Source organism: Taudactylus pleione, unplaced genomic scaffold (genome assembly GCF_031769625.1).
Source record: "Taudactylus pleione unplaced genomic scaffold, aTauple2 ptg000227l, whole genome shotgun sequence".
NCBI lineage: Eukaryota > Metazoa > Chordata > Amphibia > Anura > Myobatrachidae > Taudactylus > Taudactylus pleione.
Window position 1 is genome coordinate 1,236,310 of NW_028284629.1, and position 258,628 is coordinate 1,494,937.

Sequence of the window (258,628 nt, forward strand, 5' to 3'; positions counted from 1 at the left end):
TTCCACCTTTAAAATGTCTAAGTCTATCTCGCATGCTGAAAATGTATATGAAGTTGTCCTATCACATTTATTTGACTCCTGACAAACTACCCAAAATATAGCCCTCACAATCTAGATTTTACTGGCATACATGTGGTCAAGTAGGAGAGATTTTCCATGTTTTCTGGAAATGCCCTATCATACGCCCCCTCTGATTGGAGGTAGAAGAATTAATTTTGAAGGTTACTGGCCTACAGTTGTCTCTGTCCCCTGCCACTGCTCTCCTACACATTTTCCCTGATGAGGTTCCACTACACCATAGGTACATTCTAATTCATGTTCCCATAGCTACCAGAGCAGCTATTGCTCAGTTTTGAAAACAAGATAAATCTCCTCCTCTCACGTTAATTTAAGACTAAAATTAATCATAGCTTCCTGATGGATTGCCCTTGATGGGCACGAGTTCTCCACGGAGGGTCCACGCCTCCCAGTGAACACATTGATACTCTCGATTTTATTTTACTTTTCCTATTTTGTCTGCTTTTTAAAAGATAGATGTCTTCTCCTACTATTTCTGTATGTTATACATGGATTTCGAATTTTGATTTATTGTGGGGTTTGTTTTTTTGAGCAGCATATACCTGTATCCTTCTATTGGTGCATACACACGGGATGACAGTCAGCGATAAATATATCGCTGAATGATCTCCCGGGTGTGCTGGATGATCAATATCAATCAGTCAGCACACCAGCAACCACGGCCAATGACCCACGATCCCTATAGTAACCTGGTCGATATCGACCAGGTTGGCCTGCATGCACGGGCGATGGACAATATCGTTATCGTCCACGCGTGCCCGCGCATCATAGGTCGTAGGTGGGTTGGAAGGGACCAAAAAATGCGCGATATGAATGATAACGATATGATAGATATCGTTATCATGCATATCAAGCATTTTAATCGTCCCCTGTGTATGCACCATATGTCTTTACCCTTTCTTTTTTCTGTATCCCCTTACTGTTTGAAAAAATTTTTAATAAAAACTACTGTTTAAAAAAAAAAAACACCTCACAATATTTCAAAATAATACAAAGTCTGTTCTAATTCCTGTTCATTTATCAAAGTGCAGCTCTTGGATTTGTACAGTTACATGAAAAACATTTATTACACGATTCTAGAGTGAGTTTGTTATGTATACTGTTTGTTTTACAGGCTGGAACACCAAGGTAAATACACCTTTCACACTGAGCACACATACTTTTGAAACAGATTCCTACCGTTACAAGTGTTTACATAGCTTCTAAAAAGCCATGTTCCTCTGAACTAAGGGCCTGATTCATTACCAATCGCAACTGCGATTGCGCACGATCGGCCGATTGTTTGCGTTTTGCGCATTGCATTGCAGTGGGCGAAGGTCTCATTGTGATCGCAGTCCAATCGCAGAGTAATTGACAGGAAGTGACCATTTTGGGGTAGTGACGGGGGTGGTGGTCTGCGAAACGCTGGCCTGTCAGTGTGTTTGAACGCTGTTACAGGGGCGTGCATATATTAGCAACTGCAATGCCATACGCAGCTTGGGCTTTCACCGCGTGCAATGAGGTTAGCAATTTCTGAGAATGGTCTGACCTTGTGCAAGTGTGCGCGCGGCTCCGATAGTACTCCAGTTACAGATTATTTTGCAGACTTGCTAAGTATTACGGATGTGAGTAAGGGGAAGTGGGCGTCCTTATGTTAGGCTGTGACTGCATTGTGTATGCAAACATTAGCATATTTTCGTAGTGGGACTGCGTGCATAATGGCAGCTGCGATTGCAATAATGAATCAGGCCCTAAATACTCACTTCTGCTTATCGTGACCTATGTGGTGCACCCCCCCCCCATCACTCCTCCAAATGCACAAGCAGTGTTGTTAGCATTATAGTAGTTCAATGAGAACAGGAAACTAACAATCATCCTCCTTTATTTATTTAGTGCAGGTATTTTACACAGTGCTGTATATTATGGGCACCTAAATATTTACACAGTGGCATGAAGCACAAAATATACAGTCTGCCCTGCCTACCCAAATACTTATAAAGTAAAGGAGGATGTATTTAAAAATTGTATTTGTAATCAAATTATTGAACTCTATTATGTGTGCGTCATTTATACTCAAAAGTGCTGGATACAACCAAACCAGCACATGTGCAACATTCAAACACTGTACAGTGCTGTAATGAGATGGCATTTACAATATATAGAAGTGTTCTATAAGTGAATTCACCAGCGCGACCAAAATAATAATAATAGTAGCACAATCTTATTCACATTACACCACATAGTAGTGTCCCTTATTCATGTTATGACACACAGCAGTGCCCCTTATACACAATGCCCACAGTAGTAGTGCCCCTAATACACATACTGCCCACAGTAGTAGTGCCCCTTACACAGAATGTCCACAACAGTGGTGCCCCTTATGCAGTGCACCCAGCAGTGGTGCCCCTTATGCAAAGCCCACAGTAGTAATGCCCCATTAGAAATGTCCCCTGCAGTAATGCCCCCTGCAGTAGTGCCCCGCACACACTCAAAAATAGCCTAAAAACATTACTTACCTTAAACCCTGCTTCTGTATCTGCTGCCGTATGTTCCGCCTGGTTGCTCCTTGGAACTATGGGAGAGACGTCATGATGCCTCTCCCATAATGCACATTGCGGGAGCCGGAGCTCAGGAGTGAGCTCCAGTCTCCGGCTGCCGCTGTGGGGAAGGAGTCGTGCGCCGCTGGTAATAAAATCTCGGCGGGCGCCCGTCAAATGGAGCCTTCCTGCAGCGCTGCGGTGAGGTGGACAGGAGGAGGCGGAACTGGTTAGTCTCCAAATAGAAGTGACGGAACGCTGTCCGCCCCGTTCCGGCCCACTTTAACCCCTGGGTGTACCGATATGAAAGTTTCGGTGTGCAGGTGGGGGACTTGAGTAGCAGTGCTTGTGGCCACCCTGTCCCCAGTTCCTACCTTCACAGAGATGGGAGGTGTAATAAACAGAGGTCAAGACACAGGCAGAGCAGAGGACTGTTGGCAGGTCAGCAAGAGTGCTGGAATTATTAGCCAATATATTTAGATATGTATAATAATAAATAGAAGAGACTCTGGGCCTGATTCAGCAAGGAACACAAGTGTGCGCACGCACGCACGCACTCGGCCGCTGCGAATATATGCTAATCAATGCATACACACGGCAACCGCAGCCTAAGATGCAGATGCCCAGCACTACACAATGCCACCCACTTCGCTTTACTCAAGTCCGCGGTAACATCGAGAACCATACGCACAACAGAAGTTGACCTGATCTCGTGCAAGATTTTGGCCACTTCCTGCGTGCATCGAGTTGTCTGGCTGCGCATGCTGCAGCAATGCCTTAATTATACACACCCCTATAACAGCGTCCCAACGCACAGACACGCCTGCATTCGCCCGACCACCCCGTCACCAGCCACAAACGGCACTTCCTGTCAATCATTATCGGAAGGGTTTGCGTACTGTCGAAGCCGGATGATTGGCTGAGAAAAGATCTTAAAATTAATATCGAGCTACGCCATTTTAGGTTGCCTCTGACTACGCCATCTTGCGTCGTCAGCATGAAACCATGGTGTGTGATGCTAATATGCTGCATACTGTTTAAAAGGGAGGCAATCGGGAAGCCGACTGCCTAAATACCGGCAGCCGGCTTCCCGGCTGTCTTATCCCGGCAAAGGTGAAATGCCGGAGCTTCTAGATGTAGACGCCCGCGTTTCCCCGACGCCGGGAGACCGGCGCCCGGCATCACGATCGTAGTGATGCCGGGCACCGCGAGTGGACAGCCGCGGGGGGGTTAGGTTTAGGGCTCCCGAGGGGGACTTAGGGTTAGGCACCCCCCCGGGAAGGTTAGGGTTAGGCTAGGGGGAGGGAGGGTTAGGGTTAGGCACCCGCGGGGGTTTAAGTTTAGGCAGCGGGGAAGGGGGTGGTTAGGGTTAGGAACTTAGAGGGGGGATTAGGGTTAGGCACTTGGGAGGGAAGTTAGGATTAGGCACCCCTAAGGAGGGTTAGGGTTAGGGGGGATAGGTTAGGTTAGTGGATACTTACCTATCCACAATAGGGATTTCCAGCGCTGTCAGGCTTCCGCTGCATCGCACTCTGCTTCTGTCGGGCTGCCGCTGACGGGAATCGAACCGCCGGCCATGCGGCCGACGGTATTTCATACCAATTCCGTTTAAAATCCTATCATACCCCATACGCACGGATACACATAAATATATATATATTTAAAGACTTCATATATTCAGTGATGATAGACTTGTCTTGTAGACATGTCTGTGCCAAATAATCAAGAATACACAAAGACACTGTGAGTGTTTACTTCAAATATATACAGAGTATGTCTGTGACAATTGAAATGTAACCTAGACAGCAATTGCCAGACGTGTAGCTATTGTTAACAAATGTAGGCCTGATATCCAATGCTGATGTAGTTAAGTAGAACTAACAGTTGTATTAGGAGAGCCTTTTGTTAAAATTATCAGATTGTTTGCCAAAGGTTGCTCCATCTATGAACAGGACAATACCCATTTGTCTGTCATTCTTTTAGTTCAGACAGAAGTAAAATAAATAATAACCAGTTTGAGGATATATGTGTATAGATATGTGAGTAATATATATATATATATATATATATATATATATATATACACACAAACAAACGATCACATGGGTATCCATAATGCGTGCACACATATATATATACAGTTGCAATTATAAATAGAAACACACAACGCATACTTACATATAACCATAAATATACACGCACTCATAGAAGGTTCCTGCACATTATGGTTTATATTAAAGTTATTAATTATGATGTAAAATGCATGTATTTAATATTTATGGTATACAACATGATAGACATGGCATGTTTGTTACTAAACTGACACACTGTTTATTTTTCAGATATCTGAACCTATCAGCGAGGGAGCCGCATCTTGCGTTCGATGGTTATGGAATATAGGAAATTATTGGTTAGAATGTATACACTGTAATGTAGTGTCTCTATCTAATTTAAATCAATTAAAGAACAACAATGTAATCTGGAGAATTGGGACATACCCCTAGTGAACTGTCCTATGAAAAACAGCATACTACAGAGACCAAGAACCAATGGAATTATGTTTGTCTGTCTACATTGTTGTTATCATGATCTGTTAGGGTATAAAGCCTGTGTCCCGGTCCCAGTTAGTAGCCATTCTCTTGGATGACCACAGACCTCTGGATTGATGACTGTAACTGGGACCGGTGCGCTTGCGTAAAGTATCGACTATACGTTGTTTATGTATAACCTTTTGTGCTAATTGTGTTTAGATAACAGCGTGTAACTAAATGCTTTTTATGTGAATAATATCTTTTTGTGCTTTGGAACCACACAAAGTCTGGAAAGCAATTAATTTCTTGGGCGACTTAAAACGCTAAATAGCAACATTTAGGTATTTAGATCATTAGGAATTCAGAAATGGGGTTTCATCAAGTGAAATCAAGCTACCAATTTACATGGTAACACCCGGTTATCGGTCTCTCACCAAAAGGGTGGACGGCGCCATGAGCAGGAAAGAACGCTTTGCCTTCGAATACCTGCTACCACTTTGTTGCTGAGAGACCGCTATCCGTTATTGTGTGAGTTCAAGAAGCGCTGATTAGAATCCAGGACCAAGGAAGGAAGAAGTTTGTTTTCCTTCGTTGATAAAGTTTTATGTTAAAAGGGGAAGTCGCACAATAGTGTATACATACAGTCAGGTGAATAAATATTAGGACATTGACAGAATTTTCATATTTTGGCCTCTATTCACCACCACAATGGCTTTGAAATTAAACAAACAAGATGTGCTTTAACTGCAGACTTTCAGATTTAATTTGAGGGTAATTACATCCAAATCAGGTGAACAGTGTAGGAATTACAACGGTTTCTATATGTGCCTCCCACTTTTTAAGGGGCCAAAAGTAATGGGACTATCAACTCAAAAGCTATTTCATGGACGGGTGTGGGCTATTCCCTCGTTATTTCATTATCAATTAAGCAGGTAAAAAGTTTGGAGTTGATTCTAGGTATGACATTTGCATTTGGAATCAGTTGCTGTCGACTCTCAATATGAGATCCAAAGAGCTGTCACCATCAGTGAAACAAGCCATCATTAGGCTGAAAAATCAAAACAAACCCATCAGAGAGATAGCAAAAACATTAGGTGTGGCCAAATCAACTGTTTGGAACATTCTTAAAAAGAAAGAACACACCGGAGAGCTCAACAACACCAAAAGACCCGGAAGACCACGGAAAACAACTGTGGTGGATGACAGAAGAATTATTTCCCTGGTGAAGAAAAACCACTTCACAACAGTTGGCCAAATCAAGAACACTCTCCAGGAGGTAGGTGTATATGTGTCAAAGTCAACAATCAAGAAAAGAATTCACAAGAGTGAATATAGAGGGTTCACCACAAGATGTAAACCATTGGTGAGCCACAAAAACAGGAAGACCAGATTAGAGTTTGCCAAACAACATCTAAAAAAGCCATTACAGTTCTGGAACAACATCCTATGGACAGATGAGACAAAGATCAACTTGTACCAGAGTGATGGGAAGAGAAGAGTATGGAGAAGGAAAGGAACTGCTCATGATCCAAAACATACCACCTCATCAGTGAAGCATGGTGGTGGTAGTGTCATGGCATGGGCATGTATGGCATGTATTTATTAATGATGTGACTGCTGACAAAAGCAGCAGAATGAATTCTGAAGTGTTTCAGGCAATATTATATGCTCATATTCAGTCAAATGCTTCAGAACTCATTGGACAGCGCTTCACAGTGCAGATGGACAATGACCCGAAGCATACTGCAAAAGCAACCAAAGAGTTTTTTAAGGCTAAAAAGTGGAATGTTATGCAATGGCCAAGTCAATCCCCTGACCTGAATCCGATTGAGCATGCATTTCACTTGATGTAGACAAAACGCCCCAAGAACAAGCAGGAACTAAAGACATTTTCAGTAGAGGCCTGGCAGAGCATCACCAGGGATGAAACACAGCGTCTGGTGATCTCTATGCGTTCCAGACTTCAGGCTGTAATTGCCTGCAAAGGATTTGCAACAAAGTATTAAAAAGTGAAAGTTAGATTTATGATTGTTTAGTTTGTCCCATTACTTTTGGCCCCTTAAAAAGTGGGAGGCACATATAGAAACCGTTGTAATTCCTACACCGTTCACCTGATTTGGATGTAATTACCCTCAAATTAAATCTGACAGTCTGTAGTTAAAGCACATGTTTGTTTCATTTCAAAGCCATTGTGGTGGTGAATAGAGCCCAAAATATGAAAATTCTGTCAATGTCCCAATATTTATGCACCTGACTGTATTTCCTGTATTGCTGCCACGTGTTCAAACGGTCACTGTATGCATAGCGTGATTGCTTGTTAAACCTCTGTATTGTACTGCTATATTAAGGGAAAGGTTCTATTTTCTGCGCAGAAAAGGTGTATGTAAATTGAAATGTGTGATTGTAAAGGCTACTGTCTGTTAAGCCTAAATAGTGGAGGTTACTGTCTGTTAAACCTCAGTATAAACTCGGTAGGTGCCTGACGGGGCAGTACAAACCACTGGGCCAGTGTACAAAGCAGGTACATTGTGGTTAGGTTATCGAGAAACTAAGGGGTTTCTTGGTCCGGCACCCATTGATCTCAAAGTCCATTGATCAGTAAGGTTCCTTGGGCAATGCGATCGAACCGCATGGTTATATAAACCATGATTGTGAAGTGGGTTGTCGTGGGAGTGAAACTGCTGGCAAGGTTAGGAATTATTGGAACTTCTAGATGCTACCAGTGGGAGTAAACTCAAAAGTAGGAAGCGAGCGACGGAAGCTTGAGTTAATATCGTTGCAAGTAGAATACTTTTCAATAGGTGGTTATTCTGCTCCTCGTTATACAAGCCGACTAATGCCAGTCTGCTGTGTATAACGGGAGGGAGTGCGTGAACGTAGCTCACTGAAAATCGTTCACCAATCGAAATTCTATAGAAATTGCTAAGCGTTTACTCAGATGGGTGCAAGGAAGCCTCTAGTAATGGTCGAAGATGTGCTGCTGGTGGAAGGGCAGCGTGGATCGGCCAGGTATGTTATGTTGAAAAAGTACTGCGTACTGCGACATATGGGTCAAAATAACCAAGAAATGTAGAACACCTTTTCCTAAGATTGGTAGCTTTCATTCGGAGGTTCTGAACAATCTGAGAGACAGTATATCTTTAGTGAAGTCTCTGAAGAAAAGTGTAAAATGTAATGATTGCTTGAAGTTATAGCAGCACGAGGGGAACATGTGGCTTAGCGGTGTGCACGTGATGCTAACTAGCGTCACGCCCACGACGCAAAAGAGCGCGCATGCACATCAAGGTAGCATTGCGGAAGGTATTGTTAGTCACGCATGCACACCACCTCCGCCCTATGCGGATGGGGGTCAAGGTATAGTCGATCTCAAAAATCATAAAAATGTAACAAGTAACTTGTACCCTCTTCTAAGTAACTATAAGGAACATGTTTATGATGCAGATGATGAACCTGTTGTGATGTCCGCTCTTTCCCATGTTGCACAAATGTTAAATGTACCACCACAGCAAGCACAGGTAGCTGCCCCGCTAGTACCAGAAATGGAGGTAGCCCCACCAGTGCAGGAAGTATTAACACCCACTGTAACAGTAGCGGAGATTACTAATACCATATGTAGTAGTAGTAGGCTGAACCCTCAACCAGGTAATCAGGCCAAAGGTAGCAGTGTGGCAGGCATCCATCCCATCCGGACAATAACTGTTCCCAATGGGAATCCGGATGCACACGTTGTAGTGGCCACAAGGAATGTAGCGATACATTGTCCATGGACAAGAGCAGAACTACGTTCCATAATGACAGATTTCCCTGACCCTAGGAAAGAACTAGCAAAGTGGCAGAGATTTGTAAAGGATTTAGGTAATGCTCATGAGCCAACCAATAAAGATTTGTGAGTGGTATTACGGGCATGTCTTCCACACAATACCGACGTGAAAAAGTTTATCAAGGCCTGTGTATTGGATGGAGATAGTCCCATAACTGATGCAGGTAATCAAGACAATATAACCCATATTGTCACCGAATTGGCTGAATTTTTCCCATTAATTGTAAACTGGAGTAAAATCTTCACGATGAAGCAGAAAGAGAGTGAGTCTGCAGCAGATTATTTTACCAGGGCCCTGCAGACTATTACCCAATACATAGGCATAGATGATATAAAAGACAACACCCATCACAGGGAAATGACAATCACAGTGCTTATGGATGGTCTTAAGGACACTCTAAAGGTCAGGGTTTAGACCTCACTTCCTGGGTGGAGGGGAGTTACGGTAGATACACTCTGGGAATCTGCAATTGAACATGACAAAAACATCTTTAGGAAGAGAGAAATGCAGAGCGAGAAACTAATGTCTGTTAGTATTCAAGCTCTGGAAGGAATGCAAATAACACCACAGCACTCTTATCACACTCAGCCACAATACACTCATCCCACACAACCTGCAAACCCTTATCCCTATACACAACAACAATCTTTCCTCATTCCCCAACCCACACAACAACCTTTCACAACACGTCAACTACGAAGGTGTTATAGATGTAACAAGAAGGGCCACATAAGTAAGTTCTGTAAAGCCAAAGAGTGGGAAACGCCAAACCAGGGAACACCTAGATACCCACAGAAGGGGCATCCACAGCAGTCAGGTCAATTCCAGCCATCACCTGCTCACGTTGCAGAAGTGAATGCTTTGCTGGAAGAAGATAGTCAGCTCTAGGAGTCAGGTCACACCTGTAGTCTACAGCCAGTCAGGTTAACTGGGGATATTAGAGAAGAACCTGTAATGATAGTTGATGTAGCTGGTACTAAACATTCTTTTCTTGTAGACACAGGGGTGACCAGATCAGTGATAAAATCTCCATCTAATTTACAGGTGACCAGCAGAGCAGTACCAGCAATGGGTATAACGGGTAAAGTGCAACATTATCCTTAACCAAATCTGCAGAGGTTACTATCGGTCCATTGCACACCAGGCATTCCTTTCTCCTGGCAGCAGCGGCCCCTACTACCCTACTGGGAGGGGATTTGTTATGTAAAATGGGATGCGTCATTTATGGTACCCCTGATGGTATATTTTTAGATATCCCAGAAAGAGTTGCGCACGAGGTGAGGGATATATTGGACACTCCCTAAAGGTTAATGTTTCACTGTACTGTTACAGATAAGAATCCATCCCAGATAGAGTAGATGTTATCTCAAATACCAGGTTCACTTTGGACCAAAGATGGATAGGACACTGGATTGATGGCAAATGTAGCACCCGTAATGGTAAACCTAAAAAGTGGTAGGCAAGCTCCAAAAATTCCCCAGTACCAATAAAACAGGAGGTAGAGATAGGGGTTTATCCCATAATTGAGCGATTATTACAACAGGGAATTTTAGTCCATACAGTGAGTGTAGCCAACAGTCCCATCTTTCCTGTAAAGAAGAGTGGTGGGAGGGGTTATAGGCTGGTACAGGACCTTAGAGGGGTTAAAAAGGTAGTAGAGAGCCAAATCCCCGTAGTGCCGAATCCAGCTGTCATTCTAATGGAGATCCCACCAAAAGCGACCTATTTTACTGTCATTGACCTCTATTCTGCCTTCTTCTCTGTCCCTCTTCATCCTGACTGTCAGTACCTATTTGCATTTACATACAGGGGTGTACAATACACATGGACACGACTGCCCAAGGGCTTCATAGACAGCCCCAGTATCTTCTCCCAGGCCTTACACGACTGTTTACAATCTTTTCAACCTGCCAATGGATCTGTTCTAATACAATATGTGGATGATTTATTGTTGTGTTCGGATTCGTTTATGTCATGTTTAAATTATACAAAACTTTTATTGCTTCATCTATCGCAAACAGGACACAGGGTTGCTAAGGACAAACTACAGCCATGCCAGTCCAGGGTTAAATACTTGGGACACTGTCTAACGCAGGGGTTACGACATCTGACTACTGATCGAATCCAGGCCATACAGACCATGACACTGCCACGTAACCAACAGCAAATCTGTACATTCTTGAGAATGTGTGGATACTGCAGAATGTGGATCCCAGGTTTTTCTATTTTGGCCTTGCCATTACAGGGCTTAGGACCTCATTCAGAGTCGGTCGTTGCGGCCGCTCGGTTGTACGCCACCGATGTTCACTAAACTGCGCATGTGTAAAATTCGAAATGCGCGTGCGCAAACTAGCTATTACGATCAGAAATTGCTCTCTCCTTGAACACAGCCAGGTCGTTAGTTTGAGTGACAGGATGAGGCGTTTGTGGGTGGTAACAGGGGAATGTGCTTGTGAACGGGGGAGTGGAGATCCGAACGCAGGCGTGCCTGACTATGCAAACGGCGTTTTATGGGAGTGCATAATTAACTAAGTAGTGTCATGGCACATGTGACATGGGAAGTTTTTACACTGACTTGATCGTAGTGCTTAAGAGAGGGTATGGTCAACCTTAAGCTCTACGGACAGCTCCGATGGTTTCCGATGGTCTCGATTAATCCTTATATGCCCGGAGATGACGTGTAATGCGAACGAGAAGGGGGTGTATTTTTAGTCTTATGGCCGCATCCTCTCCTCGCTCGTCCAGCTAACAATCCCATCTTAACGATGCAACTTGCGAGCGATTCATTTGCATATCCGGCCCCTTTTACCTTACGACCGAGCGGCCGCAACGACCGACTCTGAATGAGGTCCTTAGTCTCTTCCTCAAAGCCCGATCGTGTCATACACACAGAGGAAACAGAGCAGGCTTTCCTTAATCTTAAGGATAGTCTGACAAGAGCACCTGCATTGGGAATACCTGATTAATACAAATCAAAAGGTTTTTTGTATACGGAAGCTGACTATTGCACAGCAGGTGTCCTCACACAAAAACATGGTGATGCCAGTAGGCCCGTAGCATACTACAGTGCACAATTGGACACTGTGGCATGATCACTCCCAACGTGTTTAAGAAGTGTAGCAGCAACTGCTCTATTGGTCAGTAAGAGTGAGGATGTAGTATTAGGCCATGCTATGATTGTTTATACACCCCATGCTGTATCAGCTTTGCTGAATTCTGCCCAAACCAGACACGTTTCCACAGCTAGGTTCACAAAATGGGAACTAGCTCTAATAACACCTGCAAACATCACCATTAAACTGTGCAGTACGTTAAACCCAGCAACGTATTTACCATATGTGCCTCATGATGCACAAAGGGTGGAGAGAGGTGAGTCGCTGGCAGAAGGTGAGTTTTGCAGGTATACTGATGCACATGAATGTATGGAATATTTAAATCAGACCTTTACTGCAAGACCTGACATACGTGATACACCTTTAGAAAATGTAGATGTGACATTTTACATGGATGGGAGTTGTCATAGACAAACTGACACTGGAGAGTTATGTACAGGTTATACTGTTGAAAAGGATGAAGACATCATAGAAGCCGAACCCCTTGGACCACCTCACTCGGCCCAAGTGGCGGAGCTGGTGGCACTAAGGAGAGCATGCGAATTAGCAAAATGCAAATCTGCTAATATCTACACTGACTCTAGGTACAATGAATTGGGTGTTTATGAGCGCTCTACATAAATAAAATAAAATTAATTAAAATAAATAATTATATTAGTGGCACCTGTAGAAAAATATTTGTTAAAACGTAGTGTTTATAGCTCCTTTATGAGGATATTGTTTTAAGGTGAGGTCCGGTTTGACACGTAAGTTGGATAACACTGTATTAGTCCAAAATCTATCCCTACCTTGCCCTCATAGAGATGGTGCAGCAGGACAGGTCCGGATTATGATGTTACCTTGGTGGAGAGCGGCCTGGCCTCGGCTCTCTCTCCACGTGCTGCCGGCGTCTGGCCGTGTGCGGCTGCTATAGATGACGTCAGCGGGACAGTGCGGGTAGTGTAATCGGCTTCCACGAAGGTCAGCTTGCTGCCGGATACCAATCACCTGAATGCCTCCTACGCGTTTCGTACCATTCGGTACTTTGTCAAGGATAGCATTGGGCTGATCTTAGTTAATAAAGTTATAGGTATATAAAGGACCTAAGTGTTTAAAACACAGGAAGTTGTCACCGGAATCACTTTAATAAAAGGCGGTAACCACATGTTTGTCCTCCATTTTTATGGATTCTCCTATAATTTAATAAATAAATACGGTGCCACTGAAATTGTTAAAAAGATTAAAAATAAGAGAAAAAAAAAAAAAAGGGGGTGAACGTTATATAGTTATAAAAATGCATTTAATTCAATATCGATATTGAGACCAGATGGTTGTAATGGTCTAAGATCATAAATCCACCTGGTTTCATTCCTTTTAAGGCTATCTACAATGTCGCCACCTCTCCAATTTTTGTGGATTTTTTGAATGGCTGTAAACTTCAGACCCATAGGGTTTCTTTGGTGTACAAGGGCAAAATTATTAGACACACTATGGGTCTGTAAGCCTCTCTTTATGTTGTAAATATGTTCAGCTAGCCTTATTTTTATCTTTCGTTTAGTCTGGCCTACATATTGGAGCCCGCAAGGGCATTCCAATAAATAGATCACCTCTTCACTCTCACAAGAAATTAATTCTTTTATTTTATACGTTTTTCCCATTATATTAGATTTGAATTCATGTTTAGGTTTAGTAGATATTGTTTTTTGATTTTTACACGCTACACAGCTTAAACAGTAGTGATATCCTTTGTTCTTCAATGATTTCTCATGGTCCAAAGGGATGAAGCTTTTTACTAGTTCCTGTTGCATGTTTTTCGCTTTACGGTAAATGATGTGTGGATTTTCAGAAATGTATGGGTTTAAATCAGTACTAAGAACATGCCAATGTTTCTTCAGTAAATCTTCTATTGTTGCGATATTGCGGTTGTACTGTGTAATAAATGAAATTCTGTTCTCTGTAGGCTTATTTTTATTTTGATAAGTAATTAAATTCTTTCCTTTCTAATTTTTCGGTTTTAAGTATTTGAGTGTCTAATTCTTTCGGTTTGTATCCTTTACTGATGAAATTTGTTTTCAATGTTTGGCTTTGTTTAACATATTCCTGATTTTCTGTGCAATTTCGTTTTATTCATCTAAATTGCCCTTCAGGTATGTTCTTAATCCACTGTCTATGGTGATTGCTTGATACAGGTAGGGCATTGTTGCCACTAACTTCCTTTATATGAGTTCTCGATTGTAACTGGTTTTCTTTGATATAAATTTCCAAATCGAGGAAAATGACACTTTCTTTACTTGTAACCGTGGTGAATTCTAAATTCAAATCGTTTCTGTTAATGTATTCAATTAATTCTTTTAATTTTTCGTTCGGGCCGTCCCATATAAAGAAAACATCGTCGATGTACCTTTTCCAACAGATCAAGTATGACTTGTATTCGTTGTTTTCCCATGTAAAATTCCTCCTCCCATTTTGAAACAAAGAGATTCGCATAACTGGGTGCGAAGGAGGTTCCCATAGCGGTTCCTCGTTTTTGCAGATAGAACCGCCCCTCGTACCAGAAATAATTACGTGTTAAAATGAATTCAATGATTGTCATGATAAAATTTATCTGTTCATTTTTAATTTCTGTTTTAGTGGAGAGGAAGTATCTCGTACTGTCACATCCATTTTCATGTGATATGCATGTGTACAGGGATTTAACATCGCTTGTACCTAAAATGTATTGTTCCTTCCAGGATATTGTTTCTAAAATTTGTAACATACTAATGGTATCTTTGAGATGGCTTCTTTGTTGGGACACCAGTTCTTGCAGAAAGAAATCTATATATTTGGATAAGTTGCTCGTGATTGAGTTAATGCCTGATATAATCGGCCGGCCGGGAGGGTTCTGTAGGTCTTTATGTAACTTGGGGAGAAAATAAAAAGTTGGAATTTTTGGATTTCTTTCCCAAATGAAACGGAGTTCTTTTTTATTTAGGATTCCCATTTCTAACCCTTCGTTCTAGATTTCTTCTAGTTCTTTTGTGAATTTTCCAGTAGGGTCATTAGATAATAATTGATATGTTTCTGTGTCGCTCAGTAGTCGTTCTGCTTCTTGTTTGTACTTTGATTTGTCCATAAGTACAATTCCTCCACCCTTGTCTGCAGGTTTTATAATTATTGAATTGTCCTTTTTTAAAGTTTCTAAACTTCTCTTCTCTTCCGTCGATAGATTCCTTTTTGTTTTTTGTTTCTCTGATAGGGTAGAGATGTCCTTTTCTATTAATTTCTGAAAGGTTTCAATGTGTGGTCCTTTACAATATATGGGATTGAAAGTTGATAGTGTTTTCAAGTTAGTATGTTTGAAGTATTCCTCGGTTTTTGAATTCGTTAATGATTTTGTTTCTTTTGCATAAAACTTTTTTAAACAGAGTTTTCGAACAAATTTCTGGGTGTCAATGTATAAATTAAATTTATTTATAGATGATTGTGGAGCAAATTTGGGTCCTTTTTCCAATACTGAAAATTCAGATTGTGTTAAGATTTTTGAGCTCAGATTATAAATTATCATTTTGGAGTCTATATATTTCTCCTTTTGTTTCTTGCCTCCTCTTGTACCTCTTCTTCGTCCATGGATATTTTTCTTACTTTTTTGTTCTGTGAGGTTTGTATGAAATCCGGTGGTTTCTTTACACCATGGGTTATTTCTAAAAAATTAATCTCATCATCTTCAGATTCATCCTCCTCTGAGTCCTCATATAGATTCCTTTTTTGAGAGTATTTCCTTGGTATAGTTTAAATTTTGTCTCTATGGTTTTTCTCCAATATATTTTGTATTAACGAGTTGAATTCGACCCGTTCTTCTTTTAGGGCCATTTCTCTACCATTTCTATATGATTCTTTTATGATTTTATAAGGGTTCTCTCCAAATGTAAAATTTTGTTTGTTATATGGTTTATAATCTTGTCTTCCATTTCTAAACTGTGGTGTGGCTTTGATAAGAGGTTCTTTCTTTTTTTGTTGTTGTTGATATTGTGTTTGTTGTGATATTTTCTTCGACCTATATTCTTTATGGGGGTTCTGATTGAAGATCCCTCTAGGTCCACTTTGTTTAAAGTTGTGCGATGGGTATGATATATGTTTTATATTCATCCTCTTTTCATTATTATTTTGTTTGTATAATTCCAACTCCTCAATATCTCTCTTGAATTTTCGTTGTTTTTGCATGATTATTGTTTCCTCTAATTTTTCTATTTTTTCATTTGTCATTCTAATCAGATTCCTAAAATCTTCCATACCTGATAAAGCTTCAAATCTTTTTTCGTATAATTCTATATTCTCATTACTTTTTTCTAATATTAATTTTTTATCTGCAATGATTAGTTTTATAAGTTCTATTGAACAATTATCTAATATATTGTTCCATTTTTTATAGAAGTCTGTTTGTATAGGTTGAAATGTCGCTACTTTATTGATTCTAAGACCTTTTGGAATCATGTTATTTTCAAGATATTTATTTAAGGTGGTGATTTCCCACCATTGTTTAGCCTCCTGAATGTAATGTTTCTCTAATTTCAGTAATTGGCTACAAAATCTCTCATCATTAGTTCTCTCATCTAGAATTTCATGTTTTGGGTTATTGTTAAAGACATTATCAATGTTATTTCTTAGATGTTGGTGGGTAACATGTTTTGAGGTATATTTAGACATATTTGGTTCAGCAGCAGCGTGTTAAAGTAACAAGTTAAAAATAAAAAGTACACAGTGCTGCGCTTGTAAAGTGTCAGCTGCTCATTTATCAGGTATGGAAGAAACAAAATCATTAACAAATTCAAAAACCGAGGAATACTTCAAACATACTAACTTTAAAACACGATCAACTTTCAATCCCACATATTGTAAAGGACCACACATTGAAACCTTTCAGAAATTAATAGAAAAGGACATCTCTACCCTATCAGAGAAACAAAAAACAAAAAGGAATCTATCGACGGAAGAGAAGAGAAGTTTAGAAACTTTAAAAAAGGACAATTCAATAATTATAAAACCTGCAGACAAGGGTGGAGGAATTGTACTTATGGACAAATCAAAGTACAAACAAGAAGCAGAACGACTACTGAGCGACACAGAAACATATCAATTATTATCTAATGACCCTACTGGAAAATTCACAAAAGAACTAGAAGAAATCTAGAACGAAGGGTTAGAAATGGGAATCCTAAATAAAAAAGAACTCCATTTCATTTGGGAAAGAAATCCAAAAATTCCAACTTTTTATTTTCTCCCCAAGTTACATAAAGACCTACAGAACCCTCCCGGCCGGCCGATTATATCAGGCATTAACTCAATCACGAGCAACTTATCCAAATATATAGATTTCTTTCTGCAAGAACTGGTGTCCCAACAAAGAAGCCATCTCAAAGATACCATTAGTATATTACAAATTTTAGAAACAATATCCTGGAAGGAACAATACATTTTAGGTACAAGCGATGTTAAATCCCTGTACACATGCATATCACATGAAAATGGATGTGACAGTACGAGATACTTCCTCTCCACTAAAACAGAAATTAAAAATGAACAGATCAATTTTATCATGACAATCATTGAATTCATTTTAACACGTAATTATTTCTAGTACGAGGGGCGGTTCTATCTGCAAAAATGAGGAACCGCTATGGGAACCTCCTTCGCACCCAGTTATGCGAATCTCTTTGTTTCAAAATGGGAGGAGGAATTTTATATGGGAAAACAACGAATACAAGTCATACTTTATCTGTTGGAAAAGGTACATCGACGATGTTTTCTTTATATGGGACGGCCCGAACGAAAAATTAAAAGAATTCACTGAATACATTAACAGAAACGATTTGAATTTAGAATTCACCACGGTTACAAGTAAAGAAAGTGTCATTTTCCTCGATTTGGAAATTTATATCAAAGAAAACCAGTTACAATCGAGAACTCATATAAAGGAAGTTAGTGGCAACAATGCCCTACCTGTATCAAGCAATCACCATAGACAGTGGATTAAGAACATACCTGAAGGGCAATTTAGACGAATAAAACGAAATTGCACAGAAAATCAGGAATATGTTAAACAAAGCCAAACATTGAAAACAAATTTCATCAGTAAAGGATACAAACCGAAAGAATTAGACACTCAAATACTTAAAACCGAAAAATTAGAAAGGAAAGAATTAATTACTTATCAAAATAAAAATAAGCCTACAGAGAACAGAATTTCATTTATTACACAGTACAACAGCAATATCACAACAATAGAAGATTTACTGAAGAAACATTGGCATGTTCTTAGTACTGATTTAAACCCATACATTTCTGAAAATCCACACATCATTTACCGTAAAGCGAAAAACATGCAACAGGAACTAGTAAAAAGCTTCATCCCTTTGGACCATGAGAAATCATTGAAGAACAAAGGATATCACTACTGTTTAAGCTGTGTAGCGTGTAAAAATCAAAAAACAATATCTACTAAACCTAAACATGAATTCAAATCTAATATAACGGGAAAACGTATAAAATAAAAGAATTCATTTCTTGTGAGAGTGAAGAGGTGATCTATTTTTTGGAATGCCCTTGCGGGCTCCAATATGTAGGCCAGACTAAATGAAAGAAAAATAAGGCTAGCTGAACATATTTACAACATAAAGAGAGGCTTACAGACCCATAGTGTGTCTAATCATTTTGCCCTTGTACACCAAAGAAACCCTATGGGTCTGAAGTTTACAGCCATTCAAAAAATCCACAAAAATTGGAGAGGTGGCGACATTGTAGATAGCCTTAAAAGGAGTGAAACCAGGTGGATTTATGATCTTAGAACATTACAACCATCTGGTCTCAATATCGATATTGAATTAAATGCATTTTTATAACTATATAACGTTCACCCCCTTTTTTTTTTTTTCTCTTATTTTTAATCTTTTTAACAATTTCAGTGGCACCGTATTTATTTATTAAATTATAGGAGAATCCATAAAAATGGAGGACAAACATGTGGTTACCGCCTTTTATTAAAGTGATTCCGGTGACAACTTCCTGTGTTTTAAACAATTACTTAATAAAGTTATAGGTATATAAAAGGACCTAAGATCAGCCCAATGCTATCCTTGACAAAGTACCGAATGGTACGAAACGCGTTGGAGGCATTCAGGTGATTGGTATCTGGCAGCAAGCTGACCTTCGTGGAAGCCGATTACACTACCCGCACTGTCCCGCTGACGTCATCTATAGCAGCCGCACACGGCCAGACGCCGGCAGCACGTGGAGAGAGAGCCGAGGCCAGGCCGCTCTCCACCAACGTAACATCATAATCCGGACCTGTCCCGCTGCACCATCTCTATGAGGGCAAGGTAGGGACAGATTTTGGACTAATACAGTGCGATCCAACTTACGTGTCAAACCGGACCTCACCTTAAAACAATATCCTCATAAAGGAGCTATAAACACTACGTTTTAACAAATATTTTTCTACAGGTGCCACTAATATAATTATTTATTTTAACTAATTTTATTTTATTTATGTAGAGCGCTCATAAACACCCAATTCATTGTATTTAACCTAATGAGCAGCTGACACTTTACAAGCGCAGCACTGTGTACTTTTTATTTATAACTGACTCTAGGTACGCCTTCAGGGTAGTACATGATTTTGGTACTTTATGGCATCTAAGACATTTTAGGACAGCAGCAGGCACAACAGGCGCACACTCAAAACATATAAAAGGACTATTGACAGCTATCCAAATGTCTAAGGCAGTAGCTGTCATTAAGTGTAAAGCCCATACATGTGAAGATGATCTGGTGTCACTGGACAATAACAGGGCAGACGAAGCTGCCAAATGGGCAGCAGGTTTAAGAGTAAACATGCCAACTAATCAAATGATGATGGTTTTCCAAACGATTGAAATGCAGAAATTAATTGAGATGCAAAATTTGTGTTCCATTCAGGAAAAGGCAGTCTGGAGATCTAAGGGATGTGGGCGAGTCCTCTGGACTCTGGATAGATGGACAAGGTAAGCCGGTGGCACCCAAGGCATACTACCCGAGCTTGGCTGAGGCAGCGCATGGTCTGACTCACCTGGGAAAGCAGGGTATGTGTAAGTTGGTCAGGGCGTATTGGTGTGCACCAGGTTTCTCTTCCCAAGCTGAAAAGAGGGCAATGTCCTGTTTTACTTGTTTGAGTAAAAATGTTGGGAAGACAATACCCACTGAGCCATCCCATATCCCTCCTCCATAGCATCAGAACCACTCCTAGACCCCCTCTTAGTCTGTCCCCCTTTGAAATACTGTTTGGTAGACAACCTCATTTGATTATAAGCCCACAGGAAGATTTGAAAAGTAACAACGAGGTTACTGTAAGGTATCTTATAACAAAGAGTAAACAGTTGAAGCAGCAACAGCAGAAACTGAAATTGTTGTCACATGATATGTAGTGTTCCCTCTAGCTCCGGCGGGAGGCAGGGCACCAGAGCTAGAGAGGGAATGCCCGCGTGCGCGCGCGCGGCCGAGAAGGGGGCGTGGTCATCAGAAAAGGGGGCGTGTCTATAAGACGCGTCCCCTTTTCGTCACTCTTGGGGGCGTGCCCGGCACTTACGGACACGCCGGGCAGCCCCCAGGCCCTGCAGACAGGGAGAATAGATGCCGGGCGCATGCACCCGGCGTCTATTCTCCGGCGGTGACCTTGTCACCGCATGTTTCTCCACCCGCGGGATGCTGCGTCCCGCGGGTGAGAACGTCTCCGCAGGCTGTGAGGGCAGGGAGCTTTTTGCCCTCCAGAAGGAGGGCAGGGTGCCGCGCCCCGCTAAAACAGCCTAGCGGGAACGCTAATATGCCAGAAACAAACTGTCATGATGTTGAACCTGGAGAATTTGTTATGATCAGAAATTTCTTGCGCTCAGGTCGTTTGACAGATCGGTGGGAAGGTCCATATCAAGTGTTGCTGAATAGCACAACTTCCTTGAAAGTGGCAGAGAGATATACCTGGGTCCATTCCACTCACTGTAAGAAGGTCAACCAACCGGTGGAGAGACAAGGCAGAATCAAGGCAGATAACATAGACCTGTCAATTGCGAGTCTGTTCAGGGAGGGTTAAAGGTTACAGTGAGATAACCGAGCTAAAGAATTTGTAGATCGTTGTTTTCAGCAATGGAGTGGCCTGCTGTGGTTATCTTTGTGTTTTCTCCCAGTGTTTTCATCATCCTGGGTTGTTTCGGAATTTCTGGTTTCTGTGACGGAGGACAGATAACGGAGAGGAGAGCTGATGGTGATATTGATGGGAGTGGAGTTGGGAGAAGGAGTGCTAAACCAATCGGGGGAGTATCTGACCAAACCCAGTACAGTAATTGTTAAGAGCGCTGTTATTTTGGAAACTCGGAGACAGTGTGAAGTTCTATCGTCTGAAGATTATTGTATGTGTGAGTTTTTTGTGTCCCTAGTCGATGAGAGATGCATCCAACGGTGCCAGCCTAAGTATAACCCGTATTGGGGTGGGTATCCTTTAGAAGATTATCATACCATGGTGGGCAAAGTTTTAAACCAGACTGACTGTTGGGTGTGCTCTCACGTGCCTCAAGGATAATATAATGTAGGGTTAGTGCCATTCCTATTGAATGTCTCTGAGGTTTTAGAATTGCAAAAAGGCGATGCACTGGATGGAAAATTTCTTATGTAAAAACCACATCATTTTAAACTCTACCAGTACCAAGTGGATAGATCACTTTTATGTTTGAACATCGCCAACTTCAATAAACCAGGAAGTTGGGAGGTGACTGGGAATAACCAGACGATGACCTTCTCACTAAGAGGTGATAATGAGCCTATAAATTTTGAACTGTTACGCACAATTAGGTTAAATGGGAGACACTCCCGGTATCGGTATACACGAAGTGATACCAAAGAAATGGTTGGTAGGGTACCAGGATATTGTGCCAAGGTATTAGACCCAGAAATAGGATCACTTGCTAGGGAAGTGTGTTTAATGATTATGATGTTTTCTATCCTTTATGTTCTCCCCGATGATGTATATTTTATATGTGGAAGGAACGCGTATAAATAGCTCTCTCCGAGGTCCGAAGGTTTATGTTATTTGGGAAGGGTATGTCACGACCCTGTCTAGTTGTCACCTTTTTGCCTTGGGACTTACCCCTGTCAGCTTCCCCATGGAGCTGTGTGTGTAATTTGCCTGGAGGATTTGCTCTGATTATTGCACCTGGCCTCTCCTCTGTCTGTGAGCACTGCTAGCCCTGATTGGAATCACAGGTGTGGTTCTGAGTCTCAGAGCTGCAGAGATGAATACTCCCTCTGCATGTTGTGCCTTCCACCACTCAGAATGCTACTACCAGACCACCTGTCCGTATCCACCAATTGCTGTCAGACCCAGGGTATATATATCCTCTCCTGATAGCATTCTGGGCCTGAACATCTCGTCTTCCCGTGGTGAATGGTTCATGCTGTTTCTGCATTCAAGTATTTCCCTGAAACCTGCTACAGCAATCCCTGGCGCTATCCAGAAAACCTGTTTCAGCTGTACCTGGCAATCCAGTAAATCTGCTGGCAGCAATCCCCGATGCTTCCAGAAAACTTGTTACAGCCAAACCTGGCAATCCTGTAAGCCAGCTGACAGCAAACCCTGGTGGATCCCGAAAACCTGCTACAGTAATACCTGGCATCCAGACGTCCTGTTACAGCAATACCTGGCCTGTGCTCTGCTGCTAGTCCTACTCCTGGTTGGTCCCTGGCACTCTGTAAACCTGCATCGTGTTACCTTGCCTTGCTTCCTGCTGTGGATCAACTCCTGTCCCTTTTACCTACCTACTCCCCTCCCTGAACCTAAAATTCCCAAACCTACCCATTCCTTCCTGAAACCAGTTATTTCCAATTATCCTGTCCAGCCTGCAAATTCCCAAACCTACCCATTCCTTCCTGAAACCTGTTATTTCCAATTATCCTGTCCAGCCTGCAAATCCCCAAACCTACCCATTCCTTCCTGAAACCTGTTATTCCCTATTATCCAATCCAGCCTGCACCTGAGTTCTAGCCTTTGTCATAGTAATTCCAGATTACCCTGTTTAGCCCTCGTCTCAGCATTACCTGACTTCCCTTCAGCCATTGTCACATTCCAGTCCAGAGTCAAGTTCCAAGCTCATCAGTTCAGTCCACGTTGTTCCAGTCCAGAGTCAAGTTCTCAGTTCATCAGTTCAATTCAACAAGTCTTCCTGCCGGTCCCAGTCCGGTCCCTCCAGTTCCTGTCATTTATCATCAAAGGCAGTTTTCACTGCTACCCAAGTCTTGTAAATAGAGCTATTTACATTATCTGTGATTCCAGTCATGCCGGCCTCCGTTGAAACCCGATCACCACCTGAGACAGGTAACTCGCAGACACCAATCATGACAGGGTACTTCCAGCGGTTATGACCCTTATACATGATGAAATGCTTGGTATCCATAAAAACACACCATCTCCATATCTTCAGACGCATTATGAACACTAGTGACCCCAGGGAGGTGAAAGACCAGAAGATGGATGAAATTCTGCAGCTGAAATGGGAATTTTAGGAAGAATCATAATGCTTCACTGGTTGAAGTAGAGGAAAAGGTAGAAGAGTGGTTCACTTGGTTGAACCTTGTGAAATGGTTCTCCGGTCTAGGAGAGTGGGTCCAGGAACTGGTTGCTACTGTGGGCAAACTCCTGACCCTTATGTTTGTCTGTCTACATTGTTGTTAGCATAATCTGTTAGGGTATATAGCCTGTGTCCCGGTCCCAGTTAGTAACCATTCTCTTGGATGACCACAGACCTCTGGATTGATGACTGTAACTGGGACCGGTGCGCTTGCGTAATGTATTAACTATACCTTGTATATGTATAACTTTTTGCGCTAATTGTATTTAGATCACAGCGTGTAACTAAATGCTTTTTATGTGAATAATATCTTTTTGTGCTTTGGAACCACACTCAAAGTCTGGAAAGCAATTTATTTCTTGGGCGACTTGAAATGCTAAATAGCAACATTTAAGTATATAGATCATTAGGAATGCATAGTACAAACTGCGTGTAGCCTGCGTACCCTTACCCGCTTGCACTGGCTAGTTCGCGCACTGCGATGCATATGCATGCACAGTGCGAAAACATCGGCCGGTGCATGCAAATTCTCATCTGCGTTCCTTGCTGAATCAACCCCTATATGCACCCTCCCAGAATGTGTGATAAATTGCATGCTGTTTAATTTGATATCTTAAAAAGGGAAAATACCATTCTTTGATGGTAGATGTAAACTGGTATTCAAAGGACTAGTGGGGTAGATAACTGTGGTGGGGTGGATAAGCTCTGATAAATAACAGTGGGGTCTATTCATTAAGCAGTGAAACTCCCTTTATTGCTCATCACCTGTGATATCAGGGATTTTCACAGAGAAGGGGATACTGTGGAAAGATCTCATACTTCTCCAGCGGTGCCCTAATAAGCACAGTCCGCTTTCCCATACATAGGGAAAGTCATTCAGAGAAGAACGGAAAGCTCAGTTTTCCGTTTCACTTCTCAAAAAAAAACAAAAAAAACTTTGCCATCTGTGGTGAGAAGATAGGGAAGATTAATATCTTCCTGCTTTCTCCCCCATCCTCAGTCCCATGTTCGATGTCCAGGTGTAGCTTATAATGATAGCCGCAGCTGTCCTCTTTAGATGTTACTCACAAAATGTCAGGACAGAGGGGCTGATCCAGCAAGGAACGCAGATGAGAATTCGCACACACCCGGCCGATGTGTTCACACTGCGCATGCGCACACTAGCCAGTGCGAGCAAATAAGGGTATGCAGGCTACATGCAGTGTGTACGCATTCCCTTCCGATATTGACTGACAGGAAGTGCCGTTTGTGGTGGGTGGTCGGGAGAACGCAGGTATGCATTTGCGTTGGGACGCCGTTACAGGGGCATGCATAATTAAGGCAGTGCGGCGGCATACACAGCCAGATGACTCCATGCACTCAGGAAGTGGCCAAAATCCTGCACGAGATCAGGTCAACCTCTAATGTGCGTATGGTTCTCGATGTTACCGCTGTCTTGCAGACTACTCAGGCTTTGAGTAAGGGAAGTGGGTGGCATTGTGTAGTGCTGGGCGTCTGCATCTTATGCTGCGGTTGCCGTGCGTATGCATTGATTAGCATATACCCGCAGCAGCCGCGTGCATGCGCACACTTGTGTTCCTTGCTGAATCAGGCCCAGAGTGAAGAAGTGTAAACCTTATCGACAAGTAATTCTACAACCTGGTTCACTGTAAAATCCAGGATCAAACACCCATTGGAACTAATTAAAAGGGGTGTTATTGACTAGGGAAAATACCAATAATGAAGGCGTGTGCTATGTATTGCACGTGGTGGATAACTTCATAGGTATATCGCACTCTCGACCCCTATATTTCCTGTGCGATCAATGCGTATGCCCAAAGTTCACCAGCTCCTGCGGATTTATTATTACTCTCTGAAGCCAATTGTGTTGGCTTTTCTCAGCAGGGATTGGGGCTGTACAACATGTCATCTCACTGTGAGAGGTGTAGTAACTATATATTTTTAACACATTGGGCAGGATTCAATTCAACGCAAGGAAGCTCCCTTAGCTATTCAATTCATGCCTTAAACATGGTGTTTAGTCATGAGAACCGGAACTCTCAGACTTAACTACCTGGTGCGATGCTGTTTCCGCCGCGCTAAGGGCAGAAAACAGCATTGTGACAGTAGTTTTGTCGGATTTCTGTTCGCACCCCAGGAATAGCTCCGGGAGCTCCTTCCCAGCGCTATTCAAGTTGCGTTGAATTGAATCAAGCCCATTGATAACATCCAAATACAGCCCTATATGTTTGGGATGCTGTAAACACCTGTGATTCCCAGACACTACATTTGTAGCAAAATAATAAGTAAGATTAAAAAATCTGATATATATTAAGCAGCTTTGTATTAAAACAATTAAAACTCGTACAAGTCACAACATGAACTTACAAAAAAGAAGAAAAAAAAAACACAACATTTCCTAAGTATTAGTACGTCAGAAGGAAGGATAAATATAATACATACACACATCCTGAATATGTTGGACTATCATTTAATAAAAGAATGATCAATTAATAATGTTCTGTTAGTAACTTCCTACTATGATGTGTAGATAATTGGTCAGTATACATATCTATCTGCAGGCTTCTACCAATCTCATCATGGCTTCTTCATAAAAACAACAAAGTATGTTCCATAACAGCTGGATAAAAGTACATTAATCATTACAACAAATGCTATGGAAAATAAGTGTATAAAAGAGTCAGTTGCTTACTCATTTATTTTCTGTAATATGTCCCCATTTTGTAATTAAAACAAGGCGAGTTTACTGTGTTCTAATCAAATGTTCTGCTCTCAGGGCCTGATTCAGACCCACTCGCGAGAGCTGGCAAGCGGGTCGATGGTGGCCCAGTGCACATGCGCGAGACCCGGATAGCGACGGGCAAACTGTCACTCCAGGTCTCGTACCAAAGGGTGCTGTCGATGTTGATTGACAGCACGCCCCCTTTGGTGGGCGTGCCGGGGGTGTGCCTGCCCAGACAGAGGCGCTCCCATGGGAACGCCTACCGTCTAGGGCCGGCCCCATTGACATCACAAGTGATGTCAGTGGGAGTGCTCTCGGCTCTGTTTGAGCCAAAAGCACTCCAGGGCCTGCGGCAACGAGACCCTACCACAAGGGTCTCGTCGCAAGCCCGATGGTCTTGACCATCGCGACCATCTTCCTGGCCGCTCTAACAAGCAAGAAGGACGGCCCTGATTCAGAGCGAGCGCTTTGTCAGAGTGTCCAGCTCTGAATCAGGGCCTCAGTACCAAGCACCTGATTGTATAACAGAGTCTGATTAAAGTATATCTAAATATATCTAAGCTCACACCCAAGTACATGTACATATGTATTTCCACAATAAACCTGCAAAAATTTAAAAAGTGAATATATGTACAAACACATGTTTATATGAGAATACATTATATATATATATATATATACATACATACACATACACACACATATATACACACATGCACACACTGATAAAAATGTTCTCCTAACTATGGGCCGAACTCAATTCAGTGCGATGATGAATAGCCGCAGGAGGGGCTCCCGCAGCTATTCAATTCAACGCGCTGTAATCGTTGTCAGGAGAATGGGTTAAGTCTGAGAATGCCGGTTCTCGCGACTTAACCTTGGTGTTAACGCACGGTAACTGGCATTCTCTGACTAAAGTGCTGGGAGTGCGGCTGTTAGCATCGCGCTAAGCTGGCAAACAGCTGCACGCCCGGAACTTTTGTCGGAGTTCTCCTCGCATCCCCAGGGGGGTGTGAGAAGAAATCCTTTAGCCGCCCAAACAGTGCGGTGTATTGAATAGCTGCAGGAGCTCCCTCCCGCGGCTATTCATCATTGCACTGAATTGAATTCGGCCCATTGAAACATTGGTCAAGTTATTTAGGGGGTCTACATACCAATAGTCGCAGCACTGCCATGATTATTTTGTATCCATCTCGCCGGTAATATTTTTGTTTTTAATGAAAATATCCCCGCTATGTACATAGGGAAATTTGCATGGACAGCGGTTGCGGTAACCGCTGTCCCTGTGAGTTGTATCCCCGGCATTTAGGAGAAGTCTTTTACAGAAGTGAGAGACTTCCCTGGGGGAAGCTAGCACTGCGCATGCGCACACTGTCAGCTTCCTGAGCTGGCCGGGGGTTGCGGTGGAGAGATTGAAAGATCTCTCTCCTGCATCTGGATCCTCCATAGGCAAACAGTAGTAGTTTAACGGGGCAAAACTCTGAAAAGCTTTTTGGAATTTAGTACATAGGGGTCAGATTGTAGTCCCTTTCGACAATAATGGGGACTGTGATCTGCAGCGCTAATTAGCACTTTGCCGGAGATTTCTGTGAAATCTCCACCATTGCGCTATTAGTACATAGCAACAATACATAAAATTAGCTCAATACATAGGCCTCTTAGTCTGATATTTCATTTGTTTTATCACAAGTACTGCTGTTTTTGGATTCATACATACAAAAGGCAATTCATTAGAATATTTTTTTTTTTAGCTGTACCCAATATACAACTTCTATTTCTTGTACTATCACAATTATGTTTGCCACCTTCATCTGTATAAACAAAGCTTTTCCGAGTGACGGCACCCAACAAAGCATCCTGCAAAATGTCTTCACTTACATTGATGTGCCTCAAGCGGCTGGCAGCGATACACTGCAATATAACATACTGTAAGCACAGAAAACAGATAGGCATGGCAATAAAAGTGCAACGTCACTACAGTCATTTATGAACTCAGACTCAGTAAAATGCAGTATAATTTATAAGACATCCAGAGATATGCAGGACTAAAACAATTGATTAAAGTAGAATACTGTAGCATACTGGGTGGTACATATATATATATATATATATATATATATATATATATATATATATCCCTGAAAATTATTTTGATATTCTCAAAACCTATGTGACAATACAATATCCCACGTATGCATCACAGGAAAATGATGTAGACAAAGGCAGTAGGATGCAAGTTATCCATGATAGCGAAATGGCATAATATACGGTAAAACCAGCATTGTCAAGTAACTACAGACCAATCAAATATCGCTAACACTATGGATTAAATGTTAAACACTATTTTGTGGATGTAACACAAGACAGCATGACCTTCCTTGAGTTTCACATCAATACAACTTAACTAACCCATCCCCTGCCAATCGGGGCAAATGCTTTCTCGCCATTTGGATCAGTCAGGAGCATTTACATTGTTATTAACAGTTACTTATATAGCTCCAGCACATCTCATTGGACTTTACAATTGGGAACAAAAAAATGTAATATAACAAGACTGAGGAATAACAGACAGAGATGTAAGCAGACCCTTCTCACACACTTACAGTCTATAGGGAAATAGGGATTTGAGATTGTAACCTTACCTATAGATTGTAAGCTTGCGAGCAGGGCCCTCTTACCTCTCTGCCTGTCATTACTCAGTCTTGTTTTACTAGTGTTTTGTTCGCAACTGCAAAGCGGAACATAATATGCTGGCACTATGGAAGTAAATGTTAATAATTTGATACATCCGGACAAATGTTTGATACGTGAGTAGAGCAGATTGATATAATATTGATACAATAGTGACACCCTCGGGGGAACTCAGTCAACATAATGTGCCATTATGGGACAGCACATCGCACCTACCGGCGTCATAAGGTTTCCCTCGCACCCCATAGAGGTGAAAGAGAATTTGCAATGTTGGCACTATCTTTATTGACCGATATGTGCCCAGCGTGTATCGTTTAAATTTGATTCCCCCCACAGAATGGATGCTGAGAACTGTGAAGTGATAAACAATATTACAGTGTATAGCCAGTGTGTTTCTCCAAATGCAGATCTATGTACTAAGCCAGTGGTTCACAAACTTTTGGAATCACGGCGCCCTAGAGTATCAGAATTGTTTTCACAGCATCCCTAAGCCAAAAGTTTGTTATTGAGAAATTCAGAAATAATATGTAGTAAAGTGAAGTAAATTGCTCTTACCTGTCATCCTTAGGGTCAGTTATGTGGTGGTGGACAGGTTTGCACTTCTATGTGTCCAAATATTTACATTACATTGACCATACATTATTTGATTTGGTGCTGGACCACCATCCTGAGGCACCCCTGCATGTGTCCCGAGGCACCCCAGGGTGCTACAGCGCAGTTTGGGAACCACTGTACTAATGGGGGGTATCCACTTGTAGATATATACGAACGAGAACACGATTACGACATTGCAATCGTGCTCTTGTTTGTATAGCTAGTGATGTGCCTACACTGAACGTTCACTCCCGGCACATCCCTCATCCCCGCACATGCTGAACCTGACGAGATCGTCAGGTTGACCAGCATGTATGGGCGACGTCGGATGTCAGCAGCGACCAGTGGGCATGCGCATCGCTGGTCGCTTCCAACCAAAACATGCCCGATGCATGCGCGATTTGCATGTGATTGCACGATGATGTCGTTATCGTGCAATCGCTTGGCTAAATCGCTAAGTGATACCCCCCATAATCCTTGGAGAGAGATAAGGTGGATAGAGATAAAAGTACCAACCAATCAGCTCCTCTCATTTTTCAAACACAGCCTGTAAAGTGACAGTTTGGAGCTGATTGGTTGGTAATTTATATCCATCCACTTTATCTCTCTCCAAGGCTTAGTACATAGACCAACAAAGCTTTAAAGAGTCAGAGTGACAGAAAAATAAAACCAAACAATGGGGCAGATGTATGAAGCTCTGGAAAGTGATAAAGTGGAGTGATAAACGACCAGCCACTCAGCTCCTATCATGTTACACGCTGTGTTTTAAAATTTACAGTTGGGACCTGAATGGTTGGTACTTTATCTCTCTCCACTTTATCACTTCCCAGAGCTTTATATATCTGCCCATGACAGAGGCACGACCCAAGTTACAGCAACTGCACCATTACCTGGGAATACAGCTGGGGCTGGAGCCGTCTATCTCCCAGGTGGCGAACAAGTTCATGGGCACTGGCCTGTTCAGTGCCCCAGGGAAGCTCAGCCTGCCCTTATCTGCCATGGCCGCCGCCTCCTCCTGTGCAGCAGAGGGATGTCGCCTGGGCGGAGGACACAAGCCGGGTCCCCCCGGTCACATCTCTCCCCGGTGCCCTCACCCCCTTCACTCGCCGCCCGGGTGCTACTACTGCTGCTCACTGCGCTGCAGGCTCTGAATCGCTGCTGCAAGAAGATCCAATTTTTTTCCCCTATTGAATAAGAAATTCTTTATTGACAACCCCCCAGATCCGTACACACAGAGCGGTACACACAGTGACCAGGCGCTAGACCCCCTCCATCACATCACGAGAGCGCGCTCCCGTGTCCACTCTGTCAGCTGAATGGCTAGCCGGACGGCCAGTCAGCGCTCTCCCATTTGTCTCACTGTTGTTATTATTAACTAGGGGAGCACGGCTGGCAGGGAGGAGGCGCTCCCGGGCGGAAGTGACGTCAGAGGGAGAGTACTGGCAGCCCTGGCAGCAGCAGGGATTGTGTATGTGTGATGCGCATAGTACCACATGAATTATTCATGTAACGCTGCTGCTGGGCTGAGTGTTACCTAGGTAATTGGTATTACGTTATGCTGGTCATTCGTGCTGCTGGTAGCTCAGTCAATTTACAGGAACAGCCCCTAGCTTGCCTCATCCCAACACTAACATGAGAAGATGACATTAGACATGTTCTCCATCAAGCCTGTCTTTATTACTGGTGATAGGAGTCAAGGAATAGGTAGCTCAGTATTTACAGAAAATACAATATATAATACAGTGGATGTATTTACAAATCAATGACATGCTTTACGTTCAATGTATTTTTAATGTGCATACAGATATGTTCAGCAGATAGGTAGACAGGTTATAGGTAGACATAGTTTCCATGCTTTGGTTTTTGGTAGAAATATATCAATATATTTTTATTTTTTTCTCATGAATAAATATGCCACTAGAAAGGCGTATCGGTTCAGGTATGGATCTATTATTATTAACATTTGTATGGTATGAACATATTGCACAGTACTTTACATAGACCAGTGATTTGCAACTGAAGTATTCAAGTACAGGTTATGCTTTTTGTATTTCTTTAATCGTGCACAGTAATTATCCCACCTACTTCCACAGATAGAAATCTTTAAAACATGACCTGTTGCAGGTACTTAAGGACTGGAGAAGTTGAGACCCACTGACATAAACTGTTTATTTATCATTCACATCCTTGTTCTTGGCAGGATAATCCCAAATAGTGAATTTCGAAATGGCAGGGTTCACACATAAATCAGTGGGATTTAACCAAAATTGGGTGTTTTGTGAATGATGGCTGAAGTCACTTTCTACAGATTCTACAGGGTACATTTACTAAAGGGAAAAAATGGGGATTTACCGTGCTTGCCCTTGGTGAATGGTGTGTGTCTGATGTGTAAGGTAACACTATATGGGATAGATCACTATTACACATATAGAGAAGGGTCTAGGTATACACCAGAGAAAAGAGAATAGAGGTATCAATTCTTTACTATGCCGTCATAAATAACCAATACAAAATTGTATGTTATGTAAAATAGGAGATCTATATTGTCATAAGATATCGCCTGTAATCACAAAACAGTATGAACAATGTACATGAAAAAGAACAATATACACAATGTGCTAATGCAGTAAAATTTCCAGCAATGGCTACAGTTGGTGGCCACTTTCCCTGGGTTGGTCCTTAAGTGGTTGGACCGTGAATCAGGTAACTTTGAATATCTATGCATCCTTCCATGGTTTTTGAGTATCTGTTATGACAGATAGTGATGATGGTAGTGAAAATGACATAAGTCAAAAAGTCTAATGAACTTGTTGCAGCGCTGTCCCGCTGTGACTGATAGATGATTAGGCCATGTGACGATCAGTGTGGTGCAGGACAGATGTATTACTGGTGGGTTAGGGTGAACTGGCACAGTGCTTTTGCGGGGTCTCCGGACTGCGTTGCCTTGCCAGACCGCCAGGCACTCGAGTCAGTCTGATAGAGGGACGTCCCCGGAGCCCGGTGGTTGCGGGGGTGCTGCAGTCTGGGGAGGGGGAGTCACTGGTTCAGGCTTTGAGAGAGCCTTTCACCTGGTGCCCCTGCCACTACGGAGGCTTACCTGATAGTCCCTGCACTGTCTGTCTTTCCGTACCAGGGTCCTGTCACACTACTGGCCGCGGCGTCGCCTTCCTCCGTCTGCTTCCTGGTTGTTCCAGTCACGTGACTGTTGTAGAGTTGTCGCTCGTCTCTGCCTTAGTTTCTTTTGTTAGTGGGATAAAGGTGAAATATTGGTAGTGAGTCCCAACACATTTCAGCTTATTTAGCCTTCCTCTGGGGTTGTGGAACAACATAATATTATCCAATACATTTACTAAAGTGCGGATTCATAGAAGTGATGTTCCCCATAGCAACCCATCAGATTCTACTTATCATTTATCTAGCACCTTCTAGATTCTAGAAGGTGCTAGATAAATAAGTACAATCTGATTGGTTACTATGGACAACATCTCCACTTCTACAAACCCATACTTTAGTAAATAAATAGGGGGTCTATGTAGTAAGCCTTTAAGAGAGATAAAATGGACAGAGATAAGGTACCAACCAATCAGCTGCATGTCTAAATGTTGAGAGGTATGACTTACAGTCTAATGGGGAAATGTATTAAGCCTTTTAAAGAATGGAGAAGTTAACCATAACAAGCAATCAGCTAGCTAGCATTTATCAACTACATTCTATAAAATGATAGGTAGAAGCTGTTCTGGTTTATTTCTCCACTTGTCCAGTTCTCCACTCTTCAGAAGGTTTCATACATCTTCCCCTAAATTCACTAAAGGCACAATCATTACCTTACCAGATCTGATCCTGAGCACTATCCTAGATCAGTCTGGCAGGAGCCGTAAGTCATAGTCATCCTGACCAAAGTACATTTTTTAACACAGTCTAGATGGCCAGATTCCCATCTGTAAGCTAGGTCAGTTGCCCATGTTAGTGTGGGACTGGTCCTAAATAGCAATATAGCAAGTTCCTGCTGGTTTTGGTACTTGGATAACGGAGCCTGCCCAATGTCTTGGCGTTGCTGCAGGCCCTCTGTGGGGATCAGCTCCAGGTAGACTTACTGAGCTGCATAAAGAACAAAAGGAAAACATTGTTCATGCTATAAATGATAATAGACTTAATTACGTCACATACCGGAATTAACCATAACAGCTTTTTAGGCATCTGATCGACACTTACAGCACAGCATTTCCAATAAAGACTTATGGTCAATGCTAATATAAAAATAATGATAATAAATAAAAGTGGCCATACACTATCAGATAAAACTCATGTTCAGATAGACATCTGACATGCAATATCCTTTCTATACACTAATTTTTCTGGAATGGTTAGGTAATACCGGCTGTCAGGATGCCTCCTGTCAGAATACCGACAGCGGCATCCCGATGGTTGGTATCCTGACAGGGGTCGGGGAAGTATAACTACCCTCCCCCTTCCCAACTAACCCTCCCTTCTTGTAGCCTAACCCACCCAACCCTACATCATAACCCTTCCCGTTAGCGCCTAATCCTAACCCCCCCTTCATGCCTAAACCTAACCCTCCCCCCTAAGTGCCTAACCCCCCCCAGTGGTGCTTAACCCTAACCCTCCCCCCTAGGAGTGCCTATCCCTAACCTCCCCCCCCCCAAAACTTAACCCCGATACGCTCCCTAAACCTAACCCTCTCCCCCCCCCCCCGGCATGCTAGCGCTAAGGGTATCAGAGACTTACCTCATTCGGGCTGGTGCTCTTCGGTGTTCCGGTGTCAGGATTCAAATGTACTGTGAGACTATCGGCCCGATCAGACAATAATGGCTGATCTAAACAATCATTGCACGGCGTATGACCACTTTAATTGATCACCTTGACTCTATGTTACAGTTTTTCTTCCTAATGGAATGGGTATCTCTCAGGATGATATTGTCCTCATCCATTAAGCACGTATGGCCGTCCCACGGTTAAATGAGAATGACACTGATTGTATCCATATGGCATGGCTTTTTAAGTGAGTGTGGTATGTTAGATCAACAAGGCCCATGTCTACATGGATGACATGTCAACATGATAGAAGGTTGACCTAACGTCCCTTGTGACCCAGCATCTTCTTCCAGGTCCCGGCGGTCACGTGTGCAGAAGTCCCGGCACAGACATCTGACAAGCGTTCTGTACCACAGAGGCACTAATGTGAATTGCATATATTGATTCTCAAATGTGAATAGATCTAAAGCCAAGTCAGACAACTTCCTACACTTTCGAATCAAAAAGGTTATCTTCTGTTCTCTGGTGTGTGCTCAATACTGAATGGACTCCTTATTTACCAAGGAGTTTCACAGACAGAATATTTCATAACCATGACAAATTATATATTGTACTTCAAAGCAAACAGAAACAGTCGCCACAATAGTGTAATCTCCTGGATAAATTGTAACAATTTATTTATACTTTGCACTCATATTAAATAAGATAAAAACAAGCATATCACCACATATTAGTGGTTTTCCTCCCAGGGGTAACTTGCTACCTTCACCTGGCCCAGATGGTAATGGGTAGCGTGAATCAGGTGCCAGCAGCCAAATCCCACACAGGTAAGTGTAGATCAGTCCTTATGGCAGCTTTTCCCGTGGTACAGTGTCACCAGCCTAATTCATTTCGGTCTATCATAAACTTCCTCAGTGGCAGAGTGACCCAGGAACTATTACTCCTAAATATACCCCTTCTAATGATGTCCAAACTGAGGGCAGCTGCGGATGCAGCCTCCTGTGGTGACGTGTTATCCACGAGCCTCTAATGACGAGCACACTGGAGAGGGTAGAGATAGATCCCCTTCTGTAGATGTACGATGACATCATCTGCCAGTGTCCGTCATTCCCTACCATCCATGTGGGCAATGAAGAGGAAAATATTCATGTGGCGAGCCACCGAGCCCGCAGGGGGCCAACTTTCTTATTTTTGTGGAAAGTGTGGTCAGAAATCTCCACTTCCGCCCTCACGTCACTTCCAGGTACAGCTAGTGAAGGGGATTTATGCTCTTCCACAGTGGAGACACCTGCACATACAGCTTTCTGCGGTGACGCGCTATGTGCACGGAACTAACATTCTCAGATTCCTCAGATGCAAGATAGCTTGTTACAATTATTATTTGTGTTTCTTCGCATATGGTAACCGGCTTTCCATGTTCATCGAGGTATATAGAAGTCCATAAATAATCAACATAGATAAAAAATAGAAATGTAATCATAGATTAAAATACATAATAAAGCAGCAAAAAAAATGTAAAAATATAAAAAAAGCTGCGAGGGCCACATACAGTGCATCCGGAAAGTATTCACAGCGCTTCACTTTTTCCACATTTTGTTCTGTTACAGCCTTATTCCAAAATGGAATAAATTCATTTTTGTCCTCAAAATTTTACACACAATACCCCATAATGACAACGAGCAAAATGTTTTTAGATTTTTGCAAATTTAATAAAAAAAAAAACAACCATGAAATCAAATGTACATAAGTATTCACAACCTTTGCTCAATACTTTGTTGATGCACCATTGGCAGGAATTACAGCCTCAAGTCTTTTTGAATATACAACTTAAAAATGAATAGAGGCGCCTGTGACCAGCTGCTGATTTAAAATGTTTACTCAATTCAAAAAAATCACAATAATACACAATCATAAATACACATAAAAATTGCCAATTCTGCTAAATTATATTAATGACAATAACAATAGCATATGCTTATTGTAAAATAATAATTTAAAGTTCCTGGTCTTCAACTGGAAATAATCAGACCCATTTAGATTAATGGAACCTGATAAAATTGAAATTTATAGCAGCATTACAGTAAGCCGAGGGATTGCAGAAACCAGCAACTGGTTATGGAGAAAGTTCATGCATTTGTTAGTTTGAATCCTCTACCTTTATTAAAGGGAGGGTATCTCCGGACAATCCATGAAAGAGCCAAAGTGGATAATAAATGAGATAACCTATAATTAATTGGAGACCTCATATGAGGTATTTAAGGAGGCCACGATTGCTGTAAGACCATCCCTCTGAAGAAACCGCCGGTCTCGTGGGCGGAGAAATGCGTCAGGTGATTGGCTGTCGTTGACACGCAGGTGGAACGCAGATACAGGAAGTTTGTACAGCAGCATCTGGAACTTAGTAGCACGAGGAAGCGGTGGATTATATCCGCATCACTCCCGTTCCAGGCCTGCGGAGGGGCCGCGTCACAGGAGAAGAGGTCCCTTTGCATTGGGACTCGGCGCCACCAGAGATAGGGTGAGCAGCCGCCAGACATATACCAGCGGGACATATCAGGTATCTAACATACCACTCACAACCACGTGGGCTTTTGAATGCCAGGATTATTACTTTGGCACATTTCTTACGATACACTAAGTACGGATTGTCCGGAGATACCCTCCCTTTAATAAAGGTAGAGGATTCAAACTAACAAATGCATGAACTTTCTCCATAAACAGTTGCTGGTTTCTGCAATCCCTCGGCTTACTAACTATCTGCTGCAATATACTTCCTGACACTAACCTGCTTATATTAACAAACTTTAATGCTGCTATAAATTTAAATTTTATCAGGTTCCATTAATCTAAATGGGTCATGTTATTGGGATTATTTCCAGTTGAAGACCAGGAACTTTAAATTATTATTTTAGAATAAGCATATGCTATTGTTATTGTCATTAATATAATTTAGAAGAATTGGCAATTTTTATGTGTATTTATGATTGTGTATTATTGTGATTTTTTTGAATTGAGTAAACATTTTAAATCAGCAGCTGGTTACAGGCGCCTCTATTCATTTTTAAGTTGTATATCTTATTTTTGTGGAGTATCCAGACCCACATTGTAGGGGCAGCCTAGACTAGCCCATACTGTATACACATCCCATTGTACTAATTGATAGCGCTCACTGTATATCACTTTCTTCTTTTTGAATATGTTGCCACAAGTTTGGCACACCTATCTTTGGGCAGTTTCGCCCATTCCTCTCTGCAGCACCTCTCAAGCTCCATCAGGTTGGATGGGAAGCATCGGTGCATAGCCATTTTCAGATCTCTCCAGACATGTTCAATCGGATTCAAATCTGGGCCCTGGCTGGGCCACTCAAGGACATTCACAGAGTTGTCCTGAAGCCACTCCTTTGATATCTTGGCTGTGTGCTTAGGGTCGTTATCCTGCTGAAAGATGAACCGTCACCCCAGTCTGAGGTCAAGAGCGCTCTGGAGCAGGTTTTCATCCAGGATGTATCTGTACATTGCTGCATTCATCTTTCCCTCTATCCGGACAAGTCTCCAAGTTCCTGACACTGAAAAACATCCCCACAGCATGATGCTGCCACCACCATGCTTCACTGTAGGGATTGTATTAGCCTGGTGATGAGCGGTGCCTGGTGTCCTCCAAACATAACGTCTGGCATTGATGCCAAAGAGTCCAATCTTTGTGTCATCAGACCAGATAATTTTGTTTCTCATGGTCTGAGAGTCCTTCAGGTGCATTTTCGCAAACTCCAGGCAGGGGTGCCATGTGCTTTTTACTAAGGAGTGGCTTCCCTCTGTTCACTCTACCATACAGGCCTGATTGGTGGATTGCTACAGAGATGGTTGTCCTTCTGGAAGGTTCTTCTCTCTCCACAGAGGATTGCTGTAGCTCTGACAGAGTGACGATCAGGTTCTTGGTCACCACCCTGACTAGTGCCCTTCTCCCACGATCGCTCAGTTTAGACTGCCGGCCAACTTCTTCCATTTACGGATGATGAAGGTATGAATACCTTTAAATTGCTAGAGAGAAATAATCGCTGTCCCGCAATGATTGTGGTTCCAACACACAAAAAGTTCTTATTGCAATAAAAGAAAGTTACACGGTTTCATCTAGCACAATTAGCACAAAGACAATTAAATACAGAATATACGATACAGCCCCATATATATACGCGTGTGCATACAATCATCAGTCCAGAAGCCTGTGGTCATCCAAAAAGAATGGCTGTATGATCCAGTATGCAAGCTATATACCCTCCCAGAACAAAGAAACTAGTTAATGAGTTTCCATTTGATCTTGCTCATGTACATTCTGGTACGATGCAGGTTATTGGACAGTTCATATAGCATCACTAGGGTTATGTCCCAGTTCCTCAGATGTTGCTTTGTGTGGTTTTCCCGCCGAAGGACTGGTTTTAACTACTAAAAAACACTTCATACAGTTTCACATTCTGACCACTATTTTCATATTGTTCATATCTTACGAACGCATGATGCGATTTTCTTGCGTGTCGAACCGAAAATCTGCAAATAAACAGTGCTTTAGGATGGTACCAAACATGATATGTCTATTAGCTTATGTACCCTAAATATTGTATACCTTACATTTCATAACATAAGTATTTGCTAATAAAACCTCTAATATTTAGCTTTTAATGTGGAGGAACCTTTTATAAGTTTTGGTATGTGTAAGTGAGAGAATATTGCGTATAGTCGCTAATATGCGTGGTGCGTTTATGTGTAGAGTGCTTTGATAAACAGCGCAACTGCGCTGTGCGTCTTGTATATTTTATGTTTTAATTAATGTGCATATGGGGTATGGTAGGACTTTTAACAATATGCGGTAGCAATGCAGATGCACAATGCTAATAATCACATATTAGCATCGCACACAATGGTTTCATGCTGACGATGCAAGATGGCGTCGGCAGTGGCAACACAAGATGGTGTCACCCGATATTGATTTAAGATCTGGTCTCTACCAATCATCCGGCTTCGACAGTCCACCCTTTGATAGCAAACAATACACTATCACACTCTGGTCTTAAATTTATTCAGTGATACACTATGAAATATTATTTAAAGTTATATTAAGGGGATGGCACAATTTGGTCTTTAAACCATCAATAATGTGTCCCTGGGAGGGACAGGAAACTACCCTTATACGCACACCGCGGATCTTGGAAGATCATAGGAAAGATGTGGGGATGCACCTAACCTATAAAGGAAGTCTTGAAGGGGATAGGGACTTAGATTATTTAGGATGTTTAAAATAACATTTAATAATACATTTCATGCTTGGCCAAATCTATGCATCATCTGATGGTACATTATAGTTCAGGATTGTAATGCAGTTCTTCATTTACCTTAGTATGCATACTATTACTACTAACCACCATCATAATTTCATTCTCTCAGTTTACCTTTAGCATTACATTTTCCACACTTCAAAACAGCAGGAACACATCTGACACATAAGCCAATTACTAAGATGACAACCAATATGAGGATCAGGAGTTTACCTACACTAGCAACCATTTCCTGGACCCACTCTCCTAGACCGGAGAACCATTTTACAGGGTTCAACCAAGAGAACCACTCTTCTACCTTTTCCTCTACCTCAGTCAATGAGGCATCATGGTTCTTTTGAAATTCCCATTTCAGCTGCCGAATGTCATCCATCTTCTGGTCTATCACCTCCTTGGGATCGCCAGTAATATTTGTGATATAAGTGCAACACTTGACACCAATTTGGGTGGCCAGAGTCACACAGTATCCACCAGTAACAGCTGTTAAATAATTTAATACTAGTCTATGTTGCACAAGTTCTTTCTTATAGGCCTGTAGCTCCTTACCAGTGTTCCTGAACGTGTCATTATACATCTCAGTGATATCTATTAATTTAGCAAGGTCTTGGATGTATCTAAAATTTAAAGTACCCTGAGCGATCCTGGTGGGATCTAATGCTACCAAAATTTGGAAGCCAGTTTCGCTAATCAACTGTGTGGCTGTATGTTCATCACCAGGTATCTTTTGTCTCTGTGTTCATACTGTGTATGAAGATATAGTGATGGTGTGTTTTTATGAATACCAAGCATTTCACAATGTGTAACGGTCATAACCTCTGGGAGTACCCTTCCCAGGTAACATAAACCTTCAGAACTCGGAGTGAGCCACTTGTACGCTTTCTTTCCACATATATAATACACCGTCTGGGAGTATGTAGGGAATAGAATGCATCATTACCATTAAACACATTTCTCTGACAAAGGATCCTATCCCAGGTTCTCCCATTTGGCTAATACATGTCTCTGGTTGTATAATATCTGCACAGTACCCTACTGGTACCCTGCCAACCATCTCCTTGATGGGACTACGAGTATACCTATACCGGAAGTATCTCCCACTGTAAGTAATGTTATGTACAAGTTTATCATCTAGTGGTCCATTATCAGCTCTGAGTGAGAAGGTCATTGTCTGATTGTTCCTGGCCACCTCCCAGTTTCCTGGTGTATTGGAATTGGTGAAATTAAAACATAAGAGAGTTCTATTTAAGGGTATGGGTGAAGCTTAAAATTTGGAGGTTTGGACTTAAGGAACTTCCTATCCAGCGTTTTCCCCTTATTTAATCCAAGAACCTCAGAGACATTTAAAGGGAATGGAACTAAACCGACATTAAGTTGTCCCTGAGGCACATGAGTGCAAACCCAACACTCGGTCTGGTTTAAGACCTTACCCACTAAGGAATGGTAATCCTCTAAAGGACCATTACAGAAACAATACATCCTGAACCAAACAAGGATGATGAGAACTCTGGATGAAAATGCAAACCCAGCCCGCCATTCCATTGCTGGAATAGTGGACTGTAAATTTCCCTAGCTCAGGTATCTCACTGCAGTATTTAACTCCTGAAACAAGCTCGCAATTGACAGGTCTACGTTATCTGCCTCGACCCTGCCTTGTATCTCCACAAGATAGTTGACCTTTCTGCATTGAGTGGAATGGACCCATGTATCTCTCTCTGACACTTTCAAGGATGTCGTACTTGTCAGCAACACTTGATACGGACCTTCCCACCGATCTGTCAGACAACCTGAACGTAAGAAATTTCTGATCATACCAAATTCTCCAGGTTCAACATCATGACAGTTTGTTTCTGGCATATCAGGTGACAACAATTTCAATTTATGCTGCTGCTGTTTCAACTGTTTACTCATTGTTATAAGATACTTTACAGTAACTTCGTTGTTACTCTTCAAGTCTTCCTGTGGACTTACAATCAGATGAGGTTGTCTCCCAAACAGTATCTCAAAAGGGGACAAATTAAGAGGGGGTCTAGGAGTTGTCCTGATGCTATTAAGGACTAGCGTTAAAGCTTCTGGCCAACCTAATCCAGTTTCTGCCATGATCTTACTCAATTTGTTTTTAATAGTACCGTTCATTCTCTCCACCTTGGCGCTGGCTTGCGGTCGATAGGGGGTGTGAAGTCTACTATTAATACCCATTAACTTACACATGTTCTGGAAGTAAAATGAGTACCCCTATCACTTTCTATGATTCTAGGGATACTGTACCTGCATACAAATTCCTGAACTATCTTTTTAGCAGTATTAGTGGCAGCTGGATATGCCTCTACCCAATTAGAAAACACATCGGTACAAACTAATATGTACTTGAGATTCCTGCAGGGTGGTAATTGGATGAAATCAATCTGCATTACCTGAAAAGATCCGTCTGTTGGAGGGATGTGAGATGGCTCAGTCGGTATTGTTTTTCCAACATTTTTCCTCAAGCAGGTCAGACAGGACATTGCACTCTTTTCCGCTTGAGAAGAAAAACCCGGTGCACACCAATATGCCCTCACCAACTTGCACATACCTTGTTTACCTAGGTGAGTCAGACCATACGCTACCTCAGCCAAGTTTGAGTAGTATGCCTTGGGAGCCACCGGCTTACCTTGTCCATCTCTCCAGGGTCCAGAGGACTCTTGCCCACATCCCTTGGATCTCCAGACTGCCTTTTCCTGAATGGAACACACATTTTGCATCTCAATTAACTTCTGCATATCAATAGTTTGAAATATCATCATTTGATCAATTTGTGTATTCATTCTTAACACTGCTGCCCATTTGGCAGCTTCGTCTGCTCTATTATTGCCCAGTGTCACCGGATCGTCCTCACATGTATGGGCTTTACACTAAATGATGGCAACTGCCTTTAGCATCTGGACTGCTGTCAATAGTCCTTTTTATATGTTTTGAGTGTGCTACTGGTGTGCCTGCTGCTGTCATAAAATTTCTAAGACACCATAGAGCTCCGAAATCATGTACGACTCCAAAGGCGTACCTAGAGTCAGTGTAGATTTGCCTTCTGCCAACTCACACGCTCTTCTTAGTGCCACTAGCTCCGCCACTCGGGCCGAGTGAGGTGGACCAAGGGGTTCTGCTTCTATAACGTCCTCCTCATTTACAACAGCATAACCAGTACATAACTCTCCAGTGTCAGTTTGTCTATGACAACTCCCATCCATGTAAAATGTCACATCTACATTTTCTAAAGGTGTATCACGTATGTCAGGTCTTGCAGTAAAGGTCTGATTCAAATATTCCTTATAATCATGTGCATCAATATACCTGCAAAACTCACCTTTCACCAGCGACTCACCTCTCTCCACCCTTTGTGCATCATGAGGCACATATGGTAAATAAGTTACTGGGTTTAACATACTGCACCGTTTAATGGTGATATTTGCAGGTGCTATTAGAGCTAGTTCCCATTTCGTGAACCTAGCTGAGGAAACATGTTTGGTTTGGGCAGAATTCAGAAAAGCAGATACAGCATGGGGTGTATAAACAATCATATCATGGCCTAATACTACATCCTTACTCTTACTGACCAAAAGAGCAGTTGCTGCTATACTTCTTAAACACGTTGGGAGTGATCTTGCCACAGTGTCCAATTGTGCACTGTAGTATGCTACGGGTCTACTAGCATCACCATGTTTTTGTGTGAGGACACCTGCTGCGCAACCATTAGCCTCTGTACAATACAAATCAAAAGGTTTTTCGGAATCAGGTATTCCCAATGCAGGTGCTCTTGTCAGACTATCCTTAAAATTAAGGAAAGCCTGCTCTGTTTCCTCAGTGTGTGTGACACGGTCGTGTTTGAGGAAGAAACTAAGGGCCTGATTCAGACCCGCTCGCGAGCGCTGAGTGCTCACAAGCGGGTCGATGTTGCCCAAGTGCGCATGCGCACGACGGAGGCGGCTCCGTCGTGCGCATGCGCGAGACCCGAATAACGACGGCCAAGCCGTCGTTATGGGTCTCGCACCAAAGGGGGCGTGCTGTCGATGGTGATTGACAGCACGCCCCCTTTAGTGGGCGTACGGGGGCATGGCTGCCCAGACGGAGGCGTTCCCATGGGGCCGGCCCCACTGACATCGCTAGTGATGTCAGTGGGAGTGCTTTTTGCTCTTATAGAGCCAAAATCACTCCAGGGCTTGCGGCAGCGAGACCCTACCGCAAGGGTCTCATCGCAAGCCCAATGGTCACGATGGTCTTGACCATCGCGACCATCATTTTGGCCGCTCGCTATAGTTGTGGGGGCCGCTCCAAAAAGGAGGGGCGGCCCTGATTCAGAACGTCCGGCTCTGAATCAGGGCCTAAGTCCTGCAATGGTAAAGTGAAAATAGAAAAACCTGGGATCCAGGATCTGCAGTATCCACACATGCCCAAGAAGGTACGGATTTGCTGTTGGTTTTGCAGCAGTGTCATGGTCTGTATGGCCTGAATTCTGTCAGTAGTCAGATGTTGTAGCCCCTGGGTTAGGCAGTGTCCCAAGTATTTAACCCTGGTCTGGCATGGCTGTAATTTGTCCTTAGCAACCTTTTGTCCTGTGTGTGATAGATGAAGCAACAGTAGTTTAGTATCATTTAAACATGACATAAACGAAACAGAACACAACAATAAATCATCTACATATTGGGTTAGAACAGATCCATTGGCGGGTTGAAAAGATTGTAAACAGTCGTGTAAGGCCTGGGAGAAGATACTGGGGCTGTCTATGAAGCCCTGGGGAAACCGTGTACATGTGTATTTTACCCCCTTGTATGTGAAGGCAAATAAATACTGACAGTCAGGATGAAGAGGGACAGAGAAGAAGGCAGAACAGAGGTCAATAACAGTAAAATGGGTTGCATTTGGTGGGATCTGCATGAGAATGACAGCTGGGTTTGGTACTTCAGGGAATTAGCTCTCAACTACCTTTTTAACCCCTTTAAGGTACTGTACTAGCCTATAACCCCTCCCACCACTCTTCACAGGAAAGATGGGACTGTTGGCTACACTAGCTGTACGGACTAAAATCCCCTGCTGGAGCAATCTCAATTATGGAATACACCCCTAACTCCACCTCTGGTTTTAAAGGGTACTGAGGGATTTTTGGAGCCTGTCTTCCCACCTTTAAGTTGATCATTACAGGAGCTACATTTGACATTAAACCAGTGTCCTGTCCATCTTTGGTCCAAAGGGATGGACTTTGCTCTAGAATGGTAGAGTGAAGCATTAACCTTTGTGGAGTGTCCAATATATCCCTTACCTCATGCGCAACTCTCCCTGGAGAAAGGAATGCCTGGTATGCAATGGCCCGATAGTAACCTCTGCAGATTCGATTAAAGGATAATGTTGCACTTTACCCATTACACCCATTGCTGGTACTGTCTTGCAAGTCACCTCTAAAGTGGATGGAGATTTTAACACTGATCTGGTCGCCCCTGTGTCTACAAGACACTGATCTGGTCGCCCCTGTGTCTGTGTTTAGTACCAGCTACATCAACCGTCATTACAGGTTCTTCCCTAGTACTCCCAGTTGACCTGACTGTCTGTAGATTAGGTGTGACCTGACCCCTACAGTTGACTGTCCTGCTCCAATAAAGCATCTACTGCCACTATGTGAGCAGGCGATTGCTGAAAGTTTCCTGCATTCTGGGGGTGTTTTGGAGTTCCCTGGTTAGGTGGTCCCTGTTTCCTTGCTTTACAATCCCTAATTAGGTGTCCCTTCTGGTTGCAGTTATAACATCTTCGTGGTGAGTATGGTTTGAAAGGTTGTTGTTGTGTGGGTTAGGGAGTGTGGAAAGATAATGGCTGAGGAGGATGTGAATATGGGGGTTGTGGCTGTGTGTGGAATGTGTTCTGAGCCAAGGTATGTTGATATGTGTTTTGTTGCCAAGTGTGATATGTGTGGTATGGCTGTGTGCTTTGTGACTGCGCAGGATGATATGTATTGAGAACTTGTAGCTGCGCAGGTGAGTAGATGGCTGGTGGCTGTGGGTGCATTGTTTCAAGAGCTTGAATGCTAACAGCCATTAGCTTCTCATTCTGTGTTTCACACTTCCTGAGGATGTTTTTGTCATGTTCAATAGCAGTTTCCCTGAGGGTGTCTACCGTAATTCCCCTCCACCCAGGATGTGATGTCTGAACCCTGGTCTTTAGATTGTCTTTAAGACCATCCATAAGTACCGTGATGACCATTTCCCTTTGGTGTGTGCTATCTTTTATGTCCTTTATCCCAGTGTACTGGGTAATAGTCTGCAGCGCTCTGGTGAAATAATCTTCTGCAGACTCACTCTCTTTCTGTTTAATTGTAAAAATTTTACTCCAGTTAACTACCACTGGAAAATATACGGCCAATTGGGTGATTATGCAGGTTATGTTGTCCTGATTACTTTCGTCAGTTAAGGGACTATCTCCATCCAATACACAGGCCGTGACAAACTTTTTCCCGTCAGTATTGTGTGGAAGACGTGCCCATAATACCACTTGCCAATCTTTGTTGGTTGGCTCATGAGCATTACCTAAATCTTTTATAAATCTCTGACACTTTGCTAACTCTTTTCTAGGGTCAGAGAGATCTGTCATTATGGAATGTAGCTCCGCTCTCGTCCATGGACAATGCATCGCTACCTCCCTTGTAGGTACTACACCACGTGCATCCGGATTCCTATTGGGAACTGTTATTGTCCGGACTGGAATGCATGCCTACCACACTGTTACCTTTGGCCTTGGTACTTGGGGGGTTCAGTCTATTACTGCAACGTATAATTAATATTATTTACACCAGCTTCTGAGGGTGGTAGCACTTCTGCTACTACCATTGGTGAGGGCGCTTCCTGTACTTGCTGTGGAGGAGAATTTAACATTTGAACTGCATGAGAAATGGCTGACATTGTAACAGGTTTATCATCTGCTTCATGAACATTTTCCTTATAATTACTCAGGAGAGGGTACAAGTTACTTGTTACATTTGTATTATTTTTGGTATGGGCTGTATCTTCACCTCCCACCGCGTAGGGCGGTGGAGGTGTGCCTGCGCTACTAACTACTTTCAGCAATGCTACCATGCCGTACGTACGCATTCCCTTGTGGCGCGCACACAACACTATTGTGCGTTGGGTGCGCACTCCCTTGCGTTGTGCGCTCAACGCTATTTTTTGCTGTGTGCACAGCGCTAAGCCACATGTTTCCCTCATGCTGCCACAGTTTCAAGCAATTGTTATATTCTACTCTTTTCTTCAGAGATTTCTCCACACAGATGCTATCTCTAACATTGTTCAATATTTCCTCATCAACTGCCAATCTCCGGAAAAGGTTTCACACACTTCCTCGTCATTCTAACCCATACATTACAGTGCATAGTTGCATACGCTCCATACTTCGTATGCATTATATGCCGTGCCGACCCTGTCGGCCCTTTCAAAAGCAGCACATTGTCCACCATACCTAGTGTTAGCCTGGCACCCATCTGGGAAAACGCTAAGCACTTTTCGCTAGTATGTGGACCGGTGGACGAATTCACAAGCTGCATCCACTCACCCGCTGTGTACAACCAACTCGCTAATCGTTACAGTCAACCTACACAACAAGCTGCAGAATGCCGCCTATACAATATCCTGCTTTCTGGATAGGGAACACACAGTACCCCTAACCAATGGGAACACACAGTACCCCAAACCAACGGGAACACACGGTACCCCGAATTAAAAAAAAAAAAAAATCCCTTTTCCAGTACTTTTCACTGCTAGCAGTGGTTTCCTCCACCACAACTCAGGTCACAATCACGGTCTGCCCCAACCGTGTGGTTCAATCGCAATGCCCAAAGAACTTAACTGATCAATGGATGTTGCGATCACACTGAGAGCCGATTTCACCTCTAGGGAACACACAGTACCCCTATCAGTAGGGAACACACAGTACCCCTTTCTGCAATACACCTGCTATGTGTACCCTAGGAAACACATAGTACTCCTAGGTCTAGGGAACACACAGTACCCTTAGTAATAGGGAACACACAGTACACCTATTCTCACAACAAATATACATCTATCATGCACCTTTTCTGCGCAGAAAAGAAATTAAACTTTTTCCCAGATATGGCAGCATGATTAAGAGACTTAGGCCCTCATTCAGAGCCGTACGCTCTGAGCAGAGCGCACACTCTGAATGAGGGCCGGGCTCCATGAAAATGGAGCGTCCTCCTGGACGCTCGTATAGCTGTGGGTCACCACCCACAGGCTATACGAGCGTGCATTTTGATGGCCGCGATGGTCGTGACCATCGCGACCATCGAAATTGCGAGCCGGAGCCTGCGGTTGAGGTTTTCAACCGCAAGCTCCGGAGTGATTTTGGCTCTATCAGAGCCAAAATCACTCCCACTGACATCACTAGTGATGTCAGTGGGCCGGCTTCTGACGGGAGGCGTTCCCGTGGGAACGCCCCCGTCAGGGAGGCACGCCCACCAAAGGGGGCGTGCTGTCAATCAACATCGACAGCACGCCCCCTTTGATCAGACACAACGAGCGAAGGACTTTCCTTCGCTCGTCGCGTCTGGCGCATGCGCACGACGGAGCTCCCTCCGTCGTGCGCATGCTCAGTCCAGAACATCGACCCACTTGCGAGCGGACAGCCGCTCGCGAGTGGGTCTGAATCAGGCCCTTAAAACAATGTAATCATGCTATCAATGCAACAATGCAATCTTAAACAATTTGTTTGAATACGTGGCAGCAATACCGGAAACACGTATATGCTATTGTGCGCCTAGTCGCATACACAATAATGCGACTGATACACAAAAGTGTGGAAATAAAAATTACGCTATTTTGTGACTAGTTGCATACACAGTAATGCGACTAACACACAAAACACGGACAGACAATAAAAGAAACAAACCTTTCTCTCTTCTCCCCAAGTCCCTAATCAGCGCCCCATAAGATCACACAATAAAATACATAGATTCCACAAGGGTTTCGAACACAGTGCATTCTTGCCTGCTTATGGCGCCTTCCACCCTTTGTTGCGGAATCGAGGTCTGTTCGCTATCGTGTGAATCACGGTGGCATGATATCAACTGCGAGCCCCCATCTATAAATACCCTTAAATTGCTAGAGAGAAATAATCGCTGTCCAGACAATAATTGTGGTTCCAACGCACAAAAAGTTCTTATTGCAATAAAAGAAAGTTACACGCTTTCATCTAGCACAATTAGCGCAAAGACAATAAAATACAGAATATACGATACAGCCCAATACATATGCATGCGCACTGGTCCCAGCATACAGTCATCAGTCCAGAAGCCTGTGGTCATCCAAAAAGAATGGCTGTATACTAGAACCAGTATGCAAGCTATATACCCTCCCAGAACAAAGAAACTAGTTAATGGGCTTCCATTGGATCTTGCTCGTGGACTTTCTGGTACGATGCAGGTCATTGGAAAGTTCATATAGCATCACTAGGGTTATGTCCCAGTTCCTCAGATGTTGCTTTGAGTGGTTTTCCTGCCGAAGGACTGGTTTTAATAAAAAACACTTCATACAGTTTCACATTCTAACCACTATTTTCTTATTGTTCATATCTTGCGAACGCATGATGCGATTTCCTTGCGGGTCGAACTGAAAATCTGCAAATAAACAGTGCTTTAGAATGGTACCAAACATGATAGGTCTACTAGCTTATGTACCTTAAATATTGTATACCTTACATTTCATAACATAAGTATTTGCTAATAAAACCTCTAATATTTATGTGGAGGAACCTTTTTATAAGTTTTGGTATGTGTAAGTGTGAGAATATTGTGTATAGTCGCTAATATGCGTGGTGCGTTTATGTGTAGAATGCTTTGATAAACAGCGCAACTGTGCGCTGTGCGTCTCAATATTTTATGTTTTAAATAATGTGCGTATGGGGTATGGTAGGACTTTTAACAATATGCGGTAGCAATGCACATGCACGATGCTAATAATCGAATATTAGCATCGCACACAATGGTTTCATGCTGACGACGCAAGATGGCGTCGTCAGGGGCAACACAAGATGGCGTTGCCAGATATTAATTTAAGATCTGGTCTCTGCCAATCATCTGGCTTCGACAGAGGCCACTGTGCTCATTGGGACCTTCAAAGCAGCAGATATTTTTCTGTACCCTTCCCCAATCCTGTCTCAGAGGTTTACAGACAAGTCCTTGGACTTCATGCTTGGTTTGTGCTCTGACATGCACTGTCAAGTGTGGGACCTTAGATAGGCAGGTGTATGCCTTTCAGAATCATGTCCAAACAACTGAATTTACCACAGGTAGACTCCAACTAAGCTGTATAAAAATCTCAAGGATGATCAGTGGAAACAGGTTGCACCTGAGCTCAATTTTGAGCTTCATGGCAAAGGCTGTGAATACTTATGTACATGTGATTTCTTAGTTTGTTTTTTTAATGAAATTAGCAAAAATCGCAAAAAAAACGTTTTACACGTCATTATGTGGTATTGTGTGTAGAATTTTGAGGACAGACACAAATTTATTCCATTTTGGAATAAGGCTGTACCATAACAAAATGTGGCAAAAGTGAAGCTCTGTGAATACTCTCCAGATGCACTGTATCCAGGGGGACCGAGAGGGGGGGTGGAGCAGGTACTGATTACCCGGGCACCATGTCAGGGGGCCTGGTTGGCAGCACAGCAGTCAGTAACTGTTTTGAAATTTTTTATCTTTTTATAAAAAAAAACCCTTTTATTAACCCTCCGCCGCTGAGGGTGGCAGTTCGTTCAGGTGGGGGTGTTGGGAAGCGCGGGGGGGGGACTTTGACGCCAGACTCATGGACCGTGTATCACTCCCTCCTAGTACTAATGTAACTCCTAGCTGCCGTGTGTGAGGTTCTGGTTTTGTTGTGGCCCCAGGGTGGTAATAGGAGCAGACACTGAAGCAGATTTAAAAATAAATGTGGAGTTTTTAATGAGTGGCTTAACAGACATGAGTGTGGCAAAACAAAAAGTCCAGGTATAGCACTAAAGTGCACTTGGGAACTGTAGTGAGGCAATGGGAAAAAGTCCAGGTAGTGATAACAGAAGGCAGTCCAGTATTCCAGGTCTTGTGAGGCTGAAATTAATTGTGGCTGAAGAAATAATATCCAGAGGAAGGTGCAAGTGGAGGCAAGGTGCAGGGTAACAGCTGACACAGGTACTCAGGCAATAGGGGAGGCAGTGGGAGAAGGCAGTGGAAGTCCAGCAGGGTAAGGAGCAGGTTTGGTGAAGCAGGCTTAGGCAGAGATCCAACAGGCAGGCGGACAAGCTCAGGAACTCTCAGCTTGCGCTGAGAAACACGTTGCACTGGCAATGCAAGGGAGCTCTGAACTCCCTTTTATACCCAGCGCCCAGCCGTGAGTGGTCAGAGAGTGAGCATGTAACACCAGGATTGGGGAACTAGGTCACATGGCCGAAAGTAAGATGGCGGCGCCCATGCCGGAGCGGAACGGAAACACCGCCAGGCCTACCCAGCACAGAGTGACAATATGCCCACACAGGACCGCGCACAGCCAATGCTCCCCACCAGCACCACCACCAGACGCCCCCCGCCATATCATCCACACAGGTAACACCCGCCGACCACCATGCCGAGAAACCCTGGTCGTGACACCGCACCGCTGCGGAGCTAGAGTTCTCGCGAGATGATGATGACATCATCTCGCGGGGCTCTCTCACTTTACACCAGACTCCAGAAGGCGGGCGGGGACTAGGAGGGACTATAGGAAAGAGGGCTGGATGATCATGGATGATGACAGAAAAAAGGGATTTTCCCTCCAGCACACTGTAGCAAAATCAAAAATACTTAAATCCTACATGATAATAGAGATTCAGAGGTATTAGTTACATACATTTGCAAATATATGAATAAGCGCCAGGCCAATCATCAAGGCTCCTCTATACTGGCGTCCCTAACATTATGGGGTTCACGTCTGAGAAGCAAGGCACCCCAAAAAATTCCAGCCAAGGACCATACCCGAGGATCACCTGAAAAGGGGAAAAAAGGTGATAGTGAAGTATAAAGGATAGATGTGTAAGGATAAATCAATAAGTGTTAATGAAATGTGAAAGAATTAAAATGCCATAAATAATATACAAACAATTAGAGAAGTGATAAAAATATTCTATGTGACTTAAGTGGTGATGCCATGAGAAAGGTCCAGCCAGAACAACCCTGGGGCCCCACTCCCAAACGGTCACCCCAAAATAATTATTGCTACATAATGGTAGCACCCACTCTGGGTCATATAATTACAAATTGGTGTACTGCATGATAACAGCACATATATAAGCTGAGAGCTAACTTACCTTGGAGGTACCCCAAAAAACCTCCACATGGCACTATAAGGATCAGCACATCCTCCTAATGCTGACTCCCTTCATGCCTCTCCAAACTGCAAACAAAAAGCATGGTAGTTGCTCAAATCAGCTTAATGACATACCACAGGTGCTTGTAAAGGGTGGGGTTTACACTGAGCACAGAAAAAAGGGATTTTCCCTCCAGCACACTGTAGCAAAATCAAAAATACTTAAATCCTACATGATAATAGAAATTCAGAGGTATTAGTTACATACATTTTCAAATATATGAATAAGCGCCAGGCCAATCGTCAAGGCTCCTCTATACTGGCGTCTCTAACATTAAGGGGTTCATGTCCGAGAAGGAAGGCACCCCAAAAAATTCCAGCCAAGGACCATTCCCAGGGCATCACACGAAAAGGGGAAAAAAGGTGATAGTGAAGTGCAAAGGATAGATGTGTAAGTATAAATCAATAAGTGTTAATGAAATGTGAAAGAATTAAAATGCCATAAATAATATACAAACAATTAGAGAAGTGATAAAGTATCAAGTGTGTAAAAGTAATTAATGAGTGTTAGTGTCAGTTTATTTGGGGTGAGCGTTTGGACGTGGGGCCCCCTGAGCTGTTCTGGCTGGACCTCTTCAGGGAATCACCTTTTAATACATATAGTCACTTTGTATATCACCTTCATGTTTGTTTATTATTTATGTATTTTTTCACAAATATTCTACTTTTATTATTTTCTTAACACTCAGTTACTTTTACACACTTGATACTTTAACACTTCACTGTCACCTTTCTTTTCGTGTGATGCCCTAGGGAGGTCTTTGGCTGGACTGTCTTTTGGGGTGCCTTGCATTCCAGATGTGAACCCCAGAGTGTTAGGGACCTGCTCAATAAGGTGACCTTGACGCTGGTGGGCAGGCCCGTATCATTGGCCATTGATATACAAACTACCTCTGAAATTCTATTTAATAAATTTAAATGTAAACAGTAATGATCGCATAGTGCATCTGCAACTCTTTTTTTGTGTAAGCAAGAGCAAACATTTCTTTGTCACTGTTAGATTGATTTGCTGGTACCCTTTGGAAACATCGCCTTCTACTATATAAACATTCCTTACGGTATTGTGCTTCAATGGCAACTAATACCGCTTTTATACCTAAATTCCGGGTCTGACCCGGAAGTTGCAACTGGGGACCTGATTCAGACCCGCTCACTAAGAAGCGTTCACTCGCAGCCAGCCGATGTTTGCATCCTGCGCATGCGTACGCATCGCAGTGCACATGGGCGAACCAGTGCGAGTGATCGGGAAGCATTCGCCTGCTGCGCAGGGACAGCCCAGCAGAATGAGTGACAGGAGAAGCCGTTTGTGGGTGATGACAGGTGACAGAGGCTGGCCGCTAGAAACGGGGGAGTGGAGGCAGCGAACACTGGCGTGCGTGAGCGTCTTAATGCCGTTTCAGAGGTGTGCATAATTAAGAGACAGCATCATAGTACATGTCACTTGGCTTAATTTTACACTGAAACATTCGTAGTGCTTGCGGTAGAGTATGGTTAGCCACAAGCGCTGCTTATGCGTCCAAAGGTACTCGATGTTACCGATGGTTGCATACACTTCCTGGCGATGACGTGCGCAAGTGGACATCTTAAGACAGGCTGGTGGGCATCTGCATACACAGAGCGATCGCACGCCAAGACATAGTGGGCGTGCTAATACATTGCCGTGCAATCGCCTGCCTTGCCGAATTTGCAATCACATCTAGCGAGTGAACACATCTAGCAAGCAGCTCTGAATCGAGCCCAGGGTTCCAAACCAGATCAGACCCGGAATTTAGCCGGAATCAACCCAGAATATTCCCGAGTCGGCGCCGTTCACACCGGAACCGGGTCTGCAGTGACCAGGTTCTTCCAGACGTCATCTCAAAGCGCCACTGAAGCCGGTATGCGGCGCACTCCAGGTCATTGTGACCCAGATTGCCCCGTTTACACTGCATGGTTTCACTGGTCATTCCCGTGTTAAACCCTGCTAATTACCTGGGATGGGTTGCCGGGTCACTCGACCCGGGGATCCAACCCTGTTCCCATTTACACCAAGGAGCTACCCGGGTTAAACCCTCAATAACCCGGGTTTTAGCTCTGGTGTAAAAGGGGTATAAGTCACCTTCACTCATTTTGGCCATAATTTGCTGATCTTGAAGAGCATTTGCAAATGATGCAATCTCTTCACTTAAAGACTTGGTAGCACCTGCATGAAGTATACCTTTTTCACCTTCACGAAAGCAGTATTGTTTTTTTATAGTTCGAAGTCTCACCTTTAGACCTAGTAATGTGGTCAGCTGCACATGCTTGTTCATTACTCGTCTGCCAGCTTTTAGCCTCAGGAAATCTACTCAGTTTAGTATACATTTTGCAGGGCAGTTCTTATGAAACTTTGCAAAGTATTTTTTTGTAAGATTGTCTAGTAATGAGCCTTCACTGAGAACATGGAAAACTATTTCACCACGCAAAAGTTAGTCATACTTAAACTTCTGTAACTCCAATGCCAAGGTTGTACAGCCTTCTCCAGTTCTTGTTTTATACTTAGAGTTTCCTTTGCCTTTCCTGACAGAATATACACAGTTCCCAGCTAAGGGGGGAATCCAATTGGTCACGGCGTTTACCCCGCGGCTAATTACTCACGGACGGCAATTCAATTAGTGACTCAAGAGAGTGCTATTCCTGATACCAGCTGAATACTGGAGAATCATCACACACAGCACTGCCACTGCTACCTAGCTCTGGGGAGGACGCGGTGACCTGTGCTGTTTTAACTGAGCCTTTGGTGCAGCATGAAGTGTGCTGTCCAGCTGGGTGAGAATGTAAACTGTTGTTACAGCGTAAGGCTGGAGACTGAGGGCCTTATTCAGCAGTGCACGCTCTCAGTGATTGACAGTCTGTTGCCATTTGTGGGCGGGGAGGGGGCGGCGATACCCTCCATTTCCAGAAATGGAGATGTGTTGCTGCCGTTGGGGAGGAGGAGAAGCCAGGATCTCCATCGGCTGACAGAGATTTCCTGGCTTCTTCCTCTCACCTGCGGCGGCTGGCTGTGTGGCCCCATGGTATCCGATGCTGCGTTGGACTATGCAGCTCGAATACGTAATGCAGCAGGGGGCGTGATGCCTCCTGCCGCATTACCATATTGTCACAATCGTGGGATTTAGAAGCTGTGTTCCCGGACTGGGCCTTGGACCTATACTACTTGGCGCAGACGCTCGCTGGAGGAGACTTGGCTTAATAAAGTTTCTCCGCATGAGAGGGTACAGCGAACTGATAAGGAGTTTGAGTAATGCAGAAGTAGCGTGGTAGCATGGAAGCCACTTGGAATGGCTGGATAGCCGTGGGTAGATGGTAGCTGGGCGGCTACGTGGAGCGGCTGGATAGCCGTGGGAAGACGTTGGTAGCTGGGTGGCTACGTGGAGCGGCTGGATAGCCGTGGGTAAACGTTGGTAGCTGGGTGGCTACGTGGAGTGGCTGGATAGCCGTGGGTAGACGTTGGTAGCTGGATGGCTACATGGAGTGGCTGGATAGCCGTGTGGAGACGTTGGTAGCTGGGAAGCTACGTGGAGTGGCTGAGTAGCCGTGGGAAGACGTTGGTAGCTGGGAAGCTACGTGGAGTGGCTGGGTTGCCATGTGAAGAGGTTAGTAGCTGGGAAGCTACGTGGAGTGGCTGGGTAGCCGTGTGGAGACGTTGGTAGCTGGGAAGCTACGTGGAGTGGCTGGGTAGCCGTGGGTAGACGTTGGTAGCTGGATGGCTACGTGGAGTGGCTGGATAGCCGTGGGTAAACGTAGGTAGCTGGGAAGCTACGTGGAGCGGCTGAGTAGCCATGGGAAGATGTTGGTAGCTGGGAAGCTACGTGGAGCAGCTGGGTTGCTGTGTGAAAAGGTTGGTAGCTGGGAAGCTACGTGGAGTGGCTGGGTAGCCATGTGGAGACGTTGGTAGCTGGGAAGCTACGTGGAGTGGTTGGGTAGCCATGTGGAGACGTTGGTAGCTGGGAAGCTACTTGGAGCAGCTGGCTTGCCGTGTAAAGAGGTTGGTAGCTGGGAAGCTACATGGAGCGGCTGGGTAGCCGTGTGGAGACGTTGGTAGCTGGGAAGCTACGTGGGGCGGCTGGGAAGCCGGAAGGTGAATACTAATATAGATAGCAGAAAACACCTTTGGAGCACAGTGGGAAGGCTCACTTAGTAAACTAAGAAACTAGTTGCACTGGCAACTTGTGTCAGCATTGGGGATCCTTTTATAGTGGATGCTGGGAGCTGACAGGCTGAGAGAGAAGGAGAAGACTCCTCATTGGTGGTAGTAGAGTCACATGGGCAATCCAAGATGGCCGCGCCCATGGACCGGAGGACAGTGCTTCTTGGAAGTAGTCAGCGGGGACCAGCGATCAGCAGGAGCCGGCGTGGAAGCAGCACAGCAGCGGGACCCTCCAGAGGACAACAGCGGAGGCTGCCCTGAGAGAGGAGGAGGCAGCGTACAGCGCGGGAGCCGGAAGACAGCTCGGGTCAGCTCCCGCAAAGGTAAGTGACGGGGTCTGATTCTGGGGTCTCCAGAGCGGCGTGTGACAGTACTCCCTTCTTCATGAGTGGCCACCGGACACTTTCGTGGTTTATGAGGAAATTTCATATGGAACGCTTTGACCAGACGGGGCGCATGGACATCGGAGGCATTTATCCAGATTCGTTCTTCTGGACCATAATTTTTCCAGTCGATGAGGTATTGAAGACGGTTGTAACGGGAATCTAAGATTCTGTCAACTTCGAACTCCTCTCCTTGCTGTGTTTGAACACTAGAAGCTTTAGGAAGGACCTTCTGAAATCGGTTTAAGACCAGTGGTTTTAGAAGAGAAATATGGAATGAACTTGGAATGCGCAGAAATGGAGGAAGCTTTAGCTTGTAAGCCACAGGATTCAAGACTTTGATGATTGGGAATGGACCAATGTATCGCGGGGCAAATTTCATTGAGGGTACTCGGAGTCTTAGGTTTCGGGTAGAGAGCCAGACCATATCCCCAGGTTGGAAATTTGGAACCGCTCGACTTTGGCGGTCAGCAAATCTCTTGTACCGGGCTGAGGTTTTAGTCAGAGAGGAACAAACCTTATACCAGATGTTGGAGAACTGTTGAAGAGAGATTTTGGCTGCATGCACATCTAATGTTGGAAGAAGAGGGAAATCTGGCACTCGAGGATGATGACCAAAAACTGTAATAAAAGGAGTTGAGTTGGTGGACGTGTGATAATGATTATTGTGAGCAAATTCGGCCCAAGGAAGAAGTTCAATCCAGTCATCTTGGGAGGAGGATACAACAGTGTGCAGGAACTGTTCCAGGTCTTGATTGACCCTTTCGGTCTGACCATTGGTCTGGGGATGATAAGCGGTAGAAAATTTGAGTTTTACTTGAAGGGCTGAGCAGAGTGACCTCCAGAACTTCGCTACGAACTGTACTCCCCTGTCGGAGATGATCTCTTGAGGAAGGCAGTGGAGCTTGAAGATCTCTTTGATAAAACTCTGGGCGAGTAGAGGTGCAGACGGAAGGCAAGTAAGAGGTACAAAATGAGCCATCTTAGAAAAGCGATCCACGATAACCCAAATTGTGTTGTGGCCCCGAGATGGAGGGAGGTCAGAGATGAAATCCATCGATAGGTGAGTCCATGGCTTAAATGGAATTGCAAGAAGCTGGAGTTGACCGTGTGGAACCCGCCGAGGTATTTTGTGTTGGGCACATTTGATGCATGACGACACATAAGACCTGATGTCCTTTTTCAACAAAGGCCACCAATAGGACCGCTGGATGAATTCTAGGGTTTTATCCATACCAAAGTGACCAGAGAACCGGGAAGCATGGGCCCAAAGCAGTAACCTCTTGTGGAGTTCTGGAGCGACGAAAGTCTTCCCAACCGGGGGTACAGAAGATAATTTGGTAGAGGCGAAGAAAGCTGGATTCAGGATTGGTTGGGGCTATTCCATGGGTAGATCAGGGTCACTCGTCATGGAACGGGAGAGTGCGTCGGCTTTGAGGTTTTGTGAGCCTTGACGATAGGAGAGTTTGAAGTTAAATCTGGAGAAAAACATTGCCCACCGGGCTTGACGAGGGTTCAAGCAATTTGCAGATTTAAGATAAAGCAGGTTCTTGTGGTCTGTAAAAATGGTAATGGGGTAATGCGCTCCTTCTAGAAGATATCGCCATTCTTCGAGGGCTAGCTTCATGGCGAGTAACTCCTGATCTCCGATGGTGTAGTTCTTTTCTGCAGGCAAAAACTTCCGGGAAAAGAAACCACAGGGATGAAGTTTTTCATCTTCAAATCGCTGGGAGAGCACTGCACCGACACCTTCGAAGGATGCGTCCACCTCCAGGATAAATGGCCGGGTGGAATCCGGTTGCTTTAAGATGGGAGCGGAGATGAAGGCTTGTTTAAGAAGTTGGAATGCAGAGGTAGCTTCAACGGGCCATTTAGTTTGATCTGCTCCCTTGCGGGTGAGGGCTGTAATAGGAGCTACCAGTGTCGAAAAACCTTTCACAAACTTGCGATAATAGTTGGCAAATCCTAGGAACCTTTGTATGAATTTTAAGGAAGAAGGAAGAGACCAATCAAGAATGGCTTGTAGTTTTGAAGAATCCATTTGAAGGCCTGTTCCGGAGATGATGTACCCCAGGAATGGTACACTTGAGACTTCAAACAGACACTTCTCTAATTTGCAAAAAAGTTGATTGGACCGTAACCTCAGAAAGACTTCTTTCACCTGGTCTCGATGAGTTTGGAGGTCTTGAGAAAAAATCAAAATGTCGTCCAAGTAAACGACCACACACTTGTACAATAGATCCCGGAAGATTTCGTTGATGAAAAACTGGAAGACGGCCAGAGCATTACAGAGGCCGAAGGGCATAACGAGATATTCATAGTGCCCATCCCTGGTGTTGAAGGCCATTTTCCATTCATCGCCTGGACGGATACGAATTAAATTATAGGCTCCTCTTAGGTCGAGTTTGGTAAAAACTGTGGCTCCCTTGACTCTATCGAATAACTCTGTTATGAGAGGAAGAGGGTAGCGATTCTTAATAGTTATTTCATTAAGACCCCGGTAGTCAATACACGGGTGGAGCCCACCATCTTTCTTTTTTACGAAGAAAAATCCAGCCCTGGCTGGAGACATGGAAGGTCGAATGAAGCCTTTACTTAAGTTTTCCTTAATGTACTCTGACATGGCTTGAGTCTCAGGGAGAGAAAGAGGGTAGGTTCGGCCTCTAGGAGGATTCTTCCTGGGAATCAGATCTATGGCACAGTCCCAATCACGATGGGGAGGTAATAGATCTGCGTTCTGTTTGCTAAAGACGTCCAGAAACCCATCGTAGGCCTTGGGTAGGTCTGTAGAATCCTATACGATGGAAGATCGGACAGGTACTACCCGCTGAAGGCAGCCTTTAAAACAATTGGAACCCCAGGAGGTTATTTGCATGGTGGTCCAACCAATTTGTGGTGAATGTCTTTGTAGCCAGGGTAATCCGAGGACTAAAGAATGAGAGGCTTTGGGAATCACTAGGAAGGACAGTTGTTCGGAATGGAGCACCCCAATGGTAAGTTTAAGTGGTGTGGTACGATGGGTGATGGTTCCACTTGTAATGCGACTACCATCAATGACGGTTAAAGTGATGACTCGAGGCAACGCTTCTATGGGGATTTGATGTTTCTGGGCAAAGTCCGTAGTGACAAAGTTCTCTGCCGCTCCAGAATCCAGAAGAGCTAATACAGCTTTGGAACCTCGAGGAAGCTTTAAATGAACCTGGATGGTGGAATCACACTTCCTATGTGATTCAATGGCAACTCCTAACTTAACCTCTCTGTCATAAGTTAGGAGGAGGCGTTCCCGGATGAATGGGACAGGATTTGACTAAATGTTGAGGAGATCCGCAGTACATACAGAGGTTCTGTCTCTGCCTTTTCTGTCGTTCCTCAGCCGATAGACGAGAGCGGTTGACCTGCATGGGTTCTTCGCCCATAGGAGGAGAGGGTAATCGGGAAGCTGGACGTCACCTTCCATGATCAAGTCTGCCTCTTTCCAAGGCATGCTCCCTGTAACGAAGATCCACCTTGTTGCAAAGAGAGATTAACTCATCCAAATTGGTTGGAAGGTCACGGGTAGCTAGGTCATCTTTGAGTCTTTCTGAAAGGCCACTCCAGAAGGCAGCGATGAGGGCATCCTCGTTCCAATTGAGTTCTGAAGCCAGAGTTTGGAACTGGACTACATATTGGCCGACGGTCCTGCTGCCCTGACGGAGGTGTAGAATATCAGCTGATGCGGAAGTGGTTCTTCCCGGTTCATCAAAGATCTTGCGAAATGTGGCAATGAATTCAGAGTAGCTGGAGAGCAGAGGATCCGACTTCTCCCAAAGGGGCGAGACCCAGTCGAGTGCTTGGCCAGAGAGTTGATATATGCCACCCTGGTTCTGGCTGTCGGAAAGTTGGCGGATTGTAGCTCGAACTGGATTTCGCATTGGTTTAGAAACCCCCTGCATAATTTGGGGTTGCCATCGAACTTGCTCAGAGGGGAAAGCTGAAGATGAGCGGGAGGTAGAACCGGGGGAGCAGGTGACACCACAGGAGGAGAGGTGGCTTGGGAGCCAGCGGGAGCGGGATGAGCCAGTAAGGACTGAATGTTGTCCAGGCATGATGACATATCTTGGATGAATTGGATCAACTGGGCCTGAGAGGTCTCCTATCTTTCCAGACGAGATAGTACATCCTGTGAGGGATCTACCCCAGATCCTTGACCACTTGCCGAGTCCATCGGGCCAGTGCAAGCTGTCACAATCGTGGGATTTAGAAGCTGTGTTCCCGGACTGGGCCTTGGACCTGTACTACTTGGCACAGACGCTCGCTGGAGGAGACTTGGCTTAATAAAGTTTCTCCGCATGAGAGGGTGCAGCAAACTGATAAGGAGTTTGAGTAATGCAGAAGTAGCGTGGTAGCTTGGAAGCCACTTGGAATGGCTGGATAGCCTTGAGTGGACGTTGGTAGCTGGGAAACTACGTGGAGCGGCTGGATAGCTGTGGGTAGATATTGGTAGCTGGGCAGCTACGTGGAGCGGCTGGATAGCTGTGGGTAGATGTTGGTAGCTGGGTGGCTACGTGGAGCGGCTGGATAGCCGTGGGTAAACATTGGTAGCTGGGTGGCTACGTGGAGTGGCTGGATAGCCGTGGGTAGACGTTGGTAGCTGGATGGCTACGTGGAGCGGCTGGATAGCCGTGTGGAGACGTTGGTAGCTGGGAAGCTACGTTGAGCGGCTGAGTAGCCGTGGGAAGATGTTGGTAGCTGGGAAGCTACGTGGAGCGGCTGGGTTGCCGTGTGAAGAGGTTGGTAGCTGGGAAGCTACGTGGAGTGGCTGGGTAGCCGTGTAGCGACATTGGTAGCTGGGAAGCTACGTGGAGCGGCTGGGTAGCCTTGTGTAGACGCTGGTAGCTGGGAAGCTACGTGGAGCGGCTGGGTTGCCGTGTAAAGAGGTTGGCAGCTGGGAAGCTACATGGAGCGGCTGGGTAGCCATGTGGAGACGTTGGTAGCTGGGAAGCTACGTGGAGGGGCTGAGTAGCCGTGGGAAGACGTTGGTAGCTGGGAAGCTACGTGGAGCGGCTGGGTAGCCGTGTGGAGACGTTGGTAGCTGGGAAGCTACGTGGGGCGGCTGGGAAGCCGGAAGGTGAATACTAATCTAGATAGCAGAAAACACCTTTGGAGCACAGTGGGAAGGCTCACTTAGTAAACTAAGAAACTAGTTGCACTGGCAACTTGTGTCAGCATTGTGGATCCTTTTATAGTGGACGCTGGGAGCTGACAGGCTGAGAGAGAAGGAGAAGACTCCTCATTGGTGGTAATGGAGTCACATGGGCCATCGAAGATGGCCGCACCCATGGACCGGAGGACAGCGCTTCTTGGAAGTAGTCAGCGGGGACCAGCGATCAGCAGGAGCCGGCGTGGAAGCAGCACAGCAGCGGGACCCTCCAGAGGACAACAGCGGAGGCCGCCCTGAGAGAGGAGGAGGCAGCGTACAGCGCGGGTCACGGAAGACAGCGCGGGTCAGCGCCCGCAAAGGTAAGCGACGGGGTCTGATTCTGGGGTCTCCAGAGTGGCGTGTGACACATATCTGCACAGATGGAATTGCAAAGCTGCTTGCGAACAGCTTTCCAATTCCATCTGAAGATTAATCAGGCCCTGAGATCGCTGGCTGCTAGTGCAGCATAAAGCTGGATCCGGAGACTGCAGATTGCTGGTGCAGTGTGAAGCCAAAAATAAAGGAGCGTCTGTGTAAAGTAAACACACCACCAGCATATTCATCGGCTATATCGCATACTACGATCCCCAGCAAAAATCCATATTTTATTTACTGGTTATTGACCGTTTAGAGCTGGCATTCTGGATACATTATTTACGTATTGTGCATGGGCCCTCATTCAGACCCACTCGCAAGCGGGCGCACGTACGTTAGGCGTACGTACAAAAATATTTAAATTCAATGGCTCGCTCGTATTTTCGTTCGCATCTAAAATTCCTCCCTAAACTCTGACGACCCCTCCTCTAACTAACGAGCGTACGAAATAGCGAGCGTACATCCCCGAAATGGCTTGAAAGGAACGCACGCACAAGTATAAACAGGAAGTGGCCTTGTCAGATGTCGATTACCTGCTCCTTTATTCTGCCTACCTCCATCAATCGTATCATGCCAATCAATGTATCAATTAGCTTAATTGTTTGTTTTTTTCAACACAATGCAAGAAACTTTACTCTTGTCCGTGTTTGTGTTTACCCGCAGAATACGTACGGATGAAACATTCGCTTTTATTGTTCAAAAAACATGTGAACCACAATTAAACAATTGTACTATTGCTGTGGATCCCCGCATATTTCCCTGGGTTCATTTCTTTATTTAAATTCTCCTTACGCATGTCACTGCATCAAGCCTATCATAACTCTCCAGAGATTTCTGGCCCTGTCGAACACATGACTCATACACTAACCAATAAAATTGCTCCTGTTAATTTCCAAAATACATTAGCCAATCAGAAAATTTTTACACACTTTATCAAAAATGATTTTTAAGAAAAACACCATTGCCATCATGAGAGCCTCCGCATTCACCAGGCGCGAGCTGCTGGTGCTTACGGAGGTCATGGATCGCCGGATCACCAGCCAACCTCAACCCATCACCAACCGGCAGAAGCGCTCCGCGTATGCGGAGGCACGGTCCCGCCTGCGGTCCTTCGGCTCACGCCGCAACATCGGGCAGCTGGAGCGCAGGTGGTCCGACCTGCAACGGCGAACGCCCCGCTTGCTGGCATGCTTTCGCATGCAGATCCTGGAAAGTAAGTGTTATGTATTGTGGTTTTAATGTTTGTGTTTGTGGGGCAAACTGCGTGTGCATGTTTTCCTGTCTGTCCTATTTATTATTTGTACTCATATCTGCGTGTGCATGTTTTCCTGTCTGTCCTATTTATTATTTGTACTCATATCTGCGTGTGCATGTTTTCCTGTCTGTCCTATTTATTATTTGTACTCATATCTGCGTGTGCAGGTTTTCCTGTCTGTCCTATTTATTATTTGTACTCATATCTGCGTGTGCATGTTTTCCTTACTGTCCTATTTATTATTTGTACTCATATCTGCGTGTGCAGGTTTTCCTGTCTGTCCTATTTATTATTTGTACTCATATCTGCGTGTGCATGTTTTCCTGTCTGTCCTATTTATTATTTGTACTCATATCTGCGTGTGCATGTTTTCCCTCTATTTCTGATTTATTCATTCTACTGCTATTTGGCTTATTTGTTGTTTTTTTTATTTTTTTTAGTTTTGTTGCCCGGATTTGTCCATAAACTAACCGCAATTTCTTTGTCATATTTTAGGGGGACAGCCAAGACTCCGCCGTCACCGTCCGTCCAGACGGCGTTCCCGGCCACTATCCCCAACCCCCAGCCAACACTCCACCCCAAATCTTTCCCCTATTCCCCACTCCTCCCCATCCTTCCCAGACCCTCTCCCGGAAATGTCGGGCCTCCTTCCCCTCCGTCCCACTTCCCCCTCTCCTCCACCCACCCCTCTTCCAATTACCCCCTCCCCGGAGTCCATCATAACTCCTCCCCATTCTTTGGGGAATGACGGATCCTCCGAGGAGGATCATGGAGGTATTTCCGGAGCTCCCGTTTTGGCTCCCGGTATGTTTTTTTTTTTTTTTTAAGCACAAACTGTTTGTATGTAATCATGTGTCGTGCCTTTCTTCGTGTTTTTGTGGCTTGACTTTTGGTGATTTTGAAGGTTTGCCTTTACCTCTTCCTGGTGATTTCAACATACACATATCATACCTGTGGGAATTTGTACCTAGGCCTTGTATTTTTGCCAGCCCCCCCTTTTTTTTTTTTTTTTCGGTTTAGGAGTGATTTGGTTGTGTTTTTTTTTTTTTAATGTGGATTCCCTATTGTTGTATTAACCCACACACTTTTCTCACCCACAGAGGAACAGAGGCGTCGGCAAGAGGTGGCGGATTGTGTGGGGCAGATGCGGCAACATGTAATCGGCATTCTGGTGGCCCTCGACCGGCTGTCTGGCCTCCTTCGGCAGTAGTTTTTTTATTTTTGTTATCTTTTCAAAATAAATTTATTCAGACAAATATACGTTGTGGCTCATTTTTTAAATCCAAAACCAAGATAGTTTAGCATGACATAAGTAGACTGTTCCTGCAAGGATTTCCCTTTTTTAAAAGTTAGATTGTGTTTTGTCTTTGTATGTCAAACAGACACAAGAAACACATAACAGTAACAATGTCATTTCCCTTTTTGGGTGTAGTGTCAATTACATATTTCTACATTTTACAGGTTCCTAGTTGGTGCGCAAGCTGCTTAGGCCAATCTTACAAATCCCAAGGTTGGGCCAGGCTTCCTTTTGGTGTGGGTTGGGAAGCTGAAAACATATTTCAGTTTAGCTCAACTGGCGTCAGTACTGGTTTACCCCTTAGTCAAATGTAACTTGTGTTAACCTGGTTACACTTGCTGTTAACGTCCCAAAAAAGGAAGACCATTTCACTCTCCAAACATTTATTCACAACATAACAGAGAAAACAAAGTGGTCACTCCCAAAAAAAGAACACAGTGATAAATTCAAATACAACACATACCAAGAAATAATTAAATAAAAACAAAAAATCAAGAACTGGTTGACGAAGGACCATGCCAACATGATTCCACAAACATGGCGTTGCGATATGGGTTCCAGAATATATGCCCAAAAGGACCAGATCCAGGTTTGGTAAGGGTAGCAGGAAGTAGTGAGCGTTGGAGTGCCAAAGATTATGTGAACAAACAGAAGATGGTGAGAAAAAAAAAACAAAATTAGATGTTCGCAAACAAACACAAACACATTAGGTATAAACACTGTAGTTTTGTTCAAACTTACCTAAAAAATCTGGCCACCACATCATCGCGTATGGCCCCCCCACATACTGACCTTCGACCAACCTCGGGGGGGCCATCCTCAGGTAAGTCATCCTCTGGCTGCATTGGGACACCACTCCTTATGGCAATGTTGTGAAATATCCCACACAGGACCACAATTTTAGACACCATATCCGGCACATACATGAGCTCGCCACCAGAGCGGTGGAGGCATCTGAATCGGCCTTTTAAAAGGCCGATACAGCGCTCCACCACTTGCCTGGTGGCTGTAAGTGCGGAATTATACGCACTTTGTGGCCCTGGTGTGGGAGCCAAATAAGGAGTGAGCAGCCAGGACATGCAAGGGTATCCACTGTCTCCTGTGGAAAAAAATAGACCACATCAGGAACACTGTGTATCAAGCTTAACATTGTTATGTACTAAAGGTCTCCACTTACCCAGAAGCCACGCATCACCAGCTTGTAGGTTGGTTAATTTCTGCCATATCCCTGATTGCCGGATGACGAAGGAGTCATGAGCACTTCCTGGTAATTTAGCATTCAGGGACAGGATCTGGAGGGAGGCATCACATACCACCATTACATTCAGGGAGTGATAGTGTTTACGGTTTCTAAATATTGCCTCCAGCCGTGCTGGAGGCTGAAGTGGTATGTGAGTACCATCCACAACCCCTATGATGTGTGGGAAGCCAGCTATTTGGTAAAAATTGGCCTTGGCCACACTAAGGGCACCCATATCCAAAGGCATTTTAATAAAATGATGGAGGTGCTTGAAAAGTGCCTCCATCACTGCCCTCAGGATCCGGGAAAAGGAGGATTGGGAGATGCCCGCCACTATTCCCACCGTTGTTTGAAACGATCCTGAGGCACAGAAATGTAACACCGCCATAAATTGCGTCAGTGGTGGTATTGCTGTTGGACTGTCAATTTGCCGCTCAAGATCACTTTCTATTAATGAGAGAGTGTCTATGATGATTTTGGGAGGTAGACGGTAGCGTCTTAAAACTTCATCATCGGGCATTCCAAAAAGGGTGACACGTGTTCGAAATATCTGGGGCCTTGCATGCCTACGATGCCTACGCCTGGGACGAGTTTGAGGTTGGTCGTCTTCCGGGAGCAGGGCCAGAACAATTCGCCCCAGATCTACCTGAAATTCAAAGTTTACAATGTAAGGCTTTGGAGCCACCCCAAAAGTAACATAAAACAACTTAGCTTTCTGATACCATCCATAGCTGCTTACATGCCGGGGTATTGTCATGATACGTATAAACTGTAAAAAAGCCAAAAATGAGACATCAAAAATTTAGAGGGTGATTTTTTGTTTGTCAAATTGTTGCAAGCCAACACATAAAATAGGCGAAACACACATTTGGCCATCGATGAAAACGACATTGCACACCGTACATCAAATAGGGTTCAAATGGACCCCAAAAATGGAAAAGGGAAAAGCAAAACTGGTTTACATGATGAATAAGCCTCGAAAAATGCGTTAATTAGTTCGCAAATGCAAGTCACTACACCAACAGTCAAAAATGCGTTAATTAGTTCGCAAATGCAAGTCACTACACCAACAGTCAAAAATGCGTTAATTAGTTCGCAAATGCAAGTCACTACACCAACAGTCAAAAATGCGTTAATTAGTTCGCAAATGCAAGTCACTACACCAACAGTCAAAAATGTGTTAATTAGTTCGCAAATGCAAGAAAAAAAATGGACTTACCCAACTCGAATATATAAGATTTCCAACAAAAAGGTCTTTGGGTCCGAAAGCCAAAACAAACTAAAAAAGATGAAATTAGTGTAAAAAAAAAAATAGCTAACCAAAAACCAGAAGTAGACACCAATTGGCCACAAATTAGACTGCACAAAACTTATCAAATCAGGAAAGGATGGGGAAAAAAAGCAAAAAAATGCGAACGGAAAACCAAAACAACTGTAGCAAAACCAAAAAAAACCCAACTCTGCCAAATCCTCCAACCGCAAACAACCAAATCCAACCAACTTAACCGCCAACAATCCAACAACCCAACCTCGACTCCACACACACCAAGCCATAAATAGTGTTTATTTTCCCGCACAAATTAAGGATGAATCATAGGGACGCACAATCAATGATGCGGCCGCAAACTAAGGACGCATGTATAAATACGTCACAAAATCACATTGAATTTCTGGTTGATTTCATTCTGGAAGCAGAGACATGGCTTCAGACCAGGGAAACAATGGCCAAAAATCCGGCGGTAAGGCCTTCATGCATTTTGTCTCAATGATTCTTTTTAAACATAATATTGTGCAAGTTGTGAAGTGGCTAAATCTGCATATTTACCCAAATAGGTGAGGAGGATGACATGGAAGAGACTGCTGGCCCCAGTCAACCCGCCAAAGCTGCCAAAAAAAAAAGGCAGCCACATTTCACAAGCAAGGAGATGGAGGTTTTGATCCAGAAGTGCGTTGACATCCTGCCCCAGGCAGCCAGGAATATGAGCCAAAGCCAGAAGTGGAGAATGTGGGAGGAGGTCGCCGTTGCTGTCAATAGGGTGGGTGATTATGTCCGTCTAGCCCGGGATGTCAAACGGCGGTAAGTAAACACTTTCCCATCCTATAAACAAACCCCATTGTAAAACAAAGGATAATGGTTCCAATTTCATTCCACAGATGGGCAGACTTCAAATATCGTCTCAAGCAAAAACTTGCCGACAGGGCTAGGCATGCAAGGGGGACAGGTGGGGGTCCCACCCCTGTGTCATTGGAGTTGACAGACTTAGAAGAGCTGGCACAGGGGTGTGTGCAGGCTGTGGAGGTGTTTGGCGTGTCCAACATGGATACGGACATGCCAGACTTTGCGGCTCCTCATGTTGGCCAAGGTAAGTCTTGTGATGTCACCAACTCTGAAATGCTATTGTGCCAATATGTAGATTCTAATGTGAGTCTTTTCGCATTTTTCCTAACAGAGACAGAGGCGGATGAGTCTGCTCCAGAGGGGAGCCTTGGCCGCAGAATTTCTGCTGGCTCTGCAGGGGAGGAACCAGTACATCCGGCTGAGGACCCTGCAGAAGCCAGTCCAGGGCGTGCCCCCTCGCAGGCAGTGGGCCTCCTCACAGAACTCAATTTTAAATCGGATTTCCATACGGAGATTCTGCAGAGGATGGACGCCAGTCTGATACGGGTGGCTGAGGCCCTGGAGCAAAATGCTGCGGCCAACGTGACCATTGCTCAGGCCCTGGCGGAAAATACCAGGGCCAACATCCGCATCGCCGATGCCCTGGAGCAGCTCGTTCGCCAGCACATGGTGGAGCCGACCTCCCTTCCTGCCGGAACATCCGGATCCTCCACCTCTGGCACAACATCAGCCAATCCTCCAAATGTGCCTAGCCCTGTGCCTAGTCCAGAGGCCACAACATCTGCCTCTGGACAGGCCAGCCCGATGGCATCCCGGACCCGGTCTGGCGCCCACCCTCACCCAGCCAAACGGGCGAGAAAACGGTGACAGCAATGGCGACTTTTCCCACACTCCTTCTGTGCTTGGCTCATATTCCTTTCTGGTCAAAACTTCCCTCTCCTTTCTTGTGAAATTTTTTTACATTTGGTATTTACGTTTATGTTACCAGTTATGGCTTTTTTTTTTTTTTTAACAAATATCTTTGCCACAAAAAAAAGGCAACAAAATATTAGGCCAATTTGTTTGTGTTTAAACAATAAATTTAAAACAAAAAACTGACATTGTATTGTGACATTATTGTACAAATGGGTTACATTTAATCCTGGCCCTAAAGGCAAAAACTGACCCTCTTAAAAAAAAAAAAGGCCTCTTTAAGGAACGTTTAAAAAATCACATAGCGATGCAAATTCCAAAGTAAACCAAAAAAAAGGGGAGCTAATTAAAACATGATGACATTATTGTTACAATAGGCCATAACCAACAAATTGTGGCCAAAATAAAACACCAAAAATGTACGCTAATTGATTGTGTAATCATGACATTAGCAGCTCTGATTTCCACCTGCGTACGCTTTTGTACTATCCCAATAAACTGCTTTCCAAACACATACCAAGCCGGTTTTCAATCCAACACTAATTACTTTACTGACCAGCCGCGATTAATCGCAGCACCATCCTTGAGTCCAGGGACGGAGGAGAAGGCCATCGCCAATGTGGTCGAGTAATCCTGACCCTAAGCTGTGCGAGCATTTTGAAGGGAAAGCGGATGTTCCAGTGACGTATGAGACGGTCCGAACACATTTGACGTTCGCATCTGCTAATGTATGTACGCCCCAAAAACGCCTCGCCACGCCTGCGTTTTTTCATCTCCACCCCCGTCAACACCCAAAAACGCCCTGTTCTGTCAATCACATTTGACATGTCACTTCCTGTACGCTATTTTAGGAACGAGAGAAAAAAAACTCGCAATCTGCCGTACGCACATGCGCAGTGTAACACTGACGCATGCGCGGTTAGTCAACATCGGAACGCAACGAGCGTACTGTTGTTAACGTGCGGCTCTGAATGAGGGCCATGGTCACAATAACTTGAATCAGGGCGTATATGTCTTTTTATTGATTGTGATTCAATTTGGGAAACTACATTCAAGTGTGATCCATTTTATCGTTGAAAAAAAGATACAATAACACTCTTATTGCTTAAGACTGTTTTCCCTGTATTAGAGCGTGATACATTGTATGAAACAATGTATATTGTGCAACAGTGTTGTGTATAATTTTGTTCATAGATATGTTTTTATGAATAGAAGGAATGTGTGTCCCCTTTCATATTGTGATTGTGATTGTTGATGGCGATGTTTGCTAATGTGCGCATGCGTATACTTCACAATGCGTGTGCGCAAACTAGTACGAGCGATCGGGATGCGCTCGCTCGCCCTGCAAAGACAGCCCAGTGGAATGAGTGACAGGAGAGGCCGTTTGTGGGTGGTAACAGGGGCAGGCCACTGGAAACGGGGAAGTGGAGTTGCGAACGCAGGCGTGCCTGAGCATCTTAACGCCGTTTCAGAGTCGTGCATAATTAACTGGCAACGTCATAGTGCACGTCATCTGGTTGAATTATACACTGATGTGCTCGCAGTGCTTGCGGTAGGGTACAGTCTACCGTAAGCTCTGCGGTCAGTTCCGATGGACCACGATGTATCGATGGTTGTATATACTTCCTGGAGATGATGTGCGCAACTGGGCGGCTAAGGACAGGCTGGCGGGCGTCTGTGAACACAAAGTGATCGCACGCCAAGACATAGTGGGCTTGCTTATGTCTTGCTGTGGAATCGCCTGCCTTGACGTCGCTTAGCTGAATTTGCATACGCTGGGAGCGAGCGGCGGCATCTAGCGAGTGGGTCTGAATCAGGTCCCTTGTCTGAAATTGAGAGTTGAATATATTATCTTTATTGGAGCTTTATTTTATATTAGAATTATCGGGGTGACCCTGCGTGTCATTTCCTTTAGGTTGACTTCAGGAGCTGCGAGGAAAAGTCAATGAGAAAAAGGCACCACCGGCGGTTTAATGAACGGGGAAGCACATTGAGTTTACGCAAAATCAGAGGGATTACGCTTGTTAACCACTGATTTATCACTCTGGGAAATACTATATCATTAAATAGCATTTCCGCGAGCGGTGCAGGTAATTATCTGCGGGATAACCCCGCAGGTAATTGGATCCCCCCCAAATGCTCTTTTTTTTCTTCGCAAGGGAAACACTGCTGTCAATAATACTAAATCTTTTCTTTATGCAATTAATTAATTGTTACCTGAAATAAAAGAACAGTATCATTGTTATTGTATTAATAATTAATAATTAATTAACTCCCGGACAATCATCAATTGCCTGGACATCACAAATAAAAGACAGTAAAATTAAGGTGACATAATGTTAGGTGCTTGTAAAAAAAAGAGAATTATTTTTTTCTATTGTAATATTCTCTGGACTGGGAAGGTTCTACCCACAAATACTGACTTTTTCATAAATGAGATCAATTACTGGTATTTTTTTACTGTGGTTTATATCTTCACTCACCTGACAAGGCCTAACCATAACATAATGTATGCTGTCTTATCATAACTTCCTTCAGATCAATGAGCTCAATCACCAAACTGTCAGAAGCTTATCTCCTTTCCATTGACGCTTATATATCAAGAAGATAAGAGACTTTTGTTCCTATATTTTAACTTGAAACAGTATAATTGTGCTCACATTTACTAGATTTCCTGGTTAAACTATTCGATAGAGTGGGAGATTTATCAAGCCTTGGAGAGAGATATGGTGGAGAGTGATAAAGTACCAACCAATCAGCTCCTAACTTTAATTTTTTAGATAGTGACATAATATATTGCACCTGAAAAAGGGCCATGGCCTCATGGGTAAGGGCCAGGGAAGAGATAAGGGAGGCCAGGAGATGCTGGGGATAACAGAAGAGGAAGCTGCAAGTGAGAATCATAATAAACAGGAAGATTGCAGGCCCAAACAGCGCCACCTGCCCTGCGGGGCCCTGTGCCATGGCACTGGTCGCACTACCCTAGTTACGGCCCTGCCTGTTTATGGCGTCTGTGTGCTTGCTGGGGTCTGTATGTCTGGCGCTTGTGTGCCTGGGCACATAACCTGTTGATATGTGTGTACTATTTGGATGGTGACAAGCAGAATAAAGAGTACACACTAGCGGAATCCCAGGTGCAACAGACAGCTCAGGACTTAACTAGTAGTATGGTTTATTGTGCAGCAATGTGTCTGTACAGCCATACTCACAGTTTATATATATGACAGGTCTCAATGGAGCAGAGCTGAGAGGAACATGAGAGTGTGTTGCATCTCTCATGAATCACCCACATTCCTGTGGGATCAGCTCCCTTCAACGGAGACTAAAGCAAAGCCTGTGCAGTCTGCAGTATCAGTGGAGGTTTGGAACTCCAGGTTTTCTGGGTTGCACAGGTCCAGCTGGAAGTAATCACTGGATGTCAGGAAGGGTTTAAAACCATCATCCACTGCCGACGTATAGCAGCCAGCGAGTAAGCCGGATTCTCATTAGTGCCAGGGACTTTTCTGAACTAGCTGTACTAAGAAGCATAACAGATTGTGGCTGCTTTCTACTGCAGCAGACTGAACACTAGCACTTTGGTGCTGGGTCATTTACGTAGACCTGCATGTCTAATTACTGTACCTGTTTGTCCAGGCTTCTGTCTGTGTATGTTAAAGTGCAGTGTCTGTTACAATTAAAAGGCACTGTTTCACTGTGAACATGCGTATTGTGTGTCCTATTTCCTAGGACCCTGTTACATTTGGTGGCCCGTACGGGCAGCTGTGCTGTTAGATAAGAGCACAGATGCCAGGCGCCTCCAGCGTAGCTAAGGGGCTAACGAGGCAAAACATTCCGGTATATGTAAGTACGTTTGGCGAGCCATAAAAGCCACAGTTGTATCAAGAATCCTGTGTGCTGTGGAAAGATCTGTTGTGTGTTCTTCCCTTTACCTTATTGCAGTGCCTAATTCATGTTTTACTGAATTATATTAACCATTGCATTGCTGAAGAAAGGGCAGTACTTTCCTTTTCCCTAATATGGTGCTTGAGATATGTTATGCTGAACCTTGTTAGCTATTGTGCTGCTGGAGGAGGGAACCGTGTTTGTTTGGGAAGTTATGAAAGTAATCTCACACATATATTTATTGTTGGATAAACTTGCTTCTCATTGCCCTTATTTGAAAGCACCTAAACTCCTGCATAAACCTCCAGAAGTTACAATGGAGGAGGTATTTCTCACAATGACAGATTTGTTGGCCTCTCATCAGAGGACAGAGGAAGAAATGTTATGGTTGGTGAGCCAGTCAGTGGAAGCGACAGCTGCAGGGCACTTAAAGAAAATGTCTGTTTCAAATGATCCAGAGGCATATTTATTGATATTTGAGCAGGTGGCACAACGTTTAAGGCGCCCAGCCACCTCTTGGGCTAATAAACTTACCCCGTATCTCACTGGCGAGGCACAAAAAGCATATGCTGATTTGTCCTCCACTGATGAAGAGAAGTATGACCTGGTCAAAAATACCATTTTGGCCCAGTCATAACTCACTCCAGCTGGGAAGATACAGTGCTTTCACGAGTGGGCCCTACTACCAGGGATCCCAAATCAGAAGCAAGTTGCAGAACTCGACAGACAAGGGCAAAGTTGGCTCCAGCCGGAGTTATGCACTGCCGCACAGATTGTGGAGTCTGCAGTTGTCGTCCAATACATAAGGACCCTAGGTCGAAGTATGCAATTCTGGCCTCGGGTGCTGGGTGATACACACCGATCCTCAGAACCTGGAGGAGGCTATAGTATTGCAGCGATATGAAACCGCAGGAAATATATCAAAAATGACGGAAAAGGGACCAGGGAATGTGCTCTCGTTAAGTTGGCACCCCACTGGCCTGTGACCTAGTCTACACCCACTATTCGCAGAGAAGGAGATACCAGGGGTACGCCATAGCCTATTTAGACAACATTGTCATATATACTGAAGATTGGGAAATACACTTGCTCAATGTCCATAAAGTGCTTGACAGCTTAAGACAGCACTGGTTTACGGCTAATTTAGCCAACTATACCGTCAGACTTTCAGAGGCCAATTACCAAGGGTATGTGATTGGCAAGGGACAAGTGAAACCCCAACATGGAAAGTGGAGGCAGTTAAATCCTGGCCAAGATCCTCCATGTCAGGATGCGGCCTGGGATTGGCCGCTACTCATGTCCGTTCTGGCGTCCTTGGGCTTAGGTGTTCAGTCACTGGGATTCAAGGTGAGTGGTGGCTGAGCATTCTCCCCGGGGTCTGCTAGGGCTTCCATGCATGCGTCCTGGTTCCCATGGTAGCGGGCATGGGCGTAGCCATGTTGGTCCATATCACCTGACTAGTCTCTCCCAATGGTAGCCGTGCGGTCACTCAGCTGATCCTCTGATCCAATGACCAGCTACCTAGGGGTATTTAGTCTCACTCCAGAGCAGGAAGTGGCTGTTCAACTTCGCTTCCCTAGTGACTGTGATACCTTGTTTGTTCTTGTTCAAGTTATATTTGCTATCAGAGACTACTCACTGTGTATTCTTATCAGTGCTAATTCGAGCAAGCCTGCGTCTGGTTTCCAGGGCCACTCCGGGTTCCTACCTATGTCCGGACGTCCAGCTTCATAATTCTGTGTTTGGCCACGTCTAGGCCTCCAGCGTCCTATGATCATACTTCTGCGGCAGGACTCTCAGCTACAGTATTATCTAGGCATCTCCTAGGGAGTTCCAAGTCTTTATACCCATGTGTACTATCTTTTTCTCGAGTTTGTTTAATTTTACTACCAGCTACCTCCGCTTGTGTTCTCCCGGTAACAGGATTTCCACACTCAGTACTTCATCCAGTATAAGTTTCCAGTGTCTTTGCCCATGCTCTCCACGCGTATGGATTCACAGTGCACTCAGTACATGTCTTTACTCACAGTGCACTTAGGGCCTGATTCAGACCTGGTCGCAAGGCTGCGTTCGCACGTAGCTGTCCGAGGCCAAAGTATGCAAATCCCATGATCGCTAGCAAGACATTAGCATGCCCACTATGTTTTGACATGTGATCGCGGTATGAAATTAGACGCCCACCAGCCTGACACAAGATGCCCTCTTTCCCTTAGTAACATACTTCATCTCCAAGAAGTGTATGAAACAATCGGTAACATCGGCTGACATCTGACCGATACGCACCACTTGTGGCTGACCATACAATACCGCAAGCACTGCGAGTGTAATTCATCCATCTGATGTGTATGCTGACGATGCAACTTAATTATGCACATCCCTGAAATGGTGTTCCGACGCACAGAAACGCCTGCGTTCGCACCACCACACCCCTGTTACCATTGACCACCCCCTGCCACCACCCACAAATGGCACGTCCTGTCACTCATGCTTGCGGAGCATCTGTGTACTGGGTGCGATCGCTTCCTGATCGTAGTGACTGGTTTGCGCACGCGCACTGCATCTTGTACTCATGCGCAAATTGCAAACATCCGCAAACTGCATGCTAACGTAGCCTTGCGATCGGGTCTGAATCAGGCCCTCAGTACACTAAATTGTGTCTGGATTCACAGTGCACTGATTCAGCAAGGAACGCACAGGAGAGAACGCATGCACTCAGCCGATGCTTTAGCCCTGCACATGCATCACAGTGCGCTTGCGCAAACTAGCTTTTGCGATGGGTACTGCATGTGCAGAGGCAACGCCGACCCAGAGAAAAGTGATTGACAGGAAGTGCCATTTTGTGGGGGTGGACGGGCAAACGCAGGCGTGTCTGTGCATTTGTACAGTGTTTTAGGGGTGTGCATAATCAAAGCAGTGCAGCAGCATACGCAGCCATACCATAAGCTGTACACAGGAAGCAGGCAAAATGCTGCGACAGATCAGGTCAACCACCATTATGCTAATGGTTCTTGATGTTACTGACGTTTGTGCTATCTTGCATGCTGATCAGGCTGTGAGTAAAGGGAGATGGGCAGCTTAATATAGGACTGGGCGTCTGCAATTTGTGCTGCGGTCTCTGTGCGTATGCATTAATTAGCATATTCTCGCAGTGGACGGGGGCGTGCGTCTGCATCCTGGTGTTCCTTGCGGAATCAGGCCCTCAGTACACTATTTGTGTTTGGATTCACAGTGCACTCAGTACTCATTCCTACGTCTGGATCCTCTGTGTACTTACTTATCTTCAGGAGACTGGAATCACAGTGTACCTATTTCATCACCTAGCGTCTGGATCCCCATTGCCCTTATTGCTCCAGTCTATGTCGGGATTCCCAGAGCATCATTCTAAGTTTGGCTACATTGCCCCTCTGTACACTATCCTGCATCTAGGTCTTCCTCTGTGTATTGATTACTGATATATACTCCTTGCGCATCTCTGGTGTCTTCCTGAGTTTGTGTTCTTCTGTTTTTTCCCACTAGTGCCGGATACTTGACCAAAGGGCCGTGACCTGTGTACCAGGTGCAGCTTAAACCCAAATCCCTTGAAACAAAAGGAATTTAGAAGTAGTTGTAACTGAGTGCCCCCTATTTACATAGTGGTATATAAGACGATTTACTTATCTTTCCTAGTCAAGTGCATAAGTAGTCTTCTTAAAAATCGTCCACAAATTGGTACCAACAGTGTGCTCCAAATACATGTAAAGCAAGACAAAAGGAACAATCTAGTGCAGACACTTCTACAAAGACAGCCTTAAAAAATAAAATATCTTCCAATCTTATAATATGTGCCATAGAGATAAATATTCTTATTATATAAGGAAAATACTTCAAATCATAGATTTCCAAAAATAAATTTTGTACAAAGTTTAATACATATGAACAACATACAGCCCTTGTATATAATTCGGGATTAAATAGTCATAAAAACATACATAAAAAACACCAACGTTAGTGAAGTTGGCTTCGTACCAGAATCAAGTCACAACAGAGCCTGTAGTAAGCTGAAGGATGATTGTAATACCCGGGATTCACCACAGTCACCTTCCAGGGACGTCTTCCACACTGATTCAGGTAGAATGCCAAACAGATTCCCCACTCTCCAGCCAACACGTTTCTACCTCTCCGGAGGTCTTTGTCAAAGCAATAAGGGTTCTACTCTGAGAGCCTCCTTATATCCCCTATCAATTACTACCTGATAACTGGGAGGACCATATCCATCACAATATACAATAAACAATACAAATCCAACAGTTAGCATGTATGATCACCTAACCTAACTATACATAAAATAGCCTCACTATCTAAAAAATATATATAAAAAAATGTAAATAATCTCAAAATCCGAAACTGGAAGTTACCGGACCCGTTACCTCCGGGCCATGTCTGTCCTAAAGTTCTATGTGAACTATAAATAAAGTTCGTAGAAAATTCATGGTTCTCTTCCTGTGCAGCTGAAAAAAACTCTTCCCACCTCTATGCATGAGAGGAGGAACCTCAGTATCCGTATGCTCAACCGGGAGTGACATATTGGACATGAAAACTGGAAGTTGTGCTATAAAGGTCGCAAAGTATTGTGGGAAATGTAGTTTGTACTCCCGCATCTCAATGGAGAGAATAAAAGTTTCTCATGTCCATTCTCCTTAGCTCAAAGGTGTCCCTTTATTCCTTTAGCATGTGACAATTTACATTCCATTGTGGGAGTCAGAGAAATGTAATCATCCTGAATTAGCCTTAATGGATGAAAAAGACTAAAATCGCCATTTTTACTAATGGTAAACAGAACTGGGTCACTTGTCAAATATAAATACAAGACACATAATAATGTATAAAAAAAACTCCAATGTAAAACACATGATATTCAGAATTATAAATACATAAAAACCTAAAAATAATTTAATATAAAAACCAGTTCACCTCAAAGTCTTTATTTAGCCCTCCTGGGTATAAGGTTTGAGGGTATAAATGGAGTGCATTTCTGCTTTTGCCAATTCTTTGGTGAGATTATTATTTCTCCAGCTCCCCTTAAATTGTTTTAAAATGCCAAATTCTCCTATTTCTTTAATATCACAATGATGGATTTCTTTAAAGTGGGCTGATTGTGCATGTGTTATCAGACCTTTCTTTTTGTTGCGGAGGTGTTCCGCCAGTCTCACTTTTAGGGGTCTCGAGGTTCTTCCAATGTAAAAAATACTGCATTTACAACTGATATAATAATTTTTTTTTTTATTTTTTTTTTTATTTTTTTTTTTAATTACAAGTTACAGAATCTGTAATTGTTTGATTTGTACCATTTATCTTCACCTCCACACATTTTCTTTCCCCTTTGGCAGATTTACACATCATGCACTGGCCACATCTATGGAATCCCTGTGTTAAGGTTCTTCCTTAACCTATAGGAGGTGAGAGGGCACTTTTAATGATTTTATCTTTAATATTTTTCACTCTATGGTATATAAATTTAGGTCTCTCGGGGACAAATGGTTTTAAAATTGGATCTCCCTTCAAGATGGACCAGTGTTTTATTATAATGGATTCTATTTGTCTATATTGTGTTAAATTTCGTAATAAAGGATAAATTGAAGCTATTGTCCGTCTTTTAGGTTTTTGTTCCAATAGATTCTGTTTTTTTAAATTGCTACATTTGACCATGGCCATCTCAATTTTAAATTTTTTATAAAGCAGTCCATCATATTAATATATTGTTCATTGAATACTTTCTCATCTGTCAGTCTCTGTAATTGGCTGTCCAGGATTGTATCTAGCCAGTTAGAATGATCGCAACTGGTTGCTTCGATATATGTACTTGAGTCTGTAGGTTTTGTAAAATTGCAGGTCAATAGTTTTCCATCTTGCACATAGATGGTTAGATCTAGAAAATTGACAATTATATCACTAATTTCAAAGGTCAATTTGATATTATAATCATTTTGATATAAAACTTTGAAGAAGGAATCCAACATCTGACGATTACCTTTCCATATATAGAATATCGTTGATGTATCTAGCCCAGGACACCAAATTTACTATTCCACACATGTCTAGTTTCCCACACGCCCGTAAAAATATTGCCATAACTAGGGGCGAATATGGTGCCCATAGCTGTGCCAACCCTCTGCAAACAAAAACAATCTTTAAAATGAAAATAATTATTTTCTAATATAAAATTAACACCTTTCTTTAAAAATTCCTGGAGTTCTAAATTAAGATCACTTTGTTCTAAAAATCATGTGACTGCTTCTAGGCCAAGCTCGTGTTTGATAATTGTATATAACGAGCCTACATCGGCCATGACTAAAAAATAGTCATCTTGCCAATCAACATTTCTTAATAAATATAATACATCCAATGTATTTTTAAGATGGGACCAATTCTTTAAAACCAGAGGCTGTAAAATATAATCTATAAACTCAGAGAGGTTTGCAGTTACTGAGTTGACCCCAGACACAATGGGTCTTCCTGGAGGATTTAAAATATCCTTATGGACCTTTGGTAAAATATATAAAATAGGTATCGATGGTTCCAGATTAATAATAAAATTTAATTCTGCTTCCGTCAATGCAGATTTATTCACATATTCATTTACCAAGGTAATTAAATTATTTAAAATTCGGTTTGTGGTATACATAGAATAACCATCATATTCTCTAAACCCAAATCCCAACTAGAGGGGGTCACTGGTGGACACCTCCCGGTAAGTTAGATTCCGCTCCTTTTGTCAGGTCTCATCAACATCTGGTACTGGTGGATAAGGAAGGCATATACACAGGTCCTTCACCTACCATACTCTGCAATCCCCTGGCCCGTGACCTACCTCACGCCTTCAGTCCTCCATCTGAGGAAACTCAGTATCTGATCCATGTTGGGAAATTACCGCCGAATTCCGAATTTTGCCTCCAGAGCTTTACAGTTGACTGAAACCATTAAGAAGGCTCAGCTGGAAGAATCCTCTGGTCCACAAAAGCTGAGGCAGCATGGGAAGATAATAGGAGGACCCTGTATTCCAATCTGATCCTACAGGGATCTGATTTCCAGAAATCCTTTCTCCTGCAAACCGATGCCTCCACGACAGACTTGGGAGCTATTTTGTTACAGTCCATAGCGGTTGTGGAGAAGCTGATTCTCTACTTGTGTAGGAAACAGCTGCCATGAGAAACAAAGTACACTATAGTCGAGCTAGAATGTTTGGCGATAAAATGGCAGTAGAAGCCCTAAAGTATTATCTCCTGGGAAGAGAGTTTGTCCTTGTCACGGATCACGCACCATTGAAGTGGATGCACCTCAACAAAGAGGTCAACCCCAGGGTTACGCATTGGTTCTTGACCATTTAACAATATAAATTTGTTGTACAACATCGGCTTGTAGCGCAACATGGAAATGCGGATGCATTGTCCCGGAAGTTTGAAAAAGCTGAATGGTGTCGTCCATCACAAAGAAAGATGTGCACTTCCCCAAGCTTGGAACAGTGAAAAGGGTGTGGGAGGGTGTGGTGTGTGGGGTTGCCTCTCACCTGAATTACCCACATTCCTGTGAGATCAGCTCCCTCCAAGGGAGACCAAAGCAAAGCCTGTACAGTCTGCAGCAGCAGTGGAGGTTTGGGTTTTCCGGGTTGCACAGGTCCAGCTGGAAGTCATCACTGGATAATAGGAAGGGTTTAAAACACTCATCCACCTGGTGTTATGGGAACTGATGCCAAATAGCGGGCAGCGAGTATGTCGGAGTCTCATTAATGCCAGGGACTTTTCTGAACTGGCTGTGCTAAGGAGCATAGCAGATTGTGGCTGCATTCTACCACAGCAGACTGAACACTAGAACTTTGGTGCTGGGTCATTTACAAACATCTGCATGTCTAATTACTGTGCCTGTTAGTCCAGCCTCCAGTGTATGTTAAAGTGCATTGTCTGCCACAATTAAAAGGCACTGTTTCACCGTGAACCTGCCTATCATGTGACCTATTTACTATGACCCTGTTACAATCTATATATGTATATATATATATATATATATATATACTGTGTGTGTATGTATGTATAGAGAGAGAGAGATAAAGCTGGATTTCCTAAATGGAAGGATGCACTCACTGTTTTTTAAAACAACTTTTAAAGTTTATTCATCTTTAGACATCTCGGTGAAGTGAATAAAATTCTGTGTTCATGGTCGACGTTTCAGTACAATCATGCACGTTTCTCAAGACATCAATTCAACAAAGTCATATATGATAGACACTGGAAACCGGATATAACAATATCTGTGAAACATGAAAAAAAACATACAATAACCTGTCTATCAGGCTCCTATACATCAAATGTGACTGAATTATTATCAATCACTAATGGCCTCAGCCATACCATTAACCACCAATGTGTGAGCAAAATATAAATAAGTGCACCCACAGCATACAACATGACACCACATGTTATAACATGTGAAAAGACTGCATACCTGTGCTCCACTGAAACCAAGGCATAGACAATCGGGGATAATCTAAATATTAAATACATATATATAATTTATAATTAAGGCTCACAACTAATAACGGAGATAAAACTCCTGCTATAGCATTACTATCCAAACTGCCGCTAATGGAGACCCAATCACAGCAGTGATAACAAAATGCACATATAAATACCTCCACATGAGCTCGCAGAGTGTGGCCAGACTAAAGAAATTCATAGGAGGACATCAAAACCTGTAAATGTAATCACCACGATTATATCAGTGGCACAGTAGAAAACAGGACCTATAGCCACGTTCATTATACATGCAAGCTTACCTGAAATAGTATGCCTGAAAGCAAACAAAACACCCGCGTGCCTCTGGCGTGACGAGGCTCCCATTAGCCCCTGCCATGCTGGTAAAGCAACGGTCAGTTGCGGCTAAAAGCTACCAGACCGGAAGCGCATGGTCTTAGTGAGATCCGCTTCCACATGTCACAGAGACACGCAAGCACAAGGGTGGTATCCAGGCAACGCGCCCTGGCTATTCACAGTAGTATGCAAACAAAGAGTATCCAGGCAACGCGCTCACGCTATATAACAGAGCACAAATCTGGAATGTGTGCCAGCAGTGTACCTAAGCCTACACAATGAGACAAAGATATGATGTGTTAATGACGTTATAGGAACCTGATACGACTAACACCAAGGTATCTAGTAATGCAAAAATGAAAAACAACATGATAATCAAGTTTAGTACATTAAGTATACAATACACCAATTTTAACATATAATGATAGATACAATCAATGCATTAAATAGTGAACCCCGTGTGGCTAAGTATATCAGAGAACTGCCTATTTATACATGTGATAAAATAAAATACCAACCAAAATCCTAAATCTTACTGTATAAATAATTAAAAATGTATTATGAGAAAACTGATACCGTAATATTGTAAAACAAAGTATGATTTTCATTCCTATAAAGACTCACAAGAACACACTCAAAGGATTGTGTTCGTTTAAACCTCTTGGTATGACTGTATCAAGTTTATGGATCCAAAAGCTCTCTCGTCTTTTTAAACTTAAGAGCCTATCACAGCCTGGCTTTGGAGGAATCTAATCAATTAATTTACATCTTAGGGCTGCCGCCTGATGAGTTTTTTCCAAAAATTGCCTGGCAACTGGTTTATCACTTTTGCCAGTGTACAGGGCTGCCCTAATAGAGGCTCGGTGGTTCGCCATCCTGTCTCTAAAGCGATGTGTCATGAGGCCTACATAATATAGGCCACAGGGGCAAATAACAATATAGATCAAATTATCTAATGCACTATGCAACCTATACTTAATGGCAATCTTACTACCTGAGTGTGGATGCGGAAAAGACGGACCCACTATCATGGAAGTGCAGGTTATGCAACTTCCACATGAGTAACTTCCTGGTCTTGATAAGAACAAATACAATAATTCACTCTTCTTATTTGGATACAGGGTGGGCCTCATTAACATCTGATTTAGATTGGGACCACCTCGGTATGCCATCATAGGGGATGCCATATGTTGAAAAGGTAACGTTTTATCACTTTGTGGAATCGGCCAATGTTTTTTTATCGATTTCTGAATGTACTTTGCTTTTCCATCATATGTAGTGGTATAAATCAGACGCTGGTCCTTGTTTCTAGTGTCTTTATCTAGAGGGGTCATAAAGATTTGTTTCACCTTCTGAAGGCATCTATATAAGGTGGATTGCTGATAGCCCCTTTCAAGGAATCTCGTTGTCATATCTTTCAACTGGATTTCCCTCATTTCAGTTGTAGTATTGATTCGCATGATCCTCAGGTATTGTGATACTGGCAAATTTTCTTTCAATGCCACTGGATGGTGGCTTGTTGGTGACAATGCCAAATTCCTATCTGTCGGCTTCCTAAATAGTGAGGTAGCTAGTTTACCTTCAGATAGACAAATAGAAACATCTAGAAAATTGATAGATCTACTATCAATCTCATACGTAAAACATATTGGACTATCAAGTGTATTCAAATTAATGACCATTTGTTTGAATCCTTCCTTCGTACACTGCCATATCAAAAAGATGTCATCTATGAATCGGCTGTAGAATTTGATGTTATCGCCATACTTAGAGGTAATATGTTCCTTCTCATATCCAGCCATGAACAGATTGGCATACATTTGTGCCAAGTTCGATCCCATTGCCGTACCTGATATTTGAAGATAAAACTTATCTTTGTATTGGAAATGATTCTTAGAAAGTACCAGTGTCGCCAGTTCGATCAAAAACTCTGTAGGGATACACTTAGACATCCTAGTCATTAAAGCCGCTCTCAAAGATTCATGGTGAGGGATAACAGTATAAAGTGACTTCACATCCAAAGTTGCTAAAAAGACATCATTAAGATCTCCAATGTCACTCAACAATTGTAACAAGCGCCCAGTATCCCTCAGGTAGGTATGATAATGTTGCACTAGTGGTTGTAATTCATTGTCAATGAAGATCGCTAGTGGTTGTAGAACCGATCCCTGCGCAGAGATATTTTGTCTGCCGGGTGGTTTTACTGTTGATTTATGAATTTTCGGCAATGTGTACAGAATAGGGCATTGTGGGTTGTCAGCTGTCAAAAATTTTAATTCATCTTCATCAATCCATCCCTGTATCCTGGCATTACTTAGTACAACATCAACCTGAGTTTTAATCTCATCCACTGCTCTCAGGGCCACATTAACATAAGTGTTATTGTCAGCCAACTGTGACATAATCTCTGTGCCAGAGTCAACCCAATCCTGCACAACCACTGCTCCTCCCTTGTTGGCAGATCTAATAACTAAATTGGGATTCTTGACCAAGGACTGTAATGCCTTATCTTCCAAGGCACTCAGATTGTTAAATATCCTAGGTGCAACAGTTGACCTGATGTCTTGATTGACAAGCCTATAAAACGTTTTGAGACTGGCATTGTTGGTGGGTGGATCAAAGGCAGATGGTCTTTTAAATTTTTTAGTGTTGACTATATTACTTTTGTTAGAGAAGAATTCCTTCAATCTAAGTGATCTACCAAATTTATATAAATCGATGGAACTCTTAAACTCACTATGTCTATAGGTAGGCACAAATGAAAGGCCCTTGGCTAGTACTTTTAGCTGTATTTCATCCAGGTTACTGCTTGAAAGATTGAAAACCACATTCAAATCCACCTTCCCTGATGTCGTCTCCTTGTACCCACCCCGCCTCGGGTGTGGTCTCCGACTCTTTCTTCGTTGAACTCGGGGGGAATCTGATCCTGGTTGGGTCCAACATCTAAAAAATGACTACTAGATTTCTGTGTCCCATAATTAGCCTCAGTATCGGAGGTTGAAAACGACGACCCTGATTCCAGCGGGATTTGCAGAGGTTGTCTGCACCTGGAAATATTCCTTGATTGTCTGGATCTGGATTGTGAATTATCACCTAATAGCCAGCGGTACACAGTATGTTTCTGGTAATCAGATGTCACTGCATCTAGTTTCGTCCGCTTAAATGATGTTAAATCCCTTTTATATGTCTCTACCTGTGTTTGTAGTCTCTCTAGCCAATTAGTACCCTTGTCGTCATGCAGTATGGGTATAGTCACAATTTTCGCTTGTTCTATTTCCACTTTGACTTTCTGTAATTCACAACCCACCTCTTCAATTACAAGTATCAACAAATCTAATGAGAATTTATTTAGTATCGCACACCATCTACTACAAAACACAGGGTTATTTCTCCCTAATGTGGGAACATTATGTATCCTGAACCCTTGGGGGATCTGTTTACGGCGATGATATTCCGAAAGAAACTGACCATGTAATTGAAGATCAACCTCTCTCCTCTGTAACCTCAATAATCTATAGAATAGGTCAGCAGATGTTTCTGCTGGCAATGTGCTAAAATCCAATTTATCAAATAGTTCTTTGCTGATTTCATCATCAGTAAATGATAAGGCCCCACTTTCTGCTTGGGAGAGAAGACCCTCATCCAGTAGGCCTGAACCTCCATAAGCCATGATATCAAAGTATACAAAAATAAATTATATAGAAATATCAACAAGGACTAGTCACCAATATTACAGTATAGTATTGAAAATGATAATTAAAAGAACTCTATGCACAATATCTGATTTTCAATGTGCAATCTCAACAGTAATCCAATAATACAAATTTATAACTGACCAATACATATAAACATAGAATGCAGTTAACTGAAAACCAACCAATAGTCAGCAGATATCATGTTAATCACTTTCACAAACATATACATAAATACATATAAATATGTTGTTGGGTGTCAGTAAATGTATATATTGATAATCAATAATACTCTGAATACCGCCAAATGTCCCGCACTCTCAACTTAGACATGACATCTTCAGGGTGCTTCCAAGGACAACTAGGTCCCAAAATAGAGCTGGATTTCCTAAACGGAAGGATGCACTCACTGTTTTTTAAAACAACTTTTAAAGTTTATTCCTCTTTAGACATCTCAGTGGAATGGGTAAGAGTCTGTGTTCATGGTCGACGTTTCGGTACAATTGGTGGTTAATGGTATGGCGGAGGCCATGAGTGATTGATAATAATTCAGTCACATTTGACATATAGGAGCCTGATAGACAGGTTATTGTATGTTTTTTTTCATGTTTCACAGATATTGTTATATCCGGTTTCCAGTGTTTATCATATATGACTTTGTTGAATTGAGGTCTTGAGAAAGGTACATGATTGTACCGAAACGTCGACCATGAACACAGAATTTTATTCACTTCACCGAGATGTCTAAAGATGAATAAACTTTAAAAGTTGTTTTAAAAAACAGTGAGTGCATCCTTCCGTTTAGGAAATCCAGCTCTATTTTGGGACCTAGTTGTCCTTGGAAGCACCCTGAAGATGTCATGTCTAAGTTGAGAGTGCGGGACATTTGGCGGTATATATATATATATATATATATATACACAGGGTGGTCCATAAGTGCGGAAACACCCTTGCAAAAAGGGAAATAAGTAAGGAAATATTAATCCAGTGTCTACACATATGATATGGGAGTGGGAGCAAACTTTTTAGAGTATATAACCAGTATCGCTAACGAGCCATTCCTGCATTGGGACAGCATACACACCTATCTAATCCAATGGCTGTTGTCTTGATATTGAAAGAACGCCCAGACGAATGTATAGGTGTGTACCCGGCTTAAGAGTCCTGCACACTGCAAAGCAGTATATGCGCCATTCCTCTTGAACTTTAGCCATGCATCCACGATGGCATCGTAAAGAGGATCTATGCATCCAAGACCTTAGTGCCAACACATTCAGACCTCTGACACCATGCAATGTGGTCTGTGTGCAAATTACCACAAGACTTTGGAGAGATGCAGAAGTGTGTATTTACTACTTGTAGCTGCACCTGAACAATCACTGCAAAAACATTTCCTGTAATAAACACTTTCTGCATAACAAAATGCTTCCGGTATGACATACAGAATGCATCCACAGAATCATTGGGCGATTCCAGTGGTAAGAGGAAGTGGAGGGGAAGTGAAGGTTTGTGCAGATACAGAGGAGGAGCTGTTAGGAAATTAGTAGATGAACCTGGAGAGAGCTGAGCCCACTGGAATGGAGGGTTTGGAGAAGGGTGTCAAATGCTGCTGTGAGGTCAAGGAATACAGAATAGGCCTTTGGATTTGGTCATGAGGAGGTCAATGGTGCCCCTGGTGAGGGCAGTTTCAGTGGGTCTGAAGGTAGATACCCGATAGGATAAGGCAGCTGAAGAGATGGGGTCAGTAGAAGATAGGTCAGGTTTTCGTTATAGCGAGTAGGTTGATAGAGTTAGAGCTGAAGAGGTCATTTGTGAGGGGCAGCTTGTTGCAAGCTATATTGGCATTTTGAGGCTGCACGAGAAGGGGACGGCTGGAAGAGGAGATATGTGGATGAGGTTACAGGAGCTTTAGGGATGCTTGAACTGGTGAAGGGGATGAGGATGGTAATAAGTTGGGATACAGTAAAAAAAGCAGTATTGACAGGTAGAACCATAAATCTAACAATAGAAAGTGCAGTGGATGTGAGAGAATTGGTAAGTATGGTGCTGTAGGCCAGGAACACTAAGGAAATATAATATATATTCTTTTAAAGGTACCTTGATGGATTCTTACTGGACAAGCAAGGGGACATGATGGCATCAGGGATATAATAAACTTTTACTGACATGGTGTGTGTGTTGTGTTTTTTTAAGTATTTCTTTGGCTGTGGAACTACAGGTACCAGCGGGCCCGAAATGCCCCAGATGCTGTGGTTCTCCAAGTACCAGCATGCGGGGGAGGCTTGCTGGGATGAGTAGTACCACAGCTAAAAAACTATACTTTAACTTATAATTTTCACACAACACATTTACACTATCAACCAGAGGTGCCGGGGATAGCCCCGGGCTATCACACTAGGCTTGGGGTGCCCTGGAGAGGAGGACCCCTTTATTGGAGGGGTCACCACCTTCCCAGGGATCCCCAGCCTGGACTGACTAGCGGTCAGGGGTAATGCTTTGGCCGGGGAAACCGGTGAAAGGTTTTACCTGGCTGTGGCATTAAACCCCCCCCCCCCCGCCGCTAGAAAGAGTCCGGTGCTGGTTCTGGAAATTACAGGGGACCCCTGCTTGTTTTGTCCCATTTTTCCACAACCAGGACTGGCTCAAAAAAGCCCTGTGCTGGTATTTTATACAGAGGTCCCCTACGCATTTTGGCCCCTGCATTTTTAGAACCAGGACAGGCTTTATATAGCCCAGTGTTGGTTATGCTTCAGGGAGGGGGCGCGCAACTTTTTTTTTTTTTTTAAATACACAGAAGCCTTCACAGATCTCATTGATCTGTGATGGCTTCTGTATAACTCGCACCTTTTAATGCTAGTCGCATTAAAAGGTGTTAGTTTACATAGGAAAAAAATTGTATAGATTCGCATAGTGTAGTAGCCTCGAGCTGAAAAGTTCACAGCCTATTACACAGAAAGTGCGAGTTGAAATTTTACTTTCATTCGTGACCTATTACATTTGGCCCTAAGTCTTTCTTTCTAGCACTCATCTCAATAGGATTGAAGGTTTTGAATTGAAATACCAAGGTAAACATGGAGATTAAACCATGAGATGTTTCTCTGTTTTTTGCCTGTTTTATGTGTTGGTGTTTACTCTTTAAGATTGAGAATGTAAGCTGTGCTTTTTTTCCTGCCCTATGGGATTGATGGGGAGAAGTCTTAAGGTGCCTATCCACTAGACGATTAAAATGAGCTATTGAACGACAACAATAACATTCGATCGTTTGATAATCGTTTGCAGTTTGTTTAAAAAAGTGTTCTTTTAAACATCTATCATTGTGCAAACATGCTGGTTAACCTGACGATAACGTCAGGTTCAGCATGTTTGCGGATGATTGATTGTGCCCACACTGAAGAACTGCTCGTTCGGTGTAGGCACATTACAGTCTGACAAACGATTGCACGAGTACAATGTCGTAATCGTGCAGTCTTTTGCCTGTCTGCTAGTGGATAGGCACCTTTCGCTTGATACAAGGCAGAATTAGTACGCCTTTTAACTGGTTCATCCTCCCTATATCTTTGTAGTGTGTGTGATTTACTGCATTGGTTCAGCTTACTCAGATAAAGACCACAAGCAACAAGAATGTGGAACAATACCGTTCACAGCATAATAATAATAAAAAAAAAAAAAAAAAAGTTTTTTTTTCTTTTTTCTTTTTTTTGTAAACCAAGGTTGTTTAAACCAGCCAACTCTGGTTTTGCCAGTTCGGTAACACAGACCTGGGCAGATATCATTAATGCTCTGAAAGTGTGATTTGTTAAACCATTTTTCACCACGTACTGTAGGTTAATGTTTGTATGCAGAGTACAGCAAACTGTGCCTTAATACATACAGGTAAATACTTATATTCCAAGTAGCAGCAGGTTACATAATTATTATTATCCTCTATTTATATGGCGCCACAAGTGTTCCGCAGCGCCTTACATAGTACATAAACAAATAATTTGACAAGTGACTTATAGCACAATACAATATAGGACAAGGACATGGATAATATACACTGATTGCTACATTAGTGACCATAACACCTAGATATGCAACAGAGTGTAAGCAGCCAAGTGTTAGGTGCCCTGGTGGGGGGTAATAAGTAGATGAAAGTAAAGTAAGGAGAATCACAAGAGGCCCTGCACGTAAGAGCTTACATTCTAAAGGCATAATGGCATATGATGACTGGGAACTGCTAACTAATAATAGTATATAGATAAGAGTCAAATATTTGAGAGCAGTATGAATTAGCCAGCATCTCTGTCATCCCAGCATTGTATTACCGCAGTTTATCAATATTTACTTGGTGCTGACCCTGCATGTTTGCTCAGTACTCTATGCTTACTCTGGCATCAGTCACATAGTAATGACTCTCTATTGCTGGTCTAGCTGCTCTTCAGCAAATAACACAATGGCATTAGCACAGACACTAAAGGGACAATTGATGAAAAAAGACAACAACCTTATAACAGTAAATTGTTCTTGATTATAGTTTTGCAGAAACACACATATTGGCCCGTCCTTTTTTTTTTTTTTTGGAAATGGATTATTTTCCTAAAGCATGTTACTATTATTCTTGTTATAGCATCAACCACTAGTCTTAGAGGTTTATTAGCTAACCGGTGGTTTCACAAACCACCGCATTTGAGTGGTTTTGCCAATTAAGTCTCTCTGTAAATATATATATTTTGGAATGATGACAAATTATTATTTTGTCTAATTATACAGTACATTATAAAGTCAAATATAAAATAAATGAGAAATGCCTAAGATACCTAGTGTTTGGATGGGTACACACTTGCACGATATCGGGCTGATATGGTGTCTTGAAACCAAATGCTGCAGTGCATTACCTCTACCTCCTCTTCATAAGCTCTTTTCCCTCACACTCCACAGTGCGACTGCATTGGGTTGACCATCAATGGTTGATGGTTTCTAACCGATGGTTTAAAAGCATTGATGATTGAGCCATCACTGGATTTACTTTGCACATGCACATAATGCATCTGGTATTAGCCGTTGGGACATCGCCAATGATATACACCATTGGTGGTCTCCAATCGACGGTAAAACTAGTTGGTTGATAGCCAACGCTTGGACCAGGGCGGTCATTTCTTTACATTCCATAGTTCCATGCTGTGTTGCAAATGCAGCAGCTGCCAGACAAACAAGAGTGTGCCCTCTGAAGTGAGAGTATGGGTTGAGTAGCTGAAATGAGGGGATCAGACTGTTGCAAGATGTCAGCTAAACAGGTGTGTTCCCGATGATCTTTAAATCCTACACACAAATTTAGTTGCCCATTTGTAGGAGCACTGCCCAATATTGTGTTAATTTGCCGCAATAATGTCCAGTCAAATCCACATTTGTTGGAGAAATGCCCAGTTAGTACTATATGTGTAGTAGTATTGCTCACGTTAAAGACAAAAAAATAATTGGTGATAAGAAAGCGCAGTGAACAAGCGGTATTCAGCTTACTTCCTCATAGAAATTGGGTTATACATCATGACCCCGGAATTGATTATATAGAAACAGTATTATCTATGAGACAGAGAGCGCTCCCAATTGACATATGTTAAATGTAATTCTTTATACACAATATATATCACCTTTAGACTTAATGAGGTATGATAAGCCTTCAAGATAAAAGAAAGGGGATTTTATTGTAAAACAAGATAATTAGATATGTATACAACCATATCTAATGGGTGAAACAGGTTATAAAATACCACAGATAAAATAATATACAAAAAATCATGTCACATGGTGAATGTGCAAATAACAGAATAAAGTGCACAGTGATGGATCCTCCTGGAGATTACCATTAGCAGTATGTGTTATTACTGAAAACATAATTAAAACAAAAATGAATTAATTAAATTATGTTTTCAGTAATAAACGAGCAGAGCAAAGTGGAACATCGCATGATCTGCTAGAGGTTTAAATATGGCCACCAGTGCACACCTCCTATACACCTTGACAAAGGACTTGGGTCCGAAACACTTAGGCGGAGGTGTGCGCCCCGTCTGTGACCATAGGAGATCCTGTGAAGGTTCACGTGCAAAGGAGGAGTGGTAAACCCGGGTGTCTTTTTGTCACAACTCATTTCACGTGTGCCTTTCTCGGAAGGCTCTATATGGTACGAAGCAATCTTACTGTTTGATTTTTTGTGTGTTATGTAATAAAATAGTTTGTTAAACTTTTAAAGCACTATGAGAGATTTCTTTCTCCATGTTTGTCTGCTTTGGAGACTGATGTCCATACACTAAGGACCAGCATTGGGTTTCTTCCCCATTTGTGAATATATGCTGATGGTATAAAGCAGGGGTTCTCAAACTTTTTTGCTCTGGGACCCCGTCTAACAATAAAAATTATTACAGGACCCCAGCATATTACTGCAGAATGACTGCCACACGTGTGGTCAGCAGACCGCTCATGCACAGTAACACTAGGGAGACACAAAACTGTAAGGTGTCCAATAATGCGATCATTTCATTTTTTACACATTGCAGGGATGAGCTCTTTTCGAAGCCCCTGTCTTTGCAAGACTGAGGAGATAGTGGGTTACTGGTGAGGCAAAGGGTGACGTAGGAAGAGAAGCTGTGGGTGACAGGGAGAAACCGGGTGACTGGTGAGGAAGATGGTGGCAGAGGGTGGCATGGAAAGGCAGAGGGTGACTGGGGAGGCAATAGGTGACGTAGGAGGCAGTGGGTAATAGGGAGAAGCTGTGGGTAATGGGGAGGCAGAGGGTGCCGGAAGGTGATGGAGAGGCAGGGAGTGGCAGTGGCTGGCAAGGTGCAGCATAGGGTGGCAGGGGAGACAGTGGGTGACTGGGGAGGCGGTGAGAGGCAAAGGGTGACATAGGAATCAGTGGGTAATGGAGAACCAGAGGGTGACGAGGGTGGCAGGTAGTGGCAGAGGGTGAAGCAGGGTGGCATGGAAAGGCAGAGGGTAACTGGGGAGGCAATAGGTGATGTAGGAGGCAGAGGGTAATAGGGAAGAACGGGGAGGCAGAGGGTGTCTGTGGGTGATGGAGAGGCAGTGGGTGGCAGGGAGAAGCAGTGGATGACAGGAAAAGGGAGTGGATTGCAGGAGGAGACAGTGGAAGGCAGCAAGAAGCAGTGGGTGACAGAGGAGGAAGTGGTGACAGAGAGAGGCAGTGGCTAGCAAGAAGCAGCAAAGGGTGGCAGAGAGAGCCAGAGGGTGGCAGGAAAGACAGTGGGTGACTGGGGAGGCAAAGAGTGACATAGGAGGCAGTGGGTAAGAGGGAGAACCAGTGGGTGACAGGGGGAGGCAGGGGGTGAAAGGGAGAGACGGAGGGTGGCAGTGGGTGACAGGGAGGCAGGGAGAGGCAGAGGGTGATAGGGGGAGGCAGTAAGTTAGAAAGACAGAGGGGGCAGTGCTGCTCAGGGGGGAGGCAGTGGATGACAGGGGGGAGGCAGTGGGTTTTTAATAAATTCATTTATTTTCTGTTTCCCCCCTCCAGTTCCCACACTATGTGCTCCCCTGTTCCCCCATGGGGTCTGTGCTCAGCACTCCCCTCATTCCTCATGCTCCCCTCCACAGCAATCATCACACATTCTGTGTCCCCCCACCCTGGCAGCAATGGTCCCCCAGGCTGCACTTACTTAACAACATCTGCACAGATTGCAGAGAGAGTCCGGCAGCTGGCTCCTCTGAGTCTGTCTGCTGCTGAGGTATTCTGCCTGTGTGTCAATTTCTGCTGCTGGGCAGGAAGACAAGAGAAGCTGAGCACTGGGGTGGGGGCGGGGCTGCCTGATGACTCCTTGGATCTCTCAGCCAGTGATCCGAGGAGTCTGAAATAACAGACAGTTCAACTGGTTTCACTCTCCTCAGATCTGGCTGAGAGATCAGAGGAGTCATCAACCTGACCCCATGTGAGTCGAGACCCCAAGCTGGGATGGCCGCGACCCACTTTGGGGTCACGACCCACAGTTTGAGAACTGCTGGCATAAAGGGAAGAAAAAGATACCTTTCAAGGAACTTATTTCACCTATTTAAGGTGAGAATCTGATTAGAGGTTTAAAGACTTTGGAATCTTTGTTGAAATACATGTTTACCGATAAATAATTCTTATCTCCTTGAGTACATGAATAGAATCCAGCACTTGGTGGCCCTACCTATTTTTGAACTGGATAACATATGGTTGTGTAAATCTGGTTTCGGACTCTTGCGACGGAAGGAGCACAGGTTACATGGTCTATTTGAAAAAGGTGCTTGTAAGTATTAGTATTGCCCAGTCAGGTGCTTGTAAGTATCAGGATTGCCTAGTCAGGTGCCCATAAGAATCAGTAATTCCCATGACTGAAATAACTCCAAGGGTTGAAAGGAGGAAGCAGATCTAAAAGACCCATTTCCAAAAACTCAAACACCTTTGGAAATCTGGAAGCAAGAAATTCAGTGACTTTCTCTGGAGATTTAGCACGGCTGATAAACACGCTGGGGCACCGCTACAACACCAATTTGTTACATAGACTTGTGACTGCCTGATTGTGTCCTGTTCTTTGTGACTAGGGAAGCCAATCCTGGGATTCAGGATTGAAAAAAATCTCAGTCCCAGGATTCCCGAGATTGAGTTGCCCAATGAAAATATTATTCATGGCCATGGGCCATGAATGTTATTTTGTTTCTGTGGTGTGTGTGGTCCCTATATGTGACTGCACAAGCACCATCTTAGTCTTCTTAGACTGTGCAATCTTGTCACTGCCCAGCTCAGCGACAGGAATTTAGAACTAGAAAATATCCAATATCTACTTTACAGACCCTGCCACTGCTTCCACATTTCTGTAGAACCCCGGTTGGTATACTGATGCCGGGATCCGACCTGTTGGGATTTTGGTGTCTGTATTTAGACCGTCGGCATCCTGCACGCCGGGATGCTGACTACATCCCCTCAAAATTGCACCAGTGTCTTAAGGTGGTGCCCGCATGTCTACATCACTTGGATGCCGTCAGTACGTACAGGCCGCATATGGCTCCGGTCAGTCCTAGAGTCAAGATTACACTGACAAAGATATTGCTCTCTGATAGTTTCAAATAACACCATCAGAGTTTATATCATTAAACCTTCAGTATTTAACCCTTATTAAGTTACAGCAATTTAACAATATGGTGGGATAAATCTTGCCAATGCGGACCTTTATAGCCAAGACGCTCAGTTGCGGTACCTTTGCAATAAGATCCAAAATACTGGTTTATATACTAACACTTCTTTGGAGCAGGACAATGTTATTGGCACTTTCCAAATGGCCTTTCTTCAAGATCAACATTATGCCCGTGATGTGGATTGTTTTTTTCATGGCATGACTTGCATAATACTGGGAATAATGAAAATGTATTGTTTATGAGTAAAGAATATGTGTACAATTTAGATATCAAATACTGTTTATGCCGTTACTTTTGTGAAATCACACTCAGTCATTGCTTTGTCATAGATTAGCTGCAACATATGGATAACAAACACCCAATCTTCACATACTAGGACAGAACACAGAGAAATAAATGACCTCCAGCGCAGTAATGATCATTGCATTACACACCAATGTCTTTCCGAAGTCTTATCTTTGGGGTGTTCAATGTAATAAAATTATTCAATCAGAGGAACAGATTTTACTCACTTCATTTCAGCGAATCATAAACAGAAAAATTTCGATTTTTTTTTTTTTAGGTTCAAAGGTAAATGAAATTTCTTAATCCAACGTACATTATCTTGACAACTTTGCTGCCTAAACACCCCACTTTGCCCGTCTCTGACCTCGCTTCGGTCTTGTACGCTGCCATGATTCTCGGAAGCTACTGCCCTATCTCTCTGCTTCCAACTACCTTGAGAGGATTGTCTACCTCTGCCTTACAACATTCCTATCCACCAACTCCCTTCTCGACACACTCTTCAATCCAGTTTCCTCCCCCTCCATACCACTGAAATAGTACTCACCATGGTCACCAATGACCTTCTCACCACCAAATCTTAGGGTCTCTTCTCCCTCCTTAAGTCTGTCTGCTGCCTTTGACACTCTCAACTACCCTCTACTCCTTCATATCCTCCATTAGCTTCTGTTACTCTTCCCCTAAGTCCACCTACCCCTCATTTTCTCTACCTGTAGGTATCCCCGAAGGGTCCATCCTTGGCCTTTTTTCTCTCCACTCCTTCTTGATTGAAAATGTCATCAGCTCCTATGGACTTCAATACCATCTTTATGTTGATAACATTGAAAGCTGCCTCTCTGCCATCTCTCACTGCCTTTTAACAATGGCTAAAACTGAACTCATTCCTATTATAAGCATAGAAACTCAAGATTTACTAAATGGTGGGTTTAGAATCCACCACAAACCAGACGACAAAAATGAGGTGGTTGTAAAAGGTGAAATAGCTCAAAAAGCAAGCTGTTTGTGCTATCTGGGTGACTGACAAAAAAAAAAAAAAGCGAAGTCTTCAACACACGTTGATGATGTGATAAATTCACTTCCTGAGACAGTAATGATTAATTTGATATGCAACACTTGTGTGCGACTGAGGCCTGTATTCAATTTGAGGCGAAAAGTCCCGGACTTTCCGCCTGCATCTCATGTTTTTGGAGAAAACACTTTCTGCGCCCGCTTTTCACCATATTCAATTTCAATGGATGCGAACACCACCCCCAACGAAACCAAAACAGGTGAAAAGTCCTGTCAGATTTGGGGAAATCAGCTTGACATACCCCAAAAGATGCACTGACATGGGGGATCACTATGATACCTCCGAATAGGCCTGCTAAAGGTATTTGGGGTACTTAAATGTTCTCAATAGATTCTAATTAGCGAATTTGCATAAGTGGTGAAGAATAGCATTTAGCATTTTTTTTTTTAGAGAAAATAATTAGTCCCAGCAAATTTGGGGTATCTGAAAATGGGGGGTAGCATATTTAAAAGTTACTAAAGTGAGGTTTAAAAAATCGTGAAAAATCGACCTTCCGCGAGCACCTGCAATAAAAAAAAAAACACCTGGGGCATACTTGGGGACCCCCCTGGAGTCTATTTCGCTAGTTTTTAACTTTGTTCCCCAACTTTGTTTTTTTTCACCCCCAAAACAAAAGTACTTTTTTGGGGTGTTTTTATAAAAAAAAAAAAAAATTACGCAGTTTACCTCTGGGGGACTGTTTTAAGGCTGCAAAGTTGCACCCCAAAACCTAAATTCTGCACTTTTTTCCGCCTGCTATTCATTGGTGAAACTTTTCTGCCGGGTACATTGCATTGACTCTCCGCCTAGGCGAAAAAGTCTTTGAAATTGAATACAGCGAAAAGTTTCCGCCTGGCGAAATGACGTCACCCACGATACTTTTTCACCAAAATGGACTTTTCGCCTCAAATTGAATACGGCCCTGAATCTGAACGGACCTTGACATGGAAAAAAAACCCCGCGGCTGCTGTATTGTAGCACTTTGTAGACAGATTCAGACTCAGTCGCACAGATATTCATGTGTCACATATAAAATTAGTTAATTAAAAATATCACAACCATTAAGACACATTTTAGAGCAAAAAAAAAAAAAAGACACGGCGCAAGCAGAGTCAGACGGGACCAGGCGCGCAGAGAAGGACTGTTTGGCACAACTGTAGCAATAGTGTATGAGGAAACATCTGTATAATAAGGGCAAACATTATGCATTGAATGAGGAGGCAGACAACATTGATAATTCTATTATAATTCTAAATATTATTTTACATCAATTCACAATATACCTTTAATATAAATAACTAGCTGGGATACCGGACGTTGCCAGATTTGAAAACTGGACCCTGAAGTGCACCTGCAGTTTACATTGTCCTCGTCTATAACCCCATTCCATGATCCTGGAAAGGACCCCACTGTTTGCTAACATGCATGCAAACAGTGGTGTAAATATTGTGGGGGCCAAGGGTGCAGCTGCTATGGTGCCCGAGCTGCCTCTGAGGCCCGCCGCTCCCCCTGCACGCTAGTCACGTACCAGTATTCACTATTACTTTTAGATTTGCCCTTTTACAACTGGATTACCACCTGATGCACTAGAAAACCAGACCACCTGATTTTAAGTACTCTTTGGGTACATTTTGTCAAAGCTGGATAATTGGCTGAGACAAGACCAGTTTAAAATGAGACCGCAAGACGCCATTTTGCGAATGGCCGCCTAAGCGCCATTTTAGATAAACTCACACTTTAGTACATGTGGCGATATTACTATTAGCATCATGCGACTGTATCTGTGACCATCGCCATAAGTTACGGCGATTCATCAAAAGCCCATTTCATGACTTTACATAGTTTGGGTGCTCTGGATAAAGTGTGTATATTATTATAATTCCCCTAAAGGATATATTTCAGAAATGGCTGTACAGTATGTCAAAATTGGATTGCATTAGCTAAACAGAGCAAATGGCCACGTGACAACTAGCCTGTGAAGACAAGCTTCATTGACATAACGTCTGCTCTCACTCCAGGTGGCCCTGCTCGAATACAGCAAGAGTGTCGTTTGTAGCACCTTACATTAGCAGGCTTCCTACAATAAAATACCTTCAAAGCCAAAAGTGTTATCTGAGGTTTGGGTCTTGTAGCTGTGCTAATTTGCATCCACACAGGCCCTGGGAGAACAAAGACCAGTATTTTGGAGCCTGAAAAGGGTGGGGGCTGCTGGGGCATGAGCAAGTCATGGAACTATAATACTCAGCATTCCACAATGCTAGGTGTTCTCATACACAGATTAATACGCACAATTGCGCTGTTAACTAGTCGCATATTAGCGAATGCATAAGATCCTGTATGAAAACGCTGAATATTAACTTCATGCACACGCATCTGCCCCAAGTTAACTGGCGTCTTTACATCAAACCCCACATACTCACACATTATATATTCACATAAAAGGTTCCATAAGCTTTAAGGTATAAGATTCAAGTATGCACATTTACTATAATTGCTATGAAATAAAGATTATTTCGTAACTAAGGTTTTATACGTGATAAGTAAGCCATGTTTGGTATTGTACTGATGTTGACTCATTTTACAGTATTCCGGTAATATCGATGGAGAGATCGCAACATGCATTCTCAACTTATGGACTGCAGAGACTTCAAGCAACAAAATGTACATTATATGAACAACTGTTAGGATTTGCATGGGGCGGGAAACCAGAGACCCCCAGTTGTTAGAGGCTGGATCGTGTCTATTTGAACCAACCTGTTAAATGCCTTGCAACATATGCCCTCTCATTTAGGACCAATGGTATAAGCAACAAACTTCTCTATTGTGTTGTTTATTTCTGGGGGGTATAAATATGTGTGCTCTGACCCTGGGTTTCTAGTCTTCGTGCTGAATGCTGATTGACGAGGGGTTTCTTGCTGATGCCTAACATCTGGACCAGAGAGCGCTGCGTATGTATAATTGTACTTGGGTCTGTATAATCTCTTTGCACTAAGATTATATGAGGATCATAGCGTGTAACTGCTGTACTTTTACTTGAATAATACTTTATGCTTTGGAACCACAGGTTCTAGGTCTGGAGTCTTTATTTACTGTATGACTGCATACGCAAATTAGCATCATCCTTAGAGGTTTATAGGAAGGATATTAGAAGGTATAGGCAGGGGTATTTATAAGGTTCAAAGGCAGAATCCTTAGTTGGGGGCTCATAGTGAAGTCACTTACCCACTCACACGGCACTTACGGTTATCGATTTCTCACCAAAGGGTGGTGTGGCCACATGCAGGGTTTACCTGCAACCGCTCGGTGCTGAGAGATCACTACCCGTTTTCATGTGAGCCAGGGACGCTGACTAGAATCCAGAGACAAGAGAGGAAAAAGTTTGTTTTCCTTTTTGATAGAACCTAACATTTAAAGGGGTGTCGCAGTATTGAACACGCGGCTGAGTCGCAGTTTTGTGCACAGTAAAGACGCACTTTTGTGTACGCAGCTAAAGGTTGTCATACAGTTGTGTGGTAGTCGCATTATTGTGTATGCGACTGGTCACACAATAGCATATACGTACTTCCGGTCGTGCTGCCACGTATTTAAACAAAGCCATTGAGGTTTACATTCTTTTCAATTGTTGTCAATATCTGGGTTAATGTGTACTTTTCTGCGCAGGAAAAGTGTGTAACAGTGAGTATTTGTTGGTAGGGGTAACTTGTTCCCTAAAGTTAGAGGTACCGTATGACCTTTAAGGGCTAAGTGCTAGCCGCTCGGTAAGCAGCTTACCGTTCTATACACAGTAGCAGGTGTACATATTGTCTTTGTTGTAGAGAGGTGCATGGAAGTAGCCGACTTAAAACTTCCATAGGTGTGGAAGTTGCCTTCTTAAATCTTATCCGGGTGGGTGGAGTAGCCTTCTTCAAATCTTCACAGGTGTGTGGGCGCTGCCGTTAAATCGTCCACAGGTAAGTGAAAGTATCTTGACTGTCTTTCAACAGTTTAAATCTTTATTGAAAAGCGTAGGAGTTGTCTGTCTCAGAATGGGAGCCATGCAAACAATAGAGATGTTAGACAATTATGTGCTGCTAATGGAAGCGCCGTTTGGATCTGCCCGTCGTATTATGCATACTAAGTACGGTACTTATGCAATAAGGTATTGTGATGTATGGTTTAAAATGACGATGAAGAGTGTTAGACCGTTTCCCAGAATTGGTAGTTTTGATAAAGATGTATTAGATAATGTCCGGGATCACATCAGTCTGATGCGCTCCCGAGAGAAAAATGTCAAATATTGTGAATGTTTAAAGTTGTGGCAGCATGAAGGGGATGCGTGGCTTAAAAATGCGCAAGCAACGCAAACTAGCATTGCGAGCGCATTGCCAGAGAATACATCCGCGACGCTGAATTGCAATGCGGGTGAGCCACAAAATGGCGCGCATGTGCAGCAAGGTAGCGTTGTGGAAGGTATTGCCAGCAGTTCACGCGCACCACCCCCACCTTATGTGGATGGAGGTGCAAGTACAGTTATCAAAAATACCCATAAAAATGTAACAAGCAATTTGTACCCTCTCTTAAGCAACTATAAAGAAAATGTTCCTGATGTGGATGATGAGCCTATTGTAATGTCTGCCATTTCCCATGCCGTACAGATGATAAATGCTGCATCACGAGTGGTGCCATCATCTCCATCAGTAACAGTAAGGGAAGTGCTAACACCCTCTGCACCCGTAGAGGAAGTTGTTAATACCATACGTAGCAGCAGCAGATTAAATCCCCAGCCAGGTAACAAGGTCAAAGGTAGCAGCGCTACCGGTCTGCATCCCATTTGGACAATAACTGTTCCGAATGGAAATGCAGATGCGAACGGTGTAGTGCCCACGAGGGAAGTGGTAATGATTTGGCCTTGGACAAGAGCAGAACTAAATTCCATCATAAATGATTTCCCCGATCCCAAAAAGGAACTAGCCAAATGTCAGAGATTTTTTAGGAATTTGGGTAGTTATCATGAGCCAATAAAGATTGGCGTGTGGTGTTAAGGGCCTGTCTACTACGTAATACCGATGTGACAAAATTTGTCACGGATTGTGTATTGGATGGTGACGTTCCCTTAACAGACCAAGTAAACCAAGATTCGGGTTACTCGGGTTCAGACCTCACAGCCTGGCTGGAGGGGAGTCACAATAGATACCCTCATAGAATCTGCCATAGAACATGATAAAAACATCTCAAAGAAGAGAGAGACCCAGAGCGAAAAACTAATGGCTGTCAGTATCCAAGCTCTGGAAGGAATGACTGTAACATCACAGCCAGTAGACACACCTGCACTATACACACACTTGCACCTGAACAGTTACACGTCCTCACCAATCCCACACCACAGCAAACACATCCTTACCCCACATATCATACACAACCACAGGTCCCATGCTATCCACAAATTTCATACCTCCCACCATACCCTTATCCTCCATACTCCTACCCATACCCACCATCTTTCCCTCTTGCTCAACTCCCACAACAATCCTTTCATCCACCCCATTCAAAAAGATGTTTTAACTGTCACCAAGTGGGACACATAAGTAAGTACTGCAAAGTGAAGAACACCACACATGAACACGGGTTTCCCATGGGTTCATAGGCAACCCCACTATCTTCTCCCAGGCCTTATATGACTGTTTACAATCTTTTCAACCTGACAATGGATCTGTTCTAATGTAAAATGTGGACGATTTATTGTTGTATTTAGGTCATGTTTAAATGATATTTAACTGTTGTGCTTTATCTCTCACAGGACACAGGACACAGGACACAAGGTTGCTAAGGATAAACGGCAGCCATGCCAGGCTAAGGTCAAATACTCAGAATACTATCCAACCCAGGGGCCCAGGCATTATTTAGAGCAGTATCTATTATTAACAAGATTTAATTGCAGGAACCTATGCAGATACTATATCCCTAGAATTATTCAAAGTGATAGGGGGACTAATTTTACAGGTGATGTTTCCCAGAACATGTGTAAGGTGATGGGTAATAAAACCAAGATTGTTCCAGACTGTCATTTCTTTTATCTGTCCCCCCCTTTGAGATACGAAGATGAATAATAATAACAGAAACTGAAAGTGTTATTAACTAACATGTCTAATGCAAACTGTCATGATGTCAAACCTGGGGAATTTGTTATGATCCAAATTTTTTTTAGCTCAGGTCGTTTGACTGATTGGTGGAAAGGTCCGTATCTGACGATCGTTGACAAAGTACCACATCCTCAAAGGGTGGCCGGGAAAGATACGTGGGTCCATTCCACTCACTATAGGGAAGTCAACCAACCGGTGGAGATACAAGGCGGAGACGAGGCCGATAACGTGCCTTGAAGACAGTTTGGGAACCACTGCTTTAGGCAAATCAACACAACACATACACTTGAAGCACTCACAAAAAAAGCATTAATAACCCTAGTAGATTAAAAATAGTTTTTTTATTGGCTTTTTTTTTTGAGAATAAATTACAAAAATAGTCAAAGTACATCAAAAAACATGAAATAAAGCCATACACATCATAGACTAGTCATAGAAATGGATACAAGAACAAGTATAAATATTCCGAAGCTTGATCCAGTGCAATACAATAAAAATATAGGTAACAGACAGAAATCCAGCAAAAAATTAAGACAAAACAAAAAAAAAGGGAGGAGTGGGACTTAAGAGGGGAGAGAGTTGGGAGCCCAAGAGTGCAAGTAGAAAAGGATACGGGGGGGGGGGGCAGTCTTCAACAAAAGCAGCTATAAGATCTTAGTCAGGGGAGTGTTAAACAGGCTAAGGCAGCAGACATTTGGTATAATCTCGAGGATTTGAATTCCAGCCATGGGTGCCAGGTCGAGGAGAATTCCGGAGAGCTCTACAGGCTCACATGGACGTTCTCCAGACTTTTACCTATCTCTTCGGGCAAGCCATTCCTTAAGTGTGCATGTAGTAGGAGGGGGTGAGGGGGAAGTAAGTTGCCAAAGGGCCAGTGTATAAGTTAAGAAGCCAGAAAGAGGGGTCAGATGGAGTCTCCTCCCCTATTGGCTCAAAATATTTTTTTTTGGACATTTATTTTTCCCCATGTGCTTGAGTGTGCAATAGAACTTACAAAAACGGTCAACACCCATGGCCTAGATTAATGCATCTGTTTGAAATCTGGCACAGATGATTTTCTGCACTTCGGACATATAGACTATACAAATTCTATAAAGGCTTTCAGATCTCTTTCAAAACCTTCTGCCTCAGGTCTTACAAACAACATCCAGAGGTTTTAGGCCCACTAAACTTAAAATGCACAACTAGTGACACAACTCACCCAGTGCATCCTACGGCACACAGCCTTACCAATGAACCTGTGGGTACCCATTGAAGTAGAGAACCCAATGCTTTGCTTTTCTGTTCCGTCTCCCATGCGTCATGCCATCAGTGCAATGCTCATTCGGCTGCTACCTTCTACTAGTTTGAGGCCAAGTTAGTACAGCATGCACATGCCCAATGATAGTCATTCCTGTTACTGACAATCCTGCCTTCACTCCAGGTTTTGATATATGTCCTGATTCCCCATGGTTGGCTGCTAGCATTAGGTGTCGCAGAGATTTAATTTGCAGACTTTTTATCAACATTAAATATTTGACAGTTTTACCAATTCTACAGATCAGAGATTTTCACATATTCCATGCACAGTCTCCAGTGATCAGACCACTTCTCACACTTGTATCCCTGTGTAAAAAGGTTTCCAATTGTGGACTTCTCTCCACAATGTAAGCAGCAGCTTTCCATCTCTGGTGCTTCAAATGGGGACCTCATGAATTAGTATGGGAATTGTACAGTGGTGAACCTATAGACAGGGAGCTGAAATCTGGGTGCATAGCTATTCAAGCACCGTATGCATGATCAAAGAAAACTCTTACCAGCTTTTGTATTGTTGATACTATGCTCCAGACAGGCTGTAAAGTATTTCCCAATACCTGTAATGTTTGCGGGAATGGGAGCTCAGTTCCTGGAACCTTCCCCCCTATATTTGATAGGCTTGTCCCAAACTAACAGACTATGGATTTAATTGGAGAAACTGAAAACACTCTACTCTTGTTGATAACTGCTATTACTTACTGCCGTTGGCTCCCCCCAGGCATGAAAAAATGTCAGCCTAAGCTCATCCTCCATAACATTGCAGGAGGCACTGACCCATTAACAGCTAGTTGGAATTCCTCCTTCATTTGCCATGGTTAGCACACAAATATGTATTGTATGGAATATAGGACAACTTCTTATAACTCAGCAAAATAGTTTTAGACCCTGGGAACCTTGGATATCCATATAACAATATCCCCATGCCCTTTAATGCCATTTATTGAATGTTCTTTCTACTTAACGTGTTTTCCACCTTATCCCCTTCCCAGATTTCTCCCCAAACGAAATAAGTAAAATATCAGGGTCAACAATTACTATTGGTATTTATTTTATTTGTATCAATGGTAAAACTGCTGTGGCCTTAATTTGTTTAACTTGCTGATCTGTCAGTGATCAATTTGTTGTGTTACTGTATTACCCTGGAGGAAGAAAAAAAAAAAAAAAGAAAGAACAGGAGATGCAGGAGATGCAGGAGAAGGAATTACAGACAATGGTTTGCTGTAGAAGTGGAGATGATCCTAGAACCATAGCATCTACCTCTAGCCAGATGCAGAAAAGTGCTCTCTGATGGTGTAGAGTTCTAAAAATACCTTCAATAAGAACTACTAAGGAGACGGAAGTATTACCACAGCAAGGAAAACAATTATGCCAAAGTATATTACAGAGTTTATATACAGGTGCAAATCCAAGCTGATTGAGGCACTGGATACTAGCATACCTTAAAATACTGGACTTTCATCAGGATGTTTATTTTAAAGGCCTTGCCCTTAGTGCATTGCAGGTATATTATTGTTGAACACAATGTTGAACAGAGATGTTTTAATCAAGAAATTATTTCAAGCAGCCAATAGAAATCACCCTGCATAAACTCTTGAGGCACCTCAAGATCTCAATATTGTTTTAGGAGTTCTAGAATTAGAATCCTTTGAACCATTACATAAAGTAGAACTCATTACTTGTGTGAGTCATGACTCACACAAGTAATATTCCTGGTAGCGATGACATTATGCTTGTACAAGGAACCATTTCTGAACTTGCACCTGGATAAAGTGGTGCTATGAGCAAGTACTGCATTCTTGTCTAAACCAGTCTGCAGGTTTCATAACAACCAAGAGGTTCTACTTCCAGCTCTGAAGCAGGCAATGAGAAGGAAGATTTCACATGCTGGAACAATTTATCAACTCCCTAGAACAATGGATGGCAGGAGACCCAATATTCTCTTTGCTCTTCCAGAAGGTCCACGTCTCGGTCAAGCTCCTTACTCAAGTCATTCTTCAAGTTTATTTTTGGAGGTCATCTGGGCTCCCAGGGTACAAGGCTTCAATAGATGATCCTCGTAAAGCAGCAGACTGGGCATCACTTTATACTTCTTCCAAACATTATCATGATTGCAGAAGACACTGCTTTTGGGAAGAGGATTCTCAAGATATTGATCAATAAAAACCTGTTTTATGTCCGTGCTGCCAAAATAAGCAAATTATGTTTATCTGAGTGATAATTTCATTTCTTTGAAGCACTCCAAGGAAACCCCAATATATCCCTCCCATGTCTGTTAGTACATTATTCATAAGCAGCTTGGAAAATAACGTGAATACGAAGAGTAGAAATAGGAGTCATTATGTACACTCCTTAAGAGGGGTGTCAACTTCTTTTTCTTCCTCTACTCAGATGACCACAGAATAACCAATACATAAGAGCTGCCATGGAGCGCTTCAAAGATCTTAAATCATGCAAGTATAATCCCCCACCCCCCTCATCCTTCCATCTAGCCAAAGAAAATGCTATTTACATTTAAGTATAATAGAGATTCAATTTACAGTCATATAAAAGTAAAGTACGCACATTAACAAAATTTTAAGTCAAAATATGGAGGCAGCTGGAAAGAAAGATTCATAATCCCAATAAAAAAATACAACCATCACTAAACCATCCATATTTCATAAGAAGAATTATTTAATGAGTTTCTTCCTTTACAGTATGATATTCAAACAGCCATAAACAGTGGAGGACTGCAGCTTAAAAACAAAAGTGGGGAAAAATAATGTAACCCCACCCACCAAAATAAAAAATATTCCAATTTTGCCCCCGTAACACAAATACATTGTCATGTTCCCGGGACTCCTTTGAAAATAAGAAAGTGCAGGTTGCCCGTTAAATATGGAACCGGGTGACCTTGTATAAAGATGATTTGGGAACCCATAGGGTGTTTATGCAGTTTCTGTTCTGTTCACTGCAGACCACTGAAACCATTTGTAATACTGAGCATGATGAGATCAGGCTTCTTAAAATACAAAAAAAATAAAAATAGACAACTCAAAAATCACAAATCCACATAGAAAGGGCAAATAAGAATGGACGTAAAGTTCTATACAGTCAGTAGGTTTAGGTTTCACTTTATTTATACTTCAAAGTCTACTTTTAGCTGTGTTGCCGCTCCAGGCCAATGAAGGCAAATACATGGAGGAAGGGAGGAATTTGGGACACAATGGAGCATGCAAGGTCAGAAGCAGCAGGCTGGTCCAGCTTAGATAAGTCCTCTCCTTTTCTTATAGTCCTCTAGATTCAAAGATCTTCTTGGTGCTCCATCCTTGGCAGGGGGGGCCTTTGAGGAGATGGAAAGTGACTTGGATTCTGGAAAATAGACGTAAAATGTGTTTCAGTATTGAGATCTTTTATTGACCAGATTCCTTAATATTTATGAACACCGAACATCCCGAATTGCACAACTGTAAAACTAAACTACAAGTCTTTAAATTGTACAAAGGAGAGGCAATGGCCAATTTCAGTATCATAGGTTCAAAATAAGAGCTGAATCTTCACATTAAATATAGGTTATTGTTGAAAGATGCCGATGACTTTGCGCCATCTTGGAGCTACCTTTACAGGAAAAGTTGAGGGAGGGGCCAATCGTGCATTACTAGATTGGCCGCGGTAGCTCACATGGAATTTCACAATTAGTGAGAAGTCACGCTCTCCAACTTCCTCCCACAATGATAGTCAAAATAGGCAGGATAAGTAGTAACATGAGTTATGGCGGTATTCCAAATAGATTATTACATACTGAAGAACATCCAGAAGCTTTGGGCACTGTACGATCATTATCCCAGAGAAAGGCCCCTAATCAATTTGCCATTCAGGTGGAGGGATGTACTAGTGTACAAGGATTGTTCTTTTTTTTTTGTCCGGGGGATGGGAAGTAGTGTAGGGTAAGTGGACACTCAACTGAACTCTGACATTGCTCTTAAGATGGGCATCCACTATACAATTATCTGTCAGATATCTGTCCAATCTGGCTGGTTGGAATGAAAACCTGGTAATGTATGGGAGCAAACGACAATCGTCCAATTGCTCACAAACACTGGAAATTAGCCAAAAATGGTCGTTCAGACAAATTGGTTAAAACACACAAATTTAACTAATATGAACAATTTTTTTTGACTTTTTCAGTGTTTAAAACCATATGATCGACTGTCATTTGCTCCCATACATTACCAGGTTTTCATTCCAACCAGCCAGAATGGACAGATATCTGACAGAAAATTGTATAGTGGATACCCAGCTTTACTCATAGTTTGGATTAAAGGGACAATATTTACAGATTTTAAGGCTATTACAGTCTGTTCATTTATCAACCTGACAACTGGACAGTGCTGTGCAATGTGCAAATACAGTTTCATCTAATGGGTAATATGTAATGTTCTATCTAGTTTTTAAAATTCAGAAATGTATGTTAATCTATATATAAGGCTACAACAATTCTTCCAATTGAAGATGGTGGAGGGGCTATCCCCACTGTCTTTATAAATGCATAACCAGATTCCTCGCTCTCTTTTTCATAGGTAATTCTGTAATTTAACATAGATTTCAGCTGTCTTTGCACGCCTGATCTCCCGTCTAAACTGACGGGCAATATCCAATTGTTTTAGTTTTCCAAACATGTCATGTCCAAATAGACCAGGTTTAGACATGTGGCTAAACTCGTCTAAAGTTCTACTTAGCCCACCCAAACGAGGGACTGTTCACATATTTCTACTCTCCCCCTCAGGAGGGTGCGATCAGAAACCATACATTCACACCCATTAGCAGAAACAATTGGGAAATTAGCAGAAACAAAATCAATTGAATTCCCCCCTATGAGAACATAGCATTAAATACACTAACAGCATGGTTGTAGTAATCAGGGAAACACCAGAGACAAGGAAGGATTATTAAGTGAATAGGAGTTTTAAGCATTTACCTGAACTGGGGACTTGCAGATCAATTTTAACATCAAAGTCATGCACTTTAAATAAGTCCTCTGAGAGATCACTGGTTGATTTGGGGTTGCCGTCCTTATCTTTGTTTTGACTCTGGTTAAAAAAAACAAAAAAACAAAAATTGATAAAAGGTGAGTAACCACTGAAATGTTTATGTGAAGAAAAATAAATAAATACCCATCTGAGTGCAGGCATCTAACAAAGAAAGCCATTATCGTGTAATCATTGTTAAGAGTTATGAAAAAATAAAATAAAAAAACAGACAAGGATTACTAATTAATGTTAAGGAGATCTAAAACCTTCAAGACCAATAAAGTGGAGAAGTTGTCCTATAGCAACCAATCAGCTTCTGTCATTTTACTAGCACAGCCTGTAAAATGACACTAATTGCCCGTACACATGGTAAGATAATAGGTCAGATTTCAACGATAACTATCCTATCGTTAAAATCTGACAGTTTATGGGCCCTGCTAACGACCATACGATGGACGATGCGCGTCCGAGTATGGTAGTTGACGACGAACTATAACAGGTTAGCCTGTTTACTATAGGGACCCGCGAACAACGTTATAGTAGTGGCGGTCTGCCGCATGTGCTGGATGCTCGATCCAGCACAAGCAGAACGATCGTCTGATCGTTATCTGATCGTTGCTGTCGTACCATGTGTACGCAGCATTAGAAGCTGATAGGTTGGTATGGGCAACTTTTCCACTTTAACTCTCTCTTCCCCGAAGTCCTTTTCTCTATTAATACATAAATGGGAACACATAACTATAGCTCATTCTGCCAGGTGTTGGACACAGAGTTAAAGAGTGACTATTCTTTTTTTGGCTAGACCCTCTCTGCAGCACATTGCACAACTTCCGTTTAGTACCAATAAAGTACATTAGTCTTAATTCAAAGAAAGACAATAAAAAAAAGCAGCAAATGAAAACTCACAACAATAACATATAAGGCTGGGAAGTCCTGTGACTCACCATGCGCTATGTCATTATAATTCCAAGTACCAAAATTGTATATTCACAGATGCAGAAGTGGGAGTAAGGAAGGCACAGAACCATGTGATGGCCAAAGCAATGTGACCAGCTGTCAGGCACATTGTGGGAGGGATCTATAAAATCACCAACAGAAATCTCAACTGAATATGAGGTACCACCTGTAACTGCTCCATATGAAGAATAATGTTGGCAATGGAATACGAGCTTGGTGAACATTAGACAACATGCATGTAAAAATAAGAGATCTGGTAAGAACTTACCCTTGTTATCTCTATTTCTACGAAGTCCATAGGGTTCCACAGGATACCTTGGGGTATACGTGATGACGTCAGTCACGGGCACCACAGAGTTAAGTTTCTCAGCCTCCCAGGATGCACTGGGGTCCCCCTCCTATACCCCGCTCCCGAGCCAAGGCAAATCGGTTACGTAACAAGCCCCAGGCCGGAGGAGGAGCGGAAAAAGAGAAGAAAGATCTGGAACAAACAAGAATCACATTCTCACCAGAAGGAGACGGAAAAACCGGTGACCAGATGAATGCCCATTTGCAGTACAGGTGCGACAGGGCGGGAGTCCTGTGGAACCCTATGGACTTCGTAGAAATAGAGATAACAATGGTAAGTTACCATCTCTCATTTTCTACTTCAGGGTCCATAGGGTATCCACAGGATACCTTGGGGATGTCCCAAAGCAGTATCCTTTAAGGGTGGGACGCTCCTGTGCTGTAAGGAGAATCCGCCGCCCGAAGGAAGCATCCTGAGAGTCGAAGATGTCAAAAGCATAATACCTTACAAAAGTATGGACAGAAGACCACGTGGCTGCCTTGCAAAGCTGAACCGTTGAGGCACCACGTCGAGCTGCCCACGAAGGATCCATAGACCTAGTGGAATGAGCTCTAACAGAAGATTGAACAGGAAGCCCTTCATGAATATAAACTTCTGAAATTTGATTTCCTCATTGATGTGGAAACTAGATACCACCTTCGGGAGGAAACTAGGGCGAGTGCGAAGCATCGCCCTGTCTCTATGACAAAATGAGAAAGGGAGGTCTACATGAAAGAGCCCCCAATTCTGAGACCCTTCTGGCTGAAGCCATGGCTGGAAGGAATACAGTCTTAGCAGTAAGCCATTTGAAATCCACTGAGCCCAGTGGTTCAAATGGCGGTCCTTGGAGAGCCCTCATGACCACAGCTAGATCCCAAGGAGCCACTGGTGGGACAAAGGGAGGCTGAATACGGAGTACACCTTGCATAAAGGTGCGGACATCAGGAAGAGTAGCAATCCTACGCTGAAACCATACTGACAGGGCAGAAGCCTGCACCTTCAGAGAAGCAAGGCGCAGACCGTGATCTAAGCCCGCCTGTAGGAAAGCCAAGATTCTGGATATCTGGAACACGAGAGGATCATAGCCTCTAGGGCGACACCACTCAAACTAAGTATGACATATACTCTATGGTAAATTCTTGCAGTCGTAGGCTTTCGAGCATGGGGTTAACCACAGAGATGGAAAAACCCCTGGACCTCAAGAGAGCCGTCTCAACAGCCATGCCGTCAAAGACAGACGATGCAGGTCCGGGTAATGACAAGGATCCTATGAAACAGATCCGGACATAGAGGCAACCGCATTGGAGTGTCTACAGAGAGACTTCGAAGGTCTGAGAACCAGTGACGTCTGGGGCACGCTGGAGCTATCAACAGGAGCGTACCGCCTTCTTGCTTGAATCTTCGGATTACCTGAAGAAGGGAGAATGGCGGGAAGAGATACGTAAACTGGAAGGTCCACCGGACCGACAGAGCGTCTACCAGAAGTGCCTCCGCGTCTCTTGTCCTTGACCCGTACACCAGCAGTTTGTTGTTGTGTCGGGAGGCAACAAGGTCTATTTCTAGAAGGCCCCACTTGTCCACCAGGAGTTGAAAACACCTCCTGGTGAAGAGACCATTCTCCCGGATGTAAGTCTTGACGGCTGAGAAAGTCCGCTTCCCAGTTGAGGACTCCCGGGATGAACACTGCCGAGATGGCAGGGAGATTGCCCTCTGCCCAAGTCAGGATGCGGGACACCTCCGCCAGCACTGCCCGATTTCAGGTTCCTCCTTGGCGGTTTATGTAAGCCACCATGGTGGCGTTGTCCGATTGGACCTGCATGGGTTCGCCGTGCAGAACCTGTTTTGCCTGCTGGAGAGCATTGAACACCGCGCAAAGTTCCAAGATGTTTATTGGAAGCGTCGTTTCTGACGGGGTCCACCTACCCTGGAACAAGTGTGTACCCGTGACTGCTCCCCCGCCTCGGAGACCGGCGTCCGTCGTCTAAAGGACCCAGTTCTCTACTAAAAGGGTCGTCCCCTGTTCAGTTGAGTCGTTTGCAACCACCAGGTCAGAGACAGATGAACCTCCGGAGAAAGCACCATGGTCTGTGTCTTTATCCGCTGAGTCAACCCATTCCATTTGGAGAGGATCAACTGCTACAGAAGTCTGGAGTGGAACTGGGCATATTCCACCATGTCGAAGTGTGACAACATGGAACCTAGTAACCTCATCGCTGAGTGAATAGACACTCAGCGGCTCTAAAGGCAACTGCGTACCTTTGACTGCAATGTAGAGATCTTTTCCTCCGTTACAAAGATCCTCTGTTGTTGAGAGTCCAACAAGGCCCCAAGATGGAGAATCCTCTGAGAGGGAACCAGGGTGGACTTCTTCCAGTTTATTAACCAGCCGTGATTCTGCAATACTGAGATGGCCATTTGCAGATGAAGCTGGAGGACCTCTGGAGACCCTGATAACAGAAGGTCGTCCAGATAAGGCACCAGGCGGACACCCTGCATCCGCAGGTGGGCTGCCATGACCGCCTAAAGACACGAGGCGCTGTTGCCAGACCAAAGGGCAGGGCTTGGTACTGGAAATGTTTGTCGAGCACTGCAAACCTGAGGAATTGCTGAGGCGTTAAGACAATGGGGACATGCAAGTAAGCGTCCTGGATGTCCAACGACACCATGAAATCCCCAGGCTCCATCGCCAGTACAATGGAACGCAGGGTCTCCATCCGGAACCGAGGCACCCTCAAGGGCTTGTTGAGGGATTTGAGGTTGAGGATTGGACGGTAGGACCCATTGGGTTTCTGCACCAGAAAGATTGGAATAGAAACCCATGCCCCTTTGGGAGAATGGAACAGGCACTGTAACTCCAGCCTGGAGCATAGAGAGCAACACTTTCTGTAGTTCCAGGGCCTTGGTCTGATGTGACGGAAAGGCCTATGGTAAAAACCTGCACCGGAAGGAGACGGCATACCCCCGACAGACCAGCTTGTGTACCCAAGTGTCCTTGGTGGTCAGACACCAACACTGGGCGAACCGAAGCATGCAGCCTCCCACTATGGGATCACCCAAAGGGAGGCCCGGTCAATCAGGCCGAAGGCTCATCGTCCAACTTGGGGGCGGGGCGTCTTGTACTCCAAGCTTGTTTCTTGGGCTTACTATACTTTTTTGGGGCCGGCCTGTCTTGGAAAAACCAGACCCTGACGGGACTGTAGCCAATGGGAGGCACGCAGACTCGGCTGCTGCCAGAGTGGCCACTATCTTGTCTAGATCAGGGCCAAACAGGACCTGTCCATTAAATGGTCTGCTTTCCAAGAGCGCAACCATAAGGTGTGATGAGCGGCAACGGAGATCCTGGTGGAGAGGAGACCGACATCCAAGGCTGCCTCATTAATATAAGTTGCTGAGTCTCTGAGATTGACTCTTCTGCGGAGCAGGCGGAGTTAGTTGGCAGAGTCCAGAGACACCTCCAAACTGTGAGCCCAGCGCTCCATGGCTCTGCCCACCCAACACACGGCCATAGCCGGTCTGGACGCCCCTCCAGCAAGGGAATAAATGGACTTAAGGCATATTTCAACCTTGCGATCCGTAGCATCCTTTAAGGAGGACATGGAGGGCATGGGCAATGTAGCACTCCTCACTAGGCATGTTACATGTGAATCCACTTGCGGAGGAGATTCCCACTTAGAGAAATAATTATCCGCAAAGGGGTACGCAAAAGCCAAACGTATTTGAAGCTGCTACCGTTTACCCGGATTTTTCCACGCCTCCTCTAAATGATCCACTAGTTGACCAGACAGAGGAAATACAGTGGCATCACCCTTAATATCTTTAAAGAAGGTGTATTTGGATTTGGCCACGGGGGGATCATCATCCTCAATAACCAAGGCCGTACGGACTGCACATATAATGCCAGGTGTATAGACCTTAGACTTAGACTCCGTCTCTTTAGTACGGAGGGGTTCCTGGTCAGAAAGGTCAAATATCTCCCCGTCGTCAGACGACAGCTTATCCTCATCATATTGAGCTGTCTGAGACGCTAAAGGTCGCTTATGCGGCCGCAATGATGACTCCCCCTGTAAAACGTCCGACAGGTGTTGCACCGCAGTGGACAAGGAATTAACCCACGCAGGCTCGTGAGACCTGGGGGGGCGACAGCGGGAGTCTCTGGGGTACCATCAACTGTCTGGGGAACCCCTGCATGGGTGACGACACCACTGACTGCTGCGATAACCCATCTGGGGAAACGCAAGGAGGCGTCGCTAGCTGGCCCACAAGGGTTGTAAGTGCCTTAGCAAAACAAGCCCAGGGAGGTTCCTGTACTGGCGCAGTGACAGAAATCGGGCGTGACATTAGAGAACACGCCCTACATAACCCGTCAGCGTTTCCATCACCCTACGCTAATGGTACATTACATGTGGTACACTTTAGCTGAAGAGGAAAATCAAATTCACTCTCAGACATGATAAGTGTAACGGAGTGTATGTGACACACCTCACAGACAAATACTTGTATAGTGAGGCAATGAACGCCCTGCAACACCGCACCGCAAGGGCTTTATGAAGAGGAAGACAGGGATAGTAAAAATGTCTGACAGTCAGAAAGTGAAAGTATAGGCAGCAGCGCTAGTAGTTAAGTTACATACAATGCAGAAGAAATCCCAGCACTATCAGCATTGAGCTCAACTACACAGAGTCTGGTAGGAAACAGTGCTGCGTACACTGACCTTACAGCAGAGGAGAGGTATGCGGGGGGACCCGGACCACCGATGATCAGCGTCCAGCAGCGCTTTCCAAGTCACTCAGAGGAAGATGGCCGCAGAGGAGCAGAGAGGAGGCGGGCCCGGGGGAGGTTCGCTGACACAGAGGGATCAGCCCGCTGTGGAGAGGCAGTGTGCAGCGGGGGAGGCACCGGCTGTAAACAGGGAATGGAGCGCTCCCCTGGCTTGCATTTAACCCCCAGGATGCCGGATGTTTGCCGCACAGCCGTGGCCCGCTGTCCCCGAGGGCATAGTGGAAGTGCAGGTTAGTAGCTGGCTCCACGCTGCAGCCAGTCCCCGGGGAGCCCCCTACCTGGGGACTTAGGACTGTGTTGCTCGGCGGGGTCCCTCCGCGGGACCCCGCCGCTTACCTGCCTCCCTTGGATCCGGCCACAGTCCAGGTATCTGGGGTCATCGCTAGCTGTGACCCCAGATACCAACCATCATCCCCGGATCAATACCGGCGTATTCCATGCAGCCACAGCTGCATGGAAGAAAAACTTCAGGGGCCATAACAGGCCCCCTCTGTTCAGGTGCTCCGACTCCAAGCCGGACACCAACGTAACTGATTTGCCTTGGCTCGCGGCGGGGTATAGGAGGGGGACCCTAGTGCATCCTGAGAGGCTGAGAAACTTAACTCTGTGGTGCCCGTGACTGACGTCATCACCTATACCCCAAGGTATCCTGTGGATACCCTATGGACCCTGAAGTAGAAAGGCCACAAAGAATCCGTTGTGGGAGGCATACCACAATGAACACCCCTACCCAAAATCATTTACTTACACAGAGACTGGTGTTTAGGATGCTCCATCCCAACGTTGTGCACCAGCCCTCTGCACACTCCTGGCTCCTGCTGGAATCATATTGTGGGTCTGAAAAGACCACCGGTTATATATACTAGTGGGGACTCTCCAAAGCTGCTGCGTACAAGTGGTTTTAACAGCGGGCTTTAAAAAGAACAAATTGTATTAAATGCTGCACACTCCTGGTTTTGTATTTAATATAATTACCCTTTAACATACGGTGGTCAGAAATGCCGACAACTGACAACTTTTCAAAACCATCCTTAAGTAAAATATACCCCCTGGTCAGCAGGCGCAATGATGGGGAAATTCAATTAGCATCGCAGAGATGTAGCTCCCAGGTTAAGTGCCCAGAGCTATTCAATTGCTCATGCTGTAAGCCCACGACTAGCAGATTTTTGCTCGCACCCTCCTGAGGGTGCGAGCAGAAATCCACACGAACTAGTGTATTGGGGCTGAACAAGGACTTACCACGTGCGGTAGCAGCATTGCGCCCGGCACTTAACCCGGGAGATGCAGTTTATCGCAACTTAGCACTGGGCATTAAGTCACAGTAACGTGCATCACCCGGGTTAAGTGCGGGTATGATGCAGTGAAATTAATAACTCCGGGCAATTGATCAAGGAGCTACATCCTTGCAATGCTAATTTAATTCCCCTGCTGAAAGTCAGGTACTACAAGAAAAAAGGGTTATAATATATTTTGCACTTTATTGGTTTCATCAGGGGGAAAATTGTTTCTTGACCAAATCTTTCCACATGTTAAACAGTTACTTCTTTTTTACTGGCAGTCAGTAAATTTACAGATGGTTGGCAAAAACCCCAAAAGAACAGAGCCCCATAGGGACCTTAGAATGGAAGTCTATTTGCCCATACGCTATTATTACACAAACGTAACAGAAATAATGTGATGTATGCACAGGATACATCAGAAAGATCATTAAAGTACAATGTACATCAAGGACCTAGCAGTGCAGGCAGAGCTACAAACACATTATGTACGTGTAAGTAGTATAGGATGAGCGCTCCAGTCTAGCTAAATAACCACATCTAGGGGAAGGTGCGTTCTAGACTCCACTAGCAACGTAACTGTTCTAAACATTGATGTAAAATAGGACTTTGAGCTGTATAAGGACTGAAGGTGATTAGTTTCTTATTGTCCAAACACTGAATGCAGGGAGGAGAAAGATCGATACTGCCTATTAACACACACAACGGGGAACAGTTCTCCTATATTTACCTTTGTTTACCCATTGATTTTATTTTCCAACATATAGAAGGTTTTTGAGGTTTGAGAAGTAAATATGTTAAAGCATTATACCAGCAAAAATAGCTACTTTGACTCAGAGCAAAATATAATCAGCAGTTATTGCCATTATAGAGATGTGCCATGTGTGATATTCATGTGGTTAGTCTGTTACAGGGCAACAGTTTTTGAAATAAAGTATTACATTTTAACCCATTCGCAGCAGAGGACAAGTGGGGCTCATCAGCCACATATACCTGAAAGCTGCGGATGACGAGTCCCACTTGTCATCTGCAGCAAAGTGCCTCTCCCCACCAGCACTGACCACCAGGGAATCAGTGGGGCTGTCCCAGAGCAGGGATATCGGCGTTGACGTCAGTTTAAAAAAATAAAGTATTGCCAAAAAGGGGAAGGGACCTTTAAGTCCCAATGGTCACCTCTTCAAACTATGTGCATGTCATGGCCTATCTCTCCCATACTGGCCGGCACACACATGGGGGCACAGTCTTTAAAAAGGGGAATCTCTTATTTCAAATGACATGCCCCTTACTAGTTATTTGGTGAATACCAGACAGTAATTACTGAAACAGTACACACAAAAAAAAAGCATTTTCCATAGATGTGGGGGATCTAAACCCCCGTATAGCCCCAATATTTGTCAAAAAAAAAAAAAAAGAAGGGGTCCCTCTACACATTAGGAAGCGTTTAAATCAAGACAGCAAAAAAAAACACAAAAAAAACAAACAAATACACCATCCCATTTCAAGTGCAGATTTTTTTTTTGTGTGAAAACCTACAAATAGATTCCTGCTTTTTATACCATTTTGGAAAGGTGGATTACTGTCGACACAAGAACCACAAAGCATTTATTTAAGGTATTTATAAGTCCGAATAAAATTACATTTGCTTTTGGGTCTTTGGCATGAAATTTCAATAGAAACACTTCTCTGGACATTTGGGTGACATTTTTTCTGATGTGTTAGAATGAGTAAAAAGACTGTATTTACTGAAAATACAAAGTTTTCCGAAAAAAAAATATAATTTGTGTGGGTACTGCATATAAATAAATCAGAACAGTTATTTCCTTTTGAAACCAAGTTATTCAAATTGCAAAAGATATTGTGGGAGAAGGGTTCCTGAAGGCCCAGAACTTTGGATTCTGAATATCATCTCATGGCCCATCTCTAGATACAAAAAGTTCCTCTTGCGACATATGAACAGCGCAGCTAAGACTTTTATACCAATTAAATGGAGATCAACGTCTCCCCTTACTATCAAAGAATGGTTCACCTGTCTAGACGTGTACATGACTACGGAAGAGATTGCAATGTCTGCTTGAATTTAAAGAATCTGATAAATATAAGGCCTTAATTGATTTAGTGTGTCAAAGTCAAATACTTGGATATGATCGCTTGCAATTATTATCAGACGATCTAATCGTCTATGGTCAGACAATGTGTTATCACGACGCTACTTTGTGTCGGCGCAATCCAATGCGCACAAATGCGATTCCACAACACATACTGACGCACACACACATTTATATATATATATATATATATATATACACATACATACACACACACACGCTCGTACGTGTATTCACATACAGACATACGCACAATTGCTATTTCAATATACAGACGCACATATGAGAACGCATACCTATAAAATGGTTCCCACACATTGTAGTTAATAACCAGAGTTATTAAAGGTTCTGTTTGTTAATAATTGTAATATGTACTTAAATGAGATCTAAGGTTTAGAATACAGTGGACATGTCATGTTTGGTATCATACTAAATCCCTGTTTATCTGCAGACATCCGTTTCTATCGGCAAGGAAATTGCATCATGCGTCCGCTAGTTATGGATGATAGGGAGTTATTGCTTAGAATGTTATGACTTATGTGCAGTGTTGTAGCCAGTTTTAACCAGTTGTTCGGCCGTTACACCACAAGATGTAAACCATTGGTGAGCCACAAAAACAGGAAGACCAGATTAGAGTTTGCCAGACAACATCTAAAAACGCCATTACAGTTCTGGAACAACATCCTATGGACAGATGAGACAAAAAGCTCAACTTGTACCAGAGTGATGGGAAGAGAAGAGTATGGAGAAGGAAAGGAACTGCTCATGATCCAAAACATAACCACCTCATCAGTAAAGCATGGTGGTAGTAGTGTCATGGCGTGGGCCAATGGAACTGGTTCCCTTGTATTTATTGATGATGTGACTGCTGACAAAAGCAGCAGAATGAATTCTGAAGTGTTTCGGGCAATATTATATGCTCATATTCAGTCAAATGCTTCAGAACTCATTGGACGGCGTTCCACAGTGCAGATGGACAATGACCCGAAGCATACTGCAAAAGCAACCAAAGAGTTTTTAAGGCTGAAAAGTGGAATGTTATGCAATGGCCAAGTCAATCCCCTGACCTGAATCCGATTGAGCATGCATTTCACTTGATGAAGACAAAACTGAAGGGAAAATGCCCCAACAACAAGCAGGAACTGAAGACATTTGAGGTAGAGGCCTGGCAGAGCATCACCAGGGATGAAACCCAGCGTCTGGTGATGTCTATGCATTCCAGACTTCAGGCTGTAATTGCCTGCAAAGGATTTGCAACAAAGTATTAAAAAGTGAAAGTTAGATTTAGGATTGTTTAGTTTGTCCCATTACTTTTGGCCCCTTAAAAAGTGGGAGGCACATATAGAAACCGTTGTAATTCCTACACCGTTCACCTGATTTGGATGTAATTACCCTCAAATTAAATCTGAAAGTCTGCAGTTAAAGCACATCTTGTTTCATCTCAAAGCCATTGTGGTGGTGAATAGAGGCCAAAATATGAAAATTCTGTCAATGTCCCAATATTTATGCACCTGACTGTATATAGGCTGTGTCCCGATCCCAGTGTTCAGACATCTTCTTGCGACCGCAGTCTTCTGGATTGATGACTGTATACTGGGACCAGTGCGCATGCGTATGTATCGGCTTTACTTATTGCTTTTTACTCTAATTGTTAAATCTTTCATCGTGTTACTTTATCTTTACAAAAATAACTTTTTGTGCTTTGGAACCACACGATTGGACTGGAAAGAAATTCTCTTTCTTAAGCGACTTGCGGCGCTAAATAGCGAGTAGGAAAAATCAATAGATGCGGGCTCGGCCTTGAAGTCACGCTACCGGAAATTACTCAAAGAGTCTGGATTTCGATTCCTCAACAAAGGGTGGACGCGTCACATATGGGTAAGAACGCAACCTGTTTAAACCCTGTTTTGTACTCTGTGTTGTGAAACCGAATATCCGTTTTTGGGTGATCTAAGGAGCGCTGATTAGAATCCAGGCACAAGAGAGAAAAGTCAGTTTCTTTTATTGTCACTTTTGTGCTGCAATAGGCAATTCGCAAATAGCGTATGTGTCTTCACTGTATTACTGCTACATGTTTAAACAATCGTTGTAATAGATAGTCTTGAAACACTTGTTAAAACCTCTTAAGAGGTATTGCCACAGGGAAAGCATTTTTCTGTGCAGAAAACAAAGATATATGAATGTGAACGCATGCTTGTGATGTGAAAAAAAGGAAAAAGAAAAACGGAGGTTTTTGCTTTTTGAACTGTTGGTATTAGGCAAGGCTGGCTAAGGTGTCCAAGAGGCGGATAGGGCAAGCTGAAGCAGTATACATAGCAGGTATAACTGGGCGAGAAACCGGAGGGTGTTTCTCAGTCGACTTCCAATCATAATCGCAAAGTCCAATGATAGGTTAGAGTCTCTGGGCAATGTGATCGGACCGCATGATTGTGTGAACCGTGATTGTGAATTGTTTGTGGTGGAGGAAATCACTGGCAAGGCTAAGTGTTATTGGAATACTTAGATCTTACCAGTGGAGAGTAACTCAAAGTAAGAAGCAGCAGGCGAAGCTTGTTATAATTCGTCTGGAGAGCAGAAGTATAGTATAGGCTAGATTCTGTTTCCTCATTGTGTAAAACTGACAAAACACGCTTAGCGGTCGTTTGTGCAAAGTGGGTGGAAGTGAGTTGACGCAGTTGTTTAATTCGTCCACCGGTCGAAATCTCTAGCGAAAGTAGCCAAAGCGTTGTCCCAGATGGGTGCTAAGCAGTCGCTAGGAATGGTCGATGAGGTGCTGCTTATGAATGGGCCGACCAGGTCGGCAAGGTATATAATGAATGAGAAGTATGGCGTGTACGCAACCATATACTGCGACATATGGGTCAAGATGATCAAAGGATGTATAAAACACTTTCCCAAAGTTGTCAGTTTCGATTCGGAGGTACTGAATACTGTTCGAGATAACATAGGTTTAGTCAAATCTTTGGAGAAAAGAGTAAAGTATAATGATTATTTAAAGTTATGGCAGCATGAGGGGAACACGTGGCACGGTGGTGTAAGTATGTTGCAAAGCAGCGTACTCACACTGCTAGGCAACGTGCACACGCCGCAAAGCAGCACACACACACGTGGCACAGTAGCACGCTGCAAAACGTACTCATGCTGCAAAGCAGCACGCCGCCAGGTAGCGTACCCACACTGCAAGGTAGCGTTATCGTGCACAAAAAAGATGGCGCATGGGCACCTCTGCCGCCATATGCGGCCACAGGTGGAAGTACAGCAGATACCAAAAATAAAAAAAATGTAACAAGTAACCTATACCCTGTTTTAAGTCACCTCAAGGAAAATTTTATTGTAGTAGATTATGAACCCACTGTAATTTCAGCCATTGCTCAAGTTGTTAATTTGCTAGATATTCCACAGAGACAAGGAAAGGCAGCGATCCAACCAGCAGGGCCAGCAGCTGAAATTGGTGAGACTAGTGGAGAGCGTAGTAGGAGAGGGAACATCCCTGGTATCGAAACAGTCCACAACTTAATCTTGAACATAGTGATGTGGTAGGTGCACATCCTGTCCGTACAATTGCAGTTCCCAATGGAAACCGGACAAAGATGGTATAGTTCCTATCAGGAATGTAGAAATGCATTGTCCATGGACGTGAGCAGAATTACATTCAATTATGTCAGACTTCCCAGACCCTAGGAAAGAGTTAGCCAAATGCCAGAAATTTGTTAAAAGATTTAGGTAATGCTCATGAGCCAACCAATAAGGATTGGCGAGTGGTGTTAAGGGCCTGTCTTCCTTCCAATACTGATGTGCAAAAGTTTATTAAGGATTGTGTATTGGAGGAGGATGAATCCTTAACGGATGAGGATGACCAGGTAAATATAAAGCAAATAATCACACAGTTGGCTATATATTTCCCAGTGGTAGTGAACTGGAGTAAAATTTTCACTATTAAGCAAAAGGATAGTGAATCTGCAGCAGATTATTTTGCCAGAGCGCTGCTAGCAATAACCCAGTACACAGGGATAGCAGATATAAAGGATGATGTACATCACAGGGAGGTAGCTGTTACGGTACTAATGGATGGTCTCAAAGATAATCTAAAAACCAGAGTGCAAACCTCGCTACCTAACTGGAGAGGAATCTCTGTAGATGCACTTACAGAGTCAGCCATAGAACATGACAAGAACATTGGCAGGAAGAAAGAGGCACAGAGCGAGAAGTTAATGGCAGTGAGCATTCAGGCTCTAGAAGAATCATACATACAGCTACAAAATTACAACACACACCAACAGCGGAGTTATACAGTAAGGTGTTATAATTGTAACAAAGAGGGACACAAAGAGGGATTGTAAACTGTGAAATCAGGGGCCACCTAGGAAGGGAACACCTAGATATACTCAGAGAGGGCACTCACAAGATTCAGAAAAGTTCCAACAGTTACCTGCTCACATAAGTACAGCAAACGCTCTGCTAGAAAGTGATAGAGCTAGGGGTCAGGTAATACATGTAGTCTACAGCCAGTCAGGTTAACAGAGTACTAGGAAAGAACCTACAATGACAGTTCATATATCTGGTACTAAACACACTTTTCTTGTAGATACAGGGGTGACCAGATCCGTGATAAATACTCTATTTAATTTACAGGTTACCAATAAAACCATAGCAGTAATTGGAGTAACGGGGAGGTTACAGCATTACCCTCTAACCAGATCTGCAGAAGTTACTATCGGGCCGCTGCAAACCAAGCATTCTTTTCTTCTGGCAGCAGCGGCTTCTACTAACCTGCTGGGAAGGGATTTGCTGTGTAAAATGGGATGAGTCATATACTGTACCCCTGATGGTATATTCCTAGATATACCGGAAAAGGTTGTGCATGAGGTACAGGATATATTGGACACCACAAAGGTTAATGTTGCACTCTGCCGTTCTAGAACAGAGTCCATCTCAAGTAAAAGAAATGTTATTACAAATACCAGGTTCCCTCTGGACCAAAGATGGACAGGACACTGGATTGATGGCAAATGTAACGCCTGTAATGGTTCATTTGATGAGTGGTAACAGGCTCCAAAAATCACTCAGTACCAATTAACGCCACAGGTGGAGTTAGGGGTGTATCCCATAATTGAGAGGTTACTGCAGCAGATGATTTTAATTCGTACAGCTAGTCCAGCGAATAGTCCCACTTTTCCAGTGAAGGCTGGTGGGAGGGGCTATAGATTAGTACAGGATCTTAGGGGGTTAATAAAGTTGTTGAAAGCCAATTCCCCTTAGTGCCCAATCCAGCTGTCATCGTCATGCAGATTCCACCATCTGCAACCCACTTCACTGTCATTGATCTATGTTCAGCTTTCTTCTCTGTTCTTCTTCACCCTGACTGTCAATATCTATTTGCATTCTCCTACAGAGGGGTACAATATACATGGACACGATTTCCCCAGGAATAGCCCCGGTATTTTCGCTCAGGCCTTACACGACTGTTTGCAATCTTATCAACCAAGCAATGGGTCTGTCATCATTCAATATGTAGATTTGTTGTTGTGCTCCGATTCGTTTATGTCATGTTTAAATGATACTAAACTATTGTTGCTCCATCTCTCACAAACAGGGCACAAGGTTGCAAAGGACAAATTACAGCCATGCCAGGCTATGGTCAAATACTTGGGACACTGTCTAACCCAGGGGCTAAGACACTTGACAATAGACAGAATTCAGGCCATACAGACCATGACACTGCCGCAAAACCAGCAGCAAATCCGTACCTTCTTGGGCATGTGTGGATACTGCAAGACGTGGATCCCAGGTTTTTATATTTTGGCATTTCATTGCAGGACTTCGTTTCATCCTCAAAACCCAACCGTGTCACACACACTGAGGAAACAGAGCAGGCTTTCCTTAACCTTAAGGATAGTCTGACAAGAGCACCTGCCTTGAGAATACCAGATTATGAAAACCCTTTGGAGTTATATTGTACGGAAGCTGATGGCTGCGCAGCAGGTGTCCTCACACAGAAACATGGTGATGCTAGTAGACCTGTAGCATACTACAGTGCACAATTGGACACTGCGGCAAGATCACTGCCAACGTGTTTACGAAGTGTAGCTGCAACTGCTCTTCTGGTAAATAAGAGCGAGGATGTAGAATTAAGGCATGATACAACTGTCTATACAACACATGCAGTATCTGCTTTGTTAAATTCTGCCCAAATCAGACATTTCTCGTCAGCAAGGTTCACGAAATGGGAACTAGCTCTAATGGCACCTGCAAATATTACCATTAAACGGTGCAATACGTTAAATCCGGCAAATTACCATATGTGCCTCGAGATGCACAAAGGGTGGAGGAAGGCGAGTCTCTGGTTGAAGGCGAGTTTTGCAGGTACACTGACACACATGATTGTATGGAATATTTGAATCAGACCTTTACTGCAAGACCAGACATACGTGACACACCATTAGAAAATGTAGACTTGACGTTTTACACGGATGGGAGTTGTCATAGGTAGACAGACAAAAGAGAATTATGCACAGGTTATGCTGTAGTAAATGACGAGGATGTTGTAGAAGCTGAACCACTTGGTCCACCTCACTCGGCCCAGGTGGCTGAACTGGTGGCATTAAGACGAGCGTGTGAGTTGGCAGAAGGTAAATCAGCTAATATATACACTGACTCTAGGTACGCCTTCGGGGTAGTACATGATTTTGGGGCTCTTTGGCGTCTTAGGAATTTTATGACAGCAGCAGGCACACCAGTCGCACATTCACATCACATAAAAGGACTTCTCACAGCAATCCAGCTACCAAAGGCAGTAGCTGTCATCAAATGCAAAGCCCACACATGCGAAGAAGACCCGGTGTTAATGTGCAATAACAGAGCAGATGAAGCTGCCAAATGGGCAGCAGGGTTACGCATATATATAACAACTAACAAAGTTAGTTCTTCCAGACAATAGACACGCAGAAATTAATTGAAATGCAAAATTTGTGTTCCCTACAGGAAAAGGCAGTCTGGAGATCGAAGGGATGTGTTCAGGAGTCCTCCGGACTCTGGAGAGATGGACAAGGTAGGCCTGTTGCTCCCAAGGCATACTACCCAAGCCTGGCTGAGGCAGCGCATGGTCTGACTCACCTGGGAAAAGAAGGTATGTGCAAGTTGGTCAGAGTATATTGGTGTGCACCAGGCTTTTCTTCTCAAGCTGGAAAGAGAGCAATGTCCTGTCTAACTTATTTGAAGATAAATGTCGGGAAGACAATACACACCGAGCCATCCCATATCCCTCCGACACTGTCCTTTTCAGGCAATACAAATTGACTTCATCCAATTACCACCTTGCAGGAATGTCAAGTATGTATTAGTTTTTACTGCTAAAAAGATTCAGGAATTTGTATGCAGATACGGTATACCTAGAATCATAGAAAGTGATAGGGGTACTCATTTCACTGGTGAGGTTTTCCAGAACATGTGTAAGTTTATGGGTGTCAATAGTAGACTTCACACCCCCTACCGACCGCAAGCCAGTGCCAAGGTGGAGAGGGTAAATGGTATCACTAAGAACAAACTGAGTAAGATCATGGCCGAAACTGGATTAGGATGGCCGAAGCCTTACCGCTCGTCCTCCATAGCATCAGAACCACTCCTAGATCGCCTCTTAATCTGTCCACCTTTGAGATACTGTTTGGGAGGCAACCTCATTTGATTTTAAGTCCACAGGATGATTTGAAGAGTAATAATGAGGTTACTGTGAAATATCTTATAAAAATGAGTAGACAGCTGGAACAGCAGCAACAGAAATTGAAAATGTTGTTACCCGATATGCCAGAAACCAGATGTTGAACCTGGAGAATGTGTTATGATCCGAAATTTCTTACGCTCAGGTTGTTTGACAGACCGGTGGGAAGGTCCATATCAGGTGTTGATGACAAATACCACATCTTTGAAGGTAGCAGAAAGATACCTGGGTCCATTCCACCCTCTGCAGAAAGGTCAACCATCCGAAGGAGGTACAAGGCGAAGTCGAGACAAACAACGTGTAACTGTCGATTGCGAGCTTGTTCTGAGAGAACTAAAGACTGCAGTGAAACACCTGAGCCAGAGACGTATGCAGATCCAGCAATGGGAGTGGCGATCTGTTGTTGTGTCTTTATTTTATTCCTGGGTTGTTCTTATTCTTATTTGTTTCGGGAATTTCCTATTTCTGTGACAGAGGACAGATGACGGAGAGGGAGGTCGATAGTGATATCGATGGAGTGGAGTCAGAGGAGAGAGCAATAAAACGATCAGGGCAACCTATGGTCAAACTCAGTTTAGGAATTGTTAAGAGATCTGTTAGCCATGTAACTCGGAGACAGTGTGAGGGGTTATTGTCTGAGGAATATTGTATTTGTGAGTATTGTGGATCCCTAGTTGATGAGAAATTCATCCACCGATGCCAGTCCAAGATTAATCTGTATATGGGCGGGCATCCTTTAGAGGATTACCATTCCTTAGTGGGTAAGGTTCTAAACCAAACAGAATGTTGGGTTTGCTCACAAGTACCTCAAGGACAGAGTAATTCAGGATTAGTGCCATACCCATTAAACTTACCAGAGGTACTTGAATTACATGGAGGAAGACCGGTGGACAAGAAATATAATATAATATATCTAGACCCTAGTCTTAAGCTCCACCAGTACCATGTAGATAGATCTCTGGTATGCTTCAATCTCACAAATATCAGAAAACCAGGAAATTGGGAGGTGATCTGGAACAATCAGACAATGACCTTTTCACACAGAGCTGATAATGAGCCTATCGATTCTGAACTTGTACGCAATATTATTGCAAATGGGAGATTCTTCCGGTATAGGTACACACGTAGTTACGACAAAGTAATGGTTGGCAGAGTATCATTAGGAGACTGTGCAAATATTTTACAACCAGAAACATGTACCAGGCAAATGGGAAAAAGAGGGGCATGATTCTTTGTTAGAATAATGTGTTCAATGATAATGATGCATTCTGTTCCTTACGTTCTCCCAGATTATGTAAGTTTCATATGTTGAAGAAAAGCGTACAAGTGGCTCTCTCTGAACTCTGAAGGTTTATGTTATCTTTGAATGGTGGTCCCAGAGGTTATGACTCTTACATATGATGATATGATTGGTATCCGTAAAACCGCACCACCTCCATACATACACACACAGTATGAACATCATGACAAAAGAAATATGATACCTGGTGAAGAATATATAGCCACACAGTTGATTAGTGAAACAACTGGCTTCCAAATATTGGTAGCATTAGAGCCCACCAGGATCACTCGGGGAACTTTACATTTTAGATATATCCAAGACCTGGCTAAATTAATAATTCAAAAAATGGAATGAGTAAATTCAGCGCAATGAACCTGACCGCATTCAGCACCAACACACACCTGGTGAGAAACACAAAAGCTCCCTATAAAAGTGAATGAAAACAAAGTAGGTGAGTGTAAAGGAGCGCTAAGTCTGGATTATGGTTGCAAAAATGAAAAATAAATGTACTAGTGGCTGAAATGAGCAACAAATAATGTACATTTATTAGACAAGAAAACAAACATATAAAAACCCCAAAAATCCTGGAAAGATAAGGTCCATAGACTTCATTTGCGGGCAATGGTAGATAAATGTCCTCACCCTTTCTGGTGGTTGCTGTGGGCTAGCTTCCTTAGCTGTGGGTCCCGGGCTTAATAGCTCGGCACCACCGCAACACGTGTGTAGGGAGAGCCCAAACGGAAATCACTATGGGTCCAAGTCAGTCCAGGAGATCGTAGGTGTCCTCACAACGCGTTTCGGAATAATTTTTCATCAGGAGCGGGTACCTTACCTCCTTCTCGTTGGGGTTTAAATACCCTTCTTCATTACTGTCAATTAGCCGCCTTTCCAGAGTCCCGCTGACGTATGGCGCGTCCGTCACCGGAAGTGACCTCTGCGTTCCACCAGTCAACTTCCGTTTGCGTTCCACTGGGTAATGGATCGCATTAGACATTTCCTGTTTTTTTTTTTTTGTTTGTCCGTGACTGGAAGTGACATGTGTTTCCCACCAGTCAAATTCCGGTTGCGTTCCACCGAGTAGCAGATTGAATCGGACGCTTCCTGGTCTCTTTCAGTGGGGAACTGATAACTTGTATTGAGGTTCCTTCTGAATATAAGCGTGTGAGCTGGCTGAAATTAGTACTGCATCCCATGATAATACGGCAGTAGAAAGGTATGTGGAGGAGGTGGACAAGAAATGGAGAAAATCATCATGGGATACAGAACTAATTTCAGCCATATCACACAACACACATATACTGACGCACATACCGTATACAATAAATAAATAAATATATATATAATATATATATATATATATATATATATATATATATATATATATATACATACACTCACACACATACATACACAGACGCTCGTATGTGTATTCATATATGTACACAGACACTCGTACACTTATTCACATACAGACATACGCACAATTGCTATTTCAATATACAGACCACATATGCGAACGCATACATATAAAATGGTTCCCACACATAGTTAATAACCAGAGTTAAAGGTTTTGTTTGTTAATAATTATGATGTAATATGTACTTAAACGAGATCTAATGTTTAGAATATAGTGGACATGTCATGTTTGGTATCATACTAAATCCCTGTTTATTTGCAGATATCCGTTTCTATCAGCAAGGATATCGCATCATGCGTCTGCTAGTTATGGATGATAGGGAGTTATTGCTTAGAATGTTATGACTTATGTGCAGTGTTGTAGCCAGTTTTAACCAGTTGTTCGGCTGGAAGCTACACAAAGAAACTATTGGAAGAATGAGCCATGCCCCTGATGACACCGTATGAACTGACCAATGACCAGAAGCAAGAACCAATGGAAACCTGTCAACTAGTCCCTTTGTTAACTCTGAAATCTGTAAGGTATATAGGCTGTGTCCCGATCCCAGTGTTCAGACATCTTCTTGCGACCGCAGACTTCTGGATTGATGACTGTATACTGGGACCAGTGAGTACGTGTATGTATCGGCTGTACTCATTGCTTTTTACTCTAATTGTTAAATCTTTCATCGTGTTACTTTTTCTTTACATAAATAACTTTTTGTGCTTTTGGAACCACACGATTGGACTGGAAAGCAATTCTTTCTTAAGCAACTTGAAGCGCTAAATAGCAACTAGCGACTAGGAGGAATCAATAAGTGTTACCCATTACTTATTTCATTTGCGATTGTTAGATAGTAGAAGTCTTAGGAGGCTCTCTTTTTCTTCCTCTCCCTCCCCCCCTTTTTGCCTTTGTAATTGTTGATTTGTTATTTTTTTTAAATTAATGATACATCTGTATATGATGTGTTGTTTATATATAATTTAAAGATAAGAAAAAAAAAAAAAAAACTAAAAAAATAAATATATATATATATAACACACACACTCCTCCAAACCGTGATATTGATGTTGGCATATGACGAGCGCCAGCGTGGGTAAAATGGCCTCAGCACAAGGGTGACAAAGCGCTCAGCAGTGAAGGGGTTAAAAGCCTTTGCCACTATAATCAGTTATCGTTACCTTTGACAAAGTAAAAGGTTTAGTTACATTAACCACTAATATCCATTGACCAGTTAAGTAACAATCCAGTAAAAGTAGTGTATTTGACTCTCATATAAGACTGTACATAAGTCATTATCTACACATATTTATCTTTACACAGTCGACCAGTAAGTACTGTAAACATCCATCATCAAGCATGGGGAATAAGTAGTTCAATCTATATAGCCAAGATTAAACACAATTTATGACAACTCCCAGATAAGCAGAGGAGTCAAAAGCAGAATGAGGCAATTTATTATCATAGATCTAGTAACCAGACTTTATGTGAGCAACCATTATCACTACCATGAAAATTAGTTACAGGAACTTTAGTGCATAAACATCATGCTTCCAAGTTTCAGAAGGTCAATAAAAAATAGCTAGAATAGAACTGCTGAAACCTCGAGAGTTGTAGCAGGTACAGATGTTTCCTCACTCGTCTTTGCAGCAGTCGCGCTAAACAGCTCCTCCTGGCGCACCTGGTACCGTGAGACTGCTAGCGACGGGGGTCTTTTTTGACAAAAATACATCTAAGTCGCAACGCTACTAGGAAGCACCATGTGACTACCGATTAATTTGATATGTGACACTTGTATATCAGTGAGAGACTGAGTCTCTCAGGTAGCATGTGAAGTGCTATGATAGAGCGGCCACAGCTTTTTATCCACACCAAGCTCCGTTTTCAGTCTCAGTAGCACACAGCTATACACATGTCCCATATCAAATAAATCAGCACAGTCTCTCGGTGTGTCCTCAGACAAATCGCATTGTGACTTAGACAAATGTTTCTGCAAAAAAAGATGCCCAACGACAGTCTCACAGGACCAAGCGGCTCACTCACGCCAGGCATGTCGTGCTGCATGGCGTATTGAGGCTAGATGTGAAAGGACACCATGAAGAAATGCAATTTTATTTTACAGTAGGTAGGTCAAGTATGACCGACTGAAGATTGGGAAACCCAACATTACTCATCTTTAGTAGGCGTTGACTTCTTTTAAACTTCAGTTTTTCCTTAGATCAAAAACAGGTCAATCACAGGAGCTTTGGGGTAAACTATACAAGACACTTCCACAAAAACCAGTTTAAGATATCATGGGAAATGGTGGTAGGGATGTCATTGCTAGCTCTAGTGATACCTTGAAGACTCCTTGGAACACAAGGGACAGAACGCATGATTCAGAGGCGCTCGCAAAAAGCGAGCGCTCGCTCTGAATCAGGGCGGGCGCTGTTTTTTTTTTTTTTGTTTTGTTTTTTAGGAGTGGCCTCCTGGCCGCTCGCATAGCTATGGGTGACCACCCACAGCTATAGCAAGCAGCCATGATGATGACCATCGCGACCATCAGGCTTGCGACGAGACCCTTGTGGTAGGGTCTCGTGGCTGCAAGCCCCAGAGAGCTTCTGGCTCAAATCGAGCCGGAAGCTCTCCCACTGACATCACTGGTGATGTCAGTGGGGCCGCCCACAAACGGCAGGCGTTCGCATGGGAACGCCTCCGTTTGTGAAGCCACCCCCCACCACAACTACAAAACGGGGCTAGCTGTCGATCAACATCGACAGCCGCCGCATTTGTAGTGAGTCCCGGAGCGAGCGGTTTTTGCGCTTGCTCCGGGGTTCGCACAACGCGCGCGCGCGTGCACTGGGCCACCATCGACCTGCTTGCGAGCGGGTCTGAATCAGGCCCAGAGTAAAGAATTTCTCTTCTTGAAGGCAACGGGAAAAAAACAAAACAAACGAAAAACCTCCTGATACAGGGCTGTCACAATACATTAAACATACTATATAAGTGAGAAGGGTACCATAGGCTAGAAGGGTTTATGTCCTATGCCAAAGCTAAAACGAAAGTACTATAGAATGCTGGAGAGGGTATATAGAACAAAGAGAAGTCAATTAAAAAGTAAAAAAAAAAAAAGCACTTGTCCAACTCCTGGTAGGATGAGCTATACGCGTGTTTCATTGTAAATTTGGATCATAATCATATGAACTATCTTGAAATTACAAAAATAAGGTAAACATTCCATATGGTCCAAAAGTAAAGTAATAGCAGTCATTGCAGATTTCTTCTTCCTGTGTCCTGAAAACACTGATTTAGTAATTGGTGAGCAGCTTCTGATTGTATGACACTGAGCTTAGAGCTGTAATTCACTTTTGCTAGAAGCTGCTTCTCGAGGCGTCTGACCCCAAACCAGGGTTTTTTTGCGCTTATTAATGAAACTTTCACTTTAGAGGCCAAACTTCCCAACAAGCTGCCTCTTAAATAAGCCCCCAGATGAGTATGCCGTAATAGACACTACCTGCTTGTTTCTAGACACTTTCTAAGACATCAAATTAATAAGTAGCCTTATGGACTGACAGAACAGATATGTGTACAGGTAGTAATGTGCAGACTGCAGTCTTACCAATCCTTTATCTATAGATGTATCCATGCTACCGTCTGACCCGTACTTTGCATTCAGCTGGGCAATTATGGCCGCTTGAACGGCAGGATCTCTGGACTGTAACAAATGGTTTACGAATGACATTAATCAGACAATGGTCATGCTACATTAATATTTTAATTATAATGTACATCTACACCGAGACTACAACAGGAGACACAGCATTACACTTCCCTGTCTGTGGTTTTCCTGCAATGTCGGAATTTGTGCTTTGTACTCAAGTGATAGATCACTGTTGTGCATGGTATTTAATGTTTACTTGTTTTTTTATGTCTACCTAATCTACAGCACTAAGTACACTTTGTGACATCTAATGAATAAAAAAATGGAATATACTGTGCATCCGGAAAGTTTTCACAGCGCTTCACTTTTTCCACTTTTTTTTATGTTACAGCCTTATTCCAAAATGGAATAAATTAATTTTTTGTCCTCAAAATTCTACACACAATAATGACAATGTGTAAAAAGTTTTTTTTGCGATTTTTGAAGATTTAATAAAAAACAAACAAAACTAAGATCACATGTACATTCACAGCCTTTGCTCAATACTTTGTTGATGCACCTTTGACAGCAATCACAGCTGCAATGCTTTTTGAATATGATGCCACAAGCTTGGCACACCTATCTTTGGGCAGTTTCACCCATTCCTCTTTGCAGCACATCTCAAGCTCCATCAGGTTGGAAGGGAAGCGTCGGTGCACAGCCATTTTCAGATCTCTCCAGAGATGTTCAATTGAATTCAAGTCTGGGCTCTGGCTGGGCCACTCAAGGACATTTACAGAGTTGTCCTGAAGCCACTTCTTTGATATCTTGGCTGTGTGCTTAGGGTCGTTGTTCTGCTGAAAGATGAACAGTCGCCCCAGTCTGAGGTCAAGAGCGCTCTGGAGCAGGTTTTCATCCAGGATGTCTATGTACATTGCTGCATTCATCTTTCCCTCTATTCTGACTAGTCTCCCAGTTCCTGCCGCTGAAAAACATCCCCACAGCAAAATGCTGCCACCACCATGCTTCACTGTAGGGATGGTATTGGCCTGGTGATGAGCGGTGCATGGTTACCGCCAAACATAACGCCTGGCATTCATGCCAAAGAGTTCAATCTTTGTCTCATCATGGACCGAGAGTCCTTCAGGTGCATTTTGGAAAACTCCAAGCGGGCTGCCATGTGCTTTTTACTAAGGAGTAGCTTCCACTCTACCATAAAGGCCTGATTGGTGGATTGCTGCAGAGATGGTTGTCCTTCTGGAAGGTTCTCCTCTCTCCACAGAGGAATGCTGTAGCTCTGAGAGTGACCATTGGTGTTCTTGGCCACCTCCCTGACTAGGTCCCTTCTCCCCCGATTGCTCAGTTTAGATGGCTGGCAAATTCGAGGAAGAGTCCTAGTGGTTCCAAACTTCTTCCATTAACGGATGATGGAGGCCACTGGTGCTCATTGGGACCTTCAAAAGCAGCAGATATTTTTCTGTACCCTTCCCCTGATTTGTACCTCAAGACAATCCTGTCTCAGAGGTCTACAGACAATTCCTTGGACTTCATTTTTGGTTTGTGCTCCGACATGCACTGTCAAGTGTGGGACCTTATATAGACAGGTGTATGCCTTTCAAAATCATGTCCAATCAACTGAATTTACCACAGATGGACTCCAATTAAGCTGTAGGAACATCTCAAGGATGATCAGTGGAAACAGGATGCACCTGAGCTCAGTTTTGAGCTTCATGGCAAAGGCCGTGAATACTTATGTACATGTGATTTCTTTGTGTTTTTGGTTTTTTTTTTAAATTAAATTTGCAAAAATCTCAAAAAAAACTTTTTACATGTGGTTATTATGGGGTATTGTGTGTAGAATTTTGAGGACAAAAATGAATTTATTCCATTTTGGAATAAGGCTGTAACGTAAAATGTGTAAAAAGTGAAGCGTTGTGAATACTTTCTGGATGCACTGTAGAATGAGAGCTTGGATAAGGCAAACCATAAAATATGTCCTCACTCAAACCCTGATATTCTAGGAAGACAAGGGGCAATTTAAAAAAAAAAAAAAAAGTGAATAAATAGAATCTCTCCAGCAAAGGGTTGGGTATGATATCCCGACGGCCGACTAGTGAAATATCGATGCCGGAAACCCGATCCTGGGAAATCCCGACAGGTAAGTATACTAACCCTACCCCTCTTCCCCCCTGCTAACCTTCCCTTGGTGGTGCCTAACACTAACACCCTCCCCAGGGGATGCCTAACACTAACACCCTCCCCATCTCCGCACCTTAAACCTTACCCTCCCAAGGGAGTGCCTAACCCCCCTCCGGCAGCCTAACCCCAAATCCCCCGTGGGGTGCCTAAACCTAACCCACGGCCGTTTTTCTGCAGGCAGTGTTTGATTGGCAGGTTTGCAGACTTGCTTTGCATTAATGCATTGGTAAATTCACACACATTGCCAGGCCAGACACTTAGAATTTACTGGATATTTTTGAGTTTGCTTGATAAGAGACCCATTCGGGATACTATCCTAAAGATGTGGGAGGAGGTATAGTTGTCTGCAAGAGAGTGGGAAGGTAATACTTTACTTTTTAACAGAGCTGCAGTGGAATATCAGGGACACCCTGAACACTAAGGACCTCATTCAGGTCCGGCCTCCTGGCCACTCGCTAAGCTGTGGGTGACCACCCGCAGCTTTAGCGAGCGGCCAGGTTGATGGTTGCGATTGGCAAGACCATCGCGACCATCGGGGCTTGCAACGAGACCCTTGTGGTAGGGTCTCGTCTGCCGCAAGCCCCAGTGAGCTTTCGGCTCTAATAGAGCCGGAAAGCTCACCACTGACATCACGAGTAATGCCTCCGTTTAGCCAGCCACCCCGCCTACAAAACGGTGCGAGCTGTCGATCACCATCGACAGACAGCCGCCCCTTTTGTAGGGAGCCCCAGAGCGAGAGAATTTTTCTCTCGCTCCGGGGCTTGCGCATGCGCAGTGCGGGGCGCTGCGCGTGCGCAGGGCCTCAACATCGACCCGCTTGCGAGCGCTCAGTGCTTGCGAGTGGGTCTGAATGAGGCCCTAATTCAACTCCAAGGCTCAGTAATGAGAATGTCAATGTTGGGATTCAGTGTTCCTTTAAATGTAAATCCCAATCCAAGTCCTAACGCTAAACCCAACAAATCAATAAACCGCTATCAGATCCTAACAGAATATGCCTGGTAAAAGACTAAAGGCGTAAGAAACGCTTATAGAGCAACTTGTACAAGTGCTTTCGGCCTGACACAGCAGGCTGGTGGATAATAGCCTTCACCGATCTTTTCACTAGGGGCCTGATTCAGCAAGGATCGTAATTGCAAAGCTGCATGCAGCTTTGCAACTACGTCCTTGCAATAATGCAAATGCAGCAGGAGGTATACGACACCCTCTACTACATTTGTGATCCCAGCACTGCGACGGAGGTCGCAGGCTGGGATCACCATCGCGACCATTGGTGGTTGCAGCGGCCAGCTGAGTAAGCCTCAACTTACTCAGGCTGGCCGGCTTGCGAGGCCAGCAGACTGCGTACGTCACACAGTTTCTAGGCTGGCCACTCCCAGAAATCGGGGTGGACCCCACCCCCGCAACGCCCCTTAAATGCCTCTGCCTGTAAATCAGGCAGAGGCATTCAAGGGCTTACGTCGGATAAAGCAAGACCCATTCTGCACACTTGGAGAATGGGTCCTGTGCACGATAATCGGGAATCTGTGTTTAGCAGTGCACGCTGAATTAGCCACTAGGTCCACTAATGCATTCATGTAAATGTATCCACACTAATCATTGCACACAGAGATTTGGCCACAATTTAGCTTACAAGTCACAATGGTTCCTTAAGTGTTGTAAAATATGAAGTTCCTAAAAAAAGATAAATTTGTTTGTATACCTACATTGGACACCATAGTAGGTTTACATTGCCTCCTTGTGAAAGGATCCATCTGTTGCTGCTTCATACTCTGGCTCTCGGCCTACACAGGATACATAGTTTTAGTACCAGACAATTGGTCAGGTCGTCATTATTTATGAAGCATTAGACATTTGTTGCTCTCAAAAATGCTTTGATGGACTGTAATTTAATAGTGTGTCAGCATGCGAACACCAACATTATGATCACTCAGTTTCTCATACAATAGCTTGTTATATTTGGACTTTGCCTACACAAATACACAGCAAGTAAAGCACGGTACACACTAACGATCACAGTGCGACCAACTTTAGGTTTTTCTCAGAGATGAAAATCTTGACGGCATCTAATTTCTAGTGACTGTAGTGATTTATCGTTCCGATCAGAGCGATTATCTGTCCTAAAGCTCATCACAAAGTTGGCGATTTTAAATAAACTATGGGCAGAAATATCAGACAAATCCTCACACAAATCAAAGTGTGCACGGTATTGGCTCATCGTTTTGAACAAAGGTTGTACAGTAGGTCAGATCCAAAAGCTATACTAAACTATATTTCTAAATGCAATGTAAATTCACTTACCACTAAAGCTTTCTCAGACTCCACTATGTTCCACGATCTGTTCCGCTGATTTATATAACTGAGGGAAGCCAAAAAATTAAACTGGCATTAATAATACATATACCAGTATATAACAGCAGTTATATTAAGACAGACTACAAAATCTGCTTTAACATTTTCATTGTGACAAATTTATGTTAATTTGTTCCATAAGGGTCTTGTGAGATTAACCACACCTACAAGTAATAAGGGGTGTGGTATACTAAGTCTACAGGCATCATCAGAATGTCGACAAACCACCCATGCTGGTATAGAGGTATCTAACCTGGTCCCAATGGCAGCAGCGGCTTCCGAGTCCCGTGAGGAGCAGTTCCAGCAGTGTCATCTGATGCCCCAGCGTTCCAGTGAGTTCGGTTCCTCTATCCCTAGCCCGAATCCCTCCCCTTCTCCCCAAATCCCTAACCGCCGTAGCCTAACCATCCCCTAGTGCCTAGCCCTAACCCTCTTACAGCCTAATCCTAATGTTGACATGCTGGGGATGTTGACATATTGCCGATCAACATTTCAACAATGTCGACAACATTACTGTTGACATTATGAAAGTCAACCTTATGACTGCATCCCGCAATAAGCAGGTATAACAGCAGACATAAAGAGGGAAGAGCTGACCCTACCAGGAGTGTGTATGAGCAGCTGTCTATGGGAGGGTATCAGTCTCCTAACTATGGAGTGAAACAATCAGCACTGCATAAGATATGTAGGACATAGAAAAAGCAATGTTAATTTTGATGTTCCAAAAAAGAAACTGACAGTTTTGATTTGGGTACTTAATGTACTTTATAGATTTTTTAAACACAGAAGTTTACGGTGTTTATTTGTGAAGTGGAATACAATTTTAGTGTTTAATAACAAAATATTAAAACCCTGACCTAATGGCAGAAATGTTCTTTGTCCGTTGACGATCCAAAGCCTCAGCCCTCTCTTCCAGTTCATTCATCTGGTCTTGAATTTCCTTTGCCCGGTCCTGGTCTCCAGCTTCCTCTGCCATGGCCTGCAAGAGTATTAACCCAGATTTGTATTTAACACCGACCAGAATGTCAGACATTTTATAAATTAGGTGACAAGGTTCCTAGCAAATCCTGCACATAACTGGAAAAATTATAATAATTGCTGAAATGGTAGATCTAGAAAATGTCCCTTTTTTACCCATTAAGTCCTCTATCATCATAGAACTTCAAGGGAACATGTGCTCAATAGGCCCAAGTGATTCTAACAGGAACTAAACAATCCCATCCCTCACCGTTGAGGATGTTCTCCTGCAGTACACTCTGCTCAGCGTCAGTGAAGAGGCCATCAGCAATACTATACTAAGTAGCTAGATTATGTAATTTGCATAATGCATTGTTTTAAGGCCAGAAAGTTATTCCTTTGTTATAGGAGGGAAGGTCTGTGTCTTGCAAAAGACGATTTTCTATTTTACTAAAATTCTCTATATTACTGCGATCCGTTGACGAAGGACTATTAACAGTACCTAGAATCTCACGGAATTCGTCTGGGGGTCGAGCTTTCAGTTTTGTGGCTCCAACCTTATGGAACTCACTTCCCGCACAGTTCGAGAGGCCTCCACTCTAGTATCCTTCAAAAATAGACTCAAGACTCACCTATTCACCCAAGCATTTCACTAAAGTCCCTTGTTTAAGCTTGTTTTGTATTTTGTACTGTAAATGTAAAGCACTTTGAGTCCTTTAGGAGAAAAGCGCTATATAAATAAAATTATTATTATTATTATTATTATATAGTGGAGCCACCAGCTTTAAACATTAAGTGGGTGTCAGCAGCAGACACAATGCGAGTCTGAGGATGAGACCTCAAAGACCACAAGTTCAATTTATCAGTATGCCAAACACCTGTGACACCTGCAGAGAAAAACTGTTCTAACGGTATAGTAGTATTCCTGGATAGCAGCGGACGATCAGAACTTTCATAATTCAGTTATGAATTCACTTCAGCTTTAGATAAATGGTACAGCAATTACCATATAAATGGGCGATAATGCCTGTGTCCATTTTGCATGTCAAGTTTATGTATAGATTTATGCTATATTTTAGAGAATAAAGACTAAAGCTGTAGAAGCAACCTTTATGTAGCAAACATGTGGAAGTTACTAGAAACAAATCAATTAAATAAATAAAGGATCTCTATATAACTATGGGATTGTTTACTAATGAACTTCATGTTTCTTTTTAGATCAATAAATTGATAATTTAGGTCAGGGGTATACCCTCCAGCTGTTTTAGAACTATACATCCAGGCAAGCCCTGCCTTTTAGCATGTAGTTAATTTAGCCATTTAATCAGGGGTGTATTAAGAGAGGAAGGGGCCTGGTGTGCATTCCACGTCCAGGGTCCCCTCCCCTCTTTCTGGCGGCCAGCAGCCTTTAGTAGACTCTGGGCACTAGTCTGTGCCCAGAGCCTACTGCGAATGCGCCGGTCACCGGGAAAAAGGCAGCACCACCATTTTCTCTGCGATTTTTCACTGCGCATGTGCAAAATGCTGGGAGAATAGCAACGGCGGCCATTTTCCAGCATTTTATGAAGGGCTGAGACACACGGCATGGGACCTCAGAGAGGTATTATAAAATATAGGTGCAGGGTGTGCGGTGTGGGCTCCGTCCACCGCACACCCTGCACCCATTATAAAAACGCTCTTATATTTAATAGAAGCTACCATGCACAGGGCTACCAGTCCTTGTGACATTCTATATATGCAATATAGGAATAGCAGTTATGACATTCTAAATTTCATTTGGAGCTAATCAGAAACATGAGTTGAAGGGGCAGAAATGTGTTTTGGAATTGTGTAAAACAGCTAAAATAAAACAAACATGATACTTTTCTGTTCAGTGGTACACTACAAATACGTCATGGTTTATCTGCGCACATGGCCGCGTTCAAGGGATGACCGGTTGCAGGAAATTCAGCCATTTGGTCATTGTTTATACCTTATCTTTCAAAAGCTGCGTCTTTTTCATGGCATAGTTGGGTGGTGCTTTCCTAAACCGTTCTTTCTCCTTTACAATCTGCAATGGAAAATTTACTTTAAACATATCTCGGTTTATTTACAATTCTTGATTATAATGCTCTATGTAAAACCATTAAAGATGACAGTAAAATGTGCTATTATGTATAAAAACAGATCTATAAGTTAATAAACAATTATCCAAGAATACAGATTTTGGTTGCAGAGATTGTGGTGCATGATAATACATATCTTATATTAAGGCTCAGCATGTTACCGAATAATATTCCTATTGTTGCACTACCTATAGGCTATGTCTAAGAGCATTTAATGTGTCCATAACTGGGAATACTTTGCAGTTTTGTGACTGGGCCTTAATTAAGACATTTTGTTATGTTCTGATTACACAAAAATAACGATTGTTAGAGGAAGAGTACAACTATTTTCCTCTAGTCTAATCTTAATTAGGAAAAATAGTCAAATACTGAAATTAGAGTTATGGTAGACATACCTAGATAACTACTTTTCTTTGAAGTCCATAGGGTCCACAGGGATAGCATGGGGATATTATGGTTGGAAAACCAGTCACTAAACAGTTAAAGCTTCTGATCCCAGAATTCCCCGGGCCCTCCTCCATATATACCCCGCCCCTAGCCATAGGACTTCAGTTTAGTTAACAAGCCTCAACACAGGAAAGAGGAGAAGGAAGAACAATCGTAAATCAAAGGTTCAAATGGGGAAGCTTGTAGTCCCTTAAGAATTAAAGACAAATCCCACGGTGCTACCGGTGGAACAAAAGGAGGCTGAACTCGCGAAACTCCTTGGAAAAAAATTCTAACATCTGGTAATGAAGCAATCTTCTTCTGGAACCAGACTGACCGTGCAGAAACAGTCAGTCACTCTCAAAGTGGCCAGGCGTAGACCTTGGTCTAATCCTGCCTGAAGAAAAGTCAGAACTCTGGAAATCCTGAATATCTTAGGATCATACTTCCTTTGAGAACATCATTGACCAAAAGAATACCAAACTCTGTAATAGATGCGGGCAGAGGCAGGCTTCCGTGCCCTAATCATTGTTTGAATTACAGAACTGGAAAAACCTTTCGCTCTTAGAATGGAATATTCAAGAGTCACGCCGTCAAAGCCAGACGAAGCAAGTCCAGATGTCGAGAGGGACCCTGCATTAGAAGATCCTGCCATTGTTGAAGAGGGTATGGACTGTCTATGGACAGATTCTGGATGTCAGTTAAACAATGACGTCTGGGCTAAGCCAGAGCCACCAGTATTATCATTCCACCTTCCTGCTTGAATTTTCAGAGAACTCTTGGGAGTAGAGAAAATGGAGGAAAAAGATACGCCAACTTGAAATCCCATCTTACTACCAGTGTGTCTACGAAGGATGCTGATGGGTCTCTGGACCTGGGCACCTTGTGGTTGTGGCGTGACGCCATGAGATCCATCTCTGGTAGACCCCATTTGTTTACCAGGAGCTGAAACACTCCTGGATGGAGAGACCACTCTCCGACGTGTATGTCCTGGTGACTTAGGAAGTCTGCTTTCCAAATGAGTACTCCCAGTATGAATATTGCAGAGATGACCGGAAGATGACGTTCTGCCCAAATCAGAACTTTTGTCACTTCCTTCATGGCTGCATAACTTCTTGTGCCTCCCTGATGATTGAGGCAGGCCACTGTAGTAGCATTGTCAGACTGGATCTGGACCTGCTGTCCTGGAGAAGGTCCTGTGCCATGATCAGTGCTCTGTAATACTGCTTGCAGTTTCAGAATGTTTACTGGCAGATGACTTTTTTGATTGGTCCATCTTCCCTGAAAGGTGTGATGACCTGTCACTGCCCCCCATCCGTGAAGACTGGCATCCGTGGTGAGAACCACCCAATTCGGAATCCAGAACGGGTGCCCTTAGTTTAGATGATCCTTTCACCACAGGAGGGAGTGACAAACCTCTGGAGTAAGAAGGATCCTCTGAGACCTTATAAGATGATGCTGTCTGTTCCACCTGGAGAGAATCAATCTTGTAGAGGCCTGGAATGGAACTGAGCATACCCTACCAAGTCGGAGGTGGATACCATTGATCCCAGGACCTGCATTGCTAACAGAACGGATACCCTTCGCTTGCGTATTCACAATGAGAGATCCGCAATCTTGTCCTCTGGCAGAAACACCCTTTGTGCCTGAGAATCCACAAATGCTCCCAGATATACCATCTGCTGTGTTGGAGAAAGTCATTTCTTCCAATTGATTATCCAGACGTGCCTTTGTAGGCAGGCTATGGTCATTTGAAGTCGGTTTTGTAACATAAGCGGAATCTGTGCCAATATCAGAAGGTCATCCAGATATGGCAGAGTTCTGACTCCCTGACGCCTGGGATAGGTTGTTTCAACTGCCATTATTTTGGTAAATACTTGGGGAGCCGTGGATAGGCCAGAGGGTAGAGCCTGAAATTGGTAATGTTGCTGAAGGACTAAGAATTGTTGGTGGGATGGTATAAAAAAACATGCAGATATGCATCCTGAATGTCCAGTGAAACTATGTAATCCCCCGGCTCCATTGCCAAAATAATTCATAGGAGAGTTTCCATACGAAACTTTGGTACATGGATAAACCTGTTGAGGGTATTTAGACTTCGCATAGGGTGATGAGCCCCATTCGGTTTCTGAACCAGAAACAGATTGGATTAATAACACAGGAACCGGGATTATTACCCCTGCCTGCAGCAATGGCTTCCTGAAGGACCAAGGCCTTGACCGCATCTGATGAAGGATCTGTGCAAAAAAACTTCTGGTGGGGATGTCTCCTGAAAGGGAGGGCATACCCCTGAGAGACCACTTCTCGAACCCAGGCATCTGTAGTTGTCTGATGCCAATAATCCACTGGGATCCCCCAGGAGAAGGCCCGCTCCTGCAGGCCGAAGGCTTGTTGTCTGGCTTAGAAGCTGGACGTCTTGCAAGGCCAGACCTCCTAGTTTGTCGCTAAGACATGCGGAAACTAGTTGGCCTGGAGGAAGACTGTTCCTTTGCTCGTCCCTGTGGACGGAAGGACTGAAAAGAAACCTGCCTAGATCTAGTTTTTGACATTAATGGCAGACCTACAGATTTTGAAGCAGTCAGAGTAGCAATTATATTATCCAACTCTGCTCCAAAAAGTGCCTTTCAATAGAAAGGTTAAACTTCCAACGCTTTCTTAGATCCTGTATCTGCTTTCCAAGATCTTAACCAAAAGGCCCTGCATGCCACTATTGATGCTGCCGATGCCCTAGAAGCTAAAATTCCAGCATCTACTGCAGCCCCTCCCAGATAGGAAGCGGCTTCTGGTATATGGGAGATATTCATTATTTGTTCTCTGGTAGCATTTGGTAATGAATCTTCAATGCCCCATATTCATTCTTCAACAGCTTTGGCTACCCAGGCTCCAGCCATAGTTTAACGAGTAACCCCGCTCCAGATGACAAAAATATATTTTTAAGACAGGCTATGATCTTTGTGGAATCCTTCAGATGCTGATGGAATAGGCAATGTAGCATTTCTGATTAAATGTGTTACATGAGCATCCACAGTAGGAGGTACCTCCCACTTAGTACATACAGAAGTTGGGAACGAATACAATGATGTTATTCTTTTATTCACATAAAATAGTTTATCAGGGTTACCCCATGCCTCCTCGATAAACTCTGTAAGCTGTTCAGATACAGGGAACTCCGTTTTGACCACCTTCCGGTGGGTGATTAAACATTGCCTTCTTACTATGAGCTGGTTCATCATCCTGAAAAGCTAGGACTGATTTAACCGCCCTCACCAAAGAAGGAATATTCACCATGGACGGATGATCCTCCTCCCCAGAGCTAGAACCTGGAGAGGAACCCTGTGCATCATCTGATTCCCCTGATGATGCGTCTGAATCCATATGTTGGGCAGACTGATAAAAGATAACTTTTGCTTAGGCGCTTTGGTTACTACCGGTCTGTTATCAAGATTAGATGGTGCCATACTTTGACTAGAATGGGCATAAACATCCTTCCATGAAGGATGCATAGGAGGTGCAAACATAGTATACTGTGGACACCCCATCCAAGGAAGTATTGTAGGAGCAGCCATACGATCCACAACCTTCATCATAACCTGGGACAAAGAGGAAACCCAAGATGGCTCTTGTCGAGGGACAGGTAAACTGGATTGGAGAGGTGACTTTATAACAAACACTGTTTCCCAATATCTTTTGACATGGTCAATAAAGGCAATAATTGCAATGTTATGTGACAGTCTTCACAAAATCTCAATTGAATGTGAAGTACTCAGAAAGAAACCTCCGACCCAAGAGGATGGAGAGAAAACAGTGATAGGTATAATTGACAGATTTATAAATAAAAGACAGTATCAATCAGCAGCTAGCAAACAGTCACATACAATGCATATGTAATATAATTATAATCAGCTCTAAATCAACTACAGCATCACAAAGGAATGGTAGGACATAGAGCACCATATATCTTAACCAAGGGAGAGGTATACAGGGAGACTGACCAAGACCCTCCTGAGACCACAGCTACAGGGCGCACTGAGCGTGGGCCGTGAGCGTCTCATACACACGTGGAGGGTAGGTGGAGCAACCAAGACGCGAGAAACCCTTCAAAATGAATGCGTCTGGATCAGGGGAGCACTACCTCCCCTAAGCTGCGTTGACCTGCCGGGTATGCTAGCCCCACGGCAGCAGATAGCGTCTGCTGCCGGTCCCCGGTGTAGTTAGGACGCAGACAATTCCGGGCACTGACAGCAGCAGCTTCTGGTGCATCTGACACCAAAAGCGAGGAATCGCATTACCCGACATCTCCAAGTACCCGATGCAGTCCATGTCGCAGTATTGCTGCTAGCTAAGTTCAGCCACGACTTGCCAAAATCACCAGCACAATTACTGATGTTGCGGCCTGGCGGAGGTAGATGGAGTCGTATTATCTGCGTCTTAATACAGACGCTGAGTACTGCTGACTCAAACATAAGAAAATAAAATAAAACATAAAATAAAAGCTTAGGACTGCCAGAGCAGTCCCCTGTTACAAAGGTGCATCTTGATCCTGCAGCACCAAACGAACCATTGAAGTCCTATGGCTAGGGGCGGGACATATATGGAGGAGGACCTGGGGCATTCTGGGAGCAGAAGCTTTAACTGTTTGGTGCCTGCTTTTCCAACCATAATATCCCCATGGTATCCCTGTGGATACCGAAGAAGAAATTACATGATCCTGGGTCTTTGAAGACCTACTCGCTCTCATACATATCACCTGTTTTACACAGAAGGCTTAGGGGCTGCATATGATCACAAAGCCTGGGACTGTACTCAATGCTTCTTAGCCATGAGCAGCATGCATGACATCAAAGTTTACAAATACATCTACAACAATGTTATGCAGATATTCTAAAAGATTATTATGCTTTAGCTATGAACACCAATCATATGTATAAAGTGCATGTCTACATATTTCCTTTTACATTTAAAAAGGTGGGAGGGAAAAACAAACAACCAAACCAAAGAGAAAAGGATTCTATTATAGATACACCCCCATTGTGTTATCAGATACCTTTCCAATTAGAATATGTAGGTTTTTTGGGTTTTTTTTTTTAAGCAGTAAATAAAAAAAACAAGAGATATGGTAAGAACTTACCTTTGTTATCTCTGTTTCTACGAAGTCCATAGGGTCCACAGGGTGACCTTGGGGTATAGCTGGATCCTGGATCCTCGGGCACCACGGAGTTAAAGCTTTTAGCTGCTCCCAGGATGCACTTGGGTCCAACCTCCCCTATACCCTGCCCCCGAGCCACAGGCACCTCAGTTGGTAAGCAGCCCAGGCCGGAGGAGGAGACGAAACAGAGAGAAGGAAGACTGAAACACACAAGAACCATACTCACAGAAATGGGAGACGGAAAACCGGTGACCAGTCACAGAGCCCATATGAAGCCAGGTGCGTCAGGGCGGGTGCCCTGTGGACCCTATGGACTTCGTAGAAACAGAGATAACAAAGGTAAGTTCTTACCATATCTCATGTTTTCTACTTCAGGGTCCATAGGGGTCCACAGGGTGACCTTGGGGATGTCCCAAAGCAGTCCAACTAAGGGCGGGGACGCTCCTGTACTGATAGGAGAACCCGGCGCCCAAAGGATGCATCCTGAGAGGCAAAGGTGTCAAACGCATAGAACCTCAAAAAGGTCTGAATGGAAGACCAGGTGGCCGCCTTACAGAGCTGAACAGCAGAGGCGCCACGGCTAGCAGCCCAAGAAGGGCCCACGGACCGAGTGGAATGAGCCTTAACAAAGGCTGGAACAGGTAAACCCTCCTGCATATAAGCCTCAATAATAACAGAACGAAGCCAACGGGCTAGAGTCTGTTTGTTGGCAGGCCAACCCCTCTTGTGAAAACCAAAGAGGATAAACAAAGAATCCGACTTCCTCACAGAACTAGTCCGGCCCACATAAACCTGGAGTGCCCGGACAACGTCTAAGGAAGTCTCCCCAGCCGAAAGATCAGGTGCCTGAAAGGCTGGTACAACAATTTCCTGATTAATGTGGAACCTGGAAACCACCTTAGGCAGGAAATCAGGACGAGTGCGAAGCACCGCTCTGTCCTGATGAAAAATCAGAAAAGGGGGACGACAAGAAAGCGCCCCCAAATCTGAAACCCTCCTGGCAGAAGCAATTGCCAAGAGGAAAACAGTTTTAAAAGTTAGCCACTTGAGCTCCACTGACTCCAAGGGCTCAAAAGGAGGACCCTGTAAGGCCCGAAGAACCACCGCCAAATCCCACGGGGCCACAGGTGGCACAAAGGGAGGCTGGATTCTGAAAACACCCTGGAAAAAGGTGTGTACGTCCGGCATAGCAGCGATCCTGCGCTGGAACCACACCGACAGAGCAGACACGTGTACCTTCAGTGAAGACGTAATCCTAAATCCAAACCCGACTGAAGGAAAGCCAGAATACGCGAAAAACGGAACACCTGGGGATCATAGTTTCTGGCCTCGCACCACTGAAAGTAAGTGTGCCACACTCTGTGATAGATCCTCGCGGAAGCAGGCTTGCGCGCCCTCAGCATGGTAGTAATAACGGAGCTAGAAAAGCCCTGAGACCTCAGGACGGCTGTCTCAAGAGCCACGCCGTCAAAGATAGTCGACCCAGATCCAGGTGAAGACAGGGCCCCTGAGACAACAGGTCCCGCCGTTGAGGTAGGAGGTATGGAGCGTCGATGGACAGGCTCCGCAGATCGGAGTACCACGGCCTTCTGGGCCACCAGGATCAGTGTGCCTCCGTCCTGTTTGAACTTGCGCAGGACCCGAGGCAGCAGAGATATCGGAGGGAACAAGTAAGCCAGTTGAAACAGCCATTTCACCGACAGCGCGTCTATCAGACTTGCGCCTGCGTCCCTTGTCCTTGACCCGTACACAGGCAGCTTGTGATTGTGACGGGACGCCATCAGGTCCAGCTCTGGCAGCCCCCACTTGTCCACGAGTAGTTGGAATACCTCTGGATGAAGCGACCATTCCCCGGGATGCACATCGTAACGGCTGAGGAAGTCTGCCTCCCAATTGAGGACTCCTGGGATGAAAACTGCCGAGAGAGCTGGAAGATAGTGCTCCGCCCAAGCCAGGAAGCGGGACACCTCCGACATCGCAGCTCGACTGCGAGTCCCTCCCTGGTGATTGATGTACGCCACCGTGGTGGCGTTGTCTGACTGCACCTGAACGGCCCTTCCGTGAAGAGCGGTGCCGGACGACTGCAGGGCTCTGTATACTGCCCGCAGTTCCAGGATGTTGATGGGAAGAATCGCTTCCTCCGCCGACCAACGAACCTGAAGTGACAAGGAGCCTGTCACCGCCCCCCAACCCCGGAGACTGGCATCTGTCGCTGTCGTGAGCAGAACCCATTCCGGGATCCAAAAGGGGCGCCCCTCCAGGAGATGAGCTGTCTGCAGCCACCAGGCTAGGGACAGACGCACCTCCGAGGACAACACCAGCATCTGAGAGCGGATCCTGTGTGGCAATCCGTTCCATTCCGAAAGAATCAGCCCCTGCAGGGGCCTGGAATGGAACTGGGCAAACTCCACCATGTCGAATGCCGACACCATGGACCCCAAAACTCTCATCGCTGAGTGCACCGACACTCTGCCACTGCTCAGACAACTGTGAATCCGCAGCTGTAAGGAGGAGACCTTCTCTGGAGTCAGAAAAATCCGTTGCTGACGAGAGTCCAGCAGGGCCCCCAATGAACCATCCGTTGTGATGGGATGAGGGAGGATTTCTTCCAGTTGATCAACCAGCCGTGCGCCTGTAGACAAGCGACCGTCAGGTGGAGATGCTGGATCAGTACCTCCGGGGAGCTTGCCAGCAAGAGGTCGTCTAGATACGGTAGCAACCGTATTCCCTGGCTCCGAAGGTGAGCCGCCATGACCGCCATCACATTGGTAAATACCCTTGGTGCCGTGGAGAGACCAAAGGGTAGAGCCCTGAATTGGTAGTGGTTGTGGAGAATAGCAAACCGCAGAAACCGTTGGTGCGATGTTGCTATAGGCACATGGAGGTAGGCGTCCTGGATATCCAGGGAGACCATATAATCCCCCGGTTCCATCGCCAGTATGATGGAACGCAAAGTTTCCAACCTGAATTTGGGAACCCTGAGAAACCTGTTCAGGGACTTCAAATTGAGGATGGGGCGATGAGAGCCATTGGGTTTCTGCACCAGAAACAGCGTAGAGTAATACCCCATCCCACGTTGAGACTGTGGTACGGGTATAATGACCCCCGCCGTCAGCAAGGCCTCTATGGCTTCCTGAACCTGCAAGGCCTTGGTTTTGTCTTGAGAAGGACTTGTGCAAAAAAACTGGCAAGGCGGCCTGTGCCGAAAAGACAGGGCGTACCCCTGGGAGACCACTTCTCGCACCCAGGCATCCGTGGTGGTATTGTGCCAGCACTGGGCGAATTGAAGAAGTCGGCCTCCCACTCTGGGGTCCCCCAGAGGGAGGCCCGTCCCATCACGCAGAAGGCTTATCTTCTGGCTTGGAAGAAGGGCGCCTAGCACTCCAGGCTTGCTTCTTTGGCTTTGAGGCGGTCTTGGGTGCGGACTGCCTCGGGAAGGACTGACCCTTTGCCTTGCCCTGAACCCGAAAGGAACGAAACGCCGAGCTCCGGACCTTAGCAGGTGTAGTAGCTGAAGGGAGGAAGGCTGACTTGGATTTTGCCAGGGTATCTACTATTTTGTCCAGGTCCGGACCAAATAGTAATTCCCCATTAAAAGGTAAGGCCTCCAAGCCTTTCTTTGAATCCGCGTCTGCTCTCCAAGACCGCAACCACAAGGATCTATGAGCAGACACTGCTGCCGCCGAAACCCTAGAGGTCAACAGGCTAGCATCCAAAGATGCTTCTCCAATGTAGGAGGCGGCATCTCTCATCTGTCCTAACAACGCCCTCTGGACGTCCGGAGATTCATCCGTAAACGTGTCCTCCAAGGCGTTGGCCCACCCCTCAATGGCCTTGGCCACCCAGGAGATGGCCATGGACGGCCGGGCTACAGCCCCTGAGAGAGAATAAATAGACTTTAGACAAGTCTCCACCTTCCTGTCCGTAGGATCCTTCAGCGAGGATATAGACGGCAATGGCAAAGTAGCACTCCTGATGAGGCGTGTTACATGGGAATCGACTGCAGGCGGAGTTTCCCATTTCTTACAATGCGCTTCCGGGAATGGATAATTGGACGCCAAGCGTTTCTGTGGCAGGAAACGCTTACTGGGCGTCTGCCAGGCCACCGCCATGTGATCAGTCAACTGATCAGACAAGGGGAACGCTGTAGAAGTAACCTTAGCTTTTTTAAAACTAGGATACCTTGACTTGGGAGCGGGTGCCTCATCCTCAATCAGAAGAATGGCCCGCACCGCCTTAACCAGAGCCCGCACATTGATGGAAGACTTAGTGTCTACCTCCTGGACTGAGGCATCTGAGGCTGAGTCATGGTGCACATCACCATCATCCGAGGACCCCTCAGAATCCGAAAGATGCGCAGCCTGTGCCATGACTGAGCGTTTAGACGCCCTGGAGGGCACGTCACTACGCAACATCGACTGAAAAGCCGAAGATGCTGCCGCCAAATCTTGGACAGTGTGGGAAAGCGCATCCACCCAGGGTGGAGGAGCTGTCACAGGAGCCTGAAACGGCACCACAGCCGGCTGTGCCACAGGGGTGGACTGAATATACATTGGCAACCCCGCATAGGGACCAACAGGCTGAGACCCCGGGGGAGTCTGTAATAATTGTGGGACACCCGGGGAATGGGGGATGGCAGGCTGGGGCAACGCCCTAGTAGAGGCGGCAGTCGGGACCGACAGACGGTCCGCGATGGACACCAGCACCTGGGAAAACATCGCCCATGGTGGCTCCTGCGACATGGGAGGTTTAGACGTACCAGGGACCGCCTGGCACCGTCCGCACAGGCCGTCCTGTGACAAATCCTCCCTATCCACTCCTGCAGAACAGCGCCTGCAGGAGAACAATGCCGGAGCCCCGGAGTGCTCAATCTCCTCCTCAGACATGACTTAGGAAGAAAACGTGCGCACTCACCAGTGTGCTGAACAACAGACCACAATATGGCACCGTGTAGCACACAACTGTATGTGACGGACCTCACAAATACGTGATCTATATAGGTGAGGTCAGTAGAAACACCCTTCCCCCGCACACCTGTAGGACTTGTAGGAGAAGGAAAGGGATAGGTACAGGCTGACAGTAAGTAGAAAAAAGACACAGACAGGCAGCACTAGCAAAAGTCACATACCATGCAGGAAGATATACTCACTGCACCTTTCCACTACAATCAACCTCCCAGATTCAGTGTCTGGGAGGGCTATAGTGCTGTGTACACTGTCCTTTTGCAGGGGAGAGGTACACAGGGGGACCGGTCCGCGTGCTCCCTGAAAGTATCTGCGCTGCCACAGAGAAAATGACCGCTGGAGACCTCAGAGGAGGAGTGGCCGAGTAGCTGCAGCTCAGCGACGCCAGACTACGAGCTGAAAGGCGCGCTGAGCTGAGGGGAGGAGCCGCTAGACAGGGAAGGCTTCCTCCCTTGGCTAGCATATTTAACCCCCAAGGTTGCGGCATCCCGCTTGCCGCTTAATTTACCCTGGTGGTCTAGTGGTCTGACGGGGTATGCCTCCGATAGAGGGGGGGCCCGCCGCCACCGCTAGCGCCCTCGGTCTGTCCCCTAGACCGGGGGCATGGGACTGCATATAAAAGGCATTACCCGCGCACCGCCGCTAATCAGCGGTGCGCGGCTTACCTTAAGCTCCCCGGCGTCTTCCGGCAGCAGTCACGGGGGAAGCCAGAGTCCGGCTAGTACAGACTCTGGCTTCCCCCGCCGCGATCCCCAGTTCAGTGCTGGCGTCGTGGCGCCAGCAGGGAGAAGGAGCGGCAGCGTGGGCGTCTGTACAGACAGCCCAGCGCTGCCGCTCTGGAGAAAAAAACTCTAGTCAAAAAAATAAATAAATTTAACTAAGTTAAAAAAAAAAGCTTTAGGGGGCTGCTCCTGCAGCCCCCCCCCCCCGCAGGGTGACCCGACTCCGGCCGGGCACCATCTTAAACTGAGGTGCCTGTGGCTCGGGGGCGGGGTATAGGGGAGGTTGGACCCAAGTGCATCCTGGGAGCAGCTAAAAGCTTGAACTCCGTGGTGCCCGTGGATCCAGGATCCAGCTATACCCCAAGGTCACCCTGTGGACCCCTATGGACCCTGAAGTAGAAATCTGAGCCCCATGTCAGGTTTTTGCCTTTGCAAAACTATAACGTTTAGTCAGACTATATAGCTTACCTCTTCTATGTCCTGGTCATTGAATTTATAGTTCATCGCCTCTTTAATAGTCACCTCTTTCTTGTTAATCTCATCTAGTGTTGGGAGCTGCATACTAGCTGAGAACATCTACAAAGCAAACAGGTATTTATTACTGAGCTCAAAACCATCAGCTACTGTATCACTCAGACTTATTATAGGGCAACGAACATAATATAGAGGTTTTTCCTTTTCATTTGAAGGTAAATCCTTTTTTCCCAAACGTGGTGCAGAGTATCTAACAATCGGGACTAGCCCATTAACCAAATACAAGACTCTCAAACACTCAATGACAAAACTAAAATTATAATACAGTGGTTATTAGTCATTTCATTTTGAGATAGTGGTCTTTCCTTTAACATATCTCCTGCAGAGCAACTACGGAAATCTTCTGTATGAATCCAAAGGAGGACAAAAAAGAACAAGGACACCAATGTTCCCACAGAAAACAATGAGGAGAGGCTATCTTGTGTTGTGCCACATAGGGTCTCAGTGAAGTTACTACAGATCCTAATAATAGGATTTTTGGTCAACTTACCTTTGAATCCTTTTCTCTTAAGCAGGCTGGGGAACACTGGACCATGGGATTGTAGGTTGGGGCTGGAGCTGGCAATTAATGAAACTGTAGCTTTAAATCCTAAAATCCTCCCCCCTGCAATCCCAGTACTTCTTTAAAAGAGTCCGGAGAGGAGTAGCAGGAACCCAGTGAAGCTGTTAGAACAAAAAAACAAAATAGTAGGGAAAAAGACTGAAGAACCAAAACCTTGCACGACTGAGCGTGAGGGAGGGATCTCAGTGTTCCCCAGCCTGTTTAAGAGAAAAGGATTCAACGGTAACTTAGGAACCCCAAAGGGGAGATCAGGGTTCGGTACCGCCGAGGGCAGGTTACGGTTAGGTACTGTGGGGGGGTTAGGGTCAGGCACCACTAAGGGAGGGTAGGAATAGAGTTCGGGACTTCATACCCATTCCGGTACGTGTAGGTAGCAGGGGGGCAAAGAGGGGGTTAGGGGCAGGCAAAGCAAGGGGTAGGGGGGGATAAAGGTAGAGAGCAGCTGGAGCAGTACTGCGGGGCAAGGAGTGGGTTGGGGGCAGGCAGTGCTGGGTATGGGGATAAGGGTGGCTAGCTAGGGCAGTACTGGGGGGCAAAGAAGGGGTTAGAGGCAGGCAGTGATGGGGGTAGGGCAGGGATTAGGGTAGATAGCTAGGGCACGGATAAGGGTAGGTAGCTGGGGCAGTACTGGGGGGTATGAAGGAGGTAAGGTGCTGAATGATCATGAACACTAAATGACAGTCCTGTGGGACTAACTTCTGGACACACTTTTTGCAGTGTTGGCCTCCACGGCACCCCTAGCCTCAACCCTGTTTGCATTATTAGCTGAACCCACACCAAAAGACACCTCCCCCCGTCTTCCAACAGGCATATTACACACTTACTGTGCTCCAGGTCAGAGAAGGTAGGAATGTGCTCTGTCTTATCATATTGGGGCCGGTATTATGCCAGAGCCGCCTTCATGCCAGATTCAGGGTGCGGGGCTGCCTTCTACACACTCTGAAGCCGCCTGTCCGTGGAGCGCTAAGTGCCGGCCGGGTCCTGCAGCTGTTGCATTGAGGAAGAGCCCGAAAAGGGCTGGCTCCTCCTCCATTTTAATAGTCCTCGCTGCCACTGGCCCAGGGAGATATCAATTTAACAAACAGCCAATCACAGCAGAGTGCGTCCCCGGGGACCCACCCATTCTGAAAAAATTAATCCCCGGTGCTCATTTACGGGTAAAATACGCACTGTAGTGCGTATTTGCAATCACTGAAGTTTGAGTGAAAACTGAGCGGATCCCACGTCTGTGGAGTAGCCGGCCAACCATGTTCATGCGTGACAAAGAACCCGCAGAGAACAGTGCGGCTGGAACATAAAACCTGTACGGAGTAACCACACAATCGTCTTGGAAGACAAGAAAAGGCGGCTTTCCAACCCTAAACACAGAACTATGCTGGTGGAAGGCAATAACCCTAAGGAAGACCAGCTTCAAAGCAACTAACTGAAGATCCATTGAACGCAATGATGCCAATAGAACCTGGGTGAGAGCCGATAAGACTAGATTAAGATTCCACAGCTCCACCTGTGGACGAAACGGTGGCTAAAAACACAGCACACCTTGTGAAGACGGTTGGACCCTCAGAAGAAGAGGCAAACGCCATTGGTAAGAAAAAGACAGGGCCCAAGCCTGTATCGTCACAAAACGAAGTCAACCGGCCTCCATAACATGCAGAAGAAAGGGCAAGAAACGCGAGGGGCGAAAACGCGTAACGGTTACACCACAAGAGGTAGAGTTTCCAAACCCGGAGGTACGCGCAAGATGGAAACAGAGTCCGGGCTCGCAGCCTAGTACGGGCAACGAGAGATAAAAACCTGCAGCTGTTGCGCACTTTTATTCACAGAAGTACAGTTGCGAAAAACAACCAAGGAAGTGCCATTGAAGAAATGGGTCTAGTAGCAGTAGGTCTGGACGAAGTGGAAGACGCCACCTCAGAACTACCGTCCTTGGGAGAAAGTCCGGGTACCCTGACCAGCGTAGCCAGCCTGGAGCCACTAGGATTACCCTCACTCGGGAAGCCTTAATGCCCCTGGAGACCTGGAGAGCAGTGTGGACGGCAGAAACAGATGCTCTGGATGAAAAATTCCACAGAACAGTTAAGGCAGCCACGCGGATTCCCATACCAAGTTGTGGAGCCTCGCAAACGTGCCAAGAGGCCATGGATCCCCACACAGACTGCTTCACTACCAAATGGCAGGAAGACCACTGGAGGGAGAGACCACTGCCCTAAGAGAAACATGGTTCCGCTGAGGAAGACCAATGTCCCACTATTGGTATGACAACCACTGGAGTGAGACGGAACAAAGGTCTCCACCCTGGAAGACTTCGGCATTGCCGCCGTGCTCTTGTGCCTGCCAGTAGACGTACATATGCCATCTCTCAGTTGTTGTCCAACTGACTGCGACCGACTGGTGAGGACGGACAGTGCCCTCAATAGAGCAAGAACGATTGTTTGGAGTTCGAGCCCATCGAACAGCCGAGCCGTTATGGGCAGTGCCCCAAGGCCCCGGTGCCAAAAAGCAATTTCACAGCACCTCAGCCCAGGAGACTCGCGGCCATGGTCATAAGCAGCCAATCCAGAAGGACAAAGGAGTAGACCTGGAGGAGGAGAACGGAAACCCTCCACCAATGGAGAGTGATTGGTGCCGTCAGAGAGAATGGGAACTGAGACGAGGGATGCCAAGCAACCCTTTCAAGTTTGGAAAATTACCCTCTGGGACTTCCGTGAGTAGAACCTGGTCCACTGAATGGTCTCTGTGGAGACCAACTTGCCCAAAAACCGTATGTTCCACAAGGTCGACGGACGAGGCACTGATTCAACCTTTGACAAAGATTGGTAGGGTCCGTTCTCTTGCCGCCGCAAGAAAAACACAGCTGGAGTGAGGTTTCGGCATCCAGCCCAGAACCGAAGGCGCAGGCAAGGAAACAAGGGAGACCTTGCAAAAGTCGGGATACAGCACTGATCCGAAAGTATTTGAAACAAGCAACCTAGGAAGGTCCGTAACTGTGAAGCCGAAGGTATCCTTTGCAAGCAGAACTTCCGAAGAGGGCTGATTTGTGATATGTTCTGTGCGCACTATGCGTGGCAGCACCGACTGTATTGTATTGTAAACAAACGGAGCCAGGGCTCCACCGAACGGTAGGGCCCAGAATAAATAGGGGACCGAGTCGATTACCCACTGAAGTATAATGACCTGCCCGAAAAGGAACCTAAAGAAATGTGTTCCAGACATCTAGCGAGGAGTTGCTGGCCTCCGCGCTGTGGATATCTGATCAGAGGGAGTTCATGAGCACTGAACTACCCACCCCATGGTGCTCAAGCAACGAAGAGAGAAGAACGACTGGAATGAGCCGTTCAGCATTTGGACTAGGAAGGAGATAGAACCCCAGTTTCCGTACCTGCGGCAGGACTGGAGCAAAAACATGCCGGCTGAGAGAAGTGGCATGCTAGCATGGCCCAATGTCGCAGCGTTCAATTCCTGGGGAAGAGCGATGTGTAAAAACAATCCCAGATGGAACCATAGCAAAAAATGGAAAGCACCTAGCTGTCTGAAGTCATCTCAAGTGTCACTGAACCGGAGCAACTGCCCTACCACTTGCTAGCGAACTGGTCAGAAAGAGAGAGAGTAACACCGTTAGGCCCTAGGCTTCCTTAGAATGGCGAGTGTTACTAAAGATTGCCTCCCGAAATTGAACCCTTTTAAGGGAAGAATCGGCTTGTGTCAGACTGACCTCCCAAGGACGCACCACCTCAGAAAAACGAAAACTTGGAAAAGCGGACCCCGCCATTAGGACGCAGAAAAGTGCTATCCCGACAGGTGGGGATTATCCAATTTGGTAAGGAGGTTCTCCTTTGGCAAAACAGAAGATAGAGTAAGGAACATTATGAATGCGTATGCGATGCGCAGAGCCAAAGGGTCCTTCAAGGCAAACCTGTCGCAGCTGAAACCCGGAAGCTACCTGTACTGTCTTGCTTGGCCTCTGCGACAGATAATAGTTGGACGTACCTTGCACAGAAAAAGCCTGCTGTGAATGTCCTGCAAAATCAGCACGGAATCCCAGGGCGAATCACTGTGAAGCCCCTCGAGGAATACGTTAGCGAAAGTGACCGTAGCTCATGCCACCACTGTCAAGGCTCGCCAAGGCCAGATACCGACCCTAGAATCCATCAATCAGACCGCAGACAAACCTCCAACGTTTAGCTGGCGAATCCCTACCAGACGCCGAGTCCTGCGCAGGAAGGGCTTGTGGTGATCTAAATGGCTACCACCACAATTATCGTGGAATGTGCTCCCACTTGGACCCTTAATCCGCTGGAAGCTAATGTGCGAGGAACAGAGCCCTCTGAATCCGGCATCTCCTAAGTCTCCCTGAGGAGACTGGAGAGATTCGCTTAAAGGAAAGAGTGACTTTCTGTCATCAACACTTGGACAGACCCACAGCAACCGCTTTGGAATCAATATCTAAACCTCTTAGAGAGTGGCGCATAGCAGCAATGAATCGGAAAAGACAGTAGGCACTCACCCTTTGGGACAGCACAAAGCCTCGTAAATTCTTGCACAAGCGAAACCTCTAAAGGGGCCCTGGAAGGAAGAAGACTCCACCAAGACCACCCTCTGCACCTCGCACAGCAAAGGATTCCTGAAACAGCGCGACAGGAACCTGATGTAAATCATGACGCTGCACGCTGCAAAGCACTGAGCCAGAGCGGGACAAACCTTGGCCGGGAACTTACCCCAATAGAACGAAAGAAGAATGCGCCGGAGATGAGTGAATAACAAAGCGTGAACTTGGTCACCCAGTAAAGCACCACCAGCTTTACTAGGGTGTACACCAACCTGCTGAGGATTTTGGTACTTACCGATAAATCCTTTTCTCTGAATCCATAGGGGATACTGGAGTATTTACAATGGGGTATAGACGAGTGTGAGAGTGGAGCCTGGCACTTCAAATTGGGAGGGCATCCAGTGTCCCCTATGGATTCAGAGAAAGGGATTTATCGGTAAGTACCAAAATCCTATTTTCTCTATCATCCACTAGTGGACACTGGAGTAATATACAATGGGGACGTACCAAAGATGATCTCCCGGGTGGGAAGGCGCTGAGAAACTTGCAGAACCCAGCAACCAGAATTAAAGACTGGTCGCCAGGAACAAACGGTAGACAAGAACAAGACATGAACTAAGCACCGAACAGCTGCATGGAGAGCCGACAGGAAAAGCACTGTACTGGCCTGCCCCTGGGAAACCCACTGAAAAAACAGAGTGTAGTAGAGAGCAGCAACAAAACCTGTTGTAGCATGGGGGTAAAATGAGTGCTAGCCTCAAGTAAAAAACAAAACCACCCCAGGAACGATGAAAAAACAGCAACATTGAAAGGTCAATAGCACAATGATGAAAAGAGGCCAGCGTCGAGCCGAGTACATCCTGATCATACTGGAGAGGAAATAGGGGGGGCGGGGGGGGGGGAGGAGAGAGAAAAAGAGAAAGAGAGATTGAACAGAGCTGCAGGCAAGAGCTCAGCGCAGAACCGTCGTCCGGGACTATACATGAGGTCCACCTATGCTAGGAGCTCAAAATCATCCAAAATGTAGGAATCAGATGGGGAAGTAAATCACCACCAGGCTGAGAAGGCATAGAGGTGACTGGATTCAAGAACTGCCTTCAGAAGGTCTGTAGATCCAGTAGCAGGGCAACCGATATGAAAAATCAATGGAGGCAGAATCTGTATCCTCCATTAATCCAGGCAGAGACCAGATGCCACCGCCGCCTGGTCAAAACCGGGACAGCAGGAAGGAAGTATTTGAGGAAACCATGCGAGAGCAGCAAGTGACAGAAGACTTCCTAATGATAACATGCCAACGACAACGGCTTCCTGGCGGAAGCATAGTAGGAAAAACTGACCGGGACACGTGAGAATCTCAGGCGCACAGCACAACAAACACACCAGAACAAGATGCAGTAGGGTGAGGATCCTGAATCGACACTGCTGACAAGATCCCGCCATCGTGGTAAAAATCCATGAAATGCCAGGGAGAGCTAAATATTAGCCAAGAGTCACACCCGGTGAGGCCGATCCAGACCCCTCCAGAGGGATGGACAAGGAGCTGTGCTAAGAAGTCTGAGAAGTACTTCCACAGAACTCGTACCAATACAAAGTTTTTTTGTTTTTATTTTACTTTTCCCAAGAGGAGATCAAGAAGGTATGTCAAGGCCAAAGAAACAATAAGTCAGACAGCAATGACAGAGAATGTCAGCTAGAGAACTGCTAAACCTAACAACTCCAACAAAGCAGCCCAGACTGCAGCAGGATCCAGAAGGATCCAAAAGAGTAACTCTGTTCCAGTAATTCCTTCATATTTATTTTTTTATTTATTTAATATTTTTTTAAAATATATCTGTAGAAAGCAAACCAGAGGACAACTAAGGCTTGGGAATAGAAATAAAAAACTGCACTAAGGAAGTAGCTAGTTAAGAAAAACTGAACGACCCCTAGTGCCAAAAACAGGATTTTGGTACTTACCGTTAAATCCATTTCTCCGATTCCACAGAGGACACTGGAGCTTCATGACAGTGGGGTATAGACGGTGGGTTGAGTTGAGCCTGGCACTTTAAAAATCTACAAGTGTGACTGGCTCCTCCCCCTCTATGCCCCATCAGCCCCAGTTTTAAAGAACTGAGCCCGAGAGGAGACGGAGAACAGACTGAAGAACAGAGAAGGAGAACAGGAAAGAAAAAATCCAAAATACTGACACACTGCAGGAACACAACTGGCTGCAGGGATAAACAGTCACACAACAAAAACAGACCAAACTGCAACAGAACTGAAGCAGAACAAGTAATTGATAACAGGCAAGAAGCACTGGGTGGGCGTCCAGTGTCCCCTGTGGAATCGGAGAAATGGATTTAACGGTAAGTACCAAAATCCTGTTTTCTCCTTCATCCACTAGGGGACACTGGAGCTTCATGACAGTGGGGACGTCCCAAAGCTACCCTCCTGGGGGGGAGAGTGCTGAACGCCCTGCAAGACACTGCGACCAAAATTTGAAGCAGAAGCCGCAAAAGTGTCAAATCTGTAGAAACGTACAAAAGTATGAACTGAAGACCACGTAGCTGCTCTACAAAGCTGTGAAGCCGAGACACCTCTACGTGCCGTCCAAGAAGTACCCACAGAGCACGTAGAATGCGCAGAAATGGATACCGGCGGTGGTCGAGCAGAAGCAACATATGCCTGACGAATAGTCAGACGAATCCACCTGGCCAAAGTCTGCTTAGATGCAGGCCAACCACGCCGATTGGCATCATAAAGGACGAACAGAGCCTCTGATTTATGTAGTCCCTCAGTACGGGCCACATAAATGCAAAGTGCCCGAACCACATCCAAAGAGTGAGAATCCCCGGAAGAGTCCGACAACGCTGGGACTACAATCGGCTGATTCAGATGAAAACCCGAGACCACCTTGGGCAAAAAGGAAGGGCGGGTACGAAGTTCCGCCCGATCTTCGTGAAAAATCAAGTAAGGAGAACGGCAAGTCAAATACTTCAATTCCACATCCTGCAAAGGCTCAAAGGTGGATGACTGAAGAAAAGATAAAACAAGATTCAGGTCCCAAGGAGCCGTGGGTGGCACAAAGGGGGGCTGAATTCTAAGTACCCCTTGAAAAAAGGTCTGAAACTCCGGAATCAGAGCTAGGCGACGCTGGAAAAAAATAGAAAGAGCAGAAATCTGCACTTTAAGCGATCCCAAGCGTAGGCCCGCATCAAGGCCTTTTTGAAGAAAAAGTAGAAGACGCGGTAAATGAAAAGAGGAAGTGGAAGATCCACGACCATCACACCAGGAGATATAAGCCCTCCAAATGCGATGATAATGCGCTGATGTTACCGGTTTTCTAGCCCTAAGCATGGTAGGAATGACTGACCTAGGAACACCATGGCTTCTTAGTATGGCGGTCTCAATAGCCACGCCGTTAAACGAAGCCGCCGTAAATCTGGGTACACACATGGACCCTGCTGTAGAAGGTCCGATCGTAGCGGAAGAGGCCAAGGTTCGTCTGCCAGAAGGAATAAGAGATCGGAGTACGAAACCCGACGAGGCCAATCCGGAGCCACTAGGATGACGGTGGACGACTCTCGTTTGATCCGCTTGAGAATCCGAGGGAGAAGCGGAAACGGTGGGAACAGGTACACAAGGCTGTACGGCCAAGGGATCAGTAAAGCATCTGCTCCCACCGCTGCCGGATCCATGGTCCTGGAGCGGTAAAGGGGTAGTTGATTATTTATCCGTGATGCCATCAGGTCTATCTGTGGTTTCCCCATCTGCAAACCAATTGATGAAAGACCTCGGGATGAAGGGACCACTCCCCGGGATGAAGATCCTGACGACTGAGGTAGTCCGCTTCCCAGTTGTCGACTCCCGGAATAAACACTTCGGAAATTACCTCTACGTGTCTTTCTGCCCACAGAAGGATGCGACTGGCTTCTCTCATTGCCAGACGACTGCGGGTTCCTCCTTGGCGATTTATGTATGCCACTGCAGTGGCGTTGTCGGATTGTATCCGAACCGGAAGTCCTCGTAACAGAGGAGCAGCCTGTATCAAAGCTCTGTAGACTGCCTGCAGTTCGAGAACATTGATTGGTACGAGGGATTCCTGCTGCGACCAAAGCCCCTGGAAGTGACTGCCCAGAACCACAGCTCCCCATCCGCGGAGGCTGGCGTCCGTGGTGAACAAGGTCCAATTCCAAATTCCAAAGCGCCGACCCGCTAACAGATGCTCCGTCCGAAGCCACCAGAGCAAGGATATGTGGGTCCGGGGAGACAGACGCACCAGCCGATGCATCTGTAGGTGGGACCCGGACCATTGAGACAGAAGATCCAGTTGAAAAATTCTGGAGTGAAATCTGCCGAATTGGATGGCCTTGAAGGAAGCCACCATTTTTCCCAGGAGACGGATGCAAAGATGCACGGACACTTTCCTGGGTCTGAGCACCAAACGAACCAACTCCTGTATGGCTATGGCCTTGTCCCTTGGCAAGAATACACGAAGCAGAACAGTGTCTAGAATCATTCCTAGGAACTGAAGTCTCTGGAACGGCATCAACTGAGACTTCTGGAAGTTCACAATCCATCCGTGTTGAATGAGAATCTGATGTGTAAGGGACACTTGGTGCAAAAGGACTTCTGCCATTGGAGCCTTGATGAGTAAATCGTCTAGGTACGGAACTATCGTCACCCCCCGAGAGCGCAAGTGAGATACCATGACGGCCATCGCCTTGGTGAATACCCTGGGAGCTGACGAGAGACAGAACGGCATGGCCTGAAACTGGTAATGAGCTTCCTTGATGGCAAATCTGAGGAAAGCCTGGTGAGGAACCCAAATTGGGACATGCAGATAGGCGTCCTTGATATCGATCGACACCAGAAACTCTCCTGCCTCTAGTCCCGCAATGACAGAATGGAGAGACTCCATTTTGAACCTGTGAAATGAAAGATACTGGTTCAAGGATTTCAGATTCAGAATGGGTCTGACTGACCCATCCGGTTTCAGAACCACAAAAAGGTTTGAGTAAAACCCTTGCTGTCTTTGTGCAGTGGGAACCGCCACCAGAACCTCGGCCAGCAAAAGTTTCTCGATCGCTTGACGCAAAATTAGTTGCTTCAAGGGATCGACGGGCAAACCTGTTGTAAAATAACGCACAGGAGGAGTGAAAGCGAACTCGATCTTGTATCCCTGAGATACCAGATTCCGAACCCAAGTGTCTGGAGAAGTCCATCTCCAAACCTCCGAGAAATGCTGGAGGCAAGCCCCCACCTTCGGATCTCCGAGATGGGATGGGAGCCCGTCATGCCACAGGCTTGTCTGCTGGCTTGGGATCTGGACGGCGGGCATTAGTCGCTTGACGTCCTCTAGCACTGCCTCCTCGCCCCGCTGAAGACGAACCTCGCCATCGTCCCTGAAATCTTGCAGATGCTCGAAAGGAACGAAAGGAAGGTCCCCTAAATGAGCGACGCGGAGGAGGTGCTGATGAAGGTAGAAAAGTACTCTTACCTCCAGTGGCCAGCGAGATCCACTTGTCCAGCTCTGGACCAAATAAAATATCGCCTGTGAAAGGAAGAGCTTCCACTGCGCTCTTTGACTCAGCATCCGCTTGCCAGGCATGAAGCCAAAGTGCCCGGCGAGCAGAGACCGCCGAAGCAGAAATCCTAGCGCCTACCTGGCCGATATCTCTGGAGGCGTCTCCTAAGCATACTGCAGCCTCCTGAATATGTTCTGCCAAGGTAATCAGATCTGCCCGCGGAGTGTTGGATTTAAGACCCTCAGTCAATTGTTCCGCCCACTTTTCCACAGCCTTGTTGACCCAAGATCCTACCAAGGCCGGCCGGCCGAAGAGCACCTGCAGCCGTATAAATGGATTTCAAAGTGGTTTATAATCTCCGCTCTGAGGTTTCCTTCAATGTAGTAGCTCCTGGAACCGGTAACGTGGTCTTCTTTGACAACCGAGAAACCGAAGATTCCACAGGTGGCGGGGTCTCCCACCTCTTTCTATTTTCGGCAGGAAACGGGTAAAGAGAGAAAAAACGCTTAGGAATCTGGAATTTACGGTCCGGATTCTGCCAAGCTGCCGTCATCTGTTCGTCCAACTGGAGAGAAACAGGGAATGTGATAGCAATCTTCTGTGACCTGGCAAACAAGGAGTCTTCTAACGATTCTGGAGCTTCCGGGCCAGAAATCTTAAGAACTTCCCTCACCGCTAGGATGAGTGAATCAATACCTTGCATTGCCTCAGGTTCTTGTGAGTAAGTCTCTACGTCTGATTCGTCCAGCATCTCCCCTTCCTCCTGAGACAAGTGATCCGCTGCCGAGTCCTCATCCGACTGGAGAACAGCCGGAAGAGCCCTCTTCTTAGGTGAGCGACTTACCGTAGCTTCAGGAGCTTTAGACGCAGAACCCATAACCTGAGCAAGGCTATTCACCGAGCGGACTAAATTCTGAGCCCACGCTGGTTCTGTTGCTAGAAAAGAAGGGTGAGATGTGCTAGGTAGATCTCTGGCGGCCTCCCGTTCCCTACGGGAAGCGGCTAATTCAGAAGAAAGATCCGCCATGACCCCTGCCAAACTATTTATGAAGGAGGGAGTGACAGACTGCGTGCTAGCACTCTCTGCTTCACACGTCTCGCACAGGGAAGACCCTTCGGAGCGAGCATGGGTAAATTTTTTCCTGCACTTACTGCAGGCAAACAGCTTTTGTGAAGCAGCTTTTTCTGTTCTGGATGTCATCATTTACTCACAGACAGACACCACATACAACTCAGTAGTGCAAAAGGAGTATTGGGAGAAGCAGAATTTCAATAATAATGCTACTCAAGTATGGGTGCAGACAGAGCAATAAGGGAGGAGCAGAATTTCAATAATAATGCTACTCAGGATGCAGACAGAGCAGTATAGGAGGAGAAGAATTTCAATAATAATGCAGCTCAGTAACAGGGGCAGACAGTGCAATATAAGGGAGGAGCAGAATCAATAAAAAAAAAAAACCAGAAGGTAGTGAACTACCTTGCTGTAATTACAGACCCCCTGTAGAAGCTCAGTCTTCTCCCCTCCGATCCGCTCTAGCTCTACAGAGCGCGCCAAACGAGCCCAGCAGTGGAGGAAGAGGGCCTATAAGCTCCACCCCCTTTTGTCAATGGACGCCGCTATTATATGCGCGCGGCATAGCCCTGCATCCCAGCCGCACGCGGGGGCCAGCGGCATGACTGCCGCCAGTAATTAACGTGCCGGTGCCTTTACACAAGCACCAGCACGCACAGGTAGGACCGCCGCTTCCTCTGCAGAGCCTACCTAACAGCCAGCGCTGGTGTTCTTCCGCAACACCAGCGTGGCACTGACAGCCGCGCGCTGTTAAAAAACCCCAGCAAATTATTTTCACCTCTCCTGCTAGACAGGAGAGGTGTGCATACTCACAGGGCTGCTGCGGCCAGAGCGCTGGGCTGTGAGGGGAGAGCGGGGACCCGGACACAAGCCAGTGTTAGCTGAGTCTGATGACTACTTCACTGCCAAAAGGCAGCCAACCCTCCATAGGGTGACCGGACACAGGCTGCAGTAGCCGTGTGGTCCCCTCTCTGGCGGCTCCCACGATGCAGGCAGACTGTCACAGCTAACAGTCTGCCTGTCCTCTTGTTTCTTCTTTCTAAATTAATATATATATATATATATATATATATATATATATATATATATATACACTTAAGGGCTGGAGACAGCCCCTGTGCACCGGCTCTACTCGGGCACATTCTAAAAAACTGGGGCTGATGGGGCATAGAGGGGGAGGAGCCAGTCACACTTGTAGATTTTTAAAGTGCCAGGCTCAACTCAACCCACCGTCTATACCCCACTGTCGTGAAGCTCCAGTGTCCCCTAGTGGATGAAGGAGAAATTACAATGCATAGCAATCAGGTCGAGTGAGCTAGCATAAAAACAGAGCACACAGTGGATGGCTGCTTCCTACTATACCATGCTAGAAGACGAAAAGAACAGCATCAATACTAACCACAGCCACCGGGAAGATTAGTCTGACCACGTAGAAAAGGCAATAAACCCTTTCTTCAGGAGAGACCTGAAGTGACGACCCTAGTTTTGCTCAACAGATGTTGTTAGTAAGTACTGAACACTGACTACTGCACCAACAGAGCACATACAGAGATAAAACTATAGAATGATTGTCCCCGAAGGTGGCGTAATAACGCCTTAAGACAAGACGTGTGGAAACAGCAACTCTAGGATGGTAAAAACAGCCGTTAACAACAAACTGCACACCAAACAGAGAACCCTACAAGGGAAAGCTGACACAAACATACAGTGTATGTCTGCAATGCGGATCGTTCCCGTAGGAAGGGTAACGATAGAGGTAGAACTATGGTAAATAATACTCTACCTGCTAATGGAATAATTCCATAAGGAGATAATTAGAAAATACAGGATCTGAGATTCCCAGGATTGGCTCCCCAGTTTTATACGGCATAGAGAATTAGTGGAAATGGCTAAAGGAATCAGATGTAGATTCTGTACATCAGAGGAGGTTTGCACCCATCTTGGAAGTACTGCACTACCAGGTCAATGCGTGGAGTGGACAGAACAAGCTCTTATTCCTTGTTCTTAAAAATACATTTAAGAAATGGCCCCCAGATAGGGGGGGAAACAGATGTTAAACTGGTATGGCGACAAGCGGACCTGACAGGTGGTACCCAAAGAGACCGATGTCCGCTAGTATAGCAGCTACGGTGCTGTGTGAGGTGTGCATGTCGCACAGCGAGCTTGTTAACCTTCTAAAGGGATCTCACAAGTATCTGCCTAGAAATAGGATAAGAAAATCTCTTACCTGTGAGCGACCAGAAAACCGCTTGGTCACTTTGTAGATTTTTACTGACCCATGGTCAACGTCGCCAGAGACAACCAACTTCTATAGTAGTTAACAGCAGTAGTCGGGTTAAAGTGAAAACAGACTAAAGACGATCACTGTAAAATGGTCGTCTCAGAGCTGTAATAGATATAAAATAAATAACAGGATTTTGGTACTTACCGATAAATCCCTTTCTCCGATTCCACAGGGGACACTGGAGCTCAAGACAGTGGGGTATAGACGGTGGTAGAGTAGAGCCTGGCACTTTAAATAATTAAGAAGTGTGACTGGCTCCTCCCCCTCTATGCCCCATCAGCCCCAGTTTAAGAAACTGAGCCCGAGAGGAGACGGAGGACAACAGGAAAAAGAGGAGAAGGAGAAGGAGAAGACCACAGAAAGGACAAAACCGGCTGAAGGAGAATAGAAGAACCCACTGCAGGGAACACATGCAGTCACACAACCATATAATGAGCCAACAAAACGGCAGGAACACAGCACTGGGCGGGCGTCCAGTGTCCCCTGTGGAATCGGAGAAAGGGATTTATCGGTAAGTACCAAAATCCTGTTTTCGCCTTCATCCACTAGGGGACACTGGAGCTCAAGACAGTGGGGACGTCCCAAAGCCAACCTCCTGGGTGGGAAGTGCTGAGAACTTGCCGTAACCCGCGGCCAACCGTAACAGGGATCGCCAAGAACCTTAGGCCCAATTGAAAGGCAAAAGCTGTATCTAGTGGACAACAAAGATTATAATCGTCAGAACACCGTAATCACAGCTGAAAACAAACCGACCCAGACCCTTGGGAGCAGTGAGTCCCAACATGAGTCCATAGGAAAAAGGGGCAGTAATCCAAGAATAAAACCCCACAAAACTGTAGTAGAGTTTAAAACAGGAAGGTGCAACAGTCGCAGACTGTAGAATACCAGCACTGCTGAACATAAATTATATCGACATATGTAGAATTATACAGATAACTGATGCAGATCCTGTCCACAAACTTCTTTAACAAAGAGTATATCTGAAGGCCAGAGGCATATATCGAACTGTCGTCCAGGACCAGTCCTGAGGTCTAACTAATTAGGTGGATTTCAACCAGCGGAAGGGCTAAAACGTAGAAGTCACCAACCAGTGGATATTCCACTGGCAAGTGGCAGGGATGGCATAGAGAAGATTGAGACAACAATTCTTTACAGAGGGTCAGACAACAGGACAACCCAGTCTGGAACAGAGGGATAAAACCGCAACTGGAACCCTTCCATGTATTCAGGCGAAGACCAGCTTCCCCTTCACCTGGAAAAAAAACAAAAAACAAAACAATCAACCTCCGCCAACAGCGGAAGAGAAAACCACAAATGGACCACTTCCAACGTAATGGAAGCGTGTAGACAGTAGCAGCTTCTGGCCCGTAATAGTATGAAAACAACTGGGATACCTTAGCTGCTGAAAATCATGGATGCAACAGCCACCCCGGGAAAGCGAGACACCAAATAGGGAAGCATCCTATATAGTGAGGCTAGAGCCCTAGGTCAACATGAAAGTACCTGTCAGTGTAATAAAAGTATCAACAGATACTGAACAGAAAAAACCAAACAAGGCCTCTTGTGTATAATATTTCTGTTATAGGAACAGGACCTGTGACTGACGTACGTAATGTAAACCTGTGCACTAGCCTGAAAATGCACCGCAACCCAGAAAATAGCATATCACTAATCTCTATGCTGGATGGACCCACACACCAGGAAGGCTCTAAGGTGTAGAGCCAACTAACGTGAACAGGTACCATAAGGGGGCGAATGTCTGCCAGGACAGCAGCTAGGGTGCAGAAGGGAGGATAACTGATGTGTAATGTCAGGTTGCAGTATCAGGAGCCTCTTCCGGATGATTAGGGGGTGAGCCTGCTCACCTGTGAGTGACCAGAAGCCCTCTGGATGCTACGTAGAATGTCACTGACCTTTTCCATTTCACAACAACCCATCCGGTATAAAGAGTAACATCGGTGGTCAAAGACCCAATGCTCTATAGCTTGGACTTCAGTCTGGAGATATTGTCGTAGAAAATACTGTAGAAACTAGCAGAATTGTTAGTGGAGACATGTAGGTCATACAACAGGACTACATTCAATGACTTTATCTGAGAGTGTTCCAGTAGAGATGTGTATTCATATAGAGAATGCACATATACCCCAAACACCCTGCTAGTGTAAGTATCATTACATTAACACTTATAATGGGGAAGTGCATATAGCCAAAGAGGCAGAATCACCAGATAGCGTAAGATATTAACTAAGACCCTCTGCATGTATACATAGAATTTCCATGGATCCCCACAAGTGACCCTTGACATTGAAAGTGGTCACATACCAATATAAAATACAATACTTATATTGCTGAGTAGGAACCTCTTGGTGGATATTTAGACTGCGACAAGTCAATATTATGGAGTACCTGAATATACTGTATATACACTGAGAAGATACACAAATATAGAATGTTAGTTATCCCAATTAAAGAAGGAAGGGATATACTTTTATCCATAACCCCAATTAGGGCTGTAAGCAGGTTTTCCCAAATATTATAAATTTGCATATGAAGAGTGGGATACACAGCCTTACATACAGACATATACATAGTTGCATAAGAAGTCAATCTCTGAGAAGAGTCAGTATGTCTTATAAGTACCAGGCGCAGACCAAGTGCGCCACTAGAGATTTACTGCAGTTTGAAATAATAATAGGCCCCTTGCAGAGAGGCGCTGCAATATTGCAGAGCGCTAGATACAGCGGCTTATGTGCTGAGTATTAACGGATGGGGACAGAACTATACTAGCGTCCAAGGATGCTAGGCGATAGCCCAGACCTAAGAGTCATGAACAGCCTGAGCTGGACCTAGACATGAATGCCCCGGGAGCACCTATGTACCTATGTATAACTTTATATACATGTGTGGACATACAAGACCACCACATGTATGTGGTACTTGTAGTGGTGTTGGGGAATTGTGTCTGTCACAATGTAAGCTGCAGAATATGACTATTCCATAGAGCCACCTAATCTATTGTACTCTGGACATAAAACCCAGCGTACAAATTAGTTTACATGCTGCCGAAGCTTGCACACGATTATATATATATATATATATATATATATGTATATGATCTTATGCATAGCCTACAGCTCCTGGAATACCAGGTGGCTTCCCCTCCGAGGATTAACCAGGTCTGACCCCGACATACACACATACATATGTAATGCAGAAGTGTGTAACCTAATCCACACACTAATTTGTACTATCCCTTAAAGTGAGCTATGTATATAGCTTAGTAGTAGAAAATGGCGGACTGTTGCGAGTACTCTCCTTGGGAAAAAACACCCCCAGCCCCTTCAGAAAATATCAGCTTAGGGAGCTGTGCTTCAGTGAAATAAATGTGCAAGTGGGGCGCACTGCACAACACTCTGTTCTTCCGAGATAAGAAAATGGGCTTTTTCATGGTGAGTCCGTAGGCTACCTGTTTACTGACAGAGCCCTCATATTAAACTAGAAAACTGTGCAGTGGGTAGCGCTGCATGCAAGACCCCAACCCACTCTGGTTATAGGAGAAGTCAGTTAGCACAACGCTAGAGATGTGGGTGTCCCAGCATTTAATTCTGGGCAACAGGGATGGCCAGCACATTTGGGGAGCTCTCATTCCCGAATAGGGTAGATCCGGGAGTACCGTCTCAATTATTGTATGTGCTGCCGAAGCGAGCACATAAGATATAATTACCTACACATAGATATGCGTACTCCCAAGGTAAGTTGAAATTATTGGAAGTTAACTCCGTATCTGGATATTTATTTTGAGATATGGATTATTGGCACAACTGCACTAAAAACAAAACCAGTGCAGGCCAGAGCGACCAGCTTTGTATAGCAGGTCACTAATATGCTATGGAAGAGATGTAACCCTAACCCAGCTAACCTCCTTTCAACGCTGGAGGCATTAAGTTATGGAAGAGTATAAAACCCCTTCCGTTGCCGTACCTGGAAGTGACGTGAGTGAAGGCGGAAGTGGAGGTTTCTGCCCACACTTTCCAGAAAATAAAAAGACGGCCCCTTGCGGGCTCGCTCCGCACGCCACGCATCAGGCACGGTGACTCGCCACAAGATTGTATTGCCCATTCAATGGTAGGGAATGACGTTGGACACTGGCTGATGAAGTCATCATACAGAAATGGAAGGGATCTCTCTCATTCCATTTAGGAAGTAGTCATCAGCTAGAGGGAGCCCTACACTGCCCGCTGACTCCAATAGTGGGTGTGCATTATCTGTCAACCTTGCGCTAAGCTGTGTACTGTATTACTTAATGTAGGAGACAGAACACCAGACACACATAATGCTAACTTGCCCCGCCTAACGAAAGCTCAGCGCTCACAAGCAGCGCGCAACAGGTCCGCTGGGGACTAAGGAGGATCCGCTACAGCCAACATCCTTCCCGACTACGCAGCTGGGAAATTCCGGCTAATGTGCCTGAGCGCGCACCCGCACGCCTGCGGACTGGGCGCTATGGTGAGGAACTCCGCCCGATTCCGTGAGGGGTTATTCTGGAAAGAGCCCCCAAGCTTACTGCAAAGACAGCAGGAGGCCACCGAGGGAAAATTGCCCGGGCCCACAGTTAAGCTCCGCCCCCATCGCCACATTAGTGGCGGTAAACCTCTGGGGGGGGGGGGGGGGCACACTGTGAAAATCACCCCCACACATGCTTAAAGGGGACGGGGACTCTCCTAGCACGATGTAGGTGCTGCCCGACATGACCCCCGACGCGCCACTGCTGTGCAGTAGGGCGGGGTGGGGAGATAGCCTCAAGCTAAACATGCATTTCCATCCCTCATTAATTAGGACGGGGAAACTGCCAGGGAGGACGCCTGAGGGGGGAATGGGATTGTAAGAGCTAACGCCGGTGCTTCCTTCATACACGCACCGGCGCAGCAACCCACAGCCGACAGCGCTGTGAATAACAGCCGCGCTCTCATGCGGCTCTAAGCATAAGCCGGCACTGGTGCTTCGCTCATACAAGCACCAGCGTGGCAACGAGCAGCTGCGCTGAGCGGCTTCTTGTGCCCCGCCCCAGCCCCGTTATGTACTTATAAAATAGCGGGGCTTATGGTAGTAGCGGGACGTGGCATTCTCCATCCCTGCATAGAGGAGGGAGGAGCAGGAGTTCTCAGTGACAGCCACGGCAGCATCGCGCTATCACCAACGCTGCCCTCTGTATAACACGCACTGTAGAGGGGCCCACGCGGTATCCATCCCCTCATGAAATAGGAGGGGGAACAGTGGCTAGGGATAAGCCCGAGACCCGGACGCTGACTGCAGCGGCGGGTCTCATCAGCAGCTCCGACACTGCCAGGTTTACTGGCAGGGGGAAGGAGGCTGTATAACAGCCGGGCAGCATGCGCTGTCCCTGAGCCCAGCGTTTTGGCCCACCACTCCAGCTAGTCAGGAGTGGTGGGATATACTTACGAACTGCTGCGGGCGGGTTGATGGGCTGGGGTGCAAATGAGGAAACCCGGACACGAACCGGTTTCAGTTGTGGCGGGTCCTCATGGAGTCCGATGACTCTGTTTAAGGTCCCCCCTCAGGGTCACCGGACACAGGCTGCAGTAGCCGTGTGGTGCCCTCCCGGCCGCTCCCACGTAGCAGGCAGACTGCCACAGTAAGCAGTCTGCCTGTCCTCACGTGTAAATATAAATTTAAAATAAACAAAATACTAAAGGGCTGGAGACAGCCCACAGTGCTACCGACTCTCTCGGGCACAATTTCTAAACTGGGGCTGATGGGGCATAGAGGGGGAGGAGCCAGTCACACTTCTTAATTATTTAAAGTGCCAGGCTCTACTCTACCACCGTCTATACCCCACTGTCTTGAGCTCCAGTGTCCCCTAGTGGATGAAGGAGAAATATATATATATATATTACACCAAAGACGAGACTGCACAGATCTACTGCAGTCTGAGGTGGCATTGCAGTATATGCACCATCTCAGCGTAACTACCGCTTGTATTAATGTTACACCCCAGATGCTATGCTCTGGGCTGTATAGCTGGTGCTCAGTGGAGCACTAGAATAGCGGGCATCTCAGCTGTTGAAGTGCGCCTATAAGAAGAGGGAAACCATCCTCTTCCAGGGCTATAGGTATGGCCTGGTTAACTGGGAGCGTTATGCTTCAGCTTGCTGCCCCTATCGATCCATACAAGCCGGGGTGCGGGAGTGCCGCGTTGCCACTAAGCCCGGCTCCAGCCCCTGTGCTGGGCAAGCTATCGCTATGAAGGCACGATAATAATTTATAAACCTGGTAGGATTTAAACCCAGGTCAGGCGGGAAGACAGGCCGGAGCACTACCGCTGAGCTACTGCGCAATACCACACTGAAAAGAAGTGAGTGTAGGGATCACCTTTGCGGCTGCTGGCTATTAATGCTGGCCAGCCTCTGTTTGTCTCTCCTCACTAGGAGGAGAGAAGTACAGTGTAGGGAGTGCTCTACAGTCCCTTACAGGGAGATACATTAAGGCATGCTTGTTGGCAGCTTGAATATGTTTGCAGACACTATTCCCGCCTACTGTTAAGCGCGCTGCTGGGGGACCTGCGCCTTTGAACTGTCACCCATCCCCCCCGCAAAACAAGGGGGGTTGGAAATACTTACCACTGCTAGCCGGCTGGTGCGCGGTGGGCCCATAGTGGTCCGATGACCAAGGCCGCCATTGGGGGGGGCTGTCGGGCCTGGACACCTGGCAGAAAGAGAGGGGGGGGAGGCACTTTTTACAGAGAGCAGCAGCAGATTAGATTGAGCCAGAAGGGACTAGGACCCGCCGCGGCTCTAACAGCCCCTGTCCGGCCGGCTCCAGCAACGGGGGCCGGGAATCAGTATCTGAGGGACTCAGCAGAGGAGACAGTACAGTAGCTGGTAAGTTTAAACGCACTGCTGTACTTGGCTGACTGTGCTGTGCCTGTAAAAGGAGGGGGAAGGCTGGACGCACATAAAGGGGCTGGCTGGACACATTGGGAAACTGGTTGGATGTAGAGAGGAGATCCAGCCAATGTGGATTTTACCATCACATCAACGTGGATTTTACCATCACATCACCATCCGAAGCCTGGACAGACCAGTTGGCAAAACCACTTCCAGGAGCCCTGCACAGGTTAGCGGTAAGAGACACCCGCTTATAAATACCCGGCTTCCAAAGGACCTGACGGTCAGTGAAATAAAATTGAAGCTTCAGTCATGCACGGCAAGTTGATATTATTACAAGCTATAGCTGCGCTATAACCTTGCTGGCTCACAAGGAACTTCTTATTGCTACTAATAGCTTTATAAATCAGCCTGAGGACTGCACATATTTATTTACAGCTGGTTCACAGGAGTGTTCAATATTTGATTGCATGCATGCAATTCATTTATCTTAAAGGATTTTAATTTCTACAAACAAACAAACAGACTGTTGCTTCTGAATCAATATAAGATTGTATGAGTCTACATACAGTGGGCTTACAGGAGCTTTTAGCTCACATCAGTATCAAAATTGCATTGTCTGTATGCAGTTTACTTATAACAATAGCATTCTTTACGGTATTGAATGATTGCTGTTTCTCAATTATAAAATATTATATTGCATTTTTTTCTGGAGAACAATTATTAGAGGTGTATCGTCTTTTCACCGGTTGTGTGGTGTGCTATTACACATGAACAGGATTGTATGAGCCCTACAAACACAGAGTACATACCAATACTAAGCTCAGTTTTATCCATGTTTGTATTTTATATTCATATTTTCAATCACCATTTTTTTTGTACAGTGTTATTTACTGATGTTTTATTAAACTGTGGAAACCTTTAGGTGTAGCAGCTTGCAGCCTGTCTGTTGAAGTCTTGATGGACGTCAAGCAAAGTAAAATTAAAATAAAAGTAAAATAGGCTGGAGACAGCCCTACATACATCCAGGCCACTCGGGCACTAATCTAAAACTAAGGCCGGGTGGGGTATACTACACTTCCAGAGAAATTTGAAGTGCCAGGCTCCACTCTCACACCCATCTATACCCCATTGTATATACTCCAGTGTCCCTTAGTGGATGAAGGGGAAATAGAAACCATGACCGCAGTGAGATGAGGCAATAATGCTAACCATTACACCGTCTGTGTTGTCTGAACCAAGCCTCGCACGTGGACTAGCTTGGCGTAGGCTGTCATCTTCCTCTCTACTGACGAGTCAGTAGAGCAATGGGAGGCAAAACCAATGTTCCCTTGCAAATAACACAGCAGATGCAATAAAGGCAACAGAAAAGGAAATATATTTAGCCGTCCTGAGAAGCCAAACGATGTGGAGGAGAGGATTTAGGGAGAAGACTGCACCAGCCGATGATCCCAGCCTGCATGTTCCATTAGCATTCAGGAGTTCAGCAGTTGTCCTACCGTAGCAGCAGCCAGGACTTGTTTCACTGCTGCTTTATCATGCAGGGGAGGCTGGCAGCTACAGGCTCCGCCCCCTTGATCCATGGCTTCACTCCCTCTCTGCAACAAGTGCTACTCCCCTTCCTGGGGAAAGCACTTGGTATGCTCTGCCTGAGCAGCCTGTGAAGCACACGCGCACTGTCCCCGGGTCCAGGCGGTCTCTCTCTGTGCGGGGTCCTGCCGCCACAGCTGCATATCAGCGAGCTGTTCCGCAGCTCCCCACACTCACCCTGTGTGCAGCGCACAGCTCCTAAAGTAGAATTTTTTTCTTTTTTTAAATTAAACCAAAAAATAGCTACCTAAAAAGCTACATGGCAGCCTATCCAAAACATGTCCTACTCCTTAGGCACTTAAAGAACACTAGAATTGTGGAATTACAGGGGAGAGGAGAATAGGATTTAAAACTACAGTTTCATTAAGTGAGAGCTCCAGCCCCAACCTAAAGATACTTTATCACCCTAGGTGCAGATTTGCCATATCATCAGTGGGATAAGTTAATGTACAATGAAAAAGGAGTACTTGTGTTCATTTACTGAAGTTCATACTGAGTTCAAGATCAATTTGGTGTGTGTGCCAATTGCAGCAAAAAAACCACCACGCTTACATGAGGTCATAGCTCTAAAGGCAAGTGGCACCCTCCTATACCCTAGTGCTACGAAGTGATAAACCACCTGACCAAATTATTTATTACAAGGGCTGACAAAATGGTTCCTGACTTTCAGCAGTAATAGTAAACACTTTTTTCACGTCACTTTGCCCCAAAATACCAACTAATCACAGCTTCCTGCTACTGAGCGGAGTTTGCAAAGATCTTTGCTAAACATTCCCCTCTGCTCACATAGGTCAAAGGCAGGCTGTGCGCAATGCCCATCACCTTTTGGTTACTAAAAATGAATCGCAAAAACATGGACAGTCTGAAAGGGATACTCACAGCTTCTTTCCACTTCATGAACTCGCTCTCTGTAAATTCCTGATTAGACACAAATTCAAGACGAAATACTCTCTGGTCACTGCCGTGTCTGAATGAAAGAATTAGATGTAAAACTGTAATGGTGCATACACACGGTCAGATTTGTCAGATGTGTCAGATGAACGATTGTCAGATTGAACGATTGTCAGATTGAACGATTTGAAAGATGTTACCAACGATTTGAACGATTTCTGACTCATTAAAATGAATGGAATCGTATTTTGTTGCTGAATACACTTTTTTTCAGGTTTGATTATTTGTGTTAAATATAAAAATGGATTACAATTTACAGCTCTTTTTTTGTATAAGATTCAGACCTTGTCTTTTTGATAACTTTGTATAAGTGTATCTTTGATTACGTTGGTCTGTGTTAATCAAATGATCAATTTAATAAAAAGTGTTTAAAAAAAAAAAAAAGAACAGAATGGAATCGTCCAAATCTGACTGCAAACACATCAGATGTCAGATATCGTTATCTGACCATCGGGAACGCGCATCGTTCAAGCATGTCAGTTATGTCAGATTTTCCTTCAGATATGAACGATTTTTTAAATCGTTATCTTTCAGATCTGAAGAAAAATCTGACCGTGTGTAGGCACCATAATAACCAAAACATGATAAATCAAGTGGTGACATTTCTACTCATGTCACATATAATTAGCTTACCCATCCCCAGCTGAAGCTTACCTTAGCTGTAGACCTTTATTTGTTCGTGTACTACCCAACTGGTAAACCTTCCCTGTTTCTACCACACCAGTAATTTCTGCTACCTGCAAACAAAATATATGCATGTAACTTATCTACAGAAGATATACCAGGAAGGAAAGAAAGTAATGGTTCATTATATCAATAACTATTTCATACAATAAAAATACTGCACGGTAAGTGAAACATTAGTACTGATAACACTTAGCATTTGAAATCAATGGTTTTCAGGGTGAAAAAATAAAAGTGGGATATCTGTACTTAAGTTAAATGCTTTCCTTGTTGTCCACTAGGGAACACTACAGTACCATCAGGTGTAGAGCGCTGTGAAAGAACTTGGGCACTTTACATTTACAGTCACAAAGCTCATCTTGTCTTCTCTATACCCCAATAGCTGCCTGGGAACTTCAACTACAGTTTTGTCTAGCAAAGCCCCATAGGACAGACCAGGAGTACAGAACGACAGGGAGAAAGAATAGCAATGTCCTCTAATGACAGAAATAGCAACCAGGAAAACAATGGGGAGAAAGAAAAAAAAACACGACAACAACCGAAACACAAAGATCATATAGGTAGGGGCACCAGTTCCCCAAATGTACTGCGAGAAAATAATTAATGGAACAATGCAATTCAGCCACTTGGGAACACTGGATAACCATGGTGACATCCCAAAATAGTGCCAAAAGACGCAGCACCTTATGGTGAGCCTGATTCAGAGATGGATGCAAATCCGTTGCAACTGCGAATACGTATGCAGCGGACTTGTGAAAATATGCTAATGACTTAGCGGATGTCTTCTGCGGTGAGACGTCCACCTGGCGGTCTAGCATCCATTGCTAACGTACAAAAGCGGGAACATTGGTCGCACATCGAGTCAATCTATGCTGTCTCAGACAGAGCCACTCTCCTAAGACTCCAGGGCCTCTACAGCTGTGAAGGAATTCACAGAGACTCACTAAAACACAGACTTGGTCCCAACCCACCTGTATTTTTCTAACCAACCCCCCGTTACCTCTCCCAAACGCTAACCACACCCCCATTACCTCTCCCACTCACTTTGCAAAGTAGTCCTCTCTGTGGCCGCCGTCACTAATCCATTGCGGCACCTGCGGAGTGTGGCTTCGACACAATTGCAATAGCAAAAAAAATTAAAATAAATACAAATCCATCCAGTGCGTGTGACATCGCAGCCAGGCCCTGTATCACCCAAACGGTCATCTATTAATGCAAGTGTGATGAATCTTAATGTTTTTTGGTACAAATGGAATTTAGAGACAACTTCCTGCTAAAAGTTAGGTTTGGCTCCAAGAGTTGTCTGGCCTTCATGGAAGGAGACCTACAAACACTTGTAGATGAGAAGGTATCTCACAGGAAGATAGTGTTCCAGCTAAGGAACTTAAACTCCACCGAAACCAATGGTTTCAAAGGATGGTTCTGTCAGCACCAGATGGAGATCACAAGGAGCTATTTGTGTGCGGGACTGTAGGAGGCTGCATATGCATCACTCTACATAAAGTTTGCACTTCCGGTAAAACTCAATATTCTATGAAGGAGGGGGGCGTGGCCACGGCAGCAATAGTGTAGGACACAGGGACTCTGAGCTCTCCGGCTGATAATCCTGCTTACCCCTCCTGAGACCCCTATATTAACGTTACTACCCTGCTGTCTCTCACATACCTTGCCAGGAACCTGCTGACTTGGTTGGAGCTGTGTGGAGTGAGGAGAGTGGCTCTTGAGGGCCTCCATTGCATTCCCTGGGCCTGCCTGTCTTTAGATCCTGTAACTCCAGAGCTGCACCCAGGCCTCTCCTCTCCTGTTGGCTTCTGTATTACGCAGCCTGTCTGTGCCTGACAAGGGGGCTTTGCTGGGAGCTTCTGGTCTGCTTCTCCTGCCTGGCTTGTGTTTAGAGTCAGGGTCAGGGAGGTTATCTCTGAGTCTGATGCTGCCCAGTTCTGCCAGACATCACTATTTCTCCCTGCTCTGTGTGAAGAACTGTCAGCTCTGCAACTGTGGGACTCAGCAACACTTCTCTTCCTGTGAGTGATTTTAAGTTTGGAGGGATCTCTGCCTGTTGCTGCTGCTGTGTCACTACCTGTGCATTTATATATTATAACTTGTCTCCTACATTATTCTCCTACATTATATTAATACTATGGGGAAAACAGGTCATGCTGCTGCAAAACTGGAACGCTTTGCCCGTTCCTCCACTCCTGTACCCCCAGTGTGTTGCGATCCCCAGGGTACATCCAAGTCTGTGACCCCACCTCCCCCTGCTGCATCTGGGTCAGATTCATCAGTTACGCTGCAACAAGTGCTGGATGCAGTTACCTCCTGCGAGACTAAATTGGCAGATAAGATTGAGAAAGTTCAATCCGATATATCTTCTCTTCATCAAGGTCTCCAGCAGGTCCGCGAAAGAGTCGGGGAGGCAGAAACACGTCTATCTAATTTGGAAGATTCCCAGACCCCACTATAGGCTCAAGTGGCCTCCCTGACATCCCAAATGTCCGCAATGCAGCATAAAATTTCCGATATGGAGGGCAGACTGCGCCGCAACGTGCGGTTCGTTGGTCTCCCGGAAAGAGAGAAGGGGTCTTCACGTGAAACATTCCTTGAGAAGTGGTTGGGGGATACATATGGCAGACTCATTTACTAACCAATTTGCTGTGGAGCGAGCGCATCGGATCCCTACCCGTCCCCTGCCGCCTGGCGCTCCACCGCGCACATTTATAGCCAAATTTCTTCATTACCAGGACCGTGATACTGTGCTTCGATTGGCTCGAGTTAAAGGGCAACTGGAACGCAACGGTGTAAAAATTTCTATGTTTCCTGATTTCGCAATGGATGTCCAAAAAGACAGAGCTAAATTCCTTCCAATAAAGCGTCGTCTCCGGGATTTAAATCTTCAATACGCTATGATTTTTCCATCTAAGTTGCGAGTGGTAGCGGATGGAGAGTCAAAATTTTTCTCTACACCACGGGAGGCTGCGGCGTGGCTGGACCGGAGATCTCCTGGGAACAGGCAAATGGCACCGGAATGACTGTACTGATTGCATTTGCTGATTATATTTGTTTACGGCCAGAAATTGCTAGTGTCATTACGACATTAAATAGGCCTTTTTCTGATATTCCAATATTTATATTTCTATAATAGTATTTATGTTGTGATATTGGTTGGATATTGTTCTATGTCTCGCTCCCCTTACTGGGTATATTTCTTTTTTTTCTGGTAGGGTTTTTCTTTTTCTTTTTTATTTGTTGTTTATGTTGATATTTCGGTCAAAATATGGCCGGAGAGTTCCGTTGCATTGGTGGTTATTTTTATCCCAGTGCCTTTTACACCTATAAGGATCGGGTAGTTGTATCCTGTGGGTTTTAGTGTAGTTTAGTTTTGGGTTTAAGTATGCCTAAGTTCGGGTGGGTATACAGGGTGGGGGGTGGCTTTGGATGGGTTGTCCAGTTTTTTTCTTACAAATGTTTTTATTTATTTTTTCTTTACCACACTATTTTCAAGGTAACTTCAATTATGCTTTATAGTTCAATGTATTACAATGGTGAAACTTTTAACATGGAATGTCCGGGGAGTTAATGATCGTTTAAAGCGCTCTTTGGTCTTTAAAATGTTTAAGCAATATGGCCCTGATATTTCTTGTCTAATGGAGACGCATTTGGTCGGGAGTAAGGTACTAGCTCTTAAAAGACCATGGGTGGGATGGGCTTATCACTCCTCACATACTTCATCGTCCAGGGGTGTCTCCATTCTTATTAATAAATCTGTCCCTTTTTCTTTTACTGCAGTCCAAACTGACCCCTATGGCAGATATGTTTCTGGATTATGTACTGTATTCTAAGCCCATTTTATTGTTAGCATTGTACATCCCCCCTCCTTTTTCATATGCGGTTTTAAAAAAATCTGCTGAATTTGTGGCCTGTTCTCCAGATACGCCAGTGCTCTGTTTGGGAGACTTCAATAATATACTGGACCAGTCTATGGATAAGTGGCGTGAGTCTTCAAGTTCTCTTTCTAAAGGTGGTGAGGGCTTTGCTAAGTTTGTAACTGACTTGGGATGGGTTGATGCGTGGCGAGTTAAACACCCTGGAGTACAACAATTCTCCTGTTTTTCCTCCACGCATCACTCTTTCTCTAGATTGGATTTGGCCCTGGTGTCCCCATCTGTTGTACCTAATATAACCAACATTGAATATAAAGCCAGAGGAATCTCAGATCACTCACCACTTTTGGTAGAATTGAATATGTGTAGTCCTAGAGGTCTCCGTTTATGGAAACTACACCCCTCTTGGCTTCTTCAAATGGGTGCAGGATCAGAGCTGGAAGTTATGTGGGATGGCTATTTTACTGACAATGTGGGATCTGCCTCTGTAGCTAATGTTTGGGACGTCTTCAAGGCCTATTTACGTGGGTCTCTGATCAAAAGGGTAGCAGAATTAAAAACATTTTACAGGGAGAAAGAACGTGTTTTGGAGATGGCCTGTAGAAATCTTGAGTTGGATTACTTGGGGGACAGGATGGAATCTTCACGTTTAAAATGGTTGACTGCACAGACAGAGTGGACTGATCATTTGACAGATAGAATGAACCGTAGACTGTTATTCCGTTCTCATTTATATTATATGCAGGCTGACAGAACTGGTAGTTTTCTGGCACACTTGGTTCATGCTGATCGTCCTTCTGCTGTTGTCTCGGAACTAATTGGGCCTGAGGGTTCTATGGTCACATCTACTCAATATATTGCAGAGGTTTTTAGTTTATTTTATAAAAACTTATATCAAACACAGTTGACTGAGGATGTGAATGCTTTGTCATTATATGTTGCTTCTGCTAGGCTTCCAAAATTGTCATCCGAGGCTCAGGAGTATTTAGATGCCCCGTTGACCCTGGAGGAGGTAGATGCTGCGATTAGTTCTTTTCCCGGTAACAAGGCACCCGGATCTGATGGGATTCCCATAGAGATATATAAAAAACATGCTCGTATCTTTGTTCCAAGACTTTTAGATCTGTTTAATGGGCTCTATGAAGAGAATTTGTTCTCCCCATCTATGTCTGAAGTAGGGATGTGCAGGCTCGGTTCTACTCGGTTCCGTTCGGTTTTTTTCCCCGAATCTTATTGGGTTTCAGCTGTCACGAGTTTTGGATAGCCAATAAGATTCGGTAAAAAAAAACGATCGGAACAGAGTAGAACCGAGCTTGCACATCCCTAGTCTGAAGCCATAATTGTTGCAGGATTTATGCCAGGCAAGTCGACGTCGGAGAACATTAGAAGGCTGCACACTCACTTACAGGCCTCCCATGGCGAGGAATCGTCCTCTGTTATTGTGTCATTAGATGCTGCAAAAGCATTTGACTCTGTGGAGTGGCCCTTTCTGTGGGAGGTCATGTTATGTTTTGGGTTTGGGCCGGTGTTCTTGAAATGGGTAAAACTTATGTATGCGAACCCTACTGCCAGGGTGTCAGTGAATGGGTTTATCTCCCCATCCTTCCTGTCTCGGGGCACAAGACAGGGTTGCCCCTTGTCCCCAATCCTGTTTGCATTGGCTATTGAGCCGTTAGCCTGTATTATACGTTCTCACCCTGATATTATAGGTCTACAATTGGGTAATAGAATGGACAAAGTTTCCTTATATGCAGATGATTTATTACTTTTTTTGTCTGACTATGTAACAGCTATGCCTGTGGTTCTTCAAGTCACAGAACAATTTGTAATTTTTTCTGGTCTTAAGATAAACTGGGACAAATCATCTATCCTTCCTCTTAGGGGGTTGTATCCGACTGTTCCCATTATCACTCTCCCTCTCTGTTGGGTAAATAAATTTAAATATTTAGGTATCTGGATAACTAATTCCCCAAAGGACTATATAGTATTGGATGTTGAGCCCCTGTTTGTCTACTTAAAGGGCAAACTTCAGTCCTGGCGCCGGCTCCCTCTTACCGCTACTGGTAGAATTAACTTAATCAAGATGGTGGTGCAGCCAAAATTTGTGTACGTTTTGCAGCATTCTCCTGTTTTTATTACAGATACATTGTTTAGGCGTTTGAATAGTCTTCTTTCTTCATTGGTCTGGGTGAATCGTCGACCACGTATTCAATTGGCAGCTCTGACCCGATCTAGGTCTGGGGGAGGTTTGGCTCTTCCAAATTTCAAATTTTATTATTATGCGGCGCAGATGGCACATATACGGTTATGGCTTCAAGATGACTCCTAATGCCCTGCATGTTTTGTTGGTTTCTCAGATTTTCCCTAACTTTACACCATTACAAGCCTTGCTTGCGGGTAGAATTATACAGAAAGGCCCTCCCCAGTTGATGCAAGCTATTAAGATATGGAAATTGGTATCTAGTATTCTACAGTTTACGGGATTAGATCCAGACACTTCTCTATGTAGTTATCGTATATTACCTGAACTGGCCTCTTTACAGCTTGAGGTGACATGGGGTTCTAACGGTGTAACTACATTGGGTCATTTATATGACACTTCAATTCTTAAATCTTTTGCGCAACTCCAAGAAGCTCATCATCTCCCTCAATCATATTTCTATAGATATTTACAATTACGGCATGCTCTCTCGGCTCAATTTTCAGATGGCCCTCCTCTAATTCAAATATCCCCTTTGAAGTCATTCCTTTTATCTTTAGGTCCCCGGAAGACGCTTTCTTACTTATACTCCTATATATTGTCTTCTTATCATAAGGATAGTTTACCACATCTTAGATCAAAGTGGGAGAGAGATATTGGCCTTATAAGTGATACGGAATGGGATAATGCTCTAGAAGCTCCTCGTATTTCCACGACTTCTATAGGATTTCAACAGATTCAACTGTTTATTCTACACCGTACCTATTTAACTCCTGCTCGTTTGTTAAAATTTGGGGGGAGAGCATCTGACATATGCCTTAAGTGTAAAATTAGTAGCGGTACTTTCTGGCACCTTCTATGGGATTGTCCAGTGGTTAGCATTTTTCGGAATAAGGTTCTGAGAGTTTTGTCCAATACAGGTATTGCTCCCACTTTAGCTACGCCATTGACGTGCTGTTTAGGCTCTATGGACGATGAGGTAGTGGACAGATATCTTAAGCAATACATTGTCAATATGTGTACACTAGCTAAGGTATGTGTGGCTCGGTCGTGGATGGCTCCTACAGGACCAGATTTTAATGCTTGGCTGTCCTTGGTCCGTACCACTGTTGAACATGAAAAACATGTGTCTATTTGTCGCAAAGCTGAGAAGAAGTATGAATGTATCTGGAGCAGTTGGCTTAAATCCTGTTATGCCCGTGCACTGCCTAATGATTGACCGGTAGATTATTGTTAGGATAATGAGGTAGATTATTACTTTGTTGGAGGTAATGTGCTGTGTGATAAGTTGAGAACAGAATTTATTGGGATCTAGTTGATTTTGCCAATTTTTCAGGTGTTATTTTTGACAATATTCCAATATTTGTATAGTGTGGTAATTTTTATTTATTTATTTTTATGTATTTTATCTGTGTGTATGTGTTTGTATGTATATATATATATATATATATATATATATATATATATTTAATTTTTTTTCTCTGTTTATTGTTTTGGTATACAGATTAATATTATATCTTTTATAAGCAATGGATCTGGGGTGCAGTTTGTAGATCTAGGTTTTATATTCCAGATACTGTTATTTGATTGTGCATTTATGTGTATATGTGTGTATATGTGCGTATATATATATATATATATATATATATATATATATATACACATATATACACACACACACATATATATATATATATACATACACACACACATATATATATATATACATACACACATATATAATTATTTTTTTTATTATTTATTTTGTTTGGTTATTTGTTAATGTATATCTATAAACCAATAAAAATTTACTCAATTTAAAAAAATATTCTATGAAGGAAAACCCAAAAAGGCTGAGACCTGAACCCGCAAAAAACAGCAGCTACCGCTCCAAACGAAAAGGGGAGGAAAACCCCTACATTTCACACCAGGCAATATAGGACTTTCAAATCATGCAGTAGTTGCTGGACGCGCCTTGAGCATGGCCTGAACCACGTTAGAAAAACCCTTTCACATGAGCCTGAGCATTATCTTGCAGAACATAAATGCTAAATGTCAGAGGAAAGAGTCAATAAATTGTTGTTGACAAAAAAAAAAAATAATGAAACAAACACAAAGACCAGCAGGACAGTATTTTTTTCTGTTCTGAAAACAAAGTTTTGTTCAAAACATGGAAGAAAACTAACTAGCTGAAGTTAAAGTGACCCTTGTACATGCTGATCTGTGTTAGTAATGCTGAAAATACCTCATACTAACAGGCAGATAGGCGTGGAAGCTTCTGGGAAGGGTCCAGACGGCCTTTGAGTGTTAACTGCAGAAGGCAGAATCTGTTTGCAGCTTATAGAGTTGAAAACAGAATCTGCCTATTGTAATGCGTGGAAAAATGAACGTGAGTTGCCATTGGCATCTTGCATCTAAATGAATCTGCCTCATGTTTGTAGTGGCGCAGTACAGATCAGGGATAGGAGTACTAAAGTAATATTGGTACAACAGGGGGAGTGGTGCATCGATAATGGATGCAGGGTGTGTGATCATGGGTCTGTGGGTCCAGGGGGGGCGGTGGCGGACGCTGCACCCAGAGCTTCCCCAATGTCTGTGCAGCCGTCCCCAAACCCAATTCTAGCTCACAGCAGCACGGCCATCATTCCTATGCATTTAGAAAGATGGCACTGCAAAGCACATAGCAAAGGCCATCTCTCCAGCTATGTGGTCAGAAAGATGGCACTGCATAGCACATAGCAAAGGCAATCTCTCCAGCTATGTGGTCAGAAAGATGGCACTGCACAGCACATAGCAAAGGCCATCTCTCCAGCTATGTGGTCAGAAAGATGGCACTGCACAGCACATAGCAAAGGCCATCTCTCCAGCTATGTGGTCAGAAAGATGGCACTGCACAGCACATAGCAAAGGCCATCTCTCCAGCTATGTGGTCAGAAAGATGGCACTGCACAGCACATAGCAAAGGCCATCTCTCCAGCTATGTGGTCAGAAAGATGGCACTGCACAGCACATAGCAAAGGCCATCTCTCCAAGCTATGTGGTCAGAAAGATGGCACTGCACAGCACATAGCAAAGGCCATCTCTCCAGCGATGTGGTCAGAAAGATGGCACTGCACAGCACATAGCAAAGGCCATCTCTCCAGCTATGTGGTCAGAAAGATGGCACTGCACAGCACATAGCAAAGGCCATCTCTCCAGCTATGTGGTCAGAAAGATGGCACTGCACAGCACATAGCAAAGGCCATTTCTCCAGCTATGTGGTCAGAAAGATGGCACTGCACAGCTCATAGCAAAGGCCATCTCTCCAGCTATGTGGTCAGAAAGATGGCACTGCACAGCACTTTGCTCTCTTCTGCGCATCTGCCATTTTTACAAATACACATTCGGAAAGAAGTGAACTAGAATAGGGAAAGGAGCAGCTGCTGGAACACAACCACCACCGGTTCCCATCAGCGCAGTTATGTGGAGGGCAGCTCACGTTGCACCTTGGCCCCCTCATCTCTTATTACACCTTTGAGCAGGGTTGAGAATTAGCACCAGTGTACATTTATTACTGGAGTACACATGACAGTGAAATAATGCTTTGGATTATATTTAAATACTCTATTGTCATACTCTACAGTGATGATTAATTAATTACGTGTTAGCAGAAGTGGTCACTACCTGTTTTTAGAGTAATTAAATGATTACTCTCATTTTAAGGACTTTTTCTGTCCAAAGAGTAAGGTAAAATATTGTAGCATGTCATTATAATTACCCCATGATGCAGCCGTGGTCACCCACAACTACACTACAATAATTACCACATGCTGCCGTCCCTCACTACATTGCAATAACTACCAGTTATGCAGCTGTCACACATTACACTGCAATATAATTAACCCATCCTTCTGCCATAGTTTACATATATTTTACTATTTCATGACCTAAACTATTATTTGACCCTTATGTATTGCACAGATCTCATTATGCTAAGGATCAAATTGAAGCCTAGATAGAACGCATGGAAAATATGTATTTGGCATTTATGAAAAAGACTCCACAGCTGTGTCTGTGACTGGAGAGTGACAGCACCCAACCGTGTTTGGAGTAGTTCATCACTGTGGTCCAATCCAAGAGCCGTATTAAATTAGCGGCGAAAACTTCCACCATTGGAGTAAACGGCCGTTATTCGGGAGGGGGGGAATATCGAAAACAGCAAACAGGCGACAATGGAGAAAACAAATTGTAGATAAGCTTTCTCCCTATTTTGGGCTAAAAATGTGGGGATTTCTTTCAGAACTCTTTGGACACCCCCCTAATGATAAATTACCCCAAAAATATTTCGTAAGTTGTGTACTTTGGCGAAAAACGACCGCACAAATCATGGGCAAAAAACCCCAAAAAAGATCGAAAATTATAGAAAGCTATTTTTTTTCCAGGAAATTACTGTTCCACGAAAATTGAAGGTACGTTACAATGGGTGCAATGCTCTGCTGTGACCGCGTGCAATGTTTAACACTTGACGCATCAATACCACCCAATATGTTAAAACCATTTTCAAACTTTTTTTTTCGCCCAAAATTTGCGCGGTCGTTTTTCGCCCAAGTACGCAACTTATGATTTTTTTCACTGTCATTTATCATTAGGGGGGTGTCCAAAGGGTTCTGAAAGAAATCCCCCCATTTTTATCCAAAAATATGTATTTTGCATTTTTTTTTTCTCTTGATCTGGGATGGAGAAAACTTTTCTCTGGGATTTTTTCTCCATTTTCACCAGTTTGCCGTTTTTCACTTTTTTTTTCGCCGAAAAACGTCAGTTTTCTCCAATGGCGGAAAAAACTTCCGTTTTCGCCGCTTATTGAATACACCCCTTGGACCATAGTGATGAACTGCTCCAAACAAGGTTGGGCGCTGTCACTCTCCAGTCACAGACACAGCTGTGGTCTTTTTCATAGTTACAAAATACACCTTCCCTATTCCTTCCCTTCAAAAGGAGAGAAAACAGACAAAGAAGAGAAGGAGCTGCTGCTGCTCCCAGAACATGGCCAATGTGTCTATTCTGATGGGCTTGCCAAGTGAGAAGATCCTCCAAGGAGGTAGTACTAAAGGGATGGCACGTCCACAATGGCCCAGCACAAGACAATTTCACTATAGCTGTGGGATGCTGAAGTAGTCATAAAAATAAATACCTGTGAATAAAAGGACGGCTACTATAAGCAGCCATGAAACAGCTCTGACAAGCACTGAATAAAACTGAACCAATGGGTTATAGAGTGGGAGGAGCTTGAGCTGTTTCCCTGATGCCTTAAAGTCCCCAAACTCCATCACTACATTCTCTATCCTATGGTAATCGAATGTCCCCAATGGATGAGTAGAGAAAATAGCTAAATACTTCAATAACATTGGTGTATGTTAAGGCAACAAAAACAAAAGTAAAACAGCAGCAAATTTATAGATACACTTACCCTATATACAGGCTTGCTGTTATGGTTTCCAATGCCTATACGTACATAGCAACCAGATACGGTCTTAGCAAAAAAGGGCATGTGACACCAGCGTTCCAATTTATGCCGTGATAATCTAACTTTATTAAGTTCTTCTGGCAATGAGACTGGTAAAGACTTCGGAGGAATTTCTTCTTTTCTGCAGAAAATTTAAAACAAAGAAAAATTGCTTAAATATTTTAGATAGCAGGCTCAAACATGAAACCTGTAAAAACGTGCAAAAGTGTTGACAGAGGACCAGGTAGCTGCGTGACAAACTTGTTCAGCCGAGGCCCCGTGGCGCGCCGCCCAAGAGGTCGCCACAGAGTAGAATGGGCCAACACCTTGGCAGGTGCTGGTCGCCCCGCATCGGAATAGGTCTGAGAGTTGACCGTGCGGAGCCATCTTGCAGTGATCTGCTTCGTGGCCGGCCAGTCACGTTTCTAGGCGTCGTAGAGGACCAGAAGGGAGTCCATACAACGTAGGTCCGAAGTTCTGTCCAAGTAGATCCCCAGGGCCCGGATGACGTCCAACAGTGACAGATTGTCCCGGGAAGGTTCCGATGGGAAAAAACACAGGAAAGACAAATCACCTGGTTTAGGTGAAAAGCCGAAACAACCTTTGGTTGGAACGAAGGAACTGTTCAGAGAACAGCCCGATCATCATGGAAGATGAGAAATGGTGGTGTGCAAGACAAAGTCCCCAACTCAGATACCCGCTGAGCAGAGGCAATGGTCATAAGAAAAAACAATTTCCACGTGACAAATCTAAGGTCCATGGAGTCCAAAGGCTCAAAGAGAGCCTGCTTGAGAGCAGACAGGACCAAGGTCAAATCCCACAAGACAATTTCGCTGCAGCTGTGGGATGCTGAAGAAGTCATAAAAATAAATACCTGTGACTAAAAGGACGGCTACTATAAGCAGCCATGAAACAGCTCTGACAAGCACTGAATAAAATTGAACCAATGGGTTATAGAGAGGGAGGAGCTTGAGCTTTTTCCCTGATGCTTTAAAGTCCCCAAACTCCATCACTACACACTCTATCCTATGGTAATCGAATGTCCCCAATGGATGAGTAGAGAAAATAGCTAAATACTTCAATAACATTGGTGTATGTTAAGGCAACAAAAACACTGGCGGCTGAAATGGAGCTTGAACCCGCAACACTCCCTGCAAAAAAGTCAGAACCTCTGGCAGAAGGGCCAGATGCCACTGAAAATAGTTCGCCAAAATCTGTACCGTCAGTGATTGAAGCCGCAAGCCCGCTTCCAAACCTCCCTGAAGGAAAGCCAACAGCCTCGGAAGGCGGAGCTGGGATGTATGAACTCCGCGCCGTTCACACCACACACACCAGACCCTGTGCTAGTTGCATGCCGAAACGGTTTTCCGAGCCCGCAACATGGTACGGACCACGGAAGGGGAAAACCCCTTGGCTTTTAAGAGCTCGGTCTCAACAACCAGACAGACAGTTAAAGCCAACCGAGGAAGGTCCTGGTGCTGCAACAGACCCTGCAGGAGTAGATCTGATTGCTGCGGAAGATGCCAACCAGGCCCTACGGCTAGCTTGAGAACCGTTGCGAACCACGACCTGTGCGGCCAGTTCGGAGCCACAAGGGTCACCGGAACCTGTTGCTTCTTGACCCGCTGGAGTACCCGAGGTAACATGGGAAATCAGAGAAAAAATGTAGGCCAGATGGAAGTTCCAGGGAACGGTCATGGCATCTACTGCGAAGGCCATTGGGTCGCAGGATCTCGCACAAAGTCGGGAAGCCCTGCAATTGTGCCGAGATGCCATCAGGTCCACTTCTAGAAGTCCCCACTTCCGGACCAACTGCTGGAAGACCTCCGGGTGGAGAGACCACTACCCCGGCAGGAATGTGGTCCTGCTGAGGAAGTCTGCCTCCCAATTTAATACGCCCGGAATGAACACTGCCGAGAGTGCCGTAACAAAAATCTCTGCCCAAGTTTGAATGCGACTTGCCACTGCAGCCATGCTCTTGGTGCCGTCCTGATGGTTTACATAAGCCACCGCCGTGGCGTTGTCTGACTGAATCCTCACTGGACGGCCGGCCAGACAGAGACAGACAGATGGCCCGAAGCTCCAGTACATTGATTGGTAGAAAAGTCTCCGATGACAACCAGAGACCCTGAAGACAAAGGTTCGACGTCACCGCTCCCCAACCGCTGAGACTTGCGTCTGTAGCCACAATGACCCAGCTGGGAGTGACCAAGGAGTGATCAGAAACCAGCCACCAGCGAAGAGATTGACGAGTGCTGTCCGACAGAACCAGAAGCTGAGAGGAGAGATCCTCCGTGCGACCCGTTCAATTTCAGAGAATCTCCCGCGGGAAGTTTTGCAAACGATGCGGGGGTACAGAATGGTCTCGAAGGTAGAGACCAACGTACCCAGTAACTTCATGCACAGCCAGATAAAGAGGAGAGGCACCAACAGTACCTACGTGACCAGATCCTGGAGGCAGGGTCGCCATCGGGGGGGGGGGGGGGGGGACTGCCAGGCCTCGAGTCCTGGGCCCGAAGAAAGTGGAGTCCCGAGCAGCAGCGCAGGGTGAAAAGTTGATATTGATATAACGCCGGCGGCATTGCACACATACGGCGCCAACCGTGAGCCATCTACAGCTCGTGGAACGGCAGCCAATCAGGAGCGGTTGCTCCTGATTGGCTACCGGTCCGCGAGCTGTTATTGGCTCGCGGCCTGTGCCATATTTGAATTGGTTAAGCATACAGTAATTGCTGTCGGTACTGCCTAAAGTGAACTGGGCAAGAGGAAACAACGTGACCTGCGACGGTCACAGATCCTTCCTCACAGTTAGCAACGGTTAGCGCTGATTCTACCAGTGCAGCCAACTGAAGAAAAACCACTAAAAGAGGTACTACATAATCCCTGACCTTGCCCTGTGCTTCCCCCAGTCCAACCAGCCTTCCCTGCCCTTTTCACCCCTTTTTCCAGCCTGTCTCTGAATCCCCCTCCACCGGTTCCAGCCAGCCTTCCCTGCACTGTTCCCCCCCTGTTCCAGCCTGTCTTCCCTGCCCTGTCTCTGAGGGGTGTCGCTGGTTAGCACACCCCCTCCCCCGCCGTGGCTCCCGGCAAGATGCGGCCCTCCTAAAACGTGCCTTACTCCGCAGGTACTTAAACTACACTGCAGTCATGGAGTTGCAGAGGGAAGGAGCTTGGATTAAAGTTAGTTTTAGTTAAGTGGCAGCTCCTTGCAGTCTCATCTACAACCCCATGGTCCAGTGTCCCCCAGCCTTGATGAAGGAGAAATATCTATATTTATTCAGGCCGTTTAAACTCATTCACGTTTTTTTCTTATGCCATTAAAGCTTTTATATTGCCAATTCATAATAGTAATTAAACTAATAATCTAATCTAAATACAGAACTGTTTGAATTTGTAGTTCCTGTAGAACCCTTTGAATTACACAATAATGCCTGTATTGGTTTCAATATAGTAAATAATTTAGACATAGCTTTTGCACTTACTCTTCCTCTTCGTCAGAGGATGACGAGGATCTGGAGGAACGGTCACTCTTCTCGCTAGATTTATCATCTTCCTCCTCCTCCTCGTCATCAGAATACACTTCACTTGTCTTCAGAGGCTGCTTCCGAGCTATCAGCTCAGCTTTTAAGACAAATTTGAACTCATTCATAACACAATATTTAGCACATAATATTGAATTCCTGACAGATTATTAACACAATAAACAGAAAAAATAACATTTAACATTTTTTCAACAGTGACTTAAATTTTCTCTAATGCTGCCCATCCACTAAACGATTAAGTTGAGTTAAGATCGTTCAATCGTTTGCAAAAATGTCTAAAACGACCAGCGATGTGCATGCCTGCTAGTCGTTTAGACATCTATCATCGTGTAAACATGCTGGTCAACCTAACGATAACGTCAGGTTCAGCATGTTGCCAGATGATTGATGAGCCTGCACTGAACGACTTCTCATTCAGTGTAGACTTATCACAGACATAGAAACGACTGCACGATTACAATGTCGTAATCGTGCAGTCGTTTTGAGGTCTGCTAGTGGATGGGCAGCATAAATTGTATGGATATAGAATTTCCCACTCATGCGAGAGTGAGATAGACTGCACAAGGTGCGGTAGGTGTAAAATGAACTGGAACAGCGACCATCAAAAATGTTGTAGTCCATAGTACTGGAATTTAGGGCTTTAATCCTCTTGGTTACCAAAAGATATATAAAATCAACAGGAAACAATCAGCCTCACAACAGAAAGTAATACAAGGGAGAAAAGTGGGTGAGCAGGTAAACAAATAAAAAACAGATTCTGGTAGCTTGCTCATGTTATTGTCAGTGCACAACTGAGAACTTCTCAGGAATCCATGTTAACTAAATCTTTTTTCACGAAGTATACTGTTTGCAATCTTTTTGGTAGCGTTGATGATTTTGCCATCAACCGCAGAGATCAGATTGTGCTCTTTAAACAACGGACGTGAGGCCACACTGTTCATCTCCCTTTCATCTCAGGAGGCATGGGCTTAGCCCCGTTCCCTTCTCTGATCGGCCCACCAGCTTCCATTCCCCACAAGAGGGAATGGCAAAGATTCCCCTTTGATACTAAGCACTGATAGCACCATGATGGTTAACCCACCGATGTCCATCCCTAACTTACATGTGTCCTCATACAGCTAGGCATGAGATGCCTGGAGTGAATGACCTGCGCCGAAAAAGTGTAGCGTCTTTTCACCCGAAAATTCGTCTTGGTCGCAATTTGACGCAACAAACTTCTTCACAAGACTACGCTGATTAATTTAGTATGTGACACTTGTATATCGGTGTGCAACAGTCTAATTCTATATACAAAGCACAACAGGACCTGTCATGAAAAAATGTTGCAGCCGCTGCATGGTAGCACTTCGTGTACAGATTCAGAGTCTCTTGCATTGAGCAATGTGCAGAATGAAGGACATCTGACAGAAATAATCTCCCCAGGAGCAACCACTTTACGGAGCATCCCCTCACATAGCTGAACCATAAAGAAATCAGACTGACAAACCAAACAGGAGATATGGGCCAAGTTTTGAAAATATCTTTTTTTCTTTTGTTTATTTTGACATCAGATCTGGACGGTGAGGGACCGATTCAAATGTTTTTCGCGCCCAATCTTCCACCCAAAGTGACGGTACATTGTGGTGAGATATTCTATTGTGTTGGGGTGCCCATATCTTTTCGTGCATGTCTCAGCCAAAAAGCACCACATATAGCCGTGTAAAGCAGCGAAACAAGTCCTGGTGTGAGCCCTCAAATCACTTACTTTATGCCCATTTCTGCTCGCCACCTCAGGAGACCAAGCAGAAATGTCAGTGCCTGCGGCACTCACGGCCTAACAGAGCAACAACTGAATTGCCCTGGCGGGCGCCCATCACTAACAGCAGCTGGCGAAAACAACTGAATTCCCCCTGAACCAGAAGAGACTGCGCCTCATTAACCAATGTCAACTACTTTGCAGGGACCTCCTTATATTATCTTACTAAACTTAACTATACTCCACAAGAGGCCAATTTATTGGCATTTTTTATTTCAAAGTATGGGAGCCCCAGCAGTAATTCTGGAATACCCAGCATTAGAATGGGGGGAAAACACATCATCACCAGGTATATTATGTTTTTAACTGATACACACACTAGATATGAAAGACCATAGAAAAAGAAGTCACATTCGTTGGAAACTCAACAGATTACCAGCTTCAAGATCCACTAAGGCTTCTACAACGTAGTATACAGAGCCACGAGAGACTGAAAAGCATTTGTATTTCCACAGTAAGAGGTCTAAGGTGTCCTTAACAAAATAGTGTGTTATTGTGTGAAACGCGCAGATATTCCACCTACAACAAAAAAAATACACAGACAAAATCCAATGTTAAATTAAACTATATTTTCTTAACAATTCAATGGATCATACCAGTCTTGTTCTTTCTCTTCTCCCGCTCTGCCCGCAGCTCCTCCATTGCTTGGGATTTCTTGTCCAATTTCTCATCCCTCTTTGACCGCCTCTCTTTGTTATGCGACGTTACCTTTGTGAAACAAAACAATTACCACAAGAATTCCACTGTCTCTAGCAAACTCATTTATATTTGAGAGGATATTTGTATGGCACTTGCGCATTTATTGATAAATGATATACTGAAATGGAAAAACTTGGAACATGGAATTAAATTAGTTTTTTTAAAAGGTAAAGCAGTTCTATTACTGTATTCATCATATAGAACCATTAATAAGTCTGTTTTGTATATGAAGGCCAACAGCACATGGTGTGCTACTGCCAAATGGGAGCAGCTGTCATTGCTCTTTAGTTATAGAATACAACAGCACCATTCTTTCGTTCCATCGTGTAAGTTTTCACATTTTAAACTGCAGCAACTGGGCATGTTTTCATCGGGATTTAGTTAGTTTGCCGTCGGATGGGATGCCGGCTGTTGAAATACCGGTGTCGGAAGCCCGACCTGGGACTAAACATAGGCGTGGAAATCCTGACGCCAGTTTATATCCTGACGCCGGAACCCCGACAGCCGCCATTCCGATCATAAGTACACCGGGGCACCTTAGTGGTTAGCCGCGTGAGAATGGGGGGGGGGGGGGATGATGGGTTTAAGCACCACGGAGCGGGGGTAGGGAGTGCCTACAGACCGACCTACTTCGGCAACACAGCCGGTCTAATGGTTAGCGTTACTGCCTTACAGCACTGAGGTCATGGGTTTGATTCCCACTACGGCGATAACTGTGTGAATTTGGTATATTCTCCCTGTGCTTGCATGGGTTTCCTCCGGGTGCTTCGATTTCCTCCCGCACTCCAAAAATATACTGGTAGGTTCATTGACTCCCCAGAGAATTACCCCTAGTGTGTATGTATGTGAGCATGTGGTAGGGAATATAGATTGTAAGCTCCACTGGGACAGATGTGAATGGTAAGATTTTCTCTGTAAAGCGCTGCAGAAGGTGTGCGCACTATATAAATAACTAGTAATAATTACTCATATGGTTGCATAGTGATGGGGGCACATAACATGGCAAACTCATCAGGACAGGTTGCTCAAGATCCAGGTCCACTTAATAGGACACCACCTTTGATACAGTTGTCAGATTGCGTTCAATAACCAATTCTCTTTAAATGGATGTACTATGGAAAGTCTGTTCCCAAACTCTGTCCTCAAGGCACCCTAATACTCTATGTTTTAAGTATATCCATGCTTGCCCATAGGTGACTTAATTAGCACCTCAGTTAATTTGATTTAACCACCTGTGCTCAACAATGGATCTCTCTAAAACCAGAATCGTTGTGGTGCCTTGAGGACCGCGTTTGGGAACCTCTAGTCTAGTTGTGTTTAAAGATGCTGAATAAAATGCTTGACATAGTAAATTTATTTAATCTGATTTTGCTATGAACAGCACTTTTGTATCATCCTTGTAGCACTGCACTACACCAAGTTATGATCAGCCCAATACGTAGAGTCTTTCTTTGGTCATTGAAGTGTGTGTGTGTGTGTGTGTGTGTGTGTGTGTGTGTGTGTGTGTGTGTGTGTGTGTGTGTGTGTGTGTGTGTGTGTGTGTGTGTGTGTGTGTGTCAATTCAAAATCAATGTCCACAATGTGCCATTCCAGAGCGGTTCGCGACATGGCTAGTTTTTCCTCAAATCTCATAGAGGAGCACAGAATAACTAGTGATGTTGCAAGTGGCGGATATGTGCGCAGCCAAACATTGCCTGTGTACTTAATACAGGGGTAATTCAATTACCAGCAATGTGCAGATGGGACACTAAATACGGCAACCAGTATTGTAGATTTTCCTGCGCACCTCTATGTAATGCAAGGAGAAGTCTGCTATGTTGGTGGTCGCCAGGTGCCATGGAAACGCTTACAACACCAGCACCTCACATCCGTCATCACTTATTGAATACCTCAGTTATAGTATTAAAGGATAACTGGAGAGGGATTGAGAATAGGAGCAAAAGCAAACCAGATTAGTACCTGTGCCTGAGATTCCAGGATCTGCGTCTGCTTTTTCTTCTCCTGTTCCTCATCATGTTTTTTCTTTTTTTCTTTCTTTTCTTTCCGTTTTGCAGTTTTCAGTTTTTTCTTAATATCAAAACTAAAAAAAGACAATTAGACATGGTCAGCCTGGCTATGCACCAATTAGCCATTCTGGAGGATTTTATCACACAATTGTAATGGCAAAAATGAAAAAACAAATCTGAGACAACATTTAAAAAAAGAAAAGAATCAGCAATACTTAAATGAATTTCTCTTGGATGAAAAAAATTAAACTGAAACTAAAAGGAGAAAAAAAACCGACAACACAAAAATACCGCACTGCATTATGCAATTTTGAATTATTACACCATTTTCAATTAGCATACTAATTTTTCAATGCTCAGAAAGGAAAGTGTCAAATGCCATAGAGCTTATATAGAGGATTACAAAATATAACAATTTAAAAAAAGATAGAAAGCGGTCTATTTGTGCTCTCTGTTCAGATTTTGGAAAAGCATACAGGCCCAAAATATCATAGATACTGGAGGAAAAAAAGATCTAGGAGAGGAAACTCCAATAGAACAGTCAAGGCGTACACCAGAAAAGCTCTTGGATCTCTCGTGTCAGTAGCAATAGGGAGTCAGCATGTGATTGTGAAGCAACGCCATCTGGTACGGATGACCCCAACGACCTACTAACATGAGAAACACCTTTGGGTGCAGAGCCAATCCCTCAAAGTGTACATCTTGGCGAATGAGAAAGTCAGCCTCCCAGTTTTGGACTCCAGGGATGTGAACCGCTGAAAGCGCCGGAAGGTAGCGTTCAGCCCGACCTCATGGCAGTTTCTGCAGGAAACTGTGCACTGAGAATTGGCACTCCTTCCTTAGAGGACTTAGTAGCATGGCCCTTGAAAGACATATCAAATGAAAACCAGAGGGTAATCCCTAAACACAATGTATAACCAGGGGCACAGTGTGTGTGTGTATATAGGGGAGAGGCAAAGAATGTCCGGATACCACAAATGAATAAATGAGTGGTGTAATGCAAGTAAATCAGTAAAAGAGAAAGTGAAAGACAGACAGAAAAGAAAAACAACTACACAGAACAAAAGAACTCATAAGAGGGACTTAGGGGCCTATTTATTAACATTATTTTTACTAAAATAAATGGAAAAAGGTTTTCACACCCTTTTCACATTATTTTAGTATCACATACATTTACTAAAGGGAAATTGGAGTAGAATTCGTAAAATTCAACAACAAATCCTAACTGACATTTTTAGTAATTAGATTGCATTTCCCATTACAATTATGGGAAATGCAATCTGGCCAGATTTACTAAAAATAAAATGTGAAAAAAGCCCTGTGATAAGAACGCCACCTGGAGATGGCGTTATCCAGGGTTTCCCCCGGTTCCCCAACTACTGCTTTGCTCTAACAGACAAAGCAGAGGCCCCAGTTTTCAGCTGTGTGGTCTAAATAGACAAGCTGATCACTGCAAAAAAAAATTAAAAAATTTAACTGCCGGCCGACATGACACAGCAGTGAGGACGTTTAGGACACTCCCACCATCCACTTAGAATTAAAAAAAAAAAAAAAAATCAAAAAGAAAAGAAAAATGAGAGTTATGGTCTTTCTTCGAGGTCCATAGGGTCAACAGTGATACCATGGGGATAATGTGGATGGAGGAATCCAGGCACCAAACAGTTAAAGCTTTCAGCTCCCAGGATGCCTCTGGTTCTACTGCACATATACCCCACCCCTAGCCACAAGCATTCAGTTTTGTAAACAAGCCCAAGGCAGGAGAAGGAAAGAGGGGAAGGAAGAACAATCGTACACCAGAAACTCTCATACAAGATGAGGGAATCAGTGACTGAAGGAAAACTTACCCAATGCAGCCAGGTGAGTCAGGGTGGGCTCCCTGTGGAACCCCAAAGAAAAAAAAAAAAAAGTTCTCAATGGTAAGTCTACCATAACTCTGATTTTTTTTTTTCAGGATCAATAGGGATCCACAGGGATACCATGGGGATGTCCTAAAGCAGTTCCTCTAAGGGAGGAGGACACTCCTGAGAAGAAAGGAGAACTCGTCGCCCAAAGGAAGCATCCTGAGAGGCAAAAAGTAGCAAAACTTGAGAAAAGTATGGACAGAAGACCACTTGGGTGCCTTGCACAATTGCTCAACAGAGGCACTACGACTAAACACCCATGATGGCCCTACAGACCAAGTAGAATGTGCTGTCACAGTGTTTGGAACAGGGAGATCAGCCTGTGTGTATACCTGAGAGATAGTCATAGGTAACCATCTAGCCAGAGTCTGTCTGTTAGCTGGCCATCCTCATTTGTGAAAACTATATAACACAAAAAGAGTATCTGATATTCTAAAAAAGTTTGTACCCTGCACATAAATAAGGAGAGCATGAACTACATCCAGGGAAACTTCACCTACAGAAAGGTCTAAAGACTGAAAAGCTGGAACCACAATCTCTTCATTAACATGAAAACGGGACATTACCTTAGGAAGGTAACCCTCCTTTGTGCGGAGAACAGCTCTATCCTGGTGAAAAATCAAAAAGGGGGAGCGATAAGAGCGCTGCCAAATCAAAGAATCTGCATGCAGAAGAGATAGCGAGGAGAAAAAGTGTCTTCACTGTCAAACATTTCAAATCTACAGAGTCCAGAGGTTCAAATGGGGGAGCTTGTAGCCCCTTGATTCCACAGTGCTACCGATGGGACAAAAAGAGGCTGAACTCTAAGAACACCCTGAAAAAAAATTCTATCATCTGCTAAAGAAGCAATCTTTCTCCGGAACCAGACTGACAGACAGAAACCTGCACTCTCAAAGTGGCCAGGCGGAGACCAATGTCCTATCCAGCCTGGAGCAAAGTCAGTACCTGGGAAACCCTAAACACCGTAAGGTCATATTTTCTGTGGGAACACCCTTAACCAAAAGAATGCCTAACTCTCTAATTGATATGGGCAGAGGAAGGCTTTCGTGCCCTAAGCATCGTTTGAATCGCAGAGTTGGAGAAACCCTTAGCTTTTAAGATGGAAGAGCCACGTTGTCAAAGACAGGCAAGGGAAGTCCGGATGAAGGCAGGGACCCTGCGCTAGCAGATCTGGCCATAGAGGAAGAGAATACGGACTGTCTATGGATACAATCCATATGTTCGTGAACCAATGACGTCTGGGCCAAGCAGGAGCCTTCCTGCTTGAATTTCGTGAGAACCCTTAGGACGAGGGAGATCGGAGGAAAGAGATACGCCAGCTTGAAGTCGCATCTGACTGCTAGTGCGTCCACAAAGGCTGCTGAGAAATCTCTAGTCCTGGACCCATACCTGGGAACCTTGTGGTTGTGACGTGATGCCATAAGGTCTGTGTCTGGTAGGCCCAATTTGTTCACCAGGAGTTGAAAAACCTCCAGGTGGAGAGACCATTCTCCGGCGTGTATGTTCTAACGGCTTAGGAAGTCCGCTTCTCAATTGAGGAGTCCAGGCATGAATATTGCAGAGATCGCTGGAAGATGATGTTCTGCCCAAATCAGAATCTGTCACTTCCCTCATGGCTGCATGACTTTGCGTGCCTCCCTGATAATTGATAGGCTACTGTTGTCGGACTGGTTCCGGACCGGCCTGTCCTGGAGCAGGTCCTGTACCACAATGAGTGCTTTGTATACTGCTCGAAGCTCCAGAATGTTTACGGGCAGATGACTTACCTGATTTGTGCATCTTCCCTAAAAGGTGTGATGACCTGTCACTGCCACCCATACGCGAAGACTGACGTCCGTGGTGAGCAGCATCCAATTTGGAATTTGCAAAGGCCTGGGATGAAAAGGAGCATACCCCACCATGTCTAAGGTGGATACCATTAATCCAAGGACCTGCATCCCTGATAGAATGGATACCCTTCGCTTGAGTATTCGCAATGATAGGGCCACAATCTTGTCCTCTGGCAGAAATATCCTTTGTGCCTGGGAATCCAAAAGTGCCCTCAGATCTACCATCTGCTGTGTTGGAGAAAGAGAGGAACTCTTCCAATTGATGATCCAGCCGTGCATCCGTAGGAAGGCAATGGTCAGTTGGAGATGGTGTTGTAAAACAGCTGGAGACTGTGCCAATATCAGGTGGTCGTCCAGATATGGTAGTATTCCGATTCCCTAACGCCTGAGGGTAGGCAGTCATAACAGCCATTATTTTGGTAAAGACCCGAGGGGCCGTTGATAGACCAAAGGGAAGTGCCTGAAATTGGTAACGTTGTTGCAGGACAGCAAACCATATAAATTGTTGGTTCGATGGCATAATAGGTACATGCAGATATGTATTCTGAATGTCCAGGGAAACCATAAAATCCACAGGCTCCATGGCCAAAATAATTGACTGAAGAGTTTCCATACGAAACTTGGGTACAAGAGGGTTTTTAGATTTAGAATAGGGCAATGACACTCACTCGGTTTCTGAACCAAACATAGATTAGAATAATAACCCCTTCCTTGCTGAAACACAGGAACCGGGATTATCACCCCTGCCTGCAGCAGGGAGTAAATGGCCTCCTGAAGAGGCAAGACCTTGATCGCATCTGATGGGGGATTTGTACAAAAAACTTCTGGAGAGGATGCCTCTGGAAAGTGAGAGCATACCCCCTGAGAGACCACTTCTCGGACCCAGGTGTCTGTTGTTGTTTGATGCCAGTAATCCGTAAATTGATGAAGTCATTATCCTGCAGCAGGGAGTAAATGGCCTCCTGTAGGGCCAAGTTAGACTCCGATGGGAGGAGTTAGTGCAAAAAACTTCTGGGAAGGATGTCTCCGAAAAGTGAGAGCTTACCCCTGAAAAAACAACTTCTCGGACACAGGCGTCTTCTGTTATTTGATGCCATTAGTCCGCAAATTGAAGAAGTCGGCCTCCCATCCTGGGATTCCCCAGGAGGAGGCCCGCCCCATCACACAGGTGGTTTGTTGTCCGGCTTAGAAGCTGGACGTCTGGCCAGCCCAGACCTCTTAGTTTGTCGCCTGGTTGTCCTTCGAAAACTAGACACCCTGGAAGAAGACTGTATTTGCTCATCCCTGGGGACGAAAGGACCGAAAAGAAAACTGCCTAGACTTTAATGTAGCTGTAGATGGCAGATCTTGAAGCTGCCAGAGTAGCTATTATCTTATCTCCCCAAAAAGTATATTTCTATAGAAAGGTAAGGATTCCAGAGCATTCTATGACACTATCAGCTTTCCAGGGCCTTAACCAAAGGACCCTACGAGCCAACACTGAGGCTGCTGATGCTTTAGAAGCTAAGAATCCCGCATCTATTGCAGCTCCTCCGAAATAGGAGGCTTCTTCCCGTATATGGGAGATACATACGTGAGCTGTTCTCTGGTAGCATCTGGTAGAAAATCCTCCAATGCCAACGTCCATTCTTCAACCGCTTTGGCTACCCAAGCCCCAGCCATAGCTGGACGAGTAACCGCTCCAGATGATGAAAATATTGCCTTAAGATATATTGCAATTTTCCTACCTGTAGGATCCTTAAGAGAAGATGCTGACGGAATAGACAACATAGAATTCCTGACTCACATGGAATTCCTGTGTCACATGAGCATCCACAGTAGGAGAGATTTCCCACTTAGTACATTCAGAAGCTGGGAAGGATACAACAATGCATATCTTTTAGTAATATAAAACAGTTTATCAGGGTTATCCCATGCCTCTTCCATAGTTCAGTGAGCTGCTCGGATTTAGGAAACCCAGCTTTTACCACCTTCTGGTGTTTAAACACTGAAGCCTTCTTACTAGGAGGTGGTTCATCATCCTGTATATCTAGGATTGATTTGACCACCCTCATCAAAGAAGGAACATCCACTGTAGAAGGGTGGTCCTCTTCTGCAGAGCTAGACCCCGAAGAAGGGCACTTAATGAAATGTAGCTTTAAATCCTAAGATCCTCCCCCCTGCAATCCTACAATTCCAGTACTTCTTTAAAAGAGTGCGGAGAGGAGTAGCAGGAACCAGGTGCAACCAAACAAACCAGTAGGGAAAACACCGGTCAAGAACCAAACACCTCGAACGACTGAGCGTGAGGGAGGTCTCGTAGTGTTCCCCAGCCTGCTTAAGAGAAAAGCCGGCCAGTCATGTTCCAACGCGTCATAAAGAACCCGCAGAGAACCGTGCGGCGTACCAAAGACGATGCGTCCAAGGAGATCTGCAGGGCTCAGCCCAACTAGCAGAGCCAGATCATCCCAGTCCCGGGAATTCGCCAAAGTAGGAAGAACCGGAAGGACAACATCCGAAAGCAATGTCGGCTGGAACCGTAACATTTGTACGGAGAACTGCTCAATCTACATAGAAGATGAGCAAATACGGAACTATGCAGAGGGAAGGCAACAGCCATAAGGAAGAACAGCTTACAAGCAACTGACTTGCAATCCATTGAACGCAATGACTCCAATGGAGCCTGTGTGAGCCCAGGAGACTTGATTAAGTTGTGATGCTGCCACTGCAAAACAGAACCAGAGTGGGACATACCTTGGCTGGGAACTTAACTCTATAGAGAGAACAAAGCCTGTGCCAGAGATGAGGGAATACCAAAGCCTTAACTAGGGCGTACACAGACCTGCTGAGAGCCCCAGCCCACGCAGGTACTACCCTGGTGGACGCAGCACCCCAGATCCTATACACGCAAGGCCCCCCGAGGGCAACTGCTCGTTACGCCACGCATGGGAGTAAACAGCAGCCAAAATACAGTAAAAACCCTGCATACAAACTCCACACTGTTTAGCGTTAATTGAACCCACGTCGCAGTGCGGCGAGGCAACAACGCCAACCAACACACTATCCGTCTTGTCAAGGTAGGGGATAAATCCTATTCAGTAGACGTACCGACTTCATCAGTTACTGTCCAACGCTATTAGTCATCATCTATGTGGACATAGAGTGGTATATAAATCTGTGGCGATTCAGAGAGGGGGTGTATCAGATATTAAACGAATACTACACTTGATCTTAGCCAAAAGATCAAGAAGCAAAGCATGTTGTCAGTTCGCTTCTGTAACATCTGACAGCAGTTGTACCTAAACCCAATCAACAGGTTGTAATTAAACCAGGTACCCAGTTGTTGGTAAATGACAACAGGGTTACACAGGCAGCTTAATACAGTAACAAGGGTACTTAGCCTTCCAGGGGACCAACACCACTGCTGCAAGGGAGAGGATTTGTGCAGAGCAGGCGAATGCAATAATCTCGGCAGATGCATGACTCATCCAGGTTCCCGCTGACTGTACCGCTGCCGGAGGGGGAGAGCTGCACTGGAAGCTTTGCCCCCTCCAATCTTCACTCTCCCAGGACATCAAGTAGCTGATCAAGTAGCTGATCCAGGCAGCCTGAGGAACGTGCACTCCTCCTGCGGTCCCACGGCGGTCACAGCGAGTCCGGAGTGCTGTGGGGTCTCCGTTGAGCACAACCCCCCCCCACCCGGCCAGCGCGCTGAACAAAGTCGCATGTTGCCGCTGCATTCCTATTGTATGCTGCTACAAGCGGCGCACAGACAATCCTAACTAGAAATAAACATAATATTACATATTAGCAGCCCTCCTACAACGTGCCCTACTCCTCAGGCACTTAAGAACACTGGAACTGTGGGATTGCAGGGGGGAGGATATTAGGATTTAAAGCTACATTTCATTAAGTGCCAGCTCCAGCCCCAACCTACAATCCCATGGTCCAGGGTTCCCCAGCCTTGCTGCAAGAGAAATAAAAGGCAGTATCAACTATCAACACAGCAGCTAGCAAACAGTCACATACAATGTATATGCAATTTAATTGCAATGGGCTCTGAATCAACTACTCAAAACACAAGGTTTGGTAGGATATAGAGCACTATATAGGACATGCTCTGAAACTGGAGGTAGGTAGGTTCAGGGGAAATTTGAGGAAAACTTACTTCACAGAAAGGGTAGTGGACAAATGGAGTAGCCCCTACCACCTCTGATGGGAGGCTAAGACAGTAGAACAATTTAAACATGCATGGGATAAAGATATTCTTCAGAAGTAGTAAGGATCAATAAGGGTTGAGGTAAAAATATGTTTAAAAATAGGGCAGACTAGATGGGCCAGGTGGTTCTTATCTGCCGTCAAATTTTAGGTTTCTTTATACCTGACCCATGGGAGAGGTATACAGGGAGACTGACCCGGGAACCAACAGCTACAGCAGCGCACAGATAGTGGACCTTGAGCGTCTTATACACAGGAGGAGGAGCGTCTCATATAGAGGAGGAGCGACCCAGATGCACGAAGAGCTTTGAAGGGTCGGAGCTGCCGGGGGAAAGCCTACCTTCCCTAAGCTGCATCAGTCAGCCGGGTACGCTGGCCTCATGGCAGCAGAAGCACCTGCTGCCGACGCCCGGCGTCAGATGATAAGGCTCCAGTGGTCTAGTGGGGACGCAGACGTTCTGGGCCCTCACTGCAGCGTCTCCGGTGCCGGAAGCGAGGACTGCCGGAAGCGGCTCCCTGTATGGAAGGAATTGCCTTACCTGACAAATCTGTGTGTCTGGTTGCAGTCCAGGCCCCAGCATCGCTGCTACCATGCTCTGCCTTGACCCACCGAAATCACCAGAGTTGTTACCGGTGTAGCGGCCTGGCAGAGGTAGACGGAGTAGCAGTGTATGCGTCTTAATTCAGACGCTCAGCAGTGCTAACTTAAAAACATAGAAAATAAAATAAAAGCTTAGGACTGCCTGAGCAGTTACCTGTTACAACAGTACGTCTGAATCCTGCAGCACCAAACGAACAACTGAATGCCTATGGCCGGGGTATATGTGGAGGAGGTGGTCTGTTTGGTATATGAATCACTCCAACCACATTATACCCATGGTATCCTTGTGGATCCCTATGGAACCTGAAGTAGAAAAAAATATGAGATATGGTAAGAACTTACCCTTGTTATCTCTATTTCTACGAAGTCCATAGGGTTCCACAGGATACCTTGGGGGTATAGGTGTGACGTCAGTCGCAGGGCACCAAAGAGTTAAGCTTTCAGCCTCCCAGGATGCACTAGGTCCCCCTCCTATACCCCGCCCCCGGGCCAAGGCACCTCAGTTAGTTACCAAGCCATAGGCCGGAGGAGGAGAAGGAAGAGAGAGAACAAAGATCTGGACACATACAAGAATCACATTCTCACCAGAGGGAGACGGAAAACCAGTGACCAGAGCAAAGCCCATCTGCAGCACAGGTGCGACAGGGCGGGAGTCCTGTGGAACCCTATGGACTTCGTAGAAATAGAGATAACAAGGGTAAGTTCTTACCATATCTCATATTTTCTACTTCAGGGTCCATAGGGTATCCACAGGATACCTTGGGGATGTCCCAAAGCAGTATCCTTTAAGGGTGGGGACGCTCCTGTGCAGAAAGGAGAATCCGCCGCCCGAAGGAAGCATCCTGAGAGGCGAAGGTGTCAAACCTGTAATACCTCACGAAGGTATGGACAGAAGACCACGTAGCAGCCTTGCAGATCTGAACTGCCGAGGCACCACGTCGAGCTGCCCACGAAGGACCCACAGACCTAGTGGAATGAGCCTTCAGAGAAGGAGGGACCGGTAGGCCTTCATGAAGATAAGCTTCAGAAATAGCCATACGGATCCAGGCTGCCAAAGTTTGCTTTGAAGCAGGCCAACCCTTTTTACAGAAGCCATAGAGGACAACATAGCGTCCGACTTCCTAAACAAAGAAGTGCGGTAAACATAAGTCCTTAATGCCCGCACAACATCCAAAGAGGCCTCACCCACGGAAAGACCCGGTGAGTTAAAGGCCGGAACAACTATTTCCTCGTTAACATGAAACTGGGAAACAACTTTGGGAAGAAACTCGGGCCGAGTGCGGAGCACTGCCCTGTTCCCATGAAAAACCAAGAAAGGGGGTCTACAAGAAAGAGCCCCTAACTCAGAAACACATCTGGCTGAAGCAACGGCCAGAAGGAAAACAGTCTTAGCTGTTAGCCATTTAATATCCACTGAGCCCAGTGGTTCAAACGGCGGTCCTTGGAGAGCCCTCAGGACCACAGCCAAATCCCAAGGCGCCACAGGTGGAACAAAGGGCGGCTGAATACGGAGAACACCTTGCATAAAGGTGCGCACATCCGGGATTGTAGCAATCCTACGGTGAAACCAGATAGATAGGGCCGAAACCTGTACCTTCAAAGAAGCAAGGCGAAGCCCATGATCTAGTCCCGCTTGCAGGAAGGCGAGAATCCGAGACAGACGAAACTCCCGCGGTGCATAACCTCTCGGTCGACACCACTGGAAGACCGTATGCCACACGCGATGGTATATCCTCGCGGAAGACGGTTTCCGAGCTCGTAACATGGTACACACCACAGAGCTGGAAAACCCCCAGGACCTCAGCATGGCCGTCTCAACAGCCACGCCGCCAAAGACAGCCGAGTCAGGTCCGGGTGAAGACAAGGACCCTGAGACAGAAGGTCCGGTCGTAGCGGCAACCGCAGAGGACTGTCCACGGACAGACCCTGAAGGTCAGAGAACCAGTGCCGTCTGGGCCACGCGGGAGCTATCAACAGGAGCGTCCCTCCTTCCTGTTTGAATTTCCGGATTACCCGTGGAAGAAGGGAGACCGGAGGGAACAGGTATGCGAACCTGAACGTCCACCGGACGGACAGAGCATCCACCAGAGACGCCCCTTCGTCTCTTGTGCGAGACCCGTACACCGGCAACTTGTTGTTGTGCCGGGACGCCATGATGTCGATTTCTGGAAGACCCCACCTGTCCACCAGTAGTTGAAAAACGTCCAGGTGCAGGGACCATTCCCCTGGATGAACGTCCTGGCGACTTAGAAAGTCCGCCTCCCAATTTAGCACTCCCGGGATGAAGACCGCTGATATGGCCGGAAGATTGCGCTCCGCCCAAACCAGGATCCGAGAGACCTCTACGAGAGCCGCCCGACTGCGAGTTCCTCCTTGCCTGTTTATGTAGGCCACGGTGGTAGCATTGTCCGACTGGACCTGCACCGGGTGACCCTGGAGAAACCGCTGTGCCTGCAGGAGAGCATTGAAGACCGCACGGAGTTCCAAGATATTTATTGGAAGCTCCGCTTCTGTCGGTGTCCACCTGCCCTGGAACAAGTGTGGACCCGAAACTGCTCCCCAGCCCCGAAGACTGGCGTCCGTTGTCAACAGGACCCAATTTGGAACCCAGAACGGACGTCCCTTGTTGAGGTGGGTCGTCTTTAACCACCACGCAAGGGACAGGCGAACCTCCGGGGTGAGCACAATCGTCTGGAACTTCAGAGACTGAGGCAGCCCGTTCCACTTGGACAGGATCAGGTGCTGCAGAGGTCTGGAGTGAAACTGGGCGTATTCCACCATGTCGAACACCGACACCATGGAGCCCAGTAACCTCATCGCCGAGTGTAAGGACACCCGGCGGCTGTGCAGACAACTGCGCACCCTTGACTGTAAAGCAGAGATCTTGTCCTCCGTCACGAAGATCCTTTGCTGTCCCGAGTCCAATAAGGCTCCAAGATGCAGAATCCTCCGAGACGGGATTAGAGTGGACTTCTGCCAGTTGATTAGCCAGCCGTGCCGTTGCAGCAGTGCAAAGGTCAGGTCCAAGTGGTGTAACAGGAGCTCTGGAGATCCTGCCACCACTAACAGGTCGTCCAAGTACGGCAACATGCGGACTCCTTGCAGCCGCAGAGAAGCCGCCATGACCGCCATAGCGTCCTGTATGTCCAATGACACCATGTAGTCCCCAGGTTCCAGCGCCAGAATGATGGACCGTAGGGTCTCCATCCGAAACTTCAGGACCCGCAAAGACTTTTTGAGTGCTTTGAGGTTGAGAATCGGACGATATGACCCATTGGGTTTCTGTACCAAAAATAGATTTGAATAGAAACCCTGGCCCCTCTGGGAGAATGGAACAGGCACTATAACTCCAGCCTGGAGCATAGTGTGCAATACCTTCCGCAGCTCCGTAGCCTTGTTCCGGTCTGATGGTAGACCCGTGGTGAAGAATCGAGCCGGGGGTCTGTGCCGGAAGGAGAGGGCGTACCCGTGAGAGACCACCACCAGAACCCAAGTGTCTGTCGTAGTGAACGACCAACACCGGGAGAACTGCAGCAGGCGGCCTCCCACCCTGGGATCCCCCAAGGGGAGACCCGGACCGTCAGGCCGCAGGCTTGTCATCTGGCTTGGGGGCCGGACGTCTGGTACTCCATGCCTGTTTCCGGGGCTTGACCGATTTCTTAGGGCCAGCCTGTCGAGGAAACGACTGTGGTTTGGGCCTGCCCTGGGCCCTAGATGACCGAAAGGACGATGGTCCAGAACCAGAAGGAGCAGCGGCCGACGGGAGACAAGCAGATTTGGCTGCCGCCAGCGTGGCCACAATCTTATCCAGATTCGGACCGAAGAGAACTTCTCCGGTAAACGGCAACGCTTCCAGACCTTTCTTGGATCTGCGTCCGCCTTCCAGGATCGCAGCCACAAGGTGCGACGAGCAGCTACCGCTGCTGAAGAAATTCTAGACACCAGAGTACTAATGTCTAGAGCCGCCTCGTTGATGTAGGTGGCCGAATCACGGAGATTGCCAATCAACTCCGCCTGTTCGGCCGGACAGTCGGATTCAAAAGAAGCCTCTAATGAATCCGCCCAGCGCTCCATCGCTCTGGCAACCCAGCAAATGGCCATAGCCGGCCGTGCTGCCCCCCCTGCAAGGGAATAAGCGGACTTCAGGCAGATTTCTACCTTGCGGTCCGTAGCATCCTTAAGGGAGGACATGGATGGCATCGGCAATGTGGCACTACGGACAAGACGGGTCACGTGAGAATCCACCTGTGGAGGGGATTCACACTTAGCAAAATAATTATCCGCGAACGGATAAGCCACCGCCAGGCGTCTCTGCGGCTGGTATCTTTTGCCAGGTTGTTTCCACGCCTCCTCTAAATGGTCCACCAACTGACCCGAAAGAGGAAAGACTGTGGCATCGCCCTTCACATCTTTGAAAAAGGCATACTTAGATTTAGCCGCTGGGGGAACTTCGTCCTCAATCACCAAGGCTGTGCGGACCGCCCGAATAAGTCCAGGAATATATACCTTGGACTTTGCATCAGCGTCCTTACTGTGGAGAGGTTCCTGATCGTAAGGATCCAGAATCTCCCCATCATCAGACGTCCCTTCGTCATCCTCATAAGGAGCGGACAGAGACGCCACCGGCCTTTTATGAGGCCGCATCACAGACTCCCCTTGCAACACATCCGACAAGTGCTGTACAGAACTCGTCAGGGAGTTAACCCACGCTGGCTCCTGAGAACCCGGGAGCGGGGAAATAGGGAGACTGTGGGGTAACACCAATTGTCGTGGGAACCCCTGCATGGGTGACGACACCACAGACTGCTGGGACAAACCCATCGGAGTAAACGCGGGCTGCGGAGCTAACTGGCCCACTAAAGCTGTTAACGCCTGAGCGAAACAAGCCCAGGGCGGCTCCTGTACCGGTGCTGTAACCGTAATAGGCCGCGCCATGGACAAACACTGCCGGCAAAGGCCCTCCGCGCTACCCTCCCCCTCCGCTAACGGTACTTTGCACGTGGTACACTGTAGCCGGAGGGGAAAATCACTTTCAGACATGATGGCACCACGTATGTGACCTCTCTCACCAATTAAGTATTAAATAGGCGAGAGACCACCCTGCAGCACCGCACGGGCTTTAGCAGAAAGAACAGGGACAGTAATAAAGCTGACAGTTTAGAGAAGAAAAGTTACAGGCAGCGCTAGCACAGTCACATACAATGCAGAGAAATAACAATTCCTGCACTAACAGCGCTGATCACTCAACTACACAGACACAGGGCCTGGTAGGACACAGCGCTGCATACACAGACCTGAGCCACAGCGGAGGAGAGGTATGCGGGGGGACCCAGACCACGATGCTTCCTTCCAGACTTCCAGCAGCGTTCACCATGCGTTGCAGAGAAGATGGCCGCCGAGGAGCAGAGAGAAGCTGGCCTGGGGGAGGAGCGCTGACACAGGACCAGTCAGCACAGTGCAGAGAGGGCTGTGTGCAGCGGGGGAGGCGCCGGCTGTGAGACAGGGAAGGCGCGCTCCCCTGGCATGCATTTAACCCCTGGGACGCCGCAGCGCTACCGCTCTGCTGCGGTCCGCTGTCCCAGGGGGTAGTGGAAGCGCAGGTTGGTCGCCTGGCTACACGCTGCAGCCAGTCCCCAGGGAGCCCCCTGCCTGGGGACTTAGGACCATGTGATCAGCGGGGACCCACCGCGGGACCCCGCTGCTTACCTCTGTCCCCCTTGAATCCGGCCATGGTCCGGAGCATCTGGGGTCACCGCTAGCTGTGACCCCAGACGCCCACCAGCATCCCCGGATCAGTACCGGCGTTCTGGTACCGGCGGGGTGTAGGGAAGACAGCATGGACGTCAGGACTGACTGTCCATGCTGTTCATCCAGATGTGCAGCCACAGCTGCATGAAGAAAAAGCTTCAGGGGCTCTTCTAGCCCCCACTCCAACAGGTGCACCCGACTCCGGCCGGGCACCAAACTAAACTGAGGTGCCTTGGCCCGGGGGCGGGGTATAGGAGGGGGACCTAGTGCATCCTGGGAGGCTGAAAGCTTAACTCTTTGGTGCCCTGCGACTGACGTCACACCTATACCCCCAAGGTATCCTGTGGATACCCTATGGACCCTGAAGTAGAAATGAGAGGCTTCTTAGCAGAAACCTCCCTGTGCTTTGCCCTGTCTAGGGCACCAAACTAAAACTTATGTCGGTCCTCATGGGGCGGGGTATAGGGAACCTGTTCTACTGGGAGAGAAAAATTCACTGTTTGGTGCCCAGGTTCTGCTCTATACCCACAGTCATCATCCCAGTGTCCCCCATGGCTGAAGGGAGAAACATGCAATAGGTATAAATGAACTGTTATCAATGTTCAAAGGAAATGTCTAAATATTGATACACGTCTGTAAAGATCTAATCCTCTGTATCAGGCACATATAGATTGTTTGCTTTAATGACCTAATATTTTCTACATTAACATTTAATATATCAACTTACCGTCTCTTAAGCACTTCTCGCTTTTCTATCCGGTTAAAGAGCTCTTGCTCCCTCTCCTTTTCAGTCATCTGCTCGAGACGAGCCCGGTCTTCTTCATCTCCCATATAATCATCCCCATATCCATCACAAAACTCCTCCTCTTCTGTTGAGCTCTCAGAATCGGAGCTGGATGAGGAGCTGTTACTGTCCGAGTCAGAAACCTCACCTGGGAGCACAAGACACTCCAGTTGTGGAGGAAATAGACACATCTAGGAGCATTATTTAAATTAAAACACTACTCCTCTTTAGATTAAAATACTGAAGACACTAATGGGGGTATTTGTTTTATGATTATCTAATGCATATTAGGAATGGAGGTTTCTACATTATGTGCCCTAACATTTAAGTGTTAATGCTCTAGTGTAAAATATATTGTAGATTCTGTACTGGATGATTTTGATACTATTCTGTACGGAGTATATTATTCTCTTTTTGCATATACTTATATAATATGGTTATTTGTACTGTAAAGGTTTTTCTTTTCTGCTATGCTCTGCAGTTTGCGTATGCTATTTATATTAGGTGTTCTATATTCACTGGATGGATAAGCTTTACGACTTAGATGTGTGAGAATTGTGGGTTTTTTTTATTATTGTTATATTGTATTGTTTAATTGGAAAATATTTTCAATAAAAAATACTCGCTCAATTTTTTAAAAAAAGGGGCGATTGTTTTCGATGCTGCGATTATTAATGGGCGCCCAATGCAGTTGAAGGGAAGCGGTCATCACTATTGGAGACTGAAGCAGGACGGAGTGGTGCGGGGGGCGGTGGTTAGATGTGATTGGACAGGAGTAGGCAGTGGGCTGGGCTGCCTGTTTTGACGCTGCGGCTGGAGGAGCTGAGGGAACGGCTGCGGTGCTGGAGCTCTGTAGTAAAGGTAAGTAAATTTAGCTCCCGTGGAAACTATAGGGAGGGGGGTTGGAAACAGCCATTAGTGGCACTGTCTGTATACTAACTATAGGGAAGGGAAACTGCTATGAGTGGTACTGGCACTGTATACTAACTATAGGGGGGGGAGAAACAGCTATGAGTGGCACTGGCAATATACTAAGTATAGGGAGGGGATAGGGGGGGGGGACGGACAGCTATGAGTGGCACTGGCAATATACTAAGTATAGGGAGGGGATTGGGGGGGGACAGCTATGAGTGGCACTGGCAATATACTAAGTATAGGGAGGGGATTGGGGGGGGCAGCTATGAGTGGCACAGGCAATATACTAAGTATAGGGAGGGGATTGGGGGGACAGCTATGAGTGGCACTGGCAATATACTAAGTATAGGGAGGGGATTGGGGGGGGACAGCTATGAGTGGCACTGGCTATATACTAAGTATAGGGAGGGGATTGGGGGGGACAGCTATGAGTGGCACTGGCTGTATACTAAGTATAGGGAGGGGATTGGGGGGGGACAGCTGTGAGTGGCACTGGCTGTATACTAAGTATAGGGAAGGGAAACAGCTATGAGTGGTACTGGCACTGTATACTAACTATAGGGGGGGGGGAGAAACAGCTATGAGTGGCACTGGCAATATACTAAGTATAGGGAGGGGATTGGGGGGGGGGACAGCTATGAGTGGCACTGGCAATATACTAAGTATAGGGAGGGGATTGGGGGGGGACAGCTATGAGTGGCACTGGCAATATACTAAGTATAGGGAGGGGATTGGGGGGACAGCTATGAGTGGCACTGGCAATATACTAAGTATAGGGAGGGGATTGGGGGGGGACAGCTATGAGTGGCACTGGCTGTATACTAAGTATAGGGAGGGGACAGCTATGAGTGGCACTGGCTGTATACTAAGTACAGGGAAGGGAAACAGCTATGAGTGGTACTGGCACTGAATACTAACTATAGGGGGGGGGGGAGAAACAGCTATGAGTGGCACTGGCAATATACTAAGTATAGGGAGGGGATTGGGGGGGGGACGGACAGCTATGAGTGGCACTGGCAATATACTAAGTATAGGGAGGGGATTGGGGGGGGACAGCTATGAGTGGCACTGGCAATATACTAAGTATAGGGAGGGGATTGGGGGGGGCAGCTATGAGTGGCACTGGCAATATACTAAGTATAGGGAGGGGATTGGGGGGACAGCTATGAGTGGCACTGGCTGTATACTAAGTATAGGGAGGGGATTGGGGGGGGACAGCTATGAGTGGCACTGGCAATATACTAAGTATAGGGAGGGGATTGGGGGGGAGGACAGCTATGAGTGGCACTGTCTGTATACTAAGTATAGGGAGGGGATTGGGGGGGAGGGGGAACAGCTATGAGTGGCACTGGCTGTATACTAAGTATAGGGAGGGGATTGGGGGGACAGCTATGAGTGGCACTGGCTGCATACTAAGTATAGGGAGGGGATTGGGGGGGAGGGGGAACAGCTACGAGTGGCACTGGCAATATACTAAGTATAGGGAGGGGATTGGGGGGGGACAGATATGAGTGGCACTGGCAATATACTAAGTATAGGGAGGGGACTGGGGGGGAGGGAGAACAGCTACAAGTGGCACTGGCTGTATACTAACTATAGGGGAAAAAAAAAAAGTTTAAATCACAGCGATCCATAAACAAAGTTATGGCCACATTCTTCTGGGATTGTGGAGGTGTTATTCTCATCGATTACTTGTAACCAAGCCAATCAACAATGATCGATACATTATTACACTGAAGCTGAAAGAAGCCATCCGCAAAAAAAGGTCAATAATTCCACTGTCACATGTCATCTAAGACCACGACAATGCCAGACCTCACACCTCGATGGCAACATCAGCAGCCATTGCCAGAATAGGGTGGGCAATAATGCCACATCCACCATAGAGTCCTGATTTGGCCCCTTCTGACTTTCATCTGGTTGGTCCTCTCAAATACTGTCTCCGGGGTCAACATTTTGAAGACAGAGGTTGTTAAAATCGTCATACGTTCCGGGGTCAAACACCAACCACTGGAATTTTTCCAAAGTGGATTCACAGCTTGGGTTGAGAGGTGAAAATGTTTCAGGGCAGATGGTGAATATTTTGAGTAGAATCATTATGTTACTAAGACTTCATAGTATTTTACTGCAAATTTTCAAATCTGTATCTATAATAAAATTTTAGTTGTGAGCATTTAGGCATTGCTTTTTGAACAACCCTTGTGTAAGGGGGCAAACATGCTGGTCATCCCGACGATAACATCAGGTTCAGCATGTTACCAGACGATTGACGAGCCTGCACTGAATGACTGCTCGTTCAGTGTAGGCATATAACATAGAAACGTCAGCACGATTACAAGGTCGTAATCGTGCTATCGTTTCTATGTTGTGTAGTGGATGGGCAGCATAAGTCTTTGCTGTCTGTTGTGACAGACGTTCAGGGGACATGAGGTGCTTAATCTTGTAGTCTTGATGTTCTGTGGTTTTCCTGAAGTGTCCTGATCATGGAAGACTATCAGCACAAAGAGTTTTGTGCTTATACATAATTCTTAACAAGAACTAAAGTAACTGATCAATCTGCAATATTCCTGGAAGACTAGAAAAGCAATTTGAAGGCGGTTTTCCCTGTGAAACTTGAGTAGGCTTCAATGTTGTGCCACATGACAAAGTTTCTTCCATACATCGGAAATCAGCACAATCCAGCTATTTAGATTACATACAGATTGCTAGGTGGTCATCAAACAGCAACAACTGATTGTGCAGCTACTGTCAGCTCGAGCATACTCCACTCTGTGTCACCATGTCTGTCTGCCCATACTTATTAGACTGTAAGCTCCAAAGAGCAGGACCCTCTTCCATTTTGTGCTTGTGCTTCCCTGACCTATATTATCTTCTCCCAATTACCACATGGGTACTGAAGCTATGAGCTCACCCAGTGCTCCTATTGGGGGTATTTTGTTCTGCATATGCTGCAATAGCTTGTTTCCTATGTTCTATAATGTTTTGTACTGTAAGTCTCTGGAACTATTTTCGGGTTATGTTTGCGCGGTTTCTTTTTATATACTTTGTAAGGTGCTTTGGAACCCTTGTGGCGCCATATAAAGGTTAATAATAATGTTTGCAATGACGCAGTGCTTCTCAGGGGAGTTTTTACAATTATACCTTTTTAGCAGTTTGTTATTAAGAAAGTGACATTTGAAAACTAAACTATCTGAATACCATGGTATAGAACACCTTATAATAGCACAATAACAATGTTTACAATATGTCATTCAAAACAAACATGTTCCTGTGAAGGACTTTTGGCTACTATTGTACATTTGCTGGACGCATTTCCACAAATGTAAGGCGAATATTCCAACACAGTAAAGTGACACATACATAATGATAGCCCAGATGCCTCCTCACGCATGATACACTAAGATGTATTTTTGTGACCTGGTGTCTATTACTCACCTTCCTCAGGAGCAGAACTCTCCCCTGAGCTGTCCTTCCCGGAGCTGCCAGAGGAGGCTCCCCTGCTTGTTTGCTTCTTCATGGCCACTTTCTTTTCCAATCCTTTACCCGGTTTCCCTTTCTTTCTTTTTTTGGAACCACCGACAGTCCACTGAGAAAAACACAACAATCTCAAAATTCTGTGTACAATAAGAGATCATGTTATTACTGATTTGTCACCCAGCTATAACCAACTTCAGAAAAAGAAACAGAGACAGAGACAAATAGTTGTGCAACTTAGAGCACCAGTGATAAATGTATAAACAGTTATACAAACCCCAGGGGGTATATTTACTAACAAGCAGGTTTTTAGAAGTGGAGATGTTGCCTATAGCAACTAATCAGATTCTAGTTATCTTCTAGAACAGAGGTTCTCAAACTGGGTCCTCAGGACCCCAAACAGTGCTTGTTTTACAGGTCCTCACATAATCGCAAGTGCAATAATTATCTCCACCTGTGGATCATGTGTCAGTGAGTAATGAGTTCACCTGCAAGGTAATCTGGAAAAAGTGAACTGTGTGGGGTCCTGAGGACAGAGTTTGAGAACCACTGTTCTAGAAGGTGCTAGATAAATAAGTAGAATCTGATTGGTTGCTATAGGCAACATGGCCACTTCTATAAACCCACACTTCAGGAAAAAAAAAAATCTACTCTTGGGCGTATATTTACTAAACAAATGTTGCACTGAGACTAACCATCTACCCAAGTAAGTATAACCTAAATAAATTTTGTAATACTTTGCCAAGTGTCAGCGTACTGGGTTAAACATAACATATGTAATATTACAGGGAAAATAGATGTAATAAATTGTATGACTTCGGACATACACAAAGGGCCAAATTAAAAATATGTATAGAAGAAACAAATAGACGCAATGTCGTCATGGCGCATAAGACTTTAATCTTGGTAACTACATTTTACTAAAGCCAGGTAATATTCAAAATAAGTCCTATGATTATTTCATGAGGCTAAGCCAGAGGTTCCCAAACTCCGCCATTACGGTTCAGGTTTTAAGGATATCCATGCTTGAGCACAGTTGACTTAATTAGTCCCTCAGTCAATTTAATTTAACCATCTGGACTGAAGCATGGATATCCTTAAAAGTTTGACTGTAATGACGGAGTTTGGAAAACTCTGGGCTAAGCATTAGGTAGACAAAAACCAGTAAGTGCACCTCCACATACAGGGGGTGGGCAGGATGTTGCGCTGTCACAGAGAAATGTGTGCCTAATACATTCAATCAGTACGCCTCTTCCATTCAGCTCGCAAAGTGCCAGTAAGTGGGTATCGGGCGTCCGGACCTATTTCGGTGACTGCAGCACTGTCATAGGAGAACATAGTGTGGGGCAGTGTGGCAGTGAGACCTCAGTGAAACATTTGCTGGACACTGCCTTTCCTAGTGGAGTTGCCACCTTGGACTAAATATATGGAAACTGCTACAATGCAGGCAAACATTTATTTACCTATTTGTTTTTAAACTCTGCTTATAAATAATAAGTAGCAACCATTGGCACACAGATACCAATGATAATGAGGGAAACACTAAGCTATGCAAGGGAAGTAAAGCCATTTCTGAAACCATAGGTTGGCGAAACTAGCCATAAAAATGTAATGAACCATAATAACCAAGTACATTTCACATTTTTTTCTGCTACTGTTTAGAACAGTGATTTTCAACCTCTCTCAAGTGAACAAGATTTTAAAATTGCTAAGGCACACCATCAGTCCCTCACGGGAAAAAAAAACACATATTGGAATAGAACAGGGATGGGGAACCTCAGGCCCGGGGGCCGCATAAGGCCCGCGGGATCATTTGGCCTGGCCCTTGGAGCTCTATTCTGCTAGCCTCATCTGGCTAGCAGGGTGTCTAGAATGGCACAACGCAGCCAGAATCTATGCAGCAGTGCCACCTGGAGTGTCCTTAGGACACTTCAGACGGTCACACCGCTGCCCTTACAGCTCCCTGGAGCATCCTCAGGATGCTCCGGGCATTGCTGTCATCACCGGCGATTGTGGCCCTGCCCTATATAACGTCACATGCAGGGGGAATGGCCTACACCGGGCACATGGATAATGTTTGATATATCATAATGGCCCTCGGCAGAAAAAAGGTTCCCCAACCCTGGCCTAGAATAACTAACTTCATTGGATTGCGGACTATGATTAGATAGAATATGGTTAAATACAAGAACTAGTTAAGAGTTAAAAGTAGTAAATACCATCATCATAAATGTGAAACAAACTGAGGTTTAGCTTAAGGTGCATACACACGGTCAGATTTTTCCTTCAGATATGAACGATAACGATTTAAAAATTGTTCAGTCGTTCATATCTGAAGGAAAATATGAGATATGGTAAGAACTTACCCTTGTTATCTCTATTTCTACGAAGTCCATAGGGTTCCACAGGATACCTTGGGGTATAGGTGTGACGTCAGTCGCAGGGCACCAAAGAGTTAAGCTTTCAGCCTCCCAGGAAGCACTAGGTCCCCCTCCTATACCCCGCCCCCGGGCCAAGGCACCTCAGTTAGTTACCAAGCCATAGGCCGGAGGAGGAGAAGGAAGAGAGAGAACAAAGATCTGGACACATACAAGAATCACATTCTCACCAGAGGGAGACGGAAAACCGGTGACCAGAGCAAAGCCCATCTGCAGCACAGGTGCGACAGGGCGGGAGTCCTGTGGAACCCTATGGACTTCGTAGAAATAGAGATAACAAGGGTAAGTTCTTACCATATCTCATATTTTCTACTTCAGGGTCCATAGGGTATCCACAGGATACCTTGGGGATGTCCCAAAGCAGTATCCTTTAAGGGTGGGGACGCTCCTGTGCAGAAAGGAGAATCCGCCGCCCGAAGGAAGCATCCTGAGAGGCGAAGGTGTCAAACCTGTAATACCTCACGAAGGTATGGACAGAAGACCACGTAGCAGCCTTGCAGATCTGAACTGCCGAGGCACCACGTCGAGCTGCCCACGAAGGACCCACAGACCTAGTGGAATGAGCCTTCAGAGAAGGAGGGACCGGTAGGCCTTCATGAAGATAAGCTTCAGAAATAGCCATACGGATCCAGGCTGCCAAAGTTTGCTTTGAAGCAGGCCAACCCTTTTTACGGAAGCCAAAGAGGACAAACAAAGCGTCCGACTTCCTAAACGAAGAAGTGCGGTCAACATAAGTCCTTAAGGCCCGCACAACATCCAAAGAGGCCTCACCCACGGAAAGACCTGGTGAGTTAAAGGCCGGAACAACTATTTCCTCGTTAACATGAAACTGGGAAACAACTTTGGGAAGAAACTCGGGCCGAGTGCGGAGCACTGCCCTGTTCCCATAAAAAACCAAGAAAGGGGGTCTACAAGAAAGAGCCCCTAACTCAGAAACACGTCTGGCCGAAGCAATGGCCAGAAGGAAAACAGTCTTAGCTGTTAGCCATTTAAGATCCACTGAGCCCAGTGGTTCAAACGGCGGTCCTTGGAGAGCCCTCAGGACCACAGCCAAATCCCAAGGCGCCACAGGTGGAACAAAGGGCGGCTGAATGCGGAGAACACCCTGCATAAAGGTGCGCACATCCGGGATTGTAGCAATCCTACGGTGAAACCAGACAGATAGGGCCGAAACCTGTACCTTCAAAGAAGCAAGGCGAAGCCCATGATCTAGTCCCGCTTGCAGGAAGGCGAGAATCCGAGACAGACGAAACTCCCGCGGTGCATAACCTCTCGGTCGACACCACTGGAAGAACGTATGCCACACGCGATGGTATATCCTCGCGGAAGACGGTTTCCGAGCTCGTAACATGGTACGCACCACAGAGCTGGAAAACCCCCGGGACCTCAGCATGGCCGTCTCAACAGCCACGCCGTCAAAGACAGCCGAGTCAGGTCCGGGTGAAGGCAAGGACCCTGAGACAGAAGGTCCGGTCGTAGCGGCAACCGCAGAGGAATGTCCACGGACAGACCCTGAAGGTCTGAGAACCAGTGCCGTCTGGGCCACGCGGGAGCTATCAACAGGAGCGTCCCTCCTTCCTGTTTGAATTTCCGGATTACCCGTGGAAGAAGGGAGACCGGAGGGAACAGGTATGCGAACCGGAACGTCCACCGGACGGACAGAGCATCCACCAGAGACGCCCCTTCGTCTCTTGTGCGAGACCCGTACACCGGCAACTTGTTGTTGTGCCGGGACGCCATGAGGTCGATTTCTGGAAGACCCCACCTGTCCACCAGTAGTTGAAAAACGTCTGGGTGCAGGGACCATTCCCCCGGATGAACGTCCTGGCGACTTAGAAAGTCCGCCTCCCAATTGAGCACTCCCGGGATGAAGACCGCTGATATGGCCGGAAGATTGCGCTCCGCCCAAACCAGGATCCGAGAGACCTCTACGAGAGCCGCCCGACTGCGAGTTCCTCCTTGCCTGTTTATGTAGGCCACGGTGGTAGCGTTGTCCGACTGGACCTGCACCGGGCGACCCTGGAGAAACCGCTGTGCCTGCTGGAGAGCATTGAAGACCGCACGGAGTTCCAAGATATTTATTGGAAGCTCCGCTTCTGTCAGCGTCCACCTGCCCTGGAACAAGTGTGGACCCGAAACTGCTCCCCAGCCCGAAGACTGGCGTCCGTTGTCAACAGGACCCAATTTGGAACCCAGAACGGACGTCCCTTGTTGAGGTGGGTCGTCTGTAACCACCACGTAAGGGACAGGCGAACCTCCTGGGTGAGCACAACCATCTGGGACTTCAGAGACTGAGTCAGCCCGTTCCACTTGGACAGGATCAGGTGCTGCAGAGGTCTGGAGTGAAACTGAGCGTATTCCACCATGTCGAACACCGACACCATGGAGCCCAGTAACCTCATCGCCGAGTGTAAGGACACCCGGCGGCTGTGCAGGCAACTGCGCACCCTTGACTGTAAAGCAGAGATCTTGTCCTCCGTCACGAAGATCCTTTGCTGTCCCGAGTCCAATAAGGCTCCAAGATGCAGAATCCTCCGAGACGGGATTAGAGTGGACTTCTGCCAGTTGATTAGCCAGCCGTGCCGTTGCAGCAGTGCAATGGTCAGGTCCAAGTGGCGTAACAGGAGCTCTGGAGATCCTGCCACCAATAACAGGTCGTCCAAATACGGCAACATGCGGACTCCCTGCAGCCGCAGAGAAGCCGCCATGACCGCCATCACCTTGGTGAAAACACGTGGTGCTGTTGCCAGGCCAAAAGGTAACGCCCGAAACTGGAAGTGGTCGCTGCGGATTGCAAACCTGAGGAACTGTTGATGGCGCCAAAGAATAGGGACATGCAGGTAAGCGTCCTGTATGTCCAATGACACCAAGTAGTCCCCAGGTTCCAGCGCCAGAATGATGGACCGTAGGGTCTCCATCCGAAACTTCGGGACCCGCAAAGACTTGTTGAGTGCTTTGAGGTTGAGAATCGGACGATATGACCCATTGGGTTTCTGTACCAAAAATAGATTTGAATAGAAACCCTGGCCCCTCTGGGAGAATGGAACCGCCACTATAACTCCAGCCTGGAGCATAGTGTGCAATACCTTCCGCAGCTCCGTAGCCTTGTTCCGGTCTGATGGGAGACCCGTGGTGAAGAAGCGAGCCGGGGGTCTGTGCCGGAAGGAGAGGGCGTATCCGTGGGAAACCACCTCCAGAACCCAAGTGTCTGTCGTAGTGGTCGACCAACACTGGGCGAACTGTAGCAGGCGGTCTCCCACCCTGGGATCCCCCAAAGGGAGGCCCGGAGCGTCAGGCCGCAGGCTTGTCATCTGGCTTGGGGGCCGGACGTCTGGTACTCCATGCCTGCTTCCGGGGCTTGACCGATTTCTTAGGGCCAGCCTGTCGAGGAAACGACTGTGGTTTGGGCCTGCCCTGGGCCCTAGATGACCGAAAGGACGATGGTCCCGAACCAGAAGGAGCAGCGGCCGACGGGAGACAAGCAGATTTGGCTGCCGCCAGCGTGGCCACAATCTTATCCAGATCCGGACCGAAGAGAACTTCTCCGGTAAACGGCAACGCTTCCAGACCTTTCTTGGAATCTGCGTCCGCCTTCCAGGATCGCAGCCACAAGGTGCGACGAGCAGCTACCGCTGCTGAAGAAATTCTAGACACCAGAGTACTAATGTCTAGAGCCGCCTCGTTGATGTAGGTGGCCGAATCACGGAGATTGCCAATCAACTCCGCCTGTTCGGCCGGACAGTCGGATTCAAAAGAAGCCTCTAATGAATCCGCCCAGCGCTCCATCGCTCTGGCAACCCAGCAAATGGCCATAGCCGGCCGTGCTGCCCCCCCTGCAAGGGAATAAGCGGACTTCAGGCAGATTTCTACCTTGCGGTCCGTAGCATCCTTAAGGGAGGACATGGATGGCATCGGCAATGTGGCACTACGGACAAGACGGGTCACGTGAGAATCCACCTGTGGAGGGGATTCCCACTTAGCAAAATAATTATCCGCGAACGGATAAGCCACCGCCAGGCGTCTCTGCGGCTGGTATCTTTTGCCAGGTTGTTTCCACGCCTCCTCTAAATGGTCCACCAACTGACCCGAAAGAGGAAAGACTGTGGCATCGCCCTTCACATCTTTGAAAAAGGCATACTTAGATTTAGCCGCTGGGGGAACTTCGTCCTCAATCACCAAGGCTGTGCGGACCGCCCGAATAAGTCCAGGAATATATACTTTGGACTTAGCATCAGCGTCCTTAGTATGGAGAGGTTCCTGATCGTAAGGATCACGAATCTCCCCATCATCAGACGTCCCTTCGTCATCCTCATAAGGAGCGGACAGAGACGCCACCGGCCTTTTATGAGGCCGCATCACAGACTCCCCTTGCAACACATCCGACAAGTGCTGTACAGAACTCGTCAGGGAGTTAACCCACGCTGACTCCTGAGAACCCGGGAGTGGGGAAATAGGGAGACTGTGGGGTACCACCAATTGTCGTGGGAACCCCTGCATGGGTGACGACACCACAGACTGCTGGGACAAACCCCTCGGAGTAAACGCGGGCTGCGGAGCTAACTGGCCCACTAAAGCTGTTAACGCCTGAGCGAAACAAGCCCAGGGCGGCTCCTGTACCGGTGCTGTAACCGTAATAGGCCGCGCCATGGACAAACACTGCCGGCAAAGGCCCTCCGCGCTACCCTCCCCCTCCGCTAACGGTACTTTGCACGTGGTACACTGTAGCCGGAGGGGAAAATCACTTTCAGACATGATGGCACCACGTATGTGACCTCTCTCACCAATTAAGTATTAAATAGGCGAGAGACCACCCTGCAGCACCGCACCGCAAGGGCTTTAGCAGAAAGAACAGGGACAGTAATAAAGCTGACAGTTTAGAGAAGAATAGTTACAGGCAGCGCTAGCACAGTCACATACAATGCAGAGAAATAACAATTCCTGCACTAACAGCGCTGATCACTCAACTACACAGACACAGGGCCTGGTAGGACACAGCGCTGCATACACAGACCTGAGCCACAGCGGAGGAGAGGTATGCGGGGGGACCCAGACCACAATGCTTCCTTCCAGACTTCCAGCAGCGTTCACCATGCGTTGCAGAGAAGATGGCCGCCGAGGAGCAGAGAGAAGCTGGCCTGGGGGAGGAGCGCTGACACAGGACCAGTCAGCACAGTGCAGAGAGGGCTGTGTGCAGCGGGGGAGGCGCCGGCTGTGAGACAGGGAAGGCGCGCTCCCCTGGCATGCATTTAACCCCTGGGACGCCGCAGCGCTACCGCTCTGCTGCGGTCCGCTGTCCCAGGGGGTAGTGGAAGCGCAGGTTGGTCGCCTGGCTCCACGCTGCAGCCAGTCCCCAGGGAGCCCCCTGCCTGGGGACTTAGGACCATGTGATCAGCGGGGACCCACCGCGGGACCCCGCTGCTTACCTCTGTCCCCCTTGAATCCGGCCATGGTCCGGAGCATCTGGGGTCACCGCTAGCTGTGACCCCAGACGCCCACCAGCATCCCCGGATCAGTACCGGCGTTCTGGTACCGGCGGGGTGTAGGGAAGACAGCATGGACGTCAGGACTGACTGTCCATGCTGTTCATCCAGATGTGCAGCCACAGCTGCATGAAGAAAAAGCTTCAGGGGCTCTTCTAGCCCCCACTCCAACAGGTGCACCCGACTCCGGCCGGGCACCAAACTAAACTGAGGTGCCTTGGCCCGGGGGCGGGGTATAGGAGGGGGACCTAGTGCATCCTGGGAGGCTGAAAGCTTAACTCTTTGGTGCCCTGCGACTGACGTCACACCTATACCCCAAGGTATCCTGTGGATACCCTATGGACCCTGAAGTAGAAAATCTGACATATCTGACATGCCTGAACGATGGACGATCTACAATGCGCATTCCCATTTGTCAGATAACGATATCTGACATCTGATGTGTTTGCAGTCAGACTTGGACGATTCCATTCATTTTAATGCAGTCAAAAATCGTTCAATCGTTCAAAACTTTGGTAAAATCGTTCAAATCGTTCAATCGTTCATCTGACAAATCTGACCGAGTGTATGCTCCATTAACCTTAACCTGGTAATACTCACTTCATCATCACTGTCTGAGGTCTCAGATTCCGACGTAGCTGCTGCTGCTGCTGCCGGTTTGCTCACAGGCTGTTCCTTTTCTTCTGAATTATTTCTCTGACGCTTAGCAAGAAAAAGCAGCTCCTATAAAGAAGAAATAATATAAAGGATCATTTGAAATAGATGATGTGCCTGGGATTTATTCATTTATAGATACTGGTATGTTAAAAGTTTGTCCCTTAACTGCCTCACAATATGGTTTGTACCTGGATGTTTGTAATGTACCAGTGTCAGAGGAACAACAGTGACTACCCCCAACAAATGTTATATTCTAATGTGGTGCCCTCCCCTGAATAAAGGGAACTCTGCAAGTCCTATTGTGTGTATCCTCACAGCCAGGGGTTCTCAACATCAGACCCCAGGTATCCCCAGCAGGTCATGTTTGAGGATTTAATCATGCACAAATGAGTTCATTTATTTGCTGGATCAGTAATTAGCCCGCCTGCTTCCTCAGACAGAAATCCTAAAAACATGACATGCTGTGAAAGTGATACAGTGCCTTGCAAAAGTATTCACTACCCTTGGCTATTTACCATTTTTGTTACATTACAACCTGTTATTTATTTTTTTAATCTGAATTTTATGTAATGCATCTACACAAAATAGACTAATTTGGTGAAGTGAAATGAGAAAAAAAAAAAAAAAAATTATATATATATATATATATATATATATATATATATATATATATATATATATATATTCTTTATAAATAAAATTCTGAAAATTGGCATGTGTATGTAATCACTCCCTTTGCTACGAAGCCCCTCAAAAGTTCTGGTGCAACCAATTACCTTCAGAGGTCACATAAGTAGTGAAATGAAGTCCACCTGCGTGAAATCTAAGTGTCACATGATCTGTCAGTGTAAACACACCTTTTCTGAAAGGCCACAGAGGCTGCAACACCACTAAGCAAGAGGCATCACACCATGAAGACCAAGGAGCTCTCCAAACAAGTCAGGGACAAAGTTGTTGAGAAGTACAATTCTGAGTTGGGTTATAGAGAAATATCCAAATCTTTGATGATCCCCCGGAGCACCATCAAATCCATCATCATCAACTGGAAATTACATGGTACCACAACAAACCTGCCAAGAGAGGGCCGCCCACCAAACCTCACAGACCAGGCAAGGAGGGCAATTAATCAGAGAGGCAGCACAGAGACCAAAGGTAACCCTGAAGGAGCTGCAGAGTTCCACAGCAGAGACTGGTGTATCTGTGCATGTGACCACAATAAGCTGTACACTCCATAGAGCTGTGCTTTATGGAAGAGTGGGCAGAAAAAAGCCATTACTTAGTGATAAAAGTAAGAAGACACGATTTGAGTTTGCTAAAAGGCATGTGGGCGACTCCCCAATGTATGGAGGAAGGTGCTCTGGTCAGATTAGACTAAAATTGAACTTTTTGGCCACCAAGGAAAACGCTATGTCTGGTGTAAACCCAACACATCCCATCACCCCAAGAACACCATCCCCACAGTGAACATGGCGGTGGCAGCATCATGCTGTGGGGATGTTTTTCAGCAGCAGGGACTGGGAAACTGATTTGAGTCCAGGGAAAGATGGATGGTGCTAAATACAGGGATATTCTTGCGCAAAACCTGTTTCAGTCTGCCTGTGATTTGAGACTGGGACAGAGGTTCACCTTCCAGCAGGACAATGACCCAAAGCATACTGCTAAAGCAACACTCGAGTGGTTTAAGGGGAAACATTTAAATGTATTGGAATGGCCTAGTTAGAGCCCAGATCTCAATCCTATTGAGAATCTGTGGTCAGAGTTGAAGATTGCTGTTCACAAGCGGAAACCATTCCAACATGAAGGATTTGGAGCAGTTTTGCCTTGAGGAATGGCAAAAATCCCAGGGGCAAGGTGTGACAAGCTCATAGAAACTTATCCAAAGCGACTTGCAGCTGTAATTGCCGCAAAAGGTGGCTCAACAAAGTACTGACTTTAGGGGGGTGAATAGTTATGCACGCTGAAGTTTTCTGTTATGTTGTCCTAAATGTTGTTTGATTCACAATATAAAAAAACACAACTTCACAGCTGTAGGCATGTTCTGTGAATGAAATGATGCACACCTTCACACAATCCATTTTAATTTCAGGTTGTGAGGCAAAAAAACATGAAAAATGCGAAGGGGGTGAATACTTTTGCAAGGCACTGTATACAAACTAGGAATATTTGCCCTTTTGATGACAGTTTATTAGAGTACCATCTTCCTGCTTGTACCCTTTGACTACTCAATTGGTACCAATAGCTTATCTGTTCTCTGGCTGTCCTGAGGTTGAGCCCTGGGTCATTACACTCATCCTCCGTCCACTACAAAGTACAGCACTGGTCCAGAATTTATTTAGCAAATACCAGAGGTTCCCAAACTCAGCCCTCAAGGCACCCTAAAGGGGGGTACCTTGAGGACCGCGTTTGGGAACTTCTGCCATACACCAAATCCCATATTTTCTGACTGCCACACAGTCCAAAAATAATGTAAGTGAATGGACACATATACACACGTTCTACCACAGGTTTTCTTCCATCAATTCTGTCATAGCCAGCAGCATTTAGAAATATGGACACTTTGTAAAATACAATGGAGATTTATTATTCATTAAATACATGGTACACTATGGTTAGGGTAGCTTAGTGAAAACGCTGCTATTAAACAAGGTTTTGTTTAGAAATGCAATTTCTGATGCTGTATGTGAACAATCCCTTAGAACACCTATTGCTACTATTAAATTCAAAGGGGGGGAATTCAATTGTTTTTGGCCGCCCGTAGCTATGAGAGATATTCACTTGTTTGTAATGCTGTGGGTGAGTGCCACAGGAACCCATTAATTATCACAGACTTCTGTTCATAAGCTTCCTGAGATGTGAGCATAATGCTGACCAAATTAGGGCTTTGGGTGCCTTAAACGCATTGCACCCGACTTTCAGACGGGATTAGGCATTTTACACTGCCAATCCCCTGCATTTTGGGTGCAATATCTGTGAAATATGATAGGCACCCAAGACACTAACGCCCAGCGGTACAAACAATTTGAATGGGAGCTGCGGGCATGAGAAAACTATTGAATTTCGCCAGACAAATCAACTTGTTTATAGCGTAACTTTAGAATACTAAACTTGCTTTATTTTAATAAAAATCTTAATTTTAAGCATAACATATGATGTTAGAGTGTGAATATACAGTTAAAGCAATTTAGTTAAGATCAAGGTGGTTTACAGTTGTTACCATTGTTCAATACAAAATACTAATCAAAGTTTAGAAATGTATAAAGCATAATTTTTTTTTCTTTACAACCTTTAGGGGGTGATTCAATTGTTAGCCTAGGAGCTAAGTGCCTGGGAGCTAGTCCATTAATTCCTGAGACAGCGCCTTTTTCATGCCAGAATGCATGGGATTAAGCAACTTCTCCTATGATAAGTGTGGGGAAAGCTGCAGATAAGATACTTGTGACCAGACTTAAAGCCCTACTTTACACAGATTTCTGCTCGCACCTCAGGAGGGTGTGAGCAGAAATCCACGATAAGTGCAGCTATTGAATAGCTCCCGGGCAGTTTAACGCTAAAATTAGGAGTGCATTAATGAACTTGCTCGAGTAAACTGGTAAACCACTAGTCTGTTTTTGAAGGTTTTTAGAGGATCCACAAAGCTATACGTTTGGGACCCATATGAATAATTGGCGTTTATAGTTGCTGTTCATAATACTTTAACTGTGGATTGAATTGAGCAAGTGGAAATATATGGAATCAGTTGCAGCTTCAAATACATCGAACCCTGAAGATGAATGGCTTTAAATTAGAAAAAAAAAAAAATCAGAACAAATCTGCCATCTTACGGAGTACGGGTACTAAACGTATCAAAGTGTAATAACACAAATGCATACAAGACGATCTTATCAGGGAAACAAATGCTTGATTCTGGCTATGTTCATACGAGAAAGGAATAGAGATTTAATCATGTCTTATCCTTCAAGTGTAAGGGGGGATGTCAATGGTTTTTATTGCAGCTTTAACTAATGGGCACACGATGCAGCAAATCAATTGTTGTTCCAACCAGGCAAGAGTTCCGCAGGCGCACATATTTCTGCTCGTTGCCTCCTGAGGTGGCGAGCAGAAATGTGCGAAAAGTCTGTGGTTTAGGCACCCTAATCAGGCTTTAATGTCCTTACATAGCTCAAAATGCAGCTTTTGGGCGCGACAAGAGCGATAATTAATGGGCGTCCAACTGAATGGATTGCTCCATTGGGTGGCCATTAATTTTTCTTTATTCACACTACACAAAATGCAGCCTCCAATCGCTTAACAGTTTATGGAATCATTTTCAGAATGTAGATTCCAGAGAATAATATTGGCTTGCAGATAAAGTCTGATCGTAAAACATTGTCAAATATATATAACAAACATAAAATATATTTTCAAATACTATTAGGTTGACCATATGTACACATCCTTGTGCGTAAGAGGTGTCCAGCAGACAAAAAAAAAATACTGTATAAAAACAAAAAAATATATATTTATTAATATCTTGGAGAAAAGGACACCTATGTATGAGGAAAAGGTGACCAAGCTCCTGCAAGCCCTAAACTTTAGTCTGGGCTGTCAATAAGTAGAAATTAATAGACAGAAACAAGGCCATCTTTGTCCGGGTTAGGAACGGGATCCCGGCGGTCAGGATGCCGGTGGTCAGAATACAGACAGCAGCATCCCGACAGGCAGAATTCCTACCCAATTAGGTAAGTGTCTTAACCTAACCCTTTCCCCAAATTCCTTTTCCACAGCTTAACCATAAACCTCCCCCCTAATGCCTAGCCCTAACCCTCCCCCTAACACTTACCGCCAGGATGCCGGCGGTTGGGATTGACTGTCTCAGTGATTCCGACTGCTGTCGAAATTCTGGCGTCGGTATTCTGAGCGCCTGCATCTCTATCACCGGCATGGTAACTACATCCCCATTAGTGTTCCCTCTAGCTCCGGCAGCAGGCAGGGCGCCGGAGCTAGAGAGGGCAAGTCCGTGCGCAGCCGAGAAGGGGGCGTGGCCATCGGAAAAGGGGGCGTGTCTATAAGACGCGTAGCCTTTTCGTCACTCTTGGGGGCGTGCCCGGCACTTACGGACACGCCGGGCAGCCCCCAAGCCCTGCAGACAGGGAGAATAGATGCCGGGCGCATGCGCCCGGCGTCTATTCTCCGGCGGTGACCGGGTCCCCGCATGTTTCTCCACCCGCGGGACACTGCGTCCCGCGGGTGAGAACGGCTCCCGCAGGCTGTTAGGGCAGGGCGCTTTTTGCCCTCCTCCTGGAGGGCAGGGTGCTTTTTGCCCTCCAGAAGGAGGACAGGGAGCCGCGCCCCGCTAAAACAGCCTAGCGGGAACGCTACCCATTATCCAGAAGATAGATTTAGAGTCACAAAATTAACATATAATGCAACCTGTGCATAGAAAAATCAATAAAACACAGACTACAGTACTTACAGATGGATCGACAAACGTGCAAGGAGAGGAATCACACTTTAATGCCAGTTAGCTGGGGGAGCGGAGAGGCTGTGGTGTCAGAGGCAGGTGCCAGTGAGAGGTAGGACAGGAGGTCGTGGGTCCTACCTGCAGTGCTCATTAGATACATGACTAACCGCTTTATATAATATACTGCCACATATCACAGCAAACAAAAAAAAATGCATCTCACAGGTTAAACTGCAGATTAGGTACCTGATGGAGCAATTCAATTGTTGGTTTATTCGGACACCTAGAGCTGCTGGGGGAAATTTCTCATCGCAGCCTCCTGAGGTGCGAGAAGAAATGTGTGCAAAGTCCGGTGGTTTGGGTGCCCTAACCACTTCTTTAGACGGGTTTAGCTACTTTGCGCGGCTAAACCTGATGCATTTAGCCACATTAAATACTAATGGGCATCTAAATGAAGAAACAATTGAATTCCTTGCCCGGCAGGGGGCGCACAAAACATTTGAATTGCCCCCCTGTGAATGTAAAAGAACTACAGAAGATCACATGACATCATCACGCATATAAAAGATACCCAACATAGCTGTAGTCTTTTGGAAACCAAAAGAAAAGAAAGCAAAGGCATAAAATAGAGATGCTTAAAAACTGTAAAATACAATGGGGAGCAATGCACATTTGAATTGGGAGGTTTACGAAAAAGAAAACCGTTAACTTAATTAAACAACAACTGAGGATCTTAAAGAATCCAGAAGTGTAAGGAAATTAGTAATTAAAGAAGGGGTGTTCAGGGCTCAGCTGTAGAACTCTCGAAGCGAACACCTTCACAGATCATACGGGATGTAGTCAGGAAGTCAGCGGTCGAAATGCCGACCGCCGGCTTCCCGACAGTGAAATCCCAGCATGGGACTAATGATAGGCGTCTAAATACCAACGCCTATCATAAGCCCCACGCCGAAATCTTGACACCCGGCATGCCGAAAGTAGGTAAGCCGGGCATTGGGAGCCGATAGTCACGAGTGAGAGGGGGGGGGGGGGGATTTGGAGAGTAAGGGTCAGGTTTAGGGACTCCTCGGGGGACTTAGGGTTAGACACCCCCTGGGAGGGTTAGGGTTGGGCTAGGGGAAGGGAGGATTAGCGTCAGGCACCACTGGGGGTAGGTTAGGTTTAGGCTCCCCCCCTGGGTGGGTAGGTTTAGGGTGCGGGGAGGGGGAGTTAGGTTTAGCCACCCCTGGGGGGAGGATAGAGTTAGGCACCCCTACGGGAGGGTTAGGGGTCTTACTTCAGTCGAGATCTTCATGTGCTGGCCTTCTGGCATCGGTATTTCATCCGTCTGGCTTAGGTCCGGCGGTACTTCATACCGATTCCGATCATGCTCCCGAGTGCACTTCTGGAAAACAACCCTTACCACAAGCACAGAAAAAGCTTAAGTTTGAGTGTTTATAAACTAGTTCCTCAAGGTACCATAACAGTCCAGGTTTCAGACATTGTAAATATATTTTTGAACAGCAATTCCCAATCATCACTAGTCAATGAAATATGAAGATCCTCTTCCCATTTGGATTCAGTTAGCGGCGATATCAGCCATTTTTGCCAATTGTCTTGCGATATTATTGCACCCACGATAATAGGATAGACTGACAAACAGGCGAAAAGTTCTCTCCATCTCAAAACAGGAGAAAAAAAACAATGCAAAATCCCTATTTTTGGCTAAAAATGTGGGGATTTCCTTCAGAACCCTTTGGACAGCCCCCCCCCTCTATATCATAAATTACCCCAGAATTTTGCGGTAAGTAGCGTACTTTGGCAAAAAACGGCTGCACAAATTCTGGGTTACAAAAAAAAAAAAAAAAATCAAAAATCGTTGAAAATGATAGAAAGCCAGTTTTTTTCCCAGGAAATTAGTTCCACATAAATTGGGGGTGTGTTAAAATGGGTACAAGTATATTTTCAGGTCGTAAAAATGCAATTTTAAAAACCATTAAAAACCGCTGTGACCGCGTGTGATGTTTAAAACATTTGCCGCATCCATACCGCCCACCAAAAACTCAGACCCAATACGTTAAAACCATTTTCAACAGTTTTTTTCATCCAAAATGTGCGCTGTTGTTTTTTGCCAAAGTACGCAACAAGTTTGGGGTAATTTATCATTAGGGAAAATTTCCAAAGGTTTCCAAAATAAATCCCCACAGTTTTAGGCAAAAATAGCGATTTTGCATTTTTCTCTCTCCTGGTCTGAATCATTTGCCCGGTTTTTGTTGAATCATGTCCGATTTCGCCTTTTTTGGGGGGCGGTGAAAATTGGGCGATTTTGCAACGGATATCGGCCGATTTTGTGGGAGATGGTGAAAACCATCAGTTGTCACCGCTAATTGTATATGGCCCAAAGCAAATTTGTTTTCCTCTAGGGAAGACAGAAGTGTTCAATGCCACCATGAGATTCCACCTCTGGAGCACACATTAGAAAATGTTGACATATATGGGGTGGGGTGGGGATAAAGGCTGTGAAATTACCGTGCTAGATGAAATCCAGTGAGAAATACATTAAGATTTATAAAAGTTGTGTGTAGGGACAGAAAATTGTTCCTGGAGCTGATGGAAGGATTTAAAACAAGAACTATCATATCGATCCTACATCAGCAGAATAACTTGAGTATACCACTTCTTATACCAAAGTCAGGAATCAGTGTAGAGACCGCAAAAGTGGAGATGTGAAACCGGTGGGAATGAAAAATCACCAAATAACCTTATTAGTTTATCCCACACTTTAAAGGAATCAGATACACTAGGTTATCCATAAGATATCCTGTAAGGGGACGGGTTTACAGATAGAAATCTCAATATTTACCCAAGGTTTAGGGAAGAAAAGGGAGAGCTAATCTTGCAATTGGATCAAGAGGCATGCCTGTTTATACATCTATAATACCCCTTTTCCACCAGACGGGACAGACTCAGGATTTACCCCACTTCCACTGCGGTGCCGACGCGATACCGTTCACACTGCAGTGGCGGTGCTTGGCAATGACGTCATCGCCAGCCGCCGGAAACTTCATCTTTCTCCTGAACACCAGACCGGAGCGGACCTGCGACCAAGGGAGTGTGTCCTTCCTGAAGAGCGTGGAGAACCACTGACAAATCCCACAGAGGGACAAAAGGAGGTTGTATACGTAGAACACCTTGCAGGAAGATATGAACGTCTGGTAGAGGAGCAATTCTGTGCTGGAACCAGATGGACAGAGCAGAGACGTGCACTTTCAGAGAGGCTAGGCTTAGGCCTAAATCCATCCAGCCTGGAGGCAAGAATTCTAGAAACTTTAAAAACCTGAGGGTCATAGTTTCTGGTAGCACATCACTGGAAATATGTATGCCACACCTAGTGCTAAATCCTGGCAGAGGCCAGTTTACGAGCTCTGAGCATGGTCTGAACCACAGCGCTAGAAAACCCTTTAGACCTAAGGAGTGATGTCTCAAGAGCCAAGCCCTTTAAAAAAAGACGGGACAGGTCCGGATGGAGACAGGGACTGTGAGACAACAGGTTTGGTCATAGAGGAACGTCTATGGAGAGACTTTGAAGATCGGATTACCAAAGTCGTCTGGGCCAAGCCGGAGCTACCAACAGGAATGTGCCCCCCTCTTGCTTGAACTTCCAAAGAACCTGAGGCAGAAGGGAGACTGGAGGAAAAAGGTACGCTAAACGGAAGGTCCACCTCATAGATAATGCGTCCACGAAGGCTGCGTTGGGGTCCCTCGTCCTGGCCTCGTACACTGGAAGCTTGTGGTTTTGAGGCCATGTCTAGTAGAGACCTTTTGTCCACTAGGAGCTGAAATACTTCTGGATTGAGAGACCTCTCCCCTTCATGCACGTCACAGCTGAGGAAATCCACCCCCAATTGAGAATCCCCAGGATGAATACTGCGGAGATGGCTGGGAGATGGCGTTCGGCCCATGTGAGAATGCGGGACACTTCTGCCATTGCTGATCGACTTCGAGTACCTCCTTGGTGATTGAGGTAGGCCACTGCCGTGGTATTGTCGCACTGTACTTGTACTGGCCTGCCCTGAAGAATATCCTGAGCCTGAGTGAGGGCTTTGTAAATGGCTCGGAGTTCCAGGACGATGATTGGTAAGATCACCTTGGCTGGAGACCAGCGTCCTTGGAAGGAGTGCTGGCCCGTTACTGAGACTTTACAGCTCTCACAAGTGCAGGTATATTCAATTTAGAGGGGGGCTCCTCTCCCAAGGGGGAGACAGAGTGAGAGAGGTCTGCTTCTTCTGCCTCTCCAGATGATAACTCAGAATCTGATAGCTGGGTGGACTGGGAAGATAACACAGCACGCTGCCTTTTTCAGCATTTGCTGAAAGGCTGTAGAGGTAGCCGCCAGACTCTGCACTGAGGTAGAAAGTACGTCCACCCACAGGGGAGGCAAAGGATTTGCAGGGAGTACCTGCTGTGGCCATCCCATAGGGGAAGCTACCACAGGGGGCTGCTAGGTAGTCCACATTTTTTGCCAAAACCTGTGAAAAAGAAGCCATGGGGGGGGGGGGGGGGAGGGTTTCTGAGGAGAGGATGCAGGGACTGATGGGCCAGGTGCCATATGACAGGATGCACATCTTGAATGCGATGCTCTGAAATTGAGCCTGCTAAACAGGACTTGCAAGACACCGGAGTGGGAGCAGCAGGCTGCTTGTTATTCTTACCTTTGCTAGACATAGCTGCAAGGATAATGTAGCACACAATCTGGCACAGTGCTGTGAGCAACCAAGATATATGTACAATATGGCACAGTGTACTGCAAAACACAGATATACAGTATGTGATAAGCCCTCACAAATATAGGTAGATGTAAGGTACAATTAACCCACTATCTCAGTATTCCAGGGTTATAATGAAAGAAAGGGAAAGGTATAAGCTGACAGTTGAGAAAAATAAACAGACTGCAACGATAGCACAAGTCACATACATGCAGACCATACAATATAACTGCAGTGGGCACTAAATTCAACTACACAGACTGCAGTGGCTGGTAGGAAATAGCACTGTATAACCTGGCTCCTGGGCGATGTAGACAGGGAGACCGGACCAAGCGTTTCCAGAGACCTGATGCAGAAAATGGCTGAAGCGAGTCTCTGAGAGGGCGGTAACACCGCAGTGCGGCACCCTGAGCTGAGGGAGGAGCTGCAGGGAGAGGTCCTTCTCCCCTATGCCGACATCAACTAACGGGTCCCTGGTCTTAAATGTCCCATGAGCCAGTATAGGTTATAACCCTGGTGGTCTAGTGGAGTCCCAGACGAACAGGTGTCCACATCAGCCTCCTGAGACCGGAGGTAAGACTGCGCATAGACGCAGGGACCCGCCTTACCTATACCCTTGAGCCCGGCTGCAGTCTGGGGTACGAGGAGCCCTGCTAGCTAGGTGGCCCCGGAGCCCTGCCGAGAGTACCTAGGAGATGGCGGGAGTCAATGTGCCGCGGAGCGGTGATGGAGCAGCAGTGCAGATGTCCAGAGAACTGTCTAGTGCTGCTTGCTCTGCAACCCTAAAAACACCTGTCCCATCCATACAGCCCCCCAAAATACCTGACCCAGTACTTTATACACTTTTTCCCTTAATAGTCTTTAGGGGGTTGTCCGAAGGGCTCAGAACCAAGTCCCTACTTTTTAAGCCCAAAATAGAGATTTTGCACATCTTTTCTCCTGCCTTTGGGTGGAGAAACTTTTTCGCCTGTTTTAGCCTATGGAGTTTTCTCACATGCAAAAACATAACGGAATTAAATAGGGCGATACATTGGAATGTGGTGAAAACATTGCATCAGCAAAACTTTTACGCCGATCACGGCTTTTTGCCTCTAACTGAGAACGGGCCCAAGTTTGAAAAGCATCAATGGTGGTGGTGGCCCCGTACTGATCTTATTGGCAATATTTTAGTCAGCTCCCTTATTCCTCCATGATCCCCAGCTGGGGATTCTTATATTGTAAGCAACATATATTTGTTAAACTAATATGATGTTTTCTGAGGATATGGTGCTACCTAAAGGCCCCCATACATCAGCAATTGATTGCAGCAATTGTGCAATTTGCAATCGATTGAAAAAGGGAAAGATTTTTATACACATCGATTGCAAATTGCACAATTGCTGCAATCAATTGCTGATGTAAGGGGGCCTTTACTTACTACATATTATTCAAGAACAAGAAAGACAAAGGGTAAAATTAAAGGTGCATACATACAAAGTTTTTTTTTTTTAACAACGTCGTTATCGTTCAGTGTAAAACGATGATCGTTCATACGCGTTCACGTTTGTCGATTGTAGTTCAATCAGACTGGCCAACTGAACGATTTTCAATAGAAGTTTTTCCTTCACACAGAAAATAGTTTATTAAGTAAAGTAAAACCAACTACTTTGTAAAACGATTTTCATTCACTTTTTGAATGAAAATCGTTCATTACTTACATCATTGTGTGTGTATGCACCTTTAAAGATGCACTCTGGGAGTAGGTAAAAAGCTTGGATCTGCAGATATTTGGTGCTCATGTGTAATGTTAAAACATAACTTTTATTGATTAATATTATAAAATGATATAAGATCTCTTTTATATAAAAAAACACAAGTAGAAAGGATGTTTCAAAGTTAGAAATAAAGTGCTCAAAAAATAATAAATATATTTTCACCGAGTCTGTAGTTTCCTCTTTATTTATTTGCTATGTACAATCCAGACAGGAACTGTTCTATCTGAATTATTTGTATATGATATGATACATTTTTCATTAATTGCTTCAATTTATTATTCAGACAAATAATTATCTATATTTCTCAAGTTATAATTTTCTCATGTTAATAAACAATATTTGCCAATTATAGATATTTGAACTTGCTATTCAGATATTTTGTAGCTTTAATATAATAGACAACATTTTTTGTATTCAATATAATGTAACCTAATACTTTTTGTTCTTGAAGTTTGAAAGTAAATCATTTTAATTTGGATCTGAACAGAATATAAAGTTTTCATGACTTCAAAATTTCCAGAAACATTACTTAACTAGCATGTCCTGACAAAAAGTTATTTCACACCCAGACATGCCCATGAGGAATCGCTTTACCTATGCCTGCTTGCAGAAAACAAAAAATAAATACACTAGGATATGAAACATTTTTGTTGGAGCGTTCCCGCTAGACTGCAAACAATGCAGGGCGCTGAGAGGGCGGACAGGGAGGTCCTGCAGGTGGAGAAGGTACAGGGCAGGCTGTTTTAGCAGGGTACCGCTAAAAGAGAAGGGCAAATTTTGCCCTTTAAAAAAGGGCAGGGTGCGGCGCCCCACTAAAACAGCCGAACGGGAACACGATCATCTGAATACTTCCATACCCAAAGCGCTTCCAAATACAGGGATGAGCATTGTGATCACATCACTAATATGGCTTCTACAGCCAGTCTCGACCTTTTAGGAAAGACAGATATTACTTCACCCAAATATCCAGACCAAATGTCTTGGACCATGGTCCACATCACTAAACCCTCTCTCTGTAAACAATAAATGGAGGATAGACACAGTACCTAGCCTTTAAGAACAGACAAAGCATAAATAAGTTTGCCTTCCAGAACCTGCCTAAAGTAAAAGAGCCAAATAAGAAGAACAGGAACTTCATCTGCTTGCCAGTGTTTTGTTCAACAGTGTGTGTAGGTTGGCATAAATACAGCTTTTCTTGGGTCACATACTATACTCATGAGCACTGGTAGACAATAAACAGTCTTCGAAACATCAATTAATTGCTCTGTGTTGCTATTCCTAAAGATACCAATGTAGTTGTGCAATAATTCACATTATACCATGCCTGGATGGCATGTGGTAGCATTGGCTTGACTGGAGAATCACAGGTTAACCCATTGTTTTGGACAAAAGCAGTAATCTGGATGTCATTACACTCTGCAGTCTCTTCAAAAGAACCTTTTTGTGGAATTATCGGACTGTATTCAAATCCCCCGCTGCCCTTTACCAGGGTAAATGGTGGTAAAATGCAGCACCGCAACAGTCAACCTTTATGGTGTGCAAGGAAGGACTGGGGATGTTGATGGTTGCTAAGTGATGCAATTCCAACAGCATTTAATGGCCATTGCCAACTAAACTGTCTACTTGTGAAGCTCCTGAGAAATATAATCTTATCCACCACTCAGAACATAGATTGATAAGTAATAGACTGAAGAACCTTGCTCATGAAGTAGGCAAAGCTGACAGACTCTAAGGTGGGGGGCATATTTACTAAGCAGTGGGATTTACAAAACTCTCGATTTTTACAGGTTGCCAGATTTCAAAGAGCAATAATACTTAATACAAGACAAGCCTGATTTTGCATTAACTATTATTTATCTATGGCCAAGCGTTCAGGCACCTCACTGCATCTTTTTTACCTAGTGGAGTTCATGCTCCGGAGCACCCCTGGACTGCCTTCTAACATCACTACCACAGCAAACTTTGCTGGCAACAATACGTAGGTTATGTCAAGTGAATACACACAAATACAGCCACCGCTGACAATACTAATAGCACTTGTCAGCCGACACTCCTGCTCGGCATAGGGAGATTGATTATCGCTGTTATTGATAAGTTGTCCTACCTGAGTCATCATCTAATACCACTTTTAGACTAAGTACTGGGTCTGACCCAATATTTGGAACATGGTTCCAATCCGAGACAGACTCCACTCCCACTGCAGCACCGCCGCCGGGCTATTCCCGGGTCGGAGCCGTTCACACTCTTCCTGTGCTGACAGTGAGTATGACAGGGGAGGCTCTGCCTACCCTAACTGCACATCCCTGGTACGCACCTCGCTTATAGAGTGGGTAAAGCTGACAGAGTCTAGGGCAGGGGGGGGGGGGGGCATATTTACTAATCCTTTCACACTACAACGCAAACCAAGGTTTTACCCGGGTCGACCCCTTTCACATCTAAGCCGTGTCTGCCCTAGCTTTCAGTGTGAACTACCATCGTCTGCCACTGATGACGTCATCTGTAACAGCCAATCAGCTCCTTCTCGACGGGACCTGAGTCTTAATTCCCAGGTTGCGCCAATCAGACATATGCCGAACCAATGACCCAGGTTGCAAGTCCCCGGAATAATTCTTTTGGAATGCAGGGTCATGGACTGGGGATTGTCAACCACGCACTGATCCTTTCAGACATGAGCAGTACTCTGGTCGACTCGGCATGCACCAGCAAGTTCCCAGGTTTTTGGCTATGTCTGAAAGTAGTTTCAGTAAATATGCCCCTAGAGGTGTACACAGAAAAAAATTTAATAAAAAGGCCAGCACTAAACAATATAAACGTATAACAAGCCAAACAGCAAAAGTGTCTGCTGCTGGATCAGAGAAAAAAGACTTCAGGTCAGCGTTTGTCGCCGCCACACAGGCTGAAGCTCACTAGACACGAATCTAAAGAGATGATGCTATGATAAATAGTATTTATTAAAAATTAAATTAAATAAAATAAAAACACCATAAAACTAAATATGTAACTGCAATCACATCAGTTGGTGATAAAATAATCACCTGAGAGCATTTTAGAAACCTAACAACCATACGAGGGCCACATGGTCATATTGTTGGGAGATTTTATGGAATTTAATAAATTCACTTGATCTATTGGAGATCTGTGCCTTTATTTTTCACTGTGTGCAGCATTATCCACATTCTAAGACACTACATTATCATCAACAATTTATTTATTGTTAAAAGTGCCTACATAGTACACGTAGGGGCTCATAACAAATTACACACCATGACATGAAAGAGAAGGTAAGGATGACCCTGCCCAGATGAGCTTACAATCTAAAAGGGAAATTCAATTTAGAGTGATGGACACAATTTTCTGTTCTGGAACTGCAAATTCCATCCATCTACATTGCAAATTGTGCCTCACACCCTACAGAGGTGCGTAAAATATGAGAGGTAGGAGCTACAACAACAGGCTGATATGTGCACAGACGTGTATCATGGCAATGTTCAATGGCACATCACCAGCAACTGAATTCCCCCTAAGAAGCTTGGGGGAACACCCGCTACATAAGTGGAACAACAACTATAACAGCTGGAATGATTAGCGGGTGTTGGTATTACAAGGCAGCCGCATCATAGCTGCCAGTAATAAAGCAGTCTGTGGTAAATATAAGTTTCTGTGCAGCTACCGGCAGTGCATTATGGCTGAGACAAGGAGACAGCAGAAAACAGATCTACACAAAATACAAGTCAATGAGAAACCTTACAATTGTCAGATAATGTCAAACATGACTGTCCTTTATCATTTATAATAACTGAACCTCCATTCTCTTATTCTGGAGAAGGCACAAGCACTTGTGAGCCTGATTTCTAGTTGTATAATAATGCTTGGAAACAGAGCCAGGACTCATGCAACCATGAGCTGCAATATCTGCCATCACCAAGCAGACAGTGGAGATAACCAGAGATGGTAACAGCAATGACTGCTGAACCCATTGGATACAACATCTAAACAGAGATGGTACCCAGTAGGTAATCTAAGTCAGTGCTTCTCAAAAAAAAAAAAAAAAAAACATCCCTCGGGACACACTAATAGTGCATGTTTTCCAGGTCTCCTCACAGAATTACACAAAACATGAAGTAATTTATACCACCTGTGGATCTTTTAAAATATATCAGTCAGTAATGAATACACCTGTGCTCCAGCAAGAAGATATGGAAAATATGCATTGTAAGGGTGTCCCAAAGGCCGGATTTGAGAAGCACTGCTCTAAACAACCTAATCCTTGAGGCAATGACGCTGTCCGACAGCACTTTGTAATTACCCCTCTGGATTCACAAATGTTAATAGATTTTACATTTATGAGAAGGTGGAAATGTCAAGAAGGAGTCAAGGCACAAAGTCGGCACATGGCATTCAATGTTTGCCAAGTACAAATAATTATTAAAACATATAGGGACATTCAATGAAATACAAGGTTCTGGCAGTGGCATCACATACTATGTTTCCGTACAAAGCTCTGTGTTCGCCCCTTGCAACTCATCACTTTCATTGCTGGTAACATGCACAGAAACGTAAGGTGCATGGCTACTCCCATCTGTTTGATTTTACATGGTTTGTACAGTGGTTAGCATTACTATCACAAGTTCCTTACCAAGGCACTATATGTGTGGAATTTATATGTTCTCATTGTGTTTACATGAGTGTCCACCCACAATCCGTAAACTTACTGGAAAGAAAAGTGGCTACTGATAAATAAATTTACCCCAGTGTGGGAATATAGGGGGCAATTAAATTCAGCAGGCTGTTAATAGCGCTCAGAGGGAGCTACCGAAGCTGTTCAATTAAACTTGCTGTTAACTTCAACTAAAGCCACTTAAGTCAGAGAATGCCGCTTAGCGCGACTAAAGTTAGGTGTTTAGTCGCATTAACCAGTACTCTCCGACTAAAGTGCTGGATGCAAGCGCCGCAAAACAGTCTGGCGGCCGGCACTTTAGTCAGAGTTCTGCTCGCACACTCAGGAGGGTGTGAGAAGAATTCCTTTAGTTGAGCTAACAGCACGGTGAATTAAATAGGTCCGGGAACCCCCTCCCAGGGCTATTCAACATCACGCTGAATTAAGTCGCCCCCATGGGGGGGAAATCAAATGGAAGCGATGTTGAATAGTCCCGGGAGGGAGCTCTTGAAGCTATTTAATTCAACACGATTGTTTGGACGGGCTAAAGGATTTCTTCTCACACCCCCTGGGGATGGGAGGAGAAATCCAACAAAAGTGCCAGCCTCACGGCCGTTTGTTGGCTCAGTGCGGCACTAACAGCATCGCGGACGGCACTTTAGTCGGAGAATGCCGGTTCTCGCAACTTAACACCCATGTTAAGTCCCGAGAACCGGTATTCTCCGACTTAACAGCGTGCTAAATTGAATATCTCCGGGAAGTTCCCCCTGGGGCTATTCAACATCTCGCTGAATTTAATTACGCCAATAGATTGTAAGCTCTGATGGGGCAGGGCCTGATGTGAATGAAGGAAATACCCTCTGTACAGTGCTGCAGAATATGTGTGCGCCATATGAATAACTGGGGATAGATAGTGCAATAAGCCTCCTATCACCTAATATGAGATTAGGGCACACCATAATACTGCTCTCACTGGAGGAGGCAGATAGTACATAGCTGACAATAAACATGATATATGTGAGCTAGATAGCGGGCATCTGTGCACACATAACGCAGCAGCGTACATACAGCGCAGGGAGACAGGACCGTGTGTACGGGCCCGCAGCAGGGAACACGGGCGTCTCCTGCACCAAGCTGGGACCCCTCACCTGATCAAGATTCCCATCGCTGCCGCTGTCTTCCGTGTCCGAGTGAATAACGACACGGCCCTTCCGCTTCTTCACCATAGCGGCGGCAGCAGCTAGAGCGCAGTGCGGCCCAGACACCGGAACCGCCACTTGCACACACACAGGGCGCACTGCGCATGCTCACGGCGCGGCTCCGCCCAACAGGGCTCTGTGACGTCACAACGGAGCCAACGGCCTCTGCTGTGACGTTTTCAGTGGGCGGGAACTTTTACGTCTCGCATCCCTTTGATTAGCGACACCTGTAGGACGGGATAGGAATTTCCAAATACATATTTAAGTATTGCAGGCAGGGAAATCAGGCTAAACACTGACTGATCCCTCTGACTGGCATCACAGACTTGTTCTGCTGCCATCCATGCCATGTCCTCTGTGATGTCCCATGTGTTCTATACAATATAATGTTTAAAGTGTAATCTATAGTTCATACTGTTCGATCACTTGTTCCTAACCTTCCTGTGTCACTTTTGCTCTGTGCTCATTATGAGGGGACAAATCATTGCTTACTGAACATGGCGGGAAACATGTTGGGCCTTCATAATAGTCCTGGAAGATCTGTCCCAGCTCTGTCATGCTCAGTGGGAGGTGGTGTACACCCCTACCACCAATGACTACTCCCTTTATATAGCATGGGCAGGGAACCTTTTCTCTGCAGAGGGCCATTTTGATATATATAACATGTGCGGGCCCGGTGCCAGCCACGCCCCCTCAGTGTGACGTCACACGGGGGGGGCACAATTGATAGGGTGATTACAGCAATGCCCGGAGCATCCTGAGGATGCGACGTGGAGCTATAGGGGCAGCAGTGTGACCGTCTGATGCGTCCTAATGATGCTCCAGGCAGCACTGCTGCATAGACTCTGGCTGCGGTGTGCCATTCTAAGCACCCTGCTAACCAGATGAGGCTAGTAGAAAAAAGCTCCGAGGGCCTGACCAAATGATTCCGCAGGCCTTATACAGCCCCTGGGCCTGTGGTTCCCCATCCCTGCTCTATAGCAATGGGCGGACAATTATTATTATTAACATTTACTTATATAACACCAGCATATGTTGTTGTGCTTTTCAGCTCTCAACAGTTCAGAACAATACATTGTTAGAACTGTAATAAAAGACAAATTTGCAGTCGGGGGACAGAAGGAACAGTGCAGAGCCGACCACACTACCAAGAGCTCCGCAAATGACATAAATATACCAGTTTTGGTGTATCTACTTTTCTACTAGCCTCATCTGGGGAACAAAAAAAATATGATTTTTTTTTTGCCAAGGATATAAGATCAGTTTGAGAGTACTCACAGGTCCTATTTTCGCATCAGATCTTCGCTATAGCTGAATTGGCTCCAGTTTTCAAATTAATGAAAAGTTATAAAATGCAATTATATTCTCCATTTGAAGTACCTTACTAGTCTAAAAGGAGCTTAAAATGTGTATTACTGCACAATGGGAAAAAATTTGCATCGATTCCTATCGGTTATTCAACAAAATTAAAGAACAGTATGAAAATATCAAGTTAGTCTTAGAAAATATTGCTTATTCTCAGCATCAGTGGTCTGTTTGTGCTGATTTAAAAAATGGTAAACTTTCTTCTTGGGTAGCAAAGTGGATATACTAAGTATCCTTGTCACATATGCTTATGGGATAGTCGTGCAAAACAAAAGCACTGGCAGCAAACCGTATGGCCTCCAAGAGAAGTTATAACTGTAGGAGAAGGCAACATCATTCATAAGCCCTTAATTGATACTGCCACCTCTCTATATTCAACTGGAATTAATTAAACAATTTGTAAAAGCATTGGACAAGTCAGGGATTTGTTTCACATATATTTGTCGAATATTTCCATTGCTCAGTTCTGAAAAATTAAAGGCAGGAATTTTTGACGGCCCACAGATGCGAAAACTGGTGAAGGATCCAAAGTTTACCACATCCAGAGGTTAAAGTGGTCCGGAACTGCATTTCATCAGTTCTAATTAGAGGCGGTCCGCCCACCTTCCCCTACAACAAACGGTTCTCATAGCTTCCTAACACATGTATGTAATTATCATGTGTCTTTTTATAACATTTTACGAATCAAACTTAATAAAAAAAATATCTTTTTAACTATTTTTAACATTGTTTATTTATTTATTTTTTTTGTATATTCTGTTTTTATTAGAATATTTAGAAAAAAATTACAGGTGATATAAACATTTCACATCTGATAAACCCGAAACAAATAATAATTAAATATTCGTTTTCTTAGAAAAATCAGGCTAATAGCACAAATATCACAATCTATATCAGATATATAATATATCAGAAAAGAAAAATCACATAACAAACAAAAAGTGTTTTTTTTTAAAAGGAAAACAAATAAAAAAGACAAACTATAAAAAGAAAAACAGAGAGAAAGAGAAGGACACGAATAGAAAAGCAGAGAAGGGAAGGGAGGGGAAGAAAGAAGAAAAGGAGGGACTATCGTGTGTATAAGAGTAAGAATAGTTGTTATTCTAAGAATCATAATTTATATTGTGGATGAGGTGGAAGACATATAATTCCTGTATGGTATCTGAAGACTTATAGTCTAGCCAAGGAGACCAGGTATTGGCAAATTCAGAGGGCTTATCTAGAGAGGAATATAAAATATCTTCTATTGACATAAAATAATCAAGCCTACAAAACCAATCTTTACGTGTAGGAGGAGTAGCAGATCTCCCTGAGTACAGGTATCACAGCACGAGCTGCGTTACTCAGATGGCGAAGCAGGGATTTCTTGAACTGAGACAATGGGACCGACGAATGGTTAATTAACCAAAATTCAGGGCCTGTGGGAATGGGAAAGCCTAAAATTTCTTGGGAGATAGAGATAACATCGGACCAAAAATTTGATAGTGAAGGACAATCCCACCAAATATGTCGGAGAGAGCCCACAGCGGAAGAACATCTCCAACAAGTATTGGGAACTGATGGGAACATGGAATGTAATATGACAGGGTGACGATACCATCGCATTAAAATTTTATATTGTGTTTCCCTAACTGTGATACAAATAGAGCTAGTGTGGGTTTTAAGAAAGATGGTCTGCCATTCCGAGTCAGAAAGAGTTAGATTTAAATCTCTCTCCCATGCCTTAGCCCAAGGTGGAATACTAGACACTTGACTGGATAATAATAGTTGATAAAGGGCAGATATTGTGTGTGTGGGGGATAGTGGAGTGACACATCATTTCTCAAAATTAGTGAGGTCCTTTTTTGCTAAGGTAAGCCTGTTATCTGAGGTAAGGAAATGGCGAACCTGCAAAAACTTCCAGAAATCCGACTGAGGAATGTTCCATCTCTCCCGGATCTCTGAGAACTGTTTAATGCCAGAAGCATTTACCAGCTGACCAACTCTGAAGAGACCCGCCTCGGTCCATTTGGGAAAATGGGAAGGGTCAATACCTGGCGGGAACCTTGGATTAGCCAAAAACGAAGTGAGATGGCCAAAAAGTGAGGAGATGTTAGGGATAAGCCTTAAAGTCTTCCATAAAGAAAGGGTGGGAGAGATAGTTGGGTGAGGAGGGGATATCTTAGGAAGAGACGGCAACCATGGAACTATCTCAGGGTGTTGTTTCATGAAGCTGCCTTCAATGGCAATCCATTGTTTAATATCTCTGTCTCTGGTCCATTCAAGGATTCTATTTAGATGGATGGCATGATAATAGGATTTAATATCTGGGAGCTGAAGACCACCCAACTGTTTTGGGCGTGATAGTAAATCACGTCTGATTCTAGGTCTCTTTCGGGACCAAATAAATTGACGAATCAGTAAATTAAGTGATCGAAACCAAGATTCCGGAACAGCAATTGGCAACGTCTGGAGAACATAGAGCAGTTTGGGTAGTGTATTCATCTTCACCACATTAATCCTTCCTAACCATGAAAGCTGCTTCAGGTGCCATTGGGAATAATCCGAGCGGATTGAGGAAAGAAAGGGAAGAAAATTTGTTTGGAATAATTGTGACAGATTTCTAGTAAGTTTAATCCCTAAATATGTGATATGGGACGGGTGCCAGGTAAATGGGAAGGAACCTTGTAAACTCGCTATTGTAGGGGAGGGGCAGATAAATTAAGGGCACTGGATTTCGAGAAAGTAATTTTAAAATTGGATAATTTCCCAAACTTTTCAAATTCCAACATCAAGTGCGGTAAAGATGTGACCGGTTGAGAAATAATAGCTAGGAGATCGTTTATATTCTATCCCGCCAGCCTGAACGCCTGAGATATGAGGGTTGGTTCGAATAGATCTCGCCAGAGCCTCCATGCAAAGCACAAAGATTAGCGGGGACAATGGGCAACCCTGCCGAGTACCATTACTTATTAAAAAGGGATCCGACAAGGTGCCGTTGACCCTCACTCTTGCTGATGGAGACTCATATAGGGCTAAAATCCTCTCTATAGCGAGAGGACCCAATCCCACGTGACCAAGAACAGACCTCATAAATAGCCAACTAATCCTGTCAAACGCTTTTTCAGCGTCAGTTGATAGCAGAATGGAAGGTACATTTGTCTGCGACACTAACTGAATCAGGTTGAGAATTTTAGTTGTATTATCACGAGCTTCTCTGCCCCTGACAAACCCTACTTGATCGTTGTGTACCAATTGTGGGAGAAGTGGATGTAATCTATTGGCTATGAGTTTGGCGTATAATTTAAGATCAACATTAAGGAGTGAAATGGGTCTGTAGCTCGGACACAGGGAGGGGTCCTTGCCTGATTTAGGGATTACCGAAATATATGCTTCTAGAGATTGTCTAGAAAACTGAGAGTCTGCGGAAATTGTGTTAAAGGCATTTAAAAGCATAGGGGCCAGTTTATCCTTAAAAGTTTTATAGTATGCGATGGTTAGACCATCTGGGCCAGGGCTTTTACCTGAAGGGGAAGATGATAAGACAGAATCGAGTTCTTCCATTGTGAAGGGAAGCTCTAGGGCGTCTCTATCTGAAGAAGACAAGGTGGGAAAGGTGGCTGTGGAGAGGTAGTCAAATATGTCTTGGGATGAAACAGGAGGTGATGATGTAGAAGAGGAACCCGCCAGGTTATAGAGGGTCGAATAATATTGTCGAAAACAGGAGGCAATTTTAGATGACAATGAGTGAGATGTGCCTGAACTATCTTTAATAGTTGAGATAAATCCAGATGCTCGCTGAGTCCTCAAAGCCCGTGCTAGGAGCTTCCCTGGCTTATTACTCCACTGATAAAATCGGCTCTTACATTTCCGTAAAGATAACTTTATGTCGTCAGAAAGTATCCTATTAAGTTCCGCATGAGCCTCTGACAACTTCAAACAAATATCGCCAGATAGAGATGATTTATGTGAAGTCTCAAGCAGATTGATACGCTGGAGTAGAGTCGAGATCCGTGCAGATTTCCGTTTCTTAATGTAGGAGCCGAGTTGAATAAATTTGCCTCTAATTACACATTTATGAGCTTCCCAGATCGTAACCTGTGAAACTTCGGAAGTGACATTAAAAGCTAGATAGTCCGAGAGAGCCGTGTCAACTTCTGTCTTACAATAGGGATCTTGTAATAGAGATTCGTTAAGCCGCCAAGACCATTGTCCGAAAGAGAACCCAGGTAGTGACAAAGTCAAAGAAACAGGGGCATGGTCCGACCACGTGATGGGACCGATATTGGCGTCAGCGAGCAAATGGAGATGTCTGTAACTCAAAAATAAATAATCCAAACGGGAGTATGTCTTGTGGGGGTTGGAATAGAATGAATAGTCACGACCGGTGGGATGCAAAATTCTCCAGGAGTCGGCCAGCTGATGATTATGGAAACTCTGTTTAACCTGTCTGTACTTAGCCCGTGAGAATCGAGGGGAATTAGAAGAAACATCAAGTATAGGGTCCATGGTCCAGTTAAGGTCTCCCCCTAAAATTATAATACCCTTTAACCGAGAATCAAGCTGGTCTAGGACAGATCTCAAAAAGTTATGTTGTGCCTGATTAGGGGCATATATATTAATAAATGTAAAGTCTTGGTGGAAAAGTTGACATGTAATTAGAAGTACTCTACCTGGAATCAGCTTAGAGATTTTAACATCGGAGATGGGTAATCGTTTTGAAAAAAGAATCGCAACTCCCTTAGATTTCCCTTCAGGACTATTACTAAAGAACACCGTAGGATAATGACGGTCAAGAAGGGAAGGGGAGCGAACACCAAATTTAAAATGGGTTTCCTGAATCATAGCTACATCGACTTTATCTGCCCATAAAGAGCGTAAAAGCTTAGATCTTTTTTCAGGGATGTTTAGGCCTCGAGCGTTAATGGAGTGAACAATAAGCTTGGCAGCTGAAGTCATTTGAGGAGATTTGTAGGGAAGTATGGTAGTGGTCCCTGGGAGAAAGAGAGGGGAAAAAAAAAGGGCAGAAAAACAGGAGAAAAGGAAAAACAGAAGAAAACAAAAGAGAGAAAGAACAAAAAAGCAAAAAGATACAATGTTATACAACACCGAGAACAATATAATCTGAGACAGTGGAAAATTTATATTAAACCAATATCTCAGTAAATGGTAACATGGATAGCGGGTAGGGGGTCATAGTCAAATGCAGCCCTAATATAAAACAAACATAAATTTAAACAGTGACATCTTAGCAATAGAAAAGACAAATGCGAATACTAAATATCTATAAACTAGAAAATGTTAGTAAGATTGGGATTAGAACATGAAAATATGTAACTACAGGGAGGGTAATCAGTCGTCCCCGAAATGTAGAACCAGAAACAAATAATCGAGACCTACAAGACTATAATGGCCTAGCCAGTGTGATTATAATAAATCACAAATTTAAATATTACATCAAAAATTATTTCCTAGATTATGAATATAATAATAAACCTGAACATATTAGAAAACATTAAGCTTATAACAAAAATATACTATCAGGAAGGAACCTCAGGTGTCTTCCAATTCAGGCGGAAGAGGATGATTTTTCAATCGCCTTCTGGAATGCTGAACTGGATGCCAAGAAGAGTGGTTCTCTAAGCGAGGCGGTAAGACCAATTTGGCCAGAGGATCCTTCCATTCAGGTGTTTCAACCGGTGGTAGGCCTAGCATAGAGCAGAATGCTGGAAGATCTGAGGGGGAATGGAGAAGATGTGATTTACCGGGGAAAGTAACCTGAAGATGAAACGGAAAGCCCCAGCGGTATTTCAACTGCCTCTTGCGGAGTTCATCAGTGAGCGGTTTTAAGGCTCTGCGAAGCTGAAGGGTATGCCAAGATAAGTCTTGATATATGTGAATAGTCTCTCCATTGAAGTCGACACCTGACTTTACGCATAATCTCATCCTTTTGAGAAAAATAGTGCAAGCGACAAATTACATCCCTTGGCTTATCCGATGAGAGACCTCGAGGACGTAAAGCCCGATGAGCTCTGTCGAAAACAATTTTATCATGTGGGTCATTGCCGAGGATTTCGTTGAAGATTTTAGTCAGGGCGTCGATAAGGTTAGGGGTTTGGACATCTTCGGGAAGGCCTCTGACGCGGATATTATTTTGTCTCCCTCTATTATCTAGATCATCCACCCTGGATTTTAGAGATTGCAGTTCAGCGGACTGTAATGAGATGATATCTGTCAACTTAGATAGTGTTGTGTCCGTAGATTCTTGAGTCTCTTCCAATGACGTGAGACGGTCTGAAAGTAATGACAAGTCCCGCTTAACAGACGCCATTTCCTGCCTGATGGTAGTTTGTAGGTCCTGTTTGGTAGGCAGTGTCTTGATGTATGTCAAGATTTCTTTAATCTCGCTGCCCAGTTTAGAAGAAGGTTGAAGGGTGGAGTCCTCAACTGAGGAAGGGCTTGGCGGGTTAGAAGAATTTGAAAGTGAATCTGATGGATTGAGTGCAGGGACTTCTTTGGAGGGGGTTGGGAGAAGGAAGGGTCTCAGGTCCGATTGAGAGGAGTCATTTCGGGGACGAGGGTCCTCCCTCTTTTGAGCAGATTTTTTATCTTTGCCCATATTCAGAGATGATAAAATAATATGAAGGCGAAGTGGGCATGCGGAATGTGATATTCAAAAAGACGTCACATGGAGGAACTGCAAATGAGCACAGACCCCCCGAGGCTGCTGGCTAGGTATTCATGGCGGAAGCCAATATCACATTTTCAATGAAGTAAGTATTAGAGTCATGAGTGATTCCGTATATTAATATAGTAGTATATGAGGTAGGTATAGCAAGAAAAAAAAACCAAACCCTTCAATATTTTAAACTGAAGTGATTGGTAATAGTAAGAGAGAATTTGTAAAATGTATAAATTGTGGTTATAACTGTGTACCACAAGGTGGCGCCAAATCTTCAGTCAGGGAGAAGTAGAATTGGGAGAGTTGCAGAGTAGCTGTTAATTAACTCCCCTGGAGTGATCAGCTGGTTGGGATATTAGTAATTGAGAGCACCAGGGCAGGTCAGCATCAACACTCACCAGTGGTGTCAGGAAACCAGCAGGACCTCAGGGGCATCTCATCTGGATCCCCTCAGCCGTCATCAACTGTCCCAAGAGCTTCAGTTGTGTCCAGCAGCTTCACAACTGTGTGTAGGGCACAGGGGCAGCACAGGACGTGCCACAGACAGACTGCCCAAAGCCAGGGATGTCAGCGGAAGCCCCAGCCGAGCGGCAGCAACAAGGAGCCAGAAGCCACGACCAAATGAGGATGGCGTGGTGCAGGAGAGCCGACAGCCGCAGCCCCAGCTGAGCGGCACCAGCAGGGAGCCGGACGCCGCCTCCGAGAGTGAGCAGCGTGACACAGAGGAGCCGGGAGCAGTGCCCTCACCCAGACAGCCGGGCAGCAGCAGCAAGGGGCCGGAACCAAGGGCGGGTGGCAAGACGGGAGAGAGACCCAGAGACAGCGGCCTCAATCAGGTGGCCGAGCAGCGGCGGCAGCGGGGACCCGGCATCCACGTCTGGGAAGGAGCGGTGAGTAGCAGGAGGTCCGGAAGCGGCGGCTCCAAGCAAGCAGCCGGGCGGCAGGAGCAAGGAGCCGGAAGTCGCGTCTGAGGCCAGACGAAGATCGCGTCCAGGCGGACCAGTTCAGGGTCACTCTTCTCCACCCAAGGTAGGTGTAGGCAACGCTTGGGTCCGCGGGGGCTGCAAGGAGACTCCGGAGGTGTCCGATGTAGGATGGGTGGACACCAGGGTGTCGAAGCTTCCCTCTGGGCTGGGTGGGAAATTTAGTCCCAGGCTTTGAGGGACCAGTTAGGCCGCAGTCTGCAGAATCACATAAAGTGGTTCCCGACTCTGCTAAGCCTAGTCTCTCCAAGTTCAGGTGGGCTTCTGGAGTTGGTAGATACCCCTCGAGTCCAGGGGGAAGTCATTAGCGGGTCAATTTGACTTGGTATCGCAGGAGCTGATGTGACACACGTCTGTTCCCTAGACCAGCCAGGCCACGCCCAGCATTGTTTAATTTAATTTTCATAAATATTAAAGACATATGCATATCTCAAAAACCAATTGAGTCAATTGAAAAATAAGCATGGCATATTCATGATCAGGAGCACAAAATTAATCAAAATCGACTCTTAAATCCCTGGCAACAGATTGACTGTTCCCCAGTGTAATGGTTGCAGGGTGTGGGGTGCACACGGGTCTGGCCCATACCACGCACCCTGCACCCATGTTCTACAATACTTACCTCATACTTGCCTACTTTTGAAAAAGCATTTCAGAAAGATTGTGAAAGCAGCACCTATGGACGTGTACTGCTACATCTGAGAGGCGTGTCATAAAATTGCCTTACATCCAAATGTAAATGAGCCCCAAAGCAGTTAGTAAAATGTACTTGTTGATGAAAACACGCTGATACATTTCAGAAAATGCTTGTAGCCATATGGATCATTATGCCTTATAACTAGGGGTGAGCGGGTTCGGATTTCTGAAATCCGAACCCCCCCGAGCCCCCCCGATCCGAGTCCAATCCGAGTCAGGCTCGACTTTTCCCGCCTGACTCGGATCTGACATCGAGGCAAAACGTCATCATCCCGCCTTCCGAGTCTCGCGGGTTTTGGATCCTATATAAGGTACCCGCGTCGGCGCCATTTTCTCACTCGGCTGTGGACAGTGAAGAGGGAGGGTGGGAGTTAGTGCTGTGTAGTGTAGTGTAGTGTAGTGCTGCTGTTGTCCACTACTTCAAAGTCCATAGGGGCTGGCTGTGTTGTGCTGTGCTGCTGTTGTTAATAGGGGCTGTGTCCACTACTTCAAAGTCCATAGGGGCTGGCTGGACTGTGTTGTGCAGTCAGTTCTCCATAGGGGCTGTGTCCACTCCAAAGTCCTGTGCAGTGTCCCAGTCCTAAAGGGGTGCTGTAGTGTTGTCCAGGGGGTGCTCTGTCCATCAGGGGTGCTCCCCCCAAGTGCTAAAAAAATAATATATTTTCTGTGTTTGTGAATTGTGTGCGCAGTAGCCGCACGTGCATCAACAAAGTAGTGCCAAGCGTGCGCCTGTGTCATAAGTAAAGGGCCGGCTGGCTTGACCGTTAAGGGTGCTGTAACCCCCGAAAGTACACTCCAGTCCAAACCAAAAAAAAAATTATTTTCTGTGTTTGTGAATTGTGTGCGCAGTAGCCGCACGTGCATCAACAAAGTAGTGCCAAGCGTGCGCCTGTGTCATAAGTAAAGGGCCGGCTGGCTTGACCGTTAAGGGTGCTGTAACCCCCGAAAGTACACTCCAGTCCAAACCAAAAAAAAAATTATTTTCTGTGTTTGTGAATTGTGTGCGCAGTAGCCGCACGTGCATCAACAAAGTAGTGCCAAGCGTGCGCCTGTGTCATAAGTAAAGGGCCGGCTGGCTTGACCGTTAAGGGTGCTGTAACCCCCAAAAGTACACTCCAGTCCAAACCTAAAAAAAAATTATTTTCTGTGTTTGTGAATTGTGTGCGCAGTAGCCGCACGTGCATCAACAAAGTAGTGCCAAGCGTGCGCCTGTGTCATAAGTAAAGGGCCGGCTGGCTTGACCGTTAAAGGGTGCTGTAACCCCCGAAAGTACACTCCAGTCCAAACCAAAAAAAAATTATTTTCTGTGTTTGTGAATTGTGTGCGCAGTAGCCGCACGTGCATCAACAAAGTAGTGCCAAGCGTGCGCCTGTGTCATAAGTAAAGGGCCGGCTGGCTTGACCGTTAAGGGTGCTGTAACCCCCGAAAGTACACTCCAGTCCAAACCTAAAAAAAAATTATTTTCTGTGTTTGTGAATTGTGTGCGCAGTAGCCGCACGTGCATCAACAAAGTAGTGCCAAGAGTGCCCCTGTGTCATAAGTAAAGGGCCGGCTGGCTTGACCGTTAAAGGGTGCTGTAACCCCCGAAAGTACACTCCAGTCCAAACCAAAAAAAAATTATTTTCTGTGTTTGTGAATTGTGTGCGCAGTAGCCGCACGTGCATCAACAAAGTAGTGCCAAGCGTGCGCCTGTGTCATAAGTAAAGGGCCGGCTGGCTTGACCGTTAAAGGGTGCTGTAACCCCTGAAAGTACACTCCAGTCCAAACCAAAAAAAAATTATTTTCTGTGTTTGTGAATTGTGTGCGCAGTAGCCGCACGTGCATCAACAAAGTAGTGTCAAGCGTGCGCCTGTGTCATAAGTAAAGGGCCGGCTGGCTTGACCGTTAAGGGTGCTGTAACCCCCGAAAGTACACTCCAGTCCAAACCAAAAAAAAAATTATTTTCTGTGTTTGTGAATTGTGTGCGCAGTAGCCGCACGTGCATCAACAAAGTAGTGCCAAGCGTGCGCCTGTGTCATAAGTAAAGGGCCGGCTGGCTTGACCGTTAAGGGTGCTGTAACCCCCGAAAGTACACTCCAGTCCAAACCAAAAAAAAAATTATTTTCTGTGTTTGTGAATTGTGTGCGCAGTAGCCGCACGTGCATCAACAAAGTAGTGCCAAGCGTGCGCCTGTGTCATAAGTAAAGGGCCGGCTGGCTTGACCGTTAAGGGTGCTGTAACCCCCGAAAGTACACTCCAGTCCAAACCTAAAAAAAAATTATTTTCTGTGTTTGTGAATTGTGTGCGCAGTAGCCGCACGTGCATCAACAAAGTAGTGCCAAGCGTGCGCCTGTGTCATAAGTAAAGGGCCGGCTGGCTTGACCGTTAAAGGGTGCTGTAACCCCCAAAGTACACTCCAGTCCAAACCAAAAAAAAATTATTTTCTGTGTTTGTGAATTGTGTGCGCAGTAGCCGCACGTGCATCAACAAAGTAGTGCCAAGAGTGCGCCTGTGTCATAAGTAAAGGGCCGGCTGGCTTGACCGTTAAAGGGTGCTGTAACCCACAAAGTACACTCCAGTCCGAACCAAAAAAAAATTTATTTTCTGTGTTTAGCCGCACGTATATATCAAATCGATATAACATAAATGGAGGACCAAACTTTCTCCGATAAAAATAAAATAGAGAAAGATCAAGAACCACTTCCTCCTAGTGCTGAAGCTGCTGCCACTAGTCATGACATAGACGATAACATGCCATCAACGTCGTCTGCCAAGGCCGATGCCCAATGTCATAGTAGAGGGCACATACAATCCCAAATGGCAAAGTTCAGGAAAATGACCTTGAAAAAGACATTTAAATCAGCTGAAGAGAAACGTAAACTTGCCAATATGCCATTTACGACACGGAGTGGCAAGGAACGGCTAAGGTCGATCCCTAGTATGTTCATGACTAGTGGTTCAGCTTCACATGACGATGGAAGCACTCCTCCCACTAAAAAAATCAAAAGAGTTAAGCTGGCAAAAGCACAGCGAAGAACTGTGCTTTCTAAGAAGATATCACAAATCCCCAAAGAGAGTCCAAGTGTGGTGGTGGTTGCGATGCCTGACCTTCCCAGCACTGGACGGGAAGAGGTGGCTCTTTCCACCATTTGCACGCCCCCTGCAAGTGCTGAAAGGAGCACCCACAGTCCACTTGCTGATATGCAAATTGAAGATGTCACTGTTGAAGTACAACAGGATGAGGATACTGGTGTAGCTGGCGCTGAGGAGGAAGTTGGCGAGGAGGATTCTGATGGTGATGTGGTTTGTTTAAATCAGGCTCCGGGGGAGACAGTTGTTGTCCGTGGGATGAAAAAGCCCATCACGGTCATGCCTGGGCAGAAGACCAAACATTCCACCTCTTTGGTCTGGCAATATTTCTATCCAAATCCGGACAACAACTGTCTTGCCATATGTACCATATGTAAAGGTGAAATAAGTAGGGGTAGGGACGTCAACCACCTAGGAACATCCTCCCTTATACGGCACCTGCAGCGCGTTCATAAAAAGTTACTGTCAAGTTCAGAAACTTTGGCTCAGACCGTAAGCAGTCCAGGGACACCTAAATCCCGTTGTCCTGTTGTATCCAAGCGCCTGCAAACCACACCGTCAACTCCCTCCTCGTCAATTTCCTCCTTAGTCAGGATCGGAAGTAGTCCTGCAGGCCATATCACTGGCATGACTGACTCTCCTATCCGGGATTCCTCCGGAGGATCCTGCATTGCTACGCCTACTGCTGCCGCTGCTGCTGTTGCTGCTGCTGCTGGGAGTCGTTCATCATCCCAGAGAGGAAGTAGGAACACCACTACTTTTACTAAACAATTGACCCTCCAACAGTCCTTAGCGAGGAGGATGAAGTACGACAGCAGTCATCCTGAAGCAAAACGTATAACTGAGGCCTTGACTGCTATGTTGGTGTTAGACGTGCGTCCGGTATCCGCCATTAGTGCAGTGGGATTTAGACAATTGATGGAGGTAGTGTGTCCCCGGTTCCAAATCCCGTCTAGATTCCACTTCACTAGGCAGGCGATACCGAGACTGTACAGAAACGTCAGAAAAAGTGTCCTCAGTGTCCTGAAAAATGCCGTTGTACACAATGTCCACTTAACCACGGACATGTGGACAAGTGGAACAGGGCAGACTAAGGACTATATGACTGTGACAGCCCACTGGGTAGATGTATCACCTTACGCAGCAACAGCAGCAGCGTCACCAGTAGCAGCATCTCAGAAACGCCAGCTCGTTACAAGGCAGGCTACGCTGTGTATCACCGGTTTCAGTAAGAGGCACACCGCCGACAACCTCTTAGAGAAACTGAGGGAAATCATCGCCCAGTGGCTTACCCCACTTAGACTCTCCTGGGGATTTGTGATATCTGACAACGCCACCAATATTGTGCGGGCATTACATCTGGGCAAATTCCAGCACGTCCCATGTTTTGCTCACACAATAAACTTGGTGGTGCAGAATTTTCTGAAAAGCGACAGGGGCGTGCAGGAGACGCTTTGGGTGGCCCGAAAAATTTCTGGCCACTTTCGCCATTCAGCGACTGCGTGCCGAAGACTGGAGCGCCAGCAAACACTCTTGAACCTGCCCCGCCATCACCTGAAGCAAGAGGTTGTGATGCGGTGGAACTCAACCCTCTATATGCTTCAGAGGATGGAGGAGCAGCAAAAGGCCATACAAGCCTATACATCCACCTATGACATAGGCAAAGGAGGGGGTATGCACCTGACTCAAGCGCAGTGGAGAATGATTTCCGTGTTGTGCAAGGTTCTTCAGCCCTTCGAACTTGCCACACGTGAAGTCAGTTCAGACACTGCCAGCTTGAGTCAGGTCATTCCCCTCATCAGGCTTTTGCAGAAGCAGCTGGAGAAAGTGAAGGAGGAGCTAAGACGGAGCGATTCCGCTCGGCATGTGGGACTTGTGGATGAAGCCCTTCATTCGCTTTGCCAGGATTCCAGGGTGGTCAATCTGTTGAAATCAGACCACTACATTTTGGCCACCGTGCTCGATCCTAGGTTTAAAGCCTATGTGGTGTCTCTCTTTCCGGCCGACACAAGCCTGCAGAGGTGCAAAGACCTGCTGGTGAACACACTGTCAGCTGAAGCGGAACGTGACACGTCAACGGCTCCTTCTTCATTTTCTCCCGCAACTGGGGCTGCCAGGAAAAAACTTAGGTATCCTAAGCAACCCGCTGGCGGTGATGCAGGGCAGGCAGGACCAAGTTTGGACATCTGGTCCGGACTGAAGGACCTGGCAACAATTTCTGACATGTCTACTGTCACTGCATATGATACTGTCACCATTGACAGAATGGTGGAGGATTACATCGGTGACAGCATCCAAGTAGGCATGTCAGACAGTCCATACCTGTACTGGCAGGAAAAAGAGGCAATTTGGAGGCCCCTGTACAAACTGGCTCTATTTTACCTGAGTTGCCCCCCCTCCAGTGTGTACTCCGAAAGAGTGTTTAGTGCAGCCGGGAACCTTGTCAGCGAAAGGCGTAGGAGGTTGCTTCCACAGAATGTGGAGAAGATGATGTTCATCAAAATGAATTATCAGCTCTTCCAGGGAGACCAGCCTCCAGAAGGTACAGAGGGACCTGTGGTGGTGGATTCAAGTGGGGACGAGTTAATACTTTGTGAGGATGAGGATGTACACACTGAAGAGGGTGAGGAATCGGTGGATGAGGAGGATGAGGATGACATCTTGCCTCCGTAGAGCCAGTTTGTGCAGGGACACATTAATTGCCAGCTTGTTTTGTGGGGGCCCAAACGAACCAATCATTTCAGCCACAGTTGTGTGGCAGACCCTGGCGCTGAAATGATTGATTTGTTAAAGTGTGCATGTCCTGTTTATACAACATAAGGGTGGGTGGGAGGGCCCAAGGACAATTCCATCTTGCACCTCTTTTTTTCTTTGCATTATGTACAGTTTGGGGCCTAGTTTTTCTAACTGCCATCCTGCCTGCCACTGCAGTGTCACTCCTAGATGGGTCACGTGTTTGTGCCGCCCACTCGTGTCGCTTAGCATAGTCATCCAGCTACCTCGGTGCAACCTTTTGGACATAAAAACACTATTGTGAGGTGTGAGGTGTTCAGAATAGACTGGAAATGAGTGGAAATTAAGGTTATTGAGGTTAATAATAGCATAGGAGCAGAAAAACCTACAAATTCTGTGATTTTAGCTGTTTTTATGCTTTTTTTCAAAAAAATACAGATCCAAAACACAAAACCCAGAACCCAAAACACGGAAGGGTGGTTTTGGCAAAACCAATCCAGATCCAAAACATGAAGAAAGATCCAGATCCAAAACCAAAACACAAAACACGAAAAGTGGCCGGTGCACACCCCTACTTATAACCAATGCAGAGAAATTATACTGATCCCACTTGATCTGTTTTTTTTTTTTTTTTTAACATAACAGCTGCATAATGGGAGTAAGGTGCAATCAAGAAGATTGCTGGACTCTTCAGGGAGACAGGGAGCTACTATTTCAGGGAGTGTCCCTGACAATGAGGGAAAGTTGGCAAGTATGACTTACCTGAATCGCCGCTATGCCCGCCGCCGTTCACTCCTCCTACTCGGCACTATGGGAGAGACATCATGACGTCTCTTACATCACCCACTACGGGAGCCGGAAGGTGGAGCTCATGGGTGAGCTCCAGTCCGGCTCCAGCGTGGGTGCAGCAGCCAATGAAAGTCTGTCTGATTCTCCTTGGCTGCTAAAACAAACACACCACCACTGGGTAGTACGAGTGTTCTACCCGGTGGCGGTGTGTTTGTTACTGTGTAGTGCAGTACAGTCCGCACTGTCCTGGACCGCGGCCGGTGGCCCAGGGCATGTGCTCTGCTCGACCCCCCTCCCCCCCGTAGTTATGCCGCTGGTACTAGGGACTGAGGGTCTCATTCAGACCCGCTCGCGAGCGCTGTACCCATGGGAACGCCTACCGTATGGGTCCGGCCCCACTGACATCACTAGTGATGTCAGTGGGAGTGTTTTTGGCTCTGATAGAGCCAAAAACACTCCGGGCTTGCGGCAGACGAGACCCTACCACAAGGGTCTCGTCGCGACCATCTTTTTGGCTGCTCGCATAAGCTGTGGGTCACCCACAGCTATGCGAGCGGCCAGGAGGCCGCTCCAGTTTTAGGTAGGCCGGCCCTGATTCAGAGCGAGCGCTCTGGTCAGAGCGTCCGGCTCTGAATCAGGCCCTGACTATCCCTTCCTTTTGAGTAGCTGCACGGTCTAATAACCCATTTCAGCACCTGTTTTTTGGTATCTATCGTTGTGTATGCAAAGCCTATATATATATATATCAGATTGCAGATTTTATTTTATGTTGTTTTTTTCTTTAATAAATGTGTATTTTTTAACACAACTAATTTACAGATTATATCAAAGACAGTTTTTACATTGATCCAGTATATTTATTTCTGCAAGGGAAGGTTCATGTGTGGAGAATGGTGGTATTCATCCTATGCAAGACGTTATTATTAATGTTATGTTGGGTGGTCTTAATGTTATATGAGAGGTTACTATGTGGGTGCTGGTGAGCGTGGAGTATTATTGTTATGTGGGGGTGGATTAATAATGGGTCTGGGGTAGATGGGTATTAATGTTATATCAAGTGGAATGTTTATGTTATGCTGATGGGTTACGTGTTTGCTTTTTATTAAATGAGGGGGATCTTGGGGGTACTAAAGCAATGTGGTTTCTCTTTATTAAGTCTAAGAGCTTTTAATGTAATGGGGTTATGAGGGCTATTAATATATTATAGGCGCTTTTGTAGCACTATGGTATCTCTGTGTGTAAGCTATTATTTTATTCTACAATGTTGTGGAAAGGTGATTGGCATTCCCAGCGGTGACTGGGAGGTGGCTAGACATACACACAAAAATGGTCCATTCAGTGGTAGTGTCAACGAGAGTGGCTGCGTACACAGACGCACAGCCGCAGGCATGGGAGGCCATACTTGGACGGAGAAACTGCACCTGCCATACGGCTTTGAATTAAGCTTAACTGTTTCCCTGAAACCCATATTAACTTTCTTGCCAGAGCGAAGTGTGACAAAATTATTACCAATAATAAGAAATATGTTACTATAGAAAT

The 258,628-nt window shown here is 45.1% G+C and overlaps 2 protein-coding genes and 1 pseudogene across 12 annotated transcripts in view; all 3 read right to left on the reverse strand.

The window, feature by feature from the left end:
* The window catches only part of LOC148517069 (phosphofurin acidic cluster sorting protein 2-like), a 358,464-nt gene extending 327,433 nt beyond the window's left edge, over positions 1–31,031 (reverse strand). For all 11 annotated transcript variants that reach the window (XM_088479161.1, XM_088479158.1, XM_088479156.1 and 8 more), the window contains exon 1: positions 30,560–31,031. In XM_088479161.1, the coding sequence (XP_088335287.1) occupies positions 30,560–30,669 (110 nt within the window). In that variant the 5' untranslated portion in view covers positions 30,670–31,031. The remainder of the gene's footprint in view (positions 1–30,559) is intronic.
* A 75,020-nt stretch (positions 31,032–106,051) lies between these two features.
* On the reverse strand, positions 106,052–240,907 carry LOC148517072 (RNA polymerase-associated protein RTF1 homolog). The gene is made up of 18 exons (XM_088479167.1): positions 240,743–240,907; positions 222,942–223,064; positions 214,385–214,535; positions 209,978–210,182; positions 194,928–195,048; positions 192,866–192,977; positions 190,415–190,553; positions 186,897–187,074; positions 175,340–175,422; positions 174,614–174,701; positions 151,203–151,310; positions 139,344–139,421; positions 137,272–137,393; positions 136,364–136,421; positions 135,769–135,846; positions 131,846–131,941; positions 108,358–108,469; positions 106,052–106,751 (listed from the first exon to the last, which is right to left on the reverse strand). The coding sequence occupies exons 1-18, from the start codon at positions 240,818–240,820 to the stop codon at positions 106,645–106,647; spliced, it is 2,037 nt and encodes a 678-aa protein (XP_088335293.1). The 5' UTR covers positions 240,821–240,907; the 3' UTR covers positions 106,052–106,644.
* On the reverse strand, positions 164,880–165,048 carry LOC148517073 (U2 spliceosomal RNA; annotated as a pseudogene).
* Positions 240,908–258,628: the final 17,721 nt, after the last annotated feature.

Coding starts and splice junctions, on each gene's coding strand:
- LOC148517072 (XM_088479167.1), bottom strand. CDS start 240,820: ATGGTGAAGAAGCGGAAGGGCCGTGTCGTTATTCACTCGGACACGGAA. Junction 210,183..214,384: donor GAGTTCTGCTCCTGAGGAAG/GTGAGTAATAGA, acceptor TTGTGCTCCCAG/GTGAGGTTTCTGACTCGGAC. Junction 137,394..139,343: donor CGCAGCTTTTGAAAGATAAG/GTATAAACAATG, acceptor ATACTCTTGCAG/GCCATGGCAGAGGAAGCTGG.